The sequence below is a fragment of the Melanerpes formicivorus genome, unplaced genomic scaffold, assembly GCF_026170545.1.
Source record: "Melanerpes formicivorus ecotype bairdi unplaced genomic scaffold, bMelFor1.0.p_v2 SCAF_93, whole genome shotgun sequence".
In the NCBI taxonomy this organism is placed as follows: domain Eukaryota; kingdom Metazoa; phylum Chordata; class Aves; order Piciformes; family Picidae; genus Melanerpes; species Melanerpes formicivorus.
The window spans coordinates 860,135-1,137,787 of record NW_027142445.1 but is presented as its reverse complement, the minus strand read 5'-3'; the positions used below and the strand labels follow the sequence as shown (position 1 = coordinate 1,137,787).

The following is a 277,653-nucleotide window of genomic DNA, read 5'->3' as shown; positions in this document are numbered from 1 at the left end:
TAGTGCATGGACAGCTGGGGTAGAGTGGGAACCTCCCCTGATAACTGAGATATCATTTGTCTCTGGTAGAGCTGGGATTAAATGAACAAACAAACCAGATTTGTGGGATTTTTTTTGTTTGGTTGGGCTTTGGGGGAGGTTTTGCCTTTTCTGTTTGTGGGGGTTTTGTTAGTTTGTTTTCACTGTCTGGGACTTAAATTCCCCCCATACATAAATACAGGTGAAGATCTGGAGAAAACTACAGAATCACCTGGGATTCTTTTTGCTCTTTTTTTGTTCAGTCTGGTACCCCCTTCCTGCTGTGATTTATTTATGGTTCTCAATTTTCAGATTTGGTGTGAAATGACATCTCCTGAAACCATCCCCATCCCAGGTTTGTGCTTCTTGCTCCCTTTGGTATTATTGTATCTAGTCAGTACAACGACAGCCTTTCATTTACTTTGCCATGGTGATTGTACTTTGTTCATCTCATACCTTCAGAGCTGTTGAAAGGTGCTCCATGGCTCCTGCATAGTTTCTGTGTCCGTAGCAAGCACGGGCTTGGTCGATGGCTAACTTAAAGTGTCTGCTAATGCGGGGCAAAGCGTGGCCATGCGGTGCCGGTGAAGGACCGGCTTTGCCAGAATCACAGCATGCTGATTGTGTGCTGGTAGACAGCCTAGCCTCAGCGAACTCGAGGGAAATGTCCTCCTCATCGGTGTAGACCAACCTCTTTTCGATGCACCTTAGGTTATGGGACAGCTGTGCTAAGTTGGAATCACTTTCCTCAGCTGGTTTTTCATTGGTTTCCGATGTCTCTTTACAACTTGCTTTGACTACATCGTTGCTCTGCTTTGATCTCTTTCTCTGTGCCTTGTTTTCTGCTGCGTCACCTCTAGAGCTAAGTAAGGGAGTGTGAGATGGAGGTGTTGGGTAGGATCCCTTGACAATCTCTGAGGTTTCTTCTCTTTTCTTACTTGGTGTTTCATTGTTTTCTGATTTCTGTTTACGACTTGCTTTGTCCACATCACCACTGTGATTTGACCTCTTTTTCTCTGCCATTTTTAAGATTTCCTTATTTTTTGCGGCACCCCTGGGGCAGCGTATGGAAGTATGAGAGAGAGGTGTTGGAAAGAGCTCTGGGAAAGACTCTAATGTTTTTTCTCTTTTCTTAGTTGGTGTTTCATTGTTTTCCAATTTCCGTTTACGACTTGCTTTGTGCACATCACCACTGTGATTTGTCCTCTTTTTCTCTGCCATTTTTAAGGTTTCCTTATTTTCTGCTGCTCCACCCCCGGGGTGGAGTGTGGGAGTATGAGAGAGAGGTGTTGGAATGAACTCTTTGACAGTCTCCAACAGCTTTTCTTTTGTCTTAGTTGGTGTTTCAGTGTTTTCTGATTTTGTTTTAGGATGTATTTTGACTACATCGTTACTCTGATTTGTTCTCTTTGTCTCTGCCATGTGTGTACTCTCCTTAGGTACTGGTGCTACACCCCTAAGGGGGAATGTGATATTATGAGACAGAGGTGTTGGGATGGACTCATTATCCCTCTCTGCTGTAGTGATTTCTTTTTCCTTGGCTGGATTTTCATAGTTTTGTAATTCCCATCTATGACTTACTATGATTACATCATCATCACTTTCAGTGGGGCTTGTTTTCTCTGCTACCTCCTTGTTTTCTGCTGCTCCACTTGCAGGGAGAAGTATGGGAATATGAGATACAGTTAGTGAAATACTTCTGCATAAAAAGATAAAGACAGCAAAGGGCCAGTCTAATGTCTTTGGATACCCTAACCACACCCAGGGATGGCATTGATGGACCTTTGGATTCAGATCAGAGATCCCATTATGAATGTGTCTAGTCCTTGCACTGCTCCTCTTGGTGAGAGGGGATAGGGAAAACTATGAAATCCTTCTGTCTACCCCTTTCATTTCAGTGGGTGCCCAGGAATTCCATTGTCCATACCCTTAGAAGCAAGGGGGTTACACATTGTTGTACAATGATGGCACCTTGTCCCTCAAGACCCACCTCCCAAAAGAGAAAATGGTGGAGGAGGGAGGAAGGGCAGTCCAGGCTTTTTGCAGCACCTAGCACCCATTCAGTGTTTCCAATAGGGAGCGCATCCAGAGAGCCTAATCCTGTGGTGCTCCCAGGACTGCTCTTGCAGCAATGCCGCTGAGAAAGCTGCCTGCACGTTTTTAGTGTGCTCTACCAGTGGACAGACTACTTAAGATGAACCTCTCTCCACTTCAGTTTTTTGTGCTTCTCATAGTATGAAATTGCTTTCAGGTGACAAGTGTTTTTGTCCCCATCAAGCCTCGTTCCTGAATGTAGGGGGAGAAACAAAGCCGAAAGAGAATGGCACTTTCTAATCTCACTCACTCAGTGCTAGAATATTTATTCTTTTCAAATAAAATCCCTTCAATATTGTAGAGGGAAAAAGGAGTAGGAAGAGGTTATCTCCTTGTCAGCTGCAGAGCTCTAGTGCTTTACAAATGTTTTTGAATTAAGTTTGGCATTGCAGCCCTGAAACCAAGTATAGCTGGACCCTTTTTCAGGATGTCAAGTGCATAGTTGAAGTGATTGAGGTCAGAGTAGACAGGGAGAGCCCAGAGAGCCTAGCTTGCAAGTCCTCCATTCTAATCACAGGCCATATTCCTGTGAAGTGGCAAGTGTCTCTCTTTTTGAAACTTGATTTGAGCAGCAGATGCTGGCTTTTAAAATCTTTGCAGCAAGCATCTTGTTAGCATCCTGTATCATGGAAAGAGTCAATCCCTCATCTGCACAGCAAATGTTAGTGTTGGGGTTAGTTGTGGGGATACAGGGCATCTTTCAAGGTCTGTAAGACAGCTATACTCTTGGAGGCACTGTTCTCAAAATGCCCTAATGCTACCTCTTTGAAAGCAGCCTTTGTCTGTAGAATTTAACTATTTAACAGATTTAACATTACTAGAAAGAGAGAGCCTGATGCCATTATTCAATTTCATTCTGCACACAAGCAAACAGTTTATCAGAGTCAGTTCCCAGCAATTGTAATCCAATTTTTTGTTATCTTACGTTGTTTAATAAAGAGGGAGAAAGTTTTGGTCCTTTTATATCCCCTTTTCATGTGAGGGAGGCAGAGAGATGTGCAGAGAGGGGAGAGCTCCAGTGCAATGTCTGCCACTATGATACTGGTCTTTCTGTGGTGCTGTTGCAGTGGTTCTAAAAAGGAAAGAGGGGAAATCCCATCTCAGCAGAGGTGATCTCTTTTCATTGTTAAACCGTCCTGCCAGGCCAGCAGCTCTCCTCCAAAGCTAAGGTCCATCAAAGCAATCCTTCTGTCCATTCAGATCAGGTATGTCACACATTGTTTTGAGACCATAGAGTCATTGGGCTCTCACACCTTTGGAGGACTAGCAAAAGGGCAACTGACCACCTTTCACTGCTGCATCCAGTATCTGCAGTGTTTCTTTTAGTGCCCAAGTGTTTCCCCAAGACTCCTTAGGACTGCATGGCTGGGATCTGTGCCTTGGTTTCAGCATAGCTTCAATTGTACAAGAAAATAACTACATAACACTTCAGCAATCAGAACAAGAGATTTCAGGGGAAGTGCTGTGTGCTCCCAATATCCAGCCAAAAAGAAACATCTTAGAATGAGGAGGTCAACAAGATGCCCAGCTTCTCACCAAGACGACACATAACAGCTTTTACTACTGCTTGAGAGGTTTGTGAGCCAAATTATAGTTCCTGTATTATTGCCAAACACAGTACTTAGCTTCCCAGTTTACTAGTTAGAGGCAGTTGGTTTATTTATCTGTTGTGGTTACTGGGGTTTCTTTTGTCTTCAGATTTCTCATTGGGTCACTGTTTTCTCTTGAAATGTTCCTATTTTGGACAAGAACAAAAGATTTATTTTCTGTGATATGCTTTCAATTGGTAATATAAGCAAATGAGTAGATGAATGTGATACAGGTTTCTGGTTAGGTGTAGGAGCCAGTTTTCTAGGAGTAATGTCTCAATGAAATGGAAATATAACTCCAATATTCGTTTAAAAAATGTGTGTATCAAATCACACTGTCTCCTACCTGGCAAACATTTTAGTTGTTTTGCAGACCAGTGAAGTTCTGAGAGTCAGGTCTTTTTCTGACTCAGTCACAACAGGGCAGACTTCACTTTCAAGCTTGTATACATACAGATTTCTTGCAGGAAGATTTATGGCAGTCCAATATCTGAAGTCAGTACCTATGCAAAAGGAACAACAGGGCTTTCACACTAGCTATGTCTAAACTACTCTTTACCTCACTGCTCAGATTATTATTCATTCTTTTGTCGAGAAATCATTGCCTTATACAGAATCTTTATGGATAGCACCACAGAGGGCTAAAGGGAAAACATTCAGCCAAGACACTTGTCTTCCTGGTTTCCAAATAAATACCAAAAATTATACCAACTTGGTTCCAAGTATTTAAAACAGGAAGTGCTGCACTTCTGCATTTGCCACAAAATGGCTTATATTGAGGGGTTTGGGGGTCTCACTGCATGATGCAAGAATCAAAAACTAACATGCAAATCATAGAATCGATAAGGTTGGAAAAGACCTCAAAGATCATCAAGTCCAACCTGTCACCCAACACCTCATGACTACTAAACCGTGGCACCAGGTGCCACGTCCAATCCCCTCTTGAACACCTCCAGGGATGGGGACTCCACCACCTCCCTGGGCAGCACATTCCAGTGGCTAACAACTCTCTCTGTGAAGAACTTTCTCCTCACCTGAAACCTAAACTTCCCCTGGTGCAGCTTGAGACTCTGTCCTCTTGTTCTGGCACTGATTGCCTGGGAGAAGAGACCAACCCCCTCCTGACTACAACTACCCTTCAGGTAGCTGTAGACAGCACATTTCAAGTAGGTGAAAAATCCCTTGCAGTTTTCCCCACTCTAAGCTATGGCAGTCAGACTGCTTAAATGGAAAGCACTGTACTGTTGCTGTGTATTCCAGCATGAATATAGCACTAGCCAGAATGAAGGAACCACATACTGATCTTAGGTGATTCTAAGAAATTCTCCCATGCACTTCAGTCATGGTCAAGCTGCTTAGCCTAAACACATTCAATTAGTGTAAGCAGCAACTAAAATTGTCAAAGATTTTTGCTTCCAGTTGTATTTTTTTTTCCAGTTACCTCTGACCTGACTGCAAAGAAAAATGGTCTGGTCAGAGCCATCTGAGTAGTTCTGATCCTTCTGTACAAGAAAGGGCTCAAATATTTTTGGCAGGGCCTGGTGTCCCCTAATCAACAGACTTCTTCACAACACAGACAGGATACTGTCATTTACCCTGAAACTGGAGTGCAAAAGCCCTCAATACATTTGGTTTTCTGTCTCAGGATCCTAGGTTCTCCAGGTTGTCCCTAAAAACAAAACAAGGCAGAAGTTCTACTGTTCGTTTTATAATCAAGCACTTAAGCATTGTAGCTTATTGTTGGAAAACTCATGAAGGATATTGTTACCTTCTTTTGAATGCTACTCTTACTTAAACACTTTTAGTTGTTGAGCAAGCTGAGGTATATTCCTGGGTGCAGGAATAATCTAATTGAGCAGGTGCTGCACCTATCACTGTTTCAGGTGTTTCCTCACCACAACAGAGATTTGCATTGATACAAATGCCCCTGTTGATCTCCTCCTACCACGAATGCCTCCCTGACAGTTTATTTTGGAATCCATCAATTCTCACGACGCTCACGGCAGATGATATAGAAATACCACGATCCAAGAGCTGCCCGCAGTCTCAGTATTACAAACCTAAACCATTTCTCTCTCCAACTTCACACTCCAACATCTGGGGGAGAAAAAAAACCAAACCACTAACTATAAAGCACATTCTTGAATTATATTACTCTATTAGAAAATCAGGGAAGGTTTTTTGTGCATCCACATGCATGAAGATCACACATCCTACCAAAAGCAACCGAGTGTGAGAGAAGTTCATTGTGCTTTAGTGAAAAGGTCATTAGGCATCTGAAACAGTAATTACCTGCTTCTATTCACTATCCCCTATGACATCCTTAATATGAGATTTCTCCTGTGTCATGCTTCTTAGTATCTTTCACAGATACTGTAACAAAGAATGCAAAGAACTGTTTTTTTTCCAATTATTTTTACATTTTGAAATAAATCACTTAATCCTTAGTGGGGAGTCATCTTTATCTTATCCATAATGAATGAGAAAGTGCAATACCCAGCAGCAAAAATACTGGTACATATTGTTAGATTTCTCTAGTTTAAAACGTTCATTTCTATCATCCATGAGTCTCTCACTTGTCAGGTGCCTGCAATAACAGACATGCCATTTCATAAGTATCCTTTGTTTCAACTAAGCCAATGGAAACAAGGAAACAAGTAGGAGAAAAGGTCCCAAGGATCCCAGTGCTGCTCTGTCACCAGCAGCAATGCTCTGTAGAGGCATCAAAACCACTGCTGCTGGAAAAAATAAACCAGCCTAAAAAGAGCCTTAGGTCTGAAGGAAGTATGAGAAAGTTGGTTTGGGCACTGATGGTTTCAGACCTCAATTATCTCTGTGAATTTACCAGCACTGCCTGAGCCCACTAAGGCTATGGAGAAATGGAAATATTGCCACTGTGGATGCCTGTGCTGGAAAGAAATATTTCCTACAACAATTCATGCTGGGGAGGGGAAAAAATCATCCTCTTCATTTCAAATGTACAGAACACCTAATCACATTCCCTTTGATATTGATAACTGCCATAAGATATGTTTCCATTGCATGCTGGTGGCTTTTTAATATCATAGTTGTTAGAGCTGAAATCAACTGGCCTTCCAGCAAGCAAAACCAGCGTCAAACTCAAATGGGATTCCTTACAAAGGTCAGCACATTTACAGGAGAAAAGAGCTTGTCCAGAGTGTGTCCCCTGAAGCAGCAGGAACGCAGCCCTTTGATCAAGCTCTTCCTTCTTGTATTGAAACAATTATGTTAATGTCATTGCTGTAGAGCCATAGGAATCCTTCAAACGAGCCCAGGTAATATCCTTTCTCCTGATTCCAAGGTAACTTTCTGCCTTTCATTATAAGTCAATTAATATTAAGTAATTTGACTGATTAATTTTAATTAAACCTGTTGAAAATTGCTTTTCCTTCAGCAAGTGAAGATGAGGCTCGAGTGCGATCGTCAGGAAGAGAGGAACGGGGAGGGAAGAGACAAACCCGGACTTTACAGCCAGGCGAGAAGATGTCTGAAGAAGGGAAAGGGGAAAGGCATGGCAGCCTCAGAGAGCCTCGGCACTGCGCGGAGGAGGCGGCATCGACCGCGCAGCTCCGTGCCCGGGCCGAAGGCGAGAGCTGGGCCCGGCCTGCCCGGGGGCACCGGGGCAGGAAAAGTTCGCTTGGGCGGCGGCGGCGGGGGCAGGAGCCAGCGGGCGGACCGCGCTTGTGGGATGTGGGGTGTGCGGGGCTGTGTGTGTGTGTGTGTGCGCGAATCTCCTCCCAACACCCTGCTCCCACCACCCACCCCCCACCCCTCCCCGCAGCGATTCCTGCCTCCCGCAGGTCCCCCGAGGCACAGCTCGGGCTCGCCGCCGCAGCCGCGCAGCCCCCGCGCAGCCCCGCACCCCGGGCCGGTTGCAGCAGCTTCAGTGGCATCTCCCTGCCCGCGGACACGCACGCACATTCACACACGGATCCCAAACCGGAACCGCAAAGCGTCCCCGGGCTCAGCCCCGAGCCCCGGCCCCGCAGCCGCCCTGCCCTGTTCGGGGGTGGCTCAGCACCCCGGGCTGCCCCCTTCCATCCCGACCGCCTCCCTCCATCCCGGCTCGGGCTCGCCCCGCACGCCGAGAGCATCAAAGGAGTTACCAGTTCACGGCCGCTGTTCTGCAGCCGCAGCTGAAACTGGAATTCCCTGGATTCGCCTTCTCCGGCTCGCTCCCAGCCGCTGCGAGCTGGAGGTTTCTCAATCGTGCCCCGGACACTTCCCAATTAGATCCATTTGTCTATATTTTTCTCCCCTTTCCTCGGATCGGGGCGAGGGGAGCGGGGAGCTGGAAATCCCCATCCGGAATTCAGCCTCATCCGTGCCGAGCCACCTCCATTTAAATCCGACCATCAGGCAAGCAATAGAAATGATCAAACGCTCCTTCTCTCCGTCCGCAAGCAGATAATCCTACTAATCCAATAGATCTCCCCCGAGCCGAAATTGCCCTCCAGGCGAATCCCTTTCGCTTGATGGCCGGCGGGTGATCTCGGCGCCGCGACGGTGCCCCGAGGGGTGCGTGTGAGTGTGCGTGGGGAGGGGGGGGATGGAGGGTGGTCATCTGTTTTGGCTCCTGGATGCACGGCTCGCTCAAACCGCCGAGAACCCTGCTGCTGGATGAAGAATGGTACAAAGATAGCCCCAGTGGCAGCGCGGCGAACAGCGCGGCCAGCCCCGGCCCAGCTCCGCACCGCCCCGGTCCCCGCTCCGCACCGCCCCGGTCCCCACCAGACCCTGCCTCCGGGGAGAAAGCCACGGCAGAAAAGTAGGTTTGGGGGTGCCCCTGGGGTGGCTCCTTACAGCCGCAGGAAGCCCATGCACCCTTGTGTAGAGAGTGGGGGTGTAAAGTGTTGCCAATGGGGGATCAAAAGGCTGCAGACACACCTGCATGCTTATTAAATGATACCTGTGTGCAACACTCGATTCATTCACACAGGTACAATTAAGTAAGAAACCATGATCTTACTTACTAGACTGTCACTGTCTGCACACAAGATATGTGACTCTTGCTTTTTTTCCCCCATGCAGCTTCTTGAAATCTTCAGATTATTTTCACTTGCCTGCTTTCTGGTTTTAATTGAGGAAAAAAACCTATTCTCAGATCCTGGCCTTCATGTTTTCCAGGAGCACAGCAGAGAATGAAAGTTGATAGCTCAGGGTATGTGGGGAGAAAGAAGGCCACACCAGAAAGGAAAGGAAAATAGTCCTCTGAATTCTGAAAGGTCTATGCATTTAAGAAGAGCCACAACCAGACACTAAAAGATGATAAGCATCCTAAGTTAAAGCCCTTGCAGAGGGCTCATGAACATCTCCTGTTCCTTTAGGAGACACTTCCCTTCACACTGTGTTCAAATCTGTATTTTGTTGTGTTAATATCCACCTCGCTTTAAAACATTGACACTAACCAAGCAGAGAACACCCACTCCTGTTTCCAGGCCCAGAGCCTCAGGCAAGGTCTGAAGGTTCCCAGTAATTTGCTAAGCTTTTACACCCCTCACCTGACAGCACATCCCAGTGGAGCCAAGGCTAGTCCCAGCCACACCGGGCAGGATATTTACACGTCCCGCAGTCCCACTGAGGATCTCTATCTACATGTCCATGGCAGGAGTGACAGGGCACAGCAGCAGTTTATCCTGTGACATTTATGTCTGCTGCAATAATAGTGGCCTGGGCAGATTTTTCACCTGCTAAATATCAATAATTATGATAGCCTATGATTAATTTTCCAAGTCCAGCATCCTTCAGGACTGTGACATTTAACTCTCTCACTGCTACTGAAAGCATATGGCTCTCAGGGAGATGGGAAGCAAAGTCAGAACACACTCTGCTGACAGAGCAATCCTGTGCATATGGCTCTCAGGGAGATGGGAAGCAAAGTCAGAACACACTCTGCTGACAGAGCAATCCTCTGCATGTTGTTATGTTATTCTCAGGGGAACACTAGAGGGGAAAAAAGGGTTTCAAAACGAGAAAGAAATATCAATCACTTGTGACCAGCCACAGATCAACCAACAGCCTCAAAACTATCACCAAAGAGGGTGGTACCAGCTGAGCTGTTCTGCCATTCTTCATCCACATAACACCCTGGAGTAGTTTCACCTTTGGGCTGGTTTTTACTCTGAACAAAGACATAACCACAGGATCACAGGATGTTAGGGGTTGGAATGGACCTCCGAAGATCATCAAGTTCAACACCCCCCCCGCCAGAGCAGGACACAGAATCTAACACAGGTTGCACAGGAACACATCCAGAGGGGTTTTGAAAGTCTCCAGAGAAGGAGACTCCACAACCTCTCCAGTGCTCTGTGACCCAGTGGTGACAGCTAATAACTTACTATCACCAGGTGAGCCATGGAAATCCTGGTGTGTACAGTTTTCTTCTCACTCCTTCAAGGGTACATGTACCTCACCCAGGTTCCCAAGGCACCATGCCAAAACCCCTTTGGAGTGCTCCAAGAATCATTTCAACAGATTGCTTCCTGCTAACTAGGTGAAAAAAAAATCTACCCATTTAGTCATTCACCTTTTTGGTTTTTTTTTTTTTTTTTTGGGGGGGGGATTTGGAGGGGGCAGGGCTGGGTGGGAGCTGATAATTTCCATCCAATTTGCTCCAATCCCACCTTTGGCATCAAGCCTCCACCTGATGGTAACCCATCTTCACTTGTGCAGAAATGGCACAAAGCTGTGGTTGGAGCACATGAAGTTTTTCCTTACCTCTCTCTCACAGCAGTGATCTGTGAAATCAGTTCATACACAACATCATTTTTGTTCTGGCCTGTCCCCAAGGCTGAGATCCCTTCCCCTAACTTCCCTATTGTCTCTCACTCTCCTGCCTTCCCTTATGCTTCAACATTTCTCCTTACTTCTTCCGTCCAGGGACCTCAGAGGAACATCTATTCATCCAAACTGTTGCTGGGGAAAGAACAGTACTGGCTTGTGGGTTGGGCAACAAGATTTGTCTTCAGCACCAGAAAGGATTGTGCAGGTTTAGAGAGGGATGTAGAGTTGGGAGAACAAAGTACAAGACTTCTCTCTCTCTACTGAGATGTGATAGTAACAGCTGTGCCTGAACATAAATGTGGTAGCAATGCTGCCCAAGGCCTGCTGCTACTGTATTACTAGTATAGTTTCTGACACTGATGCAGCCTGCATCCAGTATGGCCTAGCTTTGAAGACCTCAGTGGCCTATACACACATTTATTTGTGCATAAGCACACACACATATATAGCTATAAAGTGTTTGGACTCATTTGAATGAAGGGGAAAATAGTTTCAGACTATCAGGATGTCACTCAATATGTTTTGGCATGCTGCAGATCAAGAAGTTACACTTGTATTGAAATCTAAGACATGCAAAACTGGTTTAAAGGATGCCATTCGTTACTGTTTAGTTTGGCTGAGTCTTGAGAGGGATGTGCTATCTGCATTTATTAAAGTAATGCAAAGAAAGATCAATTTCCATGGACAGAAAAGCCATGGAAATGTCAAAGGCCAGCAGTTGGCAATACCATGACATTGAACTCTGCTCCATTTGCTCTGGTTTAGGAATATAAAACCCTACCTATAATCCTTACCTAAGCACTTAGCTTCTAAAAAGAGCAAAACATACAATCAAAAGCTAGAAGGAAAGAGGCTACCAATCAGCAATCCAAGCTAAATACTCAGCTGAGGTATAGAAACTATGTACCTGAATCATTAAAGAAAGGTTTCTATGTGACACAAGTTTCATGAGCTATTGAAAGATGTAACTTAAGATAGCAAAATGCTTTCCTTTGGAGTATAGATTTACCTGACCAGCAGATCCAAGCAGATGAGGCCCTCCACAGGCAAATAGAAGCGGCTTCCAGGTCTCAAGCCCTGGTCCTCATGGGGGATTTCAACCACCCAGACATCTGCTGGAGGGACAACACAGCAAGGCACCAGCAATCCAGGATGTTCCTGGACTGCATAGAAGACAACTTCCTCCTCCAAATGGTAGAGGAACCAACAAGAAATGGTGCTATGCTGGACCTTGTTCTCACCAACAGGGAAGGGCTGGTAAGCAATGTGAGGCTCAGAGACAGCCTTGGCTGCAGTGACCATGAAGCAGTTGAATTGAATCTCCTCAGGGCAATCAGGAGGAAGTATTCCAAGCTCACGACCCTAGACTTTAGGTGTGCAGACTTTGATGGCTTCAGGGATCTGCTAGCCAAAGTGTCCTGGGACAAAGCCCTGGAGGGAAGAGGGACCCAGGACAGCTGGTCAGTATTCAAGGACCACCTCCTCTGTGTCCAGGAGCTCTGTGTACCAACAAAGAGAAAAGCAGGTAAGAATGTGTAATGGGGTGGGGCAGACCCCCTCCCCACCACGCGCAGAAATAACGACTCAGACAAACGGATTGCAAAGGTGATGGAAAGTTTAAACAGAACAGTGAGTGCGTGCAGGAAAAAAACAAACTAAAAATACAGTGACGAGAGAGAGAGACCCAAAAACAGACCCAGAGAAACCCATCCCTACCTGAGGGTACACCCGAGACCCCCAGGGCTCCTTCTTCCCCCTCCCATTGCTAGGCTAGTCTCAGCTGGCCAGATCTGAGACTGCCCATCCCCCCGTGGCCTTGGGCCTAGCCAGGCCCAAAGCCAGGAGATCTCTCCCCCATGTTACCAGCTGACGGAGGAGGAAGAAAAGAGGAAGTGCCAGACCCCGCCACAAAACTTATAGTGGTGCAAGGGATCACGGTAGGAAATAACCTAATTTCCTGTGTCCACCCACTGGGCTAGACTTCTGGACACAGGAAACACCCCTGTAGCAGAGGGCAGCCAGCCCAAACTACGACAGGATGCTAGGAGGCCTGCCTGGATGAGCAAGGAGCTACTGGACACACTATGACTTAAAAGGAAACTCTACAGGCAGTGGAGAGAAGGACAGCTAGAACAGGGGGGAGATAAGGAAGCTGCCTGAGCAGCAAGAGTCCTGGTTAGGAAAGCCAAAGCAGAGTTTGAATTGAATCTAGCCAGGGAGATTAAAGGGAACACTAAGAACTTCTGCAGGTCTATGAATGGGAAGAAGAAGCCTAGGGAAGGTGTGGGCCCCCTCAGAAAGGAAACTGGTGACATGGTCACAAGTGATGAGGAAAAGGCTGAGGTACTTAATAACTTCTTTACCTCAGTCTTCACTGCAAGGGCCTCTAGCCACACTCCTGATGTTATGGAAGACAATGCCAGGGACAGGGAGGAAGAACTGCCCATGGTAAGTGAAGATCAGGTTGGTGATCACCTGAAGAACCTGAAAGTGTTCAAGTCCATGGGACCCGATGGGATACACCCACGGGTGCTGAGAGAACTGGCAGAGGAGGTTGCTAAACCCCTCTCTATTCTATTTCAAAAGTCATGGCAGTCTGGGGCAGTCCCCACAGACTGGAAAAGGGGAAACACTGCTCCCATCTTCAAACAGGGTAAGAAGGAGGAACCAGGGAACTCCAGGCCAGTCAGTCTCACCTCTGTGCCCGGAAAGATCATGGAGCAGATCCTCCTGGAGGCACTACTGGCTCAGAAGAATAGTGAAGAGGTGATTGGGAACAGTCAGCATGGCTTCACCAAGGGCAAATCCTGCCTGACCAACCTGGTGGCCTTCTGTGAGCAGGTGACAACATCAATAGCTGAGGGGTGAGCAGCTGCTGTCGTTTGCCTGGAGCTGAGCAAAGCCTTCGACACTGTCCCACACCACATCCTGGGCTCCAGGCTGGTGACACATGGGTGTGAGGGGTGACCACTAGATGGATAAGGAACTGGCTTGAGGCCTGCACCCAAAGAGTGGCTGGCAATGGCTCCATGTCCCAGTGGAGGCCAGGGACAAGCAGAGTGCCTCAGGGATCAGTCCTGGGACCAGGCTTGTTCAACATCTCTGTGGCTGCCATGGACAGTGGCACTGAGTGCACCCTCAGCAAGTTTGCTGATGACACCAAGCTGTGTGGTGCAGCAGACAGGTGGAGGGAAGGGATCCATCCAGAGGGACCTGGACAGGCTGGAGAGGTGGGCACAAGCCAACCTCAGGAGGTTCAACAAGACCAAGGGCAGGGTCCTGCAGCTGGGTCGAGGCAATCCCAGGCACAAATCCAGGCTGGGCAGGGACTGGCTGGAAAGCAGCCCTGAGGAGAGAGACTTGGGGGTGCTGGGGGAGGAGAAGCTCAACAGGAGCTCTCAGTGTGCACTTGCAGCCCACAAAGCCAATCAGATCCTGGGCTGCATCAGGAGAAGTGTGGCCAGCAGGGCAAGGGAGGTGATTCTCCCCCTCTACTCAGCTCTGCTGAGACCCCACCTGGAGTACTGCCTCCAGTTCTGGAGCTCCTATTCCAAGAGGGATCTGGAGGTGCTGGAAGGTGTCCAGAGCAGGGCCAGGAGGATGATCAGAGGGCTGGAGCACCTCTCCTGTGAGGACAGACTGAAGGAGTTGGGGCTGTTCAGTCTGCAGAAGAGAAGGCTCCCAGGTGACCTCATTGTGGCCTTCCAGTATCTGAAGGCGGCCTGCAGGAAGGCTGGGGAGGGACTGCTCAGGATCTCAGGGAGTGATAGGACTAGGGGGAATGGGATGAAGCTGGAGGTGGGGAGATTGAGGCTGGAGGTGAGGAGGAAGTTCTTCCCCATGAGAGTGGTGAAGCCCTGGGATGGGTTGTCCAGGGAGGTGGTTGGGGCCCTGTCCCTGGAGGTGTTTAAGCCCAGGCTGGATGAGGCTCTGGGCAGGCTGATCTAGTGTGGGGTGTCCCTGCCCATGGCAGGGGGGTTGGAACTAGATGATCCTTGTGCTCCCTTCCAACCCTGACTGACACTATGATACTATGATAGGAGGAGGCTGAGGGGAGAGCTGGCTCTCTACAGCTCCCTGAAAGGAGGTTGGAGCCAGGTGGGGGTTGGTCTTTCTGCAACACATAAGGTGAAGCAACCCCAGCTCCCTCAGCCTGTCCCTATGGCAGAGCTGCTCCAGCCCCCCCATCATCTTTAGGGTCTCCTCTAGACCCTCTCCCTCAGGTCTGTGTCCTTGTGTTGGGGCCCCAGAGCTGGACACAGCACAGCAGGTGAGGTCTCCCCAGAGCAGAGGGGCAGGATCCCTCTCTCCATCTCTGGCCACACAGTTTGGATGCAGCCCAGGCTGCCATTGGCCTTCTGAGCTGCCAGTGCCCATTGCTTCAGTCTTACCAACCACCCCCTTCAGCTTGGCCTCACTGCAGGTTTGCTGAAGTACTTAAGCTACTCCAGCCCCACTTTTTTCACCACTCAGTGAAGAAGAAAAGAGACAGAACATGCAGGACTAAATCCAGCTTCTGCCAGTTTGAAGCCATCACCTCTCCTGTCACTCCATGCCTTGGACACAAGTCCCTCCCCAGCTCTCCTACAGCCCCCTTCAAACCCTGGGAGGCTGCTCTAGGGTCTCCCTGGAGCCTTCTCCAGGCTGGACAACCCCAGCTCTCAGTGTGCTTTCCCAGCAGAGGTGCTCCAGCCTCTGCTCACCTGGCGGAGCCCTGCTGTGTGCTGTCCCAGGGATTAGTGTGGTGTAGGCCACCTGATGTCACTGTTGCCTCATCTTGCTGGCCCCAAAGCACAGCTGCTCTAAGGAGAAGGGGTTGTGAGCTCTGAGAAACTCTTGCACCAATCCCATTTTCACCTCAGTGCAGCCTAGCATCAACCTAAGGAACACTCGAGACAAAACCCACAGGCATGGTGATGGTGAAGGACTCATTCCCAGCAATCTGCTCCTCCTGCCTGCAGAGTCTCTGCTGAGGCCTTGCCAAGGCCACTTCTTTTGGCTGCTTACTCCAGAAGAGTTCAAGGGAGGGGTGAGACTCAGGTGGTGGCTTCCAGAGGGGTTTTGGCAATCTTTGCTCTAGAATGTCGTTGTATAAGAGAGAGAATTACCTGCTGCCTCCAGAACTCACAAGCTCTTTTTGTGCCTCCTCATAAGCTTAGGATGGAACCTGGTTCAGACACAAGGAACAGAAGGTGAATCATACAATCACAGAACTGTCAGGGTTGGGAGGGGCCTCAAGGCTCAGCCAGTTCCAAGCCCCCTGCCATGGCCAAGGACACCTCACACCACAGCAGGTTGCTCACAGCCACAGCCAGCCTGGCTGCAAACACCTCCAGGCAGGAGGCTTCCACCACCTCCCTGGGCAACCTGTGCCAGGCTCTCACCACCCTCATGGGCACCAACTTCTTCCTCACATCCAAGCTGAATCTCCCCACTTCTAGTTTTGCTCCATCCCCCCAGTCCTGGGGGACCCTGTCAGGATCTCAGCTGTGTGAAGAAAACTAAAGGAGAATGGGAAAGAAAGAGAAGTGTTTGGGGGTAACTTGAAGCTGCAGCTTCAGAAGTGAAGCAATTCTGCTTGAGCTGTCAGTGGTTTGGCCAGGCTATGTATGAGAGCATGCTGAGCCTGCTGCCTGCCTTGGCTGTAGCCCCTCTGGTCAGCCCCTTTGTTAGTAATGTGGCTCTTTGTTCATCCCTGCCTCTCTGTAGTGCACGGCTGAGACTGCAAGGGACTGAATTTTTACCTCAGAACTCCACTGAAAGGAGTTAATGTTTGAATCCTAGAATCCCAGCATGGTGAGGGCTGGAGAGGACCTCTGGAGCTCACCCAGTCCAACCCCCTGCTCCAGCAGGGCACCCACAGCAGCTTGCCCAGCAGCACAATGCCCAGGGGGGGTTGGAAGCTCTCCACACAAGGAGACTCCACAACCTCTCTGGGCAGCCTGCTCCAGGCCTCCAGCACCCTCACCACAAAGAAGCTTCTCCAGATGTTGAGGTGGAACTTCCTGGGTTCCAGTTTGTATCCATTGTCCCTTGTCTGATACAGAAAACTACTAAAGAGAGCCTGGTCCCAGCCTCTTGCCCCCCACAGCTCCTTTGTCTCTTGCTGAGCATTGCTCAGCTCCCCTCTGGGGCTGCTCCTCTCCAGGCTCAACAGCCCCAGGGCTCTCAGCCTTTCCTCACCAGACAGATGAGGAAAAGTTTCTCCTCCTGCTCAGGTGCAACCTCCTGGGTTCCACTTTGTGCCCACTGCCCCTTGGCCTGTCCCTGGGCACCAGCCTCTTGCTCCCCACAGCTCCTTTAGCTCTTGTTGAGCATTGCTCTGGTTCCTTCTGGGGCTGCTCTTCTCCAGGCTCAAGGTCCCTCAGCATCTCCTCCAAAGAGAGTCACTGACACATTTAAGCCAGTAAGAGTGAATGCAACCCTCGAAGTCATTGCTTGAAGCTCTTTGTTCCTTCCAAATGGGATTCATTGCACTGAACATAACTCAGAATTGGCTCCTTTAGGCACCCTGAGCGCCCCAGGAGCAGAGGTGTTCAGGCACTTGGTGCTGAGCTGTCCAGATCTGAGGTTCCCTGATGGAAGCCTCGGTCAGAGGTGGTTGTGCAGGATCCCATCACAGAAGAGACAGAGTTCTCCCCAGAGCAGAGGGCTGCAGGTGCTGGCACACAGAACAGGACACTGCTGGAGGTGCTGGTGGGAGCACTCCTGCTGGGGCAGCTCTTCCAGCGGGCTGTGAGAGGCACTCCTCCTGCAGGCTGTGCTGGGGGGAGGGATATCCAGCTGAGCCCCCCTGCCTGCCCAGGGAGGTGCTGCAGATGGCACACCTTCCCCACCAGCAGTGCCTGAGCCTGGCCTCCCACTGCCTGCCTGCTGCCCAAAGGGCAGGGAGCTGGTGCCTGCTGCCTGCAGGGCCTGCCAGGATGGCTTCCCACAGGACCAACTCCCTGAAGGGAGGGTGTAGCAAGGTGGAGGTTGGTCTCTTCTCCCAGGCACCCAGCACCAGAACAAGAGAACACAGTCTCAAGCTGTGCCAGGGGAGGTTTAAGCTGGAGGTGAGGAGAAAGTTCTTCCCAGAGAGAGTAATTGGCCACTGGGATGTGCTGCCCAGGGAGGTGGTGGAGTCACCGTCCCTGGAGGTGTTCAAGAGGGGATTGGATGTGGCACTTGGTGTCATGGTTTAGTTGTCAGGAGGTCATGGGTGACAGGTTGGACTGGATGATCTTTGAGGTCTTTTCCAACCTTGTTGATTCTGTGACCATCCCTCCCCTGGGCATTACAGCAGGGGAGGGGAACTCAGCCCTTTGCAGGGAAGCCTCCTGCCTGGCTGCAGGGAAGGGAGCAGGCTTGGGGCAACCATGCAGGGACATGCCCAGCACCTCACCCCCCCTGCCTGAAAGCATGGCAGCCTTACTGGGCAACCTGTGCCAGTCTCTCACCACTCTCATGGCGACCAACTTCTTCCTCACATCCAATCTCAATCTCCCCACTTCCAGTTTTGCTCAATACCCCCCAGGCCTATGGCTCCCTGGCACCCTCAAAAGTTCCTCCCCAGCTTTCTTGGAGCTCCCTGCAGATCCTGGAAGGCCACCAGAAGGCCTCCTGGGAGCCTTCTCCTCTTCCTTTCAGGGAAGAAGTTTCTTCTCATCTCCAACCTAAACCTCCCGTGGGACAATCTGAAGCTTTTTCCTCTCCTCCTATCAGTTGTGCTTGTGAGAAGAGCCCAACCACCCCCGGCTCCAAGGAGGTCTCTCTCAGCCTCCTCAGCTCCACACTCAACACCCCCAGGCTCCCTCACCTGCTCCTGCCCAGCCCTCTTCTCCAGACCCTTTCCCACCTTCCTTGCCCTCTCTGGCACTGCTCCAGCTCCTCAATGTCCTCCTAGTAGTCAGCAGCCCAAAACGGAGTCCAAGCCGGCGCTCCCCGAGCCCAGCCGAGCCCAAGTCAGCGCTCCCCGAACCTAGCCGAACCCAAGCCGGCGCTCCCGATCCTGGACGAACCCAAGCCGGCGCTCCCCGAGCCCAGACGAGCCCAAGCCGGCGCTCCCCGAGCCCAGTACTCCTGCACTGCTCCCGGGGCAGGCTGGCTGCTTCCCAGGGCCGATTTCAAGAGGAGCCTTGGGCTGCCAGGGAAGAGGCTGTGGAGCTGCCCTTGCAGAGCAGTTTCTTGCCTGTCAGCTCCTAGGCAGCTGTGTTCTCTTTCTGTGCAGGCTCCCCTGCAGTGCCTGTGTGGGCTGCAGTGCCCATGGTGCCAGGGCTGTGTGCAGATGCTTGCCCCCGGATGCCTGGGGACTTGGCCGGAGGGCAGCAGGCGTGCAGCGGGTTGGGGCCACGCTGAGAGCCGGGAGAAAACAGCCTTGAGGGCCACGCTGGCACTGCAGGGGCTTGTGGGGAGGCATGGGAGGAGGCACACAGGGGGGTGGTGGATCAGCTGTGCTGCCTTTGCCAGTGCCCAGCTCAGGCTCTGCTCACCGAGGCACTTCCTGCAGCTCAGGGCAGGCTGGCACAGCCAGGGGCTGCTGCTGGCACTCAGAACCTGCTGGCAGAGCTCCTGCCAAGGGCTGGCCTGCAGACCAAGGGCACGGCTCCACCTTGGGTGCCACCTGGGGCTGCAGGAAGGCAGAGGTGGCACCTGTGGGGAGCAGCAGACAGCTCAGGGGACCCCAAACTGCCCAAGAAGGGATTGCAGCCCACAGATGGCATCTCCAGGAGCAAGCTGATGGGATGAAAAGTAGCTGGTGTCTTTACAAAGGAAGAAGTGTCTGAAGGGGGCTAGAAGGAGAAGGGAGGGGAACCAGACAGTTTCCCTTCTCTAGGTGGATAAAGCAGGAAGCAGCAGCTGCCAAAGACCTTTCTCTTCAATCCAAAGTAAATCAGTGGGAGTCTGTCAGAGGATGAGCACACACTGAACACAGCCTCAACTCTTGAACTCTCAGGCCAGAGCCCAGGCTTCACAGACTTCTAAACATGAACTTCTCCGCCCAAAGTCCTGAGGAACCTAATTTAAATGCACACACAAAGGGTGTAGCAGGGGGGCTGCATGTGAAGGGGGACGTGTGGCAGGCGTCTGGGGACAGACTGTCAATCCTGAGTCCCTGGCCTGTAGGGAAAGGGAGAGGGAAATGTGCGGCCGGGAAAGTAGGATAAAAGGGAGCTGTGTCTGCCAGCAATTGGAGAGATCCCACCAGGAATTGTCCTGGGGGCTCTCCCTTTATTCCAAGAAAGCCTTACCAAGCTCCTCTGTCTCCCTTGGGGACAGGAACTTCTAAGCAGAGAGAGAATTTTTCCTTACAAAGCTGAGGGATCACCAGGGCCAAGCCTCTTCTTCCCTGACCGCTGTCAGAGGAGCACTCTGTCCCCTCTGCCTTTCATCTGCCTCCTTCAGATCCTGAATGGAGGCGCAGAATCCAGCTCCTGAGCCCAGTTCCCATCGCATGCTGAGCCCAGCCTGGGACTTGTGCCCAGCTACAGTGGTACCAGAGTTAATTCCAGGTGCTCGAGCCCAGCCCAGCCCAATCCGGCGCTCCCCGACCCCAGCCGAGCTCAAGCCGCCGCTCCCCGAGCCCAGCCGAGCTCAAGCCGGCGCTCCCCGAGCCCAGCCGAGCTCAAGCCGGCGCTCCCCGAGCCCAGCCGAACCCAAGCCGGCGCTCCCCGAGCCCAGCCGAGCCCAAGCCGGAGCTCCCCGAGCCCAGACGAACCCAAGCCGGAGCTCCCCGAGCCCGGACGAACCCAAGCCGGAGCTCCCCGAGCCCGGACGAACCCAAGCCGGAGCTCCCCGAGCCCAGCCGAACCCAAGCCGGCGCTCCCCGAGCCCAGCCGAACCCAAGCCGGCGCTCCCCGAGCCCGGACGAACCCATGCCGGAGCTCCCCGAGCCTGGACGAACCCAAGCCGGAGCTCCCCGAGCCCAGACGAGCCCAAGCCGGCACCCCCCGAGCCCAGCCGAACCCAAGCCGGCGCTCCCCGAGCCCGGACGAACCCAAGCCGGCGCTCCCCGAGCCCAGCCGAACCCAAGCCGGAGCTCCCCGAGCCCGGACGAACCCAAGCCGGAGCTCCCCGAGCCTGGACGAACCCAAGCCGGAGCTCCCCGAGTCCAGCCGAACCCAAGCCGGAGCTCCCCGAGCCCGGACGAACCCAAGCCGGCGCTCCCCGAGCCTGGACGAACCCAAGCCGGAGCTCCCCGAGCCTGGACGAACCCAAGCCGGCGCTTGTGGCCCCGGGGAAGAGGGAAGCAGATGGCCCTCAGCTCCTCGAGCTGCTCCTACCCCCCCAGCCCTTCTGCAGCTCGCTCCTGCTTGCTGCGTCTGCAGCGCCGTGGTGCTGAGCTTGCGAGGAGTGGCTGTGCTGCTGACAGATCCTCTCTGCCCAGCCTGCTCTCTGGCCTACACCTGCCCTCTGCCCTGCCTAGCTGGAGGGGGGCCTGAAACTCTCCCACCTGGGCTGCAGGGCTGCCTGCTGGGCTCAGGCTGGGAGCTGCTTGCTCGCTCTCCCCAGCAGCCTCTTGCAGTGCCACGAGGAGGAGAAAAGACCCCAAGAGGCTGGAGACAAAGGGCAGGGAGAGCTCCCTCCCCACATCTGCTGCTGGGGAAAAGACAGTCTCGATCTGGGGAAACCAAATCAACTCAACTTAGACCAAAGCACCCCCGATTTCCCAGCCGAATCGCAGCAGGAGCTGGAGGGCTGGAATACAACCTGGCCTCCCAGCCCCTGCCTGCTTCCTGGGGCCAGCTCCGCTCTCTCCTTGCCACCCGTGGAACAGAGAGGCAGGCAAGGGAGGTCGTGCTCAGTGCCAAGCCACTGCATGTTGTTTCCTCCTCAGAGGAAAGCTCCTCAGGGTGCTGGCCTGCAGCAAGGGCTGCGTCCCTGGCACAGCAGGCCCTGGGCTGCAGTGCTCTCAGCCCCGCAGCGCTGCAGCGGTGCTGTCCTCTCCGAGGTGCTGACTGGCTCGGCCTTGGCCACAGGCAGCTGCAGTCTGGAGGGCAGGAAGGAAGCTGCTGGCAGCTTCTGGCGTGAGCTCTGCCCCAGTCCCTGCCCTGCTGCCAGAGCCCTGCCAGACACAAGCCCGGCACATCCGTGCAAGCCCACAAGTCTGCTGCATCCCTCTGCAGGGGCAGGGAAGAGTTCCCCGAGCGAGCTGCAAGTGCCTCAGGTGCTGTGCCCGTGCCCATCCCCATCGGGCAGCCAGTAACGGCCCCCGGGCAGCTGCACCTGCCGGCGCCTGGCAACGGGCACAACACAGCCCCTCTGCCCTGTTCCCGCTGCAGCCCTTCAGCCCTGCTCCTGGCCCAGCCCTCTGCTCCCAGCGCCTCCAAGCCCCCCCCAGCCCTTCTCACCTGTCCCAGCCCCTTCCCCACTGCCTGCCCACATCCCAGCCCGCGATGCAGAAAGGGAGGAAGAGGAAACTTGCACTGCGAGAGGTGGGCACCCCGGGATGCAGCTGGCTGGGCAGGCCTGAGCGTGCCCCGTGGGGGTGGCATGGGCTGGGGACCCTCCGCTGGGGACACGGTGGGGGCGGGAGCCCTGAGTGTGCCGGGCTGCTGGCACAGGGCTGCTGGCTGGCAGCAGCTGCCTCCTGCCCGCAGCCTGAGCTGCTGCCTTTGCTGCCCCTTGCCAGGCTGGCCCCTCGGCATCCCGGGCCTCCCCGCAGTGCAAGAAAGAGTGCAGGAGCCACCAGCACAGGGTAAGGAGCTTCTGGGTGCCGAGGCAGGCGCGGGGCCAGGCTCTGTGCCCAGGGCCCCCCAGGGGCGGTCAGCAGGAGCACTCAGCCCTGCCCTCTCTGCTCTGGCAGATCCAGAGGAGCTGGAAGGCATCCAAGGAGAGGAGGAAGGAGATGAAGAGGAGAAGGTGGCTGCAGAAACGCACCGGTCACTGCCGGTGGGTGCTGCTGGGCAAGGAGCCGCCCAAGCCGCAGCCAGCTGCTGCTGGGGGCGTGCCCAGGGGCCCCGGGGCCCGACGGCTCCGGCCAGGCACCAAAAGGGGGCAGGGGTGCCCAGAGCCCCGTGCCACAGGTCTGCTTGGCTGCCAGGCCAGGGCCAATGACCTTCCCTGCTTGACTTTCGGCTTAGGCTGTGCCTAAGAAGTGTGGAGGAGAAGGACGTAGAGATGAAAGAGGTGACGGAGGAAGAGGAGATGGAGGTGGATGGCTGCTGGCAGGAGGCAATCAAAGTAGAGCAGGATGGAGAGGTGCCAATGGAGGTAGACCAGAGCTCCCCCCCCAAACAGGCAAGTATTGCCCACCCTGTGCCCACAGCTGGGCTGGGTCACCCCCTGCCAGGCTGGGAGTGTGGCAGGGGTGGGTAGTCCCCACTGCAGGACACAGCAGCCTGTCCCCTTGTCCTGCTGGCACCACTGCCACTGTTGCCCTGCCCTGGGCACCTGTCCTGTCCCCCTGTCCTGCTGGCACCACTGCCACCGTTGCCCTGCCCTGGGCACCTGTCCTGTCCCCCTGTCCTGCCCCACTGTCCTGCTGGCACCACTGCCACCATTGCCCTGCCCTGGGCACCTGTCCTGTCCCCCCGTCCTGCTCCCCTGTCCTGCTGGCACCACTGCCACCATTGCCCTGCCCTGGGCACCTGTCCTGTCCCCCCGTCCTGACCCACTGTTCTGCTGGCACCACTGCCACCGTTGCCCTGCCCTGGGCACCTGTCCTGTCCCCCCGTCCTGCTCCACTGTCCTGCTGGCACCACTGCCACCATTGCCCTGCCCTGGGCACCTGTCCTGTCCCCCTGTCCTGCCCCACTGTCCTGCTGGCACCACTGCCACCGTTGCCCTGCCCTGCGCACCCACCCGCCTTGGGCAGCCACCCATTCCTTGGGGCTCAGCAACCCAAGTGTAAGCCAAGGCCAGCGGCTCAGTGCCAGCAGCAGAGTGCCGCTCTGCCCAGCGTGTGCCAGGGCTGTGGCACCTCCAGTGCCTGTCAGGACAGAGCCCAGCCTGCAGCTGAGCCATTCAGGAGCCCCCAGCTCTGCTGGGCAGGGGCTGCTCCTTGGCCTAACAGCTCTCCTCCTGCCTTTGCTTCCAGGGTCAGTGGAGAGTTGGAAGCCACTGCCGAAGGAGGTTGTTTTAGGCAGAGCTGCTGTTGCCTTCTGTCTGCTGGCTCGGTGCAGACATTGACTGAGCACTGCTGTAAATATGTTTGCTTAGATCTGCCTTCAGAGTGTTGGCTTAGAGCTCCTGTAGATATGTTTGGTGAAGTCTCTCATAGGTTCATAGGTTTCATAGTCCATAGGTTCATAGATTTCATAGTTCATAGGTTCATAGATTTCATAGGTCATAGATTTCATAGTTCATAGGTTCAGAGATTGCATAGTTCATAGGTTCAGAGATTGCATAGTTCATAGGTTCATAGGTTTCATAGTTCATAGGTTCATAGGTCATAGGCTCATAGATTCCATAGTTCATAGGCTCATAGATTTCATAGTTCATAGGCTCATAGATTTCATAGGTCATAGGTTCATAGATTTCATAGGTCATAGGTTCATAGATTTCATAGTGCATAGATTCATAGATTGCATAGGTCATAGGCTCATAGATTTTATACTTCATAGGTTCATAGATTTCATAGTTTTAATAGAGTAGAGTAGAGTAGAGTAGAGTAGAGTAGAGTAGAGTAGAGTAGAGTAGAGTAGAGTAGAGTAGAGTAGAGTAGAGTAGAGTAGAGTAGAGTAGAGTAGAGTAGAGTAGAGTAGAGTAGAGTAGAGTAGAGTAGAGTAGAGTAGAGTAGAGTAGAGTAGAGTAGAGTAGAGTAGAGTAGAGTAGAGTAGAGTAGAGTAGAGTAGAGTAGAGTAGAATTAACCAGGTTGGAAAAGACCAAAGCAAAAAAGCAAGAAGGTCTCCCCTGAGCCTCCTCTTCTGCAGGCTAAGCAGCCCCAGCTCCCACAGCCTCTCCTCACAGGGCTGTGCTCCAGACCCCTCCCCAGCCTTGTGCACCAGACCCCTCCCCAGCCTTGTTGCCCTTTTCTGGACACCTTCCTAACCTGAAGGGCCCAGAACAGGACGCAGGACTCAAGGTGTCCCCTAAGCAGTGCTCAGCACAGGGCACAAGGACTTCCCTGCTCCTGCTGGCCAGGGTCACAGATTCTTAGGCTTTATCCATTCACAGATTCATAGATTCATAGAACAGTTAGGGTTGGAAGGGAGCTCAAAGCTCCTCCAGTGCCAAGCCCCTGCCATGGGCAGGGACACCTCCCACCAGCCCAGGCTGCCCAAGGCCTGCTCCAGCCTGGCCTTCAACCCCTCCGGGAGGAGGTTTCCGTCAGCTCCCTGGGCAACCTGTGCCAGCGCCTGCCCAGCCTGACTGTAAAGAACTTCCTCCTCCTCTCCAGCCTCAAGCTGCCCTCCTCAAGCTTCAGTTGGTTGCCTCTCGTCCTGTCCCTCCCAGCCCTTGTCCAAAGCCCCTTCCTGGCTTCCCTGCAGGCCCTTTCAGGCCCTGGGAGGCTGCTGGGAGCTCTCCCCGCAGCCTTCTTTTCTCCAGGCTGAGCAGCAATCTGTTTCTGTGTTTCTCTCCATCCCTTTGTTTCTCTTTTGCCAGCAAGAGATTTGTTTCTGTGTCACAACCTCAGGCTCTGTCTCATCCTTGCCTTTCCTTTGGGCCCTGGCCGGGGGGGGTTGCCCGCTGGTGGTTGCCACTTGCTGTGGGGTGCTGGGCTGGGGGTGCTGGCAGGGCCACCCAGAGGGTAGGGGGAGGTGAGCAGAGCAGGGAGGGTCTCAGGGTGCTGAGCAGGGGCTGCTTGTCCTGTGGGCTCTCCCTTCATTCCAATAACGCCTCACTCAACTCCTCTGGCTCCCTTGGGAACAGGAACTTCTAAGTAGAGAGAGACTTTTTCCTTCCAGCTGGGGGCTTCGGCCGGGGTCTGCCCCAGCGCTCAGGGGCGGCAGCTGGGGAAGGGAATTGCCGGCAGCCTCACCGCATTTGGGTGATCGATTCCCTGCTGTGGCTGCCGGCACTGAGGGCTGCATTGGAGAGCCGAGACAGGAGACAGAGGAGCAAGGGAGCAGGGGGTTCCACGGGGCGGCTGCAGGACCGACCAAGGGGGTCTGTTAAAAAGGTCCAGAGCAAAGGACCACAGGAAGGTCTCCCCGGGGAGTGCTAAGGGAATCTGGGGGAGTCAAAAGGGAAAGACCCCCAGGGAGGGAGGTACAAATGGAAACGATGCCCAGGGAGGGCAGAAGCCAGGCCACGATGAGGATCTTGGGATACTCCCCCAAAAGCCTCTAGGGAAAATGTTAAGATTGAGGCACAATCTGCACATGCTCCCAGGAATAACTAAGGGAATAGTGGTTGGCAGAGCTCTGGCCCTGCAGCCTCCTTGCTGGTGGCAGGGAGGGGGAGCCCCGGAGGCAGTGGGGAGCCTCCAGGTGCAGGGAAACGAAAGAGCTCATCAAATGTCTTCACACAGGGTTGTGGGGGCAGGGTTGTAGGAAGGGGGGGAAGAACTGCCCATGGTAAGTGAAGAGCAGGTTGGTGATCACCTGAAGAACCTGAAAGTGTTCAAGTCCATGGGACCCGACGGGATACACCCACGGGTGCTGAGAGAACTGGCAGAGGAGGTTGCTAAACCCCTCTCTGTTCTGTTCCAAAAGTCATGGCAGTCTGGGGCAGTCCCCACAGACTGGAAAAGGGGAAACATTGCTCCCATCTTCAAAAGGGGTAAGAAGGAGGAACCAGGGAACTCCAGGCCAGTCAGTCTCACCTCTGTGCCCGGAAAGATCATGGAGCAGATCCTCCTGGAGGCACTACTGGCTCAGAAGAATAGTGAAGAGGTGATTGGGAACAGTCAGCATGGCTTCACCAAGGGCAAATCCTGCCTGACCAACCTGGTGGCCTTCTATGAGCAGGTGACAAAATTAATAGATGAGGGGAGAGCAACTGATGTCATTTACCTGGACCTGAGCACAGCCTTCGACACTGTCCCGCACCACATCCTGGGCTCCAGGCTGGTGACACATGGGTGTGATGGGTGACCACTAGATGGATAAGGAGCTGGCTTGATGGATGCACCCAAAGAGTGGCTGGCAATGGCTCCATGTCCCAGTGGAGGCCAGGGACAAGTGGAGTTCCTCAGGGATCAGTCCTGGGACCAGGCTTGTTCAACATCTCTGTGGCTGCCATGGACAGTGGCACTGAGTGCACCCTCAGCAAGTTTGCTGATGACACCAAGCTGTGTGGTGCAGCAGACAGGCTGGAGGGAAGGGAGGCCATCCAGAGGGACCTTGACAGGCTGGAGAGGTGGGCACAAGCCAACCTCAGGAGGTTCAACAAGACCAAGGGCAGGGTCCTGCATCTGGGTCGAGGCAATCCCAGGCACAAATCCAGGCTGGGCAGGGACTGGCTAGAAAGCAGCCCTGAGGAGAGAGACTTGGGGGTGCTGGTGGACAAAAAGCTCAACAGGAGCTCTCAGTGTGCACTTGTAGCCCACAAAGCCAAACAGATCCTGGGCTGCATCAGGAGAAGTGTGGCCAGCAGAGCAAGGGAGGTGATCCTCCCCCTCTGCTCAGCTCTGGGGATACCCCACCTGGAGTACTGCCTCCAGTTCTGGAGTACCTATTACAAGAGGGATCTGGAGGTGCTGGAAGGTGTCCAGAGAAGGGCCACAAGGATGATCAGAGGGCTGGAGCACCTCTCCTGTGAGGACAGACTGAGGGAGTTGGGGCTGTTCAGGCTGGAGAAGAGAAGGCTCCGAGGTGACCTCATTGTGGCCTTCCAGTATCTGAAGGGGGCCTACAGGAAGGCTGGGGAGGGACTGCTCAGGATCTCAGGTAGTGATAGGACTAGGGGGAATGGAATGAAGCTGGAGGTGGGGAGATTGAGGCTGGATGTGAGGAGGAAGTTCTTCCCCATGAGAGTGGTGAAGCCCTGGAATGGGTTGTCCAGGGAGGTGGTCGAGGCCCCATCGCTGGAGGTGTTTAAGAACAGGCTGGCTGAGGCTCTGGCCAGGCTGATCTAGTGTGGGGTGTCCCTGCCCATGGCAGGGGGGTTGGAACTAGCTGATCCTTGTGGTCCCTTCCAACCCTGACTGATACTGTGATACTATTCCTGACAATTTATCAATTGCTTTTCTCACTTTTTTGTAACTGTGGTTAAAATCTAACATGAAAGTCTTCTTCACAGATTCTTTGTGGACCCCACAGTCTACAGTTAGGACTCATAATTTAAAGCCTATATCTAGTACTTCATTCATGTATAAAACAACAACAACAAGAACAGTGTAACTCCAATACACATAAACATGGATTTGTTCATTAGCAATGCTCCTTCTCTAACTACTGTTCGAGCACCTTAGGGAATTAAATACTTAATTCTAAGCATTTGAGAGGGACAGATTCTCAGCTGTGTTGTCTGAACTTGCTGAAAACAAAGCACATAGAACAGAATAAAGCAGGTTGGAAGAGACCTTTAAGATCATCACGTCCAACCTACCATCCAACACCACCTAATCAACTAAACCATGCAACCAAGCACCCCATCCAGTCTCCTCCTCCTAAACACCTCCAATGATGGTGACTTCACCACCTCCCAAATTGCCTCATGTCTGATGTGAAGTGGTCAACCCACTAAATAAATATTATAAATGCAAGAGGAAAATCTGATCTCCAGAAACCCTCACACTGCTCTCCCAGGGAACTTCATCAAGATTTTATCTTCATCCTTTCCTCACAATTTACCCATAATATTTAACTTCTTAGCTGCTGTTTGGCTACACTTGCACAAGTGATAATGAAACAGCTTGTGATAGTCAGTGGCTAAAGACAATTGTGTTTGGATAGTTTCAATCTATTTTGGGGAAAAAAGAGATCTCTACATTTGCAATGCATTAAAGCAACAAAATCATTAAGTTAACACAGGAGACAGAAAATTAAGGGAAAAATAACCTGATATTCATATTCTAGGTTACATGACCTGCCTTAACAGATGACATCATGGCCTGGAAAGGATTTTACCTGGTACAGGTCAGCACAAATGATTGCTGCAATTAAACTAACCTGAGCATGGTGTTCAGCACACAAATGTCTTAAGAGACTCTGGACAGTGGTATGAAATGGGGGCAAACAGTGCCGGGATTCCTTGTGTCACCTTCTCTTTGTGTTTGGGGCCTCTGAGAAAATGGTGAGTGAAAAGTATTTGAGAAGAGATCTACAAAATGCTGTTCATCAAATCAATGTCAGTATAAATTGTATTTGATTTATAAAGGCATTTTGCTAGCAGGAATACTCAGGGAGGTCATTCTGACTAAATAGCATCCAAAAGAAGATTTATGCATTTCAGGGTTTAGATCATTGTGCAGTGGTGAAACATGATTGCATACAACTTCCAATTTCATCCTTCTTTTGGGGCAGTTCTCAGGAAAAAACAAACCCAAACAACATCCAAACCAACAATCATTTATCCTTAAGCACAATTTGCTGCCTACTTCATACATATACAAACTAATTCAAGGCAGCACACAATATGCATGTGACAGGTTCCCAGAGGACACCAGTGCAGGTTCATATTGTTTGCATTTGCAGGCATAAATTCATCGGTGACTCTCATGCTAGATGACTTGAAAAACTCTGCAATAATAACTGCTATAGAGAGCATTCACTTATTCAGTGCTTTAGCTGCATTTTCTTCATGTGTTATTTCCTGCAATACCTACAGGATCTTGTTATTTAGAGATGCTGTCACTACTGTCCCCATACAACAGCATTGCTACTGGAAATACCAAGAAAATGCTGATTTGCAGGGTTTTCTCCACAGAACAGATTGTAACAGCCTACAGAAACTCTCAATAAAATAGGACTGACCTAACCATGCCCTGGAGAGCAATGGTTAAATAATAATATACATACATAATGTCATTATTATACTGACTTATACAGATGTGATATTACCTAGGCTAGATGTGACAAGAAAAAACAAGACAGCTGTTAATGAAAGGGGAAAGTAGCCATATCACTTCTGCAATCAGGCAAAGATCTTAAATCAACATTGAACAACATGTATACATGATTGTCAGTCTCACAGCTGCCTTCTCAAACACCCCTGAAGCAAGCATTTAATAAATAAAAGAGCAAAACAGCTCCTAGATCAAACTTCTTGCTCTTCACAGAAGATTTGATTTGACATGGACAGAACAAATAAAAACAATTAAAAAAGCTTACTCTAAACAAAGCCTTCTCTATGCAACCTCTTGTCACCCAAACCTGTCAAGTCAAGGCCAGGTTTGGATGTGGCTGAGAGCAACCTGATCTAGTGGGAGGTGCCCCTGCCCATGGCAGGGAGGTTGGAACTAGATGATCCTTGAGGTCCCTTCCAACCCTAACAATTCTATGACCTTGTTATTAGTTCTTTAGGAAACCATGGGACACCAGCAGTGAATGGTAGGTTAAAGTCATGCATGAGCTGCACTGCTGCTGAAGGAGGATTCAAACATAATCTGGCCTGCACTGGAAACTTTTCAAGTTATCTACCTCTCCAAGCTGCAAGACAGGCAGCAATGCACTCCTGTACTATGACTTGGTATACAGAGGTGTTGTATTTGTAATAGAATTCTTGAGGGCATATAACCCCCACATAAAATCAGGTTAAAGGCATTCTGAGCAGTCATTACAGCTATCAACATATGGTTTTCAAACAGGTTTTTGACTAATAAAATGGAGGCTCTTAGCTCCTACTGAAAGAAATATCTCTAGTGGGACAGGATCAGCTTTGGTATATTGCTTTTTTTCTGTGAAACATCTGGATCATTTTTCTACTGATTCCTAGTCCAAACTTCTCTCTTTCAGCTCTGTAGTGATGGAATGACCAGACAGAAAATCTGCTTTTGCTCAGGTTATGCCCCAATGTCTTCACCAAGTCCCTAAGCCACCTACAACGTGGGTTTTTAAAGGTGATGTTTGGTTCAACAGAAGAAAATACAAAACTATTAAGGAAGCTATAATGGAAGATACAAACCCTTAGTATCCTTCAGATTTAGTATTTCATAGAACCATAGAATTGTTAGGCTTGGAAGGGACCTCAAGGATCATCCAGTTCTAAACCCCCCACCATGGGCAGGGACACCTCACACTAGATCAGGTTGCCCAGAGCCACATCCATCTTAAAAACCTCTAGGGATGAGGCTTCTACCACCTCCCTGGGCAACCTGTCCCAGTGTCTCACCACCCTCATGGTGAAAAACTTCTTCCTAACAATCAATCTGAATCTACCCATTTCTATTTTTTCCCATTCCTCCTAGTCCTCTCACTACCTGACACCCTAAAAAGTCCCTCAACAGCTTTCTTGTAGGCCTCCTTAAGATACTACTAATTTAGATACTTAAGATACTATTAATTTAGAAGATACTATTTGATTGCTCCAATGATATCATTGTGTAAGGCATGCCAAATGAGCTGAAGACAGAATGATGGTAAAACATCAGGCAGGGGCTAAAAAGCAGGATTTTCCTGTGCTTCTTTCTTAGGGAAAATGTAAATGGCTCAGAGCTTATATACCAAACTTGTACCTCATGTCCTATCACATGTTATTATGTGCACCAGATACAGCTTTATGTGCTGCATCAATCCCTTAAATAGACTCAGCTCCTCAAGTTATGCAGTGTACCACAAATAAGACACCAGCTTCTTCTGATTTCATGAAAGCCAGTGTTCTTAAGGCAATAAAATCTAATACAGGGTGAAACAGGCAGATCAAGTGAAACTTATCAGCTAAATAATACCTTTAGTTCAACTGCACCACAAGAAGCAAAACCTTTACAATCCTTGGACATTATAGGCTAATCCATTGGTATCTGGGATATCCAAGATACTGAATGGAACACACCAGCTTACAAGAAAACAGAGAAATCCAAGCCTGTGAGGAAGGGCAATGAATGTCTGTTCCTGGCAGTGTGATGTTAGGATGGAACTAAGCTAACTGCTAAAAACAGAGAAGGAATCAAGAAGAGGAGAGCTTCTGATGTGAACAGGAAGACAGACACAAAATAACTGTTACACCTTATGACAGGAATCTGAAAACCATTGCACAGCCTCTGAATTCTGTGCTGACTGCAGGAGCTGGGCACAGATACCCTTCCACAACGTTTCCCAAGCACCAAGGCCCTGTGCATTAAGCAAGCAGAGATGCCCCACTGGCTGCCTCAAGTGCGCTGGCTGGGCAAAGTCCACCTTTCTCTGACCAACTAGGAAATCAAATCCATACAGAATAAATATTCCCTGTCTCCTAGCTCTGAATCCACCTCGCAAGGCAGAACGGATGATGGCAGAGCCATGGCAGTCCATAGAAATGCTTCAGGAAAGCTTCCACTCAGCATCTCCAGGACTTTATTTTAACCTTCAGTGCAAAAGAAAACTGATCTTCTCCTTTGCAAGGCTCTGGGTGCCACTGACAGCTGAGATGATTTATTTACAGGAGCCATCAGAAACTCCAGCCTGTGCTTCTCAATGGTTCATTTTTATTCAAGCACACAAAGGAAAATGGGTTGCACATTAGGCTCTCCTGCTGGCTTAAATCATGAAATAATTGCCTTGAGATTGATCATGACTTTGCCTTGTGCTTCTCTAAATACCTCTGAAATACTCTTCTAAAGTAAGCCAGCTCAAAACAACCTATTCTCCCAACTGACAGGAGCCTAATATTAGTAACAAGCTTTCCTTTTCACTAACAGCCAAAACGTTGCCACTCCCAATCTGAGAATGTCTGCAGATGAAACCATCCAGCAACATTTAAGCACTGGATATCAAGTGGAGACTTGACAGGGATTCCCATCAAGTCTTCCTGGCTAGGTAAAAAGGAGACCTTTGAAAGAAATTGGGTGATCAATTTCTCTGGTCTAGAGGGGCTTCCTATTGTACCCTAATGTATTCCTTTAATACATCATTGAGATGCTTCTCCTATAGCATCAGTCATCACTAATGGCCTAAGACCTCTCCTATCTTCCACACAGCATTCATCAGAACTGGCTCTTCTCAACATTTCTGTCCCTTTTCTGACCAAGTTACTGATTGCCCTCTGATGTCATTATCATCAAAACATGACAGCAACAGACTTAGCTGTTGAAAAAGAAGATTAGAATCTTGAAAGCAGGATTCTGTTCCTTGTCTTTGGTTTCAGCCAGTAGCTGTGCAAAGCTGCTTCCAGATTGCAGAGTTCCTCACCTCTCAATCTGTGTTTCTGGGGTAGCAAGCAGCTGCTCAGAAACTCCACCAGCACAACTGGCTTGCAGCAACCTTTCCCTTTGCATCCAAATGCAAGAAACCTCACTTTTAATGCACTACATGTGCAAACCCATCATTGCTTCACTCTGGAGAAGTATAAATGGCTTGCACTGCTAGTAACACAGGTCCCTTAAGGAAGGGAACAGAAGCACTTAGGTAGGTCTCTACTTCCTCCTTCCAGAGCATGAGGACCAGCAGAATAGGCTTTCCCAGGAGTGCCTTTGCATATCCACAGGATGTCTCCCAGACAGCTGCCAGAATAAATTACCTTCTGCCGCTTCCAAAGCTTTCCCTGGTACAGGCTACAGTTTTAGCACAAGAAGTCTACAACCTGTTTCTGACGGGAATGATGCAAAACTGAAAGAAGAGCTTCCTAAGGTCTCAGTTCACCCTTGCTGATATGTCCCAGAGGAGGACACAGCCATTCTTCAGCCACATTTGCCAAGCAAAATGTACTTTGTATTGCCAGTACCTGTCCTACGCTTCAAACCAAAGAGTAATGCCACCCTTCTGGTATAACTGACACAATACAGAGGAGCTGGTCGTTATAAATCACAATGTCCTGATGAAGGATAAAAAGAAAAGGAACATTTCTGTGGCACACATAATTCACAGCACATTTATATTGGCATTTTTCAAGAGCTGAAAAGGTATATGGACAGAGGGTGAGGAAGGATAAGTGAAACAGAGAACTGCGAGATGCACTCCCAGGATGTCTGTTCTGAGCGCAGACAATTTCTGAAAGCATTTTAAAGCTCATGGTAACTTCAAGTTTACACTGAAACCTTCAGACCTTTCCCCTCTTCCTTGCTGGTCTCTGTGTCCTCCTTCCTGATTTCATGCCATTTCTAAGCTAGTTACAAACTTTCTTGGGCTTCTTGTTACTATTCAGGAATTACATGTACTAATTATGCAATACATTAGTGTAGTAAGCAATAATAATTGACATCAAGTTTCCAACTGGTGTGATTGTTGACATGAAATATGCTGCAGAACACAGCAATCATAGAATGGTTTTGGTTGGAAAAGAGCATCAAGTCCAGCCATCGACGTAACACCACCATGGCCACTAAATCACATCCTGAAGTGCCACGTCCACACATTTCTTGAGCACCTCCAGGGACAGGGACTCCACCACCTAACTTGTTCCAATGCCTGACCACTTTTTCCATACAGAAAGTTTCCCTAATACCCAATCTGAATGTCCCCTGGCACAGTTTCAGGGCATTTCGTCTCATCATATCACCTGATACTAGAGAGAAAGAGTGGCTGGAGAGAGCAACGAGGTCCCCCCTCAGCCTCCTCTTGTCCAGACTAAACAATTCCAGTTCCCTCAGCCATTCCTCACAAGACTTGTGATCTGGACCCCTCACCACCTTGGTTTCCCTTCTCTGGACACACTCCAGCAATTCAATGGCCTTGTAGTCGGGCACCCACAACAGAACACAGTATTTGATGTGTGGCCTCACCTCTCTATACAGTAAAAAGAGCTGATCCTGTTTTAGGTTTTTAGCAGGACTTCATCAGCATGACAGGAAAAGGTTCTATGAGCATACCAACTTTGATGTCTGAAGAACCTTTATTTCCAAACAATTGTTTTATTTCATTTCTCCTGTGCCATTTTTGATGGCTTTGTTGTCATTAGTACTTCAGATAACATTTCATAATTGAGATTCTTAACTTTGCCAACCCTTGAAAGGCCACTTCAGTCATCAACCTCACCATGACTTTCCTGAGAGTACCATGGAAGGGGAGCAGTAAATAATGTGGGAAAATCTATTGGCCATTGGAATGGGCTGCCCAGGGAGGCGGTGGAGCCACCCTCACAGGAGGTGTTTAGGAAGAGCCTGGGTGGGGTGCTTGGTGCCAGGGTTTAGTTGATTAGATGGTGTTGGATGATAGGTTGGACTTGATGATCTCAAAGGTCTCTTCCAACCTGGTTAATGCTATTCTACTCTGAAATCAGTACACTGTGGTTCCCAAAATAGGAATGGTGTCACTGAGGCCTTGCACCACATGGCATGTTTCTCCAAAGCTCCATCACACCATCTCTCTTTTGGAAGGAAATTTAGCAGCTGGTGTACTGATCCTGCTGTTCAAGCCAGCCCTGACAGTCTCAGACAGTTTGTCACTTCTGTGGGAAAGGTGAAAGCAACAGACACATCCCCACACACCCTTACACGCAATGAATCTGCCTGCTCCACCTTCAGACTTCTAAAAGAGAAGAAAGCTCCACATGGGTAACCCCAAGGCAGACAAATGCCACGCTGCAGTTAATGCTCTCTGCCAGGCTTCAAACATTTGACCTCTTTTTTTCTTTCCCTTTCTCTTTTTTTTTTGGCTGCTAAGATAAGGGGACTGCTCATATTTACTGCTGGTGAGAGATGAGCAGGCTAATGACCAGAGTGTAAAATAAAACTCCACTTCAAGTCAGAGTAAGGTAGCAGCAAGTACTGGTATGCTCTGAAAACTTCAATGAGTCTGCCAACATGGTTACACGTGTAGCAAAAGCTGAAAGCAAATCCAAGTCGATGGTCCTAAGGAGTAAGTGCAATCACTATTTTATCTCCATTTAAGTGATACATTAGGACAGAAGGAACACCACTGTGTTCCTAGCTGCACAAACAGATATCTAACAGCGGTACCATTTTATGCACACTCCCTAGTAAGCTGCTATGAAAGTGCCAAAAAATGTAGCAAAGTAGTTAAACAATGGACAAGGCCTGAATTTTATTCAAAGCTTTCCAAAGCACAAAAACAAAGCCAAAAGAAAGCATAAATTCAGTAGTGTTTGAAACTCCTTGGCACTGTGGATTCCTGAAGTCCTGTACTCTGATCTACTCTTTATTACTCATCCACAAAACTATGATGACAACTATGCCATAGTTTTCCTGACGCCTAGCAGCTTCCAGCTCTTCCTGTTTGTTGCCTGTGCTGCAGGTATTGGTGTAGATGCACTTCAGCTGGGCTGTTGATCCTGACACCTTTCAAGGGGGAGAAGCCCTCATTCTTATGTGACCACGCTCAAATGCTTCTGTGCTTTCTAATCCATCAACAACCCTTGTGTCTTTGCTGCTGCATGGATCTCCATCCTCCACTGAGGCAGCAGACCAAAGGACCTTTCCAGCACACCGTCCCTCAAATATTGGCGTTCCACCCCGAGGCTTATCTCCAGCAAAGCTGGTTTTATCCCTTTCCTCCTTCACATCTAGTGTAAACCTCTTTCAGAGAGCCCTGCCAACTCCTGATCCTTTCCCCACTTTAAGACAGGTGTACCCCATCTGTGGCCAGCAGGTCTGGTGTCATTTAAACCGATCCACGATCAAAAACATCTCACATTCTGCTGGTGACAACAGGAGCAGAGCCAGGTATTGATCTGATGGGTCTTCCTGTTTTCTCCTTCATCATTTACTGCAACTGGAAAGAGAAGAGCACTACTTGTGCTTCTGATCCCTTAATCACTCCATAAGCCAAGAAGATGAAGGAATTGCAGTATACTCTGGATGCAAAAGGACATCCTCCCAGCTCTCTGCCCTACAGTCAGAACAGACTGGTTGTGTTGCACAGAAATCAAGGTGGTTTTCTCTCTCTGCACTGACTCTTGCATGAGGATAAATATTACAGATTCTCAAGGATATTCCTTTCCTGTCAGCACAGGAAGATGATCTTTTGACCTTTTTACACCCAGAACTCTCATGAGGGAGGTATTGGAGGGGGCCCATAAAAGGCAAACCCTTCCTTCTACCATCTCCAAAGCTCACAAAATAGAAGTCAGTTGTACCCTCATACTGAGTGGCATCTTTCCTGTTAGCTACACAATTTCCACCTCCCCAAGATGAAGAAATACTTTCAAGCCAGTCTTCTGCAGCAAAGTACCACTTATGAACAGTTAGCAGGAGTAAGGGTTCATAATCTGGCCTTATTAACTCATCTAGAAGGGACAAAATTAGAATTAGGCTGTGAGCAAGGCTGCTGGGATTTGTAAGCCACACTGGGAATGCAAGGAGACTTCATAGTAAAAACACAGCCACCGTGGGTTATGCTGTTCTCACTGAGAAACAATGGTAGAGGCCATAACAGGAATTAAAAGAGTGAGTGCATAATAAAGGATGGAAGACACATTTCATAAATGGAGACTAAAGAATAGCATTTTCAAACACTTAGGGACTATATCTGACACTCCCATTGCTAGGGATGGGAGCTGAGCCAAAATGGTTATACTCAAAAGGAAGAGACAGTTTGGAACTGTTAAATGGAAATGTTTTGTACTAAACGTGTAATTAAATTGTGGAACACTCTCTCACTGTAAAATACCAAGTCTAATAGCTGAGGGGGATGGAAAGAATACCTAGATATTGTAGACATTATGCATGTAGACATGCAATGCATCATACCAAATTACTCTAAAAGAGTGTACTAGTCCTTGTCAGTAGCACAGCGAAATACATCTTCCTGTTCAAGGACATAGTGTTAGCAACCAGTGGTGGATACAGTAACACTGGTCCCTAGGTGTACATGTCCTTAACTGGCAAAGAAAGAAAGACATTATGATAGACCCCATTTTTTCACATTCTAAGGCACCCCACAGGTGCTCCTGATTTTCCCCCTCTTAAATAGCTGGTGCTACCACCATCGCTGATCGGCAGATAATCTAATTAGGTGCTGGTTTATGTGATTCATATACCTAATATTCTGAGTACTACATTCAAAAATAAATACAACTTAATTTTTCATAGGGCATTGGTTTGTTTTGCTACACAGCAAACAGCTGATTACATGGAAGGCACAACTTTGGCTGTAAAAATTAGGATCTCATTGTACTGTGCAATAGCTTGTCAAATACAGCTGCAGAAAACAGGCTGCATATACATAAACACATAAAATCCCCAGGGGAGAAATTATCACCATATTTGGGCATTTTTTGTTGAATCTTTGTGCTGAATCTCACAAATCACATCCAGTCTTGAATACCAACAGCTTAAACAGGAAAAAATGTTCTTCATAAACTATTTATAATACACATTTCTTAAAATGTTAACTTTCAGGATTTAATGTAACTGGCACGAGACTTTTAAGTCAAGGCTCTCTCGTATCTCTCGGCTACATACAGTGATCCACTGAAGTGCTGCATTTATTGTTTACATAGACGTGGTGCAGCTGTAGTTCTGTGGCAGTCAAAATTACACCAGTGAAAACAAAGGAATCAGGCCCATATTGATTAAGCAGAATTGAATCATTCCTTTATAAGTTCAGGAAATGCTTAATAAACACCTGATAAGCAGGAAAAAAAAGTTTTCTCCTGGACTAGCTACATAATTTAAAATGTATATGCCCTGGCTATCTCTAAAATCTAATGCAGAACAAGTTTGTTGTATTTGTGAATAACATGAAGGGCAAAAGGATTTTATAGAGTTTTGTCACATCTGAACAGTGCATCAGTGATTGCAGTCATTGTTAAAACTCTGTAGCTACCTGCAACTAAACAATACTCTTACAATAAATACAGTAGCAGGGCATCACAAATCTAGGCATACAGAAGTTTAAGACTTGAAGATCTAAGGAAAGAAAAAAATTCTTTGGCAGAAGAGGAAATATTTGTAGAGACTTTCTATACAAAGCCAAGATCTCTCCCCTTCCAATTGCCTCTAGAAAGCACAAAGAATGTTCTATGTGCTACCTATCACAAACAGGTAGTAATATTTGTTAGATTCTTTTAGAACCTATTCCATCCAAATTGGTGCCTCTGCAGACCCTCAGCAGCTGGGTTTTGTGCCAGGAAAGAAAGAAGTGCAGCAGGTAAGCTGTAAAACCACACACATAGCAAATCAATTCTGCACTGACTTGGGCAGCAGAGCACTGGGAGGAAGCTGTCATGGGAAGGCCAAAGCTGGGGCCCCATTGCTATGGAATAATTTCACTGTGTTGTAAACCTGCCACACACAAGGAAGCAGAGAGACCAGAGATACATCCCAAATGAACCCAATCCACAGAATCCCTCCTTCATAAAGTGCCCATCAATGCTGCAGCTGGAATCTGCCCAAGTCAGGATGGTTTCATGCTTCAAGAGAAGGGGACACAAGGGTGCAGATGCAGAAAAGAAGAGCAGCATGATGGTGTCCTTTATTGTTCAAAAGGCTGCATCAACTGAAAATGTTTCTCCAGCAAGTGTCAGGACTTCTGATTCCATTAGAAAATTCAATGGATTTAATGTGTTTACGTGCATGATTACTCTCTCTGTTTTCAGTTTTCAGTCTGTGAGCCGTACATTTACAAATACAAAACAGCAGAAGTATTTTGCCACTTGGAAGACATCAACATCTACAGCAGCTTGGTCTTCATTTGCCCTGCATCTTTTCCTATCCTTTAGTCTTCAGAGTGGACAGAGAATGCTACCAGGTTGCAGGGGTGACATTTTGCTTATGCACAGTACAGATGACAATAAAAAAGACAATATAGCTATATGCTTGGCAAACGTGGATTTCTTTTCCCTTTGCTGTAGGATTGGTTCAGCTTCACAGAGTGATGATTTTCTATTTGCTTTCTAAAAGCTAGAATTGTCTTGAAGCTAGCTAGCCATTAAATTTCCTCAGTACATATATGAATTCACAGATAATATAACTAGAAGAGAATGGAAAAAAATAGCACAGTTTGATTTCTTTTTTTGTTGCTGTTGACTTGTTTCAAGATCTCTTCTTGCGTTTCTAACAGTTTCAGCTGGAATATACAAAGAGAATGATGTACACTGCTAAGGTACCTAAAGAGATTTCCTATTACAAGGAGCCTTAGACAATAAACATAATGAGTCTGCAAGTGATTTCTCACTGGAAGTGAACGGTTCCAGAGTCCTTGACTTAAGTGTGGGATTGTTTTGTCACGATGGCCAAACCCATCACAGGTACATAAACTGATAAAGGGCATAATGACTACATAATTATGTCCAGAAAACTATTTACACTCACCAATGCAATCTACTGTAAGATCAGCCAAGGCTGTCACCAGATGTTCCTTGCCCCACGTGCCACGGCTTGACTGTACTGTAATTAATTCAGCTGAAAAGTCTCTGCAAGAACTGTGTTTTCAGCATAATTTCAAGCTTGGTTTCAAATACCAGAAATCATTGCTGATTTCTTAAAACACCCCAGACAGATGTGAAACTCTTCAGTTAAAGCATGCCACATAAAAATCACATTTGTAAGCATTAAAAGAGCATTCTCAAAGTTACGACTACAGCTAGACCTTTGGGGTTCAGGGACTTCACACATACAGCATGAAGGCTTCAGGCCTTATTATTTAAAGCATTTCTCCCAGACCATGCTGCAAGTGCAGTGACACAAAAGAAATTCAAGTTTCTGCACCAAGCTGCAGTAGTATTTATCCAGTTAGCCATCCACAGTATGAACAAACAAACCAATCAATATTTCCCACAGTATTTTACAACTCATCCTTCATTTCTTTATAGCATACCAGACCAAAGACCCACTATACTCTTACTGTGAAGAAAGATGCCTTTAGTTACATAAAGTTTGAAGTCCATTTCAAAGGGAATTTTATAACAGTCAAATACTCACAAGCATGAAGTTAAGCTATAAATAAAACAGAACATATTTTACCATAATATACCACTTTGCTGCAACATCTGCAGAAAGAACACACTGAAATGCACTTCCAAACTACTCTAAACCTAGTTCTGGACAATACAAGCCTGAGACAAAATGAGGGTTGTTACAAATTATGGTTCTGGTTTCCAGAGGTATTGACCACTAACACCTATATTTAACTTCAGGTAGATTTGTGTTCAGCATGTCTGACAGTTGGGCTCTAAATTAGAGAAGTCTTTTAGCCTGGGTATCATCCCCTTAAGTACCACCCACAAATTATATAGTGATAGTTCTTCCCATAGGAAAATCTGCCTTTGGAATATTTGAAGATAGAAGCACAGGCCAATGTCAGCCCTCTTACAAGCTGCATACTAATGCAAGGAGGGGAAGGAAGGATTTATTTGGAATCTTCTAATTGACCTCAGTGGAATTGGGCCTGGACCCCTTGAAACAGTTATGAAAAGTAGTTATGAAGCATGAATAGTACCCAATCTAAAACATTAATGTCTAGGTAATATTAAAAGTAACTTGTTTAAAAATAGCAGGAAGGGGAGGAGCAGGAGCCCAGCTGCAGTAAAGACTAAATTACTCCAAGTTTCTGTTGGTCTTTTTTGTCATTAGTCTTTAAACAGTTGCAGAAACAGAAACTGCTGTTTTTCATTGGACTTCTTCTTCCCCAGCACTGAGCCAAGCATTAGCAATACACTTAATTTTCACCTCAGGACCACACTACCCTCATTTCTAGACTAATGTGCCAGCATATCACAGCTTCATCCTTTCTCAGGAGTGACACAGGTAAGTAAAGACATTACAAAAACGAGAAAGAAAGCCTCTCAAATGAATGCATTTTGCAGGAAGCAAGCAGGAAGGTATCCAAAGCCAGAGGATGCGTTCAGAAGAAGGATTCAATCCCAAGATGTCACAAAATGTTCTCCATCAACACAGCATGGCAGAAACCTCTTCTTAATGCTACAACAGATGCTCTAAATACACCACTTAAGAGCTGGATCTGGGAATGTGCAAATCTACCCATAGTGCGAGAGCCCACACTGTGTGAAGGGCACAGCTGCCAGAGAAGTTAAGAGCTTCTAAACATCCTGTTTAATTTGTTACCAGTCAAATCCAAGGAAGATAATAAGAAGCTCAACCAAGTCTTAAAAACGCCTTCCTTCCACCCTTCCCAGACTTACCTTTACTCCAAACTTTTGTCTGCCTGCACCATTCCAACAGCACAACAGGACAGGGAATGGGAGGCTGCAGTCAGTTATCATGACAAGTTGCCTCTGCTGCTCCTGCCTCCTCAGGAGAAGAGCTCCTCAGACTCTCACCCTGCTCAAACATAGCATCTCTTTCACAGCAGCCAGTCCTCCACAAACTGCTCCAGCCCCACCAGTATACCTGTTCCAGCACAACTCCTCTCTCTATAAGTCCACAAGTCTCACCAAGAGTCTGCTTCAGTGCAGACTTCCCTCAGAATCATGGCCTCCTGGTGTCCAGACACATGCTCCAACATTACATTCCCCACAGGTGCTGCTGATTTTCCCACTCTTAAATAGATGGTGCTACCACCATCACTGATTGGCTCAGCCATGGTCAGAGGAGTTCAGACACCTGCTCCAACATTAAATTACTCACAGGTGCTCCTGGTTTTCCCCCTCTTAAATAGATGGTGCTACCACACCCCACCCCCACCCCCCCCAAGTTTCTAGCAACTTCTCACAGGGTCCACCTCTGCAGCCTTCTGTCTGCTACCAAAACCCCACCACACAAACTCAACACACACCTTTCAACAGGTGAATGTTGTATTAGATCCTTTCAAAAGTGGAGGAGTCATCTCAGAACTAGAAAAGCCACCTTTTCAATAGGTAATGTTGCAGCTCAGCTTTTGACCAGAGAAGATCCTGCAAGAGTACATGATGCCAATGCTCCTTCCCTGACTTTGGCTACCTGCAGTTTTGCATGGATGCATTTAAGACAAGCCCTTTGGGAAGATGAAAAGCAAAGCATTTTGATTGGAGAATTTTGTTTCAGTGTCTTATGAAAGCTATACTCTCAATAGCTTGTGTCCTTGTATTGAATCTGCACTCCTTGCTTGGGTTATATCATACAGAGACCACTGCAACCTGTTGCTCACTCACATCAAGTGTTAATCAAACAGAACTGCTTTACTTTCTTGATTATTTTTCAGCAAAAGAAAGATTGTTTGGTTCCTTTTTTTGCAGGGGGAGATATTTTTCAGGAAAACACTAAGCCTCCACTAAAACATACCTCACAAACATTTGTCAAGTAGACTGCTTTTGATTTTTTAAGGCTTGTACCTAGTCAAGAATCTTTGATGTAGTCAGCAAGACTTATCTTCTGCTTAGAAGACCTACTGATAAACAGCCAAACACAGAGCATAGGGAAAAAATCCTCTCCTGGATGTCACTGGACTCTCAATCTATTTTGTGAGCCTTAAACACTACAACTCTTTGCACAGTAGAAATTTCAGAAGATCTAGAAACTCCTTTTTTTCCCGCCTTAGGTGGCATTTCTAAACCTCATGTTTTGCCCTTCATGAATATTTTTAACCAGCACAAACCTTTTGAGGCTTTTGCTTACATCTCTCCTTTGTCAAGGAAGAAGCAAACCTGTGAATCAGATCCCATGTGCATAATCACACACCTGTACGAACTAATCACATCCATACAAAGCATTCAGTTCAAACATTGCTGTAGAGGGAATGCTCAGCCTTAAACACTCTGCCATTTGGACTAGCAACTTTGAATACATCTCATGAGCAATCCAGCTGCACCAGTACCAGTTTGTTTATTTTTTTTTAAGTCAAATCAGGGGACATGAACAACCTAACAGTGTCTATAATAAGCCTGCTGTTTACTTCACCTTTTGTCATTACTTCTCATTTGGTTTCACATTTTTGTTCTAAGAAGATGTGTATTTTGTAAAGGTGTTTTTAAAAAAATGGATCAAATCTTGGAAGTTTAGAGTAGTAGCCTCTACCAAATTCCTTAGCCTGGACAGAGCCATCACCCATCCTAAATAATGACACTTGGGTGGGCTGGACTTGCCACTGAGCCTGGAAGGCCCCGTTTACAGCACAAATTTGCCACCTTTGATTTTAGCCAGAGTCATGGCCAAACCCGGGGGCTCACCATGCAAGTGGAAGGCTGGTGGCGAGGGGTGAGGGGTGACGGAGGTGCTAGGGACATGAGGGACACTGGGGTGTGGGGCTACACAGGGTGGGGAAGCTGCAGGGAGTGGCCGGCCAGCCGTTATGACCGATGCCCCGCGGGGATGCGCAAGCGGCCGCGTTACCGTGGCCACATCCAAACACTTGTGCCGACCACGGCAAGGGCCGCCGTCAGAGGGCGTCCGGATCGGTAAGGATGGAGCCGCCGCTCCGCTTCTCTCGGCACAGCTCTCCCCCTTGCGGGCTAACCAGGGTAATCTGCGTCTCCCGAGCTAGCGCTAGCCTCTCTCCTTCCAGGGGAGGTGGCCCTGGCAAGGAACGGAGGGCTCCTGCCCAATCCGTCTACCTCCATGTTTAACGGCTTGGGCAGTAACGACCGAGCAGCTTTTGCTTATCTTCACCCAAATTCACATCCCAGACACAGCACGTTCTACGGAAACCAATACATTTAGTCCAATCATCTCCTCTGCCACCTAGCCCAAATGCCCTGTTCCTTTTTGTCACCAAAATTCAACCTCTTTAGATGTCAGCCATACACTCAGCTGTCTCGTCTCCAACTGCAGATTCCCAGGTTCACAGATTGGCTTGGAAGGGACCCTCAAAGATCACCTTGTCCAGCCCACTGCAGCAAGCAGGGACACCTCCAAATAGATCAGGCTGTCCCCTCCCTGCAGCTTCCCCACCCCATGGAACCGCACATCCCAGTACCCCCATGGCCCCAGCATCTTCCCCACCGTTTGGCCCTAGCAACCACTGCCTGCCACCGCCCCTCCACTTGCACTGTGCTCAGCGATTTAGTCTCGTGACAAATGAGTAAGGACCTTACCTAAAACCCTTTTCTAAACCTATTTTACAATTTTTATTACTATTTTAAATCATGTGCATCAGGTTGTGTTTGGGTCCTGCTGAACAGCAGGGGTCCAAGGTGGGCAGAAATTACTCCTTGCACTCAGTGGTCATAGATGCAAGTGGTAGAAGAAGGGTTATTAGGAATATGGACTTCCCTTCTGGTATTATATACAAGTAAGACACCTTCCAGCAGGTTCAGTTTCTTCTGGTTTGGAAATATTGAACTAAAAGTATTCTCAGGGAGGTGAGTAAGGTCTGAGCTGGAATTACTAAGATGCTGTGAAACTCTGGAAATGAGAAGCTGATCTGCCGTGGGCATCCTTTATGTCTCTGAGCGGGATGCATTTCTCTGTGCCTCATTTCCTAATCCACATTTTCATGCAAAGGATACTTCTGTCCTCTGCTTGGCCTATTTCAAAATGTCTTTGACAATGAACATGTAGAAGTATAATAGCAACCTGGTCTCAGATTGCCTCATTTCATTCTATTGTAATAACAGTAATAAATGTGCTAAGCACAAACAATGTGCTCGCTGTAGAAATAGATTTAATACATTTAACTGGGTTTTGAAATTGGTTCTCCATGGATGGACACCCATTCTTGTTTAGACCAGAAGTGGCAGCTCAGATGGTGCTTTGGAAGATGATAGAATACCTGTCATCCTCCTACTAGGATAAAGTGGAGAAGGAACATTAGATTCCCACTCCAGGCTGTGAAAAGAATATTCTTTGTTTTTTTCAGGTACTTGAATTTTATTTCATAATGTTTCCTTCTCTTCATTTAATTGAATAATACCTTCCAAATCTATTTATCCAAAAGTGTCTGTTTTGTGCTCGGGGAAATACAATCTGAAAAGAAAATGTAACTTTGGGTTTTTCTCTCCAGTAAAGTTAGAAGAATGAAAGGCAACTGATTGTAAAAAACTGCCACTCAATGTCATCTTGTTTCCTGATAAAATACCTGCTAAAGCATTTCCAGTAATCATTCCTTGAAACAAAGCAGAGCTTTCCTGGCTAATGAATAGAGATACATTTAGTCATATATAGGATGTTCATCCTTCTGATTCCTTTGTGTTTCACAAATATTAGTAAGCTGATCCGTGTGGCACTGAAAAGAAGTGAAGTCATATTAGCCCCAAGAGGCACAGAAATCGCATGGTCTGCCCATTTTTACCAGACAGATCCATGTCAAGTGTCATTAGAATGAAAACAGTTCAGAAGTTGTTCTTATCACAGTACCTCACCGATAAAAACCTGCCTCTGTCACCCAATATTACTAACCTTAGACATGAAACATCCTCAGGCAGGCAACAGGAATATCTAACTAGATGAAAATGGTATCCTATTCATTTACAAACACATTCTTTGACTTCTTTCCCTTTTATTTCCTGAGCCTTTATATGATACTTGAGTTATATTTCCAAGCATTTGCCTGCAGCCATGTTATTTTAAAACAACACTGAGGTTGTCATCTAATTGCATACCTTCAAGAAACTGAATTGTAAGCAGCCTGCTCAATAAGATGAGGGCTGCTGCATTTCAGGGTGGCCACACTGCTCATTTTGTCCTTGCACTGGTTTCAGCAACTAGAATACTGTAATACATGACATTAGAATCAATAAATGAAGTCTTTTATCAGGTATGTTCTCTTTATGGTGCCTAGGCCTTAAAAGGTCATTAGTGACATCTGTGCAAATTGGTGGCATTGCCAGGATATCCAAGCTTAAGCTTGCAAAACTATTTAGGAATCACAGATTAAACCCTGGGGTGACCGTATTCAGATGTGACCACTGACAAACTTTTAGGGGCATTCTCTGGACACCAGGAAAAGTGAGGCCTTTAAAATGTTTTGCATCAGCTTTTCTCTAACAAATTCATTAGGGCTTTTGCCAGCTGACTGAAATGCTAAGCATGGCCAACACTATGGAAACTCCAATTTTCTTGCTGTTTTGAAAGAATATGCAGAAAATGGAATGTAAAATATATGCTGCATTTGCATTTCCTCATCCTAACTCTAAGCTCCAGCTCTGTAACTGCTTGTTTGCATGGCTAATGTTATGTGACTCGGATACTACTCACTCCTATAAAATGCAGAGGCTGCATGTGTGTGTTTGCAGGACTGTGACCACGAGGAATACTCGCTCAATGTAGGAACTACCAGCTGAAAAACCAAATAAAAATCCACTCTAATTGTGCCCATTTAGAGTCAAACATTGAAAAATAGCTTAAATATGGTATTTTGGAATGGAAACGTTATACAAAGTCTGCAGGCTGTGGAATTCTGTTAGCTCTTTAGTCCCTCTGTAATGAGGCTATTACACAGCATCACTCAGAATGAGGTTGAAAATAATGCAGCTGCTCTTGCAGCTGCAGCAAGAATTCAGAGAAGCCAGGATGCAAAGCAGGCCTTGCTCAAAGTCCCTGCCTTTGGCCTTCTCTTGTGGGCTTTTTCTTCCCCTTATTTATTAGCTTCATTCCAGCATCCTCTGAGATGGTGTCTTGCTGGAAATAACTGAGGGGTAAAGCTTTAATGGCTTTACTTAGCCTCACCAATGAAAAACCTGCAATCTACTGCTTTCTGCAAACTCTGACAGCAGCAAGTGCTGGGTTTGGTGGGTTTTTTCCCAAATGAACTCATCAGGGTTGGTTCACAATAAGACAGTAATGGTCAAAACTAAAATGCAGCCATAAAAAAGGCAGCAAGGTATTTGACAGTTAGGTATACAGGTATGCAAGAGCACCTGCCTGCTCCTGGGATTTAAAAAGCCATTTATGCCCTTGGGCAGGAACTGATGAACTGTTGGGCTTCCACCTCAAAATGTTTGTCTGTCAGGTGGCTTGCAGGCAGGTTTGCAGAAAGGTACAAGTGCAGCACTCAGCCTTAGGCTTCCTTTTCCACAACATATGGAGGGTGACAGGAATGAATTGCAGCAGCAGATGGCTGAGCCCTGGCTAAACCCACTTTGGGATTTTGGTAACCCCAGAGAGGTTTGCAACCATCCTCACCCCGTTTCTTAACTCTCAAGTTTGGGGTGAATAACTGACACCTTGGTTCTTGTTGGTTCTTTCATGGACAGGTTGATACTGGGTAAAAGCAGTTTTAAATCATTTTGAAACAAAGCTTTGCACATCACTGAAAACCAAGGTGAATAAATGACGTCACCCAGCCTTTCACAGACACCTTGCAGGACCTTCAGAAGCACAGCTCCCAGGGCAATTGACAACAGCAGATGATACAAAGAAGTAAATCACCATCATTCACCTCCCAAATCTGGATGTACCATAGCCTGTTAATTCAATAGATCTGGTTAGTGGCCCAAAGTGACACATCCTCAGGATACAAAAGCAATGGTAAACCTTTCCTCCTGTTCAAATCTAAATTTCAGAGCTAAGAGAACCCCTTGGAAGGTCTCTTCTAATGGCAAGGTTCCTAACGTGATGTTTGCATCCCAGATGGACCATACCAAACAATTCCCAAGTTTCTCCTGCCAAAATCAACTGGATAAAAGGAATTTGAGACAGTTTTCTTTTGACTGATGTAAGGTCTTCACCACCTTAATACACATCAATATTCAGGTTGCAATACCTTGCATCCATTGGAGCTTTGCAGAATTTTCTCAGGGAGGTCATAAAAGCAAACCTTAGAGTAGTGTAACTGAAAGGTTACAAAAGCATGGGCTACAGAATCAGCGTTGGTCTGTGACAGCATTGGCTCCTGCCCCAATGCAGTTTACAGGAAATAAAGGTGAGAAGCAACCACACATTTCATCAAATGAACAAAAACATCTTAGAAGCAGCTGCTGGATCAGACTTTTTGTGGTTGTTTTTCCAGGGGCTCCAAACTGCCACTGGGTTTCCCTTAGCTGTCACTGCCCTTACAGATGTCTGCTGTCACATATAAGCATGGCAAAGCCCACATTTGCTCACATATCCTGAATGGGAAATTTGTACCCACAGCAATGGTGCTATGGACCTTTCTATTCATCAAGGGAAGGAAGAAAAACTTCCTTACTGTTCCTGTAGCACTCCAAGGTTAAATTTCATATAGACAAAAATAATGCAGCAGAGGTAAGAAACATTGCCAGAGATTACAATCATTGCTCAAAGGGCAATTTCTTCACTGTAAAATGAAGACACCAAGCTGAAAGAAGAAATTAAAACCAGAAGCCATACTAAAAAACCAAAAGCTGTCAAAGAACTGCCTTGAATGTTAATCTTGAGCTATTTCAGCCAGTCCTTTTTCACAACCTTTTCTTTCCTGCTAACTTTTATGCTACAGCTCTACTGCCTGCACAAAGTTGCTGAATTGAAGCTCTGCCTGTCAGGAGCTCTCATCTGTGCGTGCTTTAGCTCTCAGTTGTTAGTGGATCTGCTTCAGCTTCCACTGTTAAACCATTGCATGTCAAATTACAAAGCCATTAGGGTGAAATGCACAGTTGTAATACACAGCTTAAAAAAACCCATCAGAAACCTCTCTCTACATTTTCTAGGTTTGGAATGATGACTTTGGAAAGGAGTAAAATATCTTTCCAATTAATATACTGACATGTGCTTCACCTGGTGTCACAAGTGTTTTATCTTCCCTCCTTTCTTTTTTTCCCCCTTCTCAGGCTTTTTAAGCCTAGGAATATTTCAAGTTCATCATTCTACATGGTAAGAAATGGAATAAGCTTGAGTATTTGCTAAAGCAGCTAGTGAAATAAGGAGGTGGAGAGATTAACTATCCAAATGACTTAGCATTTATTCTGACCCCAAAGTTTGCCTCATTCTGTCTAGCAGTATGGCAGAAACACTGCACCTAAACTAAACTCTTATTATACCATTAACAGAAGGCAATCATAGTGGTGGTATGAAGAAGAGGAATGTAGCGGACAGGTCAATGAGAGCTGCCACCATTGTGCTCTGAGTCAGGAGCCAAAGAGGGACTGATGCACAGTCATGACTAACTCATTTAATATCTCTGCTTAGTATCTCTGTGTCCCAGCGGGACTCCTAACATTTAATTACCTATCTCATGGGAAATTCACCCTCACCCTGTGAGGTATTGTGCCTCCTCAATTTCTCTTACATTGCAGAAGCACAGCACTTCACAGAACTAGTCCCTGCCATGAAAATTAATTAGTTTATGCCTAAATAGGGCTTTCAACATACAGATCATTCTGTATGACAGAGTAGCATTAGATAACAAACCAAGTTATTCAATTGAATTATGGAGCCATAAGAAAATTATTGTCTCTTATTTTCAATCGAGCAGACTCCATGTCAGATGAGTCTCTGCTGATGATGCTTAGGCGGTTTCAACAGGCTTTACTGCCACCAGAGAAGTTGATTTCTCTTTTTGCTCCTCTGCACTCTGCAGTTTTCACTGCTGTGCATGGATCTGCTCAATAAAGCCAGTTCTAGGTTTCAGGTTAGCCCTTACCTTTAGTGCACAGCAACTACTAAGACAGCTTGCTGAAGGCAAACAGCCAGCCTTGTTGGGTTTTGCACAAACATCTGCTTTAACCATCACTCACTGCAGAGATACCCAAGTCTAGAAACAGCTCTGAAACTTTGAGAGAACTAAGCAGCAGCAGTTCTGCACTTTTTTCCCATGGCATCAGAAAAATCTCAGGTTATAGATGTGTGTATGATTTCACAGATTGTGTATGATTTCACATGCCTGACTGCTTCAGTGCCCTCCCACCAGCTATCAGATTCTTTATTAGCCTCCAGAACCCAAGCAGAAGAATTTCAATACTGTTTTTAAGGGTCACTTCAGCAGAAACTTCAAGACAAGTTGTTGGCATCACAGACATTCTGTAGCTAAATTGGCAAAAGAGAACTTGGTTTTGTTTCCTGAGGTATAGAGGTATATTGTTTGTGTGGTTTTCTTTGCAAAGATTAATTTCTGATCATAGGAACCTGTTTGTAGTCAAAAGCTTAGAAGAGAATCATTGAATGATGAAGGTTGGAAAATACCTAAGATCAACAGTGATCAGTTTCCACCTTTGCAGACTTGCTAAAATCTTTGGGACAGTGTATATTTATATCAGTGGAAGATCTGGACTAGGCCTTCAAGATTCCTCATTACTCATTTAGCTGTGGTCTCCACGGACCCCTGCTGCAAGAGCATCCTTATTACAAGAAGAGTGGGAGGTATTTGCCAGAAGCCGCTGTCTGCTCACTTGTTCTCTGCTCACTTGTTCCCTGCATTGTACTCTACCATTTCTACACTTCTTCTTCCATTTATTGCTCTTACATTGGAAATCAGATACACCAATCAGAAAGAACAGCAACACCAAAGAAATAAAAGCCACAACAATAAAAGCCAAGAAAAAAGGACAGTTAATGGCATCTATCTAGGGCGCTTTCCCCTACAGGGAAGCAGAGCAATATGGAAGGACATTCTGAAGGAAGAGAGCCCCTTAGTCCACTACAATTCACTTTGCAGCTTGATATGATGGCCTCTTAAAACCTTTTCTTTTCTCAGAGCCCTACTTGCTGACTTCTTTTTCTTCTTTCCATTCTCATGCCTTCCTTTTCTTGCTGTTACTGCTTTTGGTTGACTTTGATTTGTTTTCTCTGTCGTCACCAGAGCAAAGAATTAGTTAAATGAAGAAAGATGTTAGATTTTTTTTTATCAACTAAAATTAGTGACTTAGAAAGCCTGAGAACTGACCTGCCACATTTATGTACCACACACCTTCATTCTAGTTACATAGCTAGTGTAAATGAAAGGAAGGATTGCTACCAACATTGTATTTGTTCAGCTGGAGTGGTCCTAATGAGGAGCTTGGATGTGGCAGCTAATATTTTACTATAAAATTTTTACTGTTTACTATTTAATATATAAAACATCACAAGAGGTAGCAGTGGAATATTGCACAAGGGAAGCAGAAACATCAACAGCTACAATGGTAGCTCTCATCTAACACATCTCTTCTCGACTAACCTCAGCTAATGAGCAGAGCTTCAGGGACAGTAAGGTGACACCCACCACAGGTGGTGACCAGCAACTAGGGCTGTGTTAGATTGTGCTAACTGGTTTGTCTGATATAGCTAGAGCAAGAAGAGCATCTGTATCTTCAGACACATCTTCTTATGTGTTTCATCTACGTGCTGTGCAAGGTGTCAGGCACCTGCTTTGCTGTGGATCTAATGGCTGATCTATTTTGTGTACTGCATAAGAGGTAATAGAAGTCAGCACAGATCTGCTGATGCCTCCTTTAGGTTTGGGCTTTCCTACATTCTGGTCCCATAGGAGTGTGATTACTTTGTGAAGCAAGAGAGTGCTCTCTTCTGTACTGCAAGTTCTCATTCAATTCCTGCCTCATCCTGGCAGCAGGACTGCCCAGAGCTGTTCTGAGATGCAGACCTCTTCATAGCACATTGGCAGATCTAATCAAGCCCACAGCAGTCTGAGGCAACCCTCCTAAACCAAACTTTGCCCCTCTGCACTCCTTCTTCACAAGTACTTAGCTCCTACCATTTCAAAGCAATCTTTTCAGAAAATCAATAGTTCTTCATAACCTACTATCCTTTTAAAGCTCCCCCTCTACTCAGCCCTGGTGAGACCCCACCTGGAGTACTGTGTCCACTTCTGGAGCCCCTATTACAAGAGGGATGTGAAGGTGCTGGAATGTGTCCAGAGAAGGGCCACAAGGATGAGCAGAGGGCTGGAGCACCTCTCCTATGAGGACAGACTGAAGGAGTTGGGGCTGTTCAGTCTGCAGAAGAGAAGGCTCCGAGGTGACCTTATTGTGGCCTTCCAGTATCTGAAGGGGGCCTACAGGAAGGCTGGGGAAGGACTTCTCAGGATCTCAGGTAGTGATAGGACTAGGGGAAACGGAATGAAGCTGGAGGTGGGGAGATTCAGGCTAGATGTGAGGAGGAGGTTCTTCACCATGAGAGTGGTGAGACCCTGGAATGGGTCGTCCAGGGTGGTGGTTGAGGCTCCATCCCTGGGGGTGTTTAAGACCAGGCTGGATGAGGCTCTGGCCAGCCTGATCTAGTGTAGGGTGTCCCTGCCCATGGCAGGGAGGTTGGAACTAGATGATCCTTGTGGTCCCTTCCAACCCTAAATGAAACTATGAAACTATGAAACTATAATGTATTGGGTTTTTTTTCCCAAAGAACTTGTTAGTAAGGTCCTTGTGCATCTCTACAGCAATAAATATCTGAGGTGCTTAATTTTGTGTTAAATTGCTTGCAGTTAACTATATTATTATCATCATAGCAAAAAAGATTTTAAATAAGACTTTAAAGAACACATGGAGGGGAAGAACCTCCGAAGAAATGAGGGGTTAGCTCTCTTGTGAGATTGGCTCAGCTGTTTCAGTGAGTACTGAAACCTTTCCAGCCCACTTCAGTGCCTAATGAAATGGATTAGCTCAGACCCCAGGTATTTCTGGGAAACTGCTTACCCTAAGCTGGTTTAGTCCACAGAGAAATGCAGTAGGAGCTGGAGAAGTAGAGGAGAAGGGTGGCATGGACCAGCTGGGGGAAGCAGCCTCTTAAATCACTCAAGTTAGATCTATAGGTCCAGGCCTGTCTATATCCTTACTTCAAGAAAGACAAGCAAGAAGAGTAAGACAGACAAAACATGGAGTGAAGAATGGGAAAAGATTCAGCAAAGCAAGGAAGCAGAGCTCATTACTGTTCAAGACTACCCAAAATTGGCAGATACAGGCATTTATCTATTTTCTTCCACCCTCTCCCCCAAATCAATGCCCAACTATTTCATGGAAGACCTCCTGGACAGAGCAGTGATCTTCATGCTGGTCTTTCTTTCCTGCATTTAAGCAGTGTTCAAGAAGGAAATAACGACCACTTCATTAATGTCTTGTGAAAACTTCTCTTGATTATTTTAATTGCATTTCCTATTTCTTTTTGCACATTATCCCTACAGACATTGTGTCTTTCAACCAAGATTTGTTTCTTACATTGTGTTTCTGTCATATTTGTCCTTCATTCCAGTTAACTTCCATAAGCTATAGAACAATAGAAAACAAAGAGTGTTGTGTTACTCTGCACAACAGCAAGCCAAAGCTTACTGTCTCTGTGTAAGTGCCCAGGGAACTGCTTATCTGATAGCTGTGAACAGTAATTAATAATACAGTTTAAGATTTCTCTTATGCCTATAGCCTAATGAGATTAGTGCTCTGTTGTACTCAGCACCACATAAACAACTAAAATGTTGAGTTTCAGCCTCGAAGAGCAATTAGGACTAGATGGTTAAATCCCTGCAAAGTGCTATGAATAAACTGCAATTACCCTTGCCAAATTTCAGCCCAGAGCCCAATTGATTATGATTGTTTTTATAAACAAGTTAAATATAGTGAGGGGAAACTAGTGTTTAGAGAGGAAGTGCTGACAAAACCTTTACTGCAGCCATGTGGACAAAGCAGCTGTAATCATGGCAAGTGTGCCCTTATCGCAGCAAGAGAAATGGAAGGAGTTCAGATCTTGCACTGAATGAGCCATGACTGATGTCTGTCACAAAGAAATAAGAAGACTGAACCAGAAGAAAAGATACATTAAGGTTGATGTGGATTTTTTTCTGGTTTTTCCCCTCAAAAGAAAACTAAAACTAAAAAAGATCAGATGTGACTCAGGCTTTCAAACAATACAAATAGCAAGAGGAAAGAACTAGGTTGCTTCATTGCCTAAAGAAATGGCTAGAATCTTAAAAAGTCTGACAGCTGATTGTGAGAGACTCACTTTATGGGCTGCTAAGAAGGTGCTGACCTTCCTCATCAATAGATTGTCTGAGCCTTTGTGGTATTGGGCAGGAAAGGAAGTGCTTAAAAAGTCATCCCGCTGAAAGATGGCCTGGAAAGATCTCCCGTTCAGATCTCAGCATAGCTGTTGGCACTGGAGCAGGCTCATTCAGAAAGTCTGGCTGTAAATCTAATACAGAGAAATCTTGCTTCATTTTTAAGTGATAAAACCGGAGCATCCTCACCTTAGAGATGGATCAAGATAGCTGGAATTCAATAGAAGTGAAATTATTACAGAGGAGGGCAGCTAATGACCTAGCTGTTGTGGTGCTTTGGCTGTGTTTTGTTATAGTGCTATAGTTCTCTGTCTGGACTAGAGGACATTGAAGGAGTGGGCTAACACTTGTACAAGTACCAGTGGTATAGTTTGCTTAGAGTTGCTCCATAGTTTTGGATGCAGTTTTGCCTGTTCCAACATTGCACTGAAATGAACTGTAGCAGATGACTGCCCTGGGATTTCAAATGGCCTCCTGGGAGAAAAAGACTATTACAAATGAGAGAGTTTGGTTCCTATCACTTTCTAGAAAAGTCCCATCACTGTCTAAGGAGCATATTAATATAGCAGTTGCCATTACATGGATCTTCTAGCAGGGTAAGTTAGCCTGGGTGGAGTACAGGCCAACACAATTCTGCGGTTGCCAGCAGAGCTCACGGAAGGACAGATGGACTATCTGTGCACAAAATGCATGGATGATGCAGACAGTGATGCTCTGGCTGAAAAGTGTTGTGATGTTAACCTCTGAAAACCATGCATCCTGGACATTCACAGCAGAGAGCACAAACTGCAGATTCTGGGACAGCAGATGAGATACAGCCAGACCATCCTCATTGAGGCAGCTTGGACCTTATGCTGCAGAGGAAGTGAAAACAAAACAAAACAGTCACAACAGAAGTCTCTGCCAGCTCTGATTGGGGTTGGGGGCAGGGAGGGAGAATTATTGCCATCTCTAGATCTGATGCCTAATTTGTCCCTGAGTTTTAGGAAGATGTTCACAGGGTACATTCAGTATCAGCATATGGGTCCTCTTGGACTGCTGTTCAAGAGTCAGGGTAAGGAACCTGCTTCTGAGTAAGAAACTTTATCATCATGTCCTCTCCCTGCTTCCCAGCTGCTGTGGTCCCTCTAGACCTTCAAACCATGGGGAGTTTGATTCAACAGGCCAGCACTGGGCAATCTCTCCTTGAAGTCTTTCTCCATAGCCTCTGACAGAAAGGGCAACTGTGATGCTCAGGAACAGTGACTTCTGCAGGACTGTACAGAAACTGGGAAACAGACTTTTTTCCCCTGAACTGCAGCCCCACAGAATTCCTGTCCCAAAGAACTGGTAATGGCAATGTAATGGTCCAGTTTTAATGCAGCTTAATCCCCTCTGAGAAGTACTAGAAGAAATTCCTTTCCTGTCACTCCACTGAAATTAATGCTGAATGTAGCCCAGGGGTTCTGCCTTGCTATATGCAGATTCAGGAAGATAGCACTGCAGCCTTTGCTGTTTAGAAAGGTTTACTTCACAACTGGAAAGGCAAAAGCTTTCTTGGTTGCAACCAAAAGTTAGATTTTGAAGGAAAAAGGGCTCATCAAAGAACTGGCAAAGAATTTAACAACTAGTTGCCAGCTGAAGTGCCACTGTGATTTATCAGCAGGTTCTTCTCTAATCTGATGTGAGGTAATAGGAGAAGGTGTTGAAAGCAGAATCAAACTAGATACAGAACAAAAAGTGTAAGTAATAGGGTTCATAAGATCATTCACATAAGAAAGTTTACCTTATCTAGTAGGCAGGCCACTCTCCCCAGGAAGGTTGTCTTAGATATCTAAGGAAATCAACAGACAAAGGCAGATTTCAAAATACAAATGACTGATCTCACGTCCCTTTGGCATCTCTATTCGCTGTCAGGCAAGCCTCTCCATTGGAAGAGATGTGGTTTCCTTACTGACAGCCCCAACAAAATACTGAGCTAGAGTAGCTGGCAGTGCCGTGGACAGACATCTCTTAGCACAGATTAACCCTCAAATATGCAGAAACCTGAATCTGCTTAGGACTGATCAGGAAGATCATTCCTGAGAGCTCACAAATTCAGAGCCCCTGACCATAGTGCTGAATTGCCTACCTAGATCCTCCAGCACAGCCATTCATTAGAAGCATTTCACAGGAAATGCTTCCAAAAGAAAACCTAGACATTTGAACCAAAGCCTCAGGAAAATACTTAACTGACAAAGAGAATGATTTTCTAAAAGCTTTTCCCTGCAAGTTTTTTTATTGAGGCAGTGATTAGAGTGAGCCTGCCTGAGTTCTAACAGTGCTTCCCTGGCACAGCCCAAACTCACCTTAATCAGTTTGAATACCCAAAAACACAATAGCAGCAGTATGAATCTAGTTGATAGAGCAAAGTTCATTTCAGGTGTTGGTCCACCAGAGAAAGTCCATAAGTGATTAAAGAATTATTGGTCTGTATTTTACAGTTGGTTCTCTGCTACTTTTTACTCCATGGTGGATTATTTTAAAGTTCTTCAGACAGCCTCACAACAAAACTCTTTGGTCCAGAAAATTTCCCATTCACACTGATATCAAACACACACACATCAGGCATAGGCCTTTGCCTTTGTCAGCCTTCTGGTAAGGAGAAGAGACCACTTCTCTCCTTCAGGGCTCCTCAGTACTATACCACTGCTCAGAGGAAAACGCCTGCAACTTCTACCTGATGTAGACACACAAATCTCATTGTTCTATAGGGCATTCAGTCAACAGCCCATCCAAGGGGCTGTGAAAATCTCCTCTTCCTCCTCCAGAACACAGTCTAGCTATATACTGCAGGACCACATGGAGGGCCATCACAGATCCCCTATGTGACAGCTATGCTGGCATGACATGGCACCAAAATCATCATGCTCACTCCCTCAGCTGGTGCTGGGGCTAGCTGGACTATGGCTGTTGCACCGCACAGTGAAGAGAAATCATCCTTTCCTCAATTACCTAGTGCTGAAGCCAGCACTGAAAAATGCAGCTTCCAATCTTTAGGCTATGCTATGGTTTGTTTTAACAAGGGATTGAATGTCTTACAAACAGGTAAAATTGCTGCCAGATGCAAGGACATTAGCCTTTCCCAGCTGCTTTAGTGCTGCCATTCAAAAGAGTTTGCTATCAATAGGATTCCTTTGAGCTCTATTCTGACAAGTGCTGAGCACTATCTGGGAAGGGCCAGTGGTTTTCCATCCTCAGTGAACTCAGTAGGAGTTTTGGTTGCTCAGCACATTGCTGGAAAAATTCTGCTGAAATGACCTTCAATCACACAATTATCCCCTCACCTCTTGCTCCTTCTTTTACAGTTGTAGAAGGAGGAATAAGTTACTGTAGCAGAACTGCCTGTGGAGAAAAGTTTTCAGCCTGAGGATTGTGAACAAACATCAAAATCAACAAGTTCCCTGAGTCAGAGCTGGAGACAGTCCTGGCTTAGCCAGGTAAGGGGACAAAGCATGACAAAGATTTGAAAGATTTACACTAAAATTCAGTATTGATGTGGCCTAAAATGCCTTTGCCTCCTCCCTTTACCCCTTTGTATAAATTTCTGCCCACTGCCTAATGTCCCTTGCTGTAACCAGTAAAGGTTCACTGCAAGAAACATTCCATCAGCATCTAGGACACCTTCTGGCAGCTTTTACCAGCACAGTAACACATACTGTAGGCTCCTCAATAAAACTCAACAAGTTGCTTATCCTTTCAAACCTGTTTCTGGCTGAACAGAAATGCATTCCTCATGTATCTTTCCTTTGGACAGTCTGTACCTGTAGCCAAGGACATTAAACTGGTGCTAAATGGAGGTCTACTGAACAATACCACAAGGTTAAAGGCCGAGCACTTATGCTTAACAAACCATTCTGAAAGATGACCATCGTTAAACTCCTTACAATTAAACTTTTTAGAAGTGATGGGAAAACTGAGAATTACCTGTGCCTTCCACCTTTTCACTCTGGAGTCAGCAGAGGCAGATGAAAGTCAACATTTGCTTTGACTCTCAGCACAATTAGGAGTTTAAAATGCAGGTCATGTCACCTTCCCTATTGTACTGGAACGGATGTTGAGAAGAGGTTTATGGACCTAATTCTGCACCTTGTTATGCCAGTCTGGATCTGCTACAGGTTCCCCAAACTGAAAACTAGGCTGTTCATTACTAGGGGAGGGTTGCTTCTGAGTAGCAGCACTTCAGTATACTTTGCAGACAGTTTAGGAAGAAATGGCTTTGAACCCAAATTCCCAGCTGAAGCTGGGACTCCACTTGCAGCTCTTGCTACTCTGTAATACAAATCTGCCTGTTTTTTTAATACCCTCCCCGCCTCGTCCACCCCTGATGGCAGTTCCTGTGCTTACCAGCTCTCAAACATCAGGCCATGATGTTTTTCCTACACCCTGCAACAACACACAATGCAAGTCAAAGAGTCACAGAGGTGTGGTTGGGTTTTTCCTTTTTTATTAAAAGCCAGCTTTTTCCTCTCTTGTTGCAGGGGTAAGAGACTGGTACACTGGCACTGTTTAACACAAACAAACAGCCAATACCCAGAACTACCAAAAATATTTAAGGGGCTTTAACATTTACACAGGAAAGAGTAATGACAGCAAGTCTGATAATCACTAACTATTGAAGAGCTTTCTCTCAGCACTGTGTCCACAATCTGCATGCTTATTCTGGGCATTGCATAGTAGGAGTATTCTTAATATTCTCTGTTTTCTCCTAGGGCACTTTCATGTTCCAGTGATGGCAGCAATATGGAAATATAAACTCAGAGCTGGTAGAGTAGACATAGATGAAAAAACACTTGAGAATAGAGAAAACACAGCATCAGAGACGGGCAATGAGTCTATCCCAACACATCTGCCTCATACTTCCATACTGCACCCACAGATTGGAGCAGCAGAAAATAAGGAGAGCATGGAAGTGGCAGAGAAGAGGACAAATGAAAGAGGTGACAATGACAGAGGACAAATGAGGACAAAGCAGAGCGATGACACAGTCCAAGTGAGTCGTAAACGGAAATTAGACGACAATGAAACTCCAACTGAGAAAAAGGTACAAAAGTTAAACACTGGCAATGAGTCCATCCCAATACCTGGATCTCATACTCCCATACTTTCCCCTGGATGTGGAGCAGCAGAAAACAAGGCACAGAGAAAGAGATCAAAGCAGAGCAATGATGTAGTCAAAGCAAGTTGTAAAGAGACATTGGAAACCAATGAAAAACCAGCTGAGGAAAGTGATTCCAACTTAGCACAGCTGTCCCATAACCTAAGGTGCATTGAAAAGAGGCTGGTCTACACCGATGAGGAGGACATTTCCCTCGAGTTCGATGAGGCTAGGCTGTCTACCAGCACACAATCAGCATGTTGTGATTCTGGCAAAGCCGGTCCTTCACCGGCACCGCATGGCCGCACTTTGCCCCGCATTAGCAGACAGTTTAAGTTAGCCATCGACCAAGCCCGAGCTTGCTACGGACACAGAAACTATGCAGGAGCCATGGAGCACCTTTCAACAGCTCTGAAGGTATGAGATGAACAAAGTACAATCACCATGGCAAAATAAATGAAAGGCTGTCATTGTACTGACTAGATACAATAATACCAAAGGGAGCAAGAAGCACAAACCTGGGATGGGGATGGTTTCAGGAGATGTCATTTCACACAAAATCTGAAAATTGAGAACCATAAATAAATCACAGCAGGAAGGGGGTACCAGACTGAACAAAAAAAGAGAAAAAAGAATCCCAGGTGATTCTGTAGTTTTCTCCAGATCTTCACCTGTAGTTATGTATGGGGGGAATTTAAGTCCCAGACAGTGAAAACAAACTAACAAAACCCCCACAAACAGAAAAGGCAAAACCTCCCCCAAAGCCCAACCAAACAAAAAAAATCCCACAACTCTGGTTGGTTTGTTCATTTAATCCCAGCTCTACCAGAGACAAATGATATCTCAATTATCAGGGGAGGTTCCCACTCTACCCCAGCTGTCCATGCACTACTGGACGAAGTGTTTAATCCTTTGATTAAACAAAAGCTCCGGTTCAGTGTCCTTTTTCTTTTTCCCCACAGCATTTCCAACATGCACTCTGTTTCCCTTCTTTTCTCTAAAGTCAAAAGACAGCCACTGGATTTGTGTAGAAACCCTTTCATTTCCGGGTGAGAAAGCACAGGTTCAGTAGTGGGGAACCACCTCCTGGACACAGATGTCTTTCTCTCCAGTAGCTGAGAGTCCAAAAGCTGTGTTTTTGTGGAAGGAAAGAATTCTTGCCTGCCTCAGATACTACAGAAATAACATGACCTTGGCTATGATCTTTGAAACTAATCTGTGATTTTCATTACTTCCTGCCTTCAAGTGCTCACACTTGAGCTGTCTTAAACAGACCTTTTCTTCAATAAGCAGATATTTCTATGTTTTCACAAGCAGAGGCCTTTCCAGATTCAGGCTGAGCGCCCACCCAAAAGAGCTATCTAAAGACCTTTGACAGTTTAGAAAACCTTGAGTTTTATCAGTATACTGCAAGAAAAGAGTAAAAGAGGGAGTTCCTAGAACTTTGGCAAGGTTGCAATTCATTTCACAGGAGCAGAGAAGAAAAAGGAGGTGTAGGAAACCCCAGCAGGTAGGTCACAGTTCTATCCACCAGCCTCCTGCTTCCTGGAAGCCAGAGCTAGCAGCATTTACAGTAAAACTGATTGTTCAAACTTGTATCATTATTCCCAGATTTCTCTAGTGCTGCTAATCTCAGTTCATTATATTGGAAATCCCTTGTATTATGGCCATGTAATTCATCATGTGCCAGTAGAAGTCATGGTTCATCATAACCACACAATGGGCAAGGACTTAGACGTAATCCGATTTTAGTTCCCCTGTCGTGTTTCCATAATGCTGCTGTAAAACCAGCATAAGCACAAACAAGCACCACTTGCTTAAACATTTTATCAGATGGATCTACAGTATCTTTCTCCCTCTTGATTTAAACAACGTAAGATAACAAAAGATTGGATTACAATTGCTGGGAACTGACTCTGATAAACTGTTTGCTTGTGTGCAGAATGAAATTGAATAATGGCATCAGGCTCTCTCTTTCTAGTAATGTTAAATCTGTTAAATAGTTCAATTCTACAGACAAAGGCTGCTTTCAAAGAGGTAGCATTAGGGCATTTTGAAAACAGTGTCTCCAAGAGTATAGCTGTCTTACAGACCTTGAACGATGCCCTGTATCCCCACAACTAACCCCAACACTAACATTTGCTGTGCAGATGAGGGATTGACTCTTTCCATGATACAGGATGCTAAAAAGATGCTTGCTGCAAAGATTTCAAAAGCCAGCATCTGCTGCTCAAATCAAGTTTCAAAAAGAGAGACACTTGCCACTTCACAGGAATATGGCCTGTGATTAGAATAGAGGACTTGCAAGCTAGGCTCTCTGGGCTCTCCCTGTCTACTCTGACCTCAATCACTTCAGCTATGCACTTGACATCCTGAAAAAGGGTCCAGCTATACTTGGTTTCAGGGCTGCAATGCCAAACTTAATTCAAAAACATTTGTAAAGCACTAGAGCTTTGCAGCTGAAAAGCAGATAACCTCTTCCTACTCCTTTTTCCCTCTACAATATTGAAGGGATTTTATTTGAAAACAATAAATATTCTAGCACTGAGTGAGTAAGATTAGAAAGTGCCATTCTCTTTCGGCTTTGTTTCTCCCCCTACATTCAGGAGGGAGGCTTGATGGGGACAAAAACACTTGTCACCTGAAAGGAAAAGAGTACTTGTCTCCTAACAGGAAATGGAAAAGCTAGCTAATAGACATCCTAGTGAAAGAATAAATAGATATTAAGTAACTCCTTTTCGGGTTTGTGGGCAGAGTGCTTGGGAAATCACAGAATTGTAGAGCTGGGGCTCCTCAGCAGAAGCAAAAACCAGAATAGCCCTGAAAGACACTTCTGTACTCCATGACTAAAAAGCTGCAGGAAGTAGGACTTCTCACCTATATTAGCAAGCTGACACAAAGTTTTTCCACATCTTCTATGCTGCAAAATAGCCCATACATTTGTTTTGGTATCCTTATTTGACACCAAGAGCCACTAACCACCCTGTGCTCTCTGTGCTTGCAACCTCTTAGCTTGCCTCTTTTCAGTCTCCTCTAAATGAAATGAATTCAATCCCCTCAGTATTTTCTCCTGGGTCATGTTTTCTAAACCTCTCTATTCTTTTTGTTGCTTTTCTTTGGATCATTTCCAATTTCTCTCTGCTCAGACATAGGCAAATTTGAGATGGTGCAGAGAAAAGCAGAAAACTTAAGCTGCTGAGATTGGAACCCTGGCTGTTTTGCCCACAGCTTTCTGAAAGCTCAAAGATCAGGAAACTCAAAGCCATGGTTTCTAGTGTAAAATGTTTACAGATATTTTTTTTCAGATTTAAGGAAATCAAACCTTTAGTCTGATATTGCACCGCTTTGAGTTAGACACTCTGATCCAGAAAAGTGTGTGCATAGCACTGGATGTGAACAGTACCACTAAAGTTAGTGCTACCTCACACGTTGTAAATATCATACACTGCTTGGCTCTACTCTAACCAAAAATGTCTGTTCTAGATCCATCCACATATTCAGGTTGTATTCTTTAGATCATGTTTATACAACTGGGGTTTCAGCAGTATATTTATAAGGTCCTATATGTTTAATTCCTGAGATTTCATTTCTATACATGCTAACTCTTTGACTGGGATAACTCAGCAGTCCACAAAAGGATGCATCTATACAACCTGCATGATGGCCTCCAGTTCTAACAAAAGCCCCTAGGAAAAAAGAAATATCCTTTGGCAAGGTTTTTTTTGTAATGAACTATTACTTCTGGGAAAATCCTCCTTTCTGCTGACAGGAGTATTCCCAGCTAGACTAGGTCTGAAAGTAAAACAATACAATAAACAAACACATTAGATTTGCTAGCTATGGTAAAGGACATAAAATGGTATACTGCAGGTTTTTAAGCTCAGATTGGCTGTAAACTTCAAATGTTTGTTTGCTTCAATCTTGCCTCTAACACATTGGCAAGATTTCAGCAGACCAAAAGCTCAGTCTCAAGACATACCCCCAGATATCCCAGTTTGGAATTCAAATGAAATTCTGTAAGATAGCTCTGGGAAAAGAAACCCTCAGTGGTACAAAATGCAACTGTCTCTCCAAGCCCACATTTCTATCTGAATGTCCTTGTGACAAGACCTTAAGGTCTTGAGAGAAGTCAGATGGAGGTGCTTTTACCTTTTACTTCAAGCACTCCAAAACCACCAACAGCCTTTTGATCTTCAAAGGTTGTGTTATCGGACTGCAGAAAGCTTGGTTCTCCTATGGGAAACATGAAAATTGCAAACAATTCTCCTCCCTGCTCATTATGCCTGTGCATGGCACAGCCTTTCTTCCTTCCCTTACTCTCAGTCCAGCAGGGTTTCCCAAACTTACTACCATCTGTAGCTACAGAGGCTTCTTTGGATCCCTAGGAAATGTTCCTTTTTCTCATCACCTGTGAAACTCAGACGTGAGACTTTCTACAACTCTTCTCCACATCCTCACCTGTGCTGCAAAATCTCAGCTCACTGTCTCCTTCCTGCCTAATTCCTCCCCTAGGATCTTCCCCAAATCAGCTTGCTCAGGTTCTTTCTGGCACTGTCTTTGCCTCACCCTCGAAAGCCACTGTCAGACTCAATATTCAGTGGCAGATAGGACAACACAAGGAAACAGTCCTTTTCCCGCCGCACAGCCAAGTTCTTTGAGAAGAAAGGCCAGCAAAATACAGTTAAGGGGGATGAAATGGACACAGAAGGGATCATCTCCATCACAGCTGCCAAGGCAGTTCGCCCAACAGAGATTTGTTTGTGGTAGTGACCATACTGCTGCCAGAAAAATCCCTTTGACCAGTGACTACAATTAACTCCACATCTCACTAATGCCAGACACCAGGGCTATTTGGAACGGTCCTAACTTCTTTGCTCAGTACAGAAGGAGTTGTTTCTGTACAATTCAATTGACTCTTGCTTCTGGTGCACCACGCTGTTGTTTGTACAGAGTTAGTGTAGAAGTGTTTAGTCTCAAACAAACAAAATCTTAATCCACTGCAGAAATGCTACACAAAAATCAGGAGAGAGGTTGGGATGCACTAAACACATACCCTAGATGGCACAGGCACATCCTTTTAAACGACTGCTCTGATTTTGCCAGATTAAAGATCGAGTTATTTTTCGTTGCTTTGAACTCTTACGCTGCGATATCTAAGACCTGGCAGAATCCAATCTTCACTGTACTTAAACATCTTTTCTGAATCCTTAGCTGTTCAGGTGTGGTTTACAGAGGCTCACATCTTGGTTTTTGTCAGAGATAACAGCGGGGTTACGCAAGTCCAAACATAACTCTTCCTATCAGTAGTAAGACTCAAGGAAACTCTGACTTGCAGCACTTTAGAGTGAAGGGATCCCTAAAGGATTCTTCTCATCTCACAATCATTCAAGAACTTGAAAGTCCAAGGAGTAGCCTCAAATCTCTCATTCCCATAAATTTAACAGAGGTCACAGCATGGCCAATTCAGCTGAAAAGTGTTATTACAGAAAAACTTGATGATACATTTATGTTCACTGATGTCAACATCATTCTCTGGGTCTTTTAGCCACATAGAGACTTTACCCACAGAGACACTTCAGCAGACATATACAGTACCATGAGCAAAGTGAGAAGTGATGAATTCTCTGATTTATAACTTCTACTGATAACAAGATGATAGAACATCTTAAATGCATGGATGTTATTATATACACTGTGTAACTTCACTCAGCAGAGAAGGGTTGGGAAAGGGAAAAAAAATATTTCTCATGCCTGAACTGGGGGGACACTTCTTTCAATGACCCTTGTTGCCTGTAAAGAATTGAGCTGACCTCTAACCAGTGCACAAAAACATTGAAGATAGGGCTAGCTTTGGAGGTGCTAAGTGTGGATGTGGGTCTGTAATCCTTCCTGCTTTTAAGGACCACACATGGGAAGAAAGAGAGAGAGACAGAGAGAGAGGGAAGAGCTTTCTTTCTTGACAGATTTAATCTTCTAAAGACATCTCAAAATGCTGAGTTGACAGTGCACCTCCTAGAGAAAAAACACTTAGGTAGGCACAAGAAACTGCCATAACTAAACTCCTTAGTGATGAGGAGCTAGACAAACAAGCCAGATCCTTCTCCTTCCATTTTCTTTGGTGGCCAGCAACACTGGACACAGTAAGAGTCACTTGGTTATAACCCATTTAAAACAGAGGCTACATTAATCCACAATAGGCTGCAGTTGTGTGTCAGTGCTGTAACAGCCCTCAGCACTGATCTCAATGTGAACCAGGAGCTTAAGCACACAGCCTAGATAAATAGTAATTTATTAATCTTCATTAGAAATCTGCCTTTCTAGCTGATTCACAGTGAAGTCACTTAGTCAGATGAAATCACTGCACACTAAACATCCTGTTAGGGATGTTTAGCCAAGGAAAAGACATTCAATTGCATTGTCATTAGTAGCAGTATATGGTTATTGTCCTTAAAGACAAGGCTCTTAGACTTAATCTATTTGTTTACAGTTGTATCTAATTGCTTACAGTTGAGTTTTCCTAAGAACTGGAAGCTCTTTTTCACTACACTTTGGTAGCACAAGATCAGGTTGCCTGCAGATGAATCAAAAGATTTGAGGATTGAAGGTGGTCCTGCCCAGTACTGGAGCTCTGTCAACACCAAGGACTCTCCAAAACTTCAAGGAGTTGTGGGTTATCTAATTCTAATGATGCACATTAGGAGATAGAATGTTATTTAATGAGAAAGTCACTGGCTGTGAAGATCAGCAGGCAATTTATCTGTCAGGAAGAAAGTAGTTTTTTTTTAGATAGAAAACATGATGTTTCTCTATGTTAAATTCTATACAGCTCAAGGAAATGGGAAAGCTTGGTGATCTTATCCTTTTGATTTCCTCTACCAGTTTTCTGGAAGGACAAGTCCCATTAAATGAGGAGAAGAGTTTCTGGTTTCCTTGCCTTGTGTCACTCTCTGCTGGCCTACCTGTGGGACAAGGGCAGCAGAGCCTGCAGCAGAATTCACCACTGGCTCACTAAAATAAGCAAATAGCTGCCTGAGACTCCTCCTTCAACCATGGTCTCAGCCAGCCACAGATTTGGGGAGCCTGAAGTTGAGCCTTTACCTTTGAAAATGGGGAAAAATAGTTCCATTCCTAACAGTGGTTTTTTACATTTTAGCTTATTATCTGGTCTCTTGGCTACCCCTTCTGGGGAGATGACACTGCACTTTATCTCATGATCACATGCATCTGTGGTGCTAGTTAAAGGCAGGGAATATTTTACTTAGAAGTCAGTTTTCTCCATTTCTCAGTTACAAAACACATTTCTATCTAACAAAAGGTGCAATATAACAGTAGTAAATCAGATTTTTGTTTCTTGTACAGCTTTGCAGTAATGGTGCTTCTGTAGAAAATCCCTTGGAGGCATCTGCAGATGATATTTCCAGCATTGCCAGTTTTATTGAGACAAAGCTCGCCATGTGCTGCTTAAAAATGAAGAGGCCTAGTGATGCTCTGACTCATGCACACAGGTAAGAATAAATATTGATTAGATACCCTTCTAAGACTGAGATAACAAAAATTAAACAAAAACTATGAAAAATCTTGTGCAGGAAGGATCAGTCTAACATTGAGTTACAATAGCCACCTATGCATTCACTGCTTGCATAACTCAGTAGGTAAGGATGTGCAGGGAAGTCACAGACATAGTTCAGAGCACCCTTCAGATTGAAGCCAGACAAATATAAACATGCTCAGCCTTATACAGCAGTAATGATATTAGAAGCTCTTGATCTTTTTCAAGCCAGATTAGGTCAGGGATGGCTTCAAATTAGTTTCATTATAGAATTCCTCATGGGCTCACTTCAGAGCCACATCAAAGACCAGCACCACCAGCAATGCATAAAGAAGCCAGAAACAAAACTTGGGCATGGTGGAGATGAAATTCCCATTAGTTTCAGATGAGTTAGGATTTTGCTGGGTTTGTGCTGCCTTTAATTACCACTCAGGCATAACGATAGTTTGTTAAGGGCATGCATGTCCTGCCAGCAACACTTCATGAACTGAGGGCTCCGTTAACTTTTGTCCCTTGTATGAGATGTATTAGGATGGACATTGCAATTAGCACAGGGTAAGAAGTTTTTCATACCATCATCTCAAATAGAACTACAAAAGAGGAGTTACAACAAAAGGAGGCGGCACACGCTTCTGCCTAATGCACAGCAGGCAGTGGTGAAGAATAACATGTTGGTAAAGAAATGGGATGCCATCATGGCAGCAGGTTCATTCACCTACATGCAAAGTCATGAGAAGTCTGACTGAATGACAAGCTCTTCAGCTCCTGTCCCCATTCATCCACACCCCTTTCCCTTGTTTTCCCACACCCCTTGTTTGCAGAGCTATGCCTACCTTGAGTCCATGTCGTGGGGGGGTCCATCCTTCAGATGAGTTCCAAGCACCATCTGGGTTGGGGGTCTGAATGCCCATGAGTGGTTAGAGAACAGCATCTGCTTTCCCAGAGCACATCCAGTAGGCACACACTCCTTTCAGCTTGAGGATTCTGTTAGCTGAGCCTAAGCAAACCAAGTAGGGAAGACTATGAGATGCTTATATAAAAAAATAAATCACCACCACCACAAAACCTGCACATCTCATACAAACCCTAACCCAACCACATTTGTTCAGGGCTTCTCAAAGAACCTGTTAATGTAAGGAAAAAAAAAGAACTATGTCAAGTTTGACTGTACTCTCAACTGTCAGAGAGATGGTAATGATCACTCTCTTTCGAACTGGGATTTCCAAGAACATGGCTGACCAATACTCAAACCAGCATGTGTACCGAAATGAGTACAATTCAAGAATGGTTAAACCATCACTAGTTGTTCACCATCACTTACCCAGACACCTTTCCACAATTTTCAACAGAGGGCAGTTCTGCCACAGATTCCTGCTTTCCTGTGGTTAGGAATTACTTCCACCATGCTTCTTGTTTACTAATTCACTCGCTGCATGAATAGTGACCATGTGCAGATCCAGTACCAGCAAGAGTAGCTTCAGAGTAATTTAATGCTTCAGCACAGAAGCGATTGCCCTATGAAACTGTGCCTTGGGCATGCACAGTTGAGTTTGCTGTACCATGTCACAGGTACTAACAATTCTGCAAAAGAAAAGGAAAAAAGGCGGGGGGGGGGGCAGAAAATATCTTGAAGTGAGAAGAAGCAGGGCTTGGTCATTCCTTTTATCATGCACTGAACAGGTATATGAAATGTTGATGAATGAAATGAGAAAAACATTAAGCACAAAGAGAAAACACAGCAGTGCTGAAACAAACAGAGAAAGTATTCTCAAGAGCTTGCCTACAAAACTGAAGTTTAAGAGCTACAAAACCAGAAAAATATCAGGTAGTGAACACACAGCTGGGGTGACATTTTAAAATGAGCTTCAAATTCCTGCTCTCACTTTTGCAAAAGCAGACTGCTAGTTATGGTTCACTGATCTGTGAAGAAGATCTTAACTTTCTGCTGAGGGTATTGCTCTAAAAAACTCAAGGAAAAGTAGCTAATAGGGGTTTGTATGAAGTGAGTGTGACTGTATCAGGTTTTGACTAATGCAATATAAAACCACAGACTATTAAAAAAGCTTGGTAGTTGCTGCAGAGATTAGAAAAGATAAATTAAAAGTTTTCCATGTTAAATTTAGGCAGCTAATGACATCAAATATGTGCAAATAAAGGCATCTCCACAGGAAAGGATTTTTCTTACTGGCAGACAGTTTAGCTGGTTGCTGATTCTGAATGCCACAAGTTCATTCCCTTTTAAGTGTTTCTAACAAACAGTAAGAACACAAAACACCAATATGAAAATCTCAATAGTTGTTTTCTATACACAATACTATGGTAGAGCAAAACCACAAGAACACATAAATGAAACAAGTTTACTCTCCTCACAGCATCATTCACATATTTACTGTTAAAACACTCACTCTACACTGCAGTCCATGTACTAAAACCTCATCTGAACTTTGTCTGCAGGATTTCTCTTTCAGTTGCACTACCACATGAAGAGTTTTACCAAGTATTCAGGCTACTGAGTCAGTAAGAGAAAAGTTGAGATTTTTGTATGAACAGACAGAATGCAAAGAAAGCAACCACAGTTTGAGCTAATAGGACCTAGGGCAGTTATGAAAGTTTCATCTAAGATAACAATCCTTGCCCACCTCTTACATCCTCTGGTATGAAGCAAGGTTTGTCTGTCTACAGTCGTTGACACAAATATTGTTTCAGAGTTTCCACCCCTGTTGCTACCCACACTGGGAACTGGTGGCAAGCCTTGCTTTTAAGGGTCCTGTCTTACTTCGCAGCCTTTTTGTCACTGCCAAAACGTAAAACCTGAGTTTGCGACACGCCACCACACTCCACAGCTACACTTCTCATGCCTCAGGGGGTCAAAGTCTGTCTGTCCCACACGACCAGCCCCTTCCCTCTCGCCACACGCAGGGCTACGAGCCCACGCTCCCAGCACCCTGTGGGCAGCACGACGAGAGCGCCATCGCCTCTGGCAGCCACGCTCAGGCGCGTGCGGCAGCAGCACGGTCTCGCCTCAGCCAGAGCAAGGGACGGGTGGGGAAGAGCGGCCTGCCGCGGGGGGCTCCCCGCTACAGCCCCCGCCTAGGCCGCGCCCGCCGCCGCCGCCAGCGTCATGTACAGCCCGGAGCTCTGTGCGCGGCGGAGACCGGGCAAGGGCGGCCCGAGCCGCTGTGCCCCACGGGGCGGCTGTCCCCGAGGAGCCCCCCGAGGCTACCAGTCTCCGCCACGGTCACCCAGCCCGAGCAACACTTCCTACGTGCCCGGGGCCCGGCCCGGCGCCTGAGGCACACGCCACAGCGGAAGCACTGCTGATCACTTGCAAATGTAGATGTAACCACGTAGAGCTTTAGGCCTCCTCTGTGAGCCTGGGAGAGTTGATTTAATTCACAAGTCTACAGCATCTCAGAGAGACTTTGAGCTTTAAACTTATTTTGAAAGCTCCTTCTGAAGGCCACAGACAGACAGTCACTGGGAGCTGATGCATACAGAAAAGGGAGTTACTGGGCTGCTGAAATACACTGGGGGGTTCCACAAATGTGCATTTATAGCTGAATGTCTCTATAAATATGTCATAGACTCAGGGTTATCAATAAGCTAATGATTTGGTTATGAAATCAGTTTCGTGGTGATTAGTGGACTGAAATCACAAGGGCAGGAGTTTTAAAGTTCAAGTGATACTCAAAACTTTCAATGAGGAAACACAAGCCAGTTTGCAAGTTTCCTCTGTAACAGAATGCAGTGTTAACCTCTCTGCTGAGGTTGGAACTAGCTTTAAATACTCTATGAAACATGCCATGATAAATGTTTATATAGCATAAAATGATAAACATTAAGCTCTGCATCCTAGAAGACACTAGGTGTAACTTTTCTCCAGACAATGGAAGAAGTGCTGACCAGAGATGCCTGTCACTGGCTGGAGATCTCACAAGTGGAACTAACTAGATGCAGAAGGAGCTCTCACTCTTCCCCTCCCTCTGCTCTCATCAGAAGGCTCCCCTACCCTGACTGGCACTCTTAACTACTTAGCTTATGCTAGTTTTAGCCTTCCATCATTTTTCTGATATTGACTTGAAGCCTGTAATTTGTTCCAGCTGCAATTGCATCTGCTGAAGTTAAGGGGCTAAGAAACATGCCAAGGTCCACCCAAGTAGAACCTATCATTTCTACAGAAAGTATTTCAAAGTCTCCCAAGTTAATGTTAGAACACATTCTAGATGCACAGTTTGTCCAGGGAGATGAGTCGGACAACTCTCACTCACGTGTGTGGAGCTAGGGGTTAAGAAGAAGTTGTACTGCAGCAGTCTTCCTTAGGTTATCTACAACATAGAATATTACCACAGGAACTATTTTCTAGAACAACACACAAATCCCTAATGAAACTGCATTTATGACATAACCTCAATAAAAAAAGTTACTAATGCTTGTTCAGATATCACAGCTGTCAAAAGAGAGAGAGTTCATATTACATTTGAGACATAGAGTGCTGAGTTGTATAGAAGTAGTGTACACAGCATGTGCCAAACCACAGCTTGATTATTAGCAGCTTTTAACAATGCAAGAGAGAGAAATCTCAACTTCTCCATCTCTCTTCTCTTTTAAAGGAGCATTAGCAAGAACCCGACTCACTTCCGGAACCACATGCGCCAAGCTGCTGCATTTTGGCGCTTAGGGAGATACTCTGAAGCTGCAAGGTATGGTGGTGCTTGTGGATTTCTACTGGTTTCTCTACATCCCTTTCATTCCAGCTCTCAGTAGTAAAGACAGCATCTTATATCCAGGCTTGTCCAAAATCAGTGGGAGCTCTGCGTTGGCTTTGTGTATATGATCTCACATGCAGCAGAGCTCCAATCCTCCCAGTTGCTGTAACAGGAATCATTCCAATGATGTCCCTAGCTGCAGTTTAGGCTAATGCCTGTAGGAGCATTTACTTGTTCTTGGGCACAGGACTGAGCCCTGATCAGATTCCAGGGGTGCTCTGGGGTTAAAAGCTACATGCACACAAGCATCTGCCACTCCCTGATTTCCCCATAACCCTGGGCAGAAGCTCAGGCGTGCTCCAAGGTTGGGGGGAGAGGGAGGAATAACAGTTTAAAACAACCAAAGCAAGCCCCACCAAACCCCACAATCTCAGGGTACACTGTGGTATGCTGCAACATATAGCCTGTGTGCAGCTGATGAGATTGCTGGTGTGAGCGGGAACTGCTGGCAGAAGAAAGTCTGCAAGCTCTGCTTGTATGCCTGCATTAATGCTGCCAAAATCTTTAAGGTTCATCATGCAGCAGAAGTTTGTAACTACTTAAAATGCTTAAATGAAAGAAATGCAGGAGGAAATGCAACGGTGACTTATCACCACCACTACTACACTAACATTAGACACTCACAAAGGACTGTTCAGCTGAAGACCACAAGGTACATCGCAAAACAGTTCACAACTCATTAGCTAACCAATGGCAGAACAGTCAGTGTGAATTAGGCAAGAGACTGAGAGGGTCACTTTGCTCATCATTTAAGATGGATGCTAGTGGTAGAGCTCTGGAGCTATTAAAATAGCAGCAAAACAGTTTGCACAGGGAGAGGAAGACGACTGTATCCAAGCAGGGTTGCAGAGAGGATTTGGGAAGATGAACTTCAATTTTCTGTGCTGGACTTCAGCCAAAAACTTCAGGACAAGCTCTTCTTCTGCAGGACATACATTGAGATGATGTCAAAGGAATCCCCACTAGTTTACAGACATCAGGTCAGGGAGAAGAAATCGGTTCCTCGAGGCACAGAAACAGCTTTTCTGTATTTCTTTAGAAATATGATTTCAGATAAACCTGAAATATTCCACTTGACCATAACCCCACCCACTTTCCAAAACCAAACTGGTCTGAATTAAGAAAATTAAACATTTCATTGAAGAACAGGGAAGTGGTGTGGTATTTCCCAGATCTCCTTTTACATCTCACTGATAACAGTCTCTCATTTATCCTGGTGGTGTGTTGATTGACATAGAAATTGTCACCTGCTGAATAATCATCAACAGTTGAGGTGCACTGATCAGACAGACAGTTTAGAGCTGTGCTAGGAGAATGTGTGACAGGGAGGGAATTCTGCCTAGGATTTCAAACCCCAAAACCCACCACTTTCCCCAACAGCTGAAGTGATCTGAGTGGAACGGCGTCACTGTCCCTGGAGGTGTTCAAGGAGGGGACTGGATGTGGGACTTGGTGCCATGGTCTAGTAGTCATGAAGTCGTGGGTGACAGGTTGGAGTTGATGACCTTTGAGGTCTTTTCCAACCTTGTTGATTCTATGAATTGGTTTGGGTGCTGGGGTGGGCAGGATGGGTAAGGAAGACTTTCTTCTTGAAGCCAGGCTGAAGATTATTTTTTAAAATAATCTCAGTAATACAGGGTTTGTTTTTTTACAATACATTGATATTTCCTAAGCAGCAATACATGTAAATGCCTATACTTGAGAAGACAGTATGGAGCAAGGGGATGTTCATAAATATGAATCCCCCCCCAAAAAAACCAAAACACCAGTGGTTGGTGTTACTGCAGATAAGCAATCAGTGCATTTACTCCAGCAGCAGGCAAGAGGGAACTGCCTCAGCCTTTTTTTCCCCACACTGAGTAGCTTTCAGGAAACTAGATGATTTTAAATGAGATTATGTATTTTGTAGAGCAGAGGAACATTCTGACAGACTGAATCCAGAGTGGTTCCAAAAGCAGTGACTCTAGCAGTGTTCAGAGTTGAGCCTAGTTTAACATAGTGTTACAGCAACTGTGCAGAGCTGCTTCTGCAGAGTGTGTTAAACTGAGCTTAGCGCTACTTCTGTCAGCTCACTGGAGTCACTGCTCTTAGTCAAAGCCCACTGATGGTGCAGAATGTACTCTGCTCACTGCAGACAGACCATGGCACACAGATGTTCAGCTGCAGTTTATAGAAATACAAACTTGTCATTTGTTTACATTTTGTTAAAATGACTTTAAGCCATCATTTATTTCTGCTTGCTTTTTGCCCAAGCCCTGCCCGGCCCCGCGCGGCTCCTCCGTGGCGGCCAGGCCCGCGCGGGCACGGGGCAGGGCCCCGCCTCCGACGGCAGACGCAGTGACGGGGGCCGGCGCGCTGCCCGGGGCAAGGGGAGGAACGGGATCCATTGCGGGCCCTCACACGTGCAAAGGGGTTGAGAACCTCTGCTGGTCTTGTGACCCTCTCTCTCTCTCTCTCTCTCTCCAGTGTACCACTCTGAAAGGAGTGTTTCACAAATGGGATCTAGGAAACGAGCTCTGACAAGTGCTGGGATCAACCAAAGTCCAAGAGAAGGTCCACGTGGCCTGTTACTTAATTTGACATCAACACATGATGTTAGTCCATATCTACAATGACCGGCCCTTAGTTCTGTGCCACACACATTAGTCTTCAGAGTCAAGACTGCCCCAGTGTCAAACAGGAGCTGGCTCAGACAGGGCCATGGCAGAGGCAAAAGAAAGCCTTCAGGAATGTTTTCTTCCACAGCCCCTACCAGAATTAAATCCAAACATCCACACTAGAAGGTTATCTCCCAGCCTTGGGAGCATTGACTTAGAGAATGACACACAAGAGACTCAGTAAGTTTCTTGTATTATGCTTCTATTCTGGCGCGCCTGACACAGGTAGAATCATTTCAAAAGACCTGTGTGTCTTCAGAGAGTTTTGGGCAAACTTTTATACAAAAAGTTATCTGTCTATAATGGCAGAGGTCCAGATGCTTCCTATCTATACAAAGCTTATCTAGCTAAAAAGAGCAGAAGTATACATATCATGCAGGTGTCCTTTATCTTATACAAAAGATCATCTTGTCCAAGACAAGAAGTGAATCACTGAAAAGTACTGCTATTCCTTATCTATCCAAAGGCTGTCTGCCAACCCCTCTCCCCCTCCCTGCATTCCAGCATTTCAGCTAACAAGCAGAAAATTCTTATCAACTCTGTTATTCTGTTAATGAGACTTTTCTGTTCATCAGCATGAGGTCCAAAGAGCACAACAGGCACCAACTAGAGCCCAGATCAAGCACAGAGCACAGACCTCTGGAACTTGCATGGCACCACTGTTGTGAGCAGTTCATTCCAGCATCCCATCTCTTGCCAGTCAGCTCAGCTGGGAAGCTAACACAGGCACTGGGGCTTCCCACACCTCCTGGGTTTTCTTATCACAGGCTTGTAAGGCTGCAGCGAATGATTTCGTTGTCCCCAGGCTGTTAGTGTCAGCAGCTGTCAGGCAGCAAAAGCTACCTTGGACTCATTTCTTACAAGTCCTAAGCATGCCTGGAGATAGGCTGAGAGAGACGCTGGTGTGCTCCTGGCCTCCACGTATAGAAATCTATCTTACTGTTCTGCACCACCAAGTGGCCAGATGGAGCAGGTACAGCAAGACACCTTTGGATCCAGGCTGACTACGTTACCCCAGATGGGTTTGGCTATCTTGTGGAAGTTTGTACTGGCCCTGACTAGCAACTAGGAAAAATAGTCTTTGAATATTAAGCCTCATGTTTTGAAAGAAGGAAGTCGTATGTTCTCTGGCATCTGCTAAAGGTGTGTCCGAAGGTTATCAGAAGTACTTCATCTCTCCTGTCTGATAGAGCTCTTTGATGGGCTGCACACCTGAAACTTGGGCATGTTTTAAGTATTTTGAAGTAATAACTCAGAACTGGTGGATAGCTCTGTAAATATGAGGCCAGTAGTTTTGAATATCAGTGAAGTGGTTGTGTCAGAGTAGGAACAGACTGCACATATCTAAGGGAAGATTTAGTTCCTGTTTGTAACAATATGTTACCCCCTGATACTGGGCCTGCTTTGAAATGTTTATTGTTAAATCCATGTATTTTTGGTTATATCTCATTAAGAGAATAATACAGCCTTGGAAAGTACATTCTGAAAGGGTATCACAACAGGATTGGGATTACTGTTTGTGAGACACTTTTAACTAGGGGGAAATTTCAAATTCAATTTACAGTAATGTCAAAGCACAATTAATATATAGGCAATGATCAGGGGAACATGCAGAAGTACACAGTGATAGCACTACATCAACAAATAAACTTTTGGTGCTAGTAGTTAGGTACACAAGATTATTATATGTTTAATTGACTAAAGTGACAGTTTGGAATTCCATCTAGTCACATTTAATTGGATTTGGAACCTCTAGAGGAAAGGAAACGGAGAGCAGTGTGGAGAGGCAGCCATAAAAGCATAGTGATTGTCTAAAGTCTGTTAAAACTCTGCATTAATGTCCATTGCACAACAGTTTTGTAATATCCCTCAGTCTAGAAAGAGTAATGCAATGATTGTCACAGACAGTGGGAGTGCTAAAGCATACTCCATTATGTAGCAAGACAGCTGATTACTTCCCGTTTGGGGACTTTTTATTTATAAGATATAGTTTAATCAAAGGTGAACTGTGTCTGAGTTTGCCACAGACAAGTGATGTTCTCAGACTGCACGCTACAGGGTATTTACATGTTGCTGCTGTGATAGCAGAAATGTATATAAGACACTTCCCTCACAAATACTGTAAAGCATAAAAAAAAAGAAAAGCTAAAGTGTTCTGTTCCAGTCATTAAATATTTGCTGAGAGTGAAAGGTGATAAAGCTGTTAAAAGAAAATACAGGGCTGTGTGTTCACAGATAGTTTTGCTAACTAAAAAATGTTTACTAATGCTTGTCTTAAAGTTGGACAAAGACTGAGAGTTATGTGTAATCTTTTGACACAAACCTCCTGTTACACTCTTTTCCTATTACCTGCTTTGCATTTTGCTGTATCCATTCTTCTCTCCCCACACACTCATTTATTCTGCTTTTGTCACCAGGAGCGCCATGATTGCCGACTACATGTACTGGCTGATGGGAGGCACTAGGAAGCGCACAAGCAAGTACATCAGATACTATTGGCAGGTAAAAAATTGCTAGCTCAATGAGGAAGGAGTTGCCTATCTCATTATTAAGACCAAAATGAAGGATTACTGCTTAAAGAGTGCCGACAAAGGTAGCTCTTGGGCATGTCAATCAACAGGACACCAGACAGCACTACCGTATTTATCATGAAGGAGATTTTCTTGGACTAATTTTAAGGGCAAAATTCAAGGTTGTTAACCCTTGGCTCATACTTCAATTTTATGGACTGCTATAAAATTTAATTCTGTATCCTGTAGAGTCCCCTAAGCTATTTTTTTGTGAAGTCTTCCTACCTCAGTGACACTTTACTTTTGCAATTTTCATGGTACTAATCCTCTGACACCTTTCCAAGCTCTTCAGCTGGAAGGGGAGGACAAAAATGACTGTAACAAATGGTCTCAGAGGAACCTAAAGTGTTCTGTGAAGGATGGCTAGGCAAGACCACATTGTACAAAGACTTCTTATGAGGGGACTAGACCATTGACTTCAATGAGACAGGTCTCTTGAGTGATACTTACCTGAGATGGCTGTTCAGCCACATCAGCACAAATGTAAGTTTAAGGGTACCCCCTTCTGCTGAGGAGAGCTCTTAGAAACTTGAAGGTGAATAGATGCTTGATCCTTTGCTGGGAGATGCTTATTGCTGCAGGAACTTATGGCTGCCAGTGGTGTCCCAGCCTTAACCCCCCAGTTTCAATGAGAGCAAAGTCCATTTCAGAGAGAGTGCAACATTTGGGCCACAGGCCCAATGGAAGACCCTTCTGCCTTCCAGCATGGACCTTGCTACCAGGTGCTCCTTGTCCAGATGAGGAATTAATGATACTAGGAACAGTATATGTCCCTTGTGATAAAATTTCTCAGGGTGCATGCATGGCAGTCTATCCCAGTATCTGCTCAAAACAATTACAGTGTTTCGGTGCTATTTCTGCACACCCCATACCAATAATCAGGATGGAAATCACCTGCTGTAAGACCCTGTCAGAGGCCCTGTTGTCTAAAGCCATGAAAGAGAAGGACATAGATACATAACAAATTGGCACACTCAACCCTCCATTGCAGGTTGGTGGGAGCAGATGTCAGCTAAACAAGCAACCCACAGAGGCACAGTGTGTCTTGGATAATTTTGCATAAGTGGAGGATAGACTGGAGAACCAAAGTGAGGACTTGTCAATAAAACACCAAGCTAGTCCCATAATGATACCTTCTGTGAATCACTTCAGTGTATAAGGCCATCTGGAAGGTTGATACACCCTGTTAAAAACTAGTATCTTTTCCTCCCATGCTTTTCTGATCATCTCTGGTAACTTTGTGTTGGCATTGCCACTATTAACCACGTCTACACATTTGCCAGCATACAGCAATGAAGCCTTAGAGTTCCCCCAAAAGGACAGCCCTTGTCAAGGAGACAAGGCTTTATTAGCAACAGATGTAGCTAAAGCAGTGCTGAACGTAGTCTTACCCAGAGCCCAACACAGGAGAAAATGAGCTCCACCTCACTTACTCTGACTGATAAGAGTACCTAGCAAGACTGTTTCCAGGCTGGTAGCTCATCCTGGCAGTTCCAGCACCGGTTCATTGGGGTCCACTGAGTGTGAACTCCACCTCTCCACATAAAAGCAGCGCAATGCATCATTTGAGTCATGTTTAAGGGATACAAGGTTCATAAGCTTCGTGTTGCCCTCTGCACAGGAGTGAATTTTACTGTTAATGCAAATAGGGTTTAAATGCAATATTTTAAGACTGATATTCCATATAGGCATAGTGTCTGATTCATGCCAACCCAAGGGGTAATAGGAATGCTTAGCATTGTTTAACAAGCTCCCAAGGACCGAATAAAACCCTCCTATGAAAGATGTGACCTTCAGAGAACGTGGAATCACTTTTGTCTTTTCATCTAAAAGATAATGTATCTAATACTTTGCTCCTCATTGAAGACATAGGCTTGCTGCACTGAAGACTGTTTACAAATGTGCTTTCTCCATTAAATGCATTTTCTGACTATAGAGAGGCAGTGTTTTCTGGAAGTAATTGAAATTCCCCTCTAATTAATATTCAAGACCAAAATATGTTATCTCTACATGACTGTGCAATTATTAAAGGGAAAATATCATCTGTGAAAGTAAGTATTCTTTTCTTAAAAACACCCTGGCCAGTAAGTGACATGAAATGTATGATCCCTTTGCCTTTTTCTTAGGCTATGATTGAAGAAGCCATCACTGCCGAGACCTCTTATACAGTCATGTACACACCATTGGAGACAGAAGGAAAGGAGCAAGACATAAACAAGATCCAGCGCGCCTTTGCTAAAAGGAACCCTGAGTACTTGCAGCACCAGTATACAGGTAACAGGTTCACCTGTTCAGAAGCACTGGGGAGGTTTAGGCTGGATGTTAGGAAGAAGTTCCTCACAGAAAGGGTAATTGGCCATTGGAATGGGCTGCCCAGGGCGGTGGTAGAGTCACCATCTCTGGAGGTATCACAGTATCACACAGTATCACAGTATCACAGTATCACTTAGGTTGTAAAGGACCTCGAGGATCATCGAGTCCAACCTATCAACACAGACCCCATGACTAGACCATGGCACCACGTGCCACATCCAATCTCCCCTTGAACGCCTCCAGGGTCGATGACTCAACCACCTCCCTGGGCAACCCGTTCCAATGACGAATTACTCGCTCGGTGAAGAACTTCCTCCTCACCTCGAGTCTAAACCTCCCCTGGCGCAGCTTGAGACTGTGTCCTCTCGTTCTGGTGCTGGTTGCCTGGGAGAAGAGGCCAACCCCTTCCTGCCTACAACCACCCTTCAGGTAGTTGTAGAGGGCAATAAGGTCACCCCTGAGCCTCCTCTTCTCCAGGCTAAACAATCCCAGCTCCCTCAGCCTCTCCTCATAGGGCTTGTGTTCAAGGCCTCTCACCAGCCTTGTTGCCCTTCTCTGGACACGCTCAAGTGTTTCGATGTCCTTCTTAAACTGAGGGGCCCAGAACTGGACACAGTACTCAAGGTGCGGCCTAACCAAAGCAGAGTACATGGGCACTATGACCTCCCTGCTCCTGCTGGCCACACTATTCCTAATGCAGGCCAGGATGCTATTGGCCCTCCTGGCCACCTGGACACACTGCTGGCTCATATTCAGGTGTTTAGGTGTTTAGGAAGAGACTGGATGGGGTGCTTGGTGCCATGGTTTAGTTGATTAGATAGTGTTGGATGATAGGTTGGACTCGATGATCTCAAAGGTCTTTTCCAACCTGGTTAATTCTATTCTATTCTGTATGCCCTGTGTGTCTGTGGCTGACTTACAAAGAGTTTGAGAGAGTCTGGAGCTTGAAATCCAGGCATTTCTAACCTTCTGGAGGACGGGTAGTTAACTACTGGGATTTGCTCTCTAAGCGTACATGGTTCAGGTAATCAATTCAGCACTTAGGAGAAGTACAGACTTCAGACTATAAAGATGATTTTTTATCCAGGGAGCCTCATGTTCCCATTGTTGGATTTCATTGTTGCAACTAATCTTTTATTCAAAGGTAGATTGGCATTGTATTGTGGTGACAGTGAGATCCAAGTTGATGCCAACCTCTGTAGACTTCCATCAGTTACCAATGGTCATCCCTGCATCACAGCCTTACTTCACAAAAATATCCTCCTTTCTACAAACATAAGGGACTGACCACCAGCTTTGAGAGCATCTCAGCTGCAAGGATGGAAATAGATAGCCAGGTTCCCTTTAGCCCATTAAAGACAAGTAGGATCCTAGGATCCAGAGCAAACAAGGGTGTTGCAGAGCCTGTTGTCATCTGGTAGCATGAACTCAAACAGCATCTCCTGGAGCAGACACTGAAATTCTGGTGACTACAGCCATGTTTCAAGAGAAATGGAAATGATATTTTGGCAAAAGAGAGGCAGGGGGATAAAAGGCATTGCTTACTAGCATTAACTTGGAACAAAGTTGACCCTGGTAACACCTGGCTTTGAGTTGGTGATTGAGAAACATAAAAGGAAAAATGCATTTCTCAGGTCAAATTCTGGCAAGCCTCTGTCTTCATCACATAAACTAGATGTGCATCTCACCCTGCCAGCAGGGTGGTCTAAAGGGTTGAGGTGCCACCCACTTCTTGCCAAGAGTTACATACTCAGGTCAGAGATGGTGGCTTAGTTGTTGCCCCTCTACTGAGCTCATTCTACAGATACATAAGACATCCAAAAGTATACACATTGCATCCTTGGGAAGGAGAAGAAAAACTGTTTGAAAACCACAAATAGGCATTAGGGAAGCAAGCATTATAAACAAACACTTAACACAAGTAAACTTGTTTGGTTCATTTTGCTGTAGGAAACTGTCATGATTTTCAAGTTGCAGATCACCCATGTATTTAGTTTCTGGCAGTAGCTTTGGGGTTGTTTGAAGAGGGAAAATGGGGGCTTGTTTGACACAGAGGTTGTAAAATCCCACTCTCCCATTTACTTGCTTAGGTGACTGTGGAGAACTTCCTGGGACAAAAGTATTGGCATTAAAAGGAGCATAAAATAAAGCTCCTCTAACCTGAGTTTTAGAAAGATAAATCCATATTTCACATACAACTCTGAATTTACAACAAGGGTGAGACTTTCAGGAGCACATGAGCAGCAAAAGGGGCATGGTGTGCACTGAAACCCAGTTGGTCTCCATAAATTGCTGAATGACTCTGAAAGCATCGCCAGTCACTTTCTTACCTCTCCCAATAAGGGAAAGGAAGAAGGGGGAGAAGGAGTGAGAGATAAAACAACCCAGTCCTACATTCCATTACTCAATTATAAAACAGACTCAATAGAGCAGGTTGAGGGATCACTGAATTTTCTAGGAATGAAATGGGATAGAAAGCCAAGAAAAAACACTCTGTCTATCAGGGGGTTGAGAGTACAGTGCTGTGAAGAGCCTTATACAGTTGGGACTGCTTCCAGATGACCTCCTTTCTGTCCTGGAAACTCTCAGAGCAGATGTGGCTCTTTGTCTTAGACCTGATGCTGAGATAACTGTTGTCAGTGTTAGGTGAAGTCAACCGAAGCAGTAGGGGTTACTGATCTATTCAGATATGACCTTAAAATCACACTGCCCCTGAACAAGCAATCCCACGTCAGGAGTTTAGCACATGGTTGGTGGGGCACCGCTGAACTTTCAACCTGCAGGTCTGCATCTCACGTAGGTGAAATTAAAAATGTAAGATAAGCCCCATTTTAGCAGTGGGTGTGAGACACCAGGCATCTCACAACCAGGTGGTTTGAAATAACCTTCCTGTCCTGTAACAATCATCTGCCCAATTCTAGCCCAAGCTCTGCTAGAGTGTAAGGACTGAATCGATTCCAGAGTTTCCCTTATTGCCGAGGAAAAGGAGCAGATACACATTTAAATCCAAGTGTACAATGCAGTTTGTTGCAAAATTGAGAATCCATCAGAGGCAGAATATGCTGCAAGGGAAATATCAGGTCCACTCTCTTTGATTTATATAGGGGTAAGTCCAGAGAGCTCTGAGCAGGGTTCTCCATTTGTCCCTGGGATCACACAGCCTGGCATCTTAAAAGCAGAGCACACTGAAAACAGAGCACTCCTTTGTGAGAAGTGACACTGACATTCAATCTAGGTTTATATTTTGTGTGTGGGAGGGAGGAAAGGACTGGTCTGGTTCCCTAAGCAAAGGTGAAGTAGACAATTGTTCTGAGCATCTGTCCTCACTGAGGTCAGGGCGGTCCGACTCAGCTGATCCACAGGTTTTTGGCAACAGCAGTCACAGACTCTGGACAAGGCACAGCACAGGCTGTCAGATGCCAGCTGAGTGGGTCAGAAAAGACACCCAGGAAGCCTAGGGGGCTGTGGTGGTGATGGTAAAAGCACAAATCCGTAGGAAGTCAAACTTCACAAATTCAGGGGACAATGAACCAGCAGTTAAAAGACCAGAATGTTGTATTACTGAAGTGTTTTTAATGCTTTGGATGATCAGCATTGAAAAATTCATAAAGAGAAGAAACTCATTTTTTCTTATGGATCTGTGAAATTTAAGGCATTGATCTAAAAGGTTGCAAAGTCTGGAATTTCCAAACCCAGTTCTAGCTGGATGGGTTGGTTTAGGCATCTTTGTTGTGGCAAGCTTTCTGGATTACATCTCACTCCTCCTTAGAGTTCCTTTTTCCCTTCAAATTAAGTAACTTCTCTTACAACTGAAAAGAAATAGAACAGTGGAAATTATTGTCATTTCCCTCTTCCAGATCCTGAGGCATTTCACATCTTGCCACAGTCAGCTAAGTGGCCATTTGAACCTCCTGGGCTGCACTTGCTGACACTGGGTTTCAAAAGCAAAGGCATTGGCAGACGCGTGGAAAAGTGGACACGAAGAAGACTGTCACTGCTTTCAGGTACTCCAACTTGCTTAAGAGCTGGCATAGCTCAGAGTCCTCCATGACCCTTGCTAAATGAGGGGGCTAGGGGGTCCTCGTGTCCCATTTCTCTGTGCCAGCAGCCTTGACTGTCCAGACAGCTCTCCCCATCATCCTCTCTCCCCCTCCAGTTTACCCATCACCTTGCTAGATCCATCATGGCAAACATATCTGAATGAACACAGTTTATGGGCTTGTGATTCTTGCCATCCTGAAGAAACTTTTGGAAAAGCTCTTTCAAGTGTAGGAAATAATAGCTGGCACTAATGCCTGACATTATGAGCTGCCCAGGGAGGTGGTGGAGTCACCATCCCTGGAAGTGGTTTTAAAAAAGACTGGATGAGACACTTGATGCCATGGCTTAGCTGAGTAGATGGTGTTAGGTAATAGATTGGACTTGATGATCTCAAAGGTCTTTTCCAACCTAGTTAATGATGTGATTCTGTGATTTCATTTCCTAGACCAGAAAGCACTTTTCAATACTCTCAAGGGCAAAGAGGCAGAGAGATATTGGAAAATCATTGGGCAGAAGGTCATGTCATCAATGGATTTCATAAGAAGCACCAAGTTAATTGTGAGTATAAACCTCAGTTTCTGGGGTGCAGTGTGTGTGGTGGCAGAAGCCAGTGCGTGTGTGAACCATGTGTACTTTTGGGTGGGTAATTCATTCTGCACGTGTTCCTTCTCTGTCCAGAAGTGCTCAGTGAATTCATTAGGTAGAGTTCCAATGGATTTTAGATACTTTTAAAAGTAGCTCTAATTATTTAACCGTGTACCCAGTGTGTTTGAGATCACTTTGCAAGCAATGTTCTCAAATCTTTATGGCCTCTGATATTAAATCCCTACTTCACATAGCCACCAAAGCTACTCACTAGATATAATACCTGAAGTACACTACACACACCACCAGAATCTCCTTCAAGAGTTAATAATTGCTGTTTGAAGCATTTCTAGTTATTTAGATTCTGATCCCTGTGTAGTGAAGTATGTGACATAACCTTCCAATCTGTTACAACCATATTGAAGGTCTATTGGTTAATTCTGCTCCATACTTTCTGCAATAATGTACACAGCTTTTTAGCACCGTGGCTTTTGATTAGCACAAAAGGTCAAAACTCAAATTTGCATGTAGGCTAGACTGTTTTAATGCAATTCTTGAATGATTCTCCTGAAAATAAGTGGAAGAAGCCTCTCCTCCCCAGATTGTAAATGCTAATGCTAACATTTTTTCCCTAGCAATAACAGTTCTTTGGTTTTCTGTGTGTTGAAGGAATCAGCCATTTCCTCCTCAGAGGTGTCTTAGCAAATCACAGGATTTATATTCTTAGGTTTTGATAGCAGACAGGAGGTTGACAAAAACGGCTACTTAGCAACCCCTAGCAAGGGAGAAACATTAGCTAGATATTTGGGGAAGCTCTGTCTCCTTTCCTCTCAGAGAGCAGCTGCTGAAACAACAGGAAGTGCTTGAACTCACATCCTTAGTGGGAGGTAAAGGTGCTTAGAGTGTCACTGCAATGGACTCTCCTCAAGCATCTGCATCAAAGTGAGGCAGGTGAAGCTGGCTGAGGGCAGACAACCCCGAGGGAACATGCAGCTCCTCCTTTCCAGCTCTTTCCTTAAAACATGTGCTGTTGGCTTTGGATGACCAAAAGCCCATTCTTGATGTTCAGGCTAAGAGCAGTGGCATCTTTGGGAAGGTGAAGTATCTGGTATTGCTGTGTGCACTTTGAACATTTAAGAAGCCAGAAGTATGACCTGACCATGGGTTGGGTACAGAATAAAACCCTGGTCTTTCTAAAAGCTCTGGCAAAACTCATTTCTGGAAAAAACAAAACAAAAACAAACAACAAAGATCAGGTTTGGGACCACCCTAAGAATCTGAAGGTGTGTAAGACCTGACAAGATCTCTATGCAGTTCCTGAGGGAACTGGCAGATGAAGTTGCTAAGCCACTTTCCATCATATTTGAAAAGTCAGTGAAGTACCCAGGGACTGAAAAAGGAAAAAACAGAACCCCCATTTTCAAAAAGGTTAAAAGAAAAGAACAGGCAGGGAGCCACAGGCCAGTCAGCCTCACCTCTGTGTGTCTTTAGGGTCTCTTCCAGCCCAAACCATTCTATGATTCTATGGTTAATGTGTTACTATATATCTAACCAGGATGCAGCTATGCCTCCACATCCTGAATTTGTTGATTCCTTTGCTACCAACTCATTGCCAATGAAGTCTCCATTTAAATTTGCTCTTTACTTAACCTTCCCTCTGCCTACACGAGCTTGTTTCATCTTCATATGATTGCTTGGCCCCTTTATTATGGTTTGGTTTGTTGACTGCAGCTTAGTAGCCTCTTGAATTCTGCTGTAGTTCATGTAATTCTCACCATGTGGTTCAGCTCCCTGCAGAATTTTTCTCCTGCCAGCAGCAGTTCTTTACTTTCTCTTTCTGCATTTTTCACTGTCACTGAAATGCCACCTCCGACAATGTTCAGCCTCCTCTAATCCCTTCCAAAAAAGTCTGCTGTGGGTTATTGATTTATTGACTTCCACCCTACTATAAACTTAAACAGCATTGCTCTGTCCACAGAGTGCACGTTGGCACAGATGCCCAATTTGCTTCCCATAGCTACGTAGCATGCCCTCATATTTTTCTGGACAGTCAAGCAGAGAAACAATTGTTTTCTTTTGGCCTTTACTTTCTTCATGGTTGGAGAAGCCCCCAACAGACACAGGGTGATGAGAGAGGATTTTTCCCTGCTTTCTTAGCTGATAACTCAATATACTCATTTCTTAGTGCTTGCACTGAAAGGTTTGGGGCTGATTTCAAGAATAGCGAAGAAAAACCTTTTGCTGCACCTAAAATGTTGTGAGCCTATTTCATGTTGATCAGAGCTCTCTTTCTCTTTCAGTAACTGATTGCTTCTTCTTTTAATGCACACAGCTCTACCTGGGGACACAGCTCTCTGGCTTTCAAACACTGATGATCAGGTGGAGATGGGGCTCCATTTTGTTCCTTGCTTTAGTGCCATGCTAACTAGACTGTGTCACACATACAATTTCACGTATCAGAGATCACAGAAATCCTTTTTTCCTGCTGATGTCTCCTACTAATACTAAGTCAGGTCCTCAGAAAAGGACTCTTCAAGTGATAAAACTAGTTTGTAAGAAGGTTGTCCCAGTCTCCCTTCTTAGAGGTGGCTCAACAGTAATTCATGAGAAGGGAGGCTTGGCAGGCCTCTCCTGGCTCCTCAAGTCAAGTAACATGTTATTATCCACCTTTGTGTCACCCAATATCCTAGTCATAAATGGAGTAAAGTCCATCTAAGAACTAGTTGGGCTTTCTGCCTGCTCTCAGTTTGGTGAAACACACTGTAGACCTTCAGCCTGAATTGTCAGAAGCTTAATTGCCAGCCTACTCTTATTCCTACCTATTTGTACACAATGGCCCTTCTGTTAGCATTGTCTTTTATCTCTTTTTCCCTTTTCAGTTGCTTGCTCTCTTTGGACTTGAGCCCTGCATTATGTTTATTGAGAGGAATAATATGCTCTTGGCATTTTCATTAATAGACAAATCAAACAACACTTCTCTCCAAAGAGGTATCTCCTACCGTGCTGGCTTCTCTGCTCCATGATGCTTGGGTTGAAATTAACCTCTCCAAACACAGCTGACTGGAGCTATCAGCAATACTCCAGAGAACTGCTGACCAGAGGTCTTTTTCCTGTGCAGTGCCTGATTCTCTCCTTCAGCTGATGGAAACACCAGTTCAGCTATTTCTTTTTTGGTTATATTCATGTCTGGAACTCCCAGATTCTAGCTTCATTTCTGCCATCAGTCTCTAGTGCATGGTCTTTCATTTCATACCATTTTACAATTCTAGTAGATATTATATTCATTAACTGTACCATGAGTATTTGTAGTTTAGAGCTAGAGTTTAGTTTTCTTCTATTATATATATATAAAAGAGGAACAGCATTGTTATTGAATCCTTAGACTTGATACAAGAGCTATGTTGATAGTCATTTTGGTAACACTTGATCCTTGCCTAGTACAAATTTCTGCACAGTCAAGTGCCAGTGGCATCCTGGCCTGCATCAGAAATAGTGTGGCCAGCAGGAGCAGGGAAGTCAATCTGCACCTGTACTCAGCACGGGTTAGGCCACACCTTGAGTCCTGTGTCCAGTTCTGGCCTCCTCATTTTAAGAAGGACACTGAGACACTTGAAGGTGTCCAGAGAAGGGCAACGAGGCTGGGAAGAGGCCTTGAACACAAGCCCTGTGAGGAGAGGCTGAGGGAGCTGGGGTTGTTTAGCCTGGAGAAGAGGAGGCTCAGGGGTGACCTTCTTGTTCTCTACAACTACCTGAAGGGAGGTTGTAGCCAGCAGGGGGTTGATCTCTTCTCCCAGGCAGTCAGCACCAGAATTAAGAGGACACAGTCTCAAGCTGTGCCAGGGGAAGTTTAAGCTTGAGGTGAGGAGAAAGTTCTTGACAGAAAGAGTAATTGGCCATGGGAATGTGCCTGCATAAAATGGAATGGAATGGAATGGAATGGAATGGAATGGAATGGAATGGAATGGAATAGAATAGAATAGAATAGAATAGAATAGAATAGAATAGAATAGAATAGAATAGAATAGAATAGAATAGAATAGAATGGAATAGAATAGAATGGAATGGAATGGAATGGAATGGAATGGAATGGAATGGAATGGAATGGAATAGAATTAACCAGGTTGGAAGAGACCTTTGAGATCATCAAGTCCAACCTACCATCCAACACCATCTAATCAACTAAACCATGGCACCAAGCACCACATCAAGTCTCTTCCTAAACACCTCCAGTGATGCTGACTCCACCACCTAAAGCAAATAAAAGGTAAGGATTTAACAAAAGAGATGGAGCAGAGCAGCCTTTTTCAAAGCCTGACATTTTGCTCAGCTGTTCTGTTCAAGTAACAACTGGAAAAAAATCCCATGGCTTCCCTCCCACCCTTTCCCCCTTTTAGATCAACCTTAGTTAACAATTAATTCAATATAATAGTAAAGAGTTCAATAGGAAAACCAAATTAGCAGCTTCCCAAAAGTAATTGCTGATTTGGCTGCGGTCCTATTCCTTTTATGGCTGTTCTTCAGTAGATCACTGATTAAAGATAAGTAAGTATCAGTGAAAATAATAGTTATCTGCCTGAACACAGTTTACATCTGCAGAGAGGCAAATCTAGCAGGTTCCTGATCTGTTAACTTCCTAGACATAACCACAATTTCTATGTCTAGATCACTACAGCAATAGTATGTAAATGGATTCAAATGCTCTCATGCTTATCTATGCTCATAGTGAAGGCATGGCTTTGCATATATATTTTAGTATGATGTATCAACTAATCAATTGGCTGAAGACAAGAGAAACTGGGACAGTAGTAAAGAGGAATCATGTAAGGTCCAGCAAAGCAAGGTAGCCAAATGCTGTCAGTGTGAGTGTTGGCACCGCAGTGGTAGGTAGATGAAGAGGAGAAATATTCTAGAAGAAAGGAGAGGCAGGGGGAAGGGGAGGTACACTCTGGCAGTTAGAAGATGCACAGAGAAGCAAGTTGCTTCTACAGTCATGTCTGCAGGCACTTGGCTGAGTCTCTCTGTTCACATGCTTCAAATTTGCCATGTGCCTAGCTGCCTGGAGGATCAGAGACCACCTCTGCAGATTTTAGTCCCCTGAGGTTATGTATTGGAACACTATGGATTTGCCTAGTCTGCAAACAAACCATGAGCTGACACACTGCACTGTCTCCTCAGCCTCTTGGCTGAAACTTTCAAAGCAATCCATAAAAGTCAGGTAATATTGAACAGAGGGGATTATGGAAAAGCCATTTCCAACTGAAACAATTGCATTCCTGTTTGTTCTCTCCTGTCTCCCCTTCACATCTGTTATGACTATGTATTTATTTTTCTGGTGCTGCTAGAGAGATTGTGGCGAGAAAGTATTTTTGTTTCCCCCCTCTAGAAATTGTCAGCAGATTTATCTTAAAGGTGCTGAATGCCATATTGTGTGTAGTATTACCAGCACAAATAGATGTGTGATGATAAGCCTCAAGGCATTAGGGACTCAAGGGATGATTGTGTTTTCCATGACTCTCTTCTAACTGACTTGCGTTTGTGACCAAACAGGACAAGCGCTGCCCATGCTCACGGGCAGTAGAGAAGCTGCAGCAGGCCAGCCTCTTTGGCCGCATGCAGCACCTCGAGGAACAGGCCCAGCTGCTTGAGCAAGTGATGGCTGAGGCAGCCACCATCCCCTACCTGCAGGACCTCAGTCAGGAGGATACCCAACTGGTAAGTATTGATTTCTTCACCCTGGTTTTGGCTTTCGGAGGCAGGGAGCCAGGGAAGGGATGGGGCAGAACACTGTGCTGCAGTTTGCTCTGGAAGTCATTTTCCCAATGTGCAGACCTGAAGTAGTTTTAAAATCCTGCTGCAGTGCCTTGTCAGAGGAGGTGCTAATCACCTGCAAGGATGATTTGTATAGAGCCAGCATGACTCACCTGTAGGCATATTTTTAAAACCTCTTCTTTTCCCCCAGACGTCCCCAAGTCAGTCTGTAAGAATGATTGCAATTATTCAGATCATGCTACTTTAGGATAGCTGACATCAGAAGCCACCTGCAGCAAACAGGCCAAATCTAGACAAAGCTGAGGAGAGGGGAAGGAGAGGAAAGCTTTTCTTTCCTGGCTCTGTCTACAACATACTCCCTGTCTCTGAATAAACCCATCTACCTGCTATGCCTTTGTTTTCCCTTTGTAAAATGGCAAATCACTCTTTCTATGAAGAACTTCTTCCTAACATCCAGCCAATAAGATTCAGTTTACTGGCTGCACAAGCACAGAAAGCAGGCTGGCACCAACCACAGCAGATTGATTTAGAGATTCCAAAGAAGACTCCTGCATCCTTTATCTAGTGCTGGGACACATAGAATTTGAGCTTCAAAAACCTAAATGCAAAGGTAAACTCAAGGAAATACAGATCTGCTCTGTGAAGCTCAAGGCAGTGGTTTTGCATCTTGCACAGATGAGTGCATTTGTCACTTTAGGGACTCATCTTAGACTGCTGCCCATCTAGGGACAGCAAGAAGAGACAATTTCTCTATGAATGCTTTTGCTTATACTGTCCAATTACTTGTAATGAGTAACAAATTCGGGAAGAGATTCCAAAACTATCATCTGGGTTCCCTTTAACCAGCTAAATGTTTTGGAATAGACCTTACAGAGCACAGCTACAGGTATTAAAGACAAGTTTCTCCTAGTTAGTTCTTAAAACCCTGAGACTGATGGCTGCTTGCAGGAGGATATGCTGGACCTGACCCTTGGCTTTCTGATAGTGAATTAAGAGCAACTGAAACATTTTCAAGTGTTTGGGAAGGGTGCAGGGTGAGGCAATGCTATGACTGACCTGGAAGGGTACTGGAGTGAGGAAATGGTACAGATGACCTGAATTTTAGCCTTCCTTCTAACACTGAGGACTGATTAGCAAGGATTTTCCTACAGCTTCTTTTTGCAGTTTACACTAGGAATAGGCAGCCTTGTTTTTATGCTCTGCTTTGCTGCATTATGGGGAAAAGGGATGGTTTGCCAAAGGAAAGGGATAATAAAAGCAGGCAAAATGAGCTAGATACTTCCAGCTACGGTCAAAGCATCTCAGCTTTAGTGTTGTCCTCTTGTGAGGTTTTACATGCTGCTTTAAATTATGATACATGAGCCTTGGGTGAAAATACTGAAAAGCATTCCTGTACAACACAGAATATCCCAGACAGCTAAAGAATGAAATATGGACCCTTTGTTCTTTACAAGCCAAGCCTTCCTTTCCAAAGTATAAACATTTACTGCATTAAAAACATATAGGCTGAAATACAGAATTTCCAGAGGATTTTTCCCCCCATTGTTAAGTATTTTCTCTCCACAATAACACAGAGTCATGGCTGAAGCAAAGATGAGGTGGCAGTGCTCATTGTGTAACAGATGAGTAATAAAATCATCAGTGTACAAATGATTTTTAATGAGGTTTTAATCTGTGTATTTAGAGAAGTTATTTGGGTGTGAATTCCACAGTGATCATTTTTATCTTGGTACCGCAGCTGGAGTTGCTGATGGCAGAGGCCACGGACACCATCAGAGGCAACACTGATACCCAACGTGTGTGGAAGGAAATTCAGAAGGTAACAACTTGCAGCAAAGGGTAGAAGAGTATATTGTTCCTTGGGGAGTAAATGTCCCCCTGAGTCCTATCTGTTCAAAAGGTAGAAAAGAAAGCAGGTGCCATTTGAAAGCTGACTGTGTGCCTCCAACTCTGTTAGAGCTCAGGCACTAGCCACAGATAGATACTTACTATTTGCTTTAGCATCTAGGGTTGATCTTTGTTCATATTAATAGTCTCCTGTGGTTATCCAACACAAAAGATATCCCCAGCCTCAAAGGCTGAATTTGTGGTTGATAATCATATTTCTCTTCCACCTTTATCATAGGGACTATTGTGCTAAGTGCAGGGAGAGGGGGAGTTGTTAGGGAATAAAATTCAATCCAACAAGTGAAGTCTCTTAGCAGAGCTCAGATGAGGCTTTGGTGCTGAGAGAGGTAAAAGACATGCAAATGCCTTTCTGGAGTCTCTGCACAGCAGCTGGGCAATTGACTTCTTAAAGGATTTGTGAAGCATTGGGCATCTTGTTTTGGTTCTCTATGCTGGTGAATCTGGCTCCACCTAATGAAGAGTGGGGCAGGCTGGGATGCAATAGCAGTGTTAGGTTTGGACAAAGTCTTCCAAACCAGAGTGAATCACAGCTCTGGGCACTCACACCACCGACATTCAGCTGCTGGAGAGGAAAGGGGTAGCAACGCACCCCCAGCAAGGGATAATGGTACTAATGGTCCAAGGCCTTGGCCTTACCCTGTGTCTTATGGCTCCATCAGATCCAGAATGACACACACTCACTCGGAGTTGTGGCTGCAGTGGGAGGCTGGAGAATAGAAAGGGCTTGAGTTCTTGCACTGGTGGGACTTGAAATTGTCCCTCTTTGGGATTTCGGTTTTACAGAGAGATACTGAAAACCCAAATCCCAGCTGCACTAAGTCAGTGTAACTAGGATGGGTATGTCTGACAGAAGTCACAGAGGTTGAGGGGCAAGGTGCTTTCAGAGTCCATGTGTCCACGTTATTTGAATGAAATTTCCAGAAGGCATCTCCTCTGAGAGAAAGTCTGAGCAGGTGTATTGCCTCAGCTAGCTGTGAGATCAGTGGCTCTTAATAAAGTTTGCCAAGTACAGGATGTACAGAAAGTAACCAAAACCTAAGTGCACAAAATTATAGACAAAAGAGCATTTCAGCTCTTTCAGATGCTCATGAGGGAAGGGCAGGATAAATATTCACACCTCTTTTACATTGCCCAGGATAGTCTCTAAATCTCTCACACCTGCCTACAGATCGTATGAGAATCTTTTGCAACACAAACACTACATAGGATATGAATGATAGATATTTATACAATTACCTAAATATTTCCTGCCAGATAGAGCAAACATTGATAACCAGATAAATGCAAAAAGCTCCCCCCAGTTTCAACAGTGGCTAATATTTCATTGTAAATTCAGTAGAACAAAGTATTTTCCTTTGGTGTATTTGCATGGATTAATTTCTCTAGATACTTTCAATGTAGTCTTGATAGATATCAAGACTAATAGCATTTAAAAATGGACAGAATCTCTGCAGAATTAAATAGTTGGGACTAAAAGTTACTGAAATGCATTGAAATCTACACTCTTCTGTTGCACAATTTGGGGCTTCAAAATTTGTTGGCATTCTGAACATAGTTTTGCCTTTCAGACAACCATTTGAGCTGAGGCATCCTGTTCCCAACAGCACTCCCTTTTGGTTCACAATAGAATTGTAGTCTTATTATTATTGTATTAGAACAAAGAAATGAAAACCATCATCAAATATTTCTTTTGTACTTCACTTTTTTCCCCCAACATTTAATTTCAGCACAGTCAGCATGTTCTTAGGAGCAAAGGCTTTTTAAATAGAGGAGACAGGAAAACACTCAAGGAGTTTTGGGGTTTCTCTGTTGGGTTTCTTGTTGGTTTGCATTGTAGGTTTGGGTGGTTTTTAATCAGCTGTAATTAAGAATGTCACACTGGGTTCAAGAGCTCTAACACAGTACTAAAGAGGATGAAATCTAATGATTCAAAACTGATGTGGTGTGGATTACCACATGTCACTTGTGCTAGAACCACTGGTTCTTAATTTGTTCTCTTTCTGGGGCTGTGATGCAGATACGTGCTTCATGAATGCCTGGAGCCGTTGTGAAAAAGGAAAGCAAAGGATGGGAAAGGAACAGGAATTTGCTGGAACAGGGGTGGAAGTCTCATGTGTAACATCTAAGGTGTAATGAAGTCAGAAAAGTGCAGGTGCAAAAGGAAAATAGTATTAGTGGCCCTGATTCAGGCAAACTGAGAGTGAAGGAAACAAGAGCAACCAGATAGAAATGCAATTGTCCATCCAGGACAGCTTATTTTTAGTCACAGTTAGTTTGGAAAGAAATTAATTGCCAAAATGTTTGAAGCTTCACTAGAGAGAAGGGACGAGCTTCTGACACCACTTCTTTCTAACTGCAGATTGGAGTCATTGAAGGCTACTTACATGAAGTAGAAGACAATTACATCAAAAACAAAGCCAGGACAGAAAGAAGAAAGAAGAGTCAACGTGTACAGCAAACTCAAGAGACCTGGAAATATTAAGAAAAACCCCTTCCCGCTTTATGTTCCCCCCCCATAGGATATAGTTAGGATATTTGTATAGAGTTATTAAGATGATTCCCACCATAGGTATTAGGCAGATAGGTTAAGAAGAAACCCCTTCCCACTTTAGGTTCCCCCCCCATAGGATATATTTAGGAAGTTAGTATAGAGTTATTAAGAGGATTTCCACCATAGGTATTAGGTAGATAGGTTAAGAAAAAAACCCTTCCCACTTCAGGTTCCCCTCCCCCTCCTCCCCTTAGGATATAGTTAGGAAGTTACTTTGCTTGTCATTAGTTAGAACTGGTTGGAATAAATGTTTTGGTAAGGTTTATTTGTCTTGTTTCTTTAACTAGGAACACCCTGGCAGGAAGGGTCTTTATTTTCTGCTCTGAGAATATTCTGCAGCCAAACTCTACAAAATCCCCTTGGCTTGATTATTGCCCAAGAACAGGGATCCATCCATCCTCTGTAAGGAGGAATTCAGCCTCACAGTGCCTTCTGTCCAGCTTCATGCCTTACACTTCGGCTACTGGTGCAACCTAGAGGTACAAAGTGGCATCCTGCACCTTATGGCTGTGGTAACGACAAGTCTGAGAAACATGATGCTATGACAAAAGAGAGAGAAAGGAGAAAGGAGCCCAACTGTTGCTCCATGGTTAAGATTTTGAAGCCCTTCACTCTCATCTGCTCCCTATGATTTTTTCCCTCTACTAGCTAGTAATGGGTTGTTTTTGTCTAAAGATGCACAAACACTGCAGGGAGGAAAGGATTTGCACCTGCCTTCTCCTGGGCAGATCTGGAAGCCCACCACAAAGCACACCAGGAAGAGCACCAGGAAGCACACCACAAAGCACATCAGGAAACCCACCTGTTAAGGATGAACAACTCATCTTCCACTCCCACAGCAGCAGTCTGTCATCTAGGCACATCTTACACTGCTTTGGTCTTCCAGGAAGCACAGGTGCTCAGATCCCCTGAGACTCTTCATCAATGAGCAAAGCAGCACCAACTTTTCAACAGAGATCACCTCAGCAGAGGCAGGCATCCCCAGCTGATACCCATGGTCTCTTCCAAGACTGGCATTTCCTTTTTGCACTGGGTTTATGTGGTGGTTTAGGCTGGGTGCTGGCCCGGATGCCACTGCATAGACCACACCTGGGAGGTCCCAAGGGGTGGGCCCAGCCCAGGGGGTGGTCACAGGAGACCAGGTATTCCATTTTCCATAATGCCCTGCTCCCCTATAAAATGTCCATGCGGGGTCTTCACTTCCTCTTTCGTCCCCAGCTGCAGCCTAGGTAAAATGGCATGAGCCGCCACCCTTGGGCCTGCCCAGGCCCGAGGCTGGGTTGGGGGGGGAGAGGAAAGAGCCCTGGGGGGGTTTGGGTGTACCCCCAGGTGGGGATGGGATGTTCTTGGGTATGTTCTGGGATTTCTCTCTTTGTCACAGTGCTTGTGGTTCTCTGTAAAGCTTTCATTGGTGTTTGTTTTTAAATTGTTTTTCTAATTAAACTTTCCATCACTTTTGCAATCCCTTTGTCTGAGTCGTTGTTTCTGCCCTGTGGTGGGGAGGGGGTTTGCCCCAACCCATTACAGTTTACTTTGCAGGAAGATAACTTCACCCCATAAAACCAGCATTTAGCTCATTCCCTTTCCTCACTCAAGGGTGACTTTAAAACAAAAAAGGGAAAGGAAAAATTCATCCCCCAGACCTAAGATTTCATTCAACAAATCCAAGACCCCAAAGGTATTTAGCCCCTTAATTCCCATTAGTTATCATAGATAGGAGTCTAAATCCTACAGATTTTATGCAGTTAGAGACCATTTTCCTAGGCTCTCACAAAAGACTTTTGACAACTAAGAGCGAGCTGGCAAAAGCTTTGATGGTCCTTTGTTCATTGTTAACAGAAGGAGTATAAAGAAATCTTTCCCAGAATACCTGAGCTGCTCTGAGCTCCTTAAACATATGGGACAAGAAAGCAAAGAATTATTGCCCTTTGGAGACAGCATTATTTTGCTATGGAGTTGGTTTTGTCAGATGAAGTTTCATGACACATAGTGGCAATCATCCATCTTTGATGAGCAGACACACACTAAATCAGACAGACTGCTCCCCACGGATCATCGAGTCACAGTCAACACACAGCTTGGTAAATCATCAAGCTCTTAAGCAAATACACTGAATTTGATGCAAGCTGGCTTACAATTCTGCAACATTGAATGCAAACCAAAGTATTTTTTACCTAGAATGATGAAAAATGAATGAAGTGCACTGGGAAGAGGTGATGTTTAGGAACATCACCTGCCCCCTCCCTGGCAGCATTCAAGGCCAGGTTGAACAGGGTCTTGAGCAACCTGCTCTAGTAGAAGGTGTCCATGCCCATGGCAGGGGGGAAGGAACTCGTTAACCTTCAAGGTCCCTTCCAATCCAAACCATTCTATGAGTCTGTGAACAAAAAAGCAGCACTGCCATTGAAAACCTCTTGGCTGTGTAACATGAACAAGCTGATCCAAGCACACCGAGGAAGATGAACTGTTCTTGTTGTGGAGCTTGGCGAGAGCCCCAGATCTGAGACAAGATGTGACATTTCACTTTGCAGGTAACAGGGAGGGCAGGAAACCTGCCTTATGCTGCAGATCAATACAGCACTGAAAGAGAGAGAGGCCAGAGCCCAAATCCATCTGGAAGGTGTTGGAAACATCTAGGCCAGCACCTGGCTACAGTGTCCTTTAGCCTCCAGAAAGCCACAGACTAAAGCAGGTGTCAGGAGATGAAACCAGCTGCAGAACACAAAGCAAACATGAAAGGAGCCTCTGCCATGGGAAGGGGTGTTGCTGTTTTACAAACATACCCTTCTGGAATGCATAGATTCCCAGGCCCATGGAGCAGACTCAGTCCTGCATTCAGTTCTCTCTGAGAGTCAGCTTTAATCCCTGAATAATTTGGCTGGCTAAACATGGAAGAGATGGGAGGAGGATTGGGATTTCTGATGCTTCCTCCATGCAGCAGTTTCTAAACCACAAGCTTTACAGAAATTCTCCCACCACCTGCCTTTGGAAGGAATTTCTGACTAATGAATGTCTGGCCCCTCAGCCAGCCTTTTTCTTGGGGATGACATACACCACGGGCTCCCTTATTTAGGGAACATCACTAGAAGTTGTACTTCACTCCTCATCCTCTTACTTGTTAAGGGCACATTAAAAACAGTCTGGCTCTTGGTGGCTGTGTCTATTTTAGACCCCCACACAAGGACGTATCTGAGACCACTCCCCAGGAGTACCACTGCTAGGTCATTTCTCTTTTAAAGACTAGTTTCCAAATGACTGATGGGGGATTGTTTCTCTCCAGCAAAGATTTATTTTGTTAGGGGTTTTTGGTCACAGAAATGATTTATCTGTTGCTATAGATGACTCCAGGTAAAAGTTTTTGGTAACAGATTTATTGGCACTAAAAGATCGTAGAAAGGCAATAAAAGCAATAAAAGCAAGCAAAGCAACCGGTTGGGCATGTGAGGGTACAAAACTTCACCCAGAAAGCAACCTTACAATAGTTTTCTTCATCCTATATAGTTCCATCATCTACATAAGCAAACTTATGCTAAATAGAAGGCAGGCATATGATAATGAGTCTTAGAATAGGTGGTCAAATCCCTTCTCCCTACATTCAGTGTGGTAAGGGTCAGAGCATCCACTTTCACGCATGCCCAATTGTGCAGGCTTCTTATCTGAAGAAAACAAATTCCTAGTTCTGAATGTTTATCTTTAAGACAGCTCCTTCTCAGCCGTGATGTCTCCAATTACCCAGACAGCATCCTTGCAAGTCTGCAAGATAGGTTTCTTTCCCTTTACCCTCTAAACAGGCCTCACAAGATCCTGACCCTTAATGCCAGTGCACTCTAAGTCTTATAATTTTAACACAAATCACCAGTGTATTCATCCCAATCCCCCATTTTCTTTTTGTCACCATTGATTTGTGTGAAAATTTCCAGATATTTCAGAACCTTCTTAATTGGATCATAATTAAGTTCCTCTATTTTGATCACCTTCAGATCATAACCATCTGCTTGTAACTTATTGGCATAAACAATTTTACCTAAAGGTCTTACCATTTTAAAACAACAATTACAATGATTTACACAGATCAGTATTACAATTATTCCAACAGGCATTACAAACAATTGTTTAAAGCAACTCATATTCGATAAGCAAGAAATTAACTTACCCCATGTTTCTTTAAATCCACAAGAAGTATCATCCAAAGAAACTTGATGTAATATTTGATTGTGATCTACAATCACTGAACAGAACTACAGATTAACATAACTACAACAGCTTACATTTATGACTACACATACAACATGTAAGAAATCCAAAACCAACCTATTTTCAGTAGCTACTTTTGAGAGACTATTGACTTCAAGCTGTTGAGTTTTTGTTGCATCTGTGCTTGCATTCATCATCATTTCAGCTGCAGCAGAAAAATTTACCATCGCTTTTTCAAGTTCACTAGCCCCAAGCCAAGGTAGAAACCTCCTAGCAAAACTATGACACTTGCTATGCCTGGTTGGTAGTGGATTTGCTCCCCTCTTGGTTCTTCTTGCAAAGCTCCTGAGTAATTCCTGTGGCTATAAAGATATGAGGACAGGCCAGTCCTATAGCACATCTTCCTTAGCCGCCTAAGGGTAATACCTTATAAGCATTTTTACCACATATCCAATACCATCCTGACCCAATAGGTATCAGCCATCCTTTAGGTATGTGGTCTTTCTTTCTGGTCTGATCATGGCTCCCCATATTTCCTTCTTCCTAACTAATAAATTGTGATCACTTTGATTACTGTCCTATAAAAATTACATTCCCCCAAGGGGTTCAGGAGGGTTGGACCTACTTCAAACAGGAGCTCTTGAAGGCACAGGAACTGGCGGTTCCCACGTGCCGGAAGGCAAGCCGGCGGGGAAGGCGACTGGCCTGGATGAGCAAGCAGCTCCTGGAGGATTTAAGGGGGAAGAAGAGGCTGTATCACCTTTGGAAGGAGGGGAAGGCTTCTCGAGGTATATTCAAGGAAGCTGTTGGATTATGCAGGAGTAAAATTAGGGAGGCTAAGGCCCAGCCGGAACTGAAGCTGGCCACCTCAGTCAAAGACAATAAAAAGCATTTTTATAAATATATTAACAATAAGAAGAAGGGCAGGAAGAACCTGAACTCCCTAGTGGACCTGGAGGGGAACATAGTTACTGAGGATGAGGATAAAGCTGAGGTCCTGAACACCTTCTTTGCCTCAATGTTTAACAGCAAGGCAGGAGTTCAGGACGAGTGGCCTCCTGAGCTGGGCGATGGGGTCGGGGAGCAGTGTAATGCCCCGGAAATCCATGAGGAATTAGTTCAGGACCTGCTGAGCCACTTGGATATCCACAAGTCCATGGGACCGGATGGGATCCATCCTAGGGTGCTGAGAGAGCTGGCAGATGTGCTAGCTAGGCCACTCTCCATCATTTTCCTCCAGTCCTGGCTTACAGGTGAGGTACCAGATGACTGGAAGCTGGCCAATGTGGTCCCCATCTACAAGAAGGGTCGGATGGAGGAACCCAGAAACTCCAGGCCTGGCAGCCTGACCTCAGTGCCAGGGAAAGTGATGGAGCAGATTATCCTGGGGGCAATAACTGCGCACCTGAAGGATGGCCAAGGGCTCAGGTCCAGCCAGCATGGATTTAGGAGGGGCAGATCCTGCCTCTCCAACCTGATCTCCTTCTATGATCAGGTGACCCGTCTGGTGGACGTGGGGAGGCCTGTGGATGTGGGCTACCTGGACTGCAGCAAGGCCTTTGACACCGTCCCCCACAGCAAACTGCTGACTAAGCTGTCAGCCCGTGGATTGGACCATTACACTCTGTGCTGGGTTAGGAACTGGCTGGAGGGCCGGGCCCAGAGAGTGGTAGTGAGCGGTGCCACATCCAGCTGGCAGCCAGGCACCAGTGGTGTCCCCCAGGGATCAGTGCTGGGCCCTGTCCTCTTCAACATATTCATCGATGATCTGGATGAAGGGGTAGAGTCAGTCATCAGCAAGTTTGCAGATGACACAAAGTTAGGGGCAGATGTTAGTCAGTTAGAGGGTAGAAAGGCTCTGCAGAGGGACCTTGACCGACTGGACAGATGGGCAGAGTCCAATGGGATGGCATTCAACAAGTCCAAGTGCCGAGTGCTGCACTTTGGCTACGGCAATCCCATGCAGAGCTATAGGCTGGGGTCGGAGTGGCTGAGAGCTCCCAAACAGAGAGGGACCTGGGGGTGCTGATCGACAGCCACCTGAATATGAGCCAGCAGTGTGCCCAGGTGGCCAGGAAGGCCAATGGCATCCTGGCCTGCATCAGGAAGAGTGTGGCCAGCAGGAGCAGGGAAGTCATTCTGCCCCTGTACTCTGCTTTGGTTAGACCACACCTCGAGTCCTGTGTCCAGTTCTGGGCCCCTCAGTTTAGGAAGGAGGTTGACTTGCTGGAGCGTGTCCAGAGAAGGACAATGAAGTTGGTAAGGGGTTTGGAACACAGCCCTATGAGGAGAGGCTGAGGGAGCTGGGGTTGCTTAGCCTGGAGAAGAGGAGACTCAGGGAAGACCTCCTTGCTCTCTGCAACTACCTGAAGGAAGGTTGTAGACAGGCAGAGGTTGGTCTCTTCTCCCAGGCAGCCAGCACCAGAACAAGAGGACACAGTCCCAGGCTGCACCAGGGGAGGTTCAGGCTGGATGCCAGGAAGAAGTTCTACACAGAGAGAGTGACTGCCCACTGGAATGGGCCGCCCAGGGAGGTGGTGGAGTCACCACCACTGGAGGTGCCCAGGAGGAGACCCGATAGGGTGCTTGGTGCCATGGCCCAGCTGATCAGGTGGGCTGGATTGGTCGATAGCCCGGACGCGACGATCCCAAAGGTCTCCTCCAACCTGGCCTACTCCATTCCATTCTATTCTATTCTAATTGTGCTTGGTATCCCTAACTAAAAATGTCTCTAGCCTTTATTTCCCACTCATGCCAATCCCTTTCAAGAATTTTCCATGGGGATTGAAATCCTTTTTCGTTACCACACAATAAGATCTCTATATTTATCAATCCAAACTGCCTATTTTTGGGCCTACTTTTACAGTTTTACAGTTACAGCACTCAGGACAAAATACTCCTCAATGATAAGAGATACAAGACCATTTCTTACAACATTTAAAACATTTACAAGTTACCCATCCCCCATGAGTTCTATGCTGCTTTATACACAGAATGGAATGGGGATATTCCTCGATGTTCCCTTGCAACACAGATTCAATGTCACACGCCATTGCACATATTTCAGGAGGTGAGTCTGTCTTGTAAGCTCCGGAGCTTTCAGACGGAGATGTTACAGCATTGCATCGAGTACTTATCTGTCAGCACTAACTGCAGTCTCGGAGATGCTCCCAATCATCTGTATAAGTGGCGTGGGATTCATGCTGATGTCAGTTTTGCTTTCTCTGTAGAGTCACTCCAATCTCTCCAGGCTCAGAGGTTGCTGTCCTTTCACTCGCGACACATGCGGCCACCCTTCTTCTGCAGTCCGGACAGCTGCAATCTGTTGTTGACAAAACAAAAAGAGATCTCTCCCAAGAGAGTGCATTCAGTCTCTGAAACAACTAACAAATCATTTAAACAAATCCTTTTCCAGATTCTAGTTCTATAGTTTCAAGCAGGGGCACCTTAAAAGGTTCCCCTTTAGCTTCAATTACTGTTGCTGGGGTTTTTCCTTCTCAACCCTCTTAGGAGTCTTAGGAGTCTTTTGTATAATCGATTTTCTGCTCCCACATCTACCAAACAAATTACCTCCTCCTTCTGGGGACTCATTTGATATTCTTGTCCCCAGAATATACAGCCCCTGACACCTTTATCCATGATCGATAGTACCCCAAAGGTCCGAGCAGCTGCCTGATTTCTGACTTTCCCTTACAGCAGTTACAAACAGTTTAGCCTCTGCTCTTTGTTTCTCTTCATCCCTCCTTACATATACTTTCTGAGCTTCCCATAGTAACTCCTCCACTCCCCTGTCTTGCCAGTCCTCGATCTTTTCCAGTTTCTTTCTAATATCTCCCCATGATTTCACCACAAACTGTGTCCTGAGGAGTATCACTCCAACTGCAGGGTTGGGTCTATTCCAGAGTACATCTGCAGAGCTTTCTTTAATTTTCCCATCCACTCCGTGGGAGATTCATCCTTCCTCTGGTGGTCACTAAAAGCTTTATCAAAATTCTGTCCTCTAGGAACAGCTTCCCTAATTCCTTGTATTATTATAGTTCTCAGGTCACTCATATTCCGGTTGCTTTGCTTGCTTTTATTGCCTTTATTGCCTTTTTATGATCTCTTAGTGCCAATAAGTCTGTTACCAAAAACTTTTACCTGGAGTCATCTATAACCCCAATCCACCCTAATTTGTGTCCCACTCTCTCCTCTCCAGAGAGACTGCTTTCCTCACCCACCCCCTTCAGACCCAGTTAAAAGCCCTCCCTATGAGCCCTGCCAACTCCAGTGCTAGTACCCTCCTGCCCTTTCTAGATACCTGCACCCCATCAGGACCCAGCAGGTTGGGTGCAGTAGAAGTTGCCCCATGATCAAAGAACACAAAATTCCACTGCTGGCACCATCCCCTGAGCCAATTGTTGATGGTGTGGGCTCTCCTGTTCCTCTCAGTGTACTCCCCTGCCACTGAGGGGACTGAGCAGAGCACCACTTGAGCTCCTGCCCCATCAATCAATTGTCCCAGGGCCTTGAGTTCCTTTTTGATTGTCCTGCTGCCCTTCTTATCAACCTCATCACTTCCAGCTTGGATTCCCAGCAATGGGTAATAGTCAGAGGGCTGGATCAGCTCAGGGAGTCTCCTGCTGATGTCCCTTGTCTGGGCCCCAGGCAGGCAGCACACTTCCCTGTGGGATGGGTCAGGATGACATATGGCTCCCTCAGTCCCCCTCAGGAGAGAGTCCCCAACAACTATAACCCTTCTCTTTGTCTGGACAGTGCTGGTCCTTACACTTGGTGGGGACTGCTTGGCCTTAGGCATCTCCTTCAGTGGTTCCTCTTCAGCCCTCTCCTCCCCGTTGCCCTCGGCCTGCAGGGCCTCATACTGATTGTGCAAGGGCAACTGGGGGGGGAGAGGGCCGGGATGGATTCCCCTTGCTTCCCCTGACAGGGACCTGTACCCATCCCTCCCTGTCTCCAGGGATGCCTCCCTCAACAGGGGAGGGCTGCAGAGCCTGCTCCCACATCTCTAACTGCCTTTGACATTCCCCTGTAGTCCTGAGCCTGGATCCTTCATCCTGCAGCTCGGCCACTTCATCCTTAAGCTCAGCCACCAGGCTGAGGAGAAAGTTCACCTGCTCACACCTGACAGAGGTGTTGTCTCCTTCCCCCTCCATTCCAAGTGCCAGGCTCCAGCACTCTCTGCAGCCAGCAGCCTGGACTCCTGTGTGTTTGTGCACCAGCTCTGTCTGGGCACCAAGTGATTTTCTAATGGCCTTTGGCTGAGTTGTTGCCATGGCTCAGGGGTCTGTTGTCAGCTGTTAAAACAAACTAATCAATACATAGATCTGTTCCACCTCGATACTATCATGTATTTATTTCAATGCTATAGTTATAAATGCAATCATTTTTATTTCCCCTAAATACTATAAACCAACAGAGGAAGCTCTCAGCTCAAGCACGCCGGGGCCGGTGCCGGTGCCGGTGCCGGTCAGCTCTGGAGCCACAATGGCTGCAGAGTGCAATGGCTGCAGAGTGGCAACTTTGCCTGAGCAGGGGCTCTTGGAGTCTCTGGCTGTGGTCAATGGCTGCTCTCCCTCAGCTGCTCTTGCTGCCGGGAGATGCTCTGCAGGCATCCCCAGGGCCTTGTCCCCCAGGGCTGCACCAGGGACCCTGATGGCTTCTCCAATCTGTCCCTCCTCCAGCTGGACCCAGAAGCCAGAGAGAGCCTCAAGGCCCTGCAGGTGAAACTCAACCATGTCCTGGAGGAGCTGAGCAGAATCTTTGCCACCAGGCACACCTGGCTGAGAGGAGGTGGGTTTGGGGGTCAAGGAACTGCAGCTGGGGCCTGGCTGGGGCCTCTGCTTGGCCAAGCAGGTCCTGGGCATGGCTGTGGGAGATGCTGAGCTGACTGAGCACTGTGCTCCCCGGTCTCCAGCCACGCCTGGAGGAGTGCTGAAGCAGCTGGGTGACATCCTGGGCCAGCTGAAGGAAGGGCACTGGCAGTGTCCCTGCCAGCACCTGCAGCAGTGCTGCACAGCATGCTGACAGTGTCCTGCAGCCCACCATGGGCCTCCTGGGCAGCAAGGGAGTGTGGGGCCAAGAGGAGCACAGACATCTCTCAGCGCCCCTGACCCCCCCTGGGAGTGTGGGGGACCTGCAGGCTCTGTAGTTCCTTTGAGCAGTTTGACAGAGTCAGGTTGCTGCTGAAACAAAGCAGATCTGTAGCTGCCAGGGGCAATGCTGCCTGAGCAGGGGCTCTGGGAGCCACTCTGGGCTGTGCATCCTGCAGTGCTCTTCCCTGTCTGAGGTGAGTGGAAAGCAAGACTGCTTCGTAGGGTGAGTTGTGTCTGAAAGAGCACAGAAGGGCTGAGGTTGGAAGGGGCCTCAGAGATGAAGCTTCCCAGCCTGGGCAGGGACAGCTCTCAACTCGCCTCAGCTGCTGGAGGCCTCATCCCAGCTGGCCTTGGACACCCCCAGGGAAGAGGCATGCACAGCCTCCCTGGGAAAGCTGGGAGCAGCCTGCAGCCTCGGGGTGCCGGTGGGTGAGAGACTGGAGGGGAGGCAGCAAGGGGCACTTGCAGCACAGGAGGCCAGTGGCAGCCTGGGCTCAGCCAAGGCAGCAGGGCCAGAGGGGCAGGCAGCCGGTTTGTGTCTCCTGGGGCAGCAGGAGCTGTGTGGGGGCTCCCCGCAGGAGCAGCTTGGCAGCCCTGGGGCCCGAGAGGCTTTCTGGGCCTGCCCTGGGGGAGCTGGAGCAGGGCTCCACAGGCAGCTCCCCTGTGGGCTCTGGGCAGCCCTGTGCCCGCTGGCTGCCGTCTGCTCCCAGCGCTGGGCACTCCTCTCTTTGTGCCGCGGTTGCCAGGGGGCCGCTGGGTGGCCTCAGGCTCTGTCGCTGTGGCAACCAGGCACAGCCCGGCCGCGACTGTGTGGCAGTGGGATCGCTGCTGGGTGCTGCTGGGTCCTGGTGGGTGCTGCTGGGTCCCGTTGGACGCTGGTGCCGGCCCCGGGCCGAGGTGACGATGGCTGTGTCCCCTCCCCAGCCCCAGCCCGGGGGGACTTTGGCTGCTGAGCTCAGGAGGGAGGGCTGGGAGCAGGGCCGGGCAGGGAGGGTGGAAGCCTGAGCGCCGCTGTCCCGCACAGCAGTGCTGAGGCCATTGCCGGCACCCAGCTGCTGCTCGGGGCAGGATGGGAGGCAGGAGGTTGCCCCTGGAGCCAAGCGCAGGTTCTTGTGCTGGGGGAGAGCCCCCTGGAGCTGCAGCACTTGCCATGCTGGGGACCCCCGGAGGAGCTGGAGCCCCTTCTCCCTGCCCCCACAGCTGGACAAACTGCTCCCTGAAACACAAAATCCCTCTGGCTCTTCTTTATTGCCATGGGATGCTGCTGTGTCTGCACCCAGGCTGGGACTAAACGTGGAGGGGAGAGAGGCTGCCTGTCTCCCTGCTGCCAGTCTGATCCTCCTTCCCTTGCACTTGGGCTTTGGGATGTCTTTGCCTTCAGTTTTCACCTGTGCTGCCCCATCTGCAAGTGAGGGGTGAGAGGATTTCTCCTCTGCCTAGCAAACGCTGTGCAGGCTGAGGATGAAAGATGCAGCAGATGCCTAGGTAGAAAAGACTGCAAAGCTACCCCAGCCCAACTCTCCTTTCCTTGCATTTTAAAACCCTAGGGGATTTCCTGAGAAGCAGCAATTCCTGCATCTCTCTCTTGAAAATCCAGAGGCTGGACGGCTTCAGGAGGCTGCAGGTAACTCAGGACAGGTTGTCCAACCTTGCCTCTGCACTGAGGGATGGGAAACAACTCAGTGACGTCCAAGCTTCACCAGCACGGGGTCCCAGGCAGTGCTGCAGCAGTGCAGCCGCTGGTAATGTTCCCTGTCCTGGCAGCCAGCAGTGTGTGTGTGTGCTGGGGAGCCGGCATCAGGCTGAGCCTGCCAAGGTCAGGCTGGAGGCTGCATTCCTCCTGCTGCTTTTGGTCAGTTCCCCTTCTGCAGCTGGGTGTCTCTGAGCTGAGTGTTTCTGTTCTTCCAGAGACTGGGCCCCAGTGTGGGAGTGGGGCAGGCACACTGAGAATTATTTGCCCAAGAAGGTTTGGAGGATTGAGATGAAAGCAGCTTGGTTGGGACTGAGGTTTCCTGAGCGTTTCAGAGCTCTCAGGGAGGCTCCAGGAAGGCAGCTGGTCAGGATGTGACCATCAAGCAGCCTGTGCTGGACACTGGCAAGTGCTGCTGCAGAATCTGCAGCTGGCTCAGCAAGGGGGAGAGGATGTTGCTTAGGGCTGCTGGCAGTGCCTCTTGTGCCAGCTTGGCTGTGGATCACTGGTGCCCCTCAGCAGAGTGGAGCTCACTGTTGATAGCTTTTGGTTGATGAAGAGAGGTGGTGGCCATGCTGCTGAGTGGAAGAAGTTCACCTGGACCTGCTTCACTCAGGGGGACCTGTTAAGCCATGCTGCTTGTAGGCTAAGGAGGCTGGAGAGCCTCTGCTGCTGTTAGGATGAAGCCTTAAGTGGCCCTGCTCTCACCCCTGCAGCATTTCTTGCTCAGCTTCTTCCTTGAGTGGTTTCCTGCTTTTCTTTCTGCTGTTGCAGCCTCTGGGGTGCCTGTAGGGAGCCTGGAGTTTGGGTGTCAGGGAGTGAAGAGCAGGGCCCTCATTCTCCATGGAGAAATGCTCCTGGGCACTGTGGTAATTGTGTGTCTGGAAGGGGTCATCTTTGCTGGCTCATTTCTGTCCCTGAAGCCAAGCAGAGCAGCCCTGAGCAGCTCTGCTGAGCAGCTCTGCTTCTTGCCCAGGGAATGGAGCTCTGTGCTCCCCGAGGCAGAAACAGCAGCAGGGCAGCCCAGGTGCTCTCCCCTGGGGAAGGATGCCCCAGCCTGGAGACACTGTGGAGCCTTTGGCTTTGCTGGCAGTGGGCTTCTGGCTTTTCAAAGGTCTGCTGCTGCTCCTTGCAGGTGAGCTGAGCCATGGCCACTGAGCAGAACCAGCGCTCCAGGAGGCCCTCCAAAATGCCTGAGGGGCTCCAGGGCACAGTGGCAGCACCTGGCCACCTGAAGCCAGCCAGAGAGGCAAAGCAGCCTGCAACTGTAAGTAGCTGCTGTGGTCAAGAAGGAGCCCTGGGGCAGGCTGCCCAGGGAGCTTCCAGACATTCCAAACCCACCCAGATGTCATCCTGGGCAAGCTGCTCTGGCTGACCCTGTGTTTGCAAGAGGGTTGGACTGGCTGAGCCCCAGAGGTGCCTTCCAACCCCCACCCTGCTGGGATAGCCTCCATGGAGCACAGATCCAGCCCTGCCAACAGTGGAGTCAGGGCAATTCTTCCTTCCTCTCCATCCATGTCCCCTTTGCTGACTGGAGCTGCCCTGCTGCTGAGGGTCTCTCAAGGAGATGTCTCTGTGGAGGGCTCTGTGAGGCCAGGACAGAGAGAATGAAGGAGAACTCAGACTTGGAGGCATTCCTCTGCACCTCAGCCCTGGCACAGGGCTGCTTTTCTGCCCTCCTCTGCCTCCCCCAGCAGTGCCATCTCCACAGGGCAGGCTGGGGAGCCTGGGCCAAGGGCAGAGCTGGGGCAGCTCTGAGCACTCTTGCCCTGCTCTCTTCAGAGCTCCCTGCCTCTAGCCAGCAGCACTACAGAGGGAACAAGTGCCCAGAGAGCAGCAAGCCCCAGGCATGCCCCAGCAGATCAGGCAGCAGCTCATGGGACAGAGCCCCTTGCTTGGAGCTGCTCTCTTCTGCTCTGCCTCAGGAATGCTCTGAGGTGAAACACTGCAGCAGGTCCCTCAGGAGGCTCCCAGGACTGGCCTGGTAGCTCTGACCACAGATTCCTCCTCAGTGACACTTGGACAAGAGGAGCAGAGGGCTTGCTGTGGCTTGTGCTGGTGGTGTGTGTTTCAGCTGCCTCCCTCCTCCTTCCTGCAGGGGATGCCTGAGCTCATGGGGCAGAGCCTGGGTGGCACTCAGGAGAGGAGCCTGCCCCAGATCATCCAGAGGGGTGGCAAGGCTGAGGAGAGGAGGCTGCCCCAGCTCAAGCAGAGGCTGGGCAACATTCAGAAGATGTGGCTGCCCCCAGTCTCCACCCAGAGGGGCAGCAGCCTGGAGGGGAAGCTGCCCCCAGTCTCCACCCAGAGGGGCAGCAGCCAGGAGGGGAAGCTGCCCCCAGTCTCCACCCAGAGGGGCAGCAGCCAGGAGGGGAAGCTGCCCCCTGTTCCCAGGAGGGGCAAGCCTGAGGCCAGGACCCTGCCCCTGATTCCCCAGCCTGCAGACTCCAGTGAGGCCTCCTGTCCAAAGGTAAACTTTTCCTGCCCTCTTCCTTGCTGTTGGCTGAGGCATTTGGAGAGGAGCCTGCTGGTGGCAGGCCTGCCTCCAGCTTCTCTCTAGAGCTGGCTGGCCAGGTCCTGCTGTGCTGTGCAGCTGCTGGCAGTGCTGAGTTCCTCCTGCCAGCAGAAAGCTCAGCCATTGCTCCCTGCTGAGATGTTCAAGTCCTGAGCTGTGCTGCAGAAGCTCTGCTGCAGCTGGGGGGGGTTCCTGGAGCTGAGCCCCTGGCACTCAAGCCCCATGCAGGGGGCAGGCTGGGGCAGGACACAAGGGCAGGAGCTTGCCATTTGCCATCCTCCTGCTGCCACAGGCAGCTGCTGCTTGGGGTGGTCGCTGCCAAGGGCCTGGGGCTGGGACTCCGCTGCTGGCAGCCTTGGCCTTGGAGGGCTGAAGGCCTGCAGGAGTTGCTCAGGACTGAGCACACTCAGCTGCAGTGGTGCTTTGGGGTGGAGCAGCAGGTTGGGGCCCTCCCAGGGGGCTGGCTTTGCAGGCTGCAGGCTCCTGCCAGCTGCAGAGGGGCCTCAGCCCCTGGCTGTGCCTTGTCTGGCTCAGTGGTTGCTGCAGCTGGGCCTCAAGCTGCTTTGCTGCCAGAGCTGCTGGCCAGAGCACACAGCCCCGAGGGCAGAGCAGGGAGGGAGGCTGCTGAGCAGCAATGGCCAGCAGCACACCTGTGACATACTGCTTGAGGGTTGCCCTGGCCAGCCCAGGAGGTTGGGAAGCCCTCAGCTGGGCACCCAGAGAACTGGCAGCATGCTGCAGCTGCTGGCTTCAGCCTGGCCATGGCTTGTGTGGAGCAGCAGGAGAGCTGCCTGGGGCTGTGGAGTGGCAGCAGCACAGCTGGGAGAGGGGAGGCAAAGCAGGGAGGAACTTTCTCCTAGCAGTGCCTCTGCTCTGCCAGCATTTGCTGCTTGTGTGCATTGCCAGGCTGCTGCTGCAGTGGAGTGGAACAAAAGCAGCAGCAGCAGAGCAGGACCAAAGAGCCACTGAAAGCTCCTGGCAGAAGGAGCTGCCAAGTCCAGTCCTCCTCCAGCTGCCCAGTGCTGCAGAGAAGGGAGCTGACCCTTGCCAGCACTCAGCTCTCCTTGTCCTGCCTTCCCTCCTCTGCTGCTGTTCTCTCCTTAGCAGCTCCCAGGTTTAGATTGGCAAAGCTCTTTGGGGCTGTGTGGGCCTCGGCCTCCCTGCCTCAGAGCAAAGATCATCCCCAGAGTGTTTCCCCTGGAGCCTCCTGTCCATTCCTGGCCCTCAGCTGCTCCATGAGTGCTGCCAGCACTGTCAGGGAGTGCTCTGGTGCTGTGTGACCACAGCAGCACAGGGCTGTGCCCCGTGTTTGGGAGAGGGAACCTGGAGAGACAGCCCAGGAGCTGCTTAGCCTGAGCCTGCTCAGCACAGCCCAGCTCCTCTTGAGCCACCCAGGAGCCAGGTGGGAGAGCTTCTGCTTGCCCAGGCTGAGCTGGGCAGAGGGACTCGCCAAGAGGCTGGGCTGGGCTGGAGAGCAGGGTAGGCTTCTTGCTCAGGAGTCCTGCTGCCAGCAGCTGAACCTCTGCCTGCTCTCTGTGCACCCCCAGCTGCCAGCTGCCCTGCAGCAGAGCTGCTTTGAGCCTCTCCCAGCAGAGGTGCTCTTCCAGAACTGCCTCCCCCACCAGGTCTACGAAGAGACGCTGGTGCTGCGCAACAAGGGCAGGGTAAGTGCTGGGGGGTGGGAGGAACCTGCCCACTCTGGGCATGCTGTCTCTGACCCTGCCATGTGCTGCTGGGAGCTCACCCAGAGGAGCTTGCCTAGAGAGCAGCCTTGCCACTGAAAGCCCTGGCTTGCTGAGAATGTGGGGGGCTCTGCAGTTGTTCTCTCTTCTCGTGCTGGAGCTCAAGTGTGCACCGCAGCCTGAGGGCTCCTTGGTTAGTCTTGGCTTTGGGGAGGGCATCTCCACCTCTCACAGCCTGCTTAGCTGCTTCTGCAATTCACTGGCAGAGCTCAGGGGCTGTCTTCTCCACTTGATGCTGGGACAAGGCCTAGGGAGGGGCTCCAGGAGAGGTGTTTGGAAAGAGCAGTGGAACAGACTGCTGGAGCAGCAGCAAGGGGAGGCCTTGAGCTGCCACTTGGGGTCCTGCTGAGCTTCATTCAGCCCTGCTGGGGCTTTTCTGGAGCTCTGCTTTCCCTTTGGAGCACCACAGCACATCCAGAGCCATCTCCTCCTGAAGGTCTCCACCTGTGCTTGGAAAGAATTGGTGGTGCTGAGGAGATTCCCCAGAGAAGTGGAGCAGGGAAATGCTGCCAAATGCCAGCAGTTTTGTTCCTGTGGCAAGGGGAACGTTTGAGACTCTCTGGATTTCAGCTGGGGAAACATTTGCTGGAGTGAGGCAGGTGCCCAGAGCAAGCTGGTGGGAAGAGGCAGGAGGGAGGAGAGGAGCTGGGTGCAAAAGGGCTCCAGGAGAGAAGCCTGTGCACACAGGGGGTTCTCTTGCCAGGCAGCAGGCAGGGTGCTGGAGGCAGAGAGGGCTCAGCAACAGCAAAGCCTCCTGGAAGCTGCTGCTCTGCAATGGAGAGCAAGATGTGAAGGGGAGAGGAGGGCAGCTGGGAAGGCAGAAGCAGCCTGCATGAGAGCAGGGGAAGGAGCTCCTCCCCACACCTGCCTCTTGGGGGAAACAAAGGGAGAACAAAAGCTGTGGGGGAAGAGCAAGAGCAGGCCAAGTGTGTCCTGAGAGAAGAGGCTTTGCCAGGGCTGTGGCTGGAAAGAGAAGGCCCTTTGGCAAGGAAGGCTGCAAAGTGTGGTCCCTCTCAGTTACTGCTGGGGAGAACAGAGCCACTCCTGCTCTGGTGCCCAGCTTGGGAGTGTTGGCAAGAGGCCCCTGGGACATTGGTGTGCTCCACACTGACCCCAGACTCTGTGCTGCTCTTTCCCCTTTCCTCATTAAAATGGGCCTCACTTTCTCCTTTCCTCTGGCTCTGCTTCACAGCAGGGCTTGGGCCTGCAGCCCATGTCCTAGAGCTCCTTTGCCCAGGCAGCAGGCACTTGGCTCCAGCCTGGTGCTCTGTGCTGGAAGTGCCTTGGGAAGGAAGGATGCAGCTGGCCATGGCCAGGTTTCTTCTCACAGTGCCACAGGTGGCAAAATCCCAGTTGTGTCTCCCCTGCAGGTTCCTCAGTGGGTGAAGGTCATCATGGAGACCTCTCCTTACTTCAAGTTGCTTGGCCCCATGGGTGTGAGGCAGAAGGTAGCACCTGGCATGGCCTCTACTTACCGCATCCTTTTCACCCCCGAGGAGCACAAGGTGAGGCTGCAGGTCTCAAGAGGTTGCTGCCTTCAGTGGAAGGTGCAGCTGCAGGGCTGGCTGCAGAGCAGGGCAGCTGGGCTGGCCTTTGAGGAGCTGTCCTGCTTTCAGGAGGCTTGCACTGCCTCTCAGACCGGGAGAAAGCCTTTCCCATGCTGGAGATGCTGCTCTCCTGGGCAGGAGGCACTTGGGTGCTGCAGGGCTCTTTCTCCTTGCTGGGGCTCCTCGGGTGACCTTCCTTGGCTTCAGGGTGAGGCTTGGGGGCAGCCTCTCAAGGTGCTGCTTTCTAGGCTGTGTCCACTGCTGCCTCCTCATGGCTTTACTGCCTGGCTGAATCCAAAAGTCTGTTCAAGAGTGACCTGTGGTTTGGAGGAAGCAAAGTGGGCCTGAGCAGAGTGTGGAGCAGCACCTTGGCAAACTGCTTTCACCTCCTGGCTGTCCTGCTGGCCACAGCAGGCAGACAACAGAAGCTGAGCTCTGGAGCCAGCATTTGTCGTGCCTGCTGCTTCTCAGAGTCATGGAATGGTGGGGGCTGGGAGGCAGCTCTGCAGCTCACCCAGCCCAACCCCCCTGCTGGAGCAGGGACACCCACAGCAGCTTGCCCAGGATGGCAATGTCCAGGAGGGTTAGGAAGCTCTCCAGAGGAGGAGACTCCACAACAGAGGCACAGCCTCATTAGCAGGGGGGGTGGACTGGGTGATCTCCAGAGGAGCCTTCCAAGCCCCACTGGTCTGTGGCTCTGGGCAGCTCTCTGGGCAGCTTGGCCCAGTGCTCCAGCACCCTCCCAGCCATGCTGTGGGTGCTGGGCACACAGAGCTCCTTGTTCCTGTAGCTGCTCCAAGCCGTGCCCGTGTTCCCCTGCAAAATGGGGGCAGGGGGTGCTCCCACAAGGCTCAGCACAGAGCATGGGGTGCTTCTAGAAGCATGGAATTGCTTTGGTTTGGTTGGCAGAGTTCTTGAAGATGCCACAGCTGGCAGGCAGCCAGAGCCCAGCAGCTTCCCTTCTGCCCCGGGGCCGGCACTGCCTGCAGCCTGCTGAGGCTCTTCCTTTCCCTGCAGGACTACTGCCACCAGCTGCTGTGTGTCACCCAGAGGGAGGAGTTCCCTGTGCCCATCCGGGCTGTAGGTGCCCAGGCTGTGCTGGACTTCCCCCAGCAGCTGCACTTCTCCCTCTGCCCGGTCAGGCACAGCACCCAGAGGACTCTGCTGCTGCGCAACCTGGGCCAGCGGGAGGCTCACTACAGCCTCAGCACTCAGAGGTGAGGAGCTCAGCATCCTGCTCTGCTCTGCAGGCCAGGCTTGGCCCGGCCCTGGCTGCTTCCTAGGCTGGCATCTCCTGGGCCAGGAGCTGCCTTGCCCTTTGCAGCTCTGCAGGCCAGGTTTCTGGCTGGCAGGAAGCCAGGGGGAAGCTCTGAGTGCCAGCAGCTCTTCCAGCCCTGTGCTCTCCAGCAGCCCTGCTCTGGTGGCATTGCCAGCAGCTGGGCTCTGCAGCCTCACTGCAGGGAGCTGGGTGCAGTGTGGTGTGGGGGGGACCTGATGTCATTTTCTCCTCTAGGCCCTTCTGAGGGCTGAATCTCCTCAGCACTGAGCCAGGAGCTCTCTTTCTGATCCCGGGGGGTTGCTTTTCCTTCTGCTGTCTGCAGTGAAGGGAGCTAACTCCACTGGGTGTCTGGTCCCCAGTGGGGTTCCCCAAGGCTCAGTGCTGGGGCCAGTTCTCCTGAACATTCTCTCAATGCCCTGGGTGAGGACACTGAGGGTGCCTCAGTCAGTTTGCAGACAGGCCCAAGCTGGGCAGCAGTGCTGAGCTGCTTGTTAACCTACAGAGGCACCTGGCCAGGCTGGGTCAAAGGCCAAGCCAATGGCATGAGGTTCATCAAGGCCAAGTGGCAGGTCCAGTAGCTGGCTCACAGCAACCCCCTGCCACACTCCAGTCTGGGGGAAGAGTGGCTGGAAAGATGCCCAGCAAAGACCTGGGGTGCTGCTCAACAGAGGCTGCAGCTGAGCCAGCCTGTGCCCAGGTGGCTGAGCAGGCCAACAGCATCCTGGCCTGGGTCAGCCGTGGTGTGGCCAACAGGAGCAGGGCAGTGTACCCCTGCACTGGGTACTGCATTCACAGCCTGAGTACTGCAAGGACTTTTGGCCCCCTCACTACAGGGAGGACATTGAGGTGCTGGGCTGGCTCCAGGAAGGACAACAGAGCTGGTGAAGGCTCCAGAGCAAAAGCCTTGTGAGGAGCAGCTGAGGGATCTGGGGTTGATTTAGCCTGGAGCAGGCTGAGGGCAGATCTTCTGGGATCCTTCAGCTCCCTGACAGGAGGCTGGAGCCAGGCAGGCCTTGGGCTCTGCTCCCAAGGAACAAGTGATAGGCCACGAGGAAATGACCTCAGTTGTGCCAGGGCAGGTTTGGGCTGGGCCATGAGGAACCATTTCTGCCCCTTGGGGGTTGTCAAGGCCTGGCCCAGGCTGCCCAGGGCAGTGGTGGAGTCCCCATCCCTGGGGGGGTTGGTGCGGTGCTGAGGGCCAGGGTTTGGTGGTGCCCTAGCAATGGGAGCATGGTTGGACTGGAGCTGAAAGGTCTCTTGCAGGCTCCCTGCAGCAGCCCTGCTGTCTCTCTCTTGCAGCCCATTCTCTGCTGAGCCCTGTGTGGGAGCTCTGGGGGTCGGGGACGCCGTGCAGGTGGCTGTGGAGTTCCTGCCGCTGCGGAGCGGGGAGCACCGCGGGGTCCTGAGCCTGCACTGTGACTCAGGTCAGTGCTGGGCACTGCCTGCCTGCACTCTGTGTCCTTGGCTGCCCCCTGCAGAGGCTGAGCTTTGGTTCCCAGCCAGTGCTGGGCCTGAGGGGTGACAGGAGGAGGGCAGGGCTCAGCCAGACTCTGTGGTGCCCAGGGCCTCTGGCACTCCTCTGTCCCCTGCTCTGCTTCTCCCTGGGCTGGCCTCAGACCCTTTTGCTGCACTCTCCTCTCCCCATCTCCATCCCACACCTCACAGCTTCAGCACTAAAAGGCCCTTGGGCTTGGGCAGGAAGTGCTCCCTGCCTCCTTGGAGAGCTGTCAGATTTATCCTGGGGCAGGAGAAGCCCAGCTCAGGCCCCAGGAGAAGTGTCAGCCTCCCCAGGCCCTTGAGGAGTAAGTGGGGAGCCAAGGTGTGACCTCCAAATGCTGCCCACAGCCTTGGCTCAGCAGAGCTGATGCTGAAGCAGAGCCTTGCTCACAGATGCCCTGGGGGTGTGTTTCCTCTGCCTACAGCAGAGCTTTGCTTTGTGCCTGTTGCTGCCCTTGGCTCCTGGGCAGCCTGATGTGCTCCCTGGGTGCTGCTGTGGTGCTGCAGCCCTGCAGCGAGCACTGGAGCTGTCTGGGGCTGGTAGAAAGGATCCAAATGCTCCTGTAGCTTGCAAGTGAGACGAGCAGAGACTCCCCTCTGCTTTCTTCCAGGAGAAGACATTCACAGCAGCCTCAGTGGCACAGCTGTGGATGTGAACATCAGGCTGGACAGGAGCTCCTTGGCCATGCAGAAGACCTACCTGTCGCTGAGCACCCGCAGCACCCTGCTCATCCACAATGGCAGTGATGTGAGAGCTCACTTCCAGTGGAAGGCTGCTGCTAGTCAGGAGGAGGAGGAGCAGCAGCAGCAGAGGTGGGTTGGAAAGCTGCACTGCAGGCAGATCCCTCTCCAAGGGTGACACTCAAGGCTGGCCTCCAGGGCTCTGGGTGCTTTGCAGTGGTGGAGGCCAGGAAAGCCCCCACAGCACCAAGGCCTGGACCCCTGGGCTTTGGGGTACTGGAGCTCAGCACTTCCCTTCCCAGCTGCATCCACACTCCAGCTGAGGATGGTGTCTTGGGGAGGAACTGCAGGGCCTGGATTTCCCCAGAGAGCAAATTGCCTTTGTGGGGGCACAAAGCACTGAGGTGCAGAGATCTCTGGGCTCCAGAGGGTCCACGAGGCTGAGGCAAGGCTCAGTGCTGGGCTGCCCTGAGTAGCAGCACTGAGCACAGCTGCAGGCAGCACAACTCTGCTGCTACTCACTGCAGCTTCTCCTGCTGCAGCTGGCACAAGCTGGCAGGCTCCTTTCCCAGCCCTGTGCAGGGCAGAGTGCTTCAGGGGCCCGGAAGGTTGAGGCCATCCTGCTGCAGGCCATGAACTGCCTCCTGCTGTCCCAGTTTCCAGCACCAGGAGCTATTTCCAGCCTTCCTTAGAGGCTGAGCAGAGTTGGGAGGTGGAGGGTTCTGCAGGGAGGGTGGAGCAAGGCAGCCCTTGGAAGCCCCCTTGGGTTCCAGCACCTGTGTCTTTGTGGTGGTGGGAGATGGGGCAGGCTCTCCAAAGGCTGGCTGTGGGGAAGCTGGGAAATTGCCACATCAGGCAGCAGAGGAACACCTGGAGCCCAGGGGCTGAGCTGGGAAGCACACTGCAAAGCCTGGGGGAGCTGGGGAAGCCTTGGGTGTCCTTCCAGCCCCGGGGGCATGGAGGGAGCTGCAGTTAGTCTGAAGCCACAGCTGGGGAGGAAAGTGCCTTCAGCTGGAGTGCTCTTCAGGGGCTTCTGAGCAAGGCAGCTTCAGTGGGGCTGGGCCAGCCCCGGGTTCCCCCTGCTCTCTGGTTTGCCTTGCCCTGTGTGTGGCTGCTGTGCAAGCTCAGGCTGTGCCAAGAGCAGCCCTGGGCAGCTCTAGGGGAGGAAAAGCCACTGGAGGCTGCTGCTGCTGGAGCCTCCATCAGCTGTGGCAGTGGCTGTGAGGCAGGAAGGCTCTGGGGGGGCTGCTGGCTTGCACAGAGCTCTTCAGAGCTTGCAAGCATGGAGTGCAAGTGGGCAGGGAAGAGGCAGGGGTGCTGGGCTGGGGCTGGGAGCCGGGGGCTCGGGGGCAGCCCCTTGCTGTGCCGCTGCTGTGCCTCCCCGAGGCCTTCTGGCAGAGCCTCTGCAGGGCTGCTGCCGCTGCCCTTGCCTGATGGGCTGCTGGGCTTTGGCTCTGGGCTGCAGGCTGCAGGGGCAGTTCAAGCCACATCCCCCCGAGGAGCCCAGGAAGCAGCCTGCTCTCCAAGGACGCCGTTCCCGGCTCTCCCACATCTGCCAGCAGCAGAGGGCGAAGGCGCAAGCAGAGGCCCTGCTGCGCTCCCAGATCTTCACCATCGAGCCGCTGGTAAGCCCCAGCCCAGAGCCCCCATTCCTCCTCCTGCCTGGGGGAGGTCCCTTGGCAGAGCCTGCCCCCGGCTCGCTGTGCCCAGAGAGAAGAGCTCAGGGCTGGAGCCCCGGGGGCGCAGCGCGGTGCCCAAAGCCTTTGGGAGCTGCAGGCTCCCGGCAGAGGGCGAGAGCCTGCTGGCAGCTGAGCTCTGCTGCCAGGGCTCCAACAGAAGGGCACTGCCTCAGCGTCCTGCCAGCCTTCAGAGGGCTCTGCAGGCTCAGCTGCAAGGCCAGCCCCTCCCTGGGGGCTCTGGGGCTTCCCAGAGGCTGTCACAGCACTGCCAGGTCCCAACCCAGCTGAAGAAGGGAAGGAGAGGAGGCAAAGTTCAGCTGAGTCGTGGCAGGAGCAATCCCCTCCTGGAACCTGGGATGGCACCGGCTGGGAACCTCCCTCCCAGGGTCACCTCTGAGCCTGGGCCCAAGGCTGGCAGCTTGCAAGGGGCTTTGGGAGCTGAGGTGCCCCTGGGGCCAGAGAGCAGTTTGCTGCTCTGTCTCTGGCAGCCAAAGCCCAAGAGCCTTGCCCCAAGCCCAGCCCTGCTGGCAGCCTTTGTGTGCTCTGAGGTGGAGAATGCTGCTGCCTGAGCAGGGCAAGATCCCTTCTCCTCTGGCAGGAAACCCTGCAGCCATCCCAACCTCTTCCTTCCTTTCTTTCTTCCCAAAGAGCTGAAATGAGTTTGCTGGGAAGGAAGGGCTCAGCTGCTCTTGCTGGTTCCTCCTGGAGCCCAGGGAAGGCTGAGAGCCAGCAGCAGCAGCACCACTGCACTGTCCCAGCACAGCAGCTGGCAGCAGCAGGATGGGAGCAGGAGGTTGTGGCAGAGCAGTAGGGCTGCTGGAGAGAGTGGGAGCTGAGCAGCACTGGGAGCATCCTGTGGTGTGTCAGAGCTGCTTTGGGAGTGTGTGCCAGGGCTCCTGCTTGGTGGCAGCTGCACTGCCTCTCCACAACCAGCTGAACCTGCTCTTGAGCTGGTGAGGGGCAGGCAGGTGAGGGGCAGGAGTCTGGCTGCCCCCAGTGCAGGCTCCTGGTGCTCCAGGTAAGGATGGAGGGACACCAAGTGTAGCCTGGCCTCAAGCCCTGGGAGTGGAAATCTTTCCTCACTGGCTCTGGGGATGTTCCACACTGGGCTCTGGGGCTGGCTAGAAGTGGGCTGCTCCATGGCTCTCTGCCCTTCTGCCTTGCCCAGCCTTCTCAGGCTCTTGCTTTCCCAGGCTTCCCTCCCTTCTGGAGCAGGTTCCCATGCAGAGCTGTGCCTGTGTCTGCCTCTCCTCCCCCAGCCCAGCACATGTGGTGTTTGCTCCTCGCTCTGCCTTGCTGCTCTGAAGGGAGGCTGCAGGGCTGTGGCTGCAAAGCTGAGCTGGAAGCTGTGGAGATCAATGGTTTGCTGCCATCTTCTCTTCTAGGAGGGAGAGGTGTGGCCAAACTCCTCAGCTGAGATCCAGGTGACCTTCAGGCCCCAGGCAGCCAGAGTCTATGAAGCAAGGCTCTACTGTGCCATCTCAGGTACAGCTTCTTCCTGCTGCTCTCTGCCCCAGGCTGCAGGCCAGGCCCCAGCAACCTTCCAGCCCCCTGGCTCCTGCTCTAGCTGCTAGGAAGGGTCAGTGGCCAACAGGACCCGTGCCTGCTGTCCCTGTGGCTCCCAGCTGCTCTCCTGGCCAAGGCCAGGGCTCAGGACACTGCCTCTGGATCCCAGATCCCACGGGAGGCAGGGAAGGGCTCAGGTTTCCTGCCCTGGGTTTGCCCTGCTGGGAGGAGGCTGTGAAGGCTGAGGAGCTACAGACCTCAGCAGCTTCAGTGGCCCCTAAGCCCCTCCAGCCCCTTTCCCTCCCAGAGGAGTCCTCCTTGCCTGCAGGCATCCTGGGGCTCCTGAGGTGGTAGGAGCTGAGTTCCAGAGTGCTCCCAGCCCCTGGATCTCCTCCCCCTGAGTGCGGGGTGCCCTCCCGAGGAGCATCTCTGGCCAGCAGCTGCTTCTCCCTGCCTGAGCATTGTCCCCTGGCAGCTCTGAGGCTGTGCTCCCCCTGGGTGGCATTGCTCAGGGCTGGCTCTGCTCAGCAGGAGAAGGCTCTCCCTGGCAAGCTGAGCCCCAGCAGCCTGCTGGCTGAGCTCTGTGCTGCTGCTGTCTCCCTGCAGTGTGCTCAGGCTGTGGGTGGCAGCAGCCATCCCTGCCCCCAGCTCTGCCCTTCCAGAGGTGGTGGCTTTGCTGTGCTAGCCCAGGGCAGGGAGTGCTTGCAGCCAGGTCCAGGCTTCCTTGTCCTTCCTCTCCACCTCTGCAGGGTGCTGCTCAGGCTGTGTCTCAAGGGTGGGAGCTTGCTGCAGGCTTCCTCCAGGGAACCTGATGCTTTGCCTCAGCTCCAGAGCCCGTGGAGGTCCAGCAGCCCAGCTCCCATTCCCTGGTTGCCTTGGCCAGTGCCACCCCCAGTGCCAGCCCAGGGCTTGTGTTCCCCAAATGGCTTCCTGCCCCAGCTGCACTTGTCAGAGCTGGGCAAGGGAAGGCTTGCTTGCAAACCTTGCCAGTGCTGAGCTGCTGCCTCTGGGCCTTCTGCTCTGCTGAGGGAGATGTCCCTCCCTGGCAGCAGGGCTGGATCTCCAGGAGAGGTTTGGCATTGCAGAGCAGTAGGAGAGCTGCTTGCACACAGCCCTTGAGCTGCTCTGGGAGGCAGAGCTGGGCAAATGCTCTGTGTTGGCAGAGAGGAGCCTGCTCCTGCCAGGCCCTGCTGGGCCTTCCTCTCCTGGGGCTGTGCAAGAGGAGCATTGCAAAGCAGCTGCTCCCCTGTGCTCTCAGGCTGGAGTCTGTCCCAGAGGCAAGGTGCCTGAAAGAGGAGCCCCAGGAGGTTTCAGTGGGGAGTCAGTTCCTGTTGCTCCTTGATTCCTCCAAGCCCCTTGGCTGCCCTCCTCATCCCCCTAGAATGTTTGCCCCTGAGGGTGCTGAGAGCCTGGCCCAAAGTGCCCCGGGAGGGGGCAGGTTTCCCCTGCCTGGAACCACTGCAGCTCAGGTTGTTTGGGGCTCAGAGCCACCTGCTCTGCTTGCAGCTGCTCCTGCTGAGGGCAGGGGGCTTGGGCTGGCTGCCCTTGGAAGGTCCCTGCCCCCCTCAAGGAGTCATCCAATGGAACTCTCTCCCCAGGCCGGGAGGCCAGGCTGCCTCTGCACATCCAAGGGGAAGGCCGAGGGCCCTGGCTCTGCTTCAGCCTGGAGCAGCTGGACCTTGGGCAGGTGTTGCTTGGCTCCACCAACAGCTATGTGGTGAGCAGCAGGGGCTGGCAGGGCTTGGGGGGAAGTCCCACTGTGGGCACAGGCTGGGAGACTTGGGGCTCTTCAGCCTGGAGAAGAGAAGGCTCCAGGGAGACCTTAGAGCAGCTGCCAGTAGCTGGGGAGGGACTTTGGAGAAGGGCTGGGAGTGCCAGGATGAGAGGGAATGGGGTGAAGCTGGAGGAGGGCAGCCTGGCCCTGGAGAGAAGGAAGAAATTCTTTGCAGTGTGTGGGGGGGAGGCACTGGCACAGGTTGCCCAGGGAGGTCATGGGTGCCCCCTCCCTGGAGGTGTTCAAGGCCAGGCTGGATGAGGCCTTGAGCAGCCTGGGCTGGTGGGAGGTGTCCCTGCCCATGGCAGGGGGCTGGAACTGGATGAGCTTGAAGGTTCCTTCCAGCCCAACCCCTTCTAGGATTCATTCTCTGCAGTTCTGGCTGCTTTGCATGAAACCCCCACAGGCAGAACTGTCCTTTGGTTTCTGCCAAGCAGCAGCAGGCAGCAGCTTCTGCCTCTTCCAGCTGTGAGGTGTTTGACCAGGACACACATCAGCCTCCTGGGAGGGAGAGAGGGAAGGGAGGGAGGGAGGGAGGGAGGGAGGAAGGCTCCTCAGGTGTTCCCATTGGATGTCTTGCAGGTGACTCTGCACAACAAAGGAGCCATCGATGCCTCCTTCAGCTTGGTCCCTCCAAGCACAGCTCTGGGCTCCTGCTTCAGCTTCTCCCCCTGTCAGGGCCTGGTTTTGCCAGGTGGGTCCCAGGTTGTCCAGGTCTGCTTCTGTCCCAGCAGCCTGGGGCACTTCAGAGAAGAGTTCAGCTTCCGTGTGGAAGGATCCCCTGAGCCTGTGACCCTGAGTGTCAGGTGAGAGGCTGCTTGAAGCCCCCTGTGCTGTGAGAGCAGCTTTGCTGCATGCCAGCAGCAGTGCAAGCTGCAGGCTCTGCAGTGCTCTGCAGCCAAGCCAAGGCCTCCTCTGCTGTGTCCCCACAGGGGCTGTATCTCTGCACCTTCTCTGCACTTCGATGTCCCTTGCCTGCGCTTCGGGGACGTCTCCTATGGTGAGTGTGGCCTGGCCTTGGAGCACAGCCTGAGGGCTCTGCAGCCCCAGAGTGCAGCCCCAGAGCCTCCAGCACCTGTGGCCCTCCAGAGCAGCCTTCAGGATGTTAAAGCAGGGCTGCAGGTTGCTCAGGCAGTGTTTTGCCATCATGAGATCCAAGAGGCCCCAGGGACTAGCAGCCGGTGTCTTGTGGTGTCCCTCATCAGCCCCAGGCTGCCAGTCCTTGGCAGCAGGATGGCTGTGACAGTCCCAGGAGGGCCCAGGGGGTGGGATTGCAGGAGAAGGGAGTTGAAGCTGTGGACTAGCCTGTGCCTGCTGTGGCTCAATGTTGTTGTCAGGCCTGGACACCATTTCCACCCCCACCCCCCGAGCTGTAGTGTCAGATGTTCACTGGTGCTGGGAGGGCCACTGGGTTTCCCCTGCCAGGCAATGTGGCCAAGAAATAGCTCTGCCTCAGGCCCTGGTGTGCTCAGAGCCCTGGGCTCCTTCTCCTTGCCCAGCAGAAGCCCAGCTCTGCTGCCTGAGATGCAGATTCTGGTGCTGCAGTTCAGTCTGACAGAAGGCTTTGTCCTGAGGGGGTCTCAGGTGTGCATGGGAAGCCAGTTCTGGGCTGCTTGAAGAGCCAGGAGCAGCCTGGCCAGGATCCCTCTCTGTTTTCCTCCTGCTGCTGGACTTGTGAGAGAACTGCTGGCCTTTGCTGAGCTGCATCCTCCCCTCCCTCCATCCCTGCTCTGCCTCTTGGTTTCCTTGTGAAGAGACAAAGCAAGAGGAATGCCAGCAGGCAGAACCAGGGGATCCAAGAGGAGGAGTGTCCTCATTAGCTGCTGGCATGGCTGAGGCCTTGGCAGCTGAAGGCTTCCCCCATGCCCTGCTGGCCACACTCTCCTGAATGCAGCCCAGGAGAGCCTTGGCCTTCCTGGCCAGGAGGGCAGCTGGCTGCCTGATGGGGAATGAGTTGTCCCCCAGCAGTGCCAGCACAGAGCTGCTTGGCTTCCCCAGCAGCTGTAGCTCCGAGTGAGGAGAGCCCAAGCCCCAGTGCAGTCTGAGCATGCCAGGCTCTGGGCAGCAGGAGGCAGAGGAGCTGTGTGCAGAGGTGCAGAGCTGTGTCCTCTCCCCTAGGCTTCCCTCACAGCCTGTCCTGTCGCCTCACCAACGCCTCCCCGCTGCCCCTGGCCTTCGCCCTCCGCCTGCCCGGGGATGGCACAGCAGAGCCCAGCGTGCCCAGCGCTGCCCAGCTGCTGGACAACTCTCTCCCCTCCTGGAGGAGGGCAGCCACGGGGCTCCTCAGGCCCTGTGAGTTCACCATCAGCCCTTGCAGAGGCACCATCTGTGCCAAGAGCTTCGTGGACATCCAGGTAGGGAGCGGTGGGGCCAGAGGGGCTTCGGCAGCTGGGGCTGAGGCTTCCCTGCTCTGGGAGAGGGCTTCAGTGCTGCTGCCTGGGAGGGTGAGGCCAGGCAGAGCCCTGCAGCAGGGCTGGCCTCTGGGACCTTCCTGAAGGAGCAGCCTTTGGATTCTGCAGGCAGAAGCTGCAGCTCCTGCCCCACACTTGGATTGCCTGCAGTCATCTCAGTGGCACTGCAAAAGCTCTGGCAGCTGAGCAGCTTCTGCTGGGCCAAGCTTCTGCAGCAGCTTCCCACTGCACAGCTGGAGTGCTTCTGCTGGAGTCAGCAGCTCTGCCCTGCACTTCTGCTGCTCAGTGAAGAGCAGAGCCTGGGCCCTTAGCTGCCAGGCAGTGCTGAGCACAAGATGGCTCTGCTGGTGCCTGCATTCCTCTCACACAGGGCCTGGCAGCTGCCAAGGACATTTCTCCAAGCAGCTCTTGCCAGCAGCCTTGTGGTGCTCCCAGAGCCTGTGCTCTGCACATGGAGCAGCAGACCTAGGGCAAAGCCCTCCCTTTGCTTCCCAGGGCATGGCAATGGCAGGAGAGCAGCTGTGGGAAGCGTTTGGTGCTTTGCTCTCCCCCCAGGTCACCCTGTGCTCCAACACCCTGGGCACCTACGAGCTGGCACTGGTGGTGGATGTGGATGGTGTGGGCCAGGAGCTGCTCTCACTGCCCCTCACAGCCAGGTACCAGCACTTTCCTTGCAGCCCTTTGGCTCTCCTGGTGCACCCAGCCCCTGCCATGGGGTCTGCTGGCTCCAGCTGCACAGGAGAAGGCTGGCTGCAGGAGCTGCTTCTGGCCAGCCAGAGATGGGAAGAGCAGGCTTTGACAGCAGCCACCTTGAGGAGCATCTGCCCAGAATGGACAGGCCTGGCCCTGAGCCCTTGCCTAAAGGGCACAGCAATCCTGTGAATGATTGGCACTGCCCCTCCCCTGGCACAGCCTGGAGCCATTTCTCTTGTCCTCTCCCTTCTTCCTTGGGAGCAGAGCCCAAGCCCCAGCTGGCTCCAGCCTCCTTTCAGGGACTTGTGGAGAGCCAGGAGGGCTCTGCTCTGCCTCCTCCTCTCTAGGCCAAACCCCCCCAGCTCCCTCAGCTGCTCCTCCCCAGCCCTGTCCTCCAGCCCCTTCCCCAGCTCTGTTGCCCTTCTCTGGCCCCACTGCAGCCCCTCAGTGCCCTTCTTGGGGTGAGGAGCCCAAAGCTGCTGCCAGGATGTGAGGTGTGGCCTCAGCAGTGCTGAGCCCAGGGGGCCAATCCCTGCCCCGCTCCTGCTGGCCACAGCACCGCAGGTCCAGGCCAGGCTGCTGGGGGCACTTTGCAGCCTCTCTGCCTCAGGCAGCTGTGTTCTGCTCCCTGCCAGGCCGTCTCAGGAGTCAGGAAGCCTCTCCTCTGCCAGTGTCTCCATTGCCTTTGGCCCTCTCTCTGCCCAGGTGTGTGGTTCCTGCTCTGCGAGTGCCCAAGCCCGTGGTGACCTTCGGCCGCTGCTACCTGCAGCTCCCTGCCCAGCAGCTGCTGACCCTGGTGAACGACAGCGACCTGCCAGGCTGCTATGCACTGCTGCCTCAGGTTGGCATCACCCCCACCTCCTGCCCCCAGGGCTCAGCCAGGCTGTGCTGGGGAGAAAAGGCCTTTGGGAGAGAGAGACCTTGATGCTTTCCAGTGCGCTGAGAACAGGACCCAACCCGAATGGGACCTTAGGGAGCAGGGCAATGGGAACCCTCCTGAAGGGCAACCTTGGGCAGCCCTTTGGGAAGCACTTTGTGCTCTGGGCTCTGGGGTGCTGTCATGCAGGAGAGCTCAGAGGGTGGGAAGAAGCTGCTCTGCCAGCCCAAACGTGGCTGCTGGTGAGTACAGCAGCTTTGGGAGCCCCTGAGGATGCTGAGACTGTCCAAGGCTCCCTGCTTGTTTTGTGCCTTCCTGCCAGGGCTGGGCTGTGGGGGGCTCTGAGCTGCCTGGGGCCCTGCCAGGCCGGGCTGTGGGGGGCTCTGAGCTGCCTGGGGCCCTGCCAGGCCGGGCTGTGGGGGGCTGTGAGCTGCCTGGGGCCCTGCCAGGCCGGGCTGTGGGGGGCTCTGAGCTGCCTGCTCTAGGTGCAGATGTCCCTGCTCAGTGCAGGGGCTTGGAGTGGAGGAGCTTGAAAGGTCCCTTCCAGCCCATGCCATGCTGTGCTCCTCCCCCTTCCAGGAGCAGCAGGAGGAGGCTGCTGTGCTGTACTCCAGCCCTGTGCCCTGTGGCATCATTCAGCCTCACAGCTCCGTGGAGATGCCCCTGACCCTGGTGGCCCAGGCGCTAGGGAGCCAGGACACTCCTGCCTCTGTGGCTGTCTTTGGCTGTGCAGGACACCCCCTGGTGAGTCTGCTCTGTGCCCCAGGGCTTGCTGGGGCCCGAAGGGTAGAGGGCTGCTGGCAGGGCAGAGGGAACTTGTGCCAGAGGGATCCCTGGCAGCGGGTGGCGGCGAGAGGAGAGGCAGGGTGGTGCCCTCTGGGCTGGTGAGCAGAGTGTGCCACAGCAGGGCACTGGGGACAGGGCAGATGGGCTCATGAGCCAGCAGCCTCCCTGGCTCTCCTCCTCTGCTGTGAGGAGAGCAGCAGCAGCTGCTGCTCCCGTGGGGCTCCTGGGGAGGAGCACCCAGGGACAGCCCAGAGTGCTGCTGAGGCAAAGGCTGCCTTGGGAATGAGCTGAGAAGGCTCTGCAGCAAAGGGATGGCTTGGGGCAAGCCTGAGCAGCAGCAGGGCTGGAAGCAGGCACAGGGCACAGGCAGGAGAGCTGCTGCTGGCACAGCAGGCTGGGCAGGCTGGTTTCTTTGCCCCTGACAACAGCAGCTTGTGGCTTTCAGCTGGGGTCCCTCCAGAGCCCACCCTTGCTGCAGGCCTCCTGGGTCAGGCTTCCAACACTGCCAACTGCCAGCAGGCAGAGCTCTCTCCTGTCCAGGAGCAGCCTCAGAGCTGTCTGATCCTTGCCAGCTTTCCCTAGAGTGTGGTTTTTTTCTCTCTCTCCCACTCCCTGCTTGCTGGAGCAGGAAATCCACCTGGTGAGCATTGGGCAGGGCCCAGTTGTCTCTGTGCAGCCCCAAGAGATCAACTTTGGCAGCATCCCAGTTCTGCAGGACGTCTCCCGCAGTCTGCAGCTCTGCAATCAGAGCCCCATCCCTGCAGCCTTCCAGGCAGAGGTGGTGAGTATCTGGAGAGGCTTCCAAGGGAAATGGCTGCTCTGTGGCCACCTGGGGCTTGCTTTGCATCTGCAGCTTTCCCAGCTGGCTGCCTGAGAGAGCAAGCAAGATGTTCCACCCCCAGGTGGCCAGAGGAGCCTGGCTCTGGGGGCAGGTTCAGCTGGGGCAGCCCTCAGGAGAACAGAGCTTGAGGAGATCTTGGAGCAGCAGTGAGCCTGGAGCCTGTTTCCAAGCTCTCCCTTTCCTTTGTGGAAGCTCCCTGGCTGTGGGAGTCATGGGTTTGGAGCTCTGGGATCACAGAATGCCTTGGGTTGGAAAAGACCTTTCAGATCCTGCAGGCCAAGCCTGAACCCAGCACTGCCAGCTCAGCACTGAACCGTGGCCCTCAGCACCACAGCTCCAAGGCTTTGAAATGCCTCCAGGGATGGGGACTCCACCCCTGCCTTGGGCAGCCTGGGCCAGGCCTTGAGAGCCCTCCAGAGGAAGAACTTGTTCCTCATGCCCAACCTAAAGCTCCTCTGATGCAACTTGAGGCCATTTCCTCTTGTCCTATTGCCTGGGAGGAGACGCTGAACCCCCCCTGGCTCCAGCCTCCTCTCAGGGAGGTGCAGGGAGCCAGAAGGTCTCCCCTCAGCCTCCTTCTCTCCAGGCTGAACAAGCCTGGCTCTCAGCTTTGAACTGAGGATGGGGGTTTGAGCAAGCTGCTCGACTTGGAGATGTCCCTGCCCAGGGCAGGGGCTTGGAACTAGAAGATCCTGCAGGTGCCTTCCACCCCAAACCATTCTGTGATTCTCTGATCTTCTCCCTGGGACTGGCTGGAGAAAAGTCAACTTCTTGCAGCCCCTCAGTACTTCAAGAGGCCTCTGAGCAAAAGGCCTCCAAGGAGACTGGAGGAGGAACCAACCTTCTCTTGAGGCCGGGTGTCCTTTGGGCTGGGGAAGTTTAGACTCGAGGTGAGGAGAAAGCTTCACTGAGAGAGTCATTGCTCATGGGAATGTGCTGCCCAGGGAGGTGGTGGAGTCCCCATGCCTGGAGGTGTTCAGGAGGGGATTGGAGGTGGCACTTGGTGCCATGCTCTAGTCATGAGGTCTGTGGTGACAGGTTGGACTGGATGATCTCTGAGGTCTCTTCCAGCCTTGGTGATACTGTGCCATGGGGGGCACTGAGGAGAGTCTGTGAGAGGAGGGGGGCACAGGGGGGTGTAAGCTCCTGCAGAGGTGCTGTTTGCAGCCCCCCTGGCTCAGCTGCAGGCAGGTGAAGCCTTTCTGCTCTGTTCCCCTCAGCTCCTCGCCCCAAGGGCCCCGGTTTCCAGCCTCAGCTGGGCTCTGCCTTGTCTTGCAGGCTGGCAGAGGCTGCTGCTGGAGGGTCGAGCCCAGCCGAGGAGTGATCCCCGCCGAGGGCCAGGTGTCTGTGTCTGTCACAGCCCATCTGGACGACACAGGGCAGTTCCAGGCCGAGGTGCAGCTGCTGGTGGAGCACAGCCGTGGCTACGGCATCCCCGTGCGGGCCCTCGGCGTCGGCAGCACCATCGTCCTGGACAGGCCCTTGGCTCCGCAGCTCAGCCTGGGCACTCGCTTCAGGTAGGTGTCCCTCAGCTCCTGCTGCTGCCAGGGGCTCAGCCAGGGCAGCTCTCTGCAGTGCCCAAGGGATGCTGCCCTGCCCACAGCAGCTGAGAGGATGTGCTGGGGAGGGTTGGGAGCCTTCCTCAGGGGCAGGACCGTGAAGAATGCTATTGATGACTTGGCTCAGCCAAAAGGCCCCCAGAGAAGGCCAGCACAACTTTGGTACAGCTTGCCCAGGCTCCTGGGCCCGGCTGGGAAGGATCCCCATCCCAGGCACCTTCAGGAGCAGCTGAACGATTTGGGCAGAGGAAGGGAAAAGACAACTCTAAACCTGAGCTCCCCTCCAGAGCCAGAGCCCAGGAGCTGCAGTTTCTGCTTCGGTCACAAGATGGACTGCCTTGAGCTGCTGCCTGCAGCAAAGGCAGAGCAAAGGGGGGGCAGGGGGGAACCCCAAACTCCGGAGGCTTTGCCTGAGCTCCAGAGGCAGGTTCCTCACACAGCAATGTTCAGGTGGGGAACTTCTGCTCAGGGCAAGAGGCTGTGCCGGGAGCTGCAGGCAGGCAATGTCCTGAGCCCAAGCCGCGCTCTGGGTGCAATGGCAGAGGCAAAGCGAAAGCAGGAGCTAAGCTTCCCCCTTGTCCGCAGCGAGAGGGAAAGTGGAGCCGCTGGGCAGCGGCGGAGGGGAGGCTCCAGCAGCACTCCCCCAGCCGGCCGGCAGCCGGGCAGAAGCAAGGGGGGAAAGGGAAGGGTTTCCCACCCCCCCTCTCTGGAACTGCCGCTGGAAACAAAGCGGAGCAGCGGCAGAGCAGCGAGCTGAGACGGAGCCGAGGAGCTCCTGAGCAGCAGCAGCAGCAGCAGCAGCACAGCGGGGAGCGGCCAGGGCCCTGCCCAGCAGCTCTGCTGCTGCCTTGGTGCCGCCGGCGAGGCCGGAGCCAGCTCCGTGCGGAGCCTCTGTCCTCTCCCTGCCGCTGCCGCTCCGGGCCTGCGGCAAGGAGGAAGGGCTCTGGGGCAGCCGGGGCTGGGCTCGGCTGTGCCCCGTCGGGACAGCTCTGCAGGAAGCTCTTCCTGGCTGGCTGCAAACAGAGCGGCTGCTGGGAGGGGAGAAGCTCAGGGCCAGGCAAGGGCTGGCTCCTGCTGAAGCTTTGAGCCGGCTCAGCCTTTCCGAGGGGGTTGCACTGCCAGCTGTGTGGTCAGACGGCAGCGGCACCAGCTGGGGGAGCGCTGGGCAGCAGCAGCTCTGCTCACCTTGTCCATCTCTGCTCCTCTTGCAGCCTGGCTCCCTGCTGCTACAGCTTCCAGGTCACCAACCGAGGCCGCCGCTCCCAGCGCCTCTACTGGACCCTAGGAGGCTGCTCCCTGCCTGCCCAGCGCGGACAGCTCCCTGCCCTCAGCAGCACCGAGGCCAGAGCTCCCCCCCAGAGCCTCGCAGCTGCCTGCCCTGTGTTTCAGCTCCGGCCCAAGGTTATGGAGCTGAGGCCAGGCCAGACGATGGAGGTGATGCTGGAAGCCTTCTCCAGCACTCCCCAGGTGAGCTCCCTCCCGAGGGCTGAGCCTTCCCCATCAGATCACCTCCCCTGGGGCTTGTCCTGCAGTCACAGCATCAACCAGCCTGGCAGAGAGCCCCAGGATCACCCAGTCCAACCTATCACCCAGCCCTGTCCAATCCACCACAGCCTGGCACTGAGAGCCTCCTCCAGGCTTTCCCTGGAGACCTCCAGGGGCGGTGACTCCACCACCTCCCCGGGCAGCACATTCCAGAGGCCAATTCTCTCTCTGGGAAGAACTTCTTCCTACCAGCCAGCCTGACCCTCCCCTGGCACAGCTTGAGACTAGCTCCAGTTCCATCCCAGCAGCTCCTCCAGCTTTCTGCAGCGCTGTGCACAGCCAGGGCAGAGTCCTTTGGGGCAGGGCTTGTCCCAGGCAGCACAGACCTGCCCAGAGCTTTGTGTGGCTGTTGGCTGCAGCAGGATGGCCTCTGGAGCTCAGCAGAACTGGGCTGCAGCAGAGGCTGTGGAGGGCAGGGGCAAAGAGGGAGCAGTGAGTGTGACTTGAGGGCAGCGGCAGGGCCGTGGCTGGCAGCTGCAGGCTGTCTCCTGGCCCCCTGCTGGCAGCCCCCCTGTGCCCTGTGGCTTCTCCCTGCAGGCGGTGAGGGAGCAGCTGCTGTGCCAGGCCGCGGTGGGCGGCGAGGCCAGGAGGAGACAGATCCTGCAGGTGGAGCTCAGCTGCCAGTTCGTTGCTCCTGCCCTGCAGATGTCCTCCACAGCAATCTCCTTCCACGTGGAGAAGGTGAGCCTCTGGCTGGCATCCTGGCACTGAAGCCCTGGCTGCTGGCTGGAAGCTGTGGGCTGCCTGTGCTGGGCTTGCAAGCAGGAGGGGAAAGAGCTGCTCCCAGTCCCCAGGGCTTTGGCTGATGACTGCAGCAGGACCAAGCTTTGGCCATTAGCACTGAGGTCCTTCCTGGCTCCCCTGGGGCTGGGAACAGCCTCAGCAGCTCGACTCTGCCCTCCTTGGTGTAGCACCACTGAGAAGAGTCTGGCCCCACCCCCTGGTCCCTTTGGCTCCTGCTGAGCATTGCTCAGCTGCCCTCTGGGGCTGCTCTTCTCCAGGCTCAGCAGCCCCAGGCCTCTCAGCCTTTGCTCCTCAGGCAGATGCCCCTCAGCATCTTGTCACTGTAGCAGGGGCAGCAGGTGCCTGGAGGGTGCTGGCTGGCTGTGCCTGGTCAAAGGCAACCTTAGGCTGCTGCAGGCCCTCCCCTGCCTCCTGCCCAGCAGCCCTGCTTTGAGGAGGCTCCTGGAGCTGGAAAGGTTGCAAGGGGTGCAAGCTAGGTGACTGGAACTCCTCTTGTGCTGCTGTCCCCAAGAGAGGACACACCACTGGAGTCAGATGCTCTGGGCTCACACTCTGGGCTTGATCTTTTGGCAGCAGCTGCCTCCTCTCGGGGTGCCCTTCCCTGCCTGGCCCATGAGGCTGTGCCCCTGGCCCCTGGGCAGTGCTGTGGTTTGCAGCCAGCAGCAGCTGTGCTGTGCTTAGAGAAAGCCCTTCCAGAAGGGCAGAAACAAACCCAAAGAGTCCAGAGGAGCTGTGCTGAGCTGTGGGGGCTGAAGGCTTGGAAAGGCATCAGAAGGGGAAGGAGGTGCCTGGGCACTTGAGGTTGGTTGATGCTTCTCTCCTGTGGCTGCAGCAAGCAGGGGATGTCCTAACTCCCCTGGCCCAGCCTCTTGCTCTGAAGAACATCTGCCCCCTGCCACTCAGCATGGTCCTGGCCTTAGGGCAGCCCTTCTCCATCTGCGACGTGGAGCAGCAGCCCCTGCCTGCAGATGCTCAGGTGAGCAGCCCTGGGCCTTGCTGCTGCTGGAGTGGGAAGAGGGAGGGCTGTGCTGCTGTGCTGCTCTTGGGAGGGCCTCCAGGAGAGACTTGGCTTCTGTGGAGTCAGCAGAGGGCTGGCCTGAGCTAAATCAGGTTGGGAATGAGCTGCTGGAGGGAAGAAGATAGCCTCTGAATGGGGAAGAGAGCCATGGGATGCTTTGGGTGGGAAGAGACCTTTCAGCTCAAGAAGGCCAACTGGGAACTCCTCACTGCCAGCTCACCACTAAAGCATGGCCCTCAGCACCAGATCCCCAGGACTCTGCCATGGGATGGGGACTCCACCACTGCCCTGGGCACCACTCCTGTGCCCTGCCGGTGCCAGCCCTGCCAGGGCCAGGCTGCAGTGCTGGGAGGAGCAGGGCAAACAGCCTTGGTGCCAGGGTGCTGCTCTGGGGGGGGCTTTGGTGCCTCTGCTGAAGCCTGAGGGGGGCTGGGCCAGCAGTGGGGTGGGGCTGGCACAGGCAGGCCCTGCTGGAGCCACACTTGGGCACTGCCATGGTTCATGCCCTGAGCCCTGGGGACGGCATCCCACGGCTGCTGGATGCTCTTCCTCTCCTTGCAGCCCATGAAGCTGGAGGCAGGCCAGGAGCTTCAGCTCTGCATCAGCTTTAACCCTGCTCATGAAGAGGGTTTGCACTCCTGGCAAGTGGAGCAGGCTCTGAGGATCCAGTTCCTGGAGCACCCTCACCAGGAGCAGGTCCTGCTGCGGGGAGAAGTCTGCTGCCCCAACCTGCACTTCCAGAGCATGGCTGTGGACTTTGGCTGCATCCTCAATGGCACTGGAGCTGTGCAGAGCCTGGAGATGAGCAACTGCAGCCAGCTGCCTGTCTCCTACTGCTGGCAGCTGCTGCCAGCCAGCCAGGGCAGCCAGCTGAGGTATGGCCACCTCTGCCCTCTCCTTGCAGCTCTTCTCCTTCCTGCTGTCCTGCTTGTGCTTTGCAGAGACCAAGGTGCTTTCCCTGGGCTCTGACCAATTGCTTTCCCCTTGCCCTGGTGGGAACAGGAACAAGCCCTCCAGCTGAGCTCAGGCTGGCTGCTCAGGGCACAGGAGTCCTGCAGCACTGTGATGCTGGGCAGCAGACACTGTTCTGCAAGCCAGCCTCTGAGACACTGGCAGCACTTCTCCTGGAGCCCATGCCCCCCAGTCCTGCTTTGTCTCTGGAGCTCCAAAGCCCTGCTTGGGCCCTGGGACAAGCAGAGACAAACTGGGAGCTCTCTGCCTTCCCTGCCAGCCCCACCTCTTCTCATTGCAGTCCTAAGAACCGACACAGGAACTGCCCCCAGGACGCTGTCCAGTGCTGGCTCCCCAGCTCGGGAGAGCCAGGGACCTCCTGGAGAGAGTCCCAGGGAGGCTGCAAAGCTGCTGAGGGGCCTGGAGCAGCTCTGGGAGGAGCACAGGCTGAGAGCCCTGGGGCTGTTGAGCCTGGAGAAGAGCAGCCCCAGAGGGCAGCTGAGCAATGCTCAGCAGGAGCTGAAGGATGGGGGCAGGAGGCTGGGGCCAGTGCCTGGTGCCCAGTGCCAGGGCACGGAGCCTGCTGCCCCCTGGGGCTTCCATCTGAGCAGGAGGAGAAACTTTGGCTGTGTGGGGGCTGGATTGGCTGCTCAGAGGTGAAGCCTGCCTGGCACCCAGCCCCTGCTCCAAGAGCCTCCACCTTCAGGCAAGCAGAGGCCACTCCTCTGTCCCCCCAAGCACAGCTGCTCTGCTGCTGCCAAACCACAGGCATCCTCTTGCCCCCTGCCCTTCAGCTCTTGCCCAGCACTCAGAAGATCCCTTCTGGGCTTGCTCTTCTGCAGGCTGCACAGCCCAGGGCCCTCAGCCCCTGCTCTCACCTTGTCTCTTTAGAGACAAAGCCTCAGCTCCTGGGGCTGCTGCAGGGACAGGACAGAGGCTGAGGGCTCCATCGCTTCCTGGCTGCAACCTGGCTGGTAGCTTCTTTTCCTTCCACCTTCCCCTGCCCTGGAGTGGTGCCAGGGATGGGGCATCTCCCCCCTCCTCAGGCACCCTGGGCCAGTGTCTCCCTCTCCTCAGCATCCCAAATGTCTGCCTTGTGTCTGCTCTGAATCTCTGAGTTCAAGCCTCCCCCCACCCTGGGCCTGGCACACCAAGCCCTGCTCCCAAGGCTGTCCCCAGCTTCCTTGTAGGGCACTGGGAGTGCTGCAAGGCCACCAGAAGGTCTCTGCTGGGCTCTGCCCCTTTGCTTCTCAGTCTCCCTTTTTGCACAGTGTGTGTCTGGTTGCCCTTCCTGGTGCCCTTCCTGGCCCCCAGCCCTGGCCTCTGCCCTGTCTGCCAGCAGCCAGGTGCCTGCACTGCCCCTGTGCCAAGCTGGGCAGCCCAGAGCCTGGCCCTGCTCCATCCTGGGCTGGAGCTGCTGGGCCAGAGCCAGTGCTGAGCTCAGAGCAGCAGTGGCCAGCCAGGAGCTGCTGGGGCAGTCTCCCCTGCCTGCCCCTGCAGTCCCTGCTCACAGGGAGCTTCTGTTCCAGGTGCAGCCTCCCGGCCCCAGCAGCGCAGGAGGAGAGAGCCTGCGGGCAGCGCTCGGCCTCTGCAGGGAGCAGCTCCAGCCATGGGGGTGTGGAGGAGCCAGCCCAAGCCCTGGGGGCAGTGGGGGACCCTGCCCAGGAGCCAGCAGATGCCCAGGACTGCCTGGAAGCAGAGGTAGCTTTCCTGGGACGCCTCCCAGTTTGCCCCCAGAGCCCTGCTGCTGCCAACCTCCCTTCTCATGGCCCCGCGGCCACCTGAGAGCAGGAAGGGCAGCAGGGCCAGCAGCTGGACACAGGGCTGCTGGGGAGGGACAAACAGGACAGTCTGGCTGGGGGAGGCCTCCCTCAGCTCCTCCTGGCCTCTGGAGAGCTTGGGCTGGGTTGTTTCCCAGTGTCAAATGAGGCTTTTACCTGCATGCTGCTGGGAAGGCTTTGAGCTTCCTTCTGTGCCAAGCCCAGCACCGATCCCCAGGGGCCACCTGCTCAGCCCCAGCCATTGGCACATCCTGGCCTTAGCCAAGGGCTGAGATGGCAGAGACAGCCCCAGAGCTGTCAGGGCTCAGGAAGGGCTTGATGAGGTGCTGGAGCCTGCAGCAGAGTGCTCTCACCCAGAGCAGCCACTTGCTCACTGCAGCCCTTGGTGCTTGCTTTGCAGCTGCTGTCCGGTGCCACGGAGCAGGAGGGGGCCCTGGAAGGTGCTGTGCAGCAGGAGGGGGCCCTGGAAGGTGCTGTGCAGCAGGAGGGGGCCCTGGAAGGTGCTGTGGAAGCTCCCAGCCCAGCTGGGATGAGGCAGCTGATGAAGCTGAAGGAGACAGAGCCCCACAGGCTGGGATTGGAGGAGGTAAGTGGGAAGCTGCCTGGCTTCCAGCCTTGCAGTGGGAGAAGCAGTTCCACAGCTGGGACTGCCACTGCTGGCCCTCAGCACTGCTCACAGAGTGGCCTCACATCCCTCCAGGCAGCTGGGCATGGAGAGGCCATGCAGGACATGGTGTAGGGCTGAGCCAAAACACTCCTTGTGCAGCAGCTCTGGGGGCATTCACAGCACCCCAGCATGCTGGGCTTGGAAGGGACCTCTGGGCATCATCAGTCCAAGCCCCTGCTCCAGCAGGGCACCCACAGCAGCTTGCCCAGCAGCACAGTGCCCAGGGGGGGTTGGAAGCTCTCCACACCAGGAGACTCCACAACCTCTCTGGGCAGCCTGCTCCAGGCCTCCAGCACCCTCACACCAAACAACTTTCTCCTCCTCTTCACATGAACACAGTATCACAGTATCACAGTATCACTTAGGTTGGAAAGGACCTCGAGGATCATCGAGTCCAACCTATCAACACAGACCCCATGACTAGACCATGGCACCAAGTGCCATGTCCAATCTCCCCTTGAACGCCTCCAGGGTCGATGACTCAACCACCTCCCTGGGCAACCGGTTCCAATGCCGAATGACTCGCTCGGTGAAGAACTTCCTCCTCACCTCGAGTCTGAACCTCCCCTGGCGCAGCTTGAGACTGTGTCCCCTTGTTCTGGTGCTGGTTGCCTGGGAGAAGAGGCCAACTCCCTCCTGGCTACAACCACCCTTCAGGTAGTTGTAGAGGGCAATAAGGTCACCCCTGAGCCTCCTCTTCTCCAGGCTAAACAATCCCAGCTCCCTCAGCCTCTCCTCATAGGGCTTGTGTTCAAGGCCTCTCACCAGCCTTGTTGCCCTTCTCTGGACACGCTCAAGTGTCTCAATGTCCTTCTTAAACTGAGGAGCCCAGAACTGGACACAGTACTCAAGGTGCGGCCTAACCAAAGCAGAGTACAGGGGCACTATGACCTCCCTGCTCCTGCTGGCCACACTATTCCTAATGCAGGCCAGAATGCTATTGGCCCTCCTGGCCACCTGAGCACACTGCTGGCTCATATTCAGGTGGCTGTCGATCAGCACACCCAGGTCCCTCTCTGTCTGGGAGCTCTCCAGCCACTCCGACCCCAGCCTATACCTCTGCATGGGATTGCCATAGCCAAAGTGCAGCACTCGGCACTTGGACTTGTTGAAAGCCATCCCATTGGACTCTGCCCATCTGTCCCTCTGCAGAGCCTCTCTGCCCTCTAACTGACTAACATCTGCCCCTAACTTTGTGTCATCTGCAAACTTGCTGATGACTGACTCTACCCCTTCATCCAGGGGATGGAACCTCCTGGGCTCCACTTTGTGCCCACTGCCCCTTGTCCTGTCCCTGGGGGCACCACTGAGCAGAGCCTGGCCCCAGCCTCTTGCCCCCCACAGCTCCTTTGTCTCTTGCTGAGCATTGCTCAGCTCCCCTCTGGGGCTGCTCTTCTCCAGGCTCAACAGCCCCAGGGCTCCTCCCAGAGCTGCTCCAGGCCCCTCAGCAGCTCTGCAGCCTCCACTGGACCCTCTCCAGCAGTTCCCTGTCTCTCTGGAAGTGGGGAGCCCAGCACTGGAGCCAGGACTCCAGAGGTAGCCTCCCCAGGACAGGGGAGAGGGGCAGGAGAATGTTCCCTGGCCTGCTGGCCACAAGCTGCACATCTTCTTCACCCTGTCACTAAGCAAGTGCTGGAGAGGACATTTGCCAGTGGCTTCTGCTGTAGCATCTGGAGAGACAGCAGAGTGCAGATCAGAGAGTGAGGAGCAGCAGGAGTCAGGGGAGCTGGGCTGGAGGCCCCCCTGGCTGCAAGGCCTCTCAGCTTAGCACCTGGTGTGATCCTCCAGCCAGTGAGGAAGGTTGGAAAGCCAAGTTGTGCAGCAGAGAGAATTTCTTGCTGCCAGGATCCCTCCCAAATGACTTTAGTGTGGTGCATTGATTAAGTTCTTCCCAATCCAAGTGCTCAGCCTCTCCCCCCACTCAGCCTCTCCCCTGCTCAGCCTCTCCCCTGCTCAGCCTCTCCCCCCACTCAGCCCCTCCCCTGCTCAGCCTCTGCCCCCACTCAGCCCCTCCCCTGCTCAGCCTCTCCCCTGCTCAGCCCCTCCCCTGCTCAGCCTCTCCCCTGCTCAGCCTCTCCCCCCACTCAGCCCCTCCCCTGCTCAGCCTCTCCCCCTCTCCTCCCCAGGTGTTCGATGTGCTGCCACTCTACGGGCTGCTGCAGCCAGGCCAGAGCCAGCAGGTCACCTTCAGCTTCTTTGGCCACCCCAACGTTGTGGCCTGTGCCAGGGCCCTCTGCAGGGTGCAGGGAGGCCCCAGCTACGAGCTCAGGCTGCGTGGGGAGGCCTCGCTCCTCAGCTACCACCTGGACACCACGGAGCTGGACTTTGGGCTGCAGGTAGCGCAGGCTTCTCCTTGTCTGGAGCCCTCTCTGCTGGGGGCTGCCCACTGAGCCCTAGGGCTAGCTGCTGTGCTGGCTCCAGGCCTTGGAAGCACCACCTTGGAGTGATGCATTCTGCTTCCAAGCTGCTCTGGAATGGCCATCCCCACCCCAGCCGAGCTGGGAAGTCTGAGCGGGGAGGTCCCTGCTGCCTGGGGGCAGGATGGACTGGCTGAGCTCTGGAGCTGCCTGCTGCCTGGGGGCAGGATGGACTGGCTGAGCTCTGGAGCTGCCTGCTGCCTGGGGGCAGGATGGACTGGCTGAGCTCTGGAGCTGCCTGCTGCCTGGGGGCAGGATGGACTGGCTGAGCTCTGGAGCTCCCTGCTGCCTGGGGGCAGGATGGACTGGCTGAGCTCTGCAGGTCCCTGCTGCCTGGGGGCAGGATGGACTGGCTGAGCTCTGGAGCTCCCTGCTGCCTGGGGGCAGGATGGACTGGCTGAGCTCTGGAGCTCCCTGCTGCCTGGGGGCAGGATGGACTGGCTGAGCTCTGGAGCTCCCTGCTGCCTGGGGGCAGGATGGACTGGCTGAGCTCTGGAGCTCCCTGCTGCCTGGGGGCAGGATGGACTGGCTGAGCTCTGGAGCTCCCTGCTGCCTGGGGGCAGGATGGACTGGCTGAGCTCTGGAGCTCCCTGCTGCCTGGGGGCAGGATGGACTGGCTGAGCTCTGGAGCTCCCTGCTGCCTGGGGGCAGGATGGACTGGCTGAGCTCTGCAGGTCCCTGCTGCCTGGGGGCAGGATGGACTGGCTGAGCTCTGCAGGTCCCTGCCAGCCTGGCCCCTTCTATGCTAAGTCCTCCTCAAGGCACTTGGCTGCTCTCTGCTCTCATGCTTGGTGCTGTCCCTCTGCAGGGTGCCCCAAAGCTCAGCTCCTGTGCAGGGCCCAGAGCTCCCTTGTGGCTGGGGGTCCCCAGGTGAAGCTGGCAGAGCCAAGTGCCCTCCTCTCCTGCTGCTCTGCTGTGCTGCCTGCCTTGGCTCTTGTGCCAGTGCCAGCTGCAGGAGATGCCCAGTGCCAGGCCTGTCTCTAACTGCCCGCTCCTCTGTCCTCTCTGCAGCTGTGGGACTCGCTCCTGGAGGCAGAGGTGACCCTGCAGAACAGTGGGAAGCTGCCCTTCACCTTCGTGGTGCTGAGCCCTGGCACGGCCACTGCCCGCAGCCCCCTGCCCGGCGTGCCCCTGGTGGTGCCCAGCACGGTGAGGATGGGGGCAGCACAAGGGACTGTGCCTGTGCCTGTGCCAGCCTGCACTGCCCTGGCTGGGCTTGGAGGGAACAAATGGGGAGAAAGAGAAGAGGAAAGGAAGATCCCCCAGCAGCAGCCAGGGCTGGGAGCTGCCTCTGCTGAGGGGGATGGAATCACAGGATCCTTGGGCTTGGAAGAGGCCTTTCAGACCCTCCAGGCCAGCTGTGCCTCAGCTCCAGCCAAGCCTTTCTGCTGCATTCCCTCCCTCCTCTCCCTGCAGGGCTGCCTTGAAGCCGGCCAGCAGCAGGTGCTGAAAGTCTCTTACCTGCCAGAAGTGCCTGGGCTCTTCTGCAAGGCTTTCCAGCTCCAAGTGGGTCACCTGCAACCAGAGGAGATCTGCCTGAGAGGAGAGGGAAGCTTTCCCAGGATCTGCCTGCACCTGCCCAGGAACATCCAAGGCAAGCACTGCCTGGCTGCTCCTCAGGATGCTCCCCTGCCTCTTCCCCCATCTCCCACAGCCAAGCCTGGAGGCTGCAGGGCTCTCAGAGCAGCACTGGTTGCTTCCTGAGTCTCTGGCAGTCCCTGGGGGCTGTGTCCCGGCAGACTCCCTGCTGCAGCCCTGCCGAGCTGCTGGGCGAGACGCAGGCAGGGCTTTGGGCAGGCTTGGATGGGCATCAGCTGGCAGGGGCTGAGCTGCTGCTCTGGGGGAGGAAGCTGGGCAGGGCTGAAGCTCAGGCTGCAGGCAGGAGGAGCAGCTCCCAGTGCCCAGAGCTGCTGGAGGAGCGTTGCTGGGAGAGGCGCTGTGGGGAGGGGGCTGCCCAGCCGAGATGCCCACGCTGCCACCTGAGGGGGGGTTTCTGCCCTCAGGAAACAAGAGATGGGAGCAGATTCTCAGGGAGCTGAGAGGGGAGCTGGCCCAGGACAAGGAGAGAGAGAGAGCAGATGTCCTGGGGGAGGCTGCAGCCACAGAACCACCCCCAGATGACTCGGACGCCACGGTGAGAACAGCTGCTGCCCCGTGTGGCACCTGCCAGCCTCTCCCCCTTGTGCCATGGATCCCCTTGGAGCCCACAGCAGGCTTCTGGGTGCCCTGCTAACAGGTGGGCCCTCCCTGCCACACTTAGCTGGGACATCATCAGCTCAGCTCTCCAGCTCTGCTAGTTGTCCCTGCTGGAGCTGGAGGAGCTTCCTGGCAGCCTGGGGGGAATCCTGCAGGCCCTGCTCCTGGGGATGAATTGCTGGGGCCCCATCTCTAGGCTGCTTCTTGCCCCCCAGCCAAGCTCTGCCAGGTGTGCAGAGCTTGAGAGCAGCAGCCTGAGCCAGCCCTGGGACTGTGATCTCGCTGCTCATCTCCAAGAGGCAGCAGCAGCAGCTTCCTCCTGGCCTCCTTGGCAAGAGGGCTTTGCTCCAGGCTGCTTTGGCACTGCTTGGGGGCAGGCCAATGCCTGGAGCTCTGGCAGGTCCCTGGCTTGTCCCTCTGTGTCTGGCCAGATCAGCTTGGATTGCAGTGCCTGGGCAGCTGAAGGGGCTGGAGCTGGGAGCTCTGGAGACAAGGTCCTGCCAAAGAGAGCTGGAGGTGTCCCAGGCAGTGGGGCAGGAGGACTCCCTCAGCCCTCCCAACAAGAGCAGGCTGGGAGCCTCCTGGGGAGCTGAGCCCATGCCCTGGGAAGGCCCTTGGCTAAGCAGTCCCTGTCTTTCCTTGCCTCAGCTGGACACTGGGCTGCAGGTGCAGCTGGAGGACATCCTGCTCAAGGAGCACATCCTGGAGCAGCAGGCAGCTGTGGCCTGCAGCGCCCCAAAGGAAGCTGCCTTGAGGCTGCCTGCTCGCCGCAGGCTTCTCGAGTGAGTAAGGACATCCCTGGCCGTCTGCAGGTGCTCTGGGGGTGACAGCCAGCAGTGCAGCCCTGCTGCTGAGAGCTGCTGGGCTCTGCAGAGCCTGGAGCAGCTGTGGCCAGCAGCAAGGCTTTGCTCCTGAGAGCTGTGCCCTGCTGCCTGGGAGCAGCTGAGTGTCCTCGCTTCCCTGAGCTGCGGAGCTGCTCTCAGCTCCCCACAGATGCTGGGCTCTGTGCCTAGAGCTGAGGGGACCCAGTGCAGACCATGAGGCCCCTCCAGGCAGCCCAGACACCATCCCTGCTGGGCAGCCCTGAAAGAGGCAGCTCAGAGCTGGCTTCCTGGTGCCACCAGACCACATCTGACCCGAAGGGCAGGTTGGCAAAGTCTCCCTCAGGGACCTTGGCTGCTGGTGGGACTGCAGGGCTCCCCTAGGTCGCTTGGTCCTTCCCTCTGCTCCTTGATGCTGAGCAGTGGGAGCAGCAGGCTCCAGCTCAGGCAGAAGGTGCTGTGCAGAACAGATCCTGGCTGTGTTTTCCCAGTGGGATGGCTCTGGACAGGACCTTCCTGTGGCTCTCACAGGGGGTGGTGGCTGCGGCCCCTGGGGCTCTGGGGACAGAGCTGGGTGCAGAGTGGTGAAGATTTCCTGGGGGGGAGGGGGAGGGAGAACTCTGCTGACAAGGTCCTGAAGCAGTTTCAGGGGTGGGCTGTAGGCCAGGCTCAGCAGCTGCACTGAGAGCAGTGGAGGTGCAGTGGACTTGTGTGCAGTGGCCCAGGAGCTGTGGGCAGTGCCCACTGGCAGCCAGCTGTGCTTGAAGGTGCCCCTGGGAGCTGCTAGAAGCTGGACCCTGCCTTCCCTGGCAGCGGCCAGAGTCTTGGCACCAGCTGCTCAGGTGTTGGGCTCCAGGGGCTTGAGCTGAGTCGTTGCCCTGGAGTTGCACCTCCCATGCCATGGCAACGTGGCCAGGCTGTGGGCTCAGGAGTGCCCTCCCTCCTCCTTGCAGAGCTGAGCTGCCTGAGTACATCCTGGACTTTGGCTGCGTGGGGCTGGGTGGCATCCACAGGCGCAGCGTGAAGGTCACCAGCCTGGGGCACTTCCCTGTGTCCTTCCAAGTGCCTGGGCAGCTCCTGTGTGGCACAGGTAGGCAGTGCTGGAGACCCTTCCTGTGGCCTTGCAAGAGCTGCCTGTGGCAGCTCAGCCTGAGCCACTGCCACGGAGAGCTCTTGGGGAGCTTTGTCCTGCTGGGGACCTGCTGCTTTGGAGCCTGAGTTCTGCTGGCCAGCAGTGCCCAGGGGCCTGGCCTGCCTGTGGCTGCCCTAACTCTGCCCTGCAGGGGCTGGATGGGCTGCTCACCTTGGGCACCTCTCAGCACCTTCTGCTCTCGGCTGCCAGCAGCAGCAGCTGAGCTTCTCTGGGTGCTCTCTGGCCTTGTGCTGCAAGGAGCTGGAGCCTGGGTGCTGCTGAGCTGCTTGGTGTGAAGTTCCTGAGGTCGTGGCACTTGTGCTCAGCCCTGGCTGAGGAGACAGCCTGGCAGGGGCTGTGCTGTATCCAGACAGGCCTCTGGAGCGGCCCTTGAGGCAAGGCTGCAGCAGCACCAAGCGCTGCCCTGCTGTGTCTGCAGGGTGCCCAGAGGCCTCCCTCAGTTGTTTCTAGGCAGCAGCAGGGCATGGGCAAATCTTAGCTGGGAATTCTCCTTTGAAGAGGTCTGAGTGTCCTTCCCTGGCCTTGCTGCAGCTCCTCAGCTGAAACCTTTTCCTTTCCCCCCTTGGGGCCTGGGCTCTGGCTGTGCCAAGCTTTGGGCCTGCAGCGGTGCCGGGGGAGAAGGACCAGCAGCAGCTGCTCTGGAGAGGCAGAGTCCTTGCCAGGGCTGCCAGCCAGGACACTCAGGTGGCCCTAGGCTGCTGGTGCCCCAGCTGCTGTCCCCTGTGCCTCAGCTGCTTCCTGTCCATCTCTTGAAGGCTTCAGCGTGGAGCTGGAGCGCGTGGAGCAGCTGCCCTGCTCCCAGAGCAGGAGCTTCACCGTGTGCCTGGAGCCCCAGAGTGCCACCCTGCCGCTGGGCCAGGCGGCCCTGCTGCTGCCCATCCAGGTGCCCTGTGCCTCCTCCCCTCCCTCTGCCCTCACCCCCTGCGGGGGCAGGCTGGGGCCAGCAGCAGAGGCCAGCTGGAGCTCACCTGGCTGCTCTGTGCCTCACCAGGTGACAGGAGGCCCCACGGTTCGTCTGCTCCTGCGTGCCAGGGGGGTTGTGCCCTCCCTCTGCCTCTCCAGGGCCAGGCTGGACTTCTCCCCTCTCCAGTGTGGGCAGTGCCAGGAGGAGACCACTCGGCTCTACAACCAGCTGCCAGTGCCCTGTCAGTGGTTCCTCAGCAGGGAGGAGCCTGCTCAGAAGGTAAAGCACAGACACTCTGCCACTTGCATCTTCTGGGCTGCCTTTCCTGCTTCTCTCTTGCCTCCTCTGCTCCTCTGGCTGCTTCAGCACTTGGGCTCCAGCTGGGCTGAGGAGGCTTTGGAGGGTGCCCTGGGCCTGTTGAGCAGCTGCTGCTTCCCTTCTCTGCCACCTTCAGCCCTTGCTCCTCTCGTCAGGAGCAGCCTCCCCTGCTGCCTGTCCTGCCTCTGGCTTTGGCCGCCAGTTCTAGGCCAGGGCTGGCCCCACCTGACTGGGATGGGTGCTCTGAGGCCAGGAGTGCCAGCACTGCAGGAAGCCAGCTGTGTCCTGCCAGAGCAAGGAGACCTCAGCCCCTGGTTTCTGTGCTCAGGTGGACAAGCCTTTGGCAGCCAGCAGGCGTGGGAAGCTGCTGCAGGAGCCCAAGGCCAAGGCCGGCGTCTTTGAGGTGCTTCCCTCAGCTGGAGTCCTGGCCCCCGGGCAGTGGTGCAACCTGCGAGTCAGGTTTTGCCCCGTGGAAGAGGTGAGCTGGGCTGGGGTCCCCCCCAGGAGGTCTGGCAGGGCAGTGTGGGCAGGAGAGCCCAGGCTGGGAGCAGGAGCTGAGCCCTGCCCCCACGGGCAGCTTGCTGCAAGCTCAGCTTCCCCTGCTGCAGCCTCTGCAGAGGGGGCTTGGGGAGCCAAGCCCTGAGCAGAGGACTCCCCTCCTGTCTGGCCAGGGAGAGCTCCTCTGCCCCTCTTGTTCAGCTGCTCCTTGCCCGCCATAGCGCTGCCAGGGCTGGCTCTGGGCACCACAAGCCTGCAGACCTTTCTGCTGAGCACTGCACTGCCCCAGGAGTGGTGCCAGGGATGGGGCATCTCCCACCTCTGGGCACTCCTGCTGCCCACAAGAGGCAGATTGCCAGCAGCCTGCAGAGGGCAAAGGTTACAGCTCCGTGCTCCAGCACTGCCCCTGCCCTTGCTCCACAGAGCCAGCAGCCTTTTGTGGAGCTGCTGGGAGAGGGAGTGCTGAAAGACCTCCTCTGATGGGGCAGGCTCCAAGGAGCTCTGCTCCAGGGCAGCTGAGGAGAGCTGGAGGTGCACAGAGAGCAGGGAGAGGTTCAGCTGCTGGCAGCAGCACTCCTGAGCCAGCAGCCTGCTCTGCTCTCCTGGCAGGGCCAGTCCTTTGGGGAGTCCCTCTGCCCAGCCCAGCCTGGGCTAGCAGCAGCTCTCCCACCTGGCTCCTGGGGGATCAGAGGGCCCTGGGCTATGCTGAGCAGGCTCAGGCTGAGCAGCTCTTTGCTCCAGGTTCCCTCTCCAAAATGCAAGGCAAAGCCCTGTGCTGCTGGGGGGCATCTCCCCTGTGGGGCAACCTGGGCCAGGGGCTCAGCACTCTCAGCATGCCAAGTGTCTCCCTTCCCTGAGCCTGACTCTGCCTTTTCCAGTTTCCAAGCAGCCCTCCTTGTCCTGCTTTCTGTTCTCCATTCAGCTCAGAGGTGCTGCTGCCAGCCCTGGCCTCGGGGCACAGGGTGAGTTTGAGGCCCTGGCACTTCCTGGAGGAGCTTTCTGCCCTTCTCTCTTTTCAGAAGCTCTACAGGAGCAACCTGAAGATCCACATCTGCCACAGCAGCCAGCACCTCCAGCTGCTGGTCTCAGGCAGTGGGCTGGAGCCACGGCTGGAGTTCCAGCCTGAAGTGCTGGAGCTGGGGCCAGTGCTGCCATCCAGCCCTGGGGCACAGGGCACAGTGGTGGTGAAGAACCCTTGCAGCTTCCCCATCGAGTTCTACTCCTTGGAGTATGACCTGCAGTACCTTGCTGAGGAGCAGGTAAAGAGAGGAGCTCTGCTCCCCACATCCACTTTGTGCAGCTTCAGGGCACTGCAGTGTTCCCAGCCTTGTGCCAGGGAGATGGAGACAGGAGGCAGGGCACAGCCTGGGGGGGTGGTGGTTCAGAGTTAGCCTCTTCTGCTGGCAGGCTGTGGAGGGGCTTGGCTGGTCCTGCAGTTGGCAGGAAGGCAAGAGGGGGAAGCTGGCCGGGGCCGGGGGGGTGGCTGGGGCTGGGGCTGTGGCTGGGGCTGGGGCCGGGCCGGGTGGGGCTGGGGCTGGGGCCGGGGCTGGGGCTGGGGCTGGGGCCGGGCTGGGGGTGGCTGGGGCTGGGAGGGTTGGCTGGGGCTGGGGCTGTGGCTGTGGCTGTGGCAAGGGCCCGGGGGGGGTGGCTGTGGCTGTGGCCGGGGGCGGGCTGGGGGTGGCTGGGGCTGTGGCTGTGGAAAGGGGCTGGGGGGGGTGGCTGTGGCCGTGGCCGGGCCGGGCTGGAGCTCCAGCAGTGCCTCCCAGGGGTGGTTTCTCCTCCCCATGCACAGATCCTGAGGGCGCTGGAAGGCTTCGACTGCCGCAGCACCTTGCTGCTGCCTCCTCGTGCCCCGGGGGAGCAGCTGCCTCCAGAGCTGCTGCAGCTGTCTCAGGGCCAGAAAAGGCTGCAGGATCAGCAGGCCAAGGCCAAGCCTGAGCAGCCCACAGCCCAGGACGAGGGTGAGGCTTTGCTCTCGGCTGTCCTGAGTGGGGGCTCAGCAGGGAGCCCAGCCCCCAGCTCTCCAGGGCCTCATTCTCTGGGGCTCCAGCAGTCCTCATGCCCCAGCTGGGTGGAGCAAGGCCCTGGTGAAACTGTGGCTTGGGACAGCCAGCAGTGCAACCAAAGCCAGCTCCTCTCTGCCCTGCCTGGGGAAGCAATGAGGATGGCTCCTGGCAGGGAGGAGCAGGGCCAAGGGAAAGGCCTGGGCAATTTGCCTCAGCTTTGCCAAATGAGCCTCAGCTTTGCCCCAGCAGCTGCTGGGATCAGGGTGATGGGGAAGCTGTGCTAGGCAGGGCAGCACCGCTGCTGTCCTCTCTGGCACTGCAAGCTGAGGAGGCTCTGGGTGACCTCCTGAGGGCTGTTCTGGGCAATTCAGAGCCCAGCCACATCTGCTGCAGTGCCATTCCTCAAGCACCCAGCTCCTGGATGAGCCCCAGGTGGAGCCTCTGCCTTGGGACTGTCTCAGATGCTCCTTTCTGGCTTTGCCCTTCTTGCTCAGCAAGCTTGGCACCACGCTCCCATGAGGGCCATGTGGACAGCTCATGGCAGGAGACCGGGCTTCAGTCCTGTTGGGTGTTGCTGCATGCTCTGCTCTCCTCTTTCTGCCAGCCCATCCACTTGTGGGCACCTGGAGCAGCATCCAGGGCAGAGCCTGATCTGCACAGGCTTGAGAGGAAGGGCAGGGCGAGCCCATGGGTGTGCCATTGGCTTGAGCAGAGTCTCCTCTGCCGGGAGCCGAGGGGCTGGTGAGGATGAGGAGGATGAGAGGAGGGCAGGAGGCTGACTCTTGTACCTGTGTGTGCACAGCAGAGCATCAGCAAAGCACCACTGGCACCAGGGAGGCCTCAGAAGAGCCGCAGGCCAGCCCAGTCCATAGGGTCCTGGCCCTGGGCAGCGCTGCGTCTGCCGAAGGAGCTGCAGCCCCACAGGGCAGGGGCATCGTGGTCATCGTCCATGGGGCACCCCTGGCAGGTAGCTGAGCTGCAGCCTGGGCTGTGAGGAGGGGGGAAGCAGGGGAGATGTGTCCTGGCGGCCCATGGCGCTGGCTTGAGCGGCTGAGGTGCCGGGAGGTGAGGCACGGCTCTGCCGGGCTGGCCCCAGGCCCTCAGCAGCTGCTGCCAGGGCTGTGGCTCCTCCTGTGCCCAGGCAGCTGGGCTCTCGTTCCCCCCAGGAGGGTGAGCCTGTCCCCGTGGCCGCATGGCCCCACGGTGGCTGCCGTGCTCCACGTTGCCTTGCGGAGCACTCCCCAGCCCCGAGCTGTGCCCAGCTGCTGCCCGAGGCAAGGGCAAGCAGCCCAGGGCAGGGCAGGGTCCGAGCGGTGCTGGCACAGGGCTGGAAGCGGCAGCCTGGGCGCAGGCTTGAGGTGGGCTGCAGCCCTCAGCTGCGTGGGGGCCTGGCAGAGCCTGTCCCCGGCAAGCCCTGCGGCCGCAGGGGTCCCCAAGCAGCCTCCCTCTCTCTGCAGGCAAGACGTCGGCAGCGGCCGCCCTGGCCAAGCACTACGGCGCCGCCTGCCTGTCCCTGGACGCTGTGGTGAGCGAGGCCGTGGCGGCCGGGAGCAGCGCGGCAGGGCGGCGAGCCCGGGAGCTGTGCAGCGCCGGCAGCCAGCAGAGCCCGCAGCAGCCACAGGATGGCCGTAAGGAGCCAGGCTGGGCCCGGAGCGGCGCTGCGGGAGCCCCCGGGGCTGCGCCTCTGCCGGCTCCAGAGCAGTGGCACGGCCCCGGGGGGCTTGGGGAGCAGGGCTGCGGCACGGAGCGGGGCAGAGCCCTTCCCGAGAGCCTCTCTGGGCACTCAGGCTGCAGCCCGAGGGCTCGGGCAGGGGCACTCTGCCTCCTCTGCACAGCTTCCTTTGCTCGGGCTGGGGGAGCATCTTCCTGGGAGCTTTTCTCTTGCCTGCTAGCTCCAGCCTGGCCCTTGTGGCCATCAGCTGGGCTCTGCTTGGGCTGCTTTTGCAGTGCTCAGCTGGGAAGCTGCCTGGCCTGCAAGCTGCTGGCAGGAAGAAGGCTCTGGCTCCCTGCTGGGGTTGTCTCCCATGGAGCTCTTAGCTCCATGGAGATGGGCAGCAGAGGTTGGGCAATGCATCCAGAGCTCTCTGCATTGCAAATGCACTGTCCCTGCCAGGGTGCCCACTGCTCTGGAAGGTGCCTGGCTGCTCCCCACAGCAGCCCCCTGAGTCCTCTGTGCCCTCTGCAGGCTCCCCGGGGTGGCGACGCTACTCCAAGGCCAGGCTCAGCCGCAGCCTGAGCCAGCCCAGCTCTGGGGACAGAGGCAGCCAGCACTCCCTCAGCTCACCAGGCCAGGCCAGAGCTGGGGCAGGCAAGAGGAAGATGTCTGTGAAGAGACAGCTTGCAGCAGAGTCCTCAGGCTCCCAGGTGAGGCCTGGCCTGCGCTGGCTGATGCCAGGGCCCTTTCCCTTCCCTTTGGGAGCTGTGTTGCCTGGGGCAGGGCTGAAGGAGGATCAAATGCAGCTGCTGAGCCAGCACTGCCAGCTCAGCACTGCACCCTGTCCCGCAGCACCCCATCTCTGTGGCTTTGCAGTGCCTCAGGGGTGGGGACTGCAGCACTGCCCTGGGCAGCTGAAGGTCAGGCTGGCCCAGCAGGACCCTTCCTGGCCCCACGCTGCCTGGGCCTGAGCTCCTGCTTGTCCTTCCTGTGCTGTGGGCTGCTGCCAGCGCTGGGGGCTGCTGCTCAAGGGCTGTGCTCTGCAGGCTTGTCCCCTGCAGCCTCTGGCCCACGCTTGCCTTGGAGTTTGTTGCTAGTGAGAGCTCCAAGGCCAGTAGCTGGGATGGCTCAGGGGGTTCCCAGGGGGCTTTCTGCTCTGGGGATGTTCAGTGTGCTGCTGTTCAACCCCCAGGGCTCCTCTGGCTCTCCTCTGGTCTCGGCGCCTCCGGCACAGCTGCGGCTCAGCCCCAGGGGCAGCGGCGTGGCAGAGCTGGGCCTGGGGAGCTGTGTGCTGCCCCAGGAGCTGCTGGTGGCCATCCTCTCCGAGAGGCTGCAGGTGCGTGGCCAGGGGGGGAAGGAGAGCTTCCTGCTGGAGAGGGCCAGGCAGCGCAGGAGGGCTGGGAGAGGAGGAGGAGTCCTGCTGTTGGAGGGCTCCTGGGCTCAGTACATTTGGGGATGACACCCAACTGGGGGCAGGAGTTGATCTGCTGGAGGGCAGAGAGGCTCTGCAGAGGGACCTGGACAGGCTGGACAGATGGGCAGAGTCCAAGGGCAGGAGATTGAACACATCCAAGTGCCAGGTGCTGCACAGTGGCCACAGCAACCCCAGGCAGTGCTACAGGCTGGGGTCAGAGTGGCTGAGAGCAGCCAGGCAGAGAGGGACCTGGGGGTGCTGGTTGATGGTAGGCTGAACATGAGCCTGCAGTGTGCCCAGGAGGCCAAGAGGGCCAAGGGCATCCTGGCCTGCATCAGGCAGAGTGTGGCCAGCAGGAGCAGGGAGGTCATTCTGCCCCTGTACCCTGCACTGGTTAGGCCACACCTTGAGTCCTGTGTCCAGTTCTGGGCTCCTCAGGTTAGGAAGGAGGTTGACTTGCTGGAAGGTGTCCAGAGAAGGGCAAGAAAGCTGGGGAGGGGTCTGGAGCACAGCCCTGTGAGGAGAGGCTGAGGGAGCTGGGGTTGCTTAGCCTGGAGAAGAGGAGGCTCAGGGGAGACCTTCTTGCTCTCTGCAACTCCCTGAAGGGAGGTTGTAGCCAGGTGGGGGTTGGTCTCTTCTCCCAGGCAGCCAGCAGCAGAACAAGAGGACACAGTCTCAGGCTGTGCCAGGGGAGGTTTAGGCTGGAGGTGAGGAAGAAGTTCTACACAGAGAGAGTGATTGCCCATTGGAATGGGCTGCCCAGGGAGGTGGTGGAGTCCCCATCCCTGGAGCTGTTCAGGAGGAGACTTGATAGGGTGCTGGGTGCCATGGGTTGGTTGATTAGGTGGTGTTGGGTGAGGGGCTGGACGTGATGACCTTGAAGGTCTCTTCCAGCCTGGTCTGTTCTATTCTACTCTCTTCTCCTTGGGGGAAGCTGCAGATGCCAGCAGCTGGCAGGGCCCTGGGGACAGCTCAGAGCTGGGGACAGCTGCTTGCTGCCCTCTGCCAAGGGGCTTCACCCAGTGGCCCAGAGCTGCAGGCAGGGCACAGCTGATTTTGTCTTGGCCTTTCTCCACAGCTGAGGGACTGCTGCCAGGGAGTGGTGTTTGATGGCCTGCAGAGCCTCTGTGCAGGCAGCACGCTCTCTGCTCTCCTCTGCCTGCTCCAGGCTGTGGGAAACCGACCCCACATCTACTTTGTCAACCTGCTGCAGGACTATGGCTCTTGGCAAGCCAGGCAGGCAGCTGCAGAGGAGCGGGCAGGTGAGGCTCCTCATCTCCCTGCCTCCCAAGGCTTCTGCCCTCAGCCCTCAGCCCTGCCCAGGTGGAGCTGGCTCACAGCACAGCTGGGGAGAGGTGTTTGTAGGAAGCCTTCAGCCTCCTTCCTGCTGCCAGCACAGCAGGGCTGAGGCTGGGAGACTTCTCTCAGGCTGCAGCACTGCAGCTGGGGCCCAAGTGCAGGCTGCTGGGGCTGAGTGTCTGAGCAGCAGCCAGCTGTGCCCCACGCTGGGGCCTGAGCCCAGCAAGGCAGAGGAGCTGCCAGCCTGGCGCTAGCTTGGGGCTCTGGAGCTGGGAGCAGGGCTGGGAGCTCCCTGCTAGCTGCCGGCAGGGGGCTGGGCTGGGGCTCCTCTCGGCTCCCCCAGCACAGCTCTGCTGATGCTCTCTCCTCTGACCCCTGCTGCAGGCCGGGAGCAGGAAGCTGCAGCCAGGAGGGAGGAAGCCCTGCTCTGGGAGCTGGGGGAGGAGGAGTTTGCTGCCCTCCCGCAGCAGCAGCAAGCTCAGCTGGAGAGCAGGATCCGGCAGCTCCAGCGGCAGAGGAAGCAGAGGTCTGGAAGCCTTCTGTGGGGAGCTGCCCAGCACAGGCTCCCGGAGAGGTGTCCCTGCTCTGGGGAGCTGGGCTGAGCTCGGGGGGGTTCCGGAGGAGAGCCCCAAAGTGGCGATGCCGAGCGGCACAGGGGTGGTGCCTTCCCCCTGCCTGGCTGCCGGCAGAGGAGAGAGCTTCCTGCTGGGGGCTGAGAACATCTCCTGCTCCTGCTGGTGCCGAGGCCTCGGGCTCAGAGCCTGCTGCAGGCAGCTGGGCTCTGTGCTTGCCTTGCCCTCGCCCTTCGGAGGCTCTCTGAGTTCGTGGCCTCGGTTGCCATCCCCTTCAGCCCTCCCTCCCCCAAGCAGGGGGGATGTGCTGTGGGGCTGTGTGAGGCACAGCTGTGTGAGGCCAGAGAGCAGAGGTTTGCCTGGGTCACAGCTGGGCTCCAGCAGGACTCCTGTTTTGCAGGAGGGGAGCTCCTGCAGCCTCTGGGTGCTGTGACTGTGCTCTGGAAGGAGCAGGCTGTGCTCAGGGAGAAGGGCTGAGGAAGCCCAGGGCTGTGGGGGTGACTCTCAAGAGCTCTTTTCCCTTTGCCTCGCTGCAGGCTGCAGCTGGCTAGAGAGCAGCAGGAGCAGCAGCAGCGCTGCAAGGAGGCAGAGGAGCTGGAGCAGCAGGGCAAAGGCAAAGGGAAGAGAAGCCTGGTCAGGCAGGTGGGTGGCTGTGTGAGCAAGAGCCCTGGGCACCTTGCTGCTGAGCTGCAGCACTGCTGAGAGCCCAGCAGCCCCAGGCCCTGCTGGGCAGCCTGCTCCTGCTTGGGGCTGTGCTGGGAGACAGCAGCTGCTGCCTGCTGCTGCCTGCTGCTGCTGCTGCTGCTTCCCTGGGGGCTTTGCCACGGCCCTGTGGCTGAGCTGCTCTTCTGGGATCAGGCTGCCTCTGAGTCCTGGCTCCACACAACTCCAGGCATGCCCTGGGAAGGCCTGGATGGCTTTGCTCTAGCGTTTCTCCCTGCCCTGCCTGTGCCCTGCAGCCCTGAGCCAGGTCCCCTCTGGGAAGTGAGGTCTGCTCCTGCCTGTCTGGCAGGAGAGAGCAGCAGGGCCAGCAGCAGGGCCCAGGTGTCTCTTGCCAAAGAGTCAGGGGTGCTGAGCAGCCCAGAAAGGAGCCCCAGGGCCTGCCCAGGAGGAAGGAGGGCTCTGGAGTTCCCTGCTGGGCTTGGAGCAGCTCCTCGGTTGCTGCCTCCTCGTGGGTCTGGCGCCGAGGCCTTGGGTTTCAGTGGAGCTCCAGTGGGTGCCAGCTGCCTTCTGGCCTGGGATTTGTAGAGCACCTAGCACAGGTCTGGGGTGAGGCTTGGGCTGCTCTTGCCAAGATCTTCAGTGTCCTGCAGCTTGGAAATGCTGATGGCTTTCTCCTGCTCCTCCTGCCCAGAGCACAAAGACATCGAGCGGCAGCAGCAAGGAGGCCCCCGGCAGGCAGCAGAGCATCCCCAAGAGGAGGACCGAGAAGGGCTCTGCCCAGGAGTGCTCAGCCTCTGCTGCCCCTGGCAGGGAAGAAGAAGAGCAGCAGAGCAAGCTGGGCCTGGCAGACAGCTGCTCAGGGGAGCAGAGCGAGCAGAGCTTGGCCCTGCGGTTCCAGAGCTACGAGGCGTCACGGCAGCATGTGGCTCATCTCTTGTCCTGCTGGGACAGGGTGCAGGGTGTCCCTGCAGAGCCAGGGGTGCTGCAGCCAGCAGGCCAGCAGCAGCCTTCCCCCCGCCTCAGGAGGCAGAAGTCTAGAAAGGAGCTCCAGAAGAGGCTGGGGGAGCGCAAGCTGGCCCAGCTGGAAGGGGAAGGTGCAGCAGGGGCAGGCGGCGGCCAGGCAGTCGGGGTGCCCTGCCTAGACATCGAGGTGCTGAGCTGTGCAGATGTGCTGAGCACCATCCTGGAGAGCAGGAGGCTGCCAAGGCCGGAGCAGGTAGAGCCCCGCGAGGCTCAGCGCCGGAGCCTGCCCCGGGGGGGCCCTGGGGCCTTGTGTCCCAGCGGGTGCCAAGGGCACAGAGCCTTGCCCAGGCTGCTGCTGCTGCCCCACAGCAGCCTTGTGGCTTGGCTGGGGGCAGCCAGGGAGTGCTCTCTGTGCAGGCCTCCTGCCTGCCAGCTGCTCTCCCGCTCTGGAGAGCAAGGTGGTGCCAGGCCAGCTCCAGGGCACTGCTTCCTTCAGCTGAGCCACTCAGAGCAGAGATTCCTCTGCAGGTGCCCCCTGTGGGCCCTGGCCCTGCTCTGGAGCCTGCCCAGCAGCCTGGGCTGGGGCTGGGGCTGTGCTCCACCTCCCTCCATCAGAGCTGGCCAACAGCTGAGTGTCTTTCAGGAGGGGTGAGGATGGAGGTGCCGGGAGCATGACCGAGGTTTGCTCTTCTGCCCTAGGTCCTGGATGAGCTGGGCCTGGGTCCCTCAGGGCCCCCCCTGCCCCCCACTGCTTTCTACTCTGTGGCTCACTACCCAGCCAAGAGAGAGCTGCCTGTGGCAGAGGCCGAGCAGCACTTTGTCCTCCTGCCACAAGGTGCCCCAGGGCCAGAAGAGGAGGCTGCTTCTGTGCGCACAGTGAAGGTGCCAGGGCTGGCTGGGGGCAGGGGGGGTGGCAAAGGCTCAGAGTGGAAGGGCAGTGAAGAGGTGCCAGGGCCCCAGGCCTGCAGCCATCCCTTCTGGCTGTCCAGAAGAGACAGAGCTCTGCTCTCTGCCCTGAGCACAGGGCAAGTCTGGGAGGGAGAGAGCCTCCCCTGAGGGGGTGCTGCCCCTGTGCTCTGCTGAGCCCCCCCTGCAGGGCTGGCTCTCAGGGCACATTTCCCTTTGCTCTCTCCCTTTGGGCTGAAGTTCTCAGAGGAGCAGGGAGCCCCAGGCAGAGGCCACTGGAGGGGGGCAAGAGCCTCCAGCAGCCAGGAAGCTGTGAGGAGGAAGCGGAGCTCTGGGGATGGCAGGAGAGCTCTGCGCAGGTCAGCCACGGTAGCCTCCATCCATCCCTCTGAGGAGGGCCGAAGGCCCACGGGCACTGTGCCAGCCCCAGAGAGCTGTGCCAGGTGAGCCGTGGGGGAGGAGGGATCCCTCTGCTTCAGGGCCAGCTTGCCAAGGAGGCTGCTGAGCCCAGCTCCCCCCCAGCAAGTGCCCAGCTCCTCCTGCTCTCCTTTGCTCCTCAGCAGTGCCTGAAGGTTCCTCTTTCCCTGCCAGGAGCAGCAGCTACCGCTGGGTAGTGCCTGCCCAGGGCCAGGTGGTGCTGCAGGTCCACTTCAGCTCGGCGCTGCTGGGCAGCTTTGAGCAGAGGCTGCACTTTGAGCTGCTGGGCACCAAGCGCCCCTACCAGCTGCACTGCAGGGGCAGCTGCCTGTACCCCACCATCAGCCAGGAGCCACGGTAAGGCTGGCCCCTGGGGCCATCCCGCTCTGCTGCCCCTGAGCTCAGAGCTGAGACTCTGCCCCTCAGCCCCTCAGCCCCCCAGCAGCTCTTGCTGTGCTTGGAGCTGGGCAGCGCTGCTGCTGCCTCGGCCAGCGCTCAGAGTGGGGGCTCTGGGAGCAGGTGTTGTGCTCAGAGCATCTCACAGCTCCTCACTCCCTGTGCCCAGGGAGGTGTTTCCTCGCTGCAGGCAGAGCAAGGCAGCTGAGGCCATCCTCTCCAAGGAGTATGTGCTGGGCACCAGGGTGTTCCACTTCGGGCCGCTGCTGTGTGGCAAGGCCAGGGAGCGGTAGGTGCTGCCCAGCCCAGCCGTGCTGCTTGCATGCAGGGGGGGTTGAGAAGGGATCTGCAGCACCTTGTGCTCTCAGGAACCTGCTCCCAGGGGCACGATTCAGGGCAGGCCCAGGCAGAGAGCTGGGGCTTTGGTGGCTTTGGAGGAGCACAGCTCTGGCAGCTTGAGCACCTAGCAGGCACAGGAGGCTTGGAGGAGCTGGGGAGGGATGGAGCTGCTCTTCCTGCCTGGGGGCTGCCTTGGTGGCCAGAGCCACGTGCTGCCTGCAGCCTGAAGGCAGCTGGGGGTCACTTGTCAGCCCCCATCTCAGCTTCAGCAGCTTTGTGGTGGTATTTCAAGTGCTGGGAGCTCTGTGGGCAGCCTGAAGGGAAGGCTTTCTCTGCTGATGGTTTGTGGAGCCTCCATGACTCTGCACTGTCAGCAAGCCAGGATGGTTGGAGCTGTCAGCAGGGGACACAGACACCTGCAGAGCAGGAGAAATGGGCTTTCCACTTCCCTGATCCTCACTGCTGGATCCAGTCTGGCCTCAGAGTCTTGTCCCTGGAGCTGCTGCCATCTTCCTGCTCTTCACTTCCCTCTTTCCCTGCTTTCAGGGTTAGGAATGAAGTTTTGTCTGCAGGGGGGCTCTGGAGAGCTGGTGGCATTTGGACCCCCCAGGGAAGTGCAATTCCAAGTGTTTAAAAGCCAGGAGAGGATTTGGCCAGGCTGAGGAATTGCCCTTTTTGCCCTTTTCTCTCCACACTCTGTCCCAGCCCCGAGCCAAGAGGCATTTGTTAACGCTGGGACTCCTCTTGGGAATCCCCCCCTCAGCCTCAGGCTCAGCCAGGAGCTGGGCCAAGGCAGTCTGCTGGCTGCTGTGGAAGAGAGGAGCTGAGCTCTTTCAAACCTCCTGTCCCAGCCTTTCTGGGAAGCCTGCAGGGCAGGCAAGCCAGCAGAGGAGGGGAGGAATCCAGGTGCCTGCTGTGCTGCTCTTTGTGCAGGCACCTTTGGGGTCCTGGTGTGCAGAAGGCCTCTGGAGGTGGCCTGTGCACAGCTCTGGGATGGAGGCAGCAAGTGTGGGCTGGGCACTGAGGGAAGCTGGGAATGAAGGCAGGCAGCATGCAAAGTGCCCCTGGAGGTGAGGCTTTCTCTGAGGCTGCTTGTTGGAGCTGCCCTGCAGCCTTTGCCCCTTCTGTGGCCAGGTCCAAGGCTGTGCTGCAGGCTGGCAACCGCGAGCAGCTCTCCATCCGCAACGTCAGCCCCTGGGAGGCAGAGGTGCACTTCTCCTGGGAGCGGGGGTGGCAGCAGGGGCACCTTCCTCTTGGAGCCTGCCAGCATGAAGCTGCAGCCTTATGAGAAGCAGGTAGGGGCCAGGCAGGGGGGAGCAGCAGCAGCAGCAGCAGCAGAGGCCAGGAGCCGTTCCTCCTGCTCACTGGAGGCTCTTCTGTGTTTCTCTTTGCGGGGCTGGGGCCAGGAGCTGAGCGTCTGGGCCTACCCCACTGCAGTTGGCCTGGTGGAGGACAGCCTCATCTGCCGCATCAAGGACAACCCAGAGCCAGTGGTCTTCCAGCTGTGCTGCCAGGGGGTGCAGGTGAAGCTGGAGGTCAGCCCCAGGCAGCTGCATTTCGCCAGGGTGCTTCTGCACAGGTCAGTCAGGCCAGGGGCACTGTGCCGGGGGTGGCTCTGCTGCAACTTGCCTTCCCCTCCCCTTGCCGTGTGGCTGCTGAGATGGGAGCCTGGCCAGCAGCCCTCTGGCTGCCAGCACTTGCCAGCCTCTTGCTCAGCCTTCCTTGCTGCCTTGGAGGTGCCAGGGCAGCCCCCAGCGCTGCTGCCCCGCTGCATTTGCATCTCCCCTGCTGGTGCAGAGGGAGCGGAGGAGCTGCTCTGGCTCTGCCTCCCGTGGCATCCCCTTCTGCCGGCCGGCTCTGCCCCAGGGCCTGGCCTCTGGGGCTTGTGGCAAAGAGCCGAGCCCGAAGGCTGGTTTCAGCGCCGCGGGGAGGGCTGCTGCCGGCGGCAGGGCTGCCGCTGTGCCCCCCAGCAGCTGGCACGGAGCCTTGGTGTCTCTGCAGGGAGCAGAGCAGGATGCTGCTGCTGCGGAACCACTGCCCCCTGCCGGTGGCCTGGAGGCTCAGCGGGCTGGAGAGCCTGGGCCAGAGCTTCTGGGTGTCGCAGAGCCAGGGCACGGTCGGGCCCCGCTCGGAGCTGGCCGTGCAGCTGTGCTTCAGGGCCAGCAAGCCTCTGAGCGTGGAGAAGAAGATCCGCTTGGAGGTGAGGGCGCAGGGCCCTGCCTGGCAGCGCTGGGCAGAGTGCTCTGGGCCCTGCAGCCTGTGCCTGAAGGCCCAAGGAGGAGCCCTCAGCAGATGCCTTTGTCCCCACCTTGCCTGGGCCCTTAGCAGCAAGAGCCCCTGGCTGGAGGATGCTGCTTGGCAATCTCTCAGTGCTGAGCAAGGGCTGAAGGGTGGGGGGCAAGAGGCTGGGGCCAGGCTTTGGCAGCAGTGCCCAGCAACAGGCCCAGGGGCAATGGGCAGAAAGCAGAAGCCAGGAGGTTCCAGCATCTGTCTTGTGAGGCTGCTGGAGCCCTGCAGCTGGCTGCCCAGAGAGCTTGTGGAGTCTCCTGCTCAGGCTCTTAAGGCAGAGCAAAGAAATCTCTGCCTGGGTTTTGCTGCCTGTGGTTGAGAGGCTGCCTTGCAGGGAGGCTGCTGTGTGCTGAGAGAGAGAGTTGGGTGTCATTGCCACCTGCTCTGGGACACCTTGTGGGTGCCCCCCAGGGGCTTTACACACAGCTGCTGGAGACAAGAGCTCCTCAGGTGGTGCCTGCCAGAAACACTGAGGAGAAGGACTCCAGCAGGGTTTGTTTCTTGGTGCCTCAGGTTTCAGATGCAGAAAATGTCCAGGGTGTGGTGCAGGTGGAGAACATCCAGGTCCTGGCCGAGGCCTACGAAGTTGCTCTGAACATCACCCTGCCTGAAGGTCAGTGGCTGGCCCCAGAGCAGAGGAGTTCAGATGGATTGCATGGCCTTGGCAAGGGGGGAGGGGAGGGGAGGGGATGGAATGGGAGGGGAGGGGATGGGAGGGGATGGGAGTGGGGATGGGAGGGGAAGGGAGGGGATGGGAGTGGGGATGGGAGGGGAGGGGAGGGGAGGGGATGGGATGGGAGTGGGGAGGGGATGGGAGGGGAGGGGATGGGATGGGATGGGATGGGAGTGGGGATGGGAGGGGATGGGAGGGGATGGGAGTGGGGATGGGAGGGGAGGGGAGGGGATGGGATGGGAGTGGGGAGGGGATGGGAGGGGAGGGGATGGGAGGGGAGGGGATGGGAGGGGACAGCAGTGCAGCCTGGCACGGATCCATGACACAGGCCTCTTGCCAGCTGTGTGGAGTAAAGCCCTGTCAGGCCACACAGAGCTTTGCCTCTCTCATCTCTGGCCCTTGCAGTGTGCCCCTTCCTGTTGGTTTGATGTGGGGGCTTTGGAGCAGCAGGGGTGTGCAGAAGCAGCTGGCAGCTGCTGAGGGCTCAGCACAGCACATCAAGTGGTTGGAGCTGTGCTTGGAAGCAGGGAGGTGGAGGCTGAGCTCCTTGGCTGCCAAGCCCTGCAGCTCCTCTCTCAAGAAGAAGAGAAAGGGCAGCAAAGGAGCCAGGGCAAAGTTGCAAGGCTGGCAAGTTGCTGAGCAGGGCTTGGTCCCAGCTGAGATCTCCAAATGTTTGTCTCCTCCCCATCCCCTCCCTCGCTCTGGGGGTGTCCTGCAGGTGCAGAGGGCTGCCTGGACTTTGGAGTCCTGAACGTCCTGGGGAGTGCCAAGCAAGTGCTGACCCTGAGGAACCAAGGGCAGTGCAAGCTTGCATACAGGTTGGTCCAGCTGCCTGCTCTGGGAGTGCCTGGGGCCACCACCTGCCCAGGCCTGCAGTCTGCTCCTCTGCATGGCTGGAGGCTGTTGCCCTGCTGGGGGTGAGCACTGGCACTGTCCTGAGCTCCAGGCTCCAGCCACAGCCCAGTTGCTCACAGCTCAGCAGGCAGCAGAAGGAGAGACCCAGCCCCTGGGCTCTGTGGTGCAGGAAGAAGAGTGTGGCCAGCAGGTCAGGGGACATTCTCCTCTGCCTTTCCTCTGCCCTAGGGAGAGCACATCTGGAGTCCTGGCTCCAGCTCTGGGCTCCCCAGTTCAAGAGAGACTGGGAACTGCTGGGGAGAGGCCAGCAGAGACTAGAGAGATGCTGAGGGGCCTGGAGCAGCTCTGTGAGGAGCAAAGGCTGAGAGCCCTGGGGCTGAGAGCCTGCAGAAGAGCAGCCCCAGAGGGGAGCTGAGCAATGCTCAGCAAGAGCTAAAGGAGCTGTGGGGGGCAAGAGGCTGGGGCCAGGCTCTGCTCAGTGGTGCCCCCAGGGACAGGAGAAGGGGCAGTGGGCACAAAGTGGAGCCCAGGAGGTTCCATGTGAGCAGGAGGAGAAAGTTGTTTGGTGTGAGGGTGCTGGAGGCCTGGAGCAGGCTGCCCAGAGAGGTTGTGGAGTCTCCTGGTGTGGAGAGCTTCCAACCCCCCCTGGGCACTGTGCTGCTGGGCAAGCTGCTGTGGGTGCCCTGCTGGAGCAGGGGCTTGGACTGATGATGCCCAGAGGTCCCTTCCAACCCCTCCATGCTGGGTTCCAGGGTTCTGTGCCCCTGAAGTCGAGGCCAGTCCCTGCTGAGCTCTGTTGCCCTCCTTCCAGGGCCAAGTCCTTTCTCTTCAGGAGACTCTTTAGAGCAGGATGAAAAGCCTGGGGGTGGAGGGCAGCTGCCAGCACTCAGCACTGCCTGGCTCTGCCAGGAGCTGGGGCTGGCCTCTTGCCTTTTGTTGCTTGTCACTGGTGCCATGCCCAGTGCTGGCTGTGCTGCTGGCCCCTGGGCTGCTCACTGCAGAGATCTTCTCCTCCCTTCCTCCTTCCTTCCCTGCCCAGGTTCAGGCTGCGTCCCGCAGGCCCCAGCACCCAGGACCTGGCCTCCCACTTCACTGTGCAGCCCCAGCAGGGCCTGCTGCCTCTCTCTGAGCGCCCTGTCGCTGTCCAGCTGCTCTTCCACCCTCAGAGGGAGCTCAGCATTGAGGACAAAGCCGTGCTGCTGTGCCAGGTGAGCTGCCTGGGGCGGGCAGGGTGAGCACAGCCGGGCTGAGGGGGGCAGGAGGACATGGCTCTGCTGGAAGGAGAGCTTCAGCTGGGGACTCTTCTCTCCTCTGTGCACAGCAAAGGCTTTCAGAAAGCAGCTGTGCTCCTTCCTCCCTGCCAGGGCCTGGAGGGGCCAGGAAGAAAGCTGGGGCCAGACTTTTGCCCAGGGCTGATGCTTTGGAAGTAGAAGAGGGAGATTGAGCCTGGAGAGGAGGAGGAGGAGGAGGAAATGTTTGACACTGAGGGGGGAGAGAGCCTGGCCCAGGCTGGGCAGAGAGGGGGTAGCTGCCCCATCCCTGGGAGCGTTGCAGGGCAGGCTGTCTGGGGCTCTGGAGCACCTGCTGTGGTGCTGCTCAGCTGAGCAGCTGCTGAGGGCCTGCAGGGAGGTTGAGCAATGACTCTTCCAAGGCCTTCCAGGCTGGGCAGAGAGGCTGGAAATGCAGCTCTGGAGGAGGCCTCCAAAGCAGGGCAGGAGTTGCTGGGCGGCTGGGCTGTGCTGCCAGGACAGAGGCCGCTCTCTGCTTGCAGGTGCTGGAGCCCAGCCTGCGTGCAGGAGGGGAGCCCATGGCCAGCATCCCAGTGAGGCTCTCAGCCAGAGCTGTGCTCAGCCAGTACAGCATCAGCCCTGCGGCGCTGCTCGACTGCGGGGCCATGGCCAGCGGCACCAGGAGAGCCTGCAGCTTCCTGCTGCACAACACAGGCCTCCTGCCCTTCCAGTTCCTCATCTGCAGAGCAGAGCAGGGGGCAGCTGAGCCCACAGAGCAAGGGTGAGAGAAGGCCTGCAGCAGCCTTCCTGCTGGAGGGGGCCCCACAGCAGGGCTGGGCTGTGGCAGGCAGGACACACAACCAGGCTGCGCTGTGCCTCCTGGCCTCGGCTTTGGCTTCCTGGCTCCCAGGCCATTGAGGTGCTGGAGTGTGGCCAGAGCAGGGCAAGAGGGCTGCTGAGGGGCCTGGAGCACGTGGGCTGTGAGGAGCAGCTGAGGGAGCTGGGGGAGGGCTTCAGCCTGGAGAAGAGGAGGCTCAGGGGAGCCCTTCTGGCTCTCTGCAACTGCCTGCAGGGAGCTTGGAGCCAGGTGGGGCTTGGTCATTTCTCCCAAGCGACAGGAGAAGAGGAAAAGGCCTCAGGTTGTGCCAGGGGAGGGTTAGGGTGGCCATGAGGAAGAACTTCTTCCCCTGGAAGGTTGTCAAGGCCTGGCCCAGGCTGCCCAGGCCAGTGGTGGAGTCCCTGTCCCTGGAGGGCTTTCAAAGCTGCTGCTGAGGGCCATGGAACAGTGGTGCCCTGGTAGTGCTGGGCTCAGGGCTGGACTGGCTGATCTGCAAGGTCCCTTCCAGCCAAGCAAGTCCATCTCCTGTGAGCCCTGGCTTATTGCCTGCCTGTGCAGCTGGCTTGTGAGCAGGGTGTAGAAAGAGGCCCCAGGATCCTCCTGGGGATCCTCCTGGCCCTGGGGCTGGAGCCCATCTGTCCATCAGCTGCAGGCACAGGTGGTGCAGGGGGCATGAAGAGCAGGAGGACTTTCCTGCAGGGGGAGGAAGCTTTGGCTTTGCAGGGGGGCAGGAGGAGCTCAGCCTGAGGGATGTTCTCTGCTCTCCCCTCTGGTGCACCCCAAAGGAAGTCCTCCCAGGCCCAGCGGAGGCAGAGCTTGGAGGGAACCTCTGCTGCAGCCAGGCTGAGCTGCAGGCAGGTGAGTGGCTGCTGCTGCCCAGCACAGGCTCCTCCACACTGTGCCCAGGCTGGGGGCTTGTCCCCATGGCGTGGGACACGCTCTGCATGCTGGGCCTGCACCTCTGCTTGGCTTCTTTCTCCCCTCCTGGGCTGTGCTCTGGGCCACGGAGTCCTCCCTGCCTGCCCTGGGCCCAGCTGCAGGCCGAGGCCTGGAGTCCTCCTTGCTGGGAGGCTGAGGGGGAGGCTGTTGGCCATCAGCCTCTGCTGGCTCTCTCTCTGCAGGCTGGCCTCACCCTGGGCATGTTCACTGTGTCCCCTGCCTTTGGCTGCATCCTTGCTGGGGAGCAGCAGCTGGTGAGAGTGGATTGCGCCGCGGGGCCGCCAGGGCCGTGCCAGGAGCAGCTGCTCATCGACATCAGCCACAGGGACCCCAGGGACAACCCTCTTGGCATCCCCTACACCCTGCTGGCCGAGTCCTGCCTTCCAGGTAGGTGCTGCCCACAGCTGCCTGGGGCCAGGCTGCTGCTGCTCAGCACCCAGCCTCAGTCCTGGCAGAGAGCAGCCAGCCTGAGCCCGAGCTCCCCTCTCAGCCTCCTCGCAGGTTCTTGTCAGCTCCAGCAGTGGGAGAGGCTGGGAGGGCTGCATGGAAGGAGCAGAAGAAAGCCTTTGGTGCTCAGGGTGCCTGAGCTCCCTCCTGACAGGCAGCTCCCCTAGCCAGGGCTGGCTTTGGCAGCTGCCTGGGCAGAAAGGGCTTCTCCAAGGGCGGGAGAGGCCCCCAGGGGGCCCCAGGGGCAGCTCAGCAGGAAGCTTCTCCTTGCTCAGCCCTCCCTCTGCTCTGCTCCGCTCGCAGCCTTCGTGGTCGATGACATCGAGGCCATCTTTGAGGGGCACCAGATCTGCAGCAGCAGCAACCTCTGCCCAGGCCTGCAGAGAGGGCAGGAGCAGCAGGGAGTGTTCCTCACCGACCAGAGGAAGTTCCTCTTCCCTGACGTGCTGGTGGGGCAGCGGGCCACGGCGCGCTTCAGCATCTGCAACAGGAACAGAGTCCCCTGTGATGTGCTGCTCTCCATCAAAGCCAGCCCCAGGAAGGTAGGGACAGGAGGCCTTGGGCACTCTGCAGCCTGCCTGACAGCTGCCCTCTTCCCCAGCCTCATGGCTTCCTCTTGCCCAGGCTAGGCCAGCTCAGCTGACAGCTGGGCTGCATTCAGCGTGTCCCAGGCAAGGCTTTAGCTCAAGGCCCCTGGGTGCTTGGGGGGACAGCTGGGGCCTTGTGAGCCTCTCCTGGAAGCACAGAGAGAGGAGGAGCTTGCCCTCAACTTTGAGCCAGGGCTCCCAGCAGAGCCTTTTGGGGGGGGCTCAGCCTCTTCTCCCAGGGAGCAAGTGCTGGGACAAGAGGCCATGGCCTCAGGTTGTGCCAGGGGAGGGTTAGGTTGGACACGAGGAGCAATTTCCTCCCCTGGAGGCTTGTCAAGGCCTGGCCCAGGCTGCCCAAGGCATCTGCAGGGGGGTTTCAAAGCTGTGGAGCTGTGGTGCTGGCTCCTGGCTTGGCTTGAGGATCCTAAAGGCCTCTTCCAAGCCAAGCCATTCTCTGATTGCCTGAGGCTCCCTGCTCTTTGCCCCTTCTCTTTAGAGGCCAGGGGCAGGGTCTTTGCAGGGCTCTCCATGCAGTCCCCACCTCCCATCTGTGCTGGGGCTCTGCCCAGTGCTCAAAGCAAGCTTTGCACTCCTGGGCTTGCTGGCAGCCCCCTGGCTCAGCACTGCTTGGGGTTACCCCCCTGAGATGGAAGGAGCCTGTCCAAGGCAACAGGCAGGGGGCCAGGCTGCCTGGGGCTGCTCCTCCTCATCCATGCATGGCTGAGGCAGCAGCACCTGGGGAGAAGCTTCCTCCTAAGCCTCCTCTCTTGGCTCCCCCAAGCTGAAGAGCCGCCCTGGCCAGGTGTTCCAGGTGGATCCTGCCCAGCTGTGTGTGCCCAGCTGCTCCCAGGCCTTTGCCACTGTCACCTTCAGCCCACAGAAGGTGCAGAGGTACCAGTGCACCTTTGAGGCCTGCCTTGATGCTCAGAGAAGGTAAGTCACCTCAGGAGAGCTTGGGAGGGAGCTTCCTGATGGCTTCTGGCTCTTGGAGTGGCCTTGGGCAGAGTGCTTAGCACCCCAGCAGGGAGGGGTTTGGAAGGGACCTGTGGGGCTCAGCCAGCCCAACCCCCCTGCCTGAGCAGGGCCCCCACAGCAGCTTGCCCAGGATCCCAGGGTGCAGGGGGGGTTGGAATCTCTGCAGAGGAGGCTCCTCAAGCTCTCTGGGCAGCCTGCTGCAGGGCTCCAGCAGCCTCCCACTCAAGATCCCCTCTGGGGCTGCTCTTCTCCAGGCTCAGCAGCCCCAGGGCTCTCAGCCTCTGCTGCCCACAGGGATGCTGCAGGGAAATCAGTAGCTGTGGCTCTGAGCTCCAGCAGAGCAGGGAAGGCAATGTCCTGCTGCAGCCTGCAGCAGGGACTGTGAGGGCAGTGGGACATTGACCCAGGCTGCCCAGAGAGGTGGGAGCTGCCCCCTGCTCAGCACCACTGCAGCTCAGGTTGGTTATGGCTCTCAGCAAGCTGCTGGAGCTGCAGCTGTCCCTGCTGCCTGCAGGGGCTTGGGCTGGATGAGCTTCCAAGGTCCCTTCCAAGGCAAAGCATTGCAGGCTTCTGTGAGCCCGAGGAGCCAGCAGGGGGTGGGGGACTCGGGCAGCAGTGGAGCTGTGCAGCTCCAGCTGAGCTGGAGCTTGCCAAGGACAAAGGATTGGCTGCAGTGGCTCTGTGCCCCGAGGCAGCTGCCCTTGCTGCCTCCTTGCTGCTGTGCTGAGGAGGTGATCTGCTGGATCTCCTGGGGGGCACGAAGAGCTCTGGTGCTGAAGGAGCCATTGGCTCCCCTCTGACAGAGCTCAGCTCCTCTGCCCTGGGCCCCCTGTGTGGCCTGGGCCTGCCCTGCCCTGGCCCAGCCCTTGAGTGGCTGAGCTGGGGCCAGGTCCAGCAGCTTGCTGCCCTGAGGAGCAGCTCCTTGGAGATCAGCTCCCTGCTGGGGTCACTGAGTTGTGCCTCTGGCTTGGCCACTTCCTGCCGCTCCGCTCCTGCTGCGGGAGGAGAGGAGCCAGGGGGAGCTGTGTCCTGGGGGCCAGGAGCCCCAGGCAGGGCAAGGGCAGCAGCTGGCCCTGGCCTCCCTGCTTGCCAAGTGAGCAATGGCTCTGCTGCCCCTCTCCTGCAGCCCTGCAGCAGGCAGAGCACAGAGCCTGAGCTTCGAGATCAGCGGCGAGGGGAAGGTGCCGGAGGTGAGGGTCCTGCGCCCGGCGCGGAGGGACAGGAGAGGGAACCCCCTGCTGCTCTTCAGGAAGCTGCCCCTGGGGGCCTGGGAGAAGCTGCCCCTGGTCCTGCAGAACTCTGGCCCTGTCCCTGCCCAGGTGAGCAGCTGCTGAGGGAACTCTGCTCGGGGAACAAGGCTGCTGCTGGGGAGGAGAGGGCCCAGCGCAGCCGGGGGGGTGGGCAGGTGCCCCACGGCTCTGCAGGTGCCCTTGGAGCCCAAAGGAAAGCCTTGGCTTGTGCTCAGAGCCCCTCTGTGGCAGGAGGACGACCTCCTGAGCTTCTGCTGTGGCAAAGCAGTGGGCAGAGGCCTGTTGCCAGCAGCTGCCTCCAGGAAGGTGCCCTCAGCCCTTCCCTTGTGTCCTCCTCTCCTTGGCCTCGGCTGCTGCTGGCCTTGCCGCTCCTGAGCCAGCCCTGGGGCTTGTGCTGCTTCCTTGCTCCCTGCCTCAGGGAACAGCCTGGGAAGGGGCCTCAGAAAGTCTGCTGGAAGCCCCTGGCTGCCTTCTGCTTGCCAGGAAGGGAGTTCCTCTGAGAGAGGCTTTGGAGGGGCAGGGCTTCCCCAGGCTCCCTTCTCCCCTTTTGGCTGGGCTGGAGGTCATCCTCCTGTCCTGCTGGCACTGGCTTGGCTCTGCTCCTGCTTTACCAGGCTCTGCTGAGCCTCACTTGTGGTTTAGTCCCCTTGTGCTCCTCACTTTGGGCCCTCCTGTCCTGCCTGCTGCTGTTTCCATCAGCTCCCAGGGGCTGTGGAGCCTTGGCTTTGGTCTGGTTTCACTCCAGCCTTGTGCTCAGAGCTGTGTTGGAAGGGGGGCAGCACCCTGGGCTCCCTGTGGTGGGACAGCAGCAGCGTGGGCTCAGGCCCTGGGCCATGCTGTGCCCACCCCAGTGTGCTCCTGCTCATTTCCCAGGTGCTGCTGGACCTGCTGGATGAGGAGGGAGCTTTCTTCTTGAAAGCCAGGCCCAGCACCAAGTGCCTCTACCAGGCTGTGGGCATGGAGGACTCTGCTGGAGAAGGTGAAGTCCTGGAGCATGAGATGTGCTCACCCCCCCAGGGAGAATTCCTCTCCTGCTGCTGGCTTGGCCACGCAGCAACCAGCTGCTGGCCCTGGGCTGTGTCCTGGGGCTCTCTGGGCTCTTGCAGAGGGACTCTCTGCAGGGTTGCTTTCCTTCTGGCAAGCTCTGGGAAGTGTTTCTCTTCCTCTGGACATGGGGGCTTGAGTCCTGGGGGGCTGTCAGCACCTCAGTGGAGCATCTGAGCTCTCTGCTGCTGCAGGTGGGGAGTCCCCAGCCTGGCAGGAGGCAGCCCCTGAGCCCACAGCCAGCCAGCCAAAGCCCAAGGCACTCTTTGAGTCAGCTCTGCTGAAGGCAGGAGCTGGCTGGCTGCAGCTTGAGCCAGAGCTGAGTGCTGAGCTGAGCTGAGGGCAAGCAGCAGGGAGCTTGCTGCTGGGGTCCCAGCCTTGTGAGCCTGGGAGGAAGGTCTGGGAGCATTGGTGAGGCAGGCTGTGCCTAGAGGCAGCTGGGCTTGAAGCTGGGCTTCCTCTTGTGCAGCATGGGAATGTTTGCAGTGCCTCACCTGTCCCTGCTGTCCATCTCTGTGCAGAGAGGAAGCTCCACACTGCTTCCCTGCTCCTGCAGTGTGGGCAGGCAGCAGAACTGGAGGTGCTCTTCAGAGCCAGCCTGCCCCAACGCCTGGAAGGGAAGCTGCAGCTGGCAGTGCTGGACAACCCTGCTGGGGCCAGCACCATCAGGCTGCTGGGGGCAGGCTGCCAGGAGGACTTCAGCCTGGACAACATCCAGGGGCTGGTGGCAGACAGGGAGGAGGAGAACCTCCCTGAGAGCAGCCTGGAGGAGGACAGCCTGGAGGGTAAGAGGAGAGGCTGCCAGGCCGGAGCAGGGCACAGGAATCTCCAGGGCTGGGCTCAGGCTGTGCCGGCGCAGGGCTGGCCCAGATTTAGCAGCCAGCTGCTGTCCCCTGCTGGAGCCTGCAGAGCAGCCTTGCTTGGCAGCCCCAGGGAAGCTGGCCTGCCCAGGCAGGAGCTTGCAGGCCAGCAGGGAGGGCTCCCAGAGAGCAGCTTTGGGCTGAGGACCTCTGCAAGGAGGCCTGCCAGCCCCCGGGGTGCTGTGCAGAGCACAGCTGATCCTCTGTGTCCTCTGGGGGTGGACTGCTGCTGGCTAAGGAATTGCTCACAGCCAGAGGGCAGTGATCAGCAGTGTCCAGATGGAGACTGGGGACGAGGGGTGTCCCTCAGGGCTCCATGCTGGGCCCAGAGCAGCCCTGCAGAGAAGGCCTTGGGGGTGCAGAGGGTGAAAGTCTGCCCAGGAGCTGCCCCCTGAGCTCACAGCCCAGGCCCAGCCACGTCCTGGGCTGCAGGTGCCAGAGCAAGGAAGGCTTGGAGAAGGCAGAGCCCTGAGTGGCTGTGGTGTAAGGGGGCAGCTGGGTCTGCCTGCACACTGAGACCTTTCTCTCTCCTTGCCAACAGCTGCCCCAGGGCACCACATCCAGTTTGGGGCCTGTGCCCTGGGCACCCCCTGCTCCGTGACCTTCAGCCTCACCAACCGCAGCAGGGAGCAGGCCCTGCGCTTCCAGTGGCTGCCTGAGGCCCCCTTCCACTTCTGCCCCCAGGTGAGCCTGGCTGTCTCTGCCCCCCTGCTGCCCACCCCCTGCCTGGCTGTCTCTGCCCCCCTGCTGCCCACCCCCTGCCTGGCTGTCTCTGCCCCCCTGCTGCCCTCCCCCTGCCTGGCTGTCTCTGCCCCCCTGCTGCTCACCCCCTGCCTGGCTGTCTCTGCCCCCCTGCTGCTCATCCCCTGCCTGGCTGTCTCTGCCCCCCTGCTGCCCACCCCCTGCCTGGCTGTCTCTGCCCCCCTGCTGCTCACCCCCTGCCTGGCTGTCTCTGCCCCCCTGCTGCCCACCCCCTGCCTGGCTGTCTCTGCCCCCCTGCTGCCCACCCCCTGCCTGGCTGTCTCTGCCCCCCTGCTGCTCACCCCCTGCCTGGCTGTCTCTGCCCCCCTGCTGCCCACCCCCTGCCTGGCTGTCTCTGCCCCCCTGCTGCTCACCCCCTGCCTGGCAGCTTCCCAGGAGCTACTGGGGAGCCACCAGGGAGCAGTGAGAGCTCCTTTCAGTGCCACCCAGGAGATGCCCTCCCTGGTTTGCTGGGGCCAGAAGAGGCTCCATGCTGTGGGAGGTGGCATCCTGTGGTGCTGTTCCTCTCCAGCAAAGCCCAGATGAATACTCAGTCAGATGCAGTTTCACACAGTCCCAGCATGCTGGGGTTGGAAGGGACCTCTGGGCATCATCAGTCCAAGCCCCTGCTCCAGCAGGGCACCCACAGCCTGCCTGGCCTTGGCAGTGATCCCAGGTTGGTCTTGGCTCTCTGCTTCTCCCTAGGTGGGGCACCTGCATGCTGGCTGTGCCAAAGATGTTACAGTCACCTTGCAGTCAGCAGTGGAGGTCACCTTCCAGAGGCACCCTGTGAGGTGTCTCCTGTCCAGGATCTGCTTCCAGCTGCCCCCAGAGGAGGTCCCTGACTGGGACGACCGCCTGGGCACCCTCAAGTGGGTGGATACCACCAGGGCCCCAGGTGCCAGCTGGCCTCTCAAGAAGAAGGTGAGAAGCACAGCAGCCAAAGCTCCCTGAGCTGCCCCAAGAGGAGCTGCTGCTGGCAGCAGATCTCCCTCTCTGCTGGCCAAGAGCTGCTCTTCCTCCTGGCACTGACTCCATCCCTGAGGGCAAGCAGCAGAGTGTGTGAGAGGGGAGGAGGCTGCTGGGGGCTCTGAGGGCTCAACCAAGGTGGGGAAGTCTCTGACAAGAGAGGCTTTGGCCACAGGCAAAGCCTAAGCCCAGAGCTGAAGTGTTGCAGCCTGTGTTGGGTGGGAGCTCACAGTTTTGAACACATTTGCCCAGCCTGCTGCAGCTTGGAAGGGCCCTCTGGAGCTCAGCCAGTCCAAGCCCCTGCTCAAGCAGGGCACCACCAGCAGCTTGCCCAGCAGCACAGGGGCCAGGGGGGATGGGGAGCTGTGCAGAGAAGGAGATTGCACAACCCCTCTGGGCAGCCTGCTCCAGGCCTCCAGCACCCTCACCCCAAAGCCTCTTCTCCTCCTGGGTGCCAGTTTGTGCCCATTGCCCCTTGTCAGTCCCTGGGCACCACTGAGCAGAGTCTGGCCCCAGCCTCTTGCCTCCCACCCCCTGCCCTCCACTTGAGCTGTTGGTCAGCACTGAGCAGGTCTCCATTCCCTGGAGGGCAGATCTCTGTCTCTGGTTCAGTGCCTTTGCACTCCCAAGGAGTTCAAGCCCCTGCTGCTTGCTTTGGGGTGCAGAGCAGCAGCAGCAGCACTCTGCTGTGTGTGCTGAGCAGCTCCCTGGCCCCTTGGGGCTGAGCTCTGAGCCTTGTCTGCACCAAGCAGGGCAGCAGAGCTGGCCAGGCCTCTGGAGAAGAGGGCTGATGCTTGGCCTCCACAGGCATCCAGGTCTTTCCCAGCCCAACCCTCCTCTGCTGTTGGCTGTGGGCTCTCTGCTGGGGGGATCTCAGCAGCAGCTCCTGCTCTGCCTTTCCTGCTTGTCCAACACACTGCTCTTGGCTGCTGCCTCTGCCCCAGCTGCTGAGCCATTGTCAGACCTGGGCCCCAAAGCTTCTTGCCCAGCAGAGGGACAGCACTCAGAGACTTCCCAAAGGAGTTGGTTCCCAGCCCCCAGTGCCCTTTCCCAGCCCCCAGCAGCGTGGCTGATGCCCCACAGGAGACTTCTCTCTGGGAAATCCTTGCTCCTAGGACAGGAAGGAAAAGGAGCTGCTGGAGCTGCTCCTTCTTGGGCTGCTCCAGCCCCAGAGCTCCAGGAGGGAAACTGACTCCTGCAGGAGAGGCTGCTGGCTTTCTAGGGGCCAGGAAAAGCAAGGTCAGGCCCTGGGAGCCAGGGGCAGTCCCCAGGGCTGTGTTTGCAGCGCTGGTGGCTTTGGCCAGCAGGTGACCCCCAGCCTCCAGCAGTAGGCTCTCCTGCTGCCCTCTCTGGGGGCTGAGGCCTGGGGATGGCCTTGGTGGCCCCTGGGTGTGGCTGCTGCTGGAGGCTGCCTGCTCAGCCTGGCTCTCTGGGCTCTGCTCAGTGACTCTTCCCTCTTCTCATGGCAGGTGCTGGAGCCAGAGGCAGAGCCAGCTCACACTGTGCTGGAGGGCAGCAGCCGCGAGGTGCAGCTTCTCCTCAGCGCTGTTGTCACCGGCGCTGAGCTCCAGCTGCCCCCAGAGGAGCTGGGGAAGCCTTCCTCTGCATCCAATTCAGAAGATAAGGCTCCTCAGGGTTGAGAGGCAGGATGATAGAAGGAATTAATTCATTTCATTCATCATAATTTCCCTGCCCCAAAGGTTAATAAACTTCGTTCTCATTTGTTTGGGCTCGGGGACCCGGTGGGGAATCCCTTCCCCAACACCTTGGTAACGCTAACGATGTGAACACTGTAGAGAGAGGAAGGATTCCCTCTAGAGTGACTGCCCTCCTGGTAGCAAACTCAAAGCTGAAGGGAGAGAGAGTGGTGGTGAATGGTGCCACAGCCAGCTGGCAGCCAGGCACCAGTGGTGTGACCCAGGGATCAGTGCTGGGCTCCATCCTCTTTAACATCTTCATTGATGATCTGGAGGAGGGGATTGAGTCAGGCATCAGCACATTTGCAGCTGACACCAAGCTGGGAGCAGATGTTGGTCAGTTAGAGGACAGAAGGGCTCTGCAGAGGGACCTTGCCAGGCTGGACAGATGGGCAGAGGCCAACAGGATGGCATTCAACAAGTCCAAGTGCCAGGTGCTGCACTTTGGCCACAGCAACCCTATGCAGAGCTACAGGCTGGGGTCAGAGTGGCTGAGAGCTGCCAAACAGAGAGGGACCTGGGGGTGCTGATTGACAGCTGCCTAAACATGAGCCAGCAGTGTGCCCAGGAGGCCAAGAAGGCCAAGGGCATCCTGGCCTGCATCAGGAAGAGTGTGGCCAGCAGGAGCAGGGAGGTCATTGTGCCCTGTACTCTGCATTGCTTAGGCCACACCTTGAGTCCTGTGTCCTGTTCTGGACCCCTCAGTTTAGGAAGGACATTGAGAGACTTGAAGGTGTCCAGAGAAGGGCAACAAGGCTGGGGAGAGGCCTTGAGCACAGCCCTGTGAGGAGAGGCTGAGGGAGCTGGGATTGTTTAGCCTGGAGAAGAGGAGGCTCAGGGGTGACCTCATTGCCCTCTACAACTACCTGAAGGGAGGTTGTGGCCAGGAAGGGGTTGGTCTCTTCTCCCAGGCAACCAGCCCCAGAACAAGGGGACACAGTCTCAAGCTGTGCCAGGGGAGGTTTAGGCTGGAGGTGAGGAGAAAGTTCTTCACCGAGCGAGTTGTTCATCCTTGGAATGTGCTGCCCAGGGAGGTGGTGGAGTCCCCATCCCTGGAGGTATTCAAGAGGGGATTGGATGTGGCACTTGGTGCCATGGTCTAGTCATGAGGTCTGTGGTGACAGGTTGGACTGGATGATCCTTGAGGTCTCTTCCAACCTTAGTGATACTGTGATACATGGCTACATAGACATCTGTAGAGGATCCAAAGGGCTACATAGGTCTCTACAGAGACTGCATAGGCCCCTACAGAGGCTACCATTGTCTCCATAGAGGCTCCAACAGTCAATAGAGAGGCTCCCTAGGCCCCTAAAGAGGCTCCTAGGGTCAATATAGAGGTTCCATAGGCCTCTAGAGAGGCTCCCACGGGCTCTATATATGCTCCCGTTGCCTCAATATGGGCTCCTTAGGCCCCAAGAGAGGCTCCCAAGTTCTATAGAGAGGCTACTACAGGTATATAGTGTCTCTATAAGGGTCTATAGAGGCTCCCAGGGGCTCTACAGAGGCACCACAGGCTTCTGTAGAAGCTCCATAGGCCTCTACAGAGGTTTCCTCTGTCTATATAGAGGCTGCATAGGCCTCTAGAGAGGCTCTAATGATCAATAGAGAGGTTCCTTGGGCCTCCATAGAGACTCCCAAGGGCTCTACAAAGGGTACATAGGCCTCTAAAGCAGTAGCCACTGTCTATATAGAGGCTCCATCGCCTCTATAAAGTCTGCATAGGCCTCTATAGAGGCTAACATGGTCTACAGAGAGGCTCCCACGGGCTCTTCAGAGGCTCCATAGGCCTATATAGTGGCTCCCAGGGGCTCTCTAGAGGCTCCCTTTGGCTCAGTATGGACTCCATAGGCCTCTATAGAGCCTTCCAAGGTCTATATAGTGGCTCCCATGGTTTTGATAGCGTCTCCATAGGCCTCTAGAGAGGCTCCCATGGGCTCTACAGAGGCACAATAGGCTTCTGTATAGGCTCCATAGGCCTCTATAGAGGCTCCAATGGTCTATACAGAGGTTCCTCAGGCTTCCATAGAGACTCCCAAGGGCTCTGCAATGTCTCCATAGACCACTACAGAGGCAACCACGGTCTATACAGAGGCTCCATCAGCCTCTATAGTGGCTACCTTGGTCTACATAGAGGCTCCAACAGCCAATACTGAGGCTCCACAGACCTCTGCAGCGGCTCCCATGGCCAATACTGAGGCCCCACAGACCTCTGCAGCGGCTCCCATGGCCAATACTGAGGCCCCACAGACCTCTACAGCGGCTCCAACAGCCAATACTGAGGCTCCACAGACCTCTACAGCGGCTCCAACAGCCAATACTGAGGCTCCACAGACCTCTACAGTGGCTCCAACAGCCAATACTGAGGCTCCACAGACCTCTACAGCGGCTCCAAGGGCCAATACTGAGGCTCCACAGACCTCTACAGTGGCTCCAACAGCCAATACTGAGGCTCCACAGACCTCTACAGCGGCTCCAATGGCCAATACTGAGGCTCCACAGACCTCTACAGTGGCTTCCACGGTCAATATAGAGGTTCCATAGGCCTCCATAGAGGCTCCCACGGGCTCTTCAGAGGCACTCCTTGGACAAGGGGAGAATGGCTGAAGCTGGTCAAGGTGCCTGTCCCTGCACACAGCCAGGCCAGGTATTTGGCACAGGAAGGGTTTGTACTGGCTGGCACAGAGGGCAAGTACTGGCAGTGAGGCACAGAGGCACCTGCTGCACTGCTGCCCAGACATCTGTTTACCAATATTCAACCATGTTTGCATTCCTTCACCAGCATACATGGTCAGGGCTCAGTTACACGTGAGAAATTCCATCAAGGGGCTGGCATCAAATCAAGAAGGAACAGATTAAAGCCTTTAAACACTGATCACCTGCTGAGGATTCATTATGGAGTCAGCCACAGAGCAACATGCATGGGAGGATGAGCTGATGCCACCCTGCATCCAGCTGCAGCACCAGAGGGGGCTACATGGTGCCCACAGCCTTGTGGCACCTTGCAGCACTGAGGGAAAGGCTCAGCACCACAGCCTGTGATGGAGCTGCCACGTGGCTTGGCTCGCAGCAAACTGGCACCACGAGCCACCACACCATGCACCACCACACCATGCCTGCAAGCTTGCTCTCATCTCACTGCCAGCATGGCAGGTGAGGGCCAGAGCTTGGCTGGCTCCAGTGCTCTGCTGCCCTCAAAGTAATCAAGCTCCTCCTCATGTTTAGATGGAACTTTATGTTCAGGTTCATGCTTATTACCTCTTGTCATGCCACTGGAGACCAGTGAGAAGAGTCTGGCCCCAGCTCCCTGACACACACCCCTTAGATATTTGTCAGCATAAATGAGATCCTCTTGTCTCCTCCAGGCTAAGCACCCCCAGCTCTCAGCCTCTCCTCAGATCAGAGCTGCTCCAGGCCCCTCAGCAGCTCAGTGGCTCTGTGCTGGACTCTCTCCAGCAGCTCTTTGTCCTTCCTGAGCTGGGGAGCCCAGAGCTGGGCACAGGACTCCATGAATCCCAGAGTGTATAGACAGTCCATGAAGAGCAAAACTCAGATGGACTTGGAGTGGGTCTGCTGGGTTGGTCAGCTCTAAGGAACTGGCTCAGTCCTGACATTTGCTCTGGCAGCGTCTGCCTTGTCTAACATCAGCCACTTACCCCCATAGACTTTAGTTTCTCACCCAGTTCCTAACCCACAAGGACACTTTTCCTTGGCTGTGCTGAGACATGGCTGCAGACGGGCTCTGTGCCTGGGCCCCAAACCGCTGGGAATTGCAGCAACCCCCCAGATCCTGAGTCCCACAACGCTGGCGATTGCGGCAGAACCACTTGGCTTCAGCTAAGGCACCACGGGCCTGGAAGGGGTGAAGTGTGTTGATCCCTCGTTCCTTTCCGTATTAGTGATGTTTTTGCTTCCCTCGGCGGCTAACGCATCTCTGGGGCACTGGTGCCATGTTTCCCAGCCGTGCCGCACCTCCCATGACGCGGCGCCGTCAGCCCGCCCCTGCCTTGCCCTGCCCTGCCCTGCCCGCGGGGCGGCCCCTTGACGCCGGGCAGCAACGCGCTCGCCCTGGCGCTGCGCATGCGCAGGCAGGGTCGTGGGGCGTAGCCGGGCTCCGGTTCGAGTCCCGGCGCTGCCGGCCTACTGCGCTCGCCGCCGCTGTCCCCGCGTCTCGCCGCAGCCCGGCGATGGAGGCGGCACCGGAGCCAGGTGTCTGCCCCGCGGGAGCGGAGGCCGAAGCGTGCTCTGAGCTGCCTGCGCACCGGGCATTGAGCGTGGCGGAGCTGGATCGCGAGCTGGACTCCCGCAGCGAGCTGGTGCGTCCCGGCCGCGGCTCTCCCCGGCTCCCCCCCGGGTGAAGCGGCACAGGGGCCGCGGCTCTCCCCGGCTCCCCCCCGGGTGAAGCGGCACAGGGGCCGCGGCTCCCCCCGGCTCCTCCCCGGGTGAAGCGGCACAGGGGCCGCGGCTCTCCCCGGCTCCTCCCCGGGGGAAGCGGCACAGGGGCCGCGGCTCTCCCCGGCTCCTCCCCAGTGAAGCGGCACAGGGGCCGCGGCTCTCCCCGGCTCCCCCCCGGGGGAAGCGGCACGGGGGCCGCGGCTCTCCCCGGCTCCCCCCCGGGTGAAGCGGCACAGGGGCCGCGGCTCTCCCCGGCTCCCCCCCGGGGGAAGCGGCACAAGGGCCGCGGTGCTGCCCGCGGCGGCCGTGCAGGAGGGTCTGGGGCGGAAGCGGGGGCGGCCGGCGGGTTTCGGTGCGTGGGAGCAGAGGGCGAGGAGCTGCGGCTGCAGCGGCAGCGGTTCGGCGGTGAGCCGAGCCCCAGTGCGGGCACTGGCCTGGGGAAGTCCAGCCCGGGCAAGTGTAGGGTTCTGCAGCGGGGGGAGAACAGCCTCCTGCACCAGGACAGGGCGGGGTTGACCTGCTGGAGAGCAGCTCTAGGGAAAAGGACCTGGGAGTGCAGGTAGACAAGTGCACTGTGAGCCAGCAAGGTGCCCTGTTGGCTGAGAAGGCAGATAGCATCCTGAGGCTGCAGAGAGTGTGCTCAGCAGATCGAAGGAGGTTCTCTGCCTCCACGATGCGCTGGTGAGACTTTATCTGGAGTGCTGTGTCCAGTTCTGGGCTCCCCAGTTCAAGAAGGACTGAGAAGTACTGAGAAGTACTGGAGGGAGTCTAGGGGAGAGTCATAAGATGCTGAGAGCATTGGAACATCTCTCATCTGAGGACAGGGTGAGAGAACTGGGGCTGTTTAGCCTGAAGAGGAGACTGAGAGGGGATCTCATAGAATCATAGATCTGTTTCAGTTGGGAAAGACCTCTAAGATCTTTGAGTCCAACCAGCAACCCAACCCCACCATGGCCATCAAACCCTGTCCCCAAGTGCCATGGCTGCAGGTTCTTGAACACCTCCAGGGATGGAGACTCCACCACCTCCCTGGGCAGCCTGTGCCAGTCCCTGACGACTCTTGCAGCAAAGACATTCTTCCTCCTCTCCAGCCTAACTCTCCCCTGGCATGATTTCAGACCATTTCTTCTTCCATCACCTGAGAGTAGGGAGCAGAGCCCAACCCCTACCTGGGTGCAGCCTCCTCTCAGGGAGCTGCAGAGAGCAATGAGGTCTTCTCCAGGCTGAACAACCCCAGGGCCCTCAGCTGCTCCTCCCCAGCCTTCTTCTCCAGACCCTTCCCCCGCTCTGTTGCCCTTCTCTGGACCCTCTCTAGGCCTTCAGTGTTCTTGGACTCAGGGCTCCAAGTGCAGCTTTCAAGGTGTGGCAGTGCCGAATGCAGGAGCACAATCATAGAATCAATAAGGTTGGAAAAGACCTCAGAGATCATCAAGTCCAAGCTGTCACCCAACACCTCCTGACAACTAAACCATGGCTCCAAGTGCCACATCCAATCCCCTCTTGAACGCCTCCAGGGATGGGGACTCCACCACCTCCCTGGGCAGCTCAATCCAGTGGCCAACTCCCCTTTCTGGGAAGAACTTTCTCCTCACCTCCAGCCTGAACCTCCCCTGGCACAGCCTGAGACTGTGTCCTCTTGTTCTGGTGCTGGCTGCCTGGGAGAAGAGACCAACCCCCACCTGGCTACAACCTCCCTTCAGGGAGTTGCAGAGAGCAAGAAGGTCTCCCCTGAGCCTCCTCTTCTCCAGGCTAAGCAATCCCAGCTCCCTCAGCCTCTCCTCACAGGGCTGTGCTCCAGACCCCTCCCCAGCTTTGTTGCCCTTCTCTGGGCACCTTCCAGCAAGTCAACCTCCTTCCTAACCTGAGGAGCCCAGAACTGGACACAGGACTCAAGGTGTGGCCTAACCAGTGCAGTGTACAGGGGCAGAATGACCTCCCTGCTCCTGCTGGCCACACTCTTCCTGATGCAGGCCAGGATGCCCTTGGCCTTCTTGGCTGATGTTAGGGTTCTTTCCTTCTTGTTTATATGGAGTTCTCTGGGACTCATCTAAAAGCTGGAGGAGGACAGAGTGTGCTCTTCAGACAGCTCTTATCTTTTCCCCATAGCTCTCCAGCTGCAGGCAGGAGCTGTGTGGTAGCAGCCTACACACATGAGCCACCTGGCCTCAGCCCCTCACTGTGCCCTGGAGTCTACCTCCTGCCCAAGTCTGGGTTCCTGAAGGTCTGACATTCTGTGTTGGCTGCTGGGGGAAACACAAGCAGCACTGATAACTTCTCAGAAAGCTTTACACAAAGCCTGGTATGGACAGCTTCTAATTCTGGAAGGAAATTTGGCTATGTGGACAATCACAGAACTGTAGGGGTTGCAAGGGACCTCTGGAGATCATCAAGTCCTAGCCCCCCGCTCCTGCTGCTCGCACTGTTGTAGCTCAATAGCTGAAGGGTGAGAGTCAGGAGAATGGAGCCTGACTCTTCTCAGTGGTGTCCAGTGACAGGACAAGGGAACTTCTTTCCTCTGTGGGTGGCAGGGCACTGGCCTAGGCTGCACCGGCTATGGAATCTCCATCTCTGGTGGCATTCCAAACCTGCCTGGACACATTCCTGTGTGATTGGCTCTGGGTCATCCTGCTCTGGCAGGAGGGTTGGACTGGGTGCTCTTCAGAGGTGCTTTCCAAGCCCTGGAATTGTTGTGCTCTGTGCCTGATCTTCCCCATGCAGCAGGACCCATTCATGCTGGCGTCTGCCTGCACCAGGCAGGCTGTGGGATGCTGGGAGTCATTGTGTGAAAGTACAGACAAAGGTGTTGGAAGTTTCAGGTCTGGGCACAGGTCAGAGAACAGATTTCTATTTTTGGTCTGTTCCTGATCCTAAATACTTCCTGTTCTGCCTTGCACTGCTGGCTTTCAGAGAACACGTTGATAGGAGAGCTGAGGGAGGGGAGTGGGAGAAAGGGAGACAGCGTTTCCTCCAGCAGCCTCATGCAGACAATTCCCTTTGCACAGCTGCAGCTTCTCTATACCTGCAAGGCCATAGGGGGTGTTCTGGGGACAGGAGGTCACCTGCTGACTTACACAGAACAGGATCATGTAGTTAATTTGGCCAGAGGGCAGCTGTGGGATCGTCGAGTCCAACCATTCTCTAGCTCTGCCAAGGGCTGGTGCTGGACCATGTCCCTCAGCACCACAGCTCTGCATCTTTCAATCACCTCCGGCCCAAAGAAAGCTGATTTCTCCATGTCTTGTATGCTGTGGCTTTTGGGGTCTGGAGGCCAGCAGAAGAGTTTATCTAAAGCACATAAATAATCAGAAAGCCAAGTCTCATTGAACAGCAGTGGCACTGACTCTCCTGAGTGTCTTTTGAATTGGACAGGGGCTTGCCCTGGTGGGGTCAGAAAAGGCCGAGGAGGATGATGGGGGGGACTGGAGCATCTCTCCTGTGGGGAAGGCCTGAGGAGGGATCTCATCAAACACTGCGAGGATGGGGCCAGTCATTTTTCAGCAGTGGCAGGACAAGGGGTGTTGGGCACAAACTTAAATGAGAGAAGTTCCATCTAAACATGAGGAGCAACTTCTTTAATTTAAGGGTGCACGAGCCCTGGGGCAGGCTGCCCAGAGAGGTTGTGGAGTCTCCATCTCTGGAGGCTTTCAGGGCCTGCCTGGGCGTGTTCCTGTGTGCCCTGCCCTGGGTGACCCTGCTCTGGCAAGGGAGTGATCTCCAGAGGTCCTTTGCAACCCCTGCCAGTCTGTGACTGTAGTACAGCGGTGCCTTTGGTGGCAGGGGGATGGTGTGAGGAGTGCATGCGTGGCTGCTTTTGTTGGCTTGTTTGGTTGGAAAGAAGAGTGGCAGGTGGAGCAGGCAACCTAACCTCAGTCTGTGGTTTCTGATGTACAGATTGATGACAAAGAATTCGACATTCCTCAAGTTGACACCCCTCCAACACTGGAGAGCATCTTAAATGAGGTGAGTGGCTCGTCAGATGTGCAGCCAGCTGCGGCGCAGGGAGGAGCTGAGGCGAGGCAGCACGGCCGGCCTCATGGCCTCCTTTGTGTGCTTCTTCAGAGCTATATCACAGTATCACTAAGGTTGGAAATGACCTCGAGGATCATCGAGTCCAACCTATCAACACAGACCCCATGACTAGACCATGGCACCAAGTGCCACATCCAGTCCCCTCCTGAACACCTCCAGGGATGGGGACTCCACCACCTCCCTGGGCAGCACATTCCAATGACGAATGACTCGCTCAGTGAAGAACTTTCTCCTCACCTCCAGTCTAAACCTCCCCTGGCACAGCTTGAGACTGTGTCCTCTTGTTCTGGTGCTGCTTGCCTGGGAGAAGAGACCAACCCCTTCTTGGCTACAACCACCTTTCAGGTAGTTGTAGAGGGCAATGAGGTCACCCCTGAGCCTCCTCTTCTCCAGGCTAAACAATCCCAGCTCCCTCAGCCTCTCCTCACAGGGCTGTGCTCAAGGCCTCTCCCCAGTCTTGTTGCCCTTCTCTGGACACCTTCAAGTCTCTCAATGTGCTTCCTAAACTGAGGGGTCCACAACTGGACACAGGACTCAAGGTGTGGCCTAACCAATGCAGAGTACAGGGGCAGAATGACCTCCCTGCTCCTGCTGGCCACACTCTTCCTGATGCAGGCCAGGATGCCCTTGGCCTTCTTGGCCCCCTGGGCACACTGCAGGCTCATTCAGGTGGATGTTGATCAGTACCCCCAGGTCCCTCTCTGTTTGGCAGCTCTCAGCCACTCTGACCCCAGCCTTTAGCTTTGCATGGGATTGCCGTAGCCAAAGTGCAGCACCCAGCACTTGGACTTGTTGAATGCCATCCTGTTGGCCTCTGCCCATCTGTCCAGTCGGTCGAGGTCCTTCTGCAGAGCCTTTCTGTCCTCTAACTGACCAACATCTGCTCCCAGCTTGCTGTCAGCTGCAAATGTGCTGATGCCTGACTCAATCCCCTTCTCCAGATCATCAGTGAAGATGTTAAAGAGGATGGGGCCAAATCTCGTGTGACTTCTTCATTTCCTGGCAGTGGTAGCTGTGCACAGGGCACAGCTGGGCAGTGTGAGAGCTGGAGATTTTTCAGTCAAAATAGCCACATCTGAAACCAAAGGGGTTTGCACCGACGTGCAGCGCCTTCGCCTGTGGCTGTGGGGAGTCACCTGGTCACTGTGGAGTCCCTGAAAGGCCAGGGTCATCAAACAGCTTGGGTTTAGCTACAATTAAATGGATGTAAAGAATGCTGCCCTGCTCTGAGGAGCCCTCACCTGCAGTGCTGCATCTTCCGATGGGACAGAAAGGACCTGGAGCTGGAGCTGATAGAGAGGGTCCAGAAGAGGTCACAAAGATGGTCTCTTCCAATCTGTTCTATTCTGTTCTATTCTATTATTCCATCCCATCCCATCCCATTCCATTCCATTCCGGGATGGAGCCTCAGCCACCTCCCTGGGCAGCCTCTGCCAGTGCCTCCCCAGCCTCACTGTGGAGAACTTCCTCCTGATGTCCTACCTAACTCTGTCCTGCTCCAGTTTCACACCACTGCCTCTCATCCTATCCCTTCTGAACAGTCCCTCCCCAGCCTTCCCGGAGGTCCCCTTCAGATACTGGAAGGCAGCTCTGAGGTCTGCCTGCAGCCTTCTCCACTCCAAGCTGAACAGCCCCAACTAAGGAGGAGTTCAGGAGGAGACTTGATGGGGTGCTTGGTGCCATGGGTTAGTTGTTTAGGTGGGTTGGATTGGTGGATGGGTTGGACATGATGATCTTGAAGGTCTCTTCCAACCTGGTCTGGTCCATTCCCATTCCATTCCCATTCCATCCCATCCCATTCTATTCTACTCTTACAGGAGGATGACTCAAAACAAGTCAGAGCTGTACTACTGTTTTTTTGCCTGGAGAGAACTTTATCTTGTTTGGGAGGTTAGTGTGCAGATCTGGCACCAGTGAGCACAGGGCTAGCACAGTGCATCTTCTGCTGTACAATTCTAACTATTGCTTTTAAAGTATTGTACAGAGCTGGAGTTTGAGCAATTTCATTTTAGTGAGCACATAATGCTTAGGGTTGACTTTTTTTTGCCATAATGTCAACTGATTTCGTCTGAGCCTCCAGTTCAGTAGCTACTGGAAGTACAAATTCTCTCCAGCCCTTTGAAATTTGAATGAGCTGATATCTATGGATTTCAAATCTTTGTTTCAAGGAAAGATGTTTTTTTCAAGCAATGCTGTTTCTCCAGCCTACAAGTAAAAGGTGGCATCAGATGTCCAGCAAAGGACTTGGTGTCTTGAGTATTATGTCCTCATGTCATGGCAAGAGTGGTCATTTGTCATGGCAAGAGTGGTCAGGCACTGGAATGTGCTGCCCAGGGAGGTGATTGAGTAACCAGCCCTGGATGTGTTTAAAGGTGGTTTGGCTGTGGTGCTTGGGGCTATGGTTTAGGGATGACCCTTGCAGAGTAGGGTTCTGGGTTGGATTTGGTGATCCTGAGGGTCTTTTCCAACCTGAATGTTTCTGTGATTCTGTGGTTTCCACATGTGAGACTTGCCTTGTCCTCTCCTTCTTCACTCTGCTGTCTGATTGATGCTGCTGTGGTAGCGTTGCATGTCTTGAAGTTCCAGTAAGCTCTCGTGGTTCTCTCCCTTCAGACTGATGATGAAGAGGAGTCTTTCATTTTGGAGGATCCCTTCCTGCTGAGTGTGGATAACACAGACACACACTCCTATGACACATCCTCTGTGGCCAGCTCTGACAGCGGGGACCGGACGCACCTGAAGAGGTACTGCAGGGCTGCTTCCAGCCAATCCTCCATCCTCAGGGTTAGACATCCTTGCCTGAAGGCTCTCAGGACGGTGGCTCCCAAAATGATAGATTCATGGTTGCCTCAAAACAAATCATCTGAAAGTGGTCATGGCTGTGTGTCACAGCCAGCACACTCACTGACCTGCCTGACCAACCTGATCTCCTTCTACGAGCAGGTGACCCGCCTGGTGGATGTGGGGCAGGCTGTGGATGTAGTCTACCTGGACCTCAGCAAGACCTTTGACACCATCCCCCATAGCAAACTCCTGGCCAAGCTGTCAGCCCCTGGCTTGGACAGCAGCACTCTGAGCTGGGTTAGGAACTGGCTGGAGGCTGAGCCCAGAGAGTGGTGGTGAATGGTGCCACAGCCAGCTGGCGGCCAGTCAGTAGTGGAGTCCCCCAGGGATCAGTGCTGGGCCCCATCCTCTTTAACATCTTTATTGATGATCTGGAGGAGGGCATTGAGTCCATCATCAGTAAATTTGCAGATGACACCCAGCTGGGGGCAGGAGTTGATCTGCTGGAGGGCAGAGAGGCTCTGCAGAGGGACCTCAACAGGCTGCACAGATGGGCAGAGTCCAAGGGCAGGAGATTGAACACATCCAAGTGCCAGGTTCTGCACATTGGCCACAGCAACCCCAGGCAGAGCTACAGGCTGGGGTCAGAGCGGCTGAGAGCAGCCAGGCAGAGAGGGACCTGGGGGTGCTGGTTGATGGTAGGCTGAACATGAGCCTGCCGTGTGCCCAGGCGGCCAGGAGGGCCAAGGGCATCCTGGCCTGCATTAAGAACAGTGTGGCCAGCAGGAGCAGGGAGGTCATTCTGCCCCTGTACACTGCACTGGTTAGGCCACACCTTGAGTCCTGTGTCCACTTCTGGGCCCATCAGGTTAGGAAGGAGGTTGACTTGCTGGAAGGTGTCCAGAGAAGGGCAACAAAGCTGGGAAGGAGCTTGAAACACAAGCCCTATGAGGAGAGGCTGAGGGAGCTGGGGCTGCTTAGCCTGCAGAAGAGGAGGCTCAGGGGAGACCTTATTGCTCTCTCCAACTCCCTGAAGGGAGGTTGTAGACAAGCAGAGGTTGGTCTCTTCTCCCAGGCAGCCAGCACCAGAACAAGAGGACACAGTCTCAGGCTGTGCCAGGGGAGGTTTAGGCTGGAGGTCAGGAGGAAGTTCTACACAGAGAGAGTGATTGCCCATTGGGATGGGCTGCCCAGGGAGGTGGTGGAGTCCCCATCACTGGAGATGTTCAGGAGGAGACTTGATGGGGTGCTCGGTCACAGCGCCCCCTGGGATGTGAGCAGGCCTAGGCCGTTTGTGTGGCAGCTGGGGGCACCCAGGCTGTGTGCTCTAAGAATGGAAACTGCTCAAGTTCTGAGTGCACTCAGGACTCACCTTCTGGGTTAGCTGTGGGCAAAGTTCCAGACCCTGGCTCTGCTGTGCTGCAGTGGTTTGTTGTGTGTGTCCTTAGGAAGAAGAAGCTGCCAGACTCGCTCTCCCTGCACGGGTCAGTCACCAGGCTGTCGCTTCTCAAGGGGATCTCTGCCCAGATCGTGTCTGCAGCAGTGAGTGCCTCTCTCCTGTGCACTGTGAGAAAGCTGAACCTCCTCTGGTCTGCAGCTCTCTCTGTGTGGCATCTTCTCCCTCCCTCTGCCACTAGCTCTGCTAGGGAAATGGACCTGGGAGTGCTGATGGAGAGCAGACTGCCCATGAGCCAGCATTGTGCCCTCATGGCCCAGGAGGCCAAGGGCATCCTGGGGTACCTCAAGAAGAGTGTGGCCAGCAGGCCAAAGGAGATTCTTCTCCCTCTCTACTCTGCCCTGCTGAGGCCTCACCTAGGGTACTGTGTCCACCTCTGGGCTGCCTGAAGACGGGGAACTGCCTGAGATGGTATAGCAAAGGGCTGTGGAGATGCTGGAGGGACTGGAACTTCTCTCTTATGGAGAAAGGCTGAGAGAATTGGAGCTGTTTAGTCTAGAGAAGAGAAGGCTGAGGGGGGATCTTATCACTGCTTACAAATGCTTCAAGGGTGGGTGTCAGGAATGCCTCAGTGTCAGTGTGCTGCTGCTGGCTGCTCCTGGTGTTGATGGTGGGTAACCCACCTGAAGAGGAGGAGGAAGGGGTTTGCCATCAGTGTGCTGTGTATGCAGAAGCACAGAATTGTCTGGATTGGAAAAGCCTTCTGAGATCATGAGTCCAGCTGTCAGCTCACTAACCATGGCCACAAGAGCCCTGGCCACAGCTTCTTGAGCACCTCCAGGCATGGGGACTCCACCACCTCCTTGGGCAGCCTGTGCCAGTCCCTGACCACTCTGGCACCAAAGACATTCTTCCTCCTCTCCAACCTAACCCTCCCCTGGCACAGTTTCAGGCCATTGCCTCTCCTTCCATCACCTGAGACTGGGGAGCAGAGCCCAACCCCCACCTGGCTGCAGCCTCCTCTCAGGGAGCTGCAGAGAGCAATGAGGTCTCCCTCAGCCTCATCTCCTCCAGGCTGAACACCCCCAGCTCCCTCAGCTGCTCCTCCCCAGCCCTCTTCTCCAGACCCTTCCCCAGGTTGGTTGCCCTTCTCTGGACCTGCTCCAGCTCCTCAGTGCCCTTCTTGGAGTGAGAGCCCCAAAACTGAACCCAGTGTTTGAGGTGTGGCCTCATCAGGGCTGTGTACAAGGGACAATCTCTTCCCCACTCCAGCTGGACACACTGGTTTTGTTCAAGGCCAGGATGCTGGTGGCCTTCTTGGCCACACTGGCCACACTGCTGGCTCATCTTTGGCTGGCTGGTTACCAGCACCCCCAGGTCTTTCTCTGCTGGGCACTTTCTGTCCACTCTGCTCCACTCTGGAGCATTGCCTGGGGTTCTTGTGACCCAAACCAGAATACTGCAGACTCTTGAGATGAGGCCATCTTGTGAAGAACCCAGTAACTTCCATATGGAATTGCAGGATATTCTGCTGCTTCTTCACTGCTCTGCCCTTTCTCATCCCTTTAGGGTATGTGGAGCCAGTAACTGCTCTCTCCCTCAGCACTCTCCTCCCTGGTGGGTCTGTTAATGTACAACTTGTGTTGATCTCCCTGCATGCTGTGTTTCTGTTAGACATATGCACAGGGCTGGGAGTTCTATCTCTTACTCATGGCTTGTCCTCTTGTTCTAGGACAAAGTGGATGCTGGCTTGCCCACTGCCATTGTAAGTACCCTAAGAGTTTCCAGTGTTGGGAGGTTGGCTTGCATACACTTTCCTTACAGCAGTAGCTGAAGACTGAGAGCAGCATTTTCCTTCATGGCCTTACTAAGGATTTTCAGCTGTGAGGGGTGGGTGAAGCAACATGGAAAGATCTGGTTCCTAGGGCCAGAGTTCAGCCCTTAACTGCCTCTCTGCTGATCAAGCCCTGTGCTCTCCCCTTTTCCCTGCCATCACCAAGGCTTTGTTAGCTAAGCACCTAACCTGTCCCCACGAGGGACACCTTCAGCTGTGGCACACACTGGATTCTCCTGGGGGTTTCCTCCATGCTAGTCATGGCTTTGCCTCAGAAAGAAACTCCAGCTGAAGTGCTGATGAAATGGGAGGTTCAAAAGTGTCTACAGCTGTGGTGCAACTGAGACACTGACCTGAAAATAGCAAATGTCCCTGAAAGCCTGGCTGGAGAGTCCTCCTCATCAGCCTGCATCACCTCCTGCCGGCTTGCATACGGCAGAAGTGAAGCTGCCTGGAGCTGCAGGAGAAGAGGAACACTTCAGGGAGGTGGAACACAGCCAGTGTTTGTTCTGGCCTTCTGAACTGGGCCTAGTGTTCCACGAAGAGCTGAAACATGCACTTGGTTGCTTTGTCTGTTGCAGCATCTATCCCTCAGAAATGAGTCTGCTTGTTGAGAAAGGAAGTCAGAGCCTCTGGGCTTGCTGTGAGCTGGCTCTTCAGGGGACCAGTGCTGCCCAGCCTCGTGGATGTAGCAGCTCTTGAGAATGTGTGTTCCTCTGTCACACCAAAAGAAGGAGGCTGGCTTTACAGAGGAGCAATTGTGCTGCAGGTGCTGCTCTGAGCATTTGAATGTCAAACCGCAGAGGAAGAGGCAGCCCTGGGAACTGGTCTGTGTGGAGGTCCCAAGGTGTGATGCTCTCTAGCTTTCAAGCAGGAATTCCTTGTCACTTAAAGACCACCATTTTCCAGTTCATGGCCTTCTGAATCTTCCCCTTTGGGGCAAACTTTGCATGAGTGTGCTGTGAGTTTGGTCAGTTTGTGACTGATGTTTCTCCTGTTTCCAACCTTTCTGCACGACTGCTCCAGGCAGCATCAAGTCTGATAGCAGTGGGGACTTCCCATGGCTTGGCACTGATATTTGGTAAGTTAAGAATGCTGGGGCCCCCAAACCCAAACAAGCACAGGCTCAAAAATACCCCAAAACAACCCAAACCCGGCCAAGATTGTTTAGCCTGGAGAAGAGGAGGCTCAGGGGTGACCTCATTGCCCTCTACAACTACCTGAAGGGAGGTTGTAGCCAGGAAGGGGTTGGCCTCTTCTCCCAGGCAGCCAGCACCAGAACAAGAGGACACAGTCTCAAGCTGTGCCAGGGGAGGTTTAGGCTGGAGGTGAGGAGAAAGTTCTTCACTGAGAGAGTCATTGGTCATTGGAATGTGCTGCCCAGGGAGGTGGTGGAGTCCCCATCCCTGGAGGCGTTCAAGAGGAGATTGGATGTGGCACTTGGTGCCATGGTCTAGTCATGAGGTCTGTGGTGACAGGTTGGACTGGATGATCCTTGAGGTCTCTTCCAACCTTAGTGATACTGTGACACTGTGATGACTCAGACTGCAGGGTGGGTTTCCTCTGAGGTGATGGGTTTGTGCTAAGTGTGGTTTTCCTGCCAGCAAGGAAATAAAGCACAAGGAATGACCAAAGCCCCTTCCAACACCATGCCCTCTGTGATGCTGTGACATACTCCCCACAGAGCCAGGAGCTTCTGCTGGCCAGCAGCACCATGGCTGAGCTGCAGGGCCAGGCTTTGCTCACCCAGTTAGCTCGTGTGGTGGGTGTCCTTGGAGTGCATCACAGAATGGCTCAGGTCTGGAAGGGAGCTCAGAGACACAGCAGCACAGCAACTGTGAAATACAGCCAGGGGTGCTCAGCAGAAGTGTGTGCTTGGAGCTGTCAGTGTGAGGAAACATAAAGGAGAGATCATCACTGATGTCAGAGGATTTGCTGAGCCATGTCCAGTCAGCTTCTAACAAGGCAAGCAGCTGCAGCCTGTGCCTCTGTGCCAGTGTCACACTCACCTTTCTGGGCATCCAGACACTAAGCTCTTCGATGCCATTTGCTCAGTGCAGTGTTCAAACAGAGGATCTGAAGTGACCTGAACATCAATAACTCCTTATCTGCTCTGGTCAACATGTGGTCTTCAGGAGCTGTTAGGAGCAGACCTGTGGTGTTTGCTCTGATGGATTTTTGTAGGCTTGCTGTTTGTTTTGCTGAATGTGAGTGTGCTCAAGCCAAGTTCTCTGTTGCCCCATTGATTACTTTGGACCAACAGCTTTGCTGCTGTGTGGGCCATGGCTGCTGCCAGGCTGTGCAGTCTGCGGTGGTTCTGTTGGCTCTGTGGCCTGCAGGAAACTTGGCACCACATCAGCTGGGCACCAGCTGGCTTCTGTAAAAACCTGTTTGTGATGGGAAGAACTTCCCAGCATACTTGGGGGAGGGCCTTGAGAGCTTTCTGGCCTACTGAAACATAGAGCTCTGTTCATGCAGCAGCACACCAGGCTGTGTTAACTCAGGCTGGAGGAAAACTCTCCCCTGCTTTGTTCTACGCTCCTGAGATTGCATGAGGAGACCTGCATGTGGGGCACAGCACCCCCATGAGTGTTCCAGCCTTGGGGCAGAGTGGCTGGAAAGCTGCTGGCAGAAAAGGACTTGGGGGTGTTGGTTACCAGCCTGCTGAACATGAGCCAGCAGTGTGGCCAGGTGGCCAAGAAGCCAATGGCATCCTGGCACAGATCAAAACCAGCGTGTCTAGAAGGAGCAGGGCAGTGATTGTCCTTTGTACTGGGCACTGGTGAGGCCACAGCTGGAGCACTGGGGTTCAGGTCTGGGTGCCACAGGACAGGAAAGGTGCTGGAGGGTGTCCAGAGAAGGGCAGCAAGACTGATGGGGGTTTGGAGGGCATGGAGTACAAGGAGCAGCTGAGGGAGCTGGGGGTATTCAGCCTGGAGAAGAGGAGGCTGAGGGAGACCTCATTGCTCTCTGCAGCTCCCTGAGAGGAGGCTGCAGCCAGGTGGGGGTTGGGCTCTGCTCCCCAGTCTCAGGTGATGCAAGGAGAGGCAATGGCCTGAAACTGTGTTCAAGAACTGTGTGGCCATGGCACCTGGGGTCATGGTTTAGTGGCCATGGTGGTGCTGGGTTGATGATTGGACTGGGTAATCCTGAAGGGCATTTCCAAGCCAAACAGCTCTGTGATTCTGTAACTGTTGGAAGTGGTACCTCAGCTGCCACCATGAATTCCAGTGTTCTTTCCTCTCAGATCTCTTCTGTTTCTCTCTTCAGCACAATGCCTGCATTTATAAGCTCATTTTTCTTCAGTATTTCTCTCAGCCTTTTAAACCACTTGGTTTTCAAACACCAGCTACCACAGCATCCCCAGAGCCACCTAAGTCAATGCAAAGGGGAAATGCTGACCCAAAGAAACCCCATCAGCAAAATCTGTGTTTGGAGGTGATCACACCTGGGCTGTTCATTGCTTCACTCCTTTATACTGATTCCTGGCTTTTTCTTTCCTCTGTTGGCCCTTTCTGTGTCACCTGACAAGGAAAAGGTACAGTAACACTGCTGTGCATGTGCCCTGCATGAACACCTCCTCATGCCCTCTCTGCATGTTGTATGTGCCAGAGCTGGAGGTGCTAGGCAGAGTAAGGTGGTGCCAGGCAGTGTCGGTGCCAGCTGGCTTGCTGACTGCATGGGGGTAGCACAAGGGGGAATGGTTTGGAACTGAGGCAGAGCAGGGTTGGACTGGAGCTGAGGAAGAAGTTCTTCAGTAGGAGGGTGCTGAGACTCTGGCACAGGCTGCTCAGGGAGGCTGTGGCTGCCTCCTGCCTGGAGGTGTTGAAGGCCAGGCTGGATGAGGCCCTGAGCAGCCTGTGCTGGTGGGAGGTGTCCCTGCCTGTGGCAGGGGGTTGGGACTGGATGAGCTTTGAGGTCCCTTCCAACCCAGCCCATTCTGTGAGCCTATGACTCTCTGTACACAGTAACCTGTGTGACTGTCAGAGCTGCTGCTGTGCTGCAGCCCTTTGAGGCCTCAAGTTCTCCTTGGCTGTCAGAGGATTTTGTCAGGAACGCTGCCGGGTCTGTTTGCAAAGCTGCTGCAAGGCACAGTTGTAGTTTTACACAGCTGAATTATTTAACTGTGAAAAGTGCCCTTCCTCTGCTTCTGGTGTCCTGGAGGTCCTTAACAGTAGAAGCAGCATCTTTAGGAAGTGTTTTGAAGTGCAAAGAAGCAAATGCCAGCAAATGCAGCTCCCTTCTCCCGTGTGTGGCATGATAGACTGCGGAGGATGGAAGGGGGAGACGCTTCCTGCAGCAGCAGGTGTGCTGGCAGGCAGAGCAGAGGTACATGGGGAGCACATCCCTGGGCTGCTTGTCACCTGCTGAAGAGCTGATGGCCACTCAAGGCACCTTTCTGGTTCCCCACCCCCCCAGATTTCAAGAGCAGAACTCATCAACAGTCACAAGATCATGTCTCTGAGCTCCCATAACTTGTGGCCTGCTCTTGACTGCTGCTGGTGCCATGTCTTAGGTGGGAGCTGACAGCTTTCTCAGCCTTCCCTGGGCATTTGCAAGGCAGAGCCTGGCCTTTCTGCTGGGCCCTGTCTTGTTTTGTGTGTAGGACAAATGGTATTTGTGTCCCCTTCTCTATCCCAGCCTCTCTGCCCCCATTGCCCAGATTTTGCAGGAAAAGACTTTTTTCCCCCTCTCTTGGGCCACTACAGCAGATGCAGGGAAGTAAGGAACAGTGGAAAGAGTATTTGAACTTGTCCAAGCCTCTCTCTCCTCACCCTAACCAGTCCTGCAGAGTAATCCATGAGTTCAGGTGCTCTCCTTGCTAGTGTCCATTTTGGTTCTTCCACTAATGCCTCTTCATGCTGGCAGGACTTGAATGGTGACCCAGAGTGAGTGCTCAGCCAGCAGCCTGTCTCTGCACAATGGTGTGCTGGGGAGGGAATCAGAGGTACAGCCATGCTCTGGTTCACATCTAGCACGTTGCTGGTGGTGCTGCAGCTTGGAGGAGTCTGTCCTGTGCCCTGGGCAATTCTTGCACAGGGTTTTTGATCCTCAGCTGCTCTCTGTTCCCCTGGATCCTGTCCTTTCCCTTCTTGCTCAAGATGAAGCCCTGCAGTGTTACTGTGGTGCATCTGTTAGGTTTCAGGTCTCCAATCTTCATTCCAGCTCTCCTCACAGTGCATCTTTTCTTTCTCCCCCAGTCAAAAGCAGGACAGGAATGGAGAGGGGTAGGGTTATTTAGCCTGGAGAAGAGGAGGGAGGCTGAGGAGGGGCCTCATTGCTCTACAGCTCCCTGAGAGGAGGTTGCAGTGAGATGGGGGTTGGTGTCTCCTCCCCAGTCTCAGGTGACAGAAGGCCAGGCTGGCTGAGGCCCTGAGCAGCCTGTGCTGGTGGGAGGTGTCCCTGCCCAGGGCAGGGGGTTGGAACTGGATGATCTTGAAGGTCCCTTCTAACCCAACCCATTCTGTGGACCTGTGATGCATCTGAGCAGCACTGCAGAATAACAAAAGCAACCCCAGGTGTTGCTTTGCTTTCTCCAGTTGTTTCTTCTGCCATTTGAACAGCTCTGCATTTCCACACTCCCCTGCCTGTTTCCTGCCTTTCACAGCAACTTCTGTATGTCCCTGCAGGGCAGTGTCTCGCTCTCAGCTCTTCAGGAGCTGCAGGCCTGTGAGCTGCTGATGTGCCCTCAGTCCCTGATGTTAAGTTTGATCACTGCTCTCTCTCTCTCTCTCTCTCCAATTTCTTACCAATTGTTCTGCTCTAGATCAGAACCAGGCTCTGCGGCTGTGTCTGGGCAGCACTGCTGTTGGGGCTCAGTATGGAGCTATCTCTGCTCTCAGCATCAACAATGACTGCTCCAGGCTGCTGTGTGGCTTTGCAAAAGGACAGGTAACTCCCACAGGGTGAGGAGATGGCCCCCATGGTCTGTCCTGCTGCAGGGCGCTGCGGAGAGCCTGTCCGGAGGTGTCGGAAGCTCAGGCCAGGGGGGCTGGCTCTGCAGCTGCTTGTTAGCTGTGTTTGTGCTGAGCTGCATCCAAAGCAGCGTGAGCAGCAGGATGAGGGAGGGGATTCTGCCCTTCCCTGCTCTCTCAAAGCCATAGCTAGCTCCAGAGTTCATTTTTACTGATCATAGAATCATAGAACAGCTTAAGCTGCAAGGGATCTCAGAGACCTACTGCAATCCCCATGCCATGGGCAGGGACACCTCTCACCAGCCCAGGTTGCTCAAGGCCTCATCCAGCCTGGCCGTGAACACCTCCAGGAAGGGGGCAGCTACAATTTCTCTGGGCAACCTGTGCCAGTCTCTCCCTACCCTTGCTGCCAGCAGGGCAGGAGAGGGGATTCTGCCCCTTGCCTGTGCTCTGCTGAGACCTCACCTCCAATCCTGCCTCCAGCTCTGCTGTCCCCAGCAGGAGAAGGACTCAGAGCTGCTGGGGAGAGGCCAGAGGAGGCCACAGAGATAATCCAAAGGCTAGAGCAGCTCTGCTGTGAGCACAGGCTGAGGGAGCTGGGGCTGTGCAGCCTGCAGAGGAGAAGACTCCAGGGGGACCTCAGAGCTGCCTGCCAGGACCTGAAGGGATCCTGCAGGAAGGCTGCAGAGAGACTTTTGCTGAGGGGGTCTGAGCCAGGCCAAGGGGGAATGGTTTGGAGCTGAGGCAGAGCAGTGTTAGAGTGGAGCTGAGGAAGAAGTTGTTCAGCAGGAGGGAGCTGAGACTCTGGCCCAGGCTGCCCAGGGAGGCTGTGACTGCCTCCTGCCTGGGGGTGTTCAAAGCCAGGCTGGATGAGGCCTGGAGCACCCTGGGCTGGTGAGAGGTGTCCCTGTCCATGGCAGGAGGTTGCAGTAGATGATCTCTGAGGTCCCTTCCAGCCTGAGCCATTCTATGCTATAAGGACCCTGCTAACACAGGTGGTAGTGGGAGTGCAGAAATGCCTTGATGGACAAGGGCCCAAGGCAGCCCTTGGCAGGAGATATTTAGTGAGAGCATTGTGCTTGCAGATCACAATGTGGGACCTGGCCAGTGGGAAGCTTCTGCGATCCATAACAGATGCCCACCCCCCAGGAACAGCCATTCTGCACATCAAGGTAACAACCCCTGCAGGGGCTCCTTGCCTGTGGAGAGCCTCCTCTGCTGGGTTCAAGGCTCCTGCCTGCTGTCAGCAGTGCCAGAGCCCACAGTCTGTTTCTCCTGTTCTGTGGCCATTCCTCTGAAGCTGGCTCTCTGCTCAGTTTACAGATGACCCAACGCTTGCCATCTGCAACGACAGCGGGGGCTCCGTCTTCGAGCTGGCCTTCAAGTAAGACAAGAGCTGCAAGTCCAGGGAGAAAACACAACTGCTGCTGCTGCTGGGTCATAGCTTCTAAATCTAAACAACAAGCCCCAGCCCACTGGAACCAGTAGAGCTGTCTGAATGGCCAGAGTGCCAGTCAGGGCTGCAGTGTGATTGCACAGCTGAGGCATGATGCCAGCTGCAGGGGGAGCAGGCAAAGGATGGCCTCAATTGAGGCCTCAGTGCATTTTCCACAGAGCATCTTCCTCCAGGCTCCTGGTGGTTGTCCTGAAAGTGCTGCCTCTTGCTTTTCCTAGTTTCATTAACAAGAGCTGCCCTGCAGTGGCTTCTCATTTTCTTCTGCACCAGGGGAGGTTTAGGCTGGAGGTTAGGAGGAAGTTCTACACAGAGAGTGATTGCCCATTGGAATGGGCTGCCTGGGGAGGTGGTGGAGTCACCATCACTGGAGGTGTTCAGGAGGAGACTTGACAGGGTGCTTGGTGCCATGGGTTAGTTGATTAGGTGGTGTTGGATTGGTTGATGGGTTGGACATGATGATCTTGAAGGTCTCTTCCAACCTGGTCTGTTCTATGTATTCTAAGAGGGAGGGACAGGGAGGAAGGTTTGGCAGTCTAAGGAGACTGAGCCTGTTTAGCAGATTCCAGAGTGTTGCTGTTAAATAAGGTCTTAAGGAGCTTTTGTCTGTACCTGAGCATTTCTATGGGGCTGGTGGAGAGTTCTACGTCTGGGGAGGAATACAGCAGGCACCAGTACAGGCCAGGCCTCATCCTGCTGGAAAGCAGCTCCATGGAGGAAGACCTTGGAACAGCAACGTGAACTTATGGCCAAGAGCATCCTGGGGTGCAGGAAGCAAAGTGTGGCCAGCAGGGCTAGGGAGGGTCTCCTGCTCCTCTGATCCAGGTGTGGTCTCAGGAGGGCAGAGTACTGAATCTAGTTTTGGGCTCCTCAGTTCAGGAGAGACAGGGATCTGCTAGAGAGAGTCTGGCAGAGGCTGTGAGGATGATGAAGGACTGGAACATCTCTGCTGTGAGGGGAGGCTGAGAGCTACAGGGCTGGTTACTGTGGAGAGGAGAAGGCTGAGAGGGAATCTGAACAATGCCTATCAATAGCTGAGGGCTGGGGGTCAGGAGGAAGGGGCCAGGCTCTGGTTGGTGGTGCCCAGGGACAGGACAAGGACCAAGAGGGACAAGCTGGAACCCAGGAGGTGCCACCTCAGCATGAGGAGAAACTTCTTTGGTGTGAGGCTGCTGGAGCCTGGAGCAGGCTGCCCAGAGAGGTTGTGGAGTCTGCTCTGGAGCCTTTGCAACCCCCCCTGGATGTGTTCTGTGTGCCCTGGCCTGGGTGCCCTGCTCTGGCAGGGGAGTTGAACTGGATGCTCTCTGGAGGTCCCTTCCAACCTCTGCCAGCCTTTGCCTGCCTCCAGTGCCACTCTAAAAGCAGCAATCCCTGGAGCTGTGTAAAGGCCTTTTTGAGAAGAGTGTCTATGAAAGATCACTCCTTGGGCTGAGCTCCTCTTGGTACGTGGCCCCCATGCTGGTTTCTCTTCCTTACAGGAGGGTTATGGGAGTGAGAACATGTGAATCTCGGTGTCTCTTCAGTGGCTCAAAGGGGGAGGTTTGCTGCATTGAGCCATTACATGCAAAAGTGGAGCTGAGAGACCACCCTATCACCCAGTACTCCCTGCTGGCCATGGCCTCCCTAACCAAGGTAACCTGCTGTTAGCAGGCGGCTCGGTGTGGGCAGCCGCAAGGGACAGGTTTGCTGCTGTGGACTCAAATGTCTGGTTGTGTCCTTTTGCTCTTCTTGAAGATCCTGGTGATTGGCCTGAAACCATCTCTGAAGGTGTGGATGACCTTTCCCTACGGCCGTGTGAGTCCTGGCACCGAGGAGCTGCTCTGGGGAGGTGGTGGCCACAGGGAGCTCCTAGAGGAAGGTGCAGGGATCAGAGCCAGCTGTTTGCTGCCACTGCTCTGTCAGCACGCAGCAAGCTCTGCCTTGGGCCTGGGCAGTGCTGCTCTGTTGGACTGAGGTGTGCAGCTGGTGGGCACAGGAGGTGGGAAGGCTGCTCTCAGCTGTGCCTGGGTGAAGATGCTGATTCTCCAGCAAGTAGGGAGGGAGGGAGGGAGGCAGAAGTTCCTCAGCTGCTGCAGCCTGGGTGTACCACAGTCACCCTGGGCTACAGTCACCCTGGACTGGAGCCACTGCTTTACATAGGAACCATACAATACAACTCTTAACTACAGGGATGCAAAACATGAGGAGTTAGATCACTGAACACTTGGAAAGGCAACTGGGACAGCATGCCTGGTGTGTTGGGCTGGGGAGTGGAGACAAGGCTGCCAGCAAGCTGCAGCTGGCAGTGCCTCAGGCTGTGGGAGACTGGAGTTATGCTAAGCAGCTAGGACATGAGTTTTGTTCTGGCTGTCCATCCACTTGGCCACAAGGCACAGGCTGCTCCTGCACTGTGTGACCACAGAAGGTCAGATCAGGAAACTGTTTTGCAGCCCTGGTGGGTACCTGGCAAAGCCAGTCAGTAGCAGCTGACGAGCAGCTTGTGTCCTGGAACTGAGGTTCTGCCTTGCCTGCCTTCCAATACTGGCTGTGCTTTTTGTCTGACAGATGGACCCTTCCAGTGTCCCTCTTCTGGCCTGGCACTTTGTGGCTGTACAGAACTCTGTGAACCCCATGCTTGCCTTCTGTCGAGGAGATGTGGTTCATTTTCTCCTGGTAAGCCTTGAGTGCTGGGTGCTGCCTGTGGGAATCTCACATCTTACCCAGAGCCTCTGTCTCAGTGGCTGTGTGGTGTCTGTGCTTGCTGGGGATGTCCACAGCATTTGCAACCAGCTTGAGAACACAAACCTGCTGGGTGCTGTTCTTCAGCAAGCAGCAGTGCCCTTCCCTGGGGATCTGGAGACATGAGCTCAGTGTGTTCCAGAGCTGCTGCTTTGCTGCTCACTTCACTTTCACTGCTTGTGGAAGAGTGTGAGTTGCTGTCAGGGAAATCACCTGAACTGGGGGCATCACTTTCTGTTTTGCTATAGAATGGGAGTCTGCAAACCACTTGGCACATCTTGTTTGAAGATTGTTTCACTTCTGATTTCAGTATGAGAGCACAGCCCAGGCTTCAGAAAATCTGCCACCTGGGCTTTGCTAGGTTTGTTGCCCAGCTCTTCTGCAACCTAGGACCTTAAGCTTTGCTTGAGTATTTCTCTGGACTAAATCCTCTTTCTGCTCCATCTTCCCTCTTGGTGAACCTTGGGAGAAAGAAAAGTATTTCCATGTCAGCCTGTCTTGCTGCAGGTGTCTGTGCATGCAGCAGCCCCCACCACATGGACTGTGGTCAGTGCTGCAACCATCTTCCCTGCATTCACATCCTGCTTTCTGCACTTTAGTTGCCACAATGGAGAAAAGCCTTGTTTTGCCTTTGCAGAGTGCTTATTTATAAAGCTGGCTCCAGATGAGCATGCTGTAGTTCTGACTTCATGAGCAGAAGGTTCCTGTGTGGGATCAGAGACGATCCTTCCCGTGCAGGTGTCTTGCACCACCTCTCCTCGTTTCAGGGTTGCAGTGGGAGTCACTGAACAAGCATCAGGCTTCCTTTGGTGCTCTGTGCACTTGGTGGTGGTCTGCACCCCTTTTAGGGCCTGAATAGAGTTACATAGAATTACATAGAATAGACCAGGTTGGAAGAGACCTTCAAGATCATCGAGTCCAACCCATCAACCAATCCAACCCACCCAAACAGCTAACGCATGGCACCAAGCACCCCATCAAGTCTCCTCCTGAACACCTCCAGTGATGGTGACTCCACCACCTCCCTGGGCAGCCCATTCCAATGGGCAATCACTCTCTGTGTAGAACTTCTTCCTAACCTCCAACCTAAACCTCCCCTGGCACAGCTTGAGACTGTGTCCTCTTGTTCTGCTGCTGGCTGCCTGGGAGAAGAGACCAATCCCCACCTGGCTACAACCTCCCTTCAGGTAGTTGTAGAGAGTGATAAGGTCACCCCTGAGCCTCCTCTTCTCCAGGCTAAACAACCCCAGCTCCCTCAGCCTCTCCTCACAGGGCTGTGCTCCAGACCCCTCCCCAGCTTTGTTGCCCTTCTCTGGACACCTTCCAGCAAGTCAACCTCCTTCCTAACCTGAGGAGCCCAGAACTGGACACAGGACTCAAGGTGTGGCCTGAGCAGTGCAGTGTACAGGGGCAGAATGACCTCCCTGCTCCTGCTGGCCACACTCTTCCTGATGCAGGCCAGGATGCCCTTGGCCCTCTTGGCCCTCTGGGCACACTGCAGGCTCATGTTCAGCCTACCATCAATCAGCACCCCCAGGTCCCTCTCTGCCTGGCTGCTCTCAGCCACTCTGACCCCAGCCTGTAGCACTGCCTGGGGTTGCTGTGGCCAATGTGCCAAACCTGGCACTTGGATAAGATTGGAGGCAGGGGAGGGGAACTCCAGATGCCTTGAGCTGGCCTGATGCCCTCAGGGGGCAGAAGCTGAAGGAGTCAGCCTTGTCTGATTTCTCTTGCAGGTGAAGAGAGATGACACAGGTGCAATACATGTCACTAAGCAGAGGCAGCTTCATCTGCACTATGACCTCATCAACTTCACTGTAAGTCTCCTCTGGGATGTATCCTTTATCTTTTCCTTTGCACTGGCTCTCCTGTGAGGATGTCTCAACAGCCCTTGGTTCTCTGCTGCTGGCTTGGCACAAGTAGCGTAAGAAGTGACTGTGTTCACCTCAGGCTAACCAACTGAAAGTGTCCTGCACTGGATGCTTGTCAGACTCAGCTTGCCAGGGTGCTAGGCCAGCTCCTTTCAGCTGCACCATCATCTACAGAGGTTGGACCAGATGTGTCTTGGGGTCCCTTCCAGCCTGACATTCTGTGACGATTGTTTGATGATTTCAACAGCAACAACAAAAAAATCATCCAGCTCTAAAAACCATTTGCAGAGTACAGCAAGGAAAGCCAAGGAAATGCATCCACATCAGCTGGGAGCTGAAGTTTGTTGACAAATTAGAATAAGAATAAGAATAAAATAGAATAGAATAGACCAGGTTGGAAGAGACCTTCAAGATCATCGTGTCCAACCCATCAACCAATCCAACACCACCTAAACAGCTAACCCATGGCACCAAGCACCCCAGCAAGTCTCCTCCTGAACACCTCCAGTGATGGTGACTCCACCACCTCCCCAGGCAGCCCATTCCAATGGGCAATCACTCTCTCTGTGTAGAACTTCTTCCTAACCTCCAACCTAAACCTCCCCTGGCACAGCCTGAGACTGTGTCCTCTTGTTCTGGTGCTGGCTGCCTGGGAGATCAACATCCACCTGGCTACAACCTCCCTTCAGGTAGTTGTAGAGAGCAATAAGGTCACCCCTGAGTCTCCTCCTCTCCAGGCCTTTTGAAAAACAATCCTGAAAGCAGTGGGGGAGAAAGACATTTCCATGTGCAAAGTCTTGGGCATACAAGGGATGTCCAAGCACAGCACAAGGGGCCCTGGGGGCAAGCTGGAGCAGAAGAGGTGCCAGGGGAACAGGAGAGAAACCTTTGTCCCTGTGAGGGTGCTGGAGGCCTGGAGCAGGCTGCCCAGAGGGGTTGTGGAATCTCCTGCTCTGGAGCCTTACCAACCCCCATCTGTGTGCCCTGCCCTGGGTACCCTGCTCTGGCAGGGGGCTGGACTGGATGCTCTCTGGAGGTCCCTTCCAGCCCCTGCCAGGCTGTGACTCTAGAACTTTGGAGTGTTGTTTGTGGGAGCTGTGGGCAGAGGCTGTCCAGCCCTCCCCCGGCTGTGTGGCCTGCTGCAGCCTGCCCTGTGGTGTTGTTTGCAGTGGGTCAACTCCCGCACAGCTGTGCTGCTGGACAGCCTGGAGAAGCTGCACGTCATCGACCGCCAGACGCAGGAGGAGCTGGAGACCGTGGAGATGGCAGAGGTGCAGCTGGTCTACAACAGCAGCCACTTCAAATCACTGGCCACAGGGGGCAACGTCAGCGAAGCCCTGGTAGGCGCACAGACCTGATTGTGTTGCTGGTGGTCAGCAGAGGGCAGGAGAACCTCCCCTGTGGGGCCAGGCTGGGAGAGCTGGGGCTGTGCAGCCTGCAGAAGAGAAGGCTCCAGGGAGAGCTCAGAGCAGCTTTCAGCACCTGAAGGACTCCAGGAGAGTTGGGGAGGGACTCTGGACAAGGGCTGGGAGTGCCAGGATGAGGAACAATGGCTTTGAGCTGGGAGAGAGGAGACTGAGAGTGGAGATGAGGAAGAGATTCTTTCCAGTGAGGGTGGGGAGAGACTGGCACAGGCTGCCCAGGGAGGCTGTGGCTGCCTCCTGCCTGGAGGTGTTGAGGGCCAGGCTGGCTGAGGCCCTGAGCAGCCTGTTCTGGTGGGAGGTGTCCCTGCCCGTGGCATTGGGGTGGCACTGTATGATCTTTAACATCCCTTCCAATCCAGTCCTACCATGAAGTCCTCTGGTACTTACCCATGCAGTTCCTGTGCACTGCACTCCCTGCCTCATCTCCTAGGTGGTTGTGCAGGGCTAGAGAGGATCAGGCAGAGTTCCTGTGCTTGCAGATACCACAGTTCTGGGTTGTCTGAAGTGGAAGTTGTGCCTGCTTATGGCAGAGGGGCTGGAACTAGATGATCTTCAAGCAGATGATCTCTGAGGTTCCTTCCAAGCTGAGCCATTCCAGGAGTCTATGGAAGAGACTCCATAACTCCTGCTGCACCTAAGACAGCCACAGAGCACTGCCTGTGGTCCTCCTGACCCTGTCACATTTCCTGGGCAGCCAGAGCCCTGCAGCACTCTGAGCTGCACTCAGAGGAAAGCAGCAGTGCCAGCAGAGCTCTGTGCTTACCACTGCCACCATGCCAGGCTGCCTCTGCCCATCCTCACCTGTTGGACTCCCAGAGTGGCTCTGGAGTTCAGGTGCATGGATGGTTCTTGGGAAGCTCTACAGCACCAAGGAGCAGTGTTCCTTGCACATCCTTCTTCTCTCTGCAGGCACTGGTTGGAGAGAAAGCTTGTTACCAGTCCATCAGCAGCTGTGGGGGGCAGATCTTCTACCTTGGGACTAAGGTAAGCGTGGGCAGTCCTCAGTACAAGCAGAGGGCATGGCCTGTGGCTGGCAGCTCATCTTCTGGATCCTTTGTGCATTGATGTCTCTAAAGAAGTGTGCAGTAATGGGGTCTCAGCCAATGCAGGGCTAAGGAAGACACTGTCAGAAGTGTCCTGCTTTATGCTGCTTCAGGTAGAGTTAATGACATCACTGACACACCCTGTGCTGGGCTTCAGCTTCCCTGTCCTAAGTGTGTGCAGAGTCAACAGAAGAAAACAAATCAGCAGGGAGAGCCAGTGCACAGCATGGATAGTGCAGAGCCACTGAGCTGCTGAGGGGCCTGGAGCAGCTCTGATCTGAGGAGAGGCTGAGAGCTGGGGGTGCTTAGCCTGGGGCAGAGGAGGCTGAGGGGGATCTCATTCCTACTGACAAAGATCTAAGGGGTTGGTGTCAGGAGGATGGGGCCAGACTCTTCTCAGTGGTGCCCAGGGACAGGGCAAGAGGCAATGGGCAGAAACTTGCCCATAGGAAGCTCCATCTGAACATGAGAGGGAGATTCTGTGCTGTGAGGGTGGCAGAGCCTGGAGCAGGCTGCCCAGAGAGGTTGTGGAGTCTCCTGCTCTGGAGCCTTTCCAACCTCCCCTGGATGTGTTCTGTGTGCCCTGCCCTGGGTGCCCTGCTCTGGCAGGGGGCTCAGCCTGGATGATCTCCAGAGGTCCCTTCCAAGCCCTGCCAGGCTGTGAGCAATAGAAGTTTCCTGTTCACATTTCCTGTCCTGGCTATGCAGAGACAGAGGGGGCTCGTAGGATGGGCTGTGGGAGTGGGGGAAGGAGTGAGGGGTGGTTTCTTGGAGCAGATGGGTTGTAAGGCCACACAGAGCCTGGCTTCTGTTGGTATTAGTTGGATGTTTATACTCAAGGCTGAGGATTGCTTTACTTGGCTTCCTCTGGCCCAGCAGGCTCTGGTAAATCACCATTCCTGGAGGAGTTCGAGAGGGGATTGGATGTGGCACTTGGAGCCATGGTTTAGTTGTCAGGAGGTCTTGGGTGCCAGCTTGGACTCAGTGATCTTTGAGGTCTTTTCCAACCTTACTGATTCTATGATTCTCTAAATCACTTTTGCTTTGTTCTGTCTTCTAGTCTGTTCATGTCATGACACTGAGGAGCTGGAGAGAGGTATGTTGAGAGGAAAACCACAGCTCAGTAGCTTTGAATTGCTTAAACCTAACTGGAGAGCAGGGAGGGAGCATTTGTGAAGTATGTTGTGAGCACCATGCTCAGGGGCCCTGGTTGGTGTGCACAGCTAGCACTGTAGGTGCTCTACTTTCCATGCTGGGACTCCTGCTTGCTTGCAATTGCAGGCTGGGGGAAGGCCTTGCCTGTCCCAGCCTGTGCTCACCAGTGGAGCTGCAGCAGTGCCTGTCAGAGCAGCCTGTCCCAGCCTTTGCTCACCAGTGGAGCTGCAGCAGTGCCTGTCAGAGCAGCCTGTCCCAGCCTGTGCTCACCAGTGGAGCTGCAGCAGTGCCTGTCAGAGCAGCCTGTCCCAGCCTGTGCTCACCAGTGGAGCTGCAGCAGTGCCTGTCAGAGCAGCCTGTCCCAGCCTTTGCTCACCAGTGGAGCTGCAGCAGTGCCTGTCAGAGCAGCCTGTCCCAGCCTTTGCTCACCAGTGGAGCTGCAGCAGTGCCTGTCAGAGCAGCCTGTCCCAGCCTTTGCTCACCAGTGGAGCTGCAGCAGTGCCTGTCAGAGCAGCCTGTCCCAGCCTGTGCTCACCAGTGGAGCTGCAGCAGTGCCTGTCAGAGCAGCCTGTCCCAGCCTTTGCTCACCAGTGGAGCTGCAGCAGTGCCTGTCAGAGCAGCCTGTCCCAGCCTTTGCTCACCAGTGGAGCTGCAGCAGTGCCTGTCAGAGCAGCCTGTCCCAGCCTTTGCTCACCAGTGGAGCTGCAGCAGTGCCTGTCAGAGCAGCCTGTCCCAGCCTTTGCTCACCAGTGGAGCTGCAGCAGTGCCTGTCAGAGCAGCCTGTCCCAGCCTTTGCTCACCAGTGGAGCTGCAGCAGTGCCTGTCAGAGCAGCCTGTCCCAGCCTTTGCTCACCAGTGGAGCTGCAGCAGTGCCTGTCAGAGCAGCCTGTCCCAGCCTTTGCTCACCAGTGGAGCTGCAGCAGTGCCTGTCAGAGCAGCCTGTCCCAGCCTGTGCTCACCAGTGGAGCTGCAGCAGTGCCTGTCAGAGCAGCCTGTCCCAGCCTTTGCTCACCAGTGGAGCTGCAGCAGTGCCTGTCAGAGCAGCCTGTCCCAGCCTTTGCTCACCAGTGGAGCTGCAGCAGTGCCTGTCAGAGCAGCCTGTCCCAGCCTGTGCTCACCAGTGGAGCTGCAGCAGTGCCTGTCAGAGCAGCCTGTCCCAGCCTTTGCTCACCAGTGGAGCTGCAGCAGTGCCTGTCAGAGCAGCCTGTCCCAGCCTTTGCTCACCAGTGGAGCTGCAGCAGTGCCTGTCAGAGCAGCCTGTCCCAGCCTGTGCTCACCAGTGGAGCTGCAGCAGTGCCTGTCAGAGCAGCCTGTCCCAGCCTTTGCTCACCAGTGGAGCTGCAGCAGTGCCTGTCAGAGCAGCCTGTCCCAGCCTTTGCTCACCAGTGGAGCTGCAGCAGTGCCTGTCAGAGCAGCCTGTCCCAGCCTTTGCTCACCAGTGGAGCTGCAGCAGTGCCTGTCAGAGCAGCCTGTCCCAGCCTGTGCTCACCAGTGGAGCTGCAGCAGTGCCTGTCAGAGCAGCCTGTCCCAGCCTTTGCTCACCAGTGGAGCTGCAGCAGTGCCTGTCAGAGCAGCCTGTCCCAGCCTTTGCTCACCAGTGGAGCTGCAGCAGTGCCTGTCAGAGCAGCCTGTCCCAGCCTTTGCTCACCAGTGGAGCTGCAGCAGTGCCTGTCAGAGCAGCCTGTCCCAGCCTGTGCTCACCAGTGGAGCTGCAGCAGTGCCTGTCAGAGCAGCCTGTCCCAGCCTTTGCTCACCAGTGGAGCTGCAGCAGTGCCTGTCAGAGCAGCCTGTCCCAGCCTTTGCTCACCAGTGGAGCTGCAGCAGTGCCTGTCAGAGCAGCCTGTCCCAGCCTTTGCTCACCAGTGGAACTGTGCCTGTCAGCAGTGTGTGGCTGTCGGCCTATCTGAAGGGGCTCCAGGAGAGCTGGGGAGGGACTTTGGACAAGGGCTGGGAGTGCCAGGACAAGGGACAATGGCTTTGAGCTGGGAGAGGAGAGACTGAGACTGGAGAGGAGGAAGAAACTCTTTCCAGTGAAGGTGGGGAGAGCCTGGCACAGGCTGCCCAGGGAGGCTGTGGCTGCCTCCTGCCTGGAGGTGTTGGAGGCCAGACTGGATGAGGCCCTGAGCAGCCTGTGCTGGTGGGAGGTGTCCCTGCCCATGGCAGGGGTTGGAACTGTGTGGGCTTCCAACCCAACCATTCCATGATTGTGTGACTCTTGTCTGTAACCCCAGGGTCTGTTGTTATTGATTCTTTTAGAGAGTTGACCACCTGCTGAAACAAGAGCGTCTCACAGATGCCCTGGCTCTGGCTTGGTCATTCTTTGAGGGCAAGGCAAAGGCTGTAGTAGGTAAGTTAGACTCTGGTGGGCATTGATCTATTTTTACTTTTTAACTGAAAGTAGGATGCTGCTGCTGCTGCTGCTTGAGTTTGGCAGAAACAACTTCCTTTGGATTGAGGTTTTGGGAGTTCTGGTCCCTTCGGCAGCCTTCTGCCTTCCAGTGCACATCAGACAGCCTGTGCTGGGAGTCCTGACTCATGTCTCTTAGCCATGGGGGTGGAGCCAGGTGTCAGGTATCCACCCTGCAAGATCCCTGGAGGTGATTGCAGAGTGGTGTTCTGTCAGCTCTGCCAAGCAGGTACCTTCATGTAGGTCTCCCTTGCCTGCAGGACCCACTGGAAGGGCTGCTGGCTCCTGGCACTCTGTCTCCTGTGCAGGATGTTCTGTGAGCTCTTGGCTTGCTCTGAAGAACATGTGGGTTGTGCCAGAAGCTGCCACTTGAGCTGGCTGGCTGGGGCTGGGCACACAGACTGCCCAGCAAGTAACTTCTGGTGGCTTTGACAAATGAGACTTAGGCTCTCAGGGGGAGCTCCTCCTGCTGTGCAGCCGCTGCAGTATGAAGCTGTCTCACTTGAAGGCAGTGGAGCAGATAACTTCACAGTGCTCCAAAAGCTTTGGGAGTTGGCTTTTGGTTGTTTTTTCTTCCTTGCAGGGCACTTCATTCAGCTTGTTTGCATCCAGGCATGCTGCAGCAATTAGCCTGTGCCAGCCCTCTGGTGATGGCCCTGTCGGTGTTAGCACTCAGATCCTTCCTGCCACTGCCCCTGCTGTCCCTGCTAGGGACAGCAAAGCTCTGCAGGGCTACAAGCAGCACACTGAAGTGTGTGTTTGGGTATCCTCACCTCCACATCTCAAGGGCAGTGGTGTTAGCAGCTAGCCTGTTGGATTTTTATATTTCCAGTGGTAGCTTAAGTGAGAAAAGCTTCCTTGTGGTTTATTGATTGATTGTTTCCCCCCCTTCACCTTCAGGCCTGTCTGGGGACACAAGCAAGCGGAAAGCAGTGATTGCAGACAGGGTGAGTCACTGCTCTGCTCCTCACCAGGTGTTCCTCTGGGCTGATGTGATCCTGACTGGAGGGCATGGCTTCAGTCCTGCGGGAGGGAATGCAGCAGGCTCTGGAGTCTGTCCACTGTGCCTCTCTTGCTGGGGCTGGCAGCAGGGTTTTAGGGAAGACTTGGAAATGCCTTTTGGGTAAAGGTGGAGGAAGGAATGTGCAGCATTAGCAGATCCAAATGTGGCATTGCCCTGCAGCCCCTGAACCCCCTGGTCCCCTCAGCATGCAGAGAGCCTTCCTGGGGCTGACTCAAGGCTTTCTGGGTGGTGAGTGGCCCCCAGTCTGTGACTCACTGACTCAGGATGGGAACTCTGCTCCATGTACACATGGACAGGGACCAGCTGAAGCCTTTGTTCCTGTTCAGTTGTTACAGGAACTTTTTCCTGGGAAGAGAATGTTTAAAGTGCCCAATTCCTGCAGTGATACTTTACCTGCATTTGCTCTTCATCTGTACCTTGCAGGTGAAGAAGTTGTGATGTTTGGTAAAGGTACTGCAACTCATCTTTGGGTGGAATGTGACCTGGATGAGCCTTGGGCTGCAGGATGAGCCTTGGGCTGCAGGATGTGCTCATCTGCCTGAAAAGTTGCTGCCAGACTGGCTGCCCAGTTTCTTGGTCACTTAGTGTAGGCCTTCAGTACTCCCCTGAGCCACTTCTAATGCCATGTCATGCCATTATCTCCTGGCAGCCTCTTCCCTCTTCTTTCTATAGAAAGAATAGTCTCATGGAGCAGGATAGGCTGGGGGCTGACCTGCTGGAGAGCAGCTCTGGGGCAAAGGACCTGGGCATCCTAGGGGAGAGCAGGATGGCCAGGAGCCAGCAATGTGCCCTTGTGGCCAAGAAGGCCAAGGGCATCCTGGGGTACATTAAAAGGGCTGTGGTCAGAGAGGTTCTCCTGCCCCTCTGCTCTGCCCTGCTGAGGCCACATCTGGAATCTTGTGTCTAGCTCTGGGCCCCTCAGCTCAAGAAGGACCACAGGGAACTGCCTGAGAGAGTCCATCCCAGAGGCACAGAGCTGCTGCAGGCAGTGGAACATCTCCTGGGAGGCCAGGCTGAGGCAGCTGGGGCTTGGAGCTGGGAGCAGGGGAGCCTGAGGGCTGCCCTCATTGCTGGGGATAAAGATGTGCAGGGCTGGAGCCAGGCTCTGCTCAGGGATGTGCAAGGACAGCACAAGGGGCACTGGGGGCAAGCTGGAGCAGAGGAGGTGCCAGGGGAACAGGAGGGAAAACTTTGTGCCTGTGAGGGTGGCAGAGCCTGGAGCAGGCTCCAGAGAGGTTGTGGAGTCTCCTCTGGAGCCTTTCCAACCCCCCCTGGATGTGTTCTGTGCGCCCTGCCCTGGCAGGGGCTTGGGCTCCATCTTTCAAGGTCTCTTCCAGCCCCTAACATTCTGTGATGCTACCCAGGCAGAATGAGACCACAGAACTCCCAGCTCAGTCTGATTAGGGCCTTTGTGTGGGATTTGAGTTCGTGTTCTTGTGTGTTGCCATCCAGATGGTTGAGATCCTTCTCCATTACACTGATCGGGCTTTGAAGAAATGTCCTGAGCAAGGCAAGATCCAGGTGATGGAGCAGCATTTTCAGGTATGGTGCTGCAGGAGGCTCCCTTGGCTGGATGGTTTAATGAAACCTTGCTGCAAAAGTTATGTTTGTACTTTTGAAAACCATTGCTGTGGTTCACCTGAGCTCTGTTGTGTGGCAGTGAGCCGGCCAGGACTCTGGTGGCGGAGCAGAGCCTCTCAGCCTCTGTCCTCTGCAGAAGTGTGCCTGGAGGTTTTTTTCTATGAGGACCAGCAGATGGGAGAATCTGTAACTGTGCCAGCCACCAGCTGGTTCAGAGAACTCCTTGCCTCTGCTGCCTGTTGGCCAGCCTGGGTTCTGTGCCCCTGGGCAGTTCTTGCAGCAGTCAGAGCTTGTTGTTGTCTCTCCTGCAGGACGTGGTGCCTGTCATCGTTGACTACTGCCTCTTGCTCCAGCGCACGTGAGTCCGAGCTTGCCAGGGAGCCATCAAAGCAGGGCCCCAGTCAGGGTAGTGCTGAGCTGTCTGCTTTAAGGGGCAGGTGATGTGGATCCTCCAAACCTTGCCATCGTGGTTCCCCCAGCATGTCCCACTTTAGAGGAGTGCTTAAGCACTGCTGCCAGAGCGCTGGTACTCCAAAGCGAGCCTGAAAGCTTCCTTGCTGTGTTGAGGAGGAGTTTGCTGCAGACTGTCTCCCCCACACCCTCTCCTTAAGAAAGGAGCTGCCTTGAGAGATTTGCTCTGTTCTCCCCTCTGTCAGCAGGCTGTTCTGCTGCAACATCCACAGCCAGTCTGTCCTGTGTAGTTGCCTGGAACAGGACAGGAGCTGTTCATGCCTTGAGCTGAGACATACAGAGGAAGAGGAGTTTATTGAGTTGGAGCCCTCAAAATAGATAAGAGATGTTAAGAAGATTATTTGATAACTAAATGCTTCTTTCCTCCTAGGGATCTGTTATTTAACCAGGTCTACGATAAGATGAGTGAGAATTCTGTAGCTAAAGGCATCTTTCTGGAGTGCTTGGAGCCCTATATCTTAAGTGACAAGCTGATGGGAATCACAGCTCAGGTGATGAAAGATTTGCTGCTTCACTTCCAAGACAAGAACAGGTTGGAAAACTTGGAAGCCTGCATTGTGCATATGGATATCACCAGCTTAGACATCCAGCAGGTGAGCTGCTGTGCTGCACAAGCTGAGCTCCATCTCCACTGGTGCAAGCCTTGTGTGTGCCAGCCCAGCCCAGCGAACGCAGGCGAGGAGCTGCTTCCAGCACAGACCACGCTCACCTGGGCCAAGCTGTTTGTGCCTTTTGCTCACTAATTTGGAGCAGAACCTAAGATCCCTGTGGGAATTCAGCCTGGCTGTGTCCATCCTGCGACAGGCATGCTCCCATCAAACGTGTTTTGCTCCCCCAGTGTGTGTCCTGGCAGAGCTTAATGCTTCAGCAGCTGAGTGTGTCAGAAACTACACATCTGCCAGGACAGCTGCAGAGGGGAGCCCAAGCCACCCTCATAGTATCAGTCAGGGTTGGAAGGGACCACAAGGATCAGCTAGTTCCAACCATGGGCAGGGACACCCCACACTAGATCAGCCTGGCCAGAGCCTCAGCCAGCCTGGGCTTAAACACCTCCAGGGACGGGGCCTCGACCACCTCCCTGGACAACCCATTCCAGGGCTTCACCACTCTTATGGGGAAGAACTTCCTCCTCACCTCCAGCCTGAATCTCCCCACCTCCAGCTTCATCCCATTCCCCCTAGTCCTATCACTCCCTGAGATCCTGAGCAGTCCCTCCCCAGCCTTCCTGTAGGCTCCCTTCAGATACTGGAAGGCCACAATAGGTCACCTCGGAGCCTTCTCTTCTGCAGACTGAACAGCCCCAACTCCTTCAGTCTGTCCTCACAGGAGAGGTGCTCCAGCCCTCTGCTCATCCTTGTGGCTCTTCTCTGGACACCTTCCAGCACCTCCACATCCCTCTTGCAATAGGTGCTCCAGAACTGGAGGCAGTACTCCAGGTGGGGTCTCAGCAGAGCTGAGCAGAGGGGGAGAATCACCTCCCTTGCCCTGCTGGGAGGGCATTGATCTTATTAATGTTTATAATTACCTGAAGGGTGAGTGTCAAGAACTGGCCAGGCTCTTGTCGGTGGTGTGCTGTGACAGGGCAAGGGACAGTGGACACAACAGGAGGAGAAAATTCTTTGCTGTGAGGGTGCTGGAGGCCTGGAGCAGGCTGCCCAGAGAGGTTGTGGAGTCTCCTTCTCTGGACTGGATGATCTCCAGAGGTCCCTTCCAGCCCCTGCCAGTCTATGACTCTATGAATAGTAGAATCCAGACAGTTACAGTCAGTGCTTGCTGTGTGAGCAATAAATCTGGGGACCTGTGGTCCTTGCAGAAGGTGATCCTGCAAAGGGGGAACTCTCACTCTGTTTTGAAAGGTGCTGGTGGCTGATGCAGATGCAAGGGCAGAGATTGCTTTTGAGAGACCAGAGGGTGAGAAGCCTGGAAGTTTTGATCAACTGGATGCTGACATTGTGCTTTGCTTGCCTTGCAGGTAGTTCTCCTCTGCTGGGAGAACCACCTCTATGATGCCATGATCTATGTGTACAACAGTGGCATGAACGACTTCATCAGCCCCATGGAGGTAGGGAAGCTGCTGGCTGCAGTGAGCTGTGTCCAGCACAGCCATTCTCAGGAGCAGCATTTCAACCAGTGCATTATCTTCTCATTCAGGGTGGTGGGTTCTTGTCCTTTGTCACTTCAGGGGTGAAATGATGTCTGATACAAGCCCTTTGTTTGACTGGAGGCACTGGAGGGGCACAAATGTCCCTGCTGAGGCAGCAATGCTCTGCCAGTGCTCTGCTGGAGGTTCAGTTGTGTTAGGAAAATAAACCAAGAGCAGTAAAAGACAAAAACTTGATGGCTTAAGGAGACTGCATTGCAAAGCCATCTGCCAACACTTTTGTTGCTGGTCATAGAATCACTTTGGTTGGAAAAGACCTTCAAGCTCATCCAGTCCAGCCGTTCCCTAGCTCTGCCAAGGCTGGGGCTAACCCTGGCCCTAAGCACCATAGCTCTGCCTCTGGGAAACACTTCCAGCCTTGCCGCTGCTGCTGCAGGCAATCACAACCTGTGGGCACCCACAGCCTCCCTGGGCAAACTGTTCCAGTGTCTCACCACCCTCTCTGGAACGGATGACTAACATCCAGTCTAAATCTACCCTCAAGGTCCTCATTCTGCGCACCCGAACTAAAGGCTCTCTGGAGGCCCTGCTGGGTGAGGCTGAGGGCTTGATGGCAGCAGGTTCAGGAGCAGGAAGTGCAGGTGGTCAGTTATGTTCTGATGGACTTCTGGATCTCCTGGATTGCTTTTTGCAGCATGGGCTGTGCTTAGGGGTAGATCTGACTGAGTGAAGGCTGCCTGCTTTAATTGGTCTGGGACCTGCTGAGCCACCTGGACACTCACAAGTCCATGGGGCCGGATGGGATCCATCCTAGGGTGCTGAGAGAGCTGGCAGATGAGCTGCCAAGCTGCTCTCCATCATTTTCCTCCAGTCCTGGCTCACCAGAGAGGTCTCAGGTGACTGGAAGCTGCCAAGGTGGTCCCCATCCACAAGAAGGGTCGGATGGAGGAACCTGGAAACTCCAGGCCTGGCAGCCTGACCTCAGTGCCAGGGAAAGTGATGGAGCAGATTATCCTGGGGGCAATAACTGCAACTGAAGGATGGCCAAGGGCTCAGGTCCAGCCAGCATGGATTTAGGAGGGGCAGGTCCTGCCTCTCCAACCTGATCTCCTTCTATGCCCAGGTGACTGCCTGGTGGATGTGGGGCAGGCTGTGGATGTGGGCTACCTGGACTTCAGCAAGGCCTTTGACACCATCCCCCACAGCAAACTTCTGGCCAAGCTGTCAGCCCCTGGCTTGGACTGCAGCTCTCTGAGCTGGGTTAGGAACTGGCTGGAGGCTGAGCCCAGAGAGTGGTGGTGAATGGTGCCACAGCCAGCTGGCAGCCAGGCACCAGTGGTGTGCCCCAGGGATCAGTGCTGGGCCCCATCCTCTTTAACATCTTCATTGATGATCTGGAGGAGGGGATTGAGTCAGGCATCAGCACATTTGCAGATGACAGCAAGCTGGGAGCAGATGTTGGTCAGTTAGAGGACAGAAGGGCTCTGCAGAGGGACCTCGACTGACTGGAGAGATGGGCAGAGGCCAACAGGATGGCATTCAACAAGTCCAAGTGCCAGGGGCTGCACTTTGGCCACAGCAACCCCAGGCAGTGTTACAGGCTGAGGTCAGAGTGGCTGAGAGCTGCCAAACAGAGAGGGACCTGGGGGTGCTGATTGACAGCTGCCTAAACATGAGCCTGCAGTGTGCCCAGGAGGCCAAGAAGGCCAAGGGCATCCTGGCCTGCATCAGGAAGAGTGTGGCCAGCAGGAGCAGGGAGGTCATTGTGCCCCTGTACTCTGCATTGGTTAGGCCACACCTTGAGTCCTGTGTCCTGTTCTGGGCCCCTCAGTTTAAGAAGGACACTGAGAGACTTGAATGTGTCCAGAGAAGGGCAACAAGGCTGGGGAGAGGCCTTGAGCACAGCCCTGTGAGGAGAGGCTGAGGGAGCTGGGGTTGCTTAGCCTGGAGAAGAGGAGGCTCAGGGGAGACCTCATTGCCCTCTATAACTCCCTGAAGGGAGGTTGTAGCCAGGTGGGGGTTGGTCTCTTCTCCCAGGCACCCAGCAGCAGAACAAGAGGACACAGTCTCAAGCTGTGCCAGGGGAAGTTTAGGCTGGAGGTGAGGAGAAAGTTCTTCACTGAGTCAGTCATTGCTCATGGGAATGTGCTGCCCAGGGAGGTGGTGGAGTCCCCATCCCTGGAGGCGTTCAAGAGGGGATTGGATGTGGCACTTGGTGCCATGGTCTAGTCATGAGGTCTGTGGTGACAGGTTGGACTGGATGATCCTCGAGGTCTCTTCCAACCTTGGTGATACTGTGAGACTCTGATACCGTTGGCAGGGAAAAGCATTCGCTGGCACATCTTGGTGTAAGACATGGCAAGATAGCAGAGCTCCTGGGAGGAAGACTCCCTTCTGCTCTGTCATGTAAAGCCATGTTAGGGTCTTCACCTTGAGCTTTCCCAGCTGCTTGAGCACAGCCTGCTTTCTTGTTGCAGAAGCTGTTCAAAGTCCTTGCTCCTCCGCTGAATGCTGGCAAGTCTCTCACAGGTACTGAATTGTTTCCCTTTACCTCTTTCTGGTTTTCCTATTTGCTGGTTTGAGTATCTGTGGTCCTTTCCAACGGAGGGATGCACAAATGAATTAGGTAACTAATGTCTGGGAAACCCCTTAGATGATTCATAGATTCACAGAATGGGCTGGAGGGGACCTCAAAGCTCACCCAGCTCCAACCCCCTGCCACAGACAGGGACACCTCCCACCAGCACAGGCTGCTCAGGGCCTCATCCAGCCTGGCCCTCAACACCTCCAGGCAGGAGGCAGCCACAGCCTCCCTGGGCAGCCTGTGCCAGGCTCTCCCCACCCTCCCTGGAAAGAGTTTCTTCCTCATCCCCACTGTCAGTCTCTCCTCTCCCAGCTCAAAGCCATTGTTCCTCATCCTGGCACTCCCAGCCCTTGTCCAGAGTCCCTCCCCAGCTCTCCTGGAGCCCTTCAGCTACTGGAAGCTGCTCTGAGGTCTCCCTGGAGCCTTCTCTTCTGCAAGCTGCACAGCCCCAGCTCTCCCAGCCTGGCCTCACAGGGGAGGTTCTCCAGCCTCTGATCATCTTGGTGGCCTCTCCTGGACCCTCTCCAGCAGTTTCCTGCCCTTGTGCTGGGGACACCAGAACTGCAGCCCTTAGGTTATTCTGAACACTGGAGAAGTGTCCTGGTGCAGTTTGCTGTGTGTAAAGCTGCTCATGTTGCTGTGTGTAAAACTGCACCTGTGTCAGAGTTATTTTGCTGCTGGCTGGGAAGGGAACTGCATCTCTCTGTTGCCTTGTGAAGAAAATGTGACAAATGACTTTTGTTTTCAGATGAGCAGGTGGTCATGGGCAACAAGCTGCTGGTGTATATAAGGTAAGGACCTTTGTCAGGTATGTGTTGTTGACTTGGGCTGGACAGGAGTTTTACCTTACCCCAGCTGCATAAGTTAAGAGTGTTGGCACAGCTGAGGGGCAGTGAGGGATTGCCATGTCTGCCTTCAGAGCTGTCTGGGCCACAACAGCTTCCTGCTCCATGCTGGGTGAGCACACAGGTAGGGTGCAGCTGGGACTTGGATCTCAGCTTATTGCTGATGTGCACAGACCACGTTTTTGTCTTTAGAATGTTCCTTGTCCTGTGTGTGCCAGTGTGCTCTGTGAAGGCCTCTCTGGCCTGCAGAGCTGGGTGGCAGCCCTGTGTGCCTTGCCTTTCCAGACAGCTGTGTGGCTGTGCTCAGCTCTGCCTCCTGTGCTGCCTGTCATTGTCAGGAGCTCACTCTGAGGTTGCCTGGTACTGATTCATTAGTGAGCTTCTGGAACCTATTCAGGAGCCTGAACAGGAGGTTCTGCATTACCCCTGCTTCCTAAAATGCAAGGGACAAGCTATTAGTGACAAATACTGAGCTTCCCCATTCCCCTTCTGCTGTGGAATGCCAAAACTTGGATGCAAATCCATGGAGTGCATTGGCTTATTACATACTGACAGCAGTGCTGTCTGCTGGAGAGGTTCTTCAGCCTCTGATCATCCTGGTGGCCTCCTCTGGACCCTCTCCATCAGGTCCATGTCCCTCTTGTGTTGGGGCCCCATAGCTGGACACAGTCCTGCAGGTGAGGTCTCCCCAGAGCAGATCAGAGGGGCAGGATCCCCTCTCTCCATCTCTGGCCACACTGCTTCGGATGCAGCCCAGGCTGCCCCTGGCATTCTGTGCTGCCAGTGCCTGCTGCTAGCTCCTGCCCAGCTTCTCACTCAGCAGCAGCCCAAGCCCTTCTCTGCAGGGCTGCTCTCAGTTTCTTTTAGTTTGCTTCAAGAGCACCTTGCATTAGCCTCTTTTCCTCTCTCTGTCTCATGTCAGGGTGCATTAAAAATGCCTTTCCCCTCCTCCTCTGCAGCTGCTGCCTGGCTGGCCGTGCATATCCCTTGGGGGACATTCCTGAAGATCTGGTGCCTTTGGTTAAAAACCAGGTGAGCAGCCTGCCAGAGGCAGCCTCTCCCCATGAGTGTTGTAGGAGCAGAGGCAGTGGCACAAATGTGCATTATTGTTTTTTCCAATTACTTTTTCCTACAGAGCTGCCATAAAGTTGTAGGGGTCTGATCCTTCTAACCCTGAGCAGGACATGTCAGAAGGGGGAAGAGCTCTGTCTCCAAGGGCTTGTGACACAGGGTGAGCAGGAGTAGAAAGTGAACTAGGATCAAAGCACAGTAGCTGAACCTTAATGTAACCCTGCTCTGGGCTGGTGCTGCAACTTCAGTCACAGAATCTTAGAATGGCTCAGGTTGAAAGAGACCTCAGAGGTCATCTGCTCCAACCCTCTGCCATGGCCAGGGATGCTCCTCAACTACCCTAGAATGCCCAAGGTGTTGTCCAGCCTGGCTTTGAACACCCCCAGGAGGAGGCAGCCACAGCCTCCCTGGGCAGCCTGGGCCAGAGCCTCAGCTCCCTCCTGCTGAACAACTTCTTCCTCAGCTCCACTCTAACCCTGCTCTGCCTCAGCTCCAAACCACTTCCCCTTGGCCTGTCCCAGACACTCTCATGGAAAGTCTCTCTCCATCAGCTCCTCCTTTTTGGAGCTCTGATGGTGTTCCTGAGAGCTTGGTTTAAGTAACCTCTGTCTGTCTGCAATCCACCCTAGGTACAGTCCAGGTTGGCTTGGTTTATTCTTGTCAGAATTCCTGGTGGGTATCAGGCTCAAGGAGGCCAACAGGGAGGGTTGATATTCACTGCTGGCAGGAAAATGAACTGGGATTAGGAACAAGAGAGAGCAGGGCATTTGCTGAGGGTGGCTGGCAGAGTGCTGCCTGCCAGCTCTCCATGGGCTGCCAGTGTGCCTCACACCTCTCTGCAGCACTCTGCTCTGCTCTGCAGGCAGCCAGAGCTGCTGGGGTGTGGGACAGCTGCAGCTGGCAGTGCCCACAGGCTCACAGTGCTCACCTCTCTGCAGCACTCTGCTCTGCAGGCAGCCAGAGCTGCTGGGATGTGGGACAGCTGCAGCTGGCAGTGCCCTGGCTGCTCCCTGGGGGCTGGACACCTCTGGCAGTCACCTTCCTTTGCAAAGATCTGTTTAAGTTCCAGGCACTAGGATGTCAGTGGAGGATGTAGAGAGTTGAGTGGCACCCAAGTCAGTCTTTGCAGTGTCAGAAGCTTTAGGGTGGTGGGGGGCAGTGAGTGGCTCTTCCCAAGAGACAGGGAATGGAGCTGTGCCCTGGACAGAGAGAAGCTGTCAGGAGGAGGAGGAGGAGGCAGTTAGCTAATTTCACACACTTCAGTCTGCAATGCAAGCTTTAGTTCTCTCCTGATCATAAGCTGGTTGGCAAGCTTCAGAGAGGGACATTCTCTCCCTCCTAAGAAGCAGCAGAAGACATTACTGAAGTAAGAAGACTGCTGGGCCCCCACAGTGCTTTAGAGCTTGAGGGCAAAGCAGGAGAGGCTGCTGCTGGCCCATGTGCTCTGGGTGAGCTGAGATGCAGAGCAGCTCTGAGTCATAAGAGAAAGATTAATTAGAATAGACCAGACCAGGTTGGAAGAGACCTTCAAGGTCATCACGTCCAGCCCCTCACCCAACACCACCTAATCAACCAACCCATGGCACCCAGCACCCTATCAAGTCTCCTCCTGAACAGCTCCAGGGATGGAGACTCCACCACCTCCCTGGGCAGCCCATTCCAATGGGCAATCACTCTCTCTGTGTAGAACTTCTTCCTAACCTCCAGCCTGAACCTCCCCTGGCACAGCTGGAGACTGTGTCCTCTTGTTCTGGGGCTGGCTGCTTGGGAGAAGAGACCAACCCCTACCTGGCTCCAACCTCTCTTCAGGTAGTTGTAGAGAGCAAGAAGGTCACCCTTGAGTCTCCTCTTCTCCAGGCTAAGCAACCCCAGCTCCCTCAGCCTCTCCTCACAGGGCTGTGCTCCAGACCCCTCCCCAGCTTTGTTGCCCTTCTCTGGACTCGTTCCAGCATCTCAACCTCCTTCCTAAACTGAGGGGCCCAGAACTGGACACAGGACTCAAGGTGTGGCCTAACCAGTGCAGGGTACAGGGGCAGAATGACCTCCCTGCTCCTGCTGGCCACACTCTTCCTGATGCAGGCCAGGATGCCCTTGGCCCTCTTGGCCCCCTGGGCACACTGCAGGCTCATGTTCAGCCTACTATCGACCAGCACCCACAGGTCCCTCTCTGCCTGGCTGCTCTCAGCCACTCTGACCCCAGCCTGTGCTCTGCTCTGCTTGCATTGTCCTTGCAGATCTTTGAGTTCCTGATCCGTCTGCACTCTGCTGAGGGCTCGGGGGAGGAGGAGCTGTACCCCTACGTGAGGACCCTGCTGCACTTCGACACGCGCGAGTTCCTCAACGTCCTGGCCCTGGTGAGGGACTGCTGCCCGTGACCCACACTGCTGGGGGCTGGAGCTCATCCAGCCCAAGCCCCCGCCAGAGCAGGGCAGCCAGGGCAGGGCACACAGAACACATCCAGGGGGGGCTGGAAAGGCTCCAGAGCAGACTCCACAACCTCTCTGGGCAGCCTGCTCCAGGCTCCAGCAGCCTCACACCAAAGAAGTTTCTCCTCATGCTGAGGTGGCACCTCCTGGGTTCCAGCTTGTGTCCACTGCACTCTCTCTACTGTATTCCTGTCTCTCTTGAACTGCAGAACCCAGAACTCCAGGTCTGGTCTCAGTAGGGCAGAGTAGGGGGTGAAGAGAAATTCCCTTGACCTGCTGGCCACACTTTTCTTAGTGCACCCCAGGACGCCTTTGGCCCTCTTGGCCATGAGGGCACATTGCTGGCCCATGGGGGACTTGATACCCACCAGGACTCCAAGGTCCTTCTCCATGGAGCTGCTTTCCAGCAGGCCAGCCCCTCACCTGTCCTGGTGCCTGCTGCTGTTCCTTCCCAGGTGCAGGGCTGACCTCACCCAAGGGAAGGGCACAGTGCCAGTGCTTCCCTCCCTGTGTCACAGCTACATCGTTGCTGGGCCTTCTGTTGCTAAGGCAATTGCTGCATTGCTGCAGAAGTTCTGATTTTCCTTCTGTGAGATCCCAGAGGAGATCAGAAGAGTCTTTACATTTAACCTGATGAACAGAAGACTCTGGTGGCAGAGGCCAGCTTCAAAGCCCAGAATGATGTGTTTGTGTTGTGTAGCCACTCCCTCTCCTGCACAGGGGTGAGCTCCCTGCCTTTACAGGTTTGGTGGCTTTCCTCTGTCTGTTTGGAATTTTCCTGGGGTGTGTCAGACCCCTCTTGGTGTTTACACAGAGCAGATTGGGAACCTGCTGCTTAGGCCACAGAGCTGACAGTGCTGCTGGGTCCCGTGGCTGCTGCTTGTGTTTGCTTCTGGGCTGGGCAGTGCAGAGCACTCTTCTCAGGCTGCCCATGCTTTCCACATGCAGACTTTTGAAGACTTCAAGAACGACAAGCAGGCTGTGGAGTATCAACAGAGGATTGTGGACATCCTTCTGAAAGTGAGTGAGCCAGTAACTGCCCTCTGGTTCAGGTCTGGCTGTGTGACAGCATGCAGTAGGGCCTGCAGTGTGAGTGAGGTGTGTGCAGTCCTGCCCTGCTGACTCCTCCTGAGAACATCAGGGGCTGGAGCATGGATTTGCCTCAGCCAAGGCTCTCAGTTGTGTAGATTCATGGAATGGTTTGGGTTGGAACCTTGCACACCACCAGGGTGGAGGCAGCCACAGCCTCCCTGGGCAGCCTGTGCCAGGCTCTCCCCACCCTCACTCTCAACAATTTCTTCCTCATCTCCAGTCTCAATCTCTCCTCTCCCAGCTCAAAGCCATTATTCCTCATCCTGGCACTCCCAGCCCTTGTCCAGAGTCCCTCCCCAGCTCTCCTGGAGCCCTTCAGCTCCTGGAAGCTGCTCTGAGCTCTCCCTGGAGCCTTCTCTTCTGCAGGCTGCACAGCCCCAGCTCTCCCAGCCTGGCCCCACAGGGGAGGTTCTGCAGCCTCTGATCATCTCTGTGGCCTCCTCTGGAGCCTCTCCAGCAGCTCCAGGTCCTTCCTGTGCTGGGGGCCCCAGAGCTGGAGGCAGTGCTGCAGGTGGGCTCTGAGCAGAGCAGAGGGCAGAATCCCCTCCCTGTGCTGCTGCTCTCCCTGCTCTGGCTGCAGCTCAGCACTCAGCTGGCTCTGGGCTGCCAGGGACCAGTGCTGGCTCCTGGGGACTTTGTCCCCAGCTGACAACCCCAAGGCCTTCTCCCCCAGGCTGCTCCCAGCCACTCCTCACCCAGCCTGGAGTGGATGATAATTCACACACATCAAATATGGTGACAGAGAAGCCTCCTTTTCTGTCTGTGATTTCCCCTGACATGTGCTTTGGCAGCCTTCTCCTCCAGTGCTTCCAATTGATTCCACTCCTTGATTCCTTCTGAGAAGGAGAAAAGGAGATGTGGTGGTTGCACAGGAGCAACTTGCTGCAGTGTCCTGGCTGGTTCCCCAAAGGCATCTGCAGAGTCACTCACTCCTGTTCTCATTTCTCCATTCTCTCTCTTCCCTCTCAGGTGATGGTGGAGAACTCTGACTTCACCCCGTCGCAGGTCGGTTGTCTCTTCACCTTCCTTGCCCGGCAGCTTGCCAAGCCCAACAACACCTTGTTTGTGAACAGGACCCTGTTTGACCAGGCAAGTGCTTGTGAAGCAGTTCTGGAGGTGCTGGTGCAGTCCAAACCAGGCAGCATCTTACAGAGTCATGAAGGTTGGAAAATACCTTCAGGATCGTTGAGTCCAACTGTAACCCAGCCTGAAGTGCCACAGCTGCAGCTTCTTGAGCACCTCCTGGCATGGGGACTCCACCACCTCCCTGGGCAGCCTGTGCCAGTCCCTGACCACTCTGGCACCAAAGAAATTTGTGCTCATCTCCAACCTAAGCCTCCCCTGGCACAATTTCAGGACATTTCCTCTCCTTCCATCACCTGAGAGTAGGGAGCAGAGCCCAACCCCCAGCTGGCTGCAGCCTCCTCTCAGGGAGCTGCAGAGAGCAATGAGGTCTCCCTCAGCCTCCTCTTCTCCAGGCTGAACACCCCCAGGGCCGTCAGCTGCTCCTCCCCAGCCCTGCTCTCCAGACCCTTCCCCAGCTCTGGCCCTGCTCCAGCTCCTCAGTGTCCTCAAACGGTCACATCCTGCTTGGAGTGAGAGCCCAAAACTGACCCCAGTGTTCCAAGGTGAGGCCTCAGCAGTGCTGAGCACAGGGGCACAGTCCCTGCCCTGCTCCTGCTGGCTACACCATTGCTGCTCCAGACCAGGCTGCTGGTGGCCCTCTTGTCCCCCTGGGCACCCCCAGGCCCATGTTTAGCTGCTGTGGCTCAACCTCCCCCCAGCACTAAAGGGCTGAGTACCCCCAGAGCAGCAGCGCATTGTCATTGCTGTGCTGTGTTCTGGTTCGCTGCTGCAGTCAGTGCTGCTCAGCAGCTGCTGGTTGGGGCTGTGCCAGCAGCTCTGTGGCCTGCTCCTGACTGCAGTTGCCTCCTGGGCAGGTGCTGGAGTTCCTGTGCAGCCCAGACGACGACTCGCGGCACTCGGAGCGGCAGCAGGTACCGGCCCGGGTGCAGCCCCTGCTCCAGCTCTCAGCGGGCTGCAGGGCAGAGCTCAGCCTCCTTGGGGATCCAGGCTGGCTGAAGGGCATGTGCCAGCGCAGACACCTGCCACGGGCACGGCAGCCAGCGGGGAGGAATTGGGCAGTGCTGCCCACAGCTGGAGTGAAGGGGGACAGCAGCCCAGCCGCAGCTGCAGCTGTCTGGCTGCAGCGGGAGCAGAGGCCAGGAACAGCCTGCATAAAGCATGAGACCTTCATGCTCCTAGAATCATGGAGTTGTTTGGGGTGGAAACACCCTTTAAGAGCATCCAGTCCAACTGGCAACCCAACCCCACCATGGCCACTAAACCATGGCCCAAGTGCCATGGCCACACCTTTCTGGACCACCTCCACAAGGGGGACTCCACCACCTCCCTGGGCAGCCTCTGCCAGTCCCTGACCACTCTGGCACCAAAGACATTTGTCCTCCTCTCCAACCTAAGCCTCCCCTGGCACAATTTCAGGCCATTGCCTCTCCTTCCATCACCTGAGACTGGGGAGCAGAGCCCAACCCCCACCTGGCTCCAGCCTCCTCTCAGGGAGCTGCAGAGAGCAATGAGGTCTCCCTCAGCCTCCTTCTCTCCAGGCTGAACACCCCCAGCTCCCTCAGCTGCTCCTCCCCAGTCCTGTTCTCCAGACCCTTCCCCAGGTTGGTTGCTCCTCTCTGGCCCTGCTCCAGTGCCTCAGTGTCCTTCTGGCAGTGAGAACCCCAGAGCTGAACCCAGCACTCAAGCTGTGGCCTCAGCAGTGCTGAGCACAGGGGCGCAATCCCTGTCCTGCTCCTGCTTCCCACACCATTGCTGCTCCAGGCCAGGATGTTGGTGGCCTTGGCCACCTGAGCACACTGCTGCCTCATCCTCAGAGAGGTGAAGGACAATGAATGAAAAGCTGCTGTGAAATAATCCTGTGTTAAAACAGCATTCAGTGGAGCAGGAGCAGTGGGCTTGTAATGGCCCCAGCTGTCCATCTGCATTTCCAGTGGCAGTTAAGTGGTCTTCTGTCTCTGCAGGTCCTCTTGGAGTTGCTGCAGGCAGGGGGCATTGTCCAGTTTGAAGAGAGTCGTCTGATCCAGATGGCAGAGAAAGCTGAGTTGTGAGTGCCTGTGTCCCATGCAGAGACTCTGCCTTTGCCCCCTGGCCCTGCTGCTTGAATGCTGCCTTTGGATCTGCACAGCTTTTTTCCTCCACATGTCTTGTTCCTGCTTTGCAGCTGTGCCTGGAGCTCTTGGTGCATCACCTTGTCCTTCCTTGTACATCTGCTCATTGCTAGTCCCAGGCTCTGTCTCACCTCTCCTGGGGGTTCTCACAGTGTCTTGCTGAGAGTGGAGCAGAGCTACAGAAACTCTTCAGGGTGAAGCCCTGCAGGGCTGAGCGAGCTTTGACACTTCCTATCCCAGAACTTAGGCCTTGTTCAAGGGTATCAGTGTAGGTGTGAATCTCCACCACTGGCAGAGGGAGATGACTTCTTGGGGGGAGAGCCACAGGTGGGTTTCAAAGCACGAAGGGGTCTGGATCCACCCCCATGGTGCTCATTTTAGAAGTGAGTAGGAGAGAAAAGGCAGTGGCTGGAAAGGCTGAAAGTTTCCACCATCTCCTTTTGGTGCTTTATGCTTCCAGAGATCTGTCATGCCTGAGGAGGGCTGGCCAGGGAGGGCATCCCCCCAGCCCTGAGTGTGGGGGTTCTGGACTGCAGAGGAGCAGAGGTGTGGTGGCAGGGAGTGCCATGCCTGCTCTCCTGTGTGGCCTAAGGGTTACTCAGCCAAATTGGTCAGACTCAAGAACTGCAGCTGTTGAACTTGGCTTTTCTCCTTGTTCAGTGAGTGTGAGTGCCAGAGCCACCAGCATGGCCACTGCCACCTGAGCTGAGAGCCTGCAGTGCAGTGTTACTGAGGCTGCATTTGTCTTGCCTCAGTTGCATCTGGTTGAAGGTAGGAAGCTGGGTCAGAGCACATCTTGGAATCATGTTCACCATGCTTCACAAACTGGCAGGGATTGGAAGGGACCTCCAGACACCCTCCAGCCCAACCCCCTGCCAGAGCAGGGCACCCAGAACACATCCAGGGGAGGTTGGAAAGGCTCCAGAGCAGACTCCACAACCTCTCTGGGCAGCCTGCTCCAGGCTCCAGCAGCCTCACACCAAAGAAGTTTCTCCTCATGCTGAGGTGGCACCTCCTGGGTTCCAGCTTGTCCCTCTTGGTCCTTGTCCTGTCCCTGGGCACCACCAACTAGAGCCTGGCCCCTTCCTCCTGACCCCCAGCCCTCAGCTATTGATAGGCATTGATCAGATCCCTCTCAGCCTTCTCCTCTCCAGACTCAACACCCCCAGGGCTCTCAGCCTCTCCTCACAGCAGAGCTGGTCAAATTTTCTCAAACTACTACTGGGGCTTGGGCTGCCTTAGAGCCCAAGGTGCCTGGAAATAAGGAAGCTGAGCTGTGAGCAGCAGAACCTATGGCACCTGACTTCTCAAAGGGTTTTTGTGCTCTGTCCCTCACCTCTTGCCTTAGGAGCTCCTCTCTACTGTATGTGGCTTCCCCCACAGAGTGAGGCTGGTGAGAGCTGGCCTGGGGCACATGGAGACTGGAGCCACCCAGCCCCGTGCTGCAGACCTCCAGAGACGCTGCCACATGCTCTCTGTAAACTGTGTGGTGCCTTCTGCTGGGTGCTGCCAGGCTGTGCAGGGGTTGAGCCCCCCAGCTCTGCTCTGCTGACTCAGCTGAGTGCCTTTGGCCTGACCTGGAGGTGTTTCCCTCCTAGCTTCCAGATCTGTGAGTTCATGTATGAGCGGCAGCTCCGCTACGACAAAATCATCAGCTGCTACCTGCGGGACCCCCTGAGGAAGGTGAGTCCAGAGGGGCCTCTGCCCTGCACAAAGGTGAGTCCAGAGGCCTCTGCCCTGCTCCTTGTGCAGTGCACAAAGGTGAGTCCAGAGGCCTCTACCCTGCTCCTTGTGCAATGCACAGAGGTGAGTCCAGAGGCCTCTGCCCTGCTCCTTGTGCAGTGCACAGAGGTGAGTCCAGAGGCCTCTGCCCTGCTCCTTGTGCAGTGCACAGAGCTGAGTCCAGAGGCCTCTGCCCTGCTCCTTGTGCAGTGCACAGAGCTGAGTCCAGAGGCCTCTGCCCTGCTCCTTGTGCAGTGCACAGAGCTGAGTCCAGAGGCCTCTGCCCTGCTCCTTGTGCAGTGCACAGAGGTGAGTCCAGAGGCCTCTGCCCTGCTCCTTGTGCAGTGCACAGAGGTGAGTCCAGAGGGGCCTCTGCCCTGCTCCTTGTGCAGTGCACAGAGCTGAGTCCAGAGGCCTCTGCCCTGCTCCTTGTGCAGTGCACAGAGGTGAGTCCAGAGGCCTCTGCCCTGCTCCTTCACTGCACCCTGTCCTGCTGGCCAGACTGGGAGGCGCCATGGCAGCCCTGCTCTTCTGTCCTGCTTCTCCCTCTTAAGAAGTGTCCTCTTTCACACTTGAGCTACAGCCAAGGATTTTTGTGTGCTGGGGAGGAGTTGATCTGCTTTTAAAGTTTCAGAGCTTTTGGTCTCTTTTTAAATCTATTCACAGAATGGTCTGGGTTGGAAGGGACCTCAAAGGTCACCCAGCCCAACCCCCTGCACTCAGCAGGGACATCCTGAACTGGAGCAGATTGTTCACAATCCTGTCCAGCCTCACCTTGATTATCTCCAGGGCTGGGGCCTCAACTGGCAGCTCCCTGGGCAACCTGCTGCAGTGTTCCAGCAGCCTCCTGCTGCAGAACTTGTTCCTCACATCCAATCTCAATCTGCTCTGCTCTCATTTCCAACCACTGCCCCTGGGCCTGTCCCTGCAGCCCACTGGGAACAGTCCATCTTCAGACTGGAGGACAGCTCTAAGGTCTCCCTGGAGCCTTTTCCTCTCCAGGCTGAACAGCTCCAACTCTCCCAGCCTGTCCCCATAGCAGAGGTGCTCCAGCCCCCCAGTCATCTTTGTGGCCTCCTCTGGACTTGCTCCATCAGGACCACCCTAAGACTTTTGAGCTGCTCTCCGGTACCCAAGTGTGTGGTGGTGGTGCTGCTGCTGCAGCTCATGCTGTGCCCTTTGTGGGTTTGTGCCTCACAGGAAGAAGTTTTCAGCTACATTCACAACATCCTGTCCATGCCTGGCTACAGTGCTGAAGAGAAGCAGTCGGTGTGGCAGAAAGCTTTGGAGCACATAGAGGTACAGTGTGTCCTACCCCCACACTCCCTCGGCTTCGGCTGGCTCCTGTTGGGCCAGCCTTGTGCTGAAAGCAGAAGAGTCACCATGGTGAGTCCCAGCCCTTCAGGGACCTCTGACCTGGAGGCTGAGTCGTCTCACCCAGTAGCAGGGCATTGCTCAGGCCTTGGCTGCCTGCTTCCCAGGGCTGCAGTTCAGATAACAGAGCCTCACCAGGGGAGGTTGGCAGGCGAGTGCTGCAGAGCAGAGCAGGGCAGGGCAGGGACCCATTGGCAAGTCTCTCATCTCCTGAGTGTGCAGCAGCAACAGGGTCAGGAGATAGGATAGGATAGGATAGGATAGGATAGGATAGGATAGGATAGGATAGGATAGGATAGGATAGGATAGGATAGGATAGGATAGGATAGACCAGACCAGGTTGGAAGAGACCTTCAAGATCATGGTGTCCAACCTATCAACCAATGCAACACCACCTAAACAACTAACCCATGGCACCAAGCGCCCCATCAAGTCTCCTCCTGAACACCTCCAGTGATGGGGACTCCACCACCTCCCCAGGCAGCCCATTCCAATGGGCAATCACTCTCTCTGTGTAGAACTTCTTCCTAACCTCCAGCCTAAACCTCCCCTGGCACAGCTTGAGACTGTGTCCTCTTGTTCTGGTGCTGGCTGCCTGGGAGAAGAGACCAACCCCCACCTGGCTCCAACCTCCCTTCAGGTAGTTGTAGAGAGCAATAAGGTCACCTCTGAGTCTCCTCCTCACTGACCATCATTGACCTAACAGCCTATTATCACAGTGCCCATCTTGCAGTGATCTTCCTGACAAGTGACCTCCTGAGCTGGCAGATGGAGGCAGGAAGCAGCACAGTTCCCCTGTGATCCAGGAGGAGGTAGTTAGAGACCTCCTCAGCCACTTGGATCCCCACAAGTCCATGGGACAGGATCCATCCTAGGGTGCTGAGAGAGCTGGCAGAGGAGCTGCCAAGCCACTTCCCATCATTTTTCACCAGTCCTGGCTTGGACAGCAGCACTCTGAGCTGGGTTAGGAACTGGCTGGAGGCTGAGCCCAGAGAGTGGTGGTGAATGGTGCCACAGCCAGCTGGCAGCCAGGCACCAGTGGTGTGCCCCAGGGATCAGTGCTGGGCCCCATCCTGGATCTGGATGAGGGCATTGAGTCCATCATCAGTAAGTTTGCAGATGACACCCAACTGGGGGCAGGAGTTGATCTGTTAGAGGGTGGGAGAGCTCTGCAGAGGGACCTCGACAGGCTGGACAGATGGGCAGAGTCCAAGGGCAGGAGACTGAACACATCCAAGTGCCAGGTCACAACAACCCCAGGCAGTGCTACAGGCTGGGGTCAGAGCAGCCAGGCAGAGAGGCACCTGGGGGTAGTGGCTGATGGTAGGCTGAACATGAGCCTGCAGTGTGCCCAGGCAGCCAAGAGGGCCAAGGGCATCCTGGCCTGCATCAGGAAGAGTGTGGCCAGCAGGAGCAGGGAGGTCATTCTGCCCTGTGCTCAGCACTGCTTAGGCCACACCTTGAGTCCTGTGTCCAGTTCTGGGCTCCTCAGGTCAGGAAAGATGTTGAGATGCTGGAAGGTGTCCAGAGAAGGGCAAGAAAGCTGGGGAGGGGTCTGGAGCACAGCCCTGTGAGGAGAGGCTGAGGGAGCTGGGGTTGCTTAGCCTGGAGAAGAGGAGGCTCAGGGGAGACCTTCTTGCTCTCTCCAACTCCCTGAAGGGAGGTTGTAGCCAGGAGGGGGTTGGTCTCTTCTCCCAGGCAAGCAGGTTGGTGCCATAGTTTAGTTGATCAGATGATGTTGGTTCATAGGTTGGACTGGATGATCTCTGAGGTCTTTGCCAACCTGGTCTGGTCTAGCCTAGTCTATTCTATTCATGGCATCAGTCTGGGTGCCCTGGCACTTGTGGGAAGATGGGCTCATGGCTTCTGCTGTAAGACACAGGCTGTTGCTAGGCTTCTCCTCTACCTAATGATTGTTTTTGACCTCTTCAGTCTCTTTTGCTTCAGGGGATGGACATGTCTGCAACTGATTGTCCAGTCAGTAGGGATGGGGAATCCACACTGGTTCCTCTGAGGTGCTGTCCAGCCCGTGCAGGGTGATCTGGAGGTAACCCAGGGCAGTGCCTGGCTATGGAGCAGGTGGTCACACACCTGCCCAGGCTCACTCACCAGCACATGGCCACAGAAGTCTGTCCTGGGAGGTGGACAAAAACCTGCCTGTGGAAACTGCAGCACCAGCACCTGCAAGTGATGTGTGACTGGAGCACAGGCAGCTGTCACCACACCTGGTGGAAGATTTCCTTGCCTTGGGACTGAGCTGTGGCCTGCTGTGGTGTGAAGTTTTGCATTGTTGCAGGCAAGGCAGAAAGCCTTTCAGAAATGGCTTTACAGAGTCCTCTTTCTTCTCCTGTGTTTCCCAGTCACTCTGGGGGGTGTTCCTTGGGCCAGCTGTCACCTAGGTGGAGATGCAGTTGCAATGAGTGTGGGCATGGTGCTGCTGCAGAATTCTGTTGCCTATGCCACTGGTTCTTTTTATTCCCTCTGCACAGGAGCTGCTGCTGCTGAGCCCCTGTAAAGCAGCTGAGCTGGCAGCCATTCACTTCAGTGAGCAGGTGGAGAGCATCATTGCAAACCTTAAGGTACAGTGTCAGACTGCAGGGGTCTTGGTGCTTGCTACAGAGGGGTTGCTCTGCTTGCCAGAAATGACTGAGAGGATGAGGAGGAGTAAGTCGTCACTGTGCCACAAGCAGAAGGAAGATGCTCTGAGGGCTCCTCAGCTCCAGGAAAGCTGCATGGACATGCTCTGGCCTGCTGAGAGAATCCTGGCCATACAAATGTACATCACCTGCTAGGGCAGGTTGTAGGCTGCAGTTCAGCACAGCTGGCACCCACAGCAGGGCTGTGGTCAGCAAACAGCCTCCTAATACCTGGGCAAGACAGATGCTTGAACCACCCTCAAGCGATGGAGCAGACAGGCTGAGACATCAGGAGGCTGTGAGACCTGGACAGGCTGGAGAGCTGGGCAGAGGGGAACCTAAATGAGGTGCAGCAAGAGCAAGTGCAGAGTCCTGCACCTGTGGAGAAACAGCAGCAGGCACCACCATAGACTAGGGGTTGACGCCTGAAAGCAGCTCCATGGAGAAGGACCTTGGAGTCATGGTGGGTGGCAAGTTCCCCGTGGGCCAGCAGTGTGCCCTTGTGGCCAACAGGGCCAAGGGCATCCTTGGTTGCATTAAGAAGAGTGTGGCCAGCAGGTCAAGGGAGGTTCTCCTGCCCCTCTGCCCTGCTGAGACCACATCTGGAGTATTGTCCAGTGCTGGACTCCCAAGAGACAGAGCCCTGGGGCTGTTTAGTCTGGAGAGGAGAAGGCTGAGAGGGATCTGATCAATGTCTATCAACAGCTGAGGGCTGGGGATCAGGATGCAGGGGCCAGGCTCTGTTCAGTGGTGTGCTGTGACAGGGCAAGGGACAGTGGACACAAAGTAGAACCCAGGAGGTTCCATCTCAACAGGAGGAGAAACTTCTTTGGTGTGAGGGTGCTGGAGGCCTGGAGCAGGCTGCCCAGAGAGATTGTGGAGCCTCCTTCTCTGGAGCCTTTCCAGCCCCACCTGGATGTGTTCTGGGTGCCCTGCTCTGGCAGGAGAGCTGGACTTGATCTCCAGAGCTGCCTTCCAGCCCCTACCAGGCTGTGGTTCAAATGGGCAGCAGCTGTGAGCAGAGCATTCTGCAATGGCTGTAGTTCAGTTATCACTGGTTTCTGGCACATCAGTTAAAACAGTGATACTCTGTCTCTTCTTCCTGTGCAGGACCAATTCTTACTCTTCCAGTTTCTGAGGAGTCTCCTTGATCCAAGGTATGTAAGAAAATTGGGCCCTTGGCAAAATGCACCTTGAAAACATAGGTTGAAGCCTGGGCAACAGCAGGCAGCCTGCAGCCAGGATTCAGGCTTAGGAGAGCTGATTTGCTCTTCAGGCTGCTCAGAAATCAGAGTGCTCTGGGGACTGTCCTTCAGCACAGCCCTTGCCAGCTTCCTACCTGGGAAGTAGTGGTGTGGGTTCCAGTGCCTGCAGTGTGACAGCTGGTGGGAGCTTGGGCACTGGTCTAACAGGTGGTCTGAGGGATGTGACATGGTTCCACTCTGCCTGGGAATGCCATTTCACTCTTCTCACCCCAGCAGTTTGCTCACTTCACCACGGTGCCCAAGCTTCAGGAAACCAGAGCAGTGTTTGGGTCTGTTGGCATTGCTCATTTCTGTCTCCTTGCAGAGCTGCTGCCATACTTCACTGCAAACCTCACTGCTGCTTGCTCCATCTGCTCTGGTTCTTCCAGCACCTCAGCACTGAGCCTTCTCTTTTCTCTTGAATCAGTTTCAGGTGCTGCAAGGCCTTGAGTTTCTTTCCTTATTTTGTAAGACATTTCCACATGCACAGCTCCAGTTGCCTCCAGTTAAGGCAAGTGAAAGGGAGCTCTTATTTTGTCAATCAGCTGCAAATGAATTGTGGAGCAGGAGGAAAAGCTGATGCTGTTTGAAGCATCAGGGTTTCTGTTCCACAGTCTCACCACCCTGACTGAAGAACTCTCTCCAGCAGCTTCTCATGCTGGGGGCACCAGAGCTGGAGGCACCAGAGCTGGAGGCAGGACTGGAGGTGAGGTCTGAGCAGAGCCCAGGGGCAGAAGCCCCTCTCCTGCCCTGCTGCCCACACTGCTCTGGCTGCAGCCCAGCACACAGCTGCCTGCTGGTCTGCAGGAGGGCACTGCTGGCTCAAGCACCTTCCAGACCTCATCCGCAGGGGTCCCCACACTTTGCAGTGTATCTGTAGGTAACCTACTGGTGAGATTCTTCTGGGAACCTCTCTCTGTATTCAACCTATCTAAATATTTGTAGGTTTTTTAGCAGAATTCTTTGTTAGCAAAGAGACTGAGAGCATGAAGGAGCTTTCAGTGTCTGGGAGAGGAATGATTGCTTGGTCATAGTGGGACAAGGCTGATCAGGCTGGCAGCACTGCCCTAGCTGGTGGCATTTGTGCAGGGATTAATTTGGCCCATTTAATTTAGCAAGAGATTTATTTTCAAGGAGGGGGGAAGGGAGGAAACAGGGTTAACAGAAACTGCCTGGGGAAATTAAACCCAAATATCCCTGTTTGTATCTTCTGAAGAGGCAGGGAAAGGGAGGAGCAGCAAGCGTGGTGCAGCTCCTTAATCACAGCCTCTGCTGCCCTGCCAGTTTAAACTCTAAGGTTCTTTACCTCTAAACAAATCAATGTCCCAGTGGGCATGGCTGTTTGTAGGGGGGGGAGGGGTGGCACAGCAGCTGGCTGAGCTTCTTGAGCAGCAGTGTTCTGAGTCTACAAATGCCTCCCACCAGCCCAGGTTGCTCAGGGCCTCATCCAGCCTGGCCTTGAACACCCCCAGGCAGGAGGCAGCCACAGCCTCCCTGGGCAGCCTGGGCCAGACTCTCAGCTCCCTCACACTGAAGAACTTCCTCAGCTCCACTCTAACCCTGCTCTGCCTCAGCTCCAAACCATTCCCCCTTGGCCTGGCTCAGACCCCCTCAGCAAAAGTCTCTCTGCAGCCTTCCTGCAGGATGCCTTCAGGTCCTGGCAGGCAGCTCTGAGGTGCCCCTGGAGCCTTCTCCTCTGCAGGCTGCACAGCCCCAGCTCCCTCAGCCTGTGCTCACAGCAGAGCTGCTCCAGCCCTGGGATCATCTCTGTGGCCTCCTCTGGCCTCTGAACACTAAGCAAGAATCAGCACAACATTATTCAGACAAAGGCAGAGGTTTCTAGAGCAAACAGAACATCAGCACCCACAGAGCCCAGGAGGTTTCACTGAAGGAATTAGACCCTTGTGCCTCTTTGCCACAGGGGCTGCTGAAGGTGTGTTTGTGCTGCTAGGTTTCTTCACAGGGGACTGTGGTAGCCTGCTTGGTGCTGAGGGAAGGGAAGCTCCTCCTGACAGGCCTGTGGCACCAGGAGCTGGGACAAGCAGCAGATCTCTCTCTCTTAATATGAGATTATTGATTTTTCTCTTCTGTACTAAGGACAAAAGACAGCACCCAACTGAGTAAGGATTTCTTCTGGCCTAGAATTTGTCCTGAGTCTCCTGTACCTCCTTTGTTCTAGGGAAGGCATTAACCAGGACCTGGTTCACTTAGCACCCTGCATCACCGAGCAGTTCATCGAGCTGCTGTGTCAGTACTCCCCAGACCAGGCTCTGGAGACACTTAAAGTTCTGGAATGCTGCAGACTGGAAGAAACCATCCAGGTAGGAAGGAAATGAGTAAGGACAGGGGCTAGGGGAAGCATTCAAATCAGCTCCTGTCTCTTTAAAGTCCTGTAGAAGAACTTCGGTCTAGGCTCTGAATTAGCTCCTGGATACTCTCCCAATCCATTTGGATTCCACAAGGGCTTGTAGTGCTAGGAGGAGGGGCAGTGGTTTTAAGCTTGAGGAGCGGAGACAGACTGGAGAGGAGGAAGAAATTCTTTCCAGTGAGGCTGGGGAGAGCCTGGCACAGGCTGCCCAGGGAGGCTGTGGCTGCCTCCTGCCTGGAGGTGTTGAGGGCCAGGCTGGCTGAGGCCCTGAGCAGCCTGTGCTGGTGGGAGGTGTCCCTGCCCATGGCAGGGGATGGAGCTGGATGGGCTTTGAGGTCACTTCCAGCCCAACCCATTCCAGGTTTTTATGACTATGAAAGCATGGGCCAGGGGGGTTTGGAAAGCACTAGTGCCAACAGTGACAGCACTGAGGGAGTGACTGGCTCTCACATAGTATCATAGCATCACAGTATCAGTCAGGGTTGGAAGGGACTACAAGGATCATCCAGTTCCAACCCCCCTGCCATGGGCAGGGACACCCCACACTAGATCAGCCTGGCCAGAGCCTCATCCAGCCTGGGCTTAAACACCTCCAGGGACAGGGCCCCAACCACCTCCCTGGACAACCCATCCCAGGGCCTCACCACTCTCTTGGGGAAGAACTTCCTCCTCACCTCCAGCCTGAATCTCCCCACCTCCAGCTTCATTCCATTCCCCCTAGTCCTATCACTACCTGAGATCCTGAGCAGTCCCTCCCCAGCCTTCCTGTAGCCCCCTTCAGATACTGGAAGACCACAATGAGGTCACCTGGGAGCCTTCTCTTCTCCAGACTGAACAGCCCCAACTCCTTCAGTCTGTCCTCACAGGAGAGGTGCTCCAGCCCTCTGCTCATCCTCTTGGCCCTTCTCTGGACACCTTCCAGCACCTCCACATCCCTCTTGTAATAGGGGCTCCAGAACTGGAGGCAGTACTCCAGGTGGGGTCTCAGCAGAGCTGGGCAGAGGGGGAGGATCACCTCCCTTGCCCTGCTGGCCACACTTCTCCTGATGCAGCCCAGGATCTGATTGGCTTTGTGGGCTGCAAGTGCACACTGAGAGCTCCTGTTGAGCTTCTCCTCCCCCAGCACCCCCAAGTCTCTCTCCTCAGGGCTGCTTTCCAGCCAGTCCCTGCCCAGCCTGGATTTGTGCCTGGGATTGCCTCCACCCAGATGCAGGACCCTGCACTTGCTCTTATTGAACTTCATGAGGTTGGCTTGTGCCCACCTCTCCAGCCTGCCCAGGTCCCTCTGGATGGATCCCTTCCCTCCAGCTGTCTGCTGCACCACACAGCTTGGTGTCATCAGCAAACTTGCTGAGGGTGCACTCAGTGCCACTGTCCATGGCAGCCACACAGATGTTGAACAAGCCTGGTGCCAGGACTGATCCCTGAGGGACTCTGCTTGTCCCTGGCCTCCACTGGGACATGGAGCCATTGCCAGCCACTCTTTGGGTGCAGGCCTCAAGCCAGTTCCTTATCCATCTAGTGGTCACCCCTCACACCCATGTGTCACCAGCCTGGAGCCCAGGATGTGGTGCGGGACAGTGTCGAAGGCTGTGCTCAGCTCCAGGCAAACGACAGCAGCTGCTCACCCCTCAGCTATTCTCTATTACATCAGCAGCAGCCTGTCCTTTGATCTGGAGTTCTGGTTTTTATCTGAAAGGTTTGAGTGCTGGTGGTGGCCACAGGGCAGGCTGAGAAATGAAGGCAGCAGAGCTGTGGAACAGACATGAGGCAGAGGGTCAGCATGGCCCTGTGGAGCAGCAGAGACTGGCAGCTTTCTGAACATTTACCTTGGCTTGTTTGGGTCTTTTTCTTTCAACTCAGATAACCCAGAAACATCAACTCCATGAAGCCTCTTCATATTTACTGGAGAAGAAGGGTGATATCCATGGTGCCTTTCTGGTTATGCTTGAGGTACAGTATGCTGAAATCCTGAATGCTTCCAGGGCCTGCAAGAGAGCTACAAGAGAGCTGGGCAGGGGCTTTTGACAGGGTTTGTAGTGGCAGAACAATAGGGAATGGGTTGAAGCTTGAGGAGGGCTAATTTAGGCTATATCTAGACCATAGTTATGAGGAGGAAGAAGTTCTTGGCAGTGAGGGTGGGGAGAGCCTGGCACAGGCTGCCCAGGGAGGCTGTGGCTGCCTCCTCCCTGGAGCTGTTCAAGGCCAGGCTGGATGAGGCCCTGAGCAACCTGGGCTGGTGGGAGGTGTCCCTGCCCATGGCAGGGGGTTGGAGCTGGATGAGCTTGAAGGTCCCTTCTAACCCAACTCATTCTGTGGATCTGTGGCATGCTGCCATGGCAAACATGGCAGATGTGGCATGCTGTGCCATCAGCATCATACCCTATCTTAAGATTTCATATTGCTTCAAAATTCCCCACTAAAATCCAAGGAAGCACAGGCAGCTGGAACCTCCCCAGTGGGGACAGGCTGGGAGAGTTGGGGCTGCTCAGCCTGGAGAGGAGAAGGCTCCAGGGAGACCTCAGAGCTGCATTTCAATATCTGCAGGGGACCTGCAGGCAGGCTGGGGAGGGCCTGTTCAGAAGGGGCTGTGGGCATAGGACAAGGGGAAATGGTTTGGAAGTGGAGTAGGGCAGAGCTAGGTTGGACATCAGAAGGAAGTTCTGTGAACAAAAATATCACAGAATGTTTGGAAGGGACCTCTGGAGATCGAGTCCAACCCCCCTGCTAACACAGGGTGACCCACAGCAGGATCACGAGATCCAAGGGGGGTTGGAAGGTCTGCAGAACAGGAGACTCCACAACCTCTCTGGGCAGCCTGCTCCAGGCCTCCAGCACCCTCACACCAAAGAAGTTTCTCCTTATGTTGAGCTGGAGGCTCCTGGGTTCCACTGTGTGTCTATTGCCCCTTGTCCCATCACAGCACACCCCTGGGCAGAGCCTGGCCCCTTCCTTCTGACACCCACCCCTCAGACACTGCTAGCCATTAAAACCTGTGGAGGTGTCTGCCCAGCAGAGCACTCTGCTTGCCCTCAAGCATCTAGCAGCTGATAGGTGCTGCAATCACGTTTTATTAATCAAAACCCACCTTGCAGCTCCTATTTTCCCTTCCCTGTTTGGAAAGCCCTTGATGCTATGTGAGCCCTGCTGGGGAAGAAGGTGAGGATGATCCTGTGTCACCTTTCAGAGCCACGTCCTTGCAGGGGCTGAGTTGTTCTGTTTCATGAGGTTCCCTGTCCTGAGCTCTCTCTTCTGTTGCAGTGGCTGCAGAGCAGGTTGCTGCTGCTGACCCAGGCTGATGAAGGTAAGTTGGAGGGTACCTGCCCCTCTCTGTTCCAGAGGGAAGCAGGCAAGTCAGGGCTTGTCCTGCTGGCTGCACCAGGAGCTCTTCCAGTGACATTTGGCTGTTAGCTGGTGCTCAGGTGCCCATGGGGTGATGCTGCTGTGGACTCTGATCTTGGCAGCGATCTGCAGCAGGCTGTGTGGCTGGCATTCTCTGTGTGGGATGGGTACCCTGGTAGCTTTCCCTGGCCAGCTGCAGGTTGCACGTGGTGCAGAGTGGGTGGAGAGTAGCCCTGAGGGAAAAGCCTTGGGGGTGTTGGTTGCAGAGAAGCTCTCCATCAAATCCATCCCAAACTGCTGTAGCAGACATTTGGTAGGAATATTGCTGAGACACCTGGAAGCAGCTTTTTGGTTTGCAGCAAACTTCTCTTCTGCTTACAGAGAGCTAGTGCAAGCACAGGGCACTGGCCCAGGGCCTCTGGAGCACCTACCTTATGGAATGCAGAACCTGCAGTTGTTGTTTTATGGTGTCCTAAACCACAGCTAAGGTCATCTTCATTCAAGTACCTGAAGTGTTTGATGTGCCCCACTCATTGTGCTGGGCAGGAGGAAAATCAGGTCCTGGCCTGATAATTGAATGGCTGACTGCAGTGAGCAGAGTGCAGGTGAAGAGCATCATAGAATGGAGTGGAGTAGAGTAGGAGTGGAGTGGAGTAGAGTAGGAGTGGAGTGGAGTAGAGTAGGAGTGGAACAGAACAGCATAGGAATAGAATAGGAGTAGAACAGCAGTAGAATTGAAATAGAGCAGAGCAGAATAGAACAGAGCAGAATAGAACAGAATAGAATAGAGTAGAATGAACTCTTTACTTTGCAGAGTGATTGGGAGGTAACATAGCTAATAATAATAATTGCAGTTTGGTCTCTTTCTCTCCCCAAACTCAGGCTCAGCTGAACTTCCCTTGCTGGAAAACATTGAAGATATCTTGATGAAAACCATTGACCTTTGCCAGAGAAACTCACACAGCTTAGACCAACAGCAGCAAGAGGTAAGGTGATAAAAAGCATCAACGAGCCCTCTGCACCTCCTGAAACCTCTTCATATGCTTCTCCCCAGCATCAGAAGGACACAGAGCTGCTGGAGAGAGGCCAGAGCAGGCCACAAAGATGATCCAAGGGCTGCTGCAGCTCTGCTGGGAGCACAGGCTGTGAGGGAGCTGGGGCTGTGCAGCCTGCAGAGGAGAAGGCTCCAGGGATCTGAAGGGATCCTGCAGGAAGGCTGCAGAGAGACTTTTGCTGAGGGGGTCTGGAGCCAGGCCAATGGGGAATGGTTTGGAGCTGAGGCAGAGCAGGGTTAGAGTGGAGCTGAGGCAGAAGTTATTGATTGTGAGGGTGGTGAGAGTCTGGCCCAGGCTGCCCAGGGAGGCTGTGGCTGCCTCCTGCCTGGGGATGTTGAAGGCCAGGCTGGATGAGGCCCTGAGCAGCCTGGGCTGGTGGGAGGTGTCCCTGCCTGTGGGGAAGCTGGGACTGGATGAGCTCTGAGGTCCCTTCTGACCTGAGCCATTCTTTGATTCTAACACATTTCAGTGCCACTGCAGCCATGAGCAGTGAGGCTTTGGAGCTGGACTCTGACATGGGTCCCAGCTCATTTTCAATTCTGCTCTGTTCTTACTGGTTTGTATTTTTCTCATTCCATCCTTTCAGGCCCTCTGGTTTCCCCTGCTGGAAGCTATGATGTCCCCACAGAAATTACCTGGCTCCTCACAGTGTCAATACTCTGAATGTAAGTAATGAGACTTTGGTGACCCCAAGGACTAATGAAGGACTGAGTGCTGTCTCTCCTGGACTGAAGGCAGAGAGGAGGAGCAGCTCTGATAGCTGCTGGATGCTCTGCTCCAGTAGTAGAGCTGAGCAGCAGCACTGAGCTCAGGTTGGCTGCTTGGTAGGCTGCAGCTCTCAGACAGCTCTTTCAGTCATGAGTGAAGAGGAACCTTGCTGTGGCTTCCCCTGAAAAGTTGGTTCATAGTCATAGATTCATAGAATGGGTTAGGCTGGAGGGGACCTCAAAGCTCATCCAGTTCTGGTGGGACACCTCCCACCAGCACAGGCTGCTCAGGGCCTCATCCGGCCTGGCCTTGAGCACCCCTAGACAGGAGGCAGCCACAGCCTCCCTGGGCAGCCTGTGCCAGGCTCTCCCCAGCCTCACTCTCAAGAGTTTCCGCCTCATCTCCAGTCTCAATGTCCTCTCTCCCAACCCACAGGGGAGGTTCTCCAGTCCTCTGGTCATTGTATGGCTTCCTCTGGACCTGCTCCAGCAGCTGCACATCCAGCCCTGTGCTGCAGAGTGCCTGCAGCTGTGTGTGCTTGAGGGGCACAGCATTCATAAGGAAGGATGCTGGTGGTCATGCTGTCTTTCCTTCCAGTAACCATTAGCTACATCTGCACTCCTGGGACAGTCTTGCAGAGATCAGTGACCTCCTCCCTCAACTCCTATTTGCCTCTAAGTTCAGAATCTTCCCTGCATTATCCTTTTTCATGAGCTAATGCCTGCAGCAAAGTAATCTGAAGTGATGCCAGAAAGGATGAGAGGATAATGGGCCTGGATCCTGCATAACTCTTTTGGTTTTGGTCCTCATATGCTGCCCAGACAGCTCAGTGCCCCACACAGACTGAACTGCTGGGTCCATGCAGATCTAAATACTGGCTCCTGCTTTGGGGTCTTTGAGATATAGGAACAAGTTTCATAGTATCATAGTATCATTCAGGGTTGGAAGGGACCAGCAGAGCTTCATACTGGGAAGTTTTGGAGGCAGGCTGAGGGAGCTGGTGTTCAGGCTGGAGAAGAGAAGGCTCCAGGGAGAGCTCAGAGCAGCTTCCAGGACCTGAAGGGCTCCAAGCAGGCTGCAGAGGGACTGTTCCCAGGGGGCTGCAGGGGCAGGCCCAGGGGCAATGGTTTGAAATGAGAGCAGAGCAGATTGAGACTGGATGTGAGGAACAAGTTCTGCACCAGGAGGCTGCTGGAACACTGCAGCAGGCTGCCCGGGGAGGTGCCAGTTGAGGCCCCAGCCCTAGAGCTATTCAAGGTGAGGCTGGACAGGGCTGTGAGCAACCTGCTGCAGTGGAGGATGCCCTTGCTGAGTGCAGGGGTTGAACTGGGTGAGCTCTGGAGCCTTTCATAGTCTCTGACATGGATTGTGTGGGTAGCAGCAGCAGAGGTGGATGGCAGTGCTGCAGTGTGAGGCTCCCAATGAGACCCTTGCTGTAGGCAGGCTGTGGGAGGGCAGTGGAGAGGCATCATGGTGTGGAGAACTTTCAGAGGTACTTCCTGACCCAAAAGCTGGGTGTGCTTAGTGCAGCACAGGAAACAACAAAGCCATTTGCAGAGGAGAGAACATCTCCTGAGCCCCAGAGGTTGCTCCCTGGTTGCTGCTTGAGTGCTGGTGCACAGCCTGAGGCTTGGTGCTTGATCTTGCAGCTCTGAAGAGCCTGACCATGCAGGTGCTGAACAGCATGGCTGCCTTCATCGCTCTGCCTGCAATCCTGCAGAGAATCCTACAGGTGAGTTCCTTTGCCCAGGTCACAGCACCACAGAATGTATCAGCTTGGAAGAGACCTTCAAGATTGCTCAGGCCCACAGTGAAATTCAACACCAAATCATGGCCCTAGCTGCCATGGCCACACTGCCTGAACCCCTCCTGGGCTGGGGACTCCACCACCTCCCTGGGCAGCCTGTGCCAGTCTCTCCCCACCCTCACTGCAAAGAATTTCTTCCTCATCTCCAGTCTCAGTCTCTCCTCTCCCAGCTCAAAGCCTTTGTTCCTGCTCCTAGGGCTGGGGCTGCCTGCTGGAGGTGTTCAGGGCCAGGCTGGATGAGGTCTTGAGCAACCTGTGCCGGTGGGAGGTGTCCCTGCCCATGGTAGGGGTTGGAACTGGATGCTCTTGAAGGTCCCTTCCAGCCCAACCCATCCTGTGAGGTCCATTACTTTGCCTTCTCTGACCAGCAATTGTGGCACTCCAGGTTTAGTGCTCTGGCTCCTGCTTCAGATCAGACCTTCTGCAGATGTGAGCTCTGCACCCAAAATGCTTTGCTGAAGGGCACTGTGCAGGGGGCCATGGGCAGGATCCACAGCTTTCACAGGAGACAGGCAGGCAGGCTCCTGGCAAGTCTTTGCAGCAGTGATGATTTGTGTTCTTGCTCATCCTTAATGATGCTGGAAGTTCATTATTGGATAGGAAATCTGCAGTAACCCTGTCAGCAGAGAGCCAGGGGGAATCCCCTTGAGCAGCTGGAAACCTTCCCTGTCATCAGGGATGTGACTGCTGGCTGCAGAGGGCTGAAAGCTGAGTGTTAGTTCCCTTACACAGCTGTAATCCTCTCTGCATCTTTGGTGCCTGCAGAATGCAGAACTGCAAAAGCCAGATGCCTGAAACCTGCCTGTAGGGACCCAAAGGGGGGAAGGAAGGAGCCAGTGACAGCCTGGAAGCATAAAGATCCAAGAAGCCTTGGCCTCCATTTCCTTAGCCCTCCTGGGAGCCCTGCCTGGCTTTTGTTGGGGGATTGCTGGTCAGTCGGGATGGGCTTGGGGCTGGTTTGGTGGCTGGGCTCCTGAGGGCTACCTCACCTCCTTGGTTTCAATCAGGTCAATGAAAGACCCCCAAAGCCACCCCAGCAAACACCTCCCTGTGCCACTGGAGCAGCATCCTGTAGACATCATCAGAGTTCCGTGGTGCGCTGAGGGGCTTGCCCTCACAGCCCTGCAGTTGATTTGGCTCCAGGGCCGCTGCTCAGTGCTGGGCTGGCTGCCCATCAGCTTGCCCCTGCAGACTTGCTCTGATACTCCCTGGCTCAGTGGCTGTGGCTGCTTGGGTGGCTCCTCTGGGTAACTTCCATGCTGCTTCAGTTGGCTCTGTCTCCTGCTTATCCTTTCCCTCTTTCACTCCCGGTCCCAGCAGGGCATCAGCCTTGCTCCTGCCGCTTTCCTCACTCCTCTCCTCCACAGCTCTGCATCCAGCCCCTGCTTTCCCTCCCAGTCTCCATTCTGTCTGCATTGTTTTTCTTCTCTCTAGGTCAGTTTCCTCTCTGTCTCTTGCCAGTGTATTTTACAGTATCCCAGCATCACCAAGGTTGGAAGAGACCTCAAGGATCATCCAGTCCAACCAGTCACCACAGACCTCATGACTAGACCATGGCACCAAGTGCCACATCCAATCCCCTCCTGAACACCTCCAGGGATGGGGACTCCACCACCTCCCTGGGCAGCACATCCCAATGATGAATTACTCTCTCAGTGAAGAACTTTCTCCTCACCTCCAGCCTAAACCTCCCCTGGCACAGCTTGAGTCTGTGTCCTCTTGTTCTGGTGCTGGTTGCCTGGGAGAAGAGACCAGCCCCCACCTGGCTACAACCTCCCTTCAGGGATTTGTAGAGAGCAATGAGGTCACCCCTGAGCCTCCTCTTCTCCAGGCTAAGCAACCCCAGCTCCCTCAGCCTCTCCTCACAGGGCTGTGCTCAAGGCCTCTCCCCAGCCTTGTTGCCCTTCTCTGGACACCTTCAAGTCTCTCAATGTCCTTCCTAAACTGAAGGGCCCAGAACTGGACACAGGACTCAAGGTGTGGCCTAAGCAATGCAGAGTACAGGGGCACAATGACCTCCCTGTTCCTGCTGGCCACACTCTTCCTGATGCAGGCCAGGATGCCCTTGGCCTTCATGGCCACCTGGGCACACTGCTGGCTCATGTTCAGGCAGCTGTCAATCAGCACCCCCAGGTCCCTCTCTGTTTGGCAGCTCTCAGCCACTCTGACCCCAGCCTGTAGCACTGCCTGGGGTTGCTGTGGCCAAAGTGCAGCCCCTGGCACTTGGACTTGTTGAATGCCATCCTGTTGGCCTCTGCCCATCTGTCCAGCCTGGCAAGGTCCCTCTGCAGAGCCCTTCTGTCCTCTCACTGACCAACATCTGCTCCCAGCTTGGTGTCATCTGCAAATGTGCTGATGCCTGACTCAATCCCCTCCTCCAGATCATCAATGAAGATGTTAAAGATTTTCTGCCAGTGTCTTTGCCCGTGCCACCAGTAAGCTTCTCTGGGTTTCTGGCAGGCTCCTCCCAGTGTCCTTCCACTGCCTCCCAGCAGGGCAAACTGGATTCTTCCAGGCCAAGACAAGGGCTGTCAGTCTCTGGGATGTGTATTGCACAGAGCTGGCTTCCCCTGTGCTCATCTGAGGCACGCCTGAGTACTGTTCAGCTTTGGACCCCTCGCTGCAGGGACACGGAGGTGCTGGAGCGTGGCCAAAGAGCAGGGAAGCTGGTGACAGGCCCTGAACACGAGTCTGAGGAGCAGCTGAGGCACCTAGGGTTGTTTAGCCTTCAGGAGAGGTTGAGGGGAGAGCTCCTTGCTCTCTGCAGCTCCCCCAAAGGAGGCTGGAGCCAGGTGTGGGTTGGGCTCTTCTCACTTGCACCAAGTGAGAGGACAAAAGGAGATGGCCTCAAGCTGGAGGGGAGATTCAGGTTGGATATTAGGAACAAATTCTTCTCCTGTGGTGGTGGGATGCAGACTGTGCAGCCCAGCAGCAGTTCTGTCTCTGTGCCCCTCCCCAGACTGGCATCAGTGAGGCACACTGGTGCCTGTGGTCAGACCAGGTCACGGAACCACAGAGCTGTTGGGTTGGAAGAGACCTTTGAGATCACCAAGTCCAGACACTCCCAGAGCTCACAGCCCCCCACTGCTGCTGAGCCACTGCACCATGTCCCTCAGCACCACAGCCAGGGCTATTGAGCACCTCCAGGGGTGGGGACTCCAGCAGCTCCCTGCAGATCCCCGGAGCAGCTGATGCCTCCTGTGCCCCTGCAGGCTGCTCTCTGCTGCTTTCCCCTCCATTCCTCACATGCACTCTGCTCCTGCATCTCCTGGATGAAATGCCCAAGGTGACATCTGAAGCCTCTTGACCCAGGCACAGCAATTAGTGTAGCTGTCAGTCATTAATGACTGTTGATGCTGTCAGTAATTGGTGGATGTTGTCAGCTCCTCAGTTTTGCTCATTACCAATTTTCTCACCCAATGTTCTGCTGGCCTTGTGCATGTGCAGCACCTTTACATCTAAGCCTGCCATTTGCAGGGCCCCTGGGAGGCAAAAGAGAAAGGATCTGTAGGAGCCTGAGTGGTGACATCCTGGGATTCAGCTGCAGCTCTTCTTTTCTTCCTGCAGGATCCAGTTTATGGGAGAGGGAAACTTGGAGACATTCAAGGCCTCGTCCTGGGAATGCTGGACACCTTTAACTATGAGCAAGTAAGTGCCTCCCTGCTCTGGCAGAGGCAGTGCTGCCAGCTGGCCAGGGCTGCTGCTCCCTCTGCTTTGCCATCTCCCTCTGCTGGCATGCAGTGGTTGGTGTGTGCCTGGGAGCAGGGAGAGGATCATAGTATCAGTCAGGGTTGGAAGGGACCACAAGGATCATCCAGTTCCAACCCCCCTGCCATGGGCAGGGACACCCCACACTAGATCAGCCTGGCCAGAGCCTCATCCAGCCTGGGCTTAAACACCTCCAGGGACAGGGCCCCAACCACCTCCCTGGACAACCCATCCCAGGGCTTCACCACTCTCATGGGGAAGAACTTCCTCCTCACCTCCAGCCTGAATCTCCCCACCTCCAGCTTCATTCCATTCCCCCTAGTCCTATCACTCCCTGAGATTCTGAGCAGTCCCTCCCCAGCCTTCCTGTAGCCCCCTTCAGATCCTGGAAGGCCACAATGAGGTCACCTGGGAGCCTTCTCTTCTGCAGACTGAACAGCCCCAACTCCTTCAGTCTGTCCTCATAGGAGAGGTGCTCCAGCCCTCTGCTCATCCTCCTGGCCCTTCTCTGGACACCTTCCAGCACCTCCACATCCCTCTTGTAATACTGCCTCCAGAACTGGAGCCCCTACTCCAGGTGGGGTCTCAGCAGAGCTGAGCAGAGGGGGAGAATCACCTCCCTTGCCCTGCTGGCCACACTTCTCCTGATGCAGCCCAGGATCTGATTGGCTTTGTGGGCTGCAAGTGCACACTGAGAGCTCCTGTTGAGCTTCTCCTCCCCCAGCACCCCCAAGTCTCTCTCCTCAGGGCTGCTTTCCAGCCAGTCCCTGCCCAGCCTGGATTTGTGCCTGGGATTGCCTCCACCCAGCTGCAGGACGCTGCCCTTGGTCTTGTTGAACCTCCTGAGGTTGGCTTGTGCCCACCTCTCCAGCCTGTCCAGGTCCCTCTGGATGGATCCCTTCCCTCCACCTGTCTGCTGCACCACACAGCTTGGTGTCATCAGCAAACTTGCTGAGGGTGCACTCAGTGCCACTCTCCATGGCAGCCACAGAGATGCTGAACAAGCCTGGTCCCAGGACTGACCCCTGAGGGACTCTGCTTGTCCCTGGCCTCCACTGGGACATGGAGCCATGGACAACCACTCTTTGGGTGCAGCCATCAAGCCAGCTCCTTATCCATCTAGTGGTCACCCCTCACACCCATGTGTCACCGGCCTGGAGCCCAGGATGTGGTGTGGGACAGTGTCGAAGGCTGTGCTCAGCTCCAGGCAAACGACAGCAGCTGCTCACCCCTCAGCTATTGATGTTGTCACCTGCTCATAGAAGGCCACCAGGTTGGTCAGGCAGGATTTGCCTTTGTGTTGCTCACAGATTGCCAGGGAAGGCACTGGCAGGGCTGTGGGCAGCGTGGCTGGAGCTCAGCAGTGTTCAGGGTGCTGCTTCTCTCCAGCTCACCCTGCAGCTGGGCATCCCAAGGCACAAACCCAGCATCTTTTGTCCTTTGGTGGAGGTTTAAAGAAGGGCTTTCTAGATTAGTGACCTGTTCTGCCTCTTCCCCGTGGTGCTGCTGCACTGCTTTTGTCACCTGAGGACATTTCAGCTGTACCTCACTCCTGCCTCTGTCCAGTGCCAGCCTGCAGGCAGTCTCCAGGCTTTGTTTGTCACAGAATCACAGAGAGGCAGGGGGTGGAAGGGACCTCTGGAGATGATCCAGTGCAAGCCCCTGCCCAGCTGGTGTTCTGCAGAAGTGATCTGCAGGGAGTTTCTGCAGCCTGTGGATGATGAGTGGTGAAGCCCTGGAACGGGTTGTCCAGGGAGGTGGTTGGGGCCCTGTCCCTAGAGGTGTTTAAGAACAGGCTGGATGAGGCTCTGGCCAGGCTGATCTAGTGTAGGGTGTCCCTGCCCATGGCAGGGGGGTTGGAACTAGCTGATCCTTGTGGTCCCTTCCAACCCTGACTGATACTGTGATACTATAATGAGGTGCCCTGGTTCCTCTGCCTGTTGTCTTCCACACAGACCCTTCTAGAGACAACTACCAGCCTTCTGAACCATGATCTCCACTGGTCCCTGTGTAACCTGAGAGCTTCTGTCACTAGAGGGCTTACCCCCAAGCAGGATTACTGCTGCATTTGTCTGCAGCAGTACAAGAGGAGGCAAGAAACTGCTGATGAAATCATTGTCTTCAGGTAAAGTGAAGGGGCAGGGGCAGAGCTGCAGTTGTGGTAGTGATTTTAAAAGGAGAAACAGCCCAACAACCCCCAAACTGAAGCCAAACCAAACACAAAAGCTCTGCTCTGAGACCTGCACAGCTGATCAGGCACATTCCTGTGTCCCTGCTACCTTGCTGGGCCGGCCCATCAGCCCTCTCAGAGTCATCCTCCTTCTCTGCCTCTGCTGCAGAGAGTGGCCTTGAGTCCTGAGAGCTGCTGAGGATGCCAGCATGTCTGCCTGCTCTGCACTGGTGCAGCTGCAGCACCCTGGGGCTGTGCAGCACCCTGGGGTTGTACATCCCAGATCTCCAGCAGCCCTCACCGTGTGCTCTGGTGGCAGCCCTGATGCCCTGGCTGTTGCCAGGTGGCTGTTAGGACGAGCTGATGAGAGCTGTTCTGACCTGGCTCAGAAGGAGGACATCTGCTGTTGTTCTCTCAAGTCTGGGGAGGCTGCAGGAGGGTGTGGAGGTGGGAAGGGATCACACCCACTGCTGAGCTGTGTTTGCAGGGAAGCAGCCTTGGTTTTACTGCCCAGTACTGTCCCCCCTCAAGGGTCAGAGCTGTCAGGCTGTGACTCTGCTCTCCAGCACCCAGCAGAATTCTTCTCTCCACAGCTGTGGCCACTTGTACCATTCACTGTGCCTGCTGAGTAAAGAGTGTGGGACAGTAGCTCAGGGCCTGATGAGGTGGATGTGCTACAAATGCAACTCCAGTAACAAGGGAGCAAAGCTGAGCGAGAGCTTCTCAGAGCTGAGAAAAGGCAGTGCAGCAGCCTTGGTACAGGTAAGCTTGGGGAGGTGGCTTCTCTTCAAGCAGTGCTTAGAGACTTCTTCTCTTTGTTCCCTCTTGGGCCTTTGCTTCCAGACAAACCATGCTGCAGCTGTCTCAGAGGCTGCACTATCAGTATCAGCAGCATCAGAGGCTGACTGAGCATGTGTCAGTGCCCTGTGGGGCTCAGAATTGTGTTCATCCAGAAGGTCTGGGAGCTCCTTGCCAGCAAGAGGGGAATCACAGCCTGGCAGGGGCTGGAAGGGACCTCTGGAGGTCATCCAGTGGAGGGCAGCACAGGTGCTGTGTCAGGATCTCCAGGCCCAACAGGTTCTGCCCTGTGCCCAGAATTCCTCTCCTCAGCTGCAGCATTTTTGTGCTGGGGCAGTTGGTGTGTCCACTCCATTTCACAGAATCACAGCCTGGCAGGGCTTGGAAGGGACCTCTGGAGATCATCCAGGCTGAGCCCCCTGCCAGAGCAGGGCACTCAGGGCAGGGCACACAGAACACATCCAGGGGAGTTTGGAAAGGCTCCAGAGAAGGAGGCTCCACAACCTCTCTGGGCAGCCTGCTCCAGGCTCCAGCACCCTCACACCAAAGAAGTTTCTCCTCCTGTTGAGGTGGAACCTCCTGGGTTCTACTTTGTGTCCACTGTCCCTTGCCCTGTCACAGCACACCACTGAGCAGAGCCTGGCCCCTGCATCCTGACCCCCAGCCCTCAGCTGTTGATAGACATTGATCAGATCCCTCTCAGCCTTCTCCTCTCCAGACTAAAAAGCCCCAGGGCTCTCAGCCTCTCGGGGGTCCAGAGGAGACTCCACAACCTCTCTGGGCAGCCTGCTCCAGGCTCCAGCAGCCTCACACCAAAGAAACTTCTCCTCATGCTGAGGTGGTGCCTCTTGTGTTCTTGCCAGCACCCATAGTTCCTTCTCCTGTCACTGGGCACCCCTGAAAAGAGCCTGGCACCTTCATCCTGACAGCCAGCCCTCCATGGGGAGCTAGAGCTGCTGCCCAGGGTGACCCCTGGTGGGGCTTTGCTCCTCGCTGCACACAGGGCAATGGTTTTCCCCTTGCCAAACCAGAGCCATTCAATCTTGCCTTGCACTTCTGCAGTGCTGCTTCACTTTTCTTCTAGCAGATCATTTCCATTTCTGCCACATCAGTTCCCATCCAAAGACAGCTGACAGCAGTGGGCATCTTCCAGCAGCTTCTGTATGAACAAAAACATCTTGCTGCTGGAAGGGAGCTGTGTGGGGAAAGGAGTCCCTGAGGAGTGCAGGGAGCACAATGCCATCCTTGCAGTCAGACTGGGTGAGTCCCTGATGTGGTGACAGAGAGAAGCTTGCCCAGGAGGTTGTGAGTCAGCTGTGGTGCCAGCAGCCTGCTGAAGAGCTCAGCACCTCGTGTCCCAGCAGCCGTGAAGCGTGGACCCTGGCCCTCTGCTTGCCCAGGGGCAGCAGCCCCACGTCTCCCCCTCTGCAGTTTTGCTCCACAGTTGTGTGTGAAATCAGCCTGACAGCTCCACCAGCTCCAGGCAGAGGTAGCTGCTGAGCTGCACTCATCATTGAAGTGCCTGACATTTCATACCAGTGCCTTGCAATGTGGGCATCACTGCACTTCTCACGAGCTGCTCTCTTGGAGCCCTTCCCTGGCTCCCCTGTCACACCAGTCTGGACATAACCTGTGGCAGAATGAAGTGGAAGATGCTCCACAGGAGTGATCTGGGCCTGGAGGAGGAGGCTCATAGAATGGGTTGGATTGGAAGGGTCTTTAAAGGTCATCCAGCTCCAAGCCCCTGCCGTGGGCAGGGACACCTCCCACCAGCACAGGCTGCTCAGGGCCTCAGCCAGCCTGGCCCTCAACACCTCCAAGCAGAAGGCAGCCACAGCCTCCCTGGGCAGCCTGTGCCAGGTTCTCTCCACTCTGTGAAAAGCATCCCCAGCTCTCCTGGAGCCCCTGATCCACCAATGGAAGTGAGGGGCTGGCTGGGACTCAAAGGAGATGTGCAGGCACTGGATGTGCCAGAGCAGGGCTTGCAGCTTGCATCATCTCTCACTAGCTGGCTGCTGTCCATGCCAGACCATCTGAGGGGGCTGGGTGCTTCCCTGCTGCTTGCCATGTGCTCCTGGCAGGGAAGCCCTTGGCTCCCTGCTGTGCACCCAGCCAGCCCAGCAGAGCTTGGCTCTGGCTCAGCAGAGCCCCAGCACTACTTCCAGCCTGGTGTGTCAGATCCTCTGCAAGTTTGGGATGTTCCTCATACATTCAGATGGCCCTGCTGAAGTGCTGTCCCTGCCTGTGCTTACACTGCTGTGTGGCAGGGCCCTAGAGAGCTGCAGCTGTTTTGATTTGGCACAAGGCTGTCAGACCTCCAGCTTCTCCAGGGACCTTCTTTGCTCCCCAGCTGCTGCTCAGTGCTGTTCACTGACCCCATGAGGTGATGGTTCCTCTGGCCAGGCAGAGGGCTGCCTCACAGAGCAGACCTCTTCTGGGGTAGCACTGGGGCCATGCAGTGATGGCTCTGGATGGTGTCTGTTGCCTGGCTCCAGTGGCTGCCCCCAGCTCTGAGCCACATCCTTGTACTCCTGTGGAGTTCCTCTGGGTCCAAGACAGCTGTGGTCATGAGGCTCTGGTGCTGCCCAGGGGCAGAAGGGATTTCTTCCTCTCACAAGGTTTGTTCAGCCCTTTGGTGTTGCAGCTGCCTGCTGAAAGCTTCTCTGCTTTCCCTCTCCCTGCCCTGGCAGCAGACAGACCTCAGGCTCTAGCTCTCAGGCTGCTCTTGCTTCCTCCCTTCCAGCTGGTGCCTCTGCCAAGCTGGAACAGAAAATCCCAGAGGAAAGTGACAGTAAGGCAGTGGTGCTTCCAGCCCTGCCTTCCCTGCCCCCTGGAGAGGCAGCTCCAAAGCTTCCATGGCATTTTGAGGATGGCCTGTGCAGAAGGAGGAGGTTTTTTTGCAGCCACTTTGAAGACCCTGAAAACTTTGTGTGTCCCTTGGCAAAGTCCTCTGTGCTGAGTGCTCTTCCCACAGTGAGCTGCAGCTCAGGTATTTAGTTGCTCAGCAGGCAGATTGCTACTGAGAAATGCCACTGAGCAGCTGGAGGTTGTTCCACAGCACCCATTCTGCTCTGCTGGAGCAGAGGCTGCCAGCCTGTGCTGTGCAGTGGCACTGAGTCAGATGGGAGCTGACAGCCCAGCAGGCTCTGCTGGCTCTGGCCCTGCTTGGTGTGCATGGCCTCTGTGTAAGCTGCCTGGAAACTGGGGAGGTGGAGAGGCCACCAGCTGCACCCTGCTGGGGGCTGGGGATGGCACTTCCTGACCTGCCCCAGCCAGGGGAATGGGGAGAGAAGGCCACAAGGCCTTTGGTGCTCTCTCTGTTAGCCCTGAGCCTCCCTGTCTCCCCAGGGGTCAACTTCTGGCTCTGCACTGATCCTCTTTGCGTCTTCCTAACCTTGCATCATGCCATAAATGACTGTGGCCAGCAGCTCAAGGGAGCTTCTCCTCCTGCTCTGCTGAGGCCTCACCTGCAGTGCTGCATCCAGTCCTGGGCTCCCCAGCTCAGGAAGGACAAAGAACTGCTGGAGAGAGTCCAGCACAGAGCCACTGAGCTGCTGAGGGGCCTGGAGCAGCTCTGATCTGAGGAGAGGCTGAGAGCTGGGGGTGCTTAGCCTGGGGCAGAGGAGGCTGAGGGGGATCTCATTCCTGCTGACAAAGATCTAAGGGGTTGGTGTCAGGATGGGGCCAGACTCTTGTCAGTGGTGCCCAGGGACAGGGCAAGAGGCAATGGGCAGAAACTTGCCCATAGGAAGCTCCATCTGAACATGAGAGGGAGATTCTGTGCTGTGAGGGTGTCAGAGCCTGGAGCAGGCTGCCCAGAGAGGTTGTGGAGTCTCCTTTGGAGGCATTCCAAACCTGCCTGGATTTGTTCCTGTGTGACTCACTCTGTGTCATCCTGCTCTGGCAGGGGGGGTGGATTAGATGACCTTCAGAGGTCCCTTCTAAGCCCTACCATTGTGTGAGACTGTGAAAAGCAAGGGGGGCTCTGTGTGTGTGTGTGTGTGTGTGTGTGTGTGTGTGTGTGTGTGTGTGTGTGCTGGGGGTCAATCCCATTTAAAGCTGGCAGTGCTGGTTTGGGCACTGTGATGTTTGAAGGTGGCTGAGGTGTGTTAGGCTCCTGCCTGAATGTGAGTGAGGGGCTCCTGATGCCTGAGTTACTGATCCCCACAAGCAGTGTGCCTCCTTTCAGGGGGCTGCTTTGTGCTTTCCATGCCAGCCTCTGCAACAGGGACTGGGGAGAGGCAGAGTCTTGGCTCTGGGGCTGCAGGCTCTGCAGAGAGCCCCATGAAGCCCTCAGGTGCCATGCTCTGCCAGCTCTGTGGCTGAGAGCTGGGAGGGCACTGTGCTGAGGGCTGTCCAGATGGCAAGTGTGTTTTATTCAGGAGTGTAATCCTGTCAGGCTACACCAGGATGGACAATGAACTCGATCCACAGTTAATCCAGTTTGGCAGACTCCACCTTTAAGCTCTGTGCTGCAGCCTGCCCCCAGCATCCCTCTTAGTGACAGCCTTCATCCAGCCCCCAGCTCCCTGGCCAGCTTCTGCCTGTGAGCTGTTGCTACCTTAGAATCATGAAATGGTGCTGTTGGAAGGGATTTCTGGAGATCATACCAGGGAGCAGAGCCCAACCCCCAGCTGGCTGCAGCCTCCTCTCAGGGAGCTGCAGAGAGCAAGGAGGTCTCCCTCAGCCTCCTCTCCTCCAGGCTGAACACCCCCAGCTCCCTCAGCTGCTCCTCCCCAGCCCTCTTCTCCAGATCCTTCCCCAGCTCTGCTGCCATTCTCTGGACCTGCTCCAGCTCCTCAGTGTCCTTCTTGGAGTGGGAGCCCCAAAACTGAACCCAGTGTTGGAGATGTGGCCTCAGCAGTGCTGGGCACAGTCCCTGCCCTGCTCCTGCTGCCTGGACAGCTGCTCAGTTCCTTAGCTCTGGAGTTGGCTTTGGCTGCAGATTCCATAACTGCCTGAGCAATGCACAGGAAGTCCACATGAGGACAATCTGAACCCTTGGCTCAGCAGCAGCACAGCTGCACTCTGCCATGTCCTGTTGTCCCATGTTTTGGAAACAAAAGGGGTTCAGTGAGAAGGAATCAGTGTGGAGTCCTAGCTAGCAGGTGTAAAGGACTGGCACCATGGCATGGGAGGGACCTCTAGAGCTCAGCTGGTCCAAGGCCCCTGGCACACCAGGCTGCAGCAGATTGTGAGGGAGAACACACAACAGATTTCCAGAGACTGAGTTGAAAGCCATGGTGCTCTCCAGCTCATCCTCAGGAGCTATTTGCCCTCAAGAGTGGTGATTTTGGATGCTGAACTGAGCCCAGCTCTCATCTCCAGGTGCTGCCAGCCTTCCCCCCACAGCCTGCTGCATTCCAGGTGCCTCATCTGCTGAGCCCTGCTGTGCAGGGGGGCTGGTCCTGGTGCTGGGCTGATGAACCCTGAGTGGCATTCCCCCTGCTCTGGCAGGCAGCAGTGGGAGGCCAAGGGAGTGTTGCAGCAGTGCCTGCTGGAAGCTGAAGCTGCCAGGCATCCCAGCTGGCAGAGGGAAGCCTGCCCCTGCAGTTCAGATAGGTTCAGCTGCAGCCAAGAGACATCTGCCCCTGCCAGCCTGCTCCTGAGGAGCTGAGAGGCCAGGGCTGGGGTGCAGAGCAGGATGGCAGATCACTGCTGCTGAGGGAGGCTGCTCTGTGCTGGGCACTGCTGGGGCAGTGCTTCTGGCTACATGCAGGCAGCAGGGCCTGGTTTGCCTGCTCTTGCCCACCCCTGAGGGACCAGCTTCTGCTGCACCCAAACAGGAGCTGGCAGGGCCTAGAAATGCTATGAGCACAGCTGGTCCTTACCCTGTGGAATAGTTGGCCTCAGGTTTACAAGAACTGGCTCAGCTGTGGCTCAGCTGGTCTGGGATCCCTTATGGACCTCAAGAGTCCAGCTGCAGGGGTGGGAGAAGGGCAGCTTCACCTGGGAGAGCAGGAAAAATGCATTTCCTGTGGCAAGGTGGTGCTGGATGCTCTGACTGACCTCAGAATGTGTTTGTGGAAGGCTTGGCTTTGGGAGGCAGCATTTAGACAGCATGACTGCTGTCTAAGCTGTCAGCTCGAGGCTTGGACCACAGCACTCTGTGCTGGGTTAGGAACTGGCTGGAGGCTGAGCCCAGAGAGTGGTGGTGAATGGTGCCACAGCCAGCTGGCAGCCAGGCACCAGTGGTGTGCCCCAGGGATCAGTGCTGGGCCCCAGCCTCTTTAACATCTTCATTGATCAGCAAGTTTGCAGATGACAGCAAGCTGGGAGCAGATGTTGGTCAGTTAGAGGACAGAAGGGCTCTGCAGAGGGACCTCGACCGACTGGACAGATGGGCAGAGGCCAACAGGATGGCATTCAACAAGTCCAAGTGCCAGGGGCTGCACTTTGGCCACAGCAACCCCAGGCAGAGCTACAGGCTGAGGTCAGAGTGGCTGAGAGCTGCCAAACAGAGAGGGACCTGGGGGTGCTGATTGACAGCTGCCTGAACATGAGCCAGCAGTGTGCCCAGGTGGCCAAGAAGGCCAAGGGCATCCTGGCCTGCATTAGGAATAGTGTGGCCAGCAGGAGCAGGGAAGTCATTGTGCCTCTGTACTCTGCACTGGTTAGGCCACACCTTGAGTCCTGTGTCCAGTTCTGGGCCCCTCAGTTTAAGAAGGACATTGAGAGACTTGAAGGTGTCCAGAGAAGGGCAACAAGGCTGGGGAGAGGCCTTGAGCACAGCCCTGTGAGGAGAGGCTGAGGGAGCTGGGGTTGCTTAGCCTGGAGAAGAGGAGGCTCAGGGGTGACCTCATTGCCCTCTACAAGTCCCTGAAGGGAGGTTGTAGCCAGGTGGGGGTTGGTCTCTTCTCCCAGGCAACCAGCACCAGAACAAGAGGACACAGTCTCAAGCTGTGCCAGAGGAGGTTTAGACTCGAGGTGAGGAGAAAGTTCTTCACCAAGCGAGTTGTTCGTCATTGGGATGTGCTGCCCAGGGAGGTGGTGGAGTCACCATCCCTGGAGGTGTTCAGGAGGGGATTGGAGGTGGCACTTGGTGCCATGGTCTAGTCATGAGGTCTGTGGTGACAGGTTGGACTCAATGATCCTTGAGGTCTCTTCCAACCTTAGTTATACTGTGATACTGTGGTGCCTCTACCTCCAGACGCTCTGGGATCTGCTTTGCTTAGGCAGTGGCTGCTGATGGATTCTGTAGCTGTAAATGAGAGATAATTGCAGGCTCAGGAGGGCTGTGTGGGGACTACCAGAGGGGGAGGAATGTGTGCAAGCAAAATATGCAGCAGGGATCAGCATTCCAGCAGCGCTCCGTGGGAACTGGAAACCAAAGAGGAGTTTCCCTTCCTGCTGGCCAAGCTCCTCAAGAGGGGAAGTTGTGTCTCTTGGGTTCTGCATCAGTTCCTTCCCAAGGGCTTGGCTTGGAAGGTCTCAGGGGTACTGAACTGCTCTGTTCTGAGCTAGGCAGGCCTGAGCTGCCTGGCCCTGCAGCAGCACTGGGAGCAGGAGCTGCCTGCTGGGGTGAGTGAGCTGGCCGGGTGCCACCGGTGCCTGAGGCTGGTGAAGGACTCTGAGAGGCTCCCTGCAGCTCCTGAGTGCAAAGATGCCTTTAGTGACAGGGTTGGACAGGAGAAGGCCTGGCAGCAGCTGTTCCCATGGCAACAAGGAGCTGCCTGCAGCATCGCAGCAGCCTGCAGCCCGGGCGGGCGGATGGCTCCACACGCCTGCTGGGCAGCCAGCAGCGGAGGGGAGGCCAATTGTGTGGCACTGTCCTTGTCCTTGAAGGCCTGTGCCACAGCAGCTGCGCAGGGCAGCTTTCCCTTGGGCTTTGCTTGGGTTCTTCCAAGGGAGAAGGAGCTGCACGTGCCTCGGAAGCGCCTGCGCTGCTGGAGTGGCCACCCGGCAGGTGCTGCGGCGCCGCCTGGCCTGGCACATGGGCACAAGGGCTGGTGGCCGTGGTGCTGCTGGGCTGGCAGTCAGCCTCTGTGAGCTCAGAGGGCTTAATGACTCTGGGGTTCTCCATGTTGGGCCCAAACAGAGAGGGACCTGGGGGTACTGGTCAACAGCTGCCTGAACATGAGCCAGCAGTGTGCCGAGGGGGCCAAGAAGGCCAAGGGCATCCTGGCCTGCATCAGGAATAGTGTGGCCAGCAGGAGCAGGGAGGTCATTGTGCCCCTGTACTCTGCATTGGTTAGGCCACACCTTGAGTCCTGTGTCCAGTTCTGGGCCCCTCGGGTTAGGAAGGACATTGAGAGACTTGAAGGTGTCCAGAGAAGGGCAACAAGGCTGGGGAGAGGCCTTGAGCACAGCCCTGTGAGGAGAGGCTGAGGGAGCTGGGGTTGCTTAGCCTGGAGAAGAGGAGGCTCAGGGGTGACCTCATTGCCCTCTACAACTACCTGAAGGGAGGTTGTAGCCAGGAAGGGGTTGGTCTCTTCTCCCAGGCACCCAGCACCAGAACAAGAGGACACAGACTCAAGCTGTGCCAGGGGAGGTTTAGGCTGGAGGTGAAAAGAAAGTTCTTCACAGAGAGAGTCATTGGTCATTGGAATGTGCTGCCTAGGGAGGTGGTGGAGTCCCCATCCCTGGAGGTGTTCAGGAGGGGATTGGATGTGGCACTTGGTGCCATGGTCTAGTCATGATGTCTGTGTTGATAGGTTGGACTGGATGATCCTCGAGGTCTCTTCCAACCTTAGTGATACTGTGATACTGTGATCTCTTGCCAGAGTCTCAAGGGGGTGAAACGTCAGGCCCCCCCCCCCCCCCAGCAGGGCCGCAGCACTTTGGGGCAGCAGCCCTTGGGAAATGTACTCTGGGGGCAGTGTTTGAGAATGAGCATCCACAGCTCCTGAGACACAGACCCCCAGGCACCACAGTGCCCTGCTGCTGCTCAGGAAGGGGGTGTCCTCCCAGTCTCCCCTCACAGCTCCCTGGTGCTGCTCTCTCCTTTGGGATGTGAGCAGCAACGTTCAGGGGAGAGAGGCTGTGGTGTGATGAGGAGGGGCAGGCCTGGGAGAAGCTGCACCGCTCTCCCTGCGGCACGGGGACGCTGCCTTTGGCAGCAGCTGGAGCGTGCGTGCAGCCCTTGCATTAGTGCTCCTGCTGCAGGCTCTCTGCAGCTGGCTGCCCTCACCCACAGCTCTGTAACTGCCCCAGCACCGCTGCTGGGCTAATGCTTTAGTACTGCAGTGCTGGGCAGCCCCCAGCCTCTGCTCTGTGTCCCCCTCTGCCCCCCCTGCACCCCTCACTTCCCACCTTCTAGCCTGTAGCAGCTTACTGGGGAGAGCAGGGGCCCAGCACAGAGCCTGGGCAGGGCTGCTGGAGGAGAGACCTTTGGGAGAGGATGAGGGCAGCCTGGGGGAGCTGCTGCCTGGGGAGAGCCTGGCAGGGGCTGCTCCTCCCCACTGGCTGCAGGGCAGTTTCCCCATCCTTTGCCTTCTCTCTTTGTGCCTCTTCTCCTTTTTTCTCCTCCCCTCTCGTTTTCTTTCCCCTTCCCTTTTCCTTCCCCCTGCCTTTTTCTTTCCCTCCCTCTTTTTTTTCCCTCCCTTTTTTTTCCCCCCCCCTCGTTTTTTTTTCTTTCCCCTCCATCTTCCCCTCTCCCTTTTTTCTTTCTCTGCCTCTCCTGTCTCTCTTTTCTGTAGCTCAGCTGTTTGTCTGCCATTAGCTACGGGATCTCAGATGGGCTCTCTGCTTTTCCCCCAAACAAAGGCTGACACACACTGGCTGCAAGCCAGAGGAAAGACAGCAAAGGAAGCCCCTGAAGAAGCTGTGGAGCAGCTGCTCCAGGCCCGAGGACAGGAGCAGGGCTGGAGCTGTGTGTGCCTGAGCTTTGCTGGGTGCTGTCTGTAACCTCCTCCCTCTTTGCCAGGCGAGCTCCGAGGCGTTGGACCCTCAGCAGCTCCAAGCCTTTGACCAGCTCTGCCGGCTGAACCGCGGCGCCTCCAGGGTACGTCCTCCCTGGGCCCTGTCTGCTTCGGGCTGGGGGGCAGTGGTCGAGCCAGACACTGGCACTGGCAGCGTGGGGCTTTGGCCCCTGGCAGCCAGCTGTGTTCTGTGACTGTGGAGTTGTGTTCTGTGGGTGATGCTGTCTGGGTTTTGCCTTGCAGCTGGCTCTGCTGACGGAGCTCTCCCGTGGCCATGGCAATGAGAAGCCCTTCAGCATTTCCCACGGGGACCTGGCCACCAGCAGTGTCTTCCAGAACGAGAACTTCCAGCTCCACCTGGCTCCCCCTCCCCTGGCTGAGGACTAATGCTGCTGCCTGCAGCCTGAGCAGGGCCACGGCTGCTCGCTCCCCTGCACGCTGCCTTCCCCGGGCTGTGCCACGCTGGCTCCGGCTGGCGGCTGGAGGGTTCCTAGCTGTGGGTGATGTCCCAGCCCTGCCACCACCTCTCACCCACCCAAGGTGGCTGTGGGGCAGCCATGAGCTCTGCAGGCAAACCCAAAGGTGCCACAGCTCTGGGCCACCTGCACTGCTCTGACCTGCAGGCTCAGGCCACTGGTGGAGGCTTTGCCAAACAAGTGGGGGGGCTGTGCCCCGCTGGAGCAGTGTGGCCTGGGGCTGCCCAGAGCCCATCTCTGAGGCTGCTGTGTTGGTGGCTGGGTGCCACATCTGAGCTTTAGCTGCTAGAAAAAGCAGTCCCCCTGCCAAGGCCCAGCCCTTGGTCTCAGGGCAGCAGCCATGGGGGCTGAGGGCACGGAAGAGGCAAACCTGGAAGAGGCTGAAGGGTGCAGGAAAGAGGAGGAGAGCAGAGTGCCCTGCACACGGCGTGCTCCTACAGACTGCCATTAAAAAGGTCCCTGGTGGAAGTGTCCTGGGTGAGCTGTGCATGTGGGCAGCGGGCAAGGGGTGCTGGCAGCACAGCTGGCTGCTGGCAGCTGCCACTGCACTCTGCCAGAGTGCATCTTGTCAGCAGGGGGGAAGCACAGACCTCCCCTCCTGCCTTGGGCCCCTGCTGGGGCGGGTGGGGAGTGTGTAAGAAACCTGCTGCAGGCCTGCTGGGGCTGCAGCAGGGAGAGGGTTTGTGAGGTGCCCACTGATGGTCAGAGAGGTCTGGCACTGCTAAGCTCAACCCAGTGTGTTGCAGTGCCACGCTGGGCAGTCTGCCCTCCTGGTGGCTCCTCCATCCCTGCTCACTCACCTGCAGTGGTGGTTCTCTGCTGTCCCCTCTGGCCTGTGGAACACCCCCCAGACCCTCCCCTCGCCTTGTGTGGTACTGCTCTGGTGACTGTTACCTTGCCCTTTTCATTTTGCCATCCCCCTTGGGTGTTTTGGGGTGCCAGGAAGAGCACAGCACCAGGTGGATGTTGCCCTCCACACCCAGCACTAATGCCCAGAGCTGGTGGCTGGTCCCTGCAGAGCTCACATTGAAAGGTGGCACACAGGGCAGTGCTGCTGTCCCAGGAACACAAGGGCAGTGGCTGTGCACCCTGGGGCCTGGCATGCCACTGAAGAACTACAGGATGGGGCCTCAGAATGGTGCCAGTCTGCAGCCACAGGTGAACCTGGCCAGAGGAGAGGCAAGGGGCTGCAGCCAGCTGAAATGGGGCTGTTCAGCCTACAGAGAAGGCTCCAGGGAGACCTCAGAGCTGCTTTTCAGTCTCTGCAGGGGAGCTGCAGGCAGGCTGGGGAGGGACTGTGCAGAAGGGGCTGTGGGGATAGGACCAGGGGCAGTGGTTTGGAACTCTGGAGCAGGGCAGAGTTAGGTTGGACACCAGGAGGAAGTTCTGCACAGGGAGGCTGGGGAGACACTGGCACAGGCTGCCCAGGGAGGGGGCTGAGGCTCCATCCCTGCAGACATCCAAGCTCAGCCTGGATGTGTTTCTGGAGCTGCAGGGGTTGGACAAGATGCCCTTGGAGGGTCCCTTCCAGCCTACTGCAAGGTGTGAGCTCTGCCAGACAGCAGCAGCCTGGGCCTGCTGCTCTTTTCCCTGCCAGGAGTGGGGCAGCTCTTCTCCAGACCAGTGAGACCTGGGCCGTGTGCTGCCCACCAGCCCCAGGACTTAGCCGGTGGCCAGCCCTGGGGGGCCTGGTGCACTCCCCTGGACATTCTGTTTCTCTGCCCAGCACTGGGGGGGTGGGGGGGATGTGAGGTGTTCTGCCTGCCTGTGAGGGATTCTGCTGGCAGTGGCAGCCATTTCTGTGGTGTGAGGATGCAGAGAGCAGGACCAGCCAGGTGAGTCGCTCAGCATTTTATTCCAGAGGAGATGAACACAGCCTCCTCCTGCCTGCCTGGAGCAGGAGCCCAGGGCATGTCTCTTGCAGCACAACAAAGGAACCAGGGCTGGGGGGGGGCGCTGTTTCTGAGCTGGGGGTGTGATGGGGCATGGGGAGAAACCTGCCCCTGTGCTGGCTGCTGAAACTGCCCAGAACCAGCCCTGGCCCGTGCCATGCTGCTCCACCGATGCCCCCCTGGGACAACAGAAGGGAGAGGCAGCTCATTGTGCTTAAGACATCTGAACAAATCCTGGGTAGGAGACACTCACAGCCTGTGAATATTGCTAATTACTTGGGGTTAGGAAAAGGACCTGACAACAGTGAGGGAGCCTGCAGGAGCAGAGAGCCCTGGGGCAGGCTTGGTCAGAAAGTCCCCAGCTGGCTCTCGCTGCGCTCACAGCTGCCGCCCCGGCTCCTGCTTGCCTGCAAACGGTGAGCTCAGAGGGCCCTGATGCCCCTTCCTGTGCTTGGTGCCTGCAGTGAGAGCTGGCAAGGAGCACTGTGTCTGCAGGAGAGGTCCTGCTGCCCACCCCCTTGGAAGGATGCCTTAGGCCAGCTCACCCCAGTCCTTCCAGGGAGGAGAAGCCACCTCCGGAAGGAAGCTCAGGCAGGCAGAGGAGTGAGCTCTCTCAGCTCCCCACTGGGGTTACAGGGGAAAGGTTAAATGGGTAAATGCTGCAGGTTTATACATAATGCTTCCTTCTACCGAGGGGATGTCTCTGAAGGGGCCAGAGACACTAAAGGGTTGTTAGAAAACCTTAGGTAACCACAAAAGACAAACCCTGCCCTTAAAAAGCAAGAAATGCTATTTAGCTTTACTACAGTCTTCAGTGAGACACCCTCAGAACACCAAAGTCATCCCAAGTGCCTTGGCAGGAGGATGCAGCTGGTCCTGCAAGGGCCCAGGGTGCTCCTGGGGCAAGCACTGCTCTTCCCCTGAGCCATCACAGCTGCACCCCAGGGTCTGGAAGTCTGAGTCTAGAAAGTACAGAGTTACTTTGTCACCATGTACGGGGAACCCCTAGCCCCTGTGCACACCACACACACTGCTGCCTACATCTGCTAACGAGACTGGGTACAAAGTGGACAGGATCAGTACTACGTGGTCAGGGACACTGAGGAATGAGCCTCTGGAGCCACCCTGCAGCAGGGAGGAGCCCCTAGCACACCGAACTGCAGCCTGGCAGTCACCAACCAGGGCTGCACTGCAAACAGCAAACACCAAGGAATTCAGTCCTGGCCACAGCACAGCCACGGCTGACCCCAGCTGCTCCCAGCTGCTCCCAGCTGCCTGAATTCTGAGCACCACCTTGGTTTTTGTCCTGCAGGGCTGACACCAAACCAGCAGTGAGGCAGCTCGCATGTGCCAGCTGCTTGAGGGATGTTTACAGGGAGGCTGGGGAGAGACTGGCACAGGCGGCCCAGGGAGGCTGTGGCTGCCCCCTCCCTGGAGGTGTCTGGCTGGATGAGGCCTTGAGCAACCTGGGCTGGTGGGAGGTGTCCCTGCCCATGGCAGGGGCTTGGAGCTGGCTAAGCTTCAAGGTCCTTTCCACCCCAACCCATTCCATGAGTGACTCTGCTCTTGAAGTGAGTGCAGAGGAGCAGGAGCAGTGTGACCTCAGGCTGTACTGTAACAGGTATGGATGCCGTGGGCACCTCCGGGCACCTCTGTGCTGCCCCAGGCCCTGCTGACACAGTGCTGTTGGTGATGATAAACTTTGTCACGCTTCAGGGCAAACGCAGGCCTGGAGGCTGGCTGGGTCCTGAGTGCAGGGGTGTGGTACCACACAGCACAGGAGGGAGCAGCAGGCAGAGCAGAGCTGGGGGTTGTGTGTCTGGAGGTAGCCACTGCCTTCACTTGGCATCCTCCACCCCACGGGGTGCTGGTCAGGCAGCTGCATGCCAGCTCTGCCTGCTCCTGCCCACGGAGCTGTCAAAGACAGATCTTCCCCAGAGCCATGGAGAGGAAAGGGACCAGCTGGAGCCAGGCAGCTGAGCTGGAGCCAGGCAGCTGAGCAGCAGTCGCCCACTGGGGAGGGTGCAGAGCCTGACAGCCCTCAGCAGATGCTCGGTGCATAGCCTGGAGAACGTTGGAGGCACTTGGGGCATTCTCTAGCTGCCCTGCTGACCCACTGGAGAGTGGTGCCAGCAGCCTCTGAGAAGGGGGGGCACCAGCACTAGAGAAAAGGATGGACAAGGAGCAAGACCAGAGGTGGGAAGAGCCTCTGGTGGCCATGCCTCGTGGAGCTGTCTGAGTTTGGTTCTGCTACTGGCAAGAGTCCTGCACCAGCTCAGCCCCTGTGCTTTGAACATCCTGGCAGATGGTACCATCTCGAGTGCACATCCTGGTGTGATCAGTGCATGGTGGAGCCCAGGCCAAGCTCAGGGCCTGTCTCAGCTGCAGAAGTCTTGAGCCTGATCATCCCCCCAGGTGCAGATGGCTTCGGTCGGGCTGAGGATGTGCTCCAGCGGCTCAGGCTGCTGCTCGGTTACCGACACGCGAGTCCCGCGGCTGCAGTCCAGGAATCCGAACCCTCAGGTGCACTGGAAAAGAGAGATTGTGGGGGAAAACAGAAAAGAGAAAGACTACAAAAGCAACGTCTCCGAGTGGGAGCTGGGCTGCGCTGCTGCCAGCCTGTGGGGTCACACAGTGGTTTCTATCGTCTCGATCACTTCCATCTCACACTGCGAGGGCGACAGGAGCGGGCACTCGTCCGGTTCCCAGCTGCTATCCGGGCTGTAATCCTCCTCTGAACTGAGCTCGGCCACCCCCTCCGTGTCCTCGTCACACGACTCCATGTAGTGAACCCCCACGGCGTTGATGCCGGAGTCCTCGGAGCTGGAGGGGGACGAGCAGTGCTCCGGCTTTGCCGTGCCGCTCTCCTCCGTGCCGAAGGCGCTGCCGGCGGGCACCGGGCGGGGCCCGCTCCTCAGCGGCGGCGCCGGGGGCTGCCGCTGCACGTAGCACATCTTGCCGTTGATGCACTTGACGCGGTAGCTGTCGAGGAAGAGGTCGGCGATGGCGCAGAGCCGCGGCGAGGCCGGCGGCAGCGGCGGCTGCAGGACGGGAGCGAACTTGAGGAAGTGCTGCGTGAGAGACACCGAGATCTGGATGGTGCTGGGGGGCTCCCGGGGCCGCGCCGGGATCGCCGTGCTGGGCAGCTGCTCCACCGGCGTCATGGGCTGGTAGACGTATTTACCTGCGGGCACAGAGGGCGGGGGGGGGGGGGTCATCGCCTGGCACTCGGGCACCGACTCGCGGGCCAGCGGTGACGACCAGCGGTGCCCCGCGGGCAGCGGCCGGGCCCTTCGCACAGCATCGCGCAACGGGAGGGACGGGAAGGGATTCTGCAGATCACACGTCGACCCAGCAGTGCCACGTCCCAAAGTGCCATGCCTACACATTTTCCTGCCCCGAAGCCACCTGCAGGGCATCACTCACTCCACAGAGTTAACTCCAGGAGCACAAGTCCGGAGCGGAGGAGCGGGACGGGCAGCGAGCCTGCCCCCAGCCCTTGCCAAGTAGCTCCCCCCAGCCCTTGCCAAGTAGCTCCCCCCCCCTCTGCTGCAGCCTCTCGCGGGGCAGCAGCGATGTTCCCAGGCCCAAGGAGGCTTCCTGCACAGCTTCCCACGTTGCATTTGTTTCTGGGGACTAAATCAGATTTGCCTGCATTACGAAGCAGAGCTTTTAACACCATTACAATTAGAATGTGAAGGTTGAAAAGAAGGGAATTCTCAAGCCATAGAAATGTGTTTGGCATCCTGATTGTCTGGGTAAGCAGGAAGAAAATAGGATTAGGTTGGGGCTACAGACCTGAACATCTTTCCTAAAAGAAATAAATACAAGAGCAGAAAATCAGCACTTGGTTAGGAAAAACTGAGACCCTGGAGGCTGTGCCTAGGACCTCAACATGCTGCACTTTACTGGGGTGAAGCCTGACAAAGATTGCTGCCTCCCTGGGGCTCCTGCACCATGGAAGCACGGCACCAAAGACCTGCAAGCAGGGAGGCTCTGGCTCGGGCTGCAGATCCTGCCTTGCACAGGCAGGAGAAGGAGCAAAGCACTGAAGGACTGCTGTGGTGCTTGCAGCTCCCAGGTAAGGAGAGAAAGCCACCCCAGTCCCCCAGCAACAATGAGCTGAGCTGTGGTGGGCACAGTTGCCACACCACTCAGCATTTGCAGCCCTGCTCCTGTCGGTTCCCCCTTCCTGTCTCAGAGACCCCAGCTTGGCTGCAGCAGGCTCTGGGGTGCTCACAGGCTCTGCTTCCAGTTCAGCTCCAGGATGTGGCCAGGGAAACCTTTTTCCACCCCTGCTGCTCTGCTGATAGGGAAATGGCTCATGTAAAAGCTGGCTGCACTCTGCTGGGACTCCAAACCCATGGCACAAGGGCAGGACGAACAGAGGAAAGGCTACAGAACAAGGGAGCCAAAAGAGGAGCCCAGGGAGCCAAAAGAGGAGCTCAGGGAGCCCTGGAGCATGGGAGCAGCGCTGCCAGGCTAGCAAAAGCAGGAAGCAGCCTCAGGGAACCAGCACCAGGCAAAGCTGGAGAAAAAAGCCCCCCCAAGCCCTCCCTGCCATGGGAGGGAGCAGCCAGCCAGAGAGCAGCAAGGTGGCAGCAGGAGGTGGCCAGGGGAAGATTTCTGGTCAACAGATTTGAGCAGCTCACCTCCCACACCTCATTCAGGCCCTGTCCTCCTGTGCTCTGTGCAATGATTGCTGTCAGCAGAGCCCTGTGCACAAGCCAGGCTTTGTTCCCTCTGTTTGGCTGTGGCTGGCTGGCACAAAGCCCCCCTCCCCACCTGGCATCCTTTTGTCTGCCCTGCTCTAGTTCCTGGGCAGGACTCAGCAGCATTAAGTGCTGCCCTCAAACACTTCCAGCGCAGGGCAGAGCTTCCTCCTCGGTGCCCTTTGGAGCAGCAGTAGAGGCTTGGGGTCTCTGGGGCATTTTCCAGCTCTTGCTGACACAGCTTCTCTAGGAAGCTCTCTGGGGTAGCTGAGCAGAGCTCACCTTCACAACCTGCTGGAACAGCAGCAGCCCCTGGCTTCCTGCCACCCACTCTACTCCAGAAATCCATCTTTGAACCTTGCAAAGCACCACAGATGACCACTTAGTGCTGCTGGTTGGACCAGTGTCTGCCAGCACTCAGCTCATGGAAACCCAAACCCAGAGAGCAGGATGCTGATTTATTTGGATCTCAGAGCATCACAGAATGGCTCTGGTTGGAAGGGACCTCAGAGATCCCATGGGCAGGGACATTCTCAGCCAGACTCAACGGCTCAAGGTCTCAAGGAATTCAAACCCAGGACTGCTCCCCAGCCCTGCTGCTTGTGGGGCTGGCAGGGATGACTTCTTGATGTAAAATTGCCCTAAAAGCTTAAGTCCCTAAGTTCTCTTCTAAGACACCTTGGTCTGGTTGGAGTCCCACTCAAACAGCAGTGTTTCTGCTGGCCTGAGCAAGCTGGTGGAGCCCAGGACAAAGCAGCACTGTGAGCTCCTCTCCTGCTGCCTTTCTTTTCCCAGGCCAGCAGCAACCTCACTGCCTGTTTGTTCCTGCCAGGGCAGCTGAAGAACTCCACAGCTCAGCTGGGCTGATGAATGCTCCTGGAAATTACAGAGCTCTGCACAAATCCAGATGCCAGACTAGACACCGCCTCCCAGGCTGTTTCCTAGGCAGAAGTTGAGAATTCCATGAAGGAAAAGCCCTGAAGGTGCATCCACAGGCCCACCTCCCAATGCTGGGAGAGCACTTTGCTGCTTCTCAGGGGTTGGAAAGGACCTCCAGAGATCATCAAGTATGACCCCCTGAAATTGTGCCAGGGGAGGGTTAGGTTGGAGAGGAGGAGAAATGTCTTTGGTGCCAGAGTGGTCAGGGACTGGCAGAGGCTGCCCAGGGAGGTGGTGGAGTCCCCAGCCCTGGAGGGGTTCAAGAAGCTGCAGCTGTGGTGCTTCAGGCTATGGATTAGTGGCCATGGCAGTTTGGTTCTGGTTTGGCTCAGTGACCTTAAAGGTCATTTCCAGCCTGAATGGTTCTGTGACTGTGACTTGTCTCTGCTGGAACCTACAGCTCTGCAACGGCACCAGTGCCCTCCCACTGCAAAGCCAGCTGGGATTCTCACTCAGCCTTGCAGGGCTCTCCTGCTGCCACACACCACTCTGCCAAAGAGATCAGCTTAGGGGGGAGGGAAGCCCCCACCAGGAAGAACATCCAAAACCATTCTAATGCTCCCAGGTAGCTCTGGAGGAGGGAGCTAAGCAGAGCAGGGACTAGGGTGCACGAGTGACAGCAGACAGTGTGGGCTGGGAGGCATCTGCTTTATTCCAAGGACAGCTCACTGCATGGTTGCTCTTCCACATCTCCCTGTGGGGGGAGACCCTGGGGATCAGCTTCTCAAGCACTGGTTTTCCTTCTAGCAAGAGAGGGAGTGGTCCCAAGCATCCCTCCAGCAGGAAGTGTTCCACATGCCAGCAGTGTGGCAGGAGGCAGCTGCCCCTCGGCAGAGCTGCCTGGATGCAGCCCCTCTGACATCCAAAGCTGTCTGCAGGTGATGATAACTACAAGCTGCAGCACAGTGTTGCTGCCTGGATTGGCACAGCAGCCCAAGGACAAGGCAGGAGCTGTCAAACACCCAGCTGGCTCTCCAGGAGGCCCAGGGCAGTGGGTGCCAGAGGTGGCAGATGGCTCTGCCTTACCAGACTGGGCTGCCCAGGGAGGGAGCTGGGAATTGTTCCCCACTGACAAAGCAGAGTGTCCTGGCAGATAGAGTTCCTCCTCTACAGAATACAACAAAGCTTACTGCCCCCACCCTGCAGATAGGTCCTGGAGAGCACTCAGCACCCATGTCCAGAGAAGAGCAGTGAGGCTGGGGAGGGGTCTCGAGCACAAGGCCTATGAGGAGAGGCTGAGGGAGCTGGGGTTGCTTAGCCTGGAGAAGAGGAGGCTCAGGGGAGACCTTCTTGCTCTCTACAACTCCCTGAAGGGAGGTTGTAGCCAGGTGGGGGTTGGTCTCTTCTCCCAGGCACCCAGCACCAGAACAAGAGGACACAGTCTCAAGCTGTGCCAGGGGAGGTTCAGGCTGGAGGTGAGGAAGAAGTTCTTCCCAGCAAGAGAGTTTGGACCCTGGGATGTGCTGCCCAGGGAGGTGGTGGAGTCCCCATCCCTGGAGGTGTTCAAGAGGGGATTGGATGTGGCACTTGGAGCCATGGTTTAGTTGTCAGGAGGTGTTGGGTATTGGGTAATAAGTTGGACTTGATGATCCCTGAGGTCTTTTCCAACCTGGCTGATTCTATCATTCTAAGCCTGCCTGAGACACTCAGCACCCCTCTTTCCCCAGGGGGCTTCTGGAAGTGTGATCCTGGACTGAGCACCTCCAGGGTGCTGCTGCTGGGCAGGCTCACAGCCTGCAGCAGTGCCCCAAATGAGTGCCTCTGGCCTTCCTCCTCCTTCCTCTGTCCAGTTACCTACAGAGCATGGGGCAGCAATCTCTGGGCAGCCTGAGCTAACTGGAGGTGTCCTGGTGGTTGGACAAGATGACCTCTGGGGGTCCCTTCCAACCCAATGCAACCTCTGAGTCTGTGCAAACCTTTGGATACCAAGGTTGCCCAAACCATGGATGGCCACCAAGGACTACAGCAGCTTCAAACTGCACTCTGCTTCGAGCACAGGGCAGATTTTCCAGAGGGGCAAATGGAAGGAGAGACCCAGAGCACACTGCTAGTGCAGGCTTCCTTGTGTTCATGGCAGGGCACCGTGGTGTGCCCAGCAAACAGCACAGGCTGTGCTGGCAGCCTGGGGCATGGAATGAGCCACCAGAGGGAAAGGAAAACACTCCAGGCCACTGTTGGATTTACAGCTGGAGCAGAGCTGAAGTGTGCAGTGGGTGGCTGTAATAAAGCATAACTGAAGTGCTTGTTGATGTGGAAGAAGCCTTGCAGATAAAGACAGGCAACAGCTTCATGCTCACCATGCTTCTGCCCTCTGCTTCTTCCAAACCAGGCCAAGCAAGCACCAAGGTTGTTCGAATTCCTGGTGCAAGGAGTGCAAACAGCACTCTGCACAGCTCCAGTACTCCTGGCAGGGCCAGAAGGCACAGTAAGGGCTCCTAAGAGAGCCTGCAAGGACACAAGCCAGCTCTGCAAAGGAACACCAGCTTCCCACCATCACCACCACAGCAGGCCTGCAACAGGACCTCAGCTGCTGTCCCTGGGGATATTCAAGGTCAGGCTAGACAAAGCTCTGGGCAACCTGATCTAGAGGAGGATGTCCCTGCTTGCTGCACAGGGGCTGGACTGGGTGACCTTTGGAGGCCCCTTCCAACCCAAACCATTCTATGGCTCTGCGAAGCACAGCAGGAAACATCAGCAGGCTCTGCCCTACCAGCAGTGCATCCCTGCAAAGAGCATCCTCTGACAGCTGCCCCTACAGCAGAGCACCAACAAACCCTCCCCAGCCCCAGCCTCAGCCAAGCCCTGAGAAGAACCAACCCAGAAAGCTCCTGCAGTGGCTCTGCCAGCAGCCAGTCTGTGCAGTGCTGCTGTGGAGCAGAGGTGTTGGCTGTCACTGCTGTGTGGTGACAGAGAGCTGTGCCAGCCCCTGGCTCAGGGAGCCCTAAGCTTTGCACAAGAAACCAAGCAGGGGGAGGGGGGAATCAGGTTTTCTTCCCCAGATTTGTATCCAATGCTTTTTTTGGTCTTGATTTGCTTTGAACACAAAAAGGCTGAGGGTGGCAAATGCTACCTGCTGCCCAGCCTGCCAGGCTCTGCTATGCACCCTGGCCTAAGAGCAGGGAACTCTGAAGTGCAAACAGACCTTCTGTCCTCCCTGCTCCTTCCTCTTATTGCTTATATGGATTTACCAGACTTAAAGCAAAAGCATCCCTGAAGGCTTGAGAAATGTTTTCCTGCAGTCATAAACCTTCCTAAAGAAGCCTTATTTGCTTAACAACCACTGTGAGGGAGTAGAACATGGACACCCCAAAAAGCAGTGCCCAGCACTGCACACCACTCCTGCTCCTTCCCTCCAGCTCCCCTGGCAAGTGTCACAGCAGCAGCCCAGCACAGCCCCACGCAGGGTTACAGGCAAGGGAAGCCTCCCAGAGCAGCTCAGGCACCTCCAGCAGCACAGCCTGAACAAGGGCTGCAGAGCTGAGAGCTGGCATCCCAGTTCAAGCTCTGAAGCCAGGGGGTTTGCCTCCCAACAAGGGAGGGGGTGTCAGCTGGGGACAAAGTCCCCAGGAGCCAGCAGTGGTCGCTGGCAGCCCAGAGCCAGCTGAGTGCTGAGCTGCAGCCAGAGCAGGGAGAGCAGCAGCACAGGGAGGGGATTCTGCCCCTCTGCTCTGCTCAGCCCCCACCTGCAGCACTGCCTCCAGCTCTGGAGCCCCCAGCACAGGAAGGACCTGGAGCTGCTGGAGAGGCTGCAGAGGAGGCCATGAGGATGATCAGAGGCTGCAGAACCTCCCCTGTGGGGCCAGGCTGGGAGAGCTGGGGCTGTGCAGCCTGCAGAAGAGAAGGCTCCAGGAAGACTTCAAGAAGACTCAGACCTCCAGTACCTGAGGGGGCTCCAGGAGAGCTGGGGAGGGACTCTGGACAAGGGCTGAGAGTGCCAGGATGAGAAACAATGGCTTTGAGCTGGGAGAGAGGAGACTGAGAGTGGAGATGAGGAAGAGATTCCTGAGAGTGAGGGTGGGGAGAGACTGGCACAGGCTGTCCAGGGAGGCTGTGACTGCCTCCTGCCTGGAGGCTGGATGAGGCCCTGAGCAGCCTGTGCTGGTGGGGGGTGTCCCTGCCCATGGCAGGGGACTGGAACTGGATGGTCTTTAAGGTCCCTTTCCAACCCAACCACTCCATGAATCTCTCTGCAAAGCTGCAGTGGGGAGCAGCCTCTTTGCACAGACTCATAGAATGCATTGAGTTGGAAGGCATCTCCAGAGGTCATCCTGTCCAACTCCCTTGCAGTCAGCAGGGACATCTTAACTCCAGCAGGGTACTCAGGGCCCCATGGAGCCTGACCTTGAATGTCTCCAAGGACGGGGCCTCCACCACTCTCCTTGGGAAACCTGCTCCCCCACCCATCAAACTCTCCCCTGCAAATCTGCATCCCACAGCCCTGCTGGGTGGGTTTGTAAATTCAGTACATGAAATAGCAAAAAAAAAAAGGGCTTAGTGCTAAATATTTATTCCCCAAACCCATCCCTGTGCACCATCTGCTCAGGCTTCAGCATCTCCTCATTTCATGCAGCCAGTCAGTGTGCTGATACGGTAACAGAGGAGGATAAGCAGGGATCAGTGTCAGAAGCTACCTAGAAGACAAAGGCATTTCCCAGGCACTAGAGAGAGACAAGGCCCAGGCCTCTTCCAGCTGTCTAGGACATGCTGCAGGGGCAGCCCCTGGATGCCATGGGAATGTTTTCCTGGGAGCCTTCAAACAGGCAGCACACCCCCAGGGGCTCCTGAAGGAAAGTCCTGTCTGAGGGACAGTGCCATGCAAGAAGCACCCAGGGGAGGCAGCCTGTGTGGAGGGCTGGAGGAGGAGGTTGGGGCTTGTAGCGTGGAACAGCCACCTTCTGCTGGCTGCAGCCTGCTTTCCTGGTGGGCAAAGCAAAGCAAAGCAAAAGGTGGCTGTCTCCTTTCCCCTGCCCTGCCCAGGCAGGGGCTAACGCTGGTGGGCTGCAGGAGGCTGCAGAGCTGATCATCTCACCCTGACACAGCTGGTGGAGTCCAAGCTGGGGACAAGCAGCACCTGTGAGTGAGTGCAGACACCTGGAACATGGCTCAGGGTCAGCAGGCCAGGATCCAAACTCAGGGAGCTGAGCAGCAGACGGCCTGGGGGCAGCCAAGCCCCCTGCCCGAGGTGGCTGCAGGCATGCTCTGGCCCCAGCACTGCACCCTGGGCCCCCAGGGGGATGGCAGCAGAGCGCAGCAGGGACAGCGTCCCAGGGCTGAGGACAAGCACTCAAGCAGAACAGTTGTGAGGGCACAGGGGTGGGCTCTGCAGCCAGAACACAAATGCAAGCCTCTTGTTGGAGTTGTTGTACAACACAGGTTAAATATAAACTCCAACTGCTGCTCTGCCTGAACCGAAGTGTGGGGATGTTAAAAAACAGCCCCAGTTGCCAAGCAATCAGATTTAACTTTCCCTGTAGGTTTTTCACTTCCATCTATGTGAACATACTCAGCTATTGGCAAAAACATCTCTAAGTTGCACCAACCACACTTCTTGAACACTGTGATCAGTCCCTACATAAAAACCGAGGGGTGGAAGAACCAAAGGCATTATGGAAACCTCCTCCAGATCTTGTGGACAGAGGAGTTCGTGAAGGGGCTGGAATGGAAACCACACACACACACTCAAGCAGGGCCACTTTGCAAGCAGGAAGATGCAGACATCTAAATCCATAGTGCCTGGCATCCAGTCTGCTGTCAGTCAGCTCTTGATGCCAGCACAGGCTCGTGCCACCCATCCACAGCTGAGCCCACTCCGTCCCAGCTCTCCTTCTGGCCTCTCTCAGTGTTTGTGAGGAAAGCATTTGGGGTTTTGTCCTTTAGAGAAACAAAGCTGTCTGATACAGCCTCATCAAGGAGCAGAACCGAGTCACTCAGGCTGGAGGGGAGCTGTGGATGATGGGAGGCACTCAGAGCCATTACATAACACCAGCCCAAGGTATCCATTTGGTACGAGCTCAGCTCTGCTGGTGGCATGGGCATGAGCAAAGAGCTGCCTGTTCCTGACCGGTGCTGCCAGGGAACTGCAGGTCCTGTGCCAAGTACCTGAGAGGCCTCTTGAGTGCTTCCAGCAAGGCTGAGCACACAGCCAGCTCTGCAGACCTGCAGGATGGAAGCCACAAAGACCAGAACCTGGGGAGCCCCTTTGACTCGGAGGGCAGCGCCGCAGGCTGAGAGCTGTGAGAGGTCCACAGCAGCCACGAGAGCAAGAAGGATGTGGCAGGAGGCACTGCAGCCCTGCACCTTCGCCTTTGGGTGTGAGGAGCAGGCACCTCACAGGCTGAAGCTGCCAGATGGATCTCCTCACCTGCAGAGCCCGGGAAGGAAGCCACATGCCTGCCACAGGACCCTGCTCCCTCCCCTAGTATGGGTTTTATTTCTGAGCTGGCACTCCACAGCCAGAGAAGTGCCTGAAGCCTGCTGCCAGAATGGAGACCCTGAGCAGGGGCTTGGCCCACACCACAGTATCACAGTATAACTAAGGTTGGAAGAGACCTCAAGGATCATTGAGTCCAACCTGTCACCACAGACCTCATGACTAGACCATGGCACCAAGTGCCACATCCAATCCCCTCTTGAACACCTCCAGGGATGGGGACTCCACCACCTCCCTGGGCAGCACATTCCAATGACGAACGACTCATTCGGTGAAGAACTTTCTCTTCACCTCGAGTCTAAACCTCCCCTGGCACAGCTTGAGACTGTGTCCTCTTGCTCTGCTGCTGGTTGCCTGGGAGGAGAGACCAACCCCTTCCTGGCTACAACCTCCCTTCAGGTAGTTGTAGAGGGCAATGAGGTCTCCCCTGAGCCTCCTCTTCTCCAGGCTAAAAAAAAGCTGCTCAGAACACCCTGAGTTCACAGCCATGCCGAGAGCTGCTGGGACACCACCCCAGTGTTTCCTTTAGCAGTAACTCCCTTCTGGCAGCAAACATCCACAGCCTGCCTGCTGAGGCTTCTCCCCAGCAGGCTTCCCAAAGCCAGCAGGTTAACCCTTTGAGCAGCTCCAGCAGAGAGCTGCCACTGCCCTGCAGCAACCAGAGGCTCTTGCCCGCAGATCAGTGACTTTTGGGCAAGCAGGCCCAACAGAGGGCTGGAGCACCTCTCCTGTGAGGACAGACTGAAGGGGTTGGGGCTGTTCAGGCTGGAGAAGAGAAGGCTCCCAGGTGACCTCATTGTGGCCTTCCAGTATCTGAAGGGGGCTACAAGAAGGCTGGGGAAAGACTGCTCAGGATCTCAGGGAGTGATAGGACTAGGGGGAATGGAATGAAGCTGGAGGTGGGGAGATTCAAGCTGGAGGTGAGGAGGAAGTTCTTCCCCATGAGAGTGGTGAAGCCCTGGAATGGGTTGTCCAGGGAGGTGGTTGGGGCCCTGTCTCTGGAGGTGTTTAAGGCCAGGCTGGATGAGGCTCTGGCCAGGCTGATCTAGTGTGGGGTGTCCCTGCCCATGGCAGGGGGTTGGAACTAGATGATCCTTGTGCTCTCTTCCAACTCTGACTGATACTGTGATACTATGATACACACTCCTGGATGGACACAAACACAGCCTCCCAGCTGTGCATGGCAAAGAGAGGCTTGGCTGCAGCACACAGGGACCCCTCAGGAGACAGAGGAGCAGGGATTTCTATTCAGTCCTGTACGAGGCATAGAGGGGAGTCAGTCCTCCAAGAAGTACTTAGAGCAGGAAATTGAATCCAGAGCTTTTCCTGTGGTCTGCTCCTTTCAAGTGCTCTCAGAGGTTTTGTTAATAACAACAGAACAGGTCTGTGTCTAAACAGAGCTGTGCTACAGAGAGGACTTCAACACAAATGCCAGCAGGCACTGATCACAGAGTCACAGCCTGGCAGGGGCTGGAAGGGACCTCCAGAGAGCATCCAGCCCAACCCCTGCCAGAGCAGGGCACCCAGGGCAGGGCACACAGAACACATCCAGGGGGGGTTGAAAAGGCTCCAGAGCAGACTCCACAACCTCTCTGGGCAGCCTGCTCCAGGCTCCAGCAGCCTCACACCAAAGAAGTTTCTCCTCATGCTGAGGTGGCACCTCCTGGGCTCCAGCTTGTCCCTCTTGGTCCTTGTCCTGTCCCTGGGCACCACCAACCAGAGCCTGGCCCCTTCCTCCTGACCCCCAGCCCTCAGCTATTGATAGGCATTGATCAGATCCCTCTCAGCCTTCTCCTCTCCAGACTAAAGAGCTCTCAGCCTCTCCTCACAGCAGTGATGTTCCAGACCCTTCATCATCCTCATAGCCCCCACTGGGCTCTCCCCAGCAGATCCCTGCCCCTCTGGAACCGGGGAGCTCAGCACTGGACACATTATTGCAGGCCTCACCTGATGTTTTCAGAGGGTATGAGGAAGCCAGACATGGCTGTGAGCCCCAGCATCAGCAGTGCATTCATACTGTCATCTGTTGGTTAACCCAAACCAGAGCAACAAAACACAGCCCAGGTCCAGAGGTGCTCCTGTACAAACTGGTGGCTGAGTGGCTTTCCCTTGGAGTCTCCCTTCAGGACAGACTGAGGTGCCACACTTCCCTTCACTGTGCACAGCTCAGTGAAATGGAGCCAGGACATCACAGCTCTTCAAAGTGCAGGTGGAAAGAAGACCTTACACAGCCACAGGCAGCAAATCCTCAAAGTCTTTTTTCCATCACAAGCTGTAAAATCCACCCCTCTGCAGCTCCTGCCTGGTGCTCAGCAATGCCCAGACACCCTGTCCAGATACAGGGACAGGCTGGACAGAGCTTCAAATCCTTTCCACAGCAAAAGCAAGTGAAAAATGCCTACTTCTAGGCCTGTAACCATCCCTCACCCTCCCATCCCAGCCCCACTACTGCACTCCTGTTCAGACTTCTCCCCAAAGGAGGATGCAGAAGCAACTCCAAACACTCAGCCTCAGGGTTGAAACTGTCAGTAGGTTCCAAATGCCTTGGCTGTGTCTCCAACAACTCCATCACCAGGAAGGCCAAGGCTGGATGGGGCCTTGAGCAGCCTGGGCTAGTGGGAGTCGTCCCTGCCCACAGGAGGGGGTTGGAATTGGATGATCTTTCCTGTCCCTTCCAACCCAACCCATACTGTGACTCTGAATCCATGTAGCTTGCCCTGTGGAACAGCACTGCTGGAAATTCAAGGTGCCATCACCAGTGCTAGGCTGGCAACTTCCAGCAAGCTCCAGTCCCCATCATGTCTGGCAGACAGGGACACATGTGAGGCCCTGGCACACTGCTGGCCTCCTGCTTGCTCTGGGATGTGGCAGAGTTTTACTGTCATTGAAAGCCAACACAAAGCCAACCCATCAGAACACAGGCAAGGAGATGTGCAGCACATGCAGCGCTGCAGAGCACCCCGGGGCTTGTGTCAAAGATGTCCTCCAGATCTGCAGCTGCCTCTTTAACACGGAGGGATGAGGAGAAGCTGGCAGGCAGACACAGCTCCTGGCCCCCAAGCTCTCTCACAGCACACTTGAATACCTCCAGCAACCACTAGAGCTCACTTCCCAGTGCCCTGTTACTGGCTGCCTTGCCGATTCCCTGCTCACAGCTCCCGCGGGCAGGCTGGGCTCTGAATAATTACACAGGCTTCAAAGATTGCCAGAGCCCCTGCTGAGAGCTTCTGTGGCTCCAGGGACACCGTGGAAACGCTTCCTGCGTGCACAGAGCTGCTTAGATGCTGAGCACATCAGCAGGGAGCGGGGAGAATCCCAGCACCTGGCCAGCTGGGGTGCGCACTGCCCGAGGACAGGCAGGAGAGGGGATGTGAACACCCACCACAGGGCAGCAGGCTGCCCTCAGCAGAGAGCTTTCACCAGCTCTGGGGGACAGAAACGGAATTGGTTTGGGTTAAATTGTTATCAAATAAGACCACTGGTATTTGAGTAGAGAGGAGGGTAAGAAACAAGGCTCTGCTGGAGGGCAGCCAGGTGCAGTGGCTACCCTGGATCAAGCCATCCAGGATCATTGCCTGGCAGCAGCTGTGGCAGACAGACAACCACCTCCCCCTGCCCAAGCACACAGCACAGACCGACCCCAGACCACAGCTGGCTGGGGCAGCACCAGGGAGCCTGCAGGCACAGCAAGGAGGGATGGAGAGCCAAGAGAGAGCCTGGGCCCCTGGTCAGCAGGCAGATGAACAAGGAACATAAATACCCTCTGGTCCTGGCCCCTGGCACAGGTGCCAAAGCAGACCCCAAGAGCAGCCAGAGGACATGTGCCCTTTGGGGCATGCCACCCATCACAAACCCCACCTTCTCCTGGCCGAGGAACGAGTCTCCTGGATGCCTGGCCAAGCCTGCCTGGCCTCACACACTGCTGCCAGGGCTGGAGCCAAACCTGGCTGTGCCAGTGCCGTGATTCCGTGCTGCACAGCAGGCAGCAGGAAGCTCTTTCAAGGCACGCCTGCCCGTGCTCTACACCACTTGGCAGAAGGCAAGGGTGGGGTTTAAACCCTCTACTGCCACCACAGCCCTGGGGCACGGCTGAGCCTCGCGGCAATTCTTCTCTGACCACCCCAAGGAGACCTCACAGCTTTCACCCATGCTCACTTTCTTTGCTTGCCAATGAGCCAAACAGCTGAATCTTGCAGAAGTGGTGGGACTGAGATGGAGTTGCTGGGTGTTTTCCATGCAAGACCCGCAGGAGGCTTTCAGGAACTCAAAGGCTGCTTTCTTGAATTCAAGGCAGCACAGCCACCATTTATTGACACAAGTGCTGTGAAACAGGAGTGCTGTGGAGCCAGCACTCTCAGGGATTTTGGATGACCACCACAGGATGTGCTGAGTTCTGCAAGGTGTTCAGCAGAAGGCAGGATGCCCTGCATGAGACAGCTGCACAGAGTGCCTGACCTCTGCATTGTATCACACAGTCTCACTAAGGTTGGAAGAGACCCCGAGGATCATCGAGTCCAACCTGTCACCACAGGCCTCATGACTAGACCCAGGGATGAAGCTGGCCTTGGCACTGTACCAGTGGGATACTCTCTCTGGAAGTAAAATTGGCAAAACACAGTCCAAGTCCATCAGGACAGATGCATCCCCAAGGACCTGATCCTTTCTGGCAGAAGCAGGCACCACCAGACAACACCAGTGCAAAATCAGAGCTGCAGCAGGTATCTAGAGGTGAGGAGAGGAAGGCTGCAGACCTGCCTCGGGCACACGTTGGCTCTGACTCTGGAAAGAGCAGATCTGAGTAACTTAAAGCTCTCAAAACCCCACAAGGCTGTCAGAGGGGAAGGGAAGAAGGGGGACAAGGGACTGTCACCCTGGCAAGGGGGGTGCATGCAGGGATAGCAACAGAAATGGGCAAAGGGACAAACAGGGGCTGAAGCCACAACACCTCTTGGGCCAGCACCTTCTTCCCTGTGGGGGAGAGGACACTGAAGGCTTGAGCCCTCATCCCACTTCCAGAAGGAGACAGGAGCTGTGAGGCAGCAGGCAGGGGAGGGTGTTGTAGACACCTCTTGCAGATACAACATGCTGGCCACAGAGCCAGGCACTTCCAGTGACACCCTGCCAGCCCTCACACCAGCAGCCTCCCCAAGCCCATCTGGCACGTGCTGGTCATGGAGGTTTTGGTTGGGTTCAGGGCTCCCAGGCACAAGAGCACATCAAAGCAGCACCCCCCACCTCAGAGGGAAATCTGCTCCCTACCAACTCCAAGACAGACTGGAAGTGACCCCAAAGCAGCTCCCAGAAGCCCTGCAGACACCCCCAGCACCAGAGGTGCTCCGAGCTGCTTGGGTCTCCTGCACAGTCTCTGCTGTTGCCTGCCAGCTGTTCTTGCTGGTTTAGGGGCAAAGAAACACCAGAGGTAAGGAGAGCACTTCAAGCACTGCTTCCTGCAGAGCGTGCCAGCAGGGATGGCTTTGGGGAGTTCAGACCAGGCTCCTCTCCATTATTACATCTACAGCCAAGTGGCTCTGCAATGCTAAATTGCTTCTGTCCCTGTACCCCCTAGATGTGCTCCTGAACCCCCCAGGAGCCAGCCTGCTCAGTTTCCACAGGTCCCTCAGCGTGAGCACCCTTGCTCCAAGAGCTAACATTCTCCAGGGCCTTCACCACTGATGGGAAGTAACATTCCAGAGGCCATTTTAATTGCTACAGAGCTTCCTGCACCCCAACACAACCCTTAAAGAGTCAGAAAAGCACTTTGGTGAAGCCTCTGAGGATTCCCAAGCCAGTGTTAGAGCACTGCACCCATGGAGGAGAGCTCCCAGCCCTGACCTCACATCATTTCCCGTTATAGGATTCATCCTTACCCCCTTCAAGCCCAACTCAACTCATTCTGCAGGAGCAGGGTACAAGGAGATCCTCAGCTCTGAAATATGCACTAGGAAATAAGGAGGGAGCACACTTCTGTGTGGGGTCAAGACACTGAGCCCTGTGGCTGTCTGCATGCCAGAGCATCACAGGGCAGCTGTAGCCCAGACTCCTTCACCATCATCAGGAGCCAAGCAGGAAGCCTGCACTCTGCCAAAACTGTCCTGACTTCTGCAGCCTGTGATAGCCATAGGAAAGCTAAGGGTTGGATGGGATCTCAAATGGTCCTTCCAAGAGGGCAGCAGCTTCATGTACCTCAGAGGAGCAGTTCTGGTTGGAAAACACCTCCAAGATCATCAAGTGACACCAGAGGACACTGGCCTGAGCCTTCCTTAAAGGCCTCCATGGACCATGATCCCTCACTTAAGTGCTGTTCCCTTGCTTCATTTCTCTTCCCAGCTAAAATGTTCTCTGATACCCAAACCTAAAAAACTCTGCTTGCCACAGGCAGGTGATCAGTGCTTATCTTCCAGGCCTGTGTAGAGAAGGACCAGAACACAGCTTCCCTTGCCAGGCTGCCCTCACACTGTGCAAAGCTCCCCTCTGCCCACCAATCTTTCACAGCCCCAGCAACTCCTCTGCCTTTGCAGCCCCTTGTGAACCCTGTTTGCTAAGCTGTGGTCTCCTACAGCAGCTCCCCAGTTCTCCTGCAGCTCTTTAAAATGCAATGCTCAGACAAAGCCATCAGCCTGGGTTCATCATTACTGAGCTAAAGAGACTAATTAAAGTGCACCCTGCAATGCTGCTGTGAATGCAGCTCCAAGTGAAGGCTTCTGGCTTTGGATTGAGCAGAAAGGCCTCCTGCTGATGCATGCTGGGTTTGTGACCCATCCTCACCTCCACATCCTTCTCCACCATGACATTTCCTCAGCTGCTCCCAGCTCCACATCTGCCTCCTCCTCCTTCCCAGGCCGAGCCCCAGCTGGTTTCACATAACATCTCTGATTAGAAACACCACCCTGGGCTCTGCTCCTGTACTCCAGAGTGCTCAGGAGCTCACAGAGCTTGATGGTGATCACAAATTACTAAGCCTATGGAAAGCTTGCAGAAGAGTGTAGCCAGGTCATAACTTCAGGGTCTTTGTGGCATTGATCAGGTGCCAATGAAACATACTGGAGAGGGTCCAGGAGAGGCCACCAAGATGATCAGAGAGGGCTGGAGAACCTCTCCTATGAGGCCAGGCTGGGAGAGTTGGGGCTGTTCAGCCTGCAGAAGAGAAGGCTCCAGGGAGAGCTCAGAGCAGCTTCCAGCACCTGAAGGGCTCCAGGAGAGCTGGGGAGGGACTCTGGACAAGGGCTGGGAGTGCCAGGATGAGGAACAATGGCTTTGAGCTGGGAGAGGAGAGACTGAGACTGGAGATGAGGAAGAAATTCTTGGTAGTGAGGGTGGGGAGAGCCAGGCACAGGCTGCCCAGGGAGGCTGTGGCTGCCTCCTGCCTGGAGGTGTTGAGGGCCAGGCTGGCTGAGGCCCTGAGCAGCCTGTGCTGGTGGGAGGTGTCCCTGCCCATGGCAGGGGGCTGGAGCTGGATGAGCTTTAAGATCCCCTCCAATCTAAACCATCCTAAGCATCTAGGAATCTCTGTCCCTGTGCAGCTGGTGACTACAGCACCTGCCAGTTGTGCCACCACCCAGTGCTCATTTCAGGGCACAGAACCTTGCTCTGAACTGATTTTAGCTGAACACCAAAGCAAGGTGAAACCCCTGAGTGTGTCACTAACTCAAAGAGCAGCTCTCAGCCAAGCCAGAGGGAACTTTTCAGGCTCCTTTTGCCTAAAGTGTGCACGAGGGGGAATCCAAGAGCTGAAACTGTGGGGAGGGATGGACAGACTTCAAAGGAGAACAGGATGTCAGGAGACATCTTCAGCAGCACCAAGCCCTCACATAAGAGTCCAGCTTTAACCCTGGCCACCCAGGCTTTAAGAGGAGAAAAACCAAAACCTGCTCCCCTCCCAGCCCCCAGCTTCACCTCCCCAAAGCAGCTCCTGCTCCCCTCCCAGCCCCCAGCTTCACCTCCCCAAAGCAGCTCCTGCTCCCCTCCCAGCCCCCAGCTTCACCTCCCCAAAGCAGCTCCTGCTTCCTCTACACCATGCTCCCCCAAGCCTAAAGAGCTCCTGCTCCACCACCACCATTTGCTCCACCACCATCATTTTTGGAGCCATCCCAGAGCTGGGTGCAAGACCCTCACCAGCCAAAATAACCACCCAGAGAAGCTCAGCCCCAGCAAGGAGCCCCAGCCAGCACCTGTGGACAATACTGGAGTAGCCATCCAGCCTGGTCCTAACAACCAGGGGGCCACCAAGGCCCCCCAGCCTTTGTCACCATCACCAGCAATGAGAGGAAGACCCTCTGCCCAGATGGGCTCAACTTGGGGATACTGCCTTTCCTAGTGGGACTAAAAAGGGGAGTGGGTGGGGAGGGCCAAGTGGCCACAGCTGGGAAGGGCAGAGACTCCAATAGAGCCCAGGTGCTCTGGGTTTGAGGGGGAAAGGTGAAAATGGGGTGGGTGGGGTGGCCACAGCTGGGGAGGTGGTGGTGACAGGATGGGAAATAACTTTGTTTTCCATCCCTCTTCCCTGCTGCACAACTGCAGCTCATGGTTGGCTTTGCCTCCATGCAAAAAGAACAAACCCACCGCTGCTTCACAAACTAAAGCACAGTGGTGGCTACTGCAAGGAAACCTTTCCATCCCTATCACTTTGCTTGGCAGGAAACCCTGTGCCTGTCAGATCAAGATCACAAGTTTTAACAACAACAAAAGTTCTGCAAGAGTGAATTTTTCCCCTGGATACCAGCAGACAACAGCAGGATGACTGAGGGGCTGGAGCACTGCCCTGGGAGGAGGGGCTGAGAGCCCTGGGGCTGCTTAGCCTGGAGAAGAGAAGACTGAGAGGGGATCTAATAAATGTTTATACATATCTGAGAGCTGGGGGTCAGGAGGGAGGGGACAGGCTCTGCTCACTTGCACCCATGGTAGGACAAGGGGCAATGGATATAAACTCCAGCACAGGAGGTTCCACCTCAACATGAGGAGGAACTTCTGCACTGTGAGGCTCACAGAGCCCTGGAGCAGGCTGCCCAGAGAGGTTGTGGAGTCTCCTGCTCTGGAGACTCTCAGTCCCCACCTGGATGTGTTGCTGTGTGACCTGTGCTGGATTCTATGGTCCTGCTCTGGCAGTGGGGGTGGGACTCAATGATCTTTGAAGGTCCCTTCCAACCCCTAACATACTCTGATCCTGTGATCTCCACGCACAAAACAGCCTAAGTGCAGAGCTCCATCCCCATTCTGTGCCCTGGCAGCACCAGGCTGTTTGAAATGCCTGCTCCTCAAGGCTCTGTGCAATTAATTATTCATCAAAGTGTGTTTGGACATCTACAGCTCAATCCCAGCCTCCATGATTATGCACATCAGCATCCTGAACACAGAGATTAAAGTTGTCAGGCACCCAGTTGGATCAGCACTGGGGTTTGAGGCAGTTACTATGTGCTATATATATCCTAAAGCAGTCACTTCTCTCCTCACAAGACTTTAAACCGTATGCCTGTAAGAAGAAAATCACAGAATCACGACTTCAGTTGGAAAAGACCTTGAAGATCATCGAGTCCAACCATGATCTAACTCCACAAACCACCGGAACCGACAACGAAGGAGCTGCTTAATGGTTCCCTCGATGTGAAGGGCTGCTGCTGCCGCTGCTGCATGCGGTGTGCCAGGGCAGCAGCCGGCCCCGGCAGCAGCTCGGCCCCTGCGCCCGCTCCCCGGCTCCGAACGGTGCCTGGACGCCGGGCCCCGGTGCAGCTGCCCCGCTGCCCCCCACCAGCCCGCCCGCCCGATCCGCCGGGAGCAGACCCATAGTTTGGGGTTCCATCGCAGCAGGCTGGGCCCTGGGTTCCCTGCACCCCGCCGGGGCGTCTCCAGCCGCCTGGGTAGGGACAGCTCCGGCGGGGCGGGCTCCTCACCACCGGCCGCTGCGGGGCCGAGCGGGGACAGGGCGGGACGGGGCCGCGACGGCCGGACAGAGCCGGGACCGCTGGGATCGCTGGGACCCCTGCGACCCCTCGGACCGCTGGGATCGCTGAGACCCCTCGGACCGCTGGGACCCCTCGGACCGCTCGGCCGCTCGCTCATTCACTCACAGTGGCACCATCCCAGGTGGCAGCACCAGTGCAGGCGGAAGCAGCGGCCGTGGCTGTGGGTGGCGCAGAGCGAGAGTCCGTCGCAGGGCTGGAAGTCAGGTCTGCCCGCGCAGCTGCGGGCCAGCGCCTGAGCCTCGTCCAGCTTCTCGCTCTTGGCCGCCGCCGCCCCGCTCATGGCGCCTGCCGCTCCGCCCGCAGCCCCCGCGCCGCAGCGGCCGGGAGGAGGAGGAAGAGGAGGTGGCGGTGCTGGAGGAGGAGGAGAAGGAGGAGGAGGAGGAGAAGGCGACGAGCTGCAGCGGGGACCGCCCGCTCGCCCAGCGCCGCGGGCAGGGCTCGGCCGCCCCGCTCCCGCCGGCTCCTCCCCGCCCTGCCCCGCCCGGGGACCGCGGGATGTCGCCGCTGCCTCCCTGCCGCCCTCCCGCCCGCCCTTCGGCATCACAAGCTGCCCCGAGCCCCGCTGACCGCCCGGAGCCGGCCCGGGAGTGCGCAGAGCCGGACGGCCCGGGGCGAAGCCGCTCCGGGAGCAGGGTGGGCGGCGGAGGGGCGCTGAGGCCGGGCTGGGGCTCCCCCCGGGCTGCCCTGCGCCGTGTGAGTGCCGCTGGGGACAGCAGCTCTGCCGCGCCGGGGGATGCGGCAAGGGCACCTGCCGTGAATTTTAACCCGTCATGGGACTGAAGTGGTTGTTCAAAGGCATCTCGCAGGGCAGGAGCAGCGGCAGCCCCAGCACAGGGGAGCGATGCCAGGCACAGCTGGGCTGGCTGGGAGTCCGCAGCAGCCCTCTCATCCTTGCCATGGCCGGGCGTGCCGAGCTCCCATGTGCACCCCACAGGCATCCAGGCACCCTTTAAGGGCATCCAGACGGCACCCTCCCATGAGTGTGAGAAGGCAGCAAGCAGGCTGAATGAGATGATCCAGATGCTCCAAGATCTGGGGCACTCCAAGTGTCTGGCTCTTGGATATTTTATGAGTCAGGTGGACATGGATCAGCGCCAGCCTGGATGGAGCAGGAGCTGGAGCTGCTTGCACGCATGTCACATGGCACAGACAGTTCTTGTTTTGTGGTTTACTCTTCATGCTACCAATTCTCAGGTCGTTTACATCTAAACCTGAGGAGAAACTTCTTTACCTTGAGGGTGCTGGAGGCCTGGAGCAGGCTGCCCAGAGAGGTTGTGGAGTCTCCTGCTCTGGAGCCTATCCAACCCCCCCCGGATGTGTTCTGTGTGCCCTGCACTGCGTGCCCTGCTCTGGTAGGGGGTTGGACTGGATGATCTCTGGTGGTCCCCTCCAAGCCCTGCCATTCTGTGATTTAATCATAGAATGGTTTGGGGTGGATCATTGATTCTATGATTCTGTGATCATTTAAAGATCATCCAGTTCTACCCCCCTGTCACGAGCAGGGACAGCTGCCACTAGCCCAGGTCGCTCAGGGAAACCCATTTCAAAGCATGCAGTCATCTCACAGGCACTGACAGACTTTTATCTTCTGCTCTGCAAAATAATCAGTACCTAGAGTTTTGGTTAATAAGGGTGTGGCAGTGTTTTATCTTCCACAGAGACATTACAGACATCAGCAGCTCTGCAGCTGCATGCCACGGGCCGCGGATGCTGAAACCGCTCAGTGCGGGCAGGAAGCTCCCTGCTGTGCAGAGAGCATCGATCCACAGCCAGGCACTCACAGGGACGCAGAAGCAGGACCCGGAGGTTAAGCACAGACTTGAGCCAGCTTACAACCTGGCCTCACCCTGCTGGGGAACTGCACATTCCCAGCTCGCACTCACCTGGCTTACAACAGTCACACCTGCAACGAGGAGCAGCTGAGGGAGCTGGGGGTGTTCAGTGTCAAGAGGAGGCTGAGGGAGACCTCATTGCTCTCTGCAGCTCCCTGAGAGGAGGCTGCAGCCAGGTGTGGGTTGGGCTCTGCTCCCCAGTCTCAGGTGATAGAAGGAGAGGCAATGGCCTGAAATTGTGCCAGGGGAGGCTGAGGTTGGAGAGGAGGAAGAATGTCTTTGGTACCAGAGTGGTGAGGGACTGGCAGAGGCTGCCCAGGGAGGTGGTGGAGTCCCCAGCCCCAGAGGGGTTCCAGAAACCTGCGGCCATGGCAGCTGGGGCCATGGTTTGGTGGCCATGATGGTGTTGGGTTGCTGGTTGGACTGGATGACCTTTGGGGGCTTTTCTAACCCAAACAATTCTGTGAGTCTAAGTGATCAGAGCCAGGGATGGTTTTACCTGGCAAACATTTGCAGCCATTAGGGTGACTGAGTGAAAATAGCTCCCTAGTTTAAAGACAGGTGGGCAAAGGAATCCTGTAGCAAGAGGGTGTCAAGTGCTCTACATGGGGCTGTGTTCTCCCCCTGTTAGATGAACAAACATTTCACTCATGGGTGTGTTTCTGGTACCCCTGCATATCTCAGCTGCTTGTGGCCTTGCCATGGCTTTCCAAGGATGCTCCCGGCCCAGGCTGGTGCTTCCCGAGCCAGTTGCACATCAGCACACAGCCAGGCCAGTGCCCTGTGGGGCTGGGTGCTGGGCAGATATGGCTGCCCTTGGATGAGGCCTCACCTACTGAGTAAATCCAGGGCACAGGCAAGGACTCACCCCAGGCATGCTGCCAGCAGCGGGCAGCCTGGCACATGCCCCCTTGGAGCTGGGAATGCCACCCCTCGGCTGCAGCAGTGTCAGCCTTGGCTGGCTGGGGTGTAAAGCAGCCAGATCAATGCTGTCCTGCTTTAGTCAGTAGGAAAAGCAAAATGAAATTGTCAGGAGAGGAGAGGCAGCCTCTGCTCCTGGGAATCTGCATGAGAAAGCTCTGTCCTGGAGAGAGTCCAATACAGAGACACTGAGCTGCTGAGGGGCCTGGAGCAGCTCTGATCTGAGGAGAGGCTGAGAGCTGGGGGTGCTTAGCCTGGGGCAGAGGAGGCTGAGGGGGATCTCATTCCTGCTGACAAAGATCTAAGGGGTTGGTGTCAGGAGGATGGGGCCAGGTTCTTCTCAGTGGTGCCCAGGGACAGGGCAAGAGGCAATGGGCAGAAACTTGACCACAGGAAGCTCCATCTGAACATGAGAGGGAGATTCTGTGCTGTGAGGGTGGCAGAGCCTGGAGCAGGCTGCCCAGAGAGGTTGTGCAGTCTCCTGCTCTGGAGCCTTTCCAAACTCCCCTGGATGTGTTCTGTGTGCCCTGCCCTAAGTGCTCTGCTCTGGCAGGGGCCTCAGCCTGGATGATCTCCAGAGG

General features: G+C 54.1%; 5 protein-coding genes and 1 long non-coding RNA gene across 9 annotated transcripts; 5 read left to right on the top strand and 1 right to left on the bottom strand.

The window, feature by feature from the left end:
• The first annotated feature begins 21,880 nt into the window (after positions 1-21,880).
• Positions 21,881-93,875, top strand: LOC137455222 (spermatogenesis-associated protein 16-like). Its single transcript, XM_068165843.1, has 14 exons — positions 21,881-21,919; positions 22,117-22,182; positions 22,291-22,376; positions 22,568-22,724; positions 58,990-59,625; positions 66,568-66,713; positions 71,368-71,457; positions 76,598-76,682; positions 78,877-79,024; positions 82,921-83,067; positions 83,550-83,662; positions 89,237-89,401; positions 91,197-91,277; positions 93,726-93,875. Exons 1-14 carry the CDS (start codon positions 21,881-21,883, stop codon positions 93,846-93,848), a joined length of 2,082 nt encoding a protein of 693 aa, XP_068021944.1. The 3' UTR covers positions 93,849-93,875.
• Positions 93,876-107,040: 13,165 nt separating this feature from the next.
• Positions 107,041-131,605, top strand: LOC137455221 (hydrocephalus-inducing protein-like). Its single transcript, XM_068165842.1, has 22 exons — positions 107,041-107,160; positions 109,953-110,069; positions 111,518-111,652; positions 112,712-112,911; positions 114,273-114,397; positions 115,082-115,283; positions 116,617-116,776; positions 118,216-118,315; positions 119,935-120,053; positions 120,693-120,916; positions 121,043-121,110; positions 122,229-122,464; positions 123,077-123,177; positions 123,920-124,055; positions 124,671-124,835; positions 125,506-125,658; positions 126,997-127,235; positions 128,489-128,744; positions 129,360-129,503; positions 130,399-130,542; positions 131,146-131,370; positions 131,489-131,605. The coding sequence occupies exons 1-22, from the start codon at positions 107,041-107,043 to the stop codon at positions 131,603-131,605; spliced, it is 3,486 nt and encodes a 1,161-aa protein (XP_068021943.1).
• A 6,229-nt stretch (positions 131,606-137,834) lies between these two features.
• On the top strand, positions 137,835-139,331 carry LOC137455196 (uncharacterized). The gene is made up of 3 exons (XR_010990798.1): positions 137,835-137,994; positions 138,404-138,534; positions 139,245-139,331. It is a non-coding gene; the product is annotated as an uncharacterized lncRNA (long non-coding RNA).
• A 14,826-nt stretch (positions 139,332-154,157) lies between these two features.
• LOC137455214 (hydrocephalus-inducing protein homolog) lies at positions 154,158-168,336 on the top strand. Its single transcript, XM_068165829.1, has 16 exons — positions 154,158-154,214; positions 154,326-154,454; positions 155,722-155,821; positions 156,600-156,699; positions 157,776-157,944; positions 158,508-158,746; positions 159,589-159,661; positions 159,925-160,129; positions 160,493-160,731; positions 161,558-161,709; positions 162,878-163,070; positions 163,875-163,980; positions 164,567-164,830; positions 165,447-165,589; positions 166,352-166,570; positions 168,085-168,336. The coding sequence occupies exons 1-16, from the start codon at positions 154,188-154,190 to the stop codon at positions 168,253-168,255; spliced, it is 2,529 nt and encodes an 842-aa protein (XP_068021930.1). The 5' UTR covers positions 154,158-154,187; the 3' UTR covers positions 168,256-168,336.
• A 4,079-nt stretch (positions 168,337-172,415) lies between these two features.
• VPS8 (VPS8 subunit of CORVET complex) lies at positions 172,416-250,858 on the top strand. Of its 4 annotated transcripts, none has more exons than XM_068165784.1 (45): positions 172,417-172,625; positions 176,596-176,664; positions 179,347-179,477; positions 180,966-181,059; positions 182,646-182,678; positions 183,774-183,828; positions 188,515-188,639; positions 189,748-189,834; positions 189,979-190,046; positions 191,594-191,747; positions 191,850-191,909; positions 192,660-192,767; positions 194,570-194,650; positions 195,874-196,044; positions 197,038-197,112; positions 198,232-198,267; positions 200,583-200,673; positions 201,634-201,680; positions 203,210-203,299; positions 203,650-203,696; positions 204,180-204,402; positions 205,782-205,871; positions 208,388-208,439; positions 209,243-209,285; positions 210,299-210,371; positions 212,645-212,764; positions 213,785-213,856; positions 214,898-215,017; positions 215,869-215,925; positions 216,976-217,058; positions 218,721-218,805; positions 220,045-220,143; positions 222,708-222,797; positions 223,965-224,011; positions 226,278-226,419; positions 228,330-228,419; positions 229,728-229,770; positions 230,691-230,794; positions 231,450-231,528; positions 233,221-233,303; positions 236,946-237,026; positions 239,042-239,211; positions 239,850-240,018; positions 249,920-249,997; positions 250,158-250,858. In XM_068165784.1, exons 1-45 carry the CDS (start codon positions 172,497-172,499, stop codon positions 250,299-250,301), a joined length of 4,188 nt encoding a protein of 1,395 aa, XP_068021885.1. In that variant the 5' UTR covers positions 172,417-172,496; the 3' UTR covers positions 250,302-250,858. The 4 variants fall into 4 exon arrangements, with proteins under 4 accessions (XP_068021886.1, XP_068021887.1, XP_068021885.1 ...); XM_068165787.1 differs by lacking the exon at positions 172,417-172,625 and adding an exon at positions 173,476-173,529; XM_068165785.1 differs by lacking the exon at positions 249,920-249,997 and having other exon boundaries at positions 172,416-172,625.
• Positions 250,859-252,225: 1,367 nt separating this feature from the next.
• CUNH3orf70 (chromosome unknown C3orf70 homolog) lies at positions 252,226-274,612 on the bottom strand. Its single transcript, XM_068165819.1, has 2 exons — positions 274,425-274,612; positions 252,226-255,466 (listed from the first exon to the last, which is right to left on the bottom strand). The coding sequence occupies exons 1-2, from the start codon at positions 274,597-274,599 to the stop codon at positions 254,910-254,912; spliced, it is 732 nt and encodes a 243-aa protein (XP_068021920.1). The 5' UTR covers positions 274,600-274,612; the 3' UTR covers positions 252,226-254,909.
• Between the last annotated feature and the right edge of the window lie 3,041 nt (positions 274,613-277,653).

Coding starts and splice junctions, on each gene's coding strand:
- LOC137455222 (XM_068165843.1), top strand. CDS start 21,881: ATGCAGAAAGGGAGGAAGAGGAAACTTGCACTGCGAGAG. Junction 22,377..22,567: donor AAACGCACCGGTCACTGCCG/GTGGGTGCTGCT, acceptor CTTTCGGCTTAG/GCTGTGCCTAAGAAGTGTGG. Junction 91,278..93,725: donor TGTGGAAGGAAATTCAGAAG/GTAACAACTTGC, acceptor TTCTAACTGCAG/ATTGGAGTCATTGAAGGCTA.
- LOC137455221 (XM_068165842.1), top strand. CDS start 107,041: ATGGCCACTGAGCAGAACCAGCGCTCCAGGAGGCCCTCCAAAATGCCT. Junction 121,111..122,228: donor CTTCGGGGACGTCTCCTATG/GTGAGTGTGGCC, acceptor CCTCTCCCCTAG/GCTTCCCTCACAGCCTGTCC. Junction 129,504..130,398: donor TCTCCTTCCACGTGGAGAAG/GTGAGCCTCTGG, acceptor CTGTGGCTGCAG/CAAGCAGGGGATGTCCTAAC.
- LOC137455214 (XM_068165829.1), top strand. CDS start 154,188: ATGAAGCTGCAGCCTTATGAGAAGCAG. Junction 159,662..159,924: donor CCAGGCTGAGCTGCAGGCAG/GTGAGTGGCTGC, acceptor CTCTCTCTGCAG/GCTGGCCTCACCCTGGGCAT. Junction 164,831..165,446: donor GGAGGAGGACAGCCTGGAGG/GTAAGAGGAGAG, acceptor CCTTGCCAACAG/CTGCCCCAGGGCACCACATC.
- VPS8 (XM_068165784.1), top strand. CDS start 172,497: ATGGAGGCGGCACCGGAGCCAGGTGTCTGCCCCGCGGGAGCGGAGGCC. Junction 172,626..176,595: donor TGGACTCCCGCAGCGAGCTG/GTGCGTCCCGGC, acceptor TCTGATGTACAG/ATTGATGACAAAGAATTCGA. Junction 200,674..201,633: donor CAAGGCAAAGGCTGTAGTAG/GTAAGTTAGACT, acceptor CTTCACCTTCAG/GCCTGTCTGGGGACACAAGC.
- CUNH3orf70 (XM_068165819.1), bottom strand. CDS start 274,599: ATGAGCGGGGCGGCGGCGGCCAAGAGCGAGAAGCTGGACGAGGCTCAG. Junction 255,467..274,424: donor CCACCTGGGATGGTGCCACT/GTGAGTGAATGA, acceptor CTGTGCCCGCAG/GTAAATACGTCTACCAGCCC.